Source organism: Ovis aries, chromosome 13 (assembly GCF_016772045.2).
Source record: "Ovis aries strain OAR_USU_Benz2616 breed Rambouillet chromosome 13, ARS-UI_Ramb_v3.0, whole genome shotgun sequence".
NCBI classification, from domain to species: Eukaryota; Metazoa; Chordata; class Mammalia; order Artiodactyla; family Bovidae; genus Ovis; species Ovis aries.
The window spans coordinates 31,764,007-32,052,364 of NC_056066.1; the positions used below are offsets into that span (position 1 = coordinate 31,764,007).

General features: G+C 40.7%; 3 protein-coding genes and 1 long non-coding RNA gene across 8 annotated transcripts in view; 3 read left to right on the forward strand and 1 right to left on the reverse strand.

Annotated features, from left to right (window-relative positions):
• Nucleotides 1-6,150: 6,150 nt before the first annotated feature.
• On the forward strand, nucleotides 6,151-88,411 carry SLC39A12 (solute carrier family 39 member 12). 2 transcript variants are annotated; one of them, XM_004014250.6, is made up of 13 exons: nucleotides 6,151-6,242; nucleotides 7,539-7,872; nucleotides 15,799-16,080; nucleotides 23,810-24,017; nucleotides 29,982-30,154; nucleotides 35,091-35,262; nucleotides 42,821-42,993; nucleotides 47,757-47,909; nucleotides 51,589-51,699; nucleotides 54,280-54,346; nucleotides 58,776-58,934; nucleotides 60,698-60,885; nucleotides 87,851-88,411. In XM_004014250.6, exons 2-13 carry the CDS (start codon nucleotides 7,612-7,614, stop codon nucleotides 87,977-87,979), a joined length of 2,076 nt encoding a protein of 691 aa, XP_004014299.2. In that variant the 5' UTR covers nucleotides 6,151-6,242; nucleotides 7,539-7,611; the 3' UTR covers nucleotides 87,980-88,411. The 2 variants fall into 2 exon arrangements, with proteins under 2 accessions (XP_004014299.2, XP_014955088.2); XM_015099602.4 differs by lacking the exon at nucleotides 51,589-51,699.
• Nucleotides 88,412-89,823: 1,412 nt separating this feature from the next.
• LOC105610334 (uncharacterized) lies at nucleotides 89,824-125,412 on the forward strand. Its single transcript, XR_003591134.2, has 4 exons — nucleotides 89,824-89,952; nucleotides 106,303-106,434; nucleotides 111,027-111,122; nucleotides 125,197-125,412. It is a non-coding gene; the product is annotated as an uncharacterized LOC105610334 (long non-coding RNA).
• A 69,756-nt stretch (nucleotides 125,413-195,168) lies between these two features.
• Nucleotides 195,169-288,358, forward strand: part of CACNB2 (calcium voltage-gated channel auxiliary subunit beta 2) — a 411,167-nt gene continuing 317,977 nt past the window's right edge. For 2 of the 4 annotated variants that reach the window (XM_027976664.2, XM_027976665.2), the window contains exons 1-2: nucleotides 195,169-195,541; nucleotides 208,625-208,717. In XM_027976664.2, coding sequence (XP_027832465.1) covers nucleotides 195,422-195,541; nucleotides 208,625-208,717 — 213 coding nt within the window. In that variant the 5' untranslated portion in view covers nucleotides 195,169-195,421. Of the gene's footprint in view, nucleotides 195,948-208,624; nucleotides 208,718-288,358 lie in introns of all 4 variants that reach the window. The other 2 variants (XM_027976667.2, XM_012188451.5) reach the window with 2 other exon arrangements.
• LOC101112243 (cytosolic iron-sulfur assembly component 2A-like) lies at nucleotides 244,153-244,764 on the reverse strand. The gene has a single exon (XM_042230604.2). It carries the CDS (start codon nucleotides 244,742-244,744, stop codon nucleotides 244,262-244,264), a length of 483 nt encoding a protein of 160 aa, XP_042086538.1. The 5' UTR covers nucleotides 244,745-244,764; the 3' UTR covers nucleotides 244,153-244,261.

Sequence of the window (288,358 nt, forward strand, 5' to 3'; positions counted from 1 at the left end):
CATATATCCCCTCCTTCTTGACCCTCAACCCCCCTCCTCCCACCCCACGGCTCTAGGCCATCACAGAGCACCGAGCCGAGCTCTTCCTGCTAGCTGTCTTACACACGGGAGTGTAGGTACGTCAATGCTATTCTCTCAGTTCGTCCCACCCTCGCCTTCTCGCCTCTGCGTCCATATCCTCATTCTCTATGTCTGCATCTCTACTCCTGCTCTGAAAATAGATTCATCAGTACCATTTTTCTAGGTTCCATACATATGTGTGGTTGTTTAGTCTCTAAGTCATGCCTGATTCTTTATGATGTCATGGACCATAGCCTGCTAGGCTTCTCAGACCATCGGATTTCCCAGGCAAGAATACTGGAGAGGGTCACCATTCCTTCTCCAGGGGATCTTCCCAACAGAGGGATTAAACCTGTTACTCTTGAATTGGCAGGTGGATTCTTTACTACTGAGCCACCAGGGAATCCTCATATATGTGTTAATATGTGATATTTGTTTTTCTCTTTTTAACTTCACTCTGTAAGACTTTAGTTTCAGTTACATTACTACAAATGACCCAGTTTCTTTCCTTTTCATGGTGGAATAATATTCCAAAAGGTGAATTTTTGAAATGACTAATAAAGCCATTTTTAGCAGGTCTGACACAATATAACAGTAAAAACAGTTTCAAAACTATGCATATAACATAATCCATTTGTTATCTTGGGTAGAGACACAACCTTCTTTTTTTTTAATGCTCTTGGATACCTTTTTTTATTAGTAGTTATACATAGTTTTCATAAGGAAAAGAAAATACTGTTTGAAAGTTGCACATAAAACATGTCTTTTTTTAAAAAATCATGTTTACTATTAGTTTCCAAATCAAAGATCACCTAAATGTCAACATTTAAAACAGGTGACATTTCCTAACTGTTGGAGATACAGTGATGTCACAGAATCAGGAGATGGATAAGACTCTAGTATCTACCCTGTAGATGCTGTCTCTTAATTGAACATTCAGATTTTCCTCTGAGAAAACAGTTGAAGAAGGAGTAGTGTTTGTTTCAAATGCCTAATGGGTAGAACTATCATGTATTACAGAAAAGGAGAGCTTGAAGTTCTATTTGTTTTAAAGTTTTACTTTTTTACTTGAAGAAACTTTTTTCCCTGAGGACTTTTGTGCTGAAGGAGTTTTGAGGAGAATTCAAAAATCAAAATGCAGCACATCACTGTTATTTTTTTCTTTTTTAAAAAATACCTATCTGTATCACATGAATTTTTAATTTTTTTATTAAAAAAATTTTTTTAAAAAACTCTACCCAATACTATATAATGACCTATCCAGGAAAAGATTGTTTTATTTATGATGAACTTTTGCCTGATTCCTTTGTGTAGCCCATGATTCACTGTAAAAAGAAACCTAGACTTAACGAATAAAAATGGAATCATATTGCAACAGACAGTTGCTTGCTGGTATAAGCACCAAGTTTGATGTATACAGGCCTGGATTTCTGGTGTCATCTACTAGCTGTGTGACCTGGGGATTTTAGAAATGTACAGTGAGAAGAAGTTCATTAGGTTCAGGACTTCCTGGTGGTCCAGTGGTTAAGAACCTGTCTGCCACTACAGGGAACACAGTTTTGACCCCTGATCCAGTACAATCCCACATGCCACGGGGCAACTAACCCTATGCACCCTAGAGCCCACGCTCTGCAACAAGAGAAGGGTATCACAACAAGAAGCCCGAAAACCACAACTAGAGAAGGGCCTCACAAAGCAATGATGACCCAGTGCAGCCAAAAATAAATGTTAAAAAAATGAAGTTAATTACGTTCCGTTGAAATCACATGAGAAAATACACGTGAGGTTACTTAGCCCAGTGCCTAGGCATTAAAGACAATTCAAAAATGTTAATAAACTTTATTTAGTTATGACTTAGGGAGGTTAGAGTCTTGGAAAAGAGGGAAGAAGACAGCATAATAGGAGGACAGGGGGAAAAGCAAGGCCCAGAAGTAGCTGAGTCTTAGGACCTCATCTCATTGCCAGAGATGGCCCCACACAGAGTCAAGTGGAAGCTGAGGAAGAGGGACACAAGCAGTCCTACCACGAGCTCAGAGTCTCCTTTCTTCAGGACATCTGCTGGAATATTCATATAATGAATCTATAAATCTGTGATGATTATGGAAGTGAATGGCGATCCCTAGGGTTCTACCGTACACAACCTGCAAAGCTGTGCATGGCCACCCTGAACGACACAAGATGGCTCTACACTTTATTCAGCCTCTTCTGAAGTGGCTGCCATCTTGCATTTCATGTTACCTGGTGGGCCCCTTTAAATTCTTTCCAGGTCAAGGCATTATATTGATATGCTGCTGCTGCTAAGTCGCTCCAGTGGTGTCCGACTCTGTGCGACCCCATAGACGGCAGCCCACCAGGCTTCTCCATCCCTGGGATTCTCCAGGCAAGAACACTGGAGTGGGTTGCCATTTCCTTCTCCAATGCATGAAAGTGAAAAGTGAAAGTGAAGTCGCTCAGTCGTGTCTGACTCTTAGCACCCCAAGGACTGTAGCCTACCAGGCTCCTCCATCCATGGGATTCTCCAGGCAAGAGTACTGGAGTGGATTGCCATTGCCTTCTCCAATACTGATATGAGATAGAAGTTTGAAACTCAGATCACACAGGATGGCAAAGAATTGGAGCTGAAGGTAGGACAGATTAATGTCTTCTAGCTTCCCTTCTACCTCCTATTACATCTTCCTGCGTCAGCACAAAAAAAAGTCCCTGTATATCAGGAGACTGACTTCCCTAGTGGCTCAGTGGTAAAGAATCTGCCTGCTAAGCAGGAGATGCAGGTTTGATCCTGGGTCAGGAAAATTTCCTGGAGAAGGAAATGGAAATATACTCTAGTATTCCTGACTGGGAAATCCCATGGACAGAGGAGCCTCAGTTCAGTTCAGTTCAGTCCGCTCAGTTGTGTCTGACTCTTTGCGACCCCATGGACTGCAGCACACCAGGCCTCCCTGTCCATCACCAACTCTCAGAGTTTACTCAAACTCATGCCCATTGAGTCAGTGAAGCCATCCAACCATCTGATCCTCTATCGCCCCCTTCTCTTCCCACCTTTAATCTTTCCCAGTATCAGGGTCTTTTCAAATAAGTCAGCTCTTCACATTAGATAGCCAAAGTATTGGAGTTTCAGCTTCAACATCAGTACTTATAATAAACATTCAGGACTGATTTCCTTTAGGATGGACTGGTTGAATCTCCTTGAGTCCAAGGGACTCTCAAGAGTCTTCTTCAACACCACAATTCAAAAGCATCAATTCTTCGGTGCTCAGCTTTCTTTATAGTCCAACTTTCACATCCATAAATGACTACTGGAAAAACCATAGCCTTGACTAGACTGACCTTTGTTGGCAAAGTAATAGCTTTGCTTTGTAATATGCTGCCTAGGTTGGTCATAACTTTTCTTCCAAGGAGTAAGTATCTTTTAATTTCATGGCTGCAGTCACTATCTGCAGTGATTTTGGAGCCCCCAGAAATAAAGTCTGCCACTGTTTCCACTGTTTCTCCACCTATTTGCCATGAAGTGATGGGACCAGGTGCCATGATCTTAGTTTTTCTGGATGTTGAGTTTTAAGCCAACTTTTTCACTCTCCTCTTTCACTTTCATCAGAGGCTCTTTAGTTCTTCAGTTTCTGCCATAAGGGTGGTGTCATCTGCATATCTGAGGTTATTGATATTTCTCCAAACAATCTTGATTCCAGCTTGTGCTTTATCCAGCCCAGCATTTCTCATGATGTACTCTGCATATAAGTTAAATAAGCATGGTGACAATATACAGCTTTGACATACTCCTTTTCCTTTTCCTAGGAAAAGGAATACAGAGGAGCTCCATAGGTAACAATCCATGGGACTGCGAAAGAGTTGGACAGGACTTAGTGACTAAACAACAACTTATCAGGAAATACTGCAACAGATGAAACTATTTCCAAATTAGTAAACCCTTGTAAATCCTTGTAAATGTCAACTAGGAGTCAATGAACTCCTTCTTTGTACATAAAGGGGGTTAATTTACACCTGAAACTCATTATCCCCAGAGACTGGTTTGGATTGCAAATATAACCATGCTTAAGCAAGGTTGATTTCAGGCTTGTTGGGGAAGCAGGCAGGTTGGGGATGAAGAGTTAAGAGCTATAACCCAGATCAGATGAAGAAAGCAACACCTCACTGTTCGGCCAAGTGCTTCCTCCTTCTTCCTTGGGATCTGCCTGCCTTCCACCTTCCTCCAAGGCTTCTCCTTGCCCCTCCTAATGGCTGTCTCACTCTGAGGCAGGAAAAGAAATCTGGTCGGTGGCTGACTTATGTATGATTCTGAGGGGAGAGCAAGCCTCCAGGCAAATGATACAGACTGTAACCTGAGGGAAAAGTTCACTTAGTTTACAGCCACTTAGCTCCTGGGTGGCCTGGTTGAGGTGCTGGGATCAGCTGAGACTAGTAATGGGTGTTTGAGAATTCCTGCAGGAGGTAACTTGCTGGGGCTGTAAAAGGCGCGGATCCCTAGCCACAGGGCACCTGAGACTAGGAAACATAGGACTTCAGGCTGGATATCCCTCTGGGAATCAGGAGAAAGATCTCAAAGTTCCAGCAGGGGGCGCTCCCCCAGGACCACTTCATAGCCAGTCAAGATGCAGCTCTGCTTTAACCTGGAAAATTATACGGAGGGACTTGGGCTGGGAGGGCCGATCTGGGGATCTGATGATTGGAAGTGGACCAGGAAGCAAGGGCTTAATTCCAGAAATAAGGCAAAGCTGAAGTTCTGAAAAGCAGCAGGAGACAAGAGGACTGGATAATTCGCTCAGTAGACTTTGGGCTACTTAGATACCGGCTCACCGAGTCCCTGAGACTGAGATGGGGCAGAGCCTACAAATGATGCTCAGGTGGTTCCCGTTGCTGGGTGGGCAGTAGGTCGGGAGCAGGAGCTTGCGGGGAGCTTTGCCCAAGGTGCCCTCTCTGGTCCGGAGTCCATTTCCTGTTCTGCATCCACCTCCACGGCTGGAAGGTCTTGACCACCTCCTCACTCCTCTGTTGGACGCATGGTTTTGGACTCTTACTTCAGGAATATCTTCCCACAGATGTCGAGAGATACAGGCCATGGCCCTTCCCCTGACAGTTTAGATAAATCTTGAGTGTTCCCTGATGTGTAGGTCAAGAGCAGCTGGGCGTTTTCTGGAAGCGTTGGCCGTCCCTATTTCTAACAGGCTTACCAGCATTGTCCTAGGATCATTTCCCTCTTGTTCCCAATCTTCATATCCAATGAACGTTTGAGAACAATTATCTCACCTTCTTTGTTTTTTGCCTTGGTCTCCCTCCCCAACCACCACCTCAGAACCCAACTCAAAAATCCCTCTCCTTTTCCTGCGTTTTTCAGATTCATTTTGTGTCTCTGGAGCCTCTGTGCTCTTTCCATGTCCACTTTGAAATCTTGGGTTTTTAACTTCTCTTACCGCCTATAAAATTTACCGCATTTGTTCTTTCAGTCATTTATTCCCTAATAAGTTAGTGAGAGCTCGTTTCACAGCACCGGAGGGCATGATGTAATTACTTCTAACACAGACTCTGAGATCAGAATATACACAGCTAATTAAAGTTTCCCTCTTGAGTCCCAGGTAAGAATTTCCTCTAGCAAATGCTTTTTTTTTTTTTTTTTTTTTTTGAAACATGGACTTAAGAACGCCTGAAATTGTTTAAAATCCTGTACCTTATAAAATAAAGTTCTAATGAGCCTGTCTTTTTTTTTTTTTTTAACAGATCCTTGGTTTGAGTGTGGATAAAGCAGTTATCACAAAATCATCTGAGAAATAAAAGAAATCTTGATTTAACATGAAAACCTTTCCATTCTGTAAGTGAACTCATTTGACCTAGATCTATCCTTTAAAGGGCAAGTGGCTGTAAGAAATTCTAAGGTTGTTCTCAGAATTCTAAGACAATTGGTAAATATTGATATAAAAAGTTGGGTTCATTAGCGACCCCGATTTGATTTTCCTGAAAATTGGCCAGACAGAAAGTTCTCGCTTTTATGCACCTTCATTGTTACTCTCCATAGCAACTGAAAACTTTTCTGGGCTGAAATAATCCTCTCTAGCTCCCAGCGCACAGTCAAGGAATTTTAAAAACAGAGGACTTTGTAACCACGAAATACCCTCCAAGATTTAAAAGGCCACAGAGCTCCAGATAAATAATCATTTATCTTTCTTCTGAAGGTAAGCACTGGGTTTAGAAATGTTTGTATCATCCTCTGTCATTTTTTAAATGCTAACATAAGAATCTTAAACTTGCTCTCTCTTTTTAAACCATAAAAGTAATCCTAGTATTTTTGTTACTACCCCACAGCCATTTTAGCTCATCTCTGAGCCAAGGTCTGCCATGAGATGCTGTTAACATTTTGCATTCCTTAAGCAATCGGTTGAAGAGATTAATATTTTTTTTCCAGAAAGCTGATTGGCTCTCAAGTCGTCCTTTTCACTTCTGTAGTAAGCCCCAAATATGTGGATTTATCATGCTTCACGTGGACTTGAAACTCTCTTGTTTTTCTAAGATAGTTCGTACTTTTAATCAGCTGAAAACTAACCAGTAGTTCTGCACATTACTGTTTTCGTCCTTTCCTTTTTGAAAATCTTCTAACTCAGTGTGATATCTGTAATGTATTCAATTTATTTTCTGTTTACTTTTATTGACTTACTTTACTAAAGAGGCCCATAGATCAATGGGTTAAAATGAGGCTGTTTCCTGTTGGAGGTGTGGAGAGATAAAGAGTTTGGGATTAACATATATACACTACTGTACATACCGTAGGTAAACAACAAGAATTCCTACTATATAGCATAGGAAACTATAGTCAATATCTTATAATAACCTAAAATAAGAATCTGAAAAAATGTATATGTATAACTGACTCGCTTCCCTGTACACTTGCAACTAATACAGCGTTGTAAATCACCTATACCTCAATTTAAAAATGGAGAGTGTTTCCTGCTCTTTTTAAAAAATTGAAGTATAGTTGCTATGCAATGTGTTAGTTTCTGCTTTACAACAAAGTGAATCAGCTGTAAGTATAGATATATTCCCTTCCCTCTTGAGCCTCCTTCCCTCAGCCCGCTTCCCCACCCACCCATCTAGATCATCACAGAGCACTGAGCTGAGCTCTGTGTGCTATATCACAGCTTCCCACTAGTTATCTTTTCATACATCTGGGTTTTATGACTTGTAGCACCGTTAGGACAGACAGTGAAGTGTATTCTTCCTATCTTTTGACTCTCTGTGTAGTTCCCAGAGAAGCAATATAACTCACTTCTTGGCTGTTGAACGGGTTGAAAGTCTAAACCCACCATAGTTTCCTGCCAGTGGGGGTTAGGAACAACCTACAGATCCCCTGTTGTTTAGAAACAGCTTGTCATTGCCAATCTGCTTAGCCACCCAGTTAATGAATCTTTTCAAACCTCTTGCAAGCACAATAATTAAAGCCTTCATTTTCCCCCTTTCCACTGACATTCCTCCAGCTACAAGTTGACACCGTGAACACCAACCCATCCTCCTCCATCAAAGCAGACTTGGGGTAGAGGAAGAGTGGAAATGTGCTTCTGGACAAAGCCTTCTGTATCCTGGGTGCCCTTGTTCCTTCTACTCAGCCTTGATCCCTCTACTGAGACGGAAAAACCCTCTACTCCGGACAGCAGCAGTACTTGGAGTCCAGGGCGGCTGACAGAAGTTCTACGGGTTCTCTCTGCTGATGACCCCCGTCCCCTGAACCACTCAAGAAGCCTCATCAGAACATTGCTGGAGAAAACTGGGTGCCCACGGAGGACAGACGGAAGGCAAGGAGACTGCAATCTGGTTAGTGTGATAGAATGGGATCAGGGACTGAGCGTGTTCACAAGAGCCATGCATTTCCCAGGCACTTATTTCAAGAAAGCAAAATCAGACGCAAACCTTCCAATATCTGAGTGACCAATGCATTACGGTATAATAACTCCCATATACCAGATCATACAGTATTCTGCATATGGCATTTAAAGACATGGAGAGCTTGTTTATATTAAAATGATAATAAGCCTTCTATAAGCCTTGCTACAACCCTTCTGCAGGCTTAGAAGTATAGTTCCCTCTTCTTTCTGACTTAATCCTTTTTATTGCAGTCACCTTGAATGTGATTGGTTATATAGATGCTGCTTGTTTTCTGAGGTAAATCCATCCACTATTTGCCTAACATTGCATTTTTAAGTACTTTCTCCTCAATATCAGTAGGTGTGTTTTAAGATTTTATATCATGGGGATTTAATGAATTGGATGATTGTCTTCTTAAAAATGGGAATCTGAGCTGGGGAAGGGAAGTGCTATCAGCGGGGCTGAAATGAGATCCAGGGTCACAGAGGCCCATTTTCCAGCCATTTCCTAGTCTATTAAGTGACTCTCAAACCCTGGCTATCCATCAGCATCACCTGGCCAGGCTTCACAAAATACCCAGGTTGCAATTTTCTTCTCCAAACATCAATATTTCACTTGCCCAGGAATGTTTAAAAACAATCTCTGCAAGGCACATTAATGTAAAATCAGAATTAATGTAAAAATCAACATTTAATGTAAAATCAGAATGCCTCCATTGGGAGAAAGGGAGTTTGACAAGAACATCCCCAGCAGTAAGAGCCTATGTTTTAAAAATGACCGCAGGGATTTCTCTGGTGGTCCAGTAGCTAAGAATCCGAGTTCCCAATGCAGGGGGCCTGGGTTTGACCCCTGGTCAGGGAACTAGATCCCACATGCCTCAACTCTTTGCTGCAACTAAAGATCCTGCATGCCACCACTATAGACCCAGCACAGCCAAATAAATAAAACATTTTTTTAAAAAAAGACTGCAAAAAGCAGACCAAAGCATTCGCAGCATCCTTTTCCTGACTGATTAGATTTTTTTCAGAATGACCTCACAAATAAGTAAGTAAATAAATGAAGACATGACTAAACAAGAGAAGCAAAATCATTTCCACCCAGAATAAGTTTTGGCAGATTTTCTCAATCACACTTAGTTCTGAGGGAAACATTTCCTGGCCAAGTGTTTTGTTTTTTGTTTTTCATGACAGAAGGGTCTGGCTAACAGAATTTTTCTCTGCTCTGTGCAAACAATAAATAATTCAATAATTAGTAAAACTCCCAAGGGTTCCCAGAGAAAACATGTGTTGTGAGAGGCAGCTCATCTGTGATGACATTAATTTATATATATAGCAACAGAAGACTTCCCACCGGAAATAACTAGGAGTCATATCTTATTAATGTCCTCTGAGAATTTGCTTCAGAGAAATGTTCTCCTCTAACAACATGAAGTGCCTTATTAAGGCTGGTCGAGTATTAGTTTAGCAGGGTAAGGGGAGGATGTAAACAGGCAAGACTGTTCTCCATTTTTGGAGGGGGGTGGAATAGGTTGTTTTGTACATTTTTGTTTTGTTTTGTTTTCTGTGATATTAACAGGTGTTTGGCCAATTTAGCTTCTGTTTGAATTAATTCTTATTCCTAGGAAGTGAAACACTGTAACACCTTTCCTCTCCTGCTGCTGCTATTTCTTTTTCTAAGAGACTAAAGTTGGGGGAAGAAAAGAGGCAAATCTCTGCTTCACCTCCTCAGAAGGATCTAGTTTACCCAAACACCCATGATCTAAGCAAGGAGTCCATGAAATCTGTGTTCATTCACACACATAAAAAAAACAAACTCCCTGATTTAGCAAATATCCACATTCTGTGCAAATCACAAATCTTCATCTTGTTATTGAATTTTTTTTTTTAATCTTTTTAGGGAGTTTATCCATTGAGAGGGTGCCTATCAGAAGGAGAGGGCAAGGGGATGAGATCATGTCCTTAAATGTCTAAAAAAAGAGATCAGAGTGTATCTTGAATGTGTGGGGAGGAAATCAGTTCCATTTTATTTCAGATCTTGGTAAAAACTGAATTTTTTAAAAAAAACTGAAGTTTTTGAGAGTACTGTGTTTTAAAATAAATCCATTCAAGCTGCTGTCTTTGAAAAATAGACACTCTTGCCTGATTGTGGCTTTTTTTTCTTTTAATGAGAAGAGTGAGAACAGGGTCTTAATACATTCAATGAGGGATTAAGTAACTCCAAAAGAATGGATTGCACTTAAGTAATGATGAGAACCGTGACCCTGCTTGGGTTTCAGGCATGGTAAAGGGAAAAGAATCTGGTTTAAAGTCAACATTAGGAGCATACCCCTTGTTCTGGTACCTTCTAGCTGTTAAGTCACCGAGGTGCTGATTCCCTCCCCCAGGGGCTGCTGGTGAGATCACATGTCCATCTGTGAATGTATTTAGGCACTTAGACTCTCTTCTCCCACACGTAGTCACAGAAACGTCCAGTACCAACCCCATTTCTGGCTATTGGAGCAGTGTTTGTGAAGGACCATCAGACTGGAAAAATCAAACTTTTCCTCAGCATACCCTTCCTGCCTGCCCCTCAGCCTCACTGCAGCTGTCCCAGAGGTTTGGGGTTTTTAAGCAAGATCTCCAGGTGATTCTCAGACACATTCAAAGAGAATTGATGCTTTAAGCTCCTGCATTTAATTCCCTCCCTGTCCCTGATTTCTCAGAACTACCATGGGGTAAAGTGTGGAAAGCATCACACTTTATCTTGTTTATGGAGCAAGTTTATGTGAACTCTTCTCAGTTAAGACTTTTCTTTCTGTCACTCAGAAATGCCCCTAAATCTAGTACAGACCCACAAAAACCTAGTGCCCACCACCAGCTGACATCATCCCAGATCTTTCTTTGAAAGGTAAAGGAAGAAATATAATTTCCCTCTTATGTTTTACAGTCAACTGTTAGCAACCCCCACCTCCCTTCTAAGCAGACCTTATAAAAATCTAAGAACTTAAAGAAGGCAGCAGATTTACCCATAATTCCAAATCAAATTCTCAATGTCTCTTGGTTTGAAATCCTGCAGGTTCTGACAATTGCTTCATTAGCATAAAAAAATATTTCATACAGCTCTTTGTCATTGAGGCTGGAGCCTGAAATACACAGGCAATACACAAAAAGCTGAATTAAGCAGCTGGGAGAAGGCAATTTGATTTGGCTCCAGGGTGTCACAGAAAATTTCTAACAAATATCTGAGTAGTCCATTTAACCGAGTAGAAAATCCTTCTCACATTTTGAGTAGTCTTTTTACCAAAGTTTATTTCCTTATAAAGTTGAAAAACTAATTCCTAGAATCTGTGGGGGGTTCCCCCCGCTTAAACCTTATGCCTCCACCTGACAAGATTAGAAGGAAATCAGTGGATTATTTCTGAGTGAGTCCATTCTTTTTTTAACAAAGAATCACTTCACTGGAGTCAGAGCCTGGGACAGATCCAGTGCCCATGGGGTGCCACTATTTGCAGACTTTTACTAAACATCTTCTCTCAAACCACAACCAAAGCACTTCTGAAAACTGTAACAACAAAAACAAATCTAGTGGTGATGAGCTGAAAATTCCAGTCCCCCCACCAACCTCTAGAGGCCTTCTGTCACATCCGTGCCCAGAAGAGAATCCACATTTTCTTATGTTAGCTCTTCTCATTCTCCCTGCAGTGTTCTTTCCTCAAGCCACAGCCTTCTGTATTAAGGTAATTTGTCTAAGATTCAAATATCAGGGCACAAAGTTTTCAGCCCATGGCCCTTTGATACACCATTAAGTTTCATTTCAGCTGGCCTTAAAAAAACTAAAACTAAAGCAGGGAGTAGGCAAACCTCTGGTCGTTCAAGACGACCAAATGCTCTAATCAGACAAATGAAATGCTTCCACAACTTTTTACAAGTTTTTCAAAGTGAGAAACTGATTTACCTTGCAAGTTGTAAGCATTTTATAAACTAATTCTGGCATGACCATCTGCATAAATACAGATCTTACCCTCTTTTTAAAATATTTTATGTATTCGTTTATTTTTGGCTATGCTGTGTTTTTGTTGCTGCACACAGGCTTTCTCTAGCTGCAGCGAGGTGGGGGATACTCTCTAGTGGTGCAAGAGCTTCTTGCTGCAGTGACTTCCCTTGTTTTGGAACACAGACTTTAGATGCATGGGCTTCAATAGCTGAGGCGCATGGACTCAGTAGTTACGCACGTGGGCTCAGCTACCCCATGGCATGTGGGATCTTAGTTCCCTGACCAGGGATCAAACTGGTGTCCCCTGCATTGCAAGGTGGATTCTTAACCACTTGACTACTAGGAAAGCCCAGATCTTACCCTCTTCTCCACTACCTTGTGCTACACCCCCCCTCCCCACCCGTAGAAAGGTCCACAGCAAAGGCATGGAGAAGGAACCACGAATGGACCAAGGTCTCAGGCAGCTTGGATGGGATGAAGAGTGGCCATAGACACTGCTGTGTGCGACCAGCACACAGCCACACCTGGGCCACATAAATGTGGTCTGGTGGCCTCACAGAGGTTCTGTGTGTTCTTGACACTCTTCTTCCCATCTATCCAGTGCTATCAAGCAACCTCCTAATTGACCCAATTTCCTCCTACCAGACAGGAGGGAGAGAGAATTACTGGGTAAGGGGCTGCACAGTAAATACGTAGGTGATCCACAGCTGATTTCCATGACACACAACAAAGGAATGGGAATATAGAGTCTGTCAGTGGCAGAGCAGGAATTAAGACTGGGCAGCCACTATCAACTGTGTGGCTTTAAGTACATTACTCACCCTCTCTTAAACTTGTCTTATACATATACTAAGGGTATTCGTCCTCACAGAAGGAAAAATTTAGTTCATACTTAATTCTGTGCATACTTAAATCTTTGCATACTGCATATAAATATACCTATTAACTCATTATACATTAAATAATTGGTCAATTAGTATTCTGAATGCTGTCTATTGTGCAGAAATATTTGGTTGATTATGATATAAACTGGGCACATTTTGTTTTTCCATTTAAAATGATGCAGTGTTTCCCCTCTTTGAAAAATTGATTATCCGACACCTTTTCCAGAAACCAGGAGACTTAGACGCTGAGGAATGACTCGGTTTGGAAGGTGCTTAGCTCTGTCTTGGACACATGGCTTCCAGTAAATGGTGGCCGTATGACCAATAGTTTTACCAATATTCTAGTTTCAGGAGGTTATTTGGTCCAAAGAAGGATTCATCTGACTCACCTCCCTGGGTCCTGGTGTCAGCCCCATACAACAGCTACCGACCCATGGACTTTTCTCTAGGGCTGATTAGGGAACAGAAAAGGGCTGGTGTGGTTTTGGTGGTTTGTTTAACCTTGACGTTCAGAGTTGGTCTCATTGAGAAGCCTGTGCCTGTTTGCTGAGTTCTTGGCCCCTTGCAGTTGAGTTGGGGAGAGCTTGGAATCTGCTTGGCTTGTGAAGAATGTGATTAATGCTTTGCTTTACAGATGGATGACATGTTTCTTTCTGACTCAGATAGTATTTTCCAGATGTTACCCAGTGGGATGCACAACAGACATGGAATTAGATCCCCTGAAACTTCCACCTCAGAGAACAGATTCAAAGATGTTAGAGTAGATTATCCCACAGTGGGACAGCTCCCCTGGGGCTTGAGATAGGTATTACTTAATGCCTTCACCCTGAGGCTGGTGCCATGTCATGGACTGCTTCTTGGATCCTGGGAGTGTTCCCAGAAGCTCCTCGAGTGTTCCCAGAAGCTCCTCGAGTGTCTTTGAAGAAAGACAGTTCTTGTCTTGCTTGGAAAGCTTCTCTTCCACAACCTATGTGTCTTTCGTTTTCTCACTGTCTCAACACATTTCTCCAAACACCTTCCTCTGTCAAGTAAACTTCTTGATTAGACAAGCCAGGCGTCTGTCTGTGGCTTGTGAAACAAAGCATCACAGAAACATTTTTAGTAATTCTCAAACCACCAACCTCTCTGTTAACAGCAGGGTGCAGTGATTGAGTCTCAGAAGGGTACTGACATCAGTTCTCTTAGGTGGGATAAGGGAGAAGCAGATGGTACCCACTAGGTGGCACTAGTGGTAAGGAACCCACCTGCCAATACAGAAGACGTAGGAGACTCGAGTTCGATCCCTGGGTCGGAAAGATTCCCCTGGAGGATGAAACGGCAACCCACTCCAGTATTCTTGTCTGAAAAATCCCATGGACAGAGGAGCCTGGTAGGCTACAGTCCAAAGAGTCACAGAGTCAGACACGACTGAGCCACTGAGCACACGTATTCCATCTTCATTCTTCTTAAGTGTCATCATGGTGCTGGAGACCAAGGGTAGAGCTATGCACAAAGTGGACAAAATCCAGCCTTACTGGGCCAGTTGTCATCAAGAGGAAATAGAAAATAAACAAGCAGACAAATTAATCTTAGAAGCCTAGTTCCATGAAAAAATGAAAAAAACAAAAAAACCATGAATGTTAAAGCTGCCATTGCTGCCTCAGCCTGTTAGGCCCTTAATATGTGGCTCATCCCAGCTGAGATATACTGGTCAGTGTAAACCACACAGCAGATTTCAAAGATTTAGTGTGACAAAAAGAATGTCAAATAGCACATTGATACCTTTTAGAATTTTGATTGTGTGTTGAAGTGATCATATCTTGCATATATGTGTATCTTGCAATAAAATGTATTATTCACATTAATTTCATTTATTTCTTTTATGGTTTGAAAGGTGGCTACTTGGGACATCCCTGGTGGTCCAGTAGTTAAAAATCCACCCTCCAATACAGGGAACTAAGATCCCACATGCCATGGGGCAACTAAGCTTGTGTGCCCCAAGTAGAGAAGCCATGTGCCACAACTGCTGAGCCCACATGCTGTAGAGCCTGTCCATGGTCCACAGCTGGGGAAACCCCCATGCACTGCAACGAAGACCCAGCACAGCACAAACAAAACAAAACGTGCGGTTACCAGGAATTTTAAAGTGTGCCTAGCACTTGTAGCTTGCATTGTATTTCTATTGAATGGCACTGTGCTAGAGAACACAGGGGAGGGATGGGGACTTCCAACTTTGGACAGGGTATCTGGGAAGGCATCCCTGAGGAGGTGGCCCCTGAAGCTGAGACCCAAGAAATCAAGTGGGATAGAGCCTGGTGGAACTGACAGAAAGTCACAGAAGCAGAAGTGAAGTGAGAGCAGTGGAGAGAGGATAAGATGAGGTTGGCTAGATAGGGTAGGTAGAAGCCAGACTGAGGAGAAAATTATAAGGACTTGAATTTCATTCTAAATGCAATGGGGCATCACTTTAAAAGCCAAAGTCAGCTGGTTTTAATCAAGGCAGCAAATTGACAGCTTGTGTTACCATAGTTGAAGACAGAAAGACTGCGTTTAGGAAATAAGGACTTCCTGGGAGAACTTCCTTATATAGAAGTTCAACCCTGACTGTCTTACTTGAATTGGGCTATTGAGGCTGCCCGCTTTTCCTTCCTATTCATACAATAATAAGCGTCATAGACTCTGTGGCGGAGAAGGCAATAGCACCCCACTCCAGTACTCCTGCCTAGAAAATCCCATGGACGGAGGAGCTTAGTGGGCTGTAGTCCATAGGGTCGCTAAGAGTCGGACACAACTGAGCGACTTCCCTTTCGCTTTTCCCTTTCCTGCATTGGAGAAGGAAATGGCAACCCACTCCAGTGTTCTTGCTTGGAGAATCCCAGGGACGGGGGAGCCTGGTGGGCTTCCATCTCTAGGGTCACACAGAGTCGGACACGACTGAAGCGACTTAGCAGCAGCAGCAGCAGCAGACTCTGTGGTGGTTAATGTTCCAGGACTATTTGTCAAGCTTTCTGTTTATTTTTATTTATTAATTTTTGCACAGTGCTTTGAACCGGATGCCCTGTTACTAATAGCTGGAGGAGATTTTGAGGATCAGCTCAGAGAGGAAGTGATCCAGCGAGTTTCTCTTCTCCTCCTCTATTACATCATTCATCAGGAAGAGATTTGTTCTTCTAAGCTCAACATGAGTAATAAGGAGTATACGTTTTACCTGCACAGCCTTCTCAGCCTCAGGCAGGATGAAGACTCCTATTTCCTTTCACAGAATGAGACAGAAGATATCCTGGCTTTCACCAGGCAGTACTTTGACACTTCCAGAAACCAGGTAAGAAAGTCAGAATTGCTAACTAGCTCTGCTGCTAAGATACAGTCTCAGAGCATGACTTTTTGTCACTAATATATTTGTAAGATGCTCAAAAACTTCTTAGAGAGGTAAGTAGTTGTGGTTTTTAGTGATGGGATGTTGTAACATAATTTAAAATTCTGAGTCTGAAGGGGGGAATGTAACAATTAATCAGTTGTCAGATGAGTTTTAGCCAGAAGCTGGGTAGGAGGGTGGGCAGACAGGCCAGGTAACAAGGCGGCTCTATTCTGAGTCCCCCTGAGCACTAGAGTGAATGTGATTCATGGCTTTTGATCAGTCTCCAAGGACTGAACTCGAGCAGTGATTGCAGTGTGTCTATTTGCCTTGCCTTCTGGCTAGAGAAAGAGAAGGTAGTAAGAGTTGGGGAGGGATGAATTTATTATTAGTTACTTCCCGGACGATGCAGCTTGCAAAAAGCCTTATTCATGACAGCACAGACATTATCTCTTTTGTGGCTTTTGATTGGTGCTGCCCATATTCAGCGGTCCCAAGCCTTTTCTTCTCTTCCAGCTCCCACTGTTAGGAAACAAGCATCTTGTTGCCTCATTACTATTCCAGTAAAAGCTGACCCTTCAGTTACCTTTTTGCTTTCTGCTTTGTGGCGGAAAGTTTGAGCTGATAACATTTTCTGAACATGAACTCTTGTAAGCCATATTTTCTTAAAGAATTAATTGAGAAGCCACCAGCACATTTTGAAGAGTGTGGCAGAATGTGTTATTTTTTCCTCTTGAATTATTAATTGATATGTGTCTCAGTCCATTTGGGCTGATATAATATAAGTGTCATAAACTGGGTGGCTTACAAACAACAGAAACTTACTCTCACACTTCTGGAGACTGGAAAGTCGAAGATCAAAGTGCTGGGTAGATTTGGTATCTGATGAGAGGCTACTTTTTGGTTCACAGAAAGTCGTCTCTCCTTTGTGTCCTCACATGGTGGGAGGAGCAAGGGAGACCTGTGGAGTGTTATATAAGGACACTAATTCCATTCATGAGGGTTCCACCCTCATGATCTAATCACCTTCCCAAAGCTTCACTTCCTAATTATCATCACCGTGGAGGTTAGGATTTCATTTGAATTTTTGGCAAGACACAAACTTTCACTCTGTGGCAACATATACTGATAAATTTAAATTCTTGACCTCAATTCTGATTTCTAGGAGTTCAAAGGTATTTGTACAATCATGCTGCAACTTAATACCAGAAAACATACCCTCCAATTTGCTGTAAATAGGCTTAATTTCTCTCATATTTGGCAGAACAAATGGAAAGACAGTTTACTAAGAACTTTGTAGATGTCATTTCAGTAACTTAGAATCACATGAATCTCAAAACTTTGGCCATATTCTTTTTCTACTTCCAACTGAGAAAATGTGGTTCTTTCATAAAATTCAATTTTTCTGCTTAAATAAGGAGGTGTCTCTACAGAGAATTTCCTCAGTGAAACATCTATATAATACAAGATCAGTTCAAATTAGCCACTGGGATTTTAGCCTCCTGTGTGTTATTATCTTTTGATATATATTAAATGCAAATGAAAAGCCAGCATTTAAAGGCAGATGGAGTGTATATATTTAAAGCAGACTTCTGGTTATGCAATGCATACTGCAAATACCTGAGTTTCTGAGTGTGTGTGTGTGTGAGATTAAACATTCCTGTAACAGAATAAACTACTTCAATATTATATGTAGATCTAGTTTATTCTTATATTGAGTCAAAAAGAACTGAGCTACTGATGAGTCATAACCCTGCGCTGCACCTTGGAACTATCTCATGGAGGAAAGCATTGTCTCCAGATCCTGGATCCTGTGGCTCGTGCACTTGGACTTGGGTTCCTCTAGGATGTCAGTCAGTCTGGACTTTGCAGAAGGCCTCTTGGCACCTCACTGCAGGCTACTGCTCTCTGACTAGAGGATATATAAGGGCACAGAAGGTTCTGGCAATCCAGGTCCGAAATGACTAGCAAGTCTTGGTTTGCATAGGACTCAATCTCCTTAAGTCACACCACTAACAGTAGCTCCAGCTGAGCCTTAACCAGCTCATTAAGAGAGACAACGTTACTCTATCATACCCTGATTTAGCCACCTTCCCTAATGGTCCAGAGTCTAAACATCCCTTTAGTCCTTCCTTCTGTTCCAACTCGGTTTCATCTTCCGGACGCAGTGTCTGAATGCACCCACCTCTCTCCATTCTTTCTGCTCTTGCTGTTTCCACGGTAAATGTACCTGGTCTTCCACTAACCCTGCTTCTTCATGAATATTTGTGACCACATCCTAAGGACTTCAGGGATGGAAACAACCTTTAGAATCTTCCTTTGTCCTCACTGGCACTTTGAGATGATTACTCTTTTACAGCTTCCATGAAAAACCCACCCCACCTCTATACCATGCACACTCTCTGCTGTTTTAACTTGTTATTGTCGTTCATGACTCTGGCTACTTCTCCAAATTTGTTTAAAGTTTGATAACTGCCTCTCAGCCATCCATGCTGCTCCCCACCATAGCTATGAATAGGCTCTTGCCAAACTCACCAATTACAGACTTTTAAAAAAAACCGACATGCTATTGAATACAGTTCTCTAAACCAGCAGTCCCTGACTTTTTGGCACCAGGGACTGGTTTTGTGGAAGACAATTTTTCCATGGATGGAGCAGGGAGATGTTTCCAGTTTTTTTCACTGCTCACCTCTTCACGTGTGGCCCAGTTTCTAACAGACCATGAACTGCTACCTGTTTGTGGCCTGGGCTTAGGGGACCCTCGCCCTAAACCATAATGGAAAAGAACATGAAAAAGAGTCTGTGTGTGTGTGTGTGTGTGTGTGTGTGTGTGTGTATACATATATATAATTAAGTCACTTTGCTGTACAGCAAAAATTAAACAATGAAACACAATAGTGTAAATCAACTATATACTTCAGTAAATAATCTTATCAGAACTTTTCCCCCATTGTCCTGCATCACAAGGCAACATTGACATAGTAAACCTCCCCTTAGTTCCTCATTTGATGAACATACTTCCTCCTTCTCACACTCCTGTACATGCACTCAGCTGCTCAGTCATGTCTGACTCTTTGTGACCCCATGGACCATAGCCGACCAGGCTCCTCTGTCCATGGGAATTCTCCCGGCAAGAATACTGGAGTGGGTTGCCATGCCCTCCTACAGGGGATCTTCCCAACCCAGGAATCAAACCCAGGTCTCCCACATTGCAGGTGGATTCTTTAGTGCCTGAGCCACCAGGGAAGCCCTCCTGTACATGGTATTCCTAAATCATTTATGTCCTGCTCCGTGCCCTCACTTTTGAAGTCAAGTCCCATCTCCATGAAGCTCTCCTTCTCTCCCTGATTTCTTCCCTTTTTTCACCTGTACCGCACAGCATGCAGCCAGTGCAGGAGCCATAAGACCTGTGGGTTTGGTCCCTGGGTTGGGACGATCCCCTGGAGAAGGAAATGACAACCCAGTCCAGTGTTCTTGCCTGGAGAATCCCATGGACAGAGGAGCCTGGCAGGCTATAGTCTGTGAGGTCTGTCTGTATATGAGTGGATGGCTCAAAAGAAAAATCTGGACTGGTATGCAGCAGAATTGAAGGTCATCAGTATTTGGGAGTGCTTGGCATTGTGAGTGCATCTCAAGTAACAAGAATATAGTAAGGAGAGGGAAAACCAAAGTTGGGCCATGGGGAGCACCATGGCAAAGAGTTGGACACGACAGAAAGACTAACACAATATGGCATGTAGGATTTTAGTCCCCTGACCAGAGATTGAACCTGTGTCCCCTGCATTCAAAAGTGAAGTTTTAACTACTGGACCACTGGGAAAATCCCGTCATTCATTGATTTCTGTCATCCCACATTTCATGTTTTTTTTCTCCCATTTCCATCACACCCATCTCCTGGTTTTCTTCTCACTTGTCCAGCTATTCCTTTGAAGGATGAACGTGACCTGCCATCCCTTAAGCTGGGCTTCCCTTGTAGCTCAGCTAGTAAAGAATCTGCCTGCAATGTGGGAGACCTGGGTTCGATAACTGGGTTGGGAAGATCCCCTCAAGAAGGGAAAGGCTATCCACTCAAGTATTCTGGTCTGGAGAATTCCATGGACTGTATAGTCCATGGGGTCACAAAGAGTCGGATACAACTGAGTGACTTTCACTCACTTGACTCACAACGTCAAGCACTTCCAAACACTGATGACCTTCAGTTCTGCTGCATACCAGTCCAGATTTCTCTTCTGAGCCATCAGCTCATATAAACACCTGCCTTTCAAAATTCTCCCTTGGCTATTTCCTTGGCTCTTGAAATTCAGTATTAAAATGGAAAGTCATTATTTCTATTCCTGAACCTGTCCTTTCTTTGCTGTTGCTCATGTAGCTCTGGAAATAGCCTCTACTTTGGCTTGTGTGATGCTGCGCATTCCTGTTCTTCTTGCTCTCTGACCCCCATTTACACCTATGCAGGCTCATCTCTCTTTCTCTGTGTAGACTTTTTTTATTCCTATGCTATATGTTTTACCTCCATAATTTATTTTATAACTTGAAGTTTGCACCTCTTATTTCCCTTCACCTATTTCACCCAATCTCCCACTCCATCTCCTAGGGCAGCCATCAGTTTGCTCTCTATTTCCATAAGTTTGTTTCTATTTTGTTCGGTTCGCTTGTTTTTTAGATTCCATATATAAATGAGGTTATATAGTGTTTTTCTTTGGCCTCCTAGTTTGTTTCACTTAGCATAGTGCCATTTTGTTGCAAATGGCAAGATTTCATTCTTTTTCATGGCTGCATTATGTTCCTTTGTACATGTGTACATGTATACATGCATACAAGCTCAGCTGTTGTCTGACTCTTTGTGACCCCATGGACTATAGGCCACTAGGCTCCTCTGTCCATGGGACTTTTCAAACAAGAATACTGGCGTAGGTTGCCATTTCTTCTTCCAGGGAATCTTCCTGACCCAAGGATTAAACCTGCATATCATGTGTCTGTTACATTGCAGGCAGATTCTTTACCTGCTGAGCCATCGGGTGTATACATATATACCACATTTTCTTTATCTATTAATCAGTCAATGGATGTTTAGGTTTCTTCCATATCTTGCCTATAGTGCTGCAGCCACTATGGAAAACAGAATGAAGCTTCCTCAAAAAATTAAAAATAGAACTACCAAACAATCTAGCAACTCTTGTACTGAATATTTGTACTGAGTATTATACCCAAGAGAAAGAAACCTACCAATTCAAAAACAGCTCTGTGGTCACTGTGTGTAGATTGTAAGCATTAATGCTCTTTCAGGCATGATCTTAGCCCCCGTCATTCCCCGTTCTTCCTCCAGGGTAGCACATCTGTAGTTAAAGATGACTCACAAGAGTGTATCTCCATCCCAGACACTCCTGTGAACTCCAGACTCATAAGCTCTTCAGCATCTTTTCTTTAAGGATGTGGTAAAGACACCTCATACTTAAAATACCCATAAGTCAACTCCGCGAGACCCAGGCTTCATGTGTCACTTCATAGGTCAGCAGATAAATGCCCAACTAGAAATTTTATTTTCTAAATTTCTTCCACCTTTATATCTAATATATCTCCAAGTCCTACTGCTATTTCCTCCTGAAGAGATCCATACCCTGATGACTTTTCTCCAATTATCACCATCACTGTTTTTCACCTGGACTACTGTAATAGTCTTCCAACTGTGCTTCTAGGAATCACTGACTTCCTTTCCAGTCTATTTGTTCTCCACCACGTAGCCAGAGTGAATTAATCAAAACACACTAGATCTATAGCCCTATTCCAATCCCTTGCTCAAAATCCTCCTTTGGCTTCCAGTTGATTTTAGGATATAGGGCAAACTCCATTACATGCCAATAAACCTTTGGCCTTCACCATGCTCCTCTCTTCCCATTTGCTCAGCAACAACGTATCTGCTTGTGAACGCAGGAGATGCAGGAGACAGGAACTCAGTCGCTGGGTCAGGAAGATCCCCTGGAGAGGGAAACGGCAACCCACTCCAGTATTCTTGCGTGCAAAATTCCATGGGCAGAGGAGCCTGGTGGGATACAGTCCATGGAGTCACAAAGAGTTGGACACAACTGAGTGATTGAGCATACACACACACACACACACACACACACACACACACACATCCACTTGATACTGATTCAACTAGTAGATTCACTTATTATTTATAGAAATTGTGAGATGGGTGATGACCCATATTTTTGTTTTGGATCCTTCTTCTTCCCTTCATATCTTACCGTTGTAGAGAACCTCTCTTTGGGAATGAAAAGAGAATCCATGTCATCACTAGCCTATGGCTGGAGGAAGTTTTGGTTGATAAGGAGGAAGCTAAACCAAGTAGTTGAAGGCAGATGTGAAAGGGAGCGTGCTTTGTGATCATATAAGACAGCAGAGTCAGCTTGAAGTCAACATCAGGAATATAGATTTGAATGTTATCAGCCTTCAGGCTACACTTGAAGCTGGAGAAAAACAGTTCACCACTTGAAAGGATGAAAGTTAAACTGTGCCCCTCAGATTGGGACTTAGACTTATGGTATTTTAATTGCGATCACACCTGTTCTCAGGACTAATGAAGCTCAGATTCTTGAGGTCTCAGCACAGAAAGAAGTCAGTGAGAGAGAAAGTGATAGTTAAGAAGTGGATTTGTTTAGAGAGAAACATATGCCACAGTGTGGGCCATCTGAGAATGTAGGCACCAGGGTGTGGGGTTGTCAATTTTTAGAGGGCTGGGTAATTTTATAGACTAATGCATGGAAGGAGTAGTCCGGCTATTTTGGGGAAGGGGTGGAGATTTCCAGGAATTGGGCCACTGCCCACTTTTTGACCTTTATGGTCTGCCTTAGAACTGTCATGGCAACTGTGGGTGTGTCACTCAGCTTGCTGAGTGTGACGATGAGTATATACTGAGGCTCAAGTTCTAGAGAAAGTTGACTCATCCACCATCTTGGACATATTTGATTCTAATCAGTTTATGTCATGTCCCTCCTGTTTCATAATAGTCAGGGCAAGAGTCTCATCAGAGAAAACGCATCTTTAGATGAATAATGAGAAAGATTAGATAGGAAGAACCACTGAGATGGGAGATGAAAAACTCAGCGTCATGGCAGATGAAGGAAACAAGTATTTTCCAGATAGAGCTCCATCTGAGACTAGAAAATGATGCGACGCTGCGCTGTGCTGTGCTTAGTTGCTCAGTCGTGTTTCACTCTTTGCAACCCCATGAACTGTAGCCCATCAGGTCTCTCTGACCATAGGATTCTCCAGGCAAGAGTGGGTTGTCATGCCCTCCTCCAGGGGATCTTCCCAACCCAGGGATCAAACCCAGGTCTCCCGCACTGCAGGTGGATTCTTTACCGTCTGAGCCACCAGATGTTCTTCTTTTTTTTAAATTACTTTTGGCTGTACTGGGTCTTTGTTGCAGTGCGTGTGTGGGTTTCTCATTGCAGTGACTTCTCATGTTGTGGGGCACAGACTCTAGGGCCTGAGGGCTCAGCAGCTGTGGTGTCCAAGTTTAGTTGCCCCATGGCAGGTGGAATCTTCCCAGACCAGGGATTGAACCTGTGTTTTTTTGCATTGGCAGGCAGATTTTCAACAACTGAACCACCAGGGAAGTCCCTAGAGATTTTTTAATCAGAATAGCTTCAGAAGTTAACATTTCCTTTTTACTTTGTGTCTGATTTTTCAGTGTATGGAAACCAAAGTGCTGCAGAAAAAATCTGGAATCCTAAGCAGTGATGGTGCCGATGAAAACACTCTTCCTCAGTTGGCAGCGACAATCATTGCTTTGTCCCTCCAAGGTGTTTGTCTGGGACAAAGAAACTTGCCTCCCCCAGACTATTTTACAGAATACATTTTCAGTGCCTTGAATAGTACGAATACTCTTCACCTATCAGGTAAGGATGCTTTTCATGAATTTCATTTCCAAGTCACACCTACTAAATATAAACTGTTCCAAAAACAAAGGTGGAAGCATTGTGGTGACCGAGTTTGTTCAGGTATGTTTTAAACACCCTTTTTATCTCAGCTTGTAGCGAGACAGCCCAGGGGGCCTTGTCAGGGCAAACATGCTATGACATCTGTGGCGTGATAAGGCAAAACAAAAACAAAAACAGCACCCTTGAGCAGGGATGATGAGATTGTGGGTAGTAAATCTCTCCCAACCACTGAGGGAGAGATTTTTATGATCTGTTACTAGTACTAATTGGAATGTCCTAGGTGGCTCAGTGGTAAAGAATCTGCCTGCCAGTGCAGGAGATGCAAGTTCTATTCCTGGGTCAGGAACACCCCCTGGAGGAGGAAATGGCAACCCACTCCAATATTCTTACCTGGGAAATCCCACGGGCAGAGGAGCCTGGCAGGCTACAGTCTGTGGGGTCACTAAGAGTCGGATATGACTTTGCAAATGAGGGCACCCTAGCACTACTGTCTCTTTTGGTATAAAGTGTTGGGCAATAGGTGACGAAGTATCTTGTAGAACAGAGGTCTCCAGCCTCCAGGATCTAATGCCTGATGACTTCAGGACCTGATGTAATAAAATAATAGAAATAAAATGCACAATAAATGTAATGTGTTTGAATCATTCCAAAACCATCCCCTCCCTCCCACCTCTCTTCCCCCTAACTGCCCACCACCTGGTCCCTGGAAAAATTGTCTTCCACAAAACTGCTCCTTAGTGCCAAAAAAGTTGGGGACTGCTTGTGGAGAAGGATAAAAGGGTATTCCAAATGGTGCAAGAGGCTTGGTAGCAGTTTGCTTGGAACCATAAAAGTAAGTCGTGTTGTGTTAAACAGAAGCATTGTAAAATATGCGGCCTGGCTGCATTGTGACTGCCAGCATTTTAGGGATCTGAGATAAAATAGGACATCATGGAATGAAATCAGAATGTGTGTTTCACACATTTCTTTGTACTCGACAAGACATTAAGAGTGAAATGACTTAATTTTTTCATCTGCATTAGAACGCCCAGCTTTCTGCACACACCGAGGGGACTTGGTGTGTCACTTCATAGCTGGTGCTTTTGCCAACATATTTCCTCTTGGGAAGTCACAACACAGAAGAGAAATACAAATTTTCCAAGACGCCAGCAGCACACTCATGATCTAGATAAATCTTCCAACTTTGAAAGGGATCAAGGGCTAAGAGTCATCCAAATCTGCACAGAACTTTCCCTGACTTGTTTGTATAACCAGTTGAATGACAGATGTGTTTTTCTGTAATTCATTTTATATGCTTAAAGCCAGCGGTCCCCAACCTTTCTGGCACCAGGCACTGTTCTGTGAAAGAGAGTTTTTCCATGGACCAGAGGAGGGGGATGGTGTAAGGATAATTCAAGGGCACTACATCTGTTGTGCACTTTATTTCTATTATTATTAAACCTCAGCTCCACCTCAGGCATTAGACCATGAAGGTTGAGGACTCTTGATTTGACTTGTGAACACAAAGAGGGATGGAGAGGATGGGACAAATGGAGAAAGTAGCATGGAAACGTATATATTACCATATGTAAAATAGGTAGCCAGTGGGAATTCGCTGTATGACTCAGGGAGCTCAAACCAGTGTGCTCTGGGACAGCCTGGAGAGGTGGGATGGGGTGGGAAGTTGGAGGGAGGGGACATATGTATACTTACGGTTGATTCATGATGATGTATGGCAGAAATCAATACAATATTGTAAAGCAGTTTATCCTTCAATTAAAAATTAACTAATTTTTTTTAAAAAGGAAAGAAATTTTTATTAAGATGAAAACTGAAGCACCAGTCAATTGTGTTACCTAGCTGTCATCATTCAGAGAAGGCGATGACACCCCACTCCAGTACTCTTGCCTGGAAAATCCCATGGACGGAGGAGCCTGGTGGGCTGCAGTCCATGGGGTTGCAAAGAGTCAGACACGACTGAGCCACTTCACTTCCACTTTTCACTTTCATGCATTGGAGAAGGAAATGGCAACCCACTCCAGTGTTCTTGCCTGGAGAATCCCAGGGACAGGGGAGCCTGGTGGGCTGCAGTCTATGGGGTCGCACAGAGTCGGACACGACAGAAGCGACTTAGCAGCAGCAGCAGCAGTTGTCATCACTAGGACAGAGACCAGGAGAAGGCATGCTGTGCTGAGAATGATTTTGATATGGGAAAGAGGGATTATGAAATTGAGATTTTGGATGACTGAGTTTCAGCAGGACAGTTTCCATGTCAACCAAAGGAATGCAATTACTCCACTTTTCAAATAAAAATTTGTGCCACTTGAAGGCTCAACACTGGAGTACAGAATATGGTTGGAGGCAAGCTGTACTGTAAGATCAAGGCGAGCTGTCTGCATATGAAACCATCATGGACCTGGGATAAAAAACCCACATATTTGTGACAGATGTTCAGTATCACTCATTTGGGCACAAAGCAGCCACGTTTGCATTTGAGAACTCAGAATTCCTTCCCATTTCAGTACAATTAAATGCTTATTCCAGAGGCCCTGAGGCATTTTTTCTAACGGCTGCCTCTGAGTTAGGGCCCTACTGACACTGATTGCATTTTGGAGTAGGAGGAACAAAAGTTTGCTATTTTTACGTGGGTTTTTTAAAAAAATGTTTTTATTATAGAGATTGTCAAATATAAATAAAAGTAGAAACAATAAAACAATGAACTCCCATGTACACAGTCCCTACCTCAACAGGCAACAGCAATTTGGATAATCTTATTTTATATGTCCCTCCATTCTCTCCCATTACTTGATTATTGTTGTTCAGTTGCTCAGCCTGACTCTTTGCAACCCCACAGACTCTACCATGCCAGGCTTCCCCGTTCTTCACCATCTCCTGGATCTTGCTCAAACTCATGTCCATTGAGTTGGTGATGTCCTCCAACCGTCTTGTCCTCTGTCGTCCCCTTCTCCTCCTGCCTTCAATCCTTCTTAGCATTAGATCTTTTCCAATGAATTGGCTCTCTGCATCAGGTGGCCAAAGTATTGGAGGTTCAACTTCAGCATCAGTCCTTCCAGTGAATATTCAGGATTGATTTCCTTTAGAATTCATTATTTGATCTCCTTGCAGTCTAAGGGACTCTCAAGAGTCTTCTCCAACACCACAGTTCAAACACATCAATTCTTCAGCGCTCATTACTTGTTTATTTTGAAGCAAATCATCAACCTGTTGGTATTTCTGTATGAATCTCTAGAAGAGAAGGCTTTTTTAAAAAAAGCATCTATTAGCAGTATCACAACTAAAAAAGTGAATGATTCTATAATGTTCATTTTTTCAGCTTTTAACAAATATTTTCATTTTTTATTGAACTAGGATCTAAATAAGGTCTATAAAATGTGAATTGTTGATGTCATTGAAGTTTTTTTCAAGGTGTCTTGCCCTTCCCCTCCATATATTTTTTGGCAGGTTTTTTTTGTTGGAAAAATGTGCCAGGACTGTGCTATTTTATGTGTACCAGCTTTATAGTACATTTTAATTTCTGGTAGATCTAGCCTTCTTCATTGCTCTTCTTTTCAGGGTTTTCCTGGCTTGTTCATTCTTACTGACAAATATCACCTAACTGTTAAATTCTGGGGGATAAAAACCTTGTGATAATATTATTCTAATTGTGAAAAAATTATGAAATAACTTAGAAATGATATTTACAAGATGTTACGTTTTTAAATCCCGTAGTATGTCTTCCTATTTGTTTGTGTTTACATGTCTATTTTGTGGAATGTTCTACTGTTTCCCTCACATAGGTTTCAGACATTTCCTGGTACATTTATACCTAGACATTTAACTTTCTTTTTGTATCTCTTAACTGGGGTCCTCTCTTTCATTATAGCTTCTAACTGGTTTTTGTTTGTCCATATGAAGGTTAGTGATTTTTTTTTTTAGATTAATTTTGTAACTCACTCCATGATTAAATCTTTCATTTTATTTTTGCCCTAATTATTTAGTTTTCAGATATATAATTATACCATCACCAAATAGATATAGAGTTACCTCTTCTTTTTCAATTCTTGTATCTCTATTTTCTTTGTTACCTGATTATATTAGTTAATAACCTCAATATAATGGTGGATATTTTGAGAATGAACCCTTACCATGTTTTTGACCTTGAAAGAAAAGCTTCTAGTGTTTCCTCGTTGAGTTTAGAGAACATATGTTAAAAAGTATTTATTATAGTCTTTTATATTAATCCATATATTTACATGTCTAGTAGTCTTCATTTCTTCCTGTAGACTCCATTTACCATTCTGGTCATTTCTTTTTAGTCTAAATCACTTCACTTAGTCTTTCTTGTAAGACAGGTCTGCTGTCAATAAATTCACCATTCATTGTTTATCTGGGAATAATTTTATTTCACCTTTGTTTTCAAAGAGTTGTTATGCTGGGTATTAAATTCTTAACTGACAGTTATTTCTCTCCGCATTTTGAATATCTTATTCCACTACTTTCCGGACTCCAATGTTAAGATGATAAGTTAACTGTTAATTGTACTGATGTTCCTTTTTATGTGATGAGTCAGTTTTCCATTACTACTTTCAAGGTATAGCTTTGTGTTTGACTTGTTTTTTTATATTTATCCTATTTGATGTCTGATGAACTTATTGAACACGTTTATCGAGGTTTCACATCAAATTGAGAATGTTTTTAACCATTATTTTCTTCAATTTTTTTTTCTACTTCTTTCTCTCTCTCCTCTCCAAGTGACTGCCATTGCATATAGGTCAGTGTACTTGCTGTTTCCCATAGGTCTCTGAAACTTGTTCTTTTTTCTCTTTCTGTTCTTCAGAGTAGATTATTTCTATTAATTTATCTTTAACTCAGTAATTGTTTCTTCTGCCATCCCAATACGCTGCTGTGAATTTTTCACTTCACCTATTCTATTCTTCTAGTCCAGAATTTCCATTTAGACTTTATATAATTTTGATCTCCTGATTGAAAGTTGCTGTTTGTTAGTTTATTATTCTTATACTTTCCTTTAATTTCTCAAATATTATTTTCTTTAGTTCCTTGAACATACTGATGATCGCTGCTTTGAAGTCTTTGTCTGCTAAATCCAACATCTGGGAAATCTCAGGGGCATATTTATTGACTGCTTTTTTCCCTAACTCTGGGTCCCACTTTCCCATTACTTTGCAGGTCTCAAAAATTTTTTTTGAAACTGGCCAATTAAAATAAAACATTGTAGCAACTCTAGCTTGTAATTTTCCTAATACTGATGGTAACATTTAGAAAATACCAGAAATATATTTTTACAAGTAAGAAGATGAATAAATCTGAAGAAATTCACCATTATATTTATTCAATTATTCTCTGTGTCAATCAATTTTTAAAAGCCTACATTGTAGCAAGGGAAACTAAGCTGCAATCTATAAACTGACAACCATACCACAGCTGCCTTAGAAAATGAGGTCTGTTTTGCCCCTACAATCTCAGCTCCTTTTCAATTCCTATCTCTTTTCACGTTAAACATTTAAGAGGATATGATTAGATTGACTTTACTTTAAAATCATAGTTAATGTACTAAGGATGTATGGTGGTTAAAGGGAATAGCGTTTCTAAGGATTAATTCAGTTTCATCTTTTGTTTTCATTTTTATAGGGAACACCTAGAAAAAGAATTAATTGACTTACCAGAAGGCACTCCATTGATGGAATTGCCCATTTCCATTTCATCATGGTTCAGCTCTAAAGCTTAGGCAAGATGTTGTAAGGGAATCAATATCCATGTGGAGTATAAATGTTCTTCATTCTTATTCAGAATAATTTCTTGGCTTTTCATTAGAACTTGGAAATTTACTTAGTAACATATCTATGGTGTGGCCATGTGAAATTGTGATTATTCTGAAACTCGCTTGTCTTTATTCTGACACCAAATTTTGTATGAAATTTCTAGAACTAGACAAGCTCCTCAACACTCTCTGGACTAAAAGTACCTGTATCAGAAAAGATAAAATCCATCAGCTTAGAAGGAAACAAAACAGCCTAACAATTCATGATGGAAACTACCCTAATATATCTGTATCCATGGACCCAGAATCAGAAGATGGTCCAGTTTCCTGGGATCAGGTATTGTCATTATTCCTCTTGTATTGTTGTACTGTCAAAGGAAGCAACTGTGAACATTCTCTAAGAGTTGTAGAAAACTTCAAGGGTAATGTAGACTTCCTTAAATGTAAAAATATTCTATTTCCAGAGTGTAGTCAGGGTTTTTTCCTTTTACACATAGATCTCTGCAGATTTAAAACTTGAGGCCAAAATATTTAGGAGAATGGTATATATTACTCTTTCCTCCATACTGAATTCATGAATAATTCAGTAAACATGTGACCATTTATCATTCACCGTTGTGTGCACTAGGGGTAAAGAATTGAACAAAAACAGGCACAGCTCCTATGGAGCTACCAGGATAGTGGGGGATATAGACGTATAAAAACAATCATGAATGAATGCTTCAAATTTAGATTGGATTATGATGAGATTACTTTGGATTGTGAGCAGCAGAGAAATGGTGGCACTAAGAAGGTTTTTGAGAAAGGTGATATATGGACCTATAAATATATTCTTATTCTTACTTCCTGAAGTTGTGTTCCAAAGTACACTCATTAGTCTACTCGATACTACTTGTTTTTGTTTGCCTGGTTTGTTTGTTACTTGGCTGTGCTAGGTTTTTTTTTGCTGCACGAGGGCTTTCTCTTGTTGCAGCGAGAAGGGGCTACTCTGCAGCTGTGGTGCGCAGGCTTCCTATTGCAGTGGCTTCTCTTGTGGAGCACAGGCTCTAGGGCCTGCAGATTCAGTGGTTGTGGCACACACGCTTAGTTGCACGGTGGCATGTGGGATCTTAGTTCCCAGACCAAGCCTGCATCCCATGCATCTGCAGACAGATTCTTAATCACTAGGCCACTAGGGAAATCTGGATAATACTTTGTTCTTTTTGGCCTTGCCTCATGGCATGTGGGATCTTAGTTCCCCAACCAGGGATTGAACCCTCTCCATTGGAAGGGCAGAATCTTAACTACTAGACTGCCTTTTTCTTAAAAGGGGGTGTTATTGTCAAATCTGTTTGGGAAATAGAGATATCTATTGCACTGCAGCATATTAACATGCCTCGGGAGGTCCTGTAGTAAATAAAATTCTTTAGTCTTATTGAATTCAGCATTTTTCAGACTCTGTTACACATAGAAATCTTCCATGCCCTTATCATTTAAAATCTCAGAAAACTGATATTCCATGATAATGGCTTATATTTAATGAGTAAATTAATACTATGTATTGGATACTGCAGAGTTTCCCCTGCATTTCTTCATTTAGTTATTACAACAGCTGTATGAGGTTAGGTTAAATGATTCTACCCTACCGATGAGGAAATTGAGTCATGGAACTAATAAGTAGTTGATTAAGTTCACAGAAACTGAGGATATATACATAAGTTGCCCATAGCATATTCTATGCTCTTAACAACTATGCTATTGTGGTTTTTTTTGCTATTGTTTAATAAATGTTGATTTAAAGAAAATAAGACTACTTTTTATTTGTATCTTGAATGAGTTATTATTCCTATTAAGCACAAATCTGTATATTGAAAGAGCAAAATTATGTAAATATTTCTAACAATAGTTGTTCCTGTAAGTTATTAATACATGATTGGGAAGTATTTCATATTTTTGCTATGATATATTTTAAAAAGTTAATTTCTATTAATTATGCCACATAGTAAAGGCATCAATTAAAGTTAATTATTTTAAACTCACAGTGTAGTCACTGAAGGTAACAAGTTGATGCCTGTATTAATCCTTGTTTGTGAGGTCTCCTTAAATATTCCTTCAGGGCCAGCTCTTCTTAGGAAGAGAACTCATTTGTCTGATGGAAACCCTATTTGCATAAATAATGAAGGTTATTTCTTAAAATTTAGGGATTATTTACTTAAGACATGCATTTTCTAAGAACAGTAACTGTCATCTTCTGTGATAACTATAAACAAAACCACTTCTTTCTCAATTATCTGTTTCAACATTCACTTTTTTTGTGACTCTTGAGGGGACCCTAAAGTAGGAGACTAGATCTGAAGATCAGCCTGTATTATTTGGACCAGTCAGTCTCAAAGTGTTGTCCCTGGGCCAGCAGTATCAGCAGTACGTGGGACCCTGTTGGTTGAATTCTCAGGTTCCACCCCAGAATCTACTGAATTATACACTCTGATTGTGGAGCCCAGCATCCTGTCTTTTAACTAGCCCTCTAAGTGATTCTCAAAACGAAAATGTGTTTTTAAAGTTCCCACAAAGGTCTTATCACATCAACACAAGTGTACAAGTATATTGAAGTTTTAGGTAAAGGAATAAAGCTATTTTAAATGTTATTGACTGAATCATCTAATTTTCATTCTATTTTCTTTTTTATTAAAAATAGTTTGCCAAAATTTAAAGGAAATAATGAATCACTTTTAAGGACATTTGTATTAGTGATTTCAGAAGAAATGTAATGCAACAGTAACCTAAATAGTATAGGAATAGCAAGTAAATATTAAGGCCATAGAAGCTTATAACAGAATAACCTTACTCTACAAGAAGGTGTTCTAAAACTGGAAACTATTCAATTCCTTGACAATGAACTAGGGAGAGAGGCATGGCATCCTCTTCATGTCTATTTCTCCACTCTTTTATTTCCCAGTCAGGCATTTTTCATTAAGAATATTTATTATGAAGGGTTCATCATAAGATGTTTATGGTTAGTTTCCCTTTATCGTTGCCAGTATTTTTAATGATGATATAATTCTATTCCATGATTAATAAATAGTGCAAAAGAGACTATTGTCTTTGGTGTAAATTATTTTGATAAAGGGGGAAAAAATTACAAATTTAATGTTCTGTTGTTGCCTCTTGTAGTAGAAACATTTTGGAGTTCTTGCCCAATCTTTCTGAGAAATGCCTTCCCCACCCACAGGGCTGAGTCCAGCAGCCGTATTTGAACAGTATGATGTCATTTCCTGTCTTGGGGGCAAAACTGATGGAATCAAATAACACTGGAACAAGAAAACCCATCCATGGCCTTGTTGAGACAATCAGATCTGTCAGGACTTGCGGACTCAATCCAATCTTTTTTTTTCAGTTCGCAGTGATCTTTATTATTTATAACTCCATATTAGCACATCATGTGTGCATACTTTATTGATTCTTTCTTCTATTTATGAACATATGAGTTATTTACAGTATTTTGCAGTGACAAGCATACTATTACAATGAATAATGTTGCTGTTCAGTCACTAAGTCATGTCTGACTCTTTGCGACCTCATGGACTGCAGCATGCCAGGCCTCCCTGTCCCTCACTATCTCCGAGAGTTTACCCAAGTTCATGTCCATTGAATCAGTGATGCTATCCAGCCATTTCATCCTCTGCCGCCCTCTTCTCCTTTTGCTTTCACTCTTTCCCAGCATCAGGATCTTTTCTAGTGAGTCAGCTCTTCACATCAGGTGGATGGAATGGGTTGGTGCTTATATGGCCTGTTTTTTTAAAAGATTTTTTTGGATGTGGATCTCTTTTAAAGTCTTTATTGAATTTGTTATAATATTTGTTTTGTTTTGTTTTTTCCTGTGGGGCATACAGGAGATGCCTCCTTGGGGAGATCTTATCTCCCCAAGCAGGGATCGAACCTACACCCCATCCATTAGGAGGTGAAATCTTAACCACTGGACTGCCAGGGAAGTAACTGCCCATGTGTTTATTAAAGAGAGAAGGCCAGACTATGAAGGGAAATGGATGTCTGCAGGGGGAAACAGAAAGGAGAAAAAACAGAGTCCTGAAGAAATAGAGAAAATTCTTTGGTTTTCATTTTCCAGCTTCCAGTTGAATTCCTCATAAAATGTGGCTGTCCTTCCCATGTCAGACATCCTCTGTAACCTTAATACATCCTTCTCTGGGTGTTTGGTGGTTTAAGTGGCTCTGTTCCATGCAACAAAGCGTCTCCCAATCAAGATAAAGCTTTTCAACCCTTGGGATCATCCCAGAGGATTTGTATTTGGGAAAACCCAGCAAAGTCATCATTTTCTGATTAGCCATGTTTCTTTAAAATCCCTACTTTCTATAGCATGGCAAATCAATCCTTGGACATCACTGATTTTTTTAAAGATACTTTACTGTGACCTCAGATCACACTGCTCTTGCATTGGGGTCTTATTTCATTAGAAGACATCTGTTCGTGCTAGTGAAACTACACACCTTTCTCATCCACATATGAACACTTTTCAATGTAATTTTTGATGCATAAAATGTCAGCCCTTAACACTTCTGAAGTGGACAAATGCTTTCAGGCAGTTTTTAGAAATCTGTTTCATTTATTGTTTAGCTACTTCTTTCATAAATATCCCTATACAATATGAAAAAATAGATAAAAATTAGTGAAATCTGTAAGTGATAACAATGATTTCAATTGTTTCTGTGGTGAAGGGCTGTCAAAGAACATAGGTCACCATATCGTTTAGTGCTTCCACACCAGCAAGTTGACACAGCTTTCACTTTTAAAAATATTACCTTTACGTTTATTGCTTTTGAAAATTCATGTTGCCAACACAGGTTTATTAAATCAGATAATATTAAGGACAATGATCTTATTCCTCCAGAGCTCCTGTTTATCCTATAAAGTTTTAACTTCATTAATAATACAAAACCATGCCCCCAAGAGTCTTAAGGCTTGCTTAGGCTGCTGGTTAGAACGCCATCCAGCACATCGTAAAACATTGTGCATCTCTTTTCAGGAAAGAAAAATGTGTGCAAAGCTCCTACTACACAATACTCAGAATGAAAGTGAGATGCAGCGGCTAGAATCAGAGATGAAAAGCAGTCCTCGAGAGTTATGTATGGACAGAAGGGTGCAGGGAAGCACACATAGTAACGGCTTCATGTGTTGACTCCAACCCTTCCAGTTTAGTCCTGATTCCTCCAGGATGGTAGTTGATGGTGAGTTTGGTCCAGTGCTGAGGTTGGTAAAAACATATGTTCTGCCTCCTACAGACTTGCTTCTCTGCCGGGCAGCTGGTGAACATATTTCTACAGAACAAGATTTCACCCATTTCTAAGGAGGACTTTAAGCAGATGAGTCCAGGAATCATTCAGCAATTGCTCAGCTGTTCTTGCCAGCTGCCCCAGGACCAACAAGCAAAGATGGCACCCACCACGCTGGAGAGTAAGTCCTGGCTCTTCACTCAGAAAGCCAATGCACACAATCCACGCAGTGGATTCGTGATGGTGAAGGAAGGATACGTACCATACACCAGGCACTGTTTTAAGCATTTTACTTTGATCAGCTCATTGAGTCTTTACAACAATGCTACCAGCTAGAAATTATTATTATCTTCACTTTAGAGATGATGAAACTGAGGTACCTGGAAGTTAAATAACTTTTCGAAAGACACGTAGCTAGTAATTGATAGAATTGGGATTCAATCACAGGCAGTGTGGCCCCCTAGTCCTTGTTTTTAACCACCTATGCTATACTACAGTTCATTTATATTTTGTGGCTAACTTACATAAATCGATTCTATCCCCTATCTTTGACTCATAGACCATAGTTGAATACCTTTATCATCTCAAGAATGTTATAGAAATGAAATCCTACAGTACGTATCCTTTTGGGATTTAGGGGTTTTTTCCACTCATCAAAATTTCCTTATAATCCATCTAGATTGTTTTGTGTATTAATAAATTGGTTTTTTTTTATTACTGAGTAGAAGCAGGGCAAAGGCTAACAGAGTTTTGCTAACAGAACACACTGGTCATAGTAAACACCCTCTTCCAACAACACAAGAGATGACTACACATGGACATCACCAGATGGTCAACACCAAAGTCAGACTGATTATATTTTTTGCAGCTGAAGATGGAGAAACTCTATACAGTCAGCAAAAACAAGACCTGGAGCTGACTGTTGCTCAGATCATGAACTCCTAAATTGAAGAAAGTAGGGAAAAGCACTAGACCATTCAGGTATGACCTAAATCAAACCCCTTATGATTATACAGTGGAAGTGAGAAATAGATTCAAGTGATTAGATCTGATAGAGTGCCTGAAAACCTATGGAAGGAGGTTTGTAACATTGTACAGGAGGCAGTGATCAAAACTAACCCCAATAAAAAGAAATGCAAAAAGGCAAAATGGTTGTCTGAGGAAGCCTTGCAAATAGCTGAGAAAAGAAGAGAAGTGAAAGGCAAAAGAGAAAAGGAAAGATATACCCATCTGAATGCAGAGTTCCAAAGAACAGCAAGGAGAGATGAGAAAGCCTTCCTAAGTGATCAATGCAGAGAAATAGAGGAAAACAATAGAATGGGGAAGACTAGAGATCTCTTCAAGAAAATTAGAGATACCAAGGGAATATTTCATGCAAAGATGGGCACAATAAAGGACAGAAACAGTATGGATGTAACAGAAGCAGAAGAGATTTAGAAAAGCTGGCAAGAATACACAGAAGAACTATACAAATAGGTATTAATGACCCAGATCACCACGATGGTGGGTGTGATCACTCACCTAGAGCCAGACATCCTGGGATGCAAAGTCAAGTGGCCTTAGGAAGCATCACTATGAACAAAGCTAGTGGAGGTGATGGAATTCCAGTTGAACTATTTCAAATCCTAAAGGATGATGCTGTGAAAGTGCTGCACTCAATATGTTAGCAAAGTTGGAAAACTCAGCAGTGGCCACAGGACTGGAAAAGGTCAGTTTTCATTCTAATCCCAAAGAAATGTGATGCCAAAGAATGTTAAAACTACTGCACAATTGTACTCATCTCACACACTAGCAAAGTAATGTTCAAAATTCTCCAAATCAGGCTTCAACAGTACATGAACTGAGAACTTCCAGATGTTCAAGCTGGATTTAGAAAAGAAAAGGCAGAGGAACCAGAGGTCAAATTGCCAACATCTGTTGAATCATAGAAAAAAGCATGATAATTCTAGAAAAACTTCTGCTTCATTGACTACGCCAAAGCCATTGACTGTTGGATCACAACAAACTATGGAAAATTCCTAAGATGGGAACACCAGATCACATTACCTGCCTCTTAAGAAATCTGTATGCAAGTCAAGAAGCAACAGTTAGAACCAGACATGGAACAACAGACTGATTCCAAATTGGGAAAGTTGTATGTCAAGGCTGTATACTGTCACCCTGCTTATTTAACTTCTATGGAGAGTACATCATGGCTGGATGAAGCACAAGCTGGAATCAAGATTGCCAGGAGAAATATCAATAACCTCAGATATGCAGATGACACCACCCTTATGGCAGAAAGTGAAGAGGAACTGAAAAGCCTCTTGATGAAAGTGAAAGAGGAGAGTGAAAAACTTGGCTTAAAGTTTAACATTCAAAAAACGAAGATCATGGCATCTGGTCCCATCACTTCATGGCAAATAGATGGGGAAACAATGGAAACAGTGAGAGATTTATATTTGGGAGCTCCAAAATCACTGCAGATGGTAACTGCAGCCATGAAATTAAAAGACGCTTGCTCCTTGGAAGAAAAGTTATGACCAACCTAGATAGCATATTAAAAAGCAGAGACATTACTTTGCTGACAAAGGACCATCTAGTCAAAGCTATGGTTTTTCCAGTAGTGATGTATGGATGTGAGATCTGAACCATAACGAAGGCTGAGCAGTGAAGAATTGATGCTTCTGAACTGTGGTGTTGGAGAAGACTCTTGAGAGTTCCTTGGACAGCAAGGAGATCCAACCAGTCAATCCTAAAGGAAATCAGTCCTGAATATTCATTGGAAGTACTGATGCTGAAGCTGAATCTCCAATACTTTGGCTACATGATGCAAAGAACTGACTCATTGAAAAGACTCTGACACGGGAAAGATTGAAGGCAGGAGGAGAAGCGGAAGATAGAGGATGAGATGGTTGGATGGCATCACCAACTCAATGGACATGAGTTTGAGCAAGCTCCAGGAGTTGGTGATAGACAAGGAAAGCTGGCGTGCTGCAGTCCATGGGGTCGCAAAGAATCAGACACGACTGAGAAAATGAAGTGAACTGCTTCTTTGGTATGAATATACCATATTTTGCTTAACCATTCACCTTTTAAAAAATGGATTGTTTTCAGTTTTTGGCTGTTTGAAAAAACTTACTATGAACATTTCTGCAAAAAAGAAAAAGTTAACAGTTGAGAAATACCAACGTATAAGAGAGAGAATATCAGTGTCAGGATCAGAAATGCAGAGTTGAATCATGCTGTCTGTCCCCAGCCAACTCTGTGATCTTCTGCAATCTATATTTCTCAAGCCTGTCTCTTTCCCTGCACCGTAGGAAGCAGTGATCCCACAAGGCTTGTTATCCTTTCACGCACCATGATACACATGGAATAATGAAGGCATGTTAGGGTAAATCAAAGAGGCTGCTCTGGGCTGGCAGTGACCAGGCCAGGGAGGTACGAGCCTCCTGGATGTGGCAGCTCCAGGAAGTGAAGGGACCACTATTCACACTTGGGATTTCCCTGACAGTCCTGATGTTAAGACTCCATGTTTCTAATGCAGAGGCTGTGGGTTCAGTCCCCTGTCAGGGAACTAAGAGCCCACATGTGGCGTGGTACAGCCAAAAGAAAAAAAAATTCACACTCACATGTGACCCATAACATCATCACAGTAGGTGAGCTTTATTGTAAGACTTCCAGGACACCAGTAAAATTCCAGTAGGATAATATGTACAAAAGTGTGTTCTATAAATTTAAAGCACCTGAAGTTTATTTTCTTGCAATAAGAATGCCATTTTATTTACCTGAGTTCTTCATGAAGACCTTTTGAAGACATAAAAATGAGAACCAAAATGATGATCAAAATGATCTCAGAGTGAGGAAATATTTTTCTCACCACCTACCAAAATGCCCTATTGTTTTTAATAAACTATAGTCATAAGTAGTTATAAAATGTTGTGCAGAACTGGACACATGGCATGTGGACTGTTAGATTAAAAATTGGACAGAATAGAGAATCCATAAACAACCTCATCCCAGAAGGGACTTTAATCAGTGGAGAAATCATTCAATTAATTGTGTTGAGAGAGTTTGGAAAAATAAAACCAGAAAAACAACCAAAAAATGGTGGCCTAAGAACATGTATGATGAATAGTAAAAATATGGCAGTTAACCATATGTAAAATATTACCTTTGATCTGAGGATGTTACATTTTTTTCTTCAGAACTGCTTTTCTTCTTTGAGATAGTCTGCAATGCCCATCATAGCCGAATTAGTCAGCCCTTATTTCTAACTCCTAATAGGTTCTACATCAAGTGACTCATCATGCCAGGCCTGTATATTTAAGACTTCACATTCACTGAGAGGAAGAAAACGTCATTAAAAATGAGCAGCTAAATAATTCAACACCTTGTGGCCAGTGATGGCTCAAAAATGGATGAACAGGACTGGATCATGGCACCTAGGAGCTCCCATATTTATTTCTACTCCCTGGCACCATGTCTGATCATACAGGCCGTTCAGAAACAGGGTTTTGGACTGAAGATCCAAGAACAAGTTTATTCTCACTTAAATTAACTTCTATATCCTTCTAGGAAACAGTCTTCCTGAGAAAAATTCATAAATCATACTCACTAAAGAACCTAAAAAAAATCACTATCCTCAATTTAAAATGTTGCATCATATAACTAAAGAGAAAGACTTGTGATGTAGGCCTTTTGAAAGTGCAGGAATGTAAGATGTTAAAGAGTGGAAGACACAGAAAGACGTTATTAAGAACACAGTGTTCAGTATGCTGAAACTCAACTTCTAAGAGCCGTCTTCAACTGAATTTCCAGGAAAGAATGTTATAGCTGAGTAGAAATCATTTCAGATCTATTCAAAAGCTGCTTGGAATTGACTAAAATTTTATTGTAATTGGTAGTACGTCCAGTTCTGTTGTAAGGATGAGAAACATTTATAAGGAATCTGAGTCCAATCAAGACACCATGACTCTATACAGGGAACTAGAGTAAGTCTGCAGAGTCTGGCCGCAACAAAAGTCAGAGATTTTATGATTTTCAGATTGATTCTTGCCACAGGAGAGCAGGTGGAATCTGACTCATAGAAGACCTAGAAAGTTTTACAAGCTCTTAAGGAATGGAACATCCTTTGTCTTCCAAAACCACACTGTAGCTCAGTAGTCATCTACAGATGTGAGAGATGGACCATAAAGAAGGCTGAGCACTAAAGAATTGATGCTTTTGAACTGTGGTTCTGGAGAAGACTCTTGAGGGTCCCTTGGACAACAAGGAGATCAAACCAGTCAATCCTAAAGGAAATCAACCCCAAATATTCATTGGAAGGGCTGATGCTGAAGCTGAATCTCTAGTACTTGCCCACCTGATGTGAAGAACGTCAGACTCATTAGAAAAGATCCTGATGCTGGGAAAGATTGAAGGTGGGAGGAGAAGGGGATGACAGAGGATGAGATGGTTGGATGTCATTGCCACCTCAATGGACATGAATCTGAACAAACTCCAGGACACCGTGGAGGACAGAGAAGCCTCATGTGCTGCAGTCCATGGGGTTGCAAAGAGTCAGATTCGGCTTAGTGACTGAACAGCAACAAAGCCATCCTCAGGACAAAGGGAAAAAGAACTTGAAACTTTGCCTTTTGCCTCGGAAGCATCAACCTCTAATTTGTCCTTGTGAGTTCTTAACATTTGGTGATATTTTGTACCTACCAGAAAAGTGTGGTAACTGTGAACTTGATTAGACAGCTGGGTGCTCATGTTAAACTTCAAATATCTTTAATTTACAGGTTAGTTGAGAAGAATCACGTTCCCACTTAGAGTCTATTTGTGGAAAAGTGGGATGTGAAACTATCTCTAGGAATTTCTTAAATAAAATAGATATTAAATTAGAGCAAAGTAAAACCTTTAGGCAGCTGTATGATCATTCTCAACTATTTTTGCTTTTGACTGCATGACATATGGGAGCCTAGCTCCCCTATCAGGGATTAAACCCACGTTCCATGCATTGGCAGCAAGGAGTCTCCACCACTGGACCACCAGGGAATTCTCCCTCGTTATTTTTTTAATGTGGTAAAAAAGTACATGAAAATTACCATCTCAATCCTTTTAAGAGTGTAGGTCAGTAGTGTTGAGTATTTTCACATGGCTCTGCAGCAGATCTCTAGAGCTGTTTCTTTTTGCAAACCTGAAACTGTATATTCACTGAACAACCACCGATTTGTAGAGATGGCGTAGCTGCAAAGGAGTTGTGGTGACAGTGGGAAAAAAATCAAAGTGTGCAAGGTTTTTAGCCTCCTCTGAGTATGCTACCAACTTCGTTTTAATGTGCAATCTCTGTTTAATGGCAGAGTGTATAATTTAATAAAGGTCCTCTTCACAGTACAAGCTTATTATCATCTTACGAGCTAGTGTCATTAACATGATCTACTGTAGAGAGTCAACATTCCAGAAAAGTACAAGAATGATGAAGATGCAACATCTTCAATTATAACAAACTCGAAGAGAGTAGTTTCTTAAAATCTTCAGTGGGCTTTAAGTAGTATGGTAACTGAATTGTTCAACTTAATTTGTCACTTATTTGTAGTTACAAAAGGAAATGATAATTTAATGTGGTAATGACCTGTCTTCATTGTTTACAAACAAGTTAGTAATTTCTAAATAAGTTGAAACAAAGTATTTGCCCTGAATATAACCAGTGGAAAATGGTGTTTGAATATGGTTTATACCCAAATAATGTACACTTGACTCTGAAAGCCATTTTTTTCTGTTTTAATCTCTCTTTCCTTTCTTCCTTTACTCTTTTATTTCTTCTCTCTTTCCACGTGTTTGTTCCTATTGGAATAATTGTGAAAAATTGTACTTTCTGAATGTTTTTAAAAATATAGAATCTTAGAGATATGGAATATATTTTAGGGGTCAGAAAAATTCCTGTAATAATTGAAAAGTTTGGCTGTCCAAATTTATATTATCACCCTTTATTCATTCATTGATTAGTTTTTACAAATGCAGTCACTCATTTTAGTCACAGAGAATAGTAAAAACTTCTGATATTACAAATAATTTTGAGACCTTTTGGAAGAAAGTACTCATTTTGTCCACAAATACAGATCTACAGTGGCCCAGAACGTATGCTCTTTCTGTCCCATTGCTTCTTGCCTTCGAAAGGTTTAAATGTGGTGAGATGACAAATATTACCACTGTCTGTCTGTGAAGGTTGTAGTTTGTTTTTTAGTTTAAATTTTTTTGTCTGCACTGGGTCTTCATTGTAGCGTGTAGAATCTTCTCTAGTTGCAACATGAGGGGGCTGCTCTAGTTGCAGTTCATGGGCTCTAGAGTGCACGGGGCTCAGCAGTCATAGTTTGCTGTCTTGTCTAGTTGCCCTGTGGCTTGTGCAATCAAACCCACGTCCCCTGTACTGGATGGCGGATTCTCAACCATTGGACCCCCAGGGAAGTCCCAAGGTTATAGTTTAAAGCAAGAGAAATTATTTTCTTTGAGGGTAGGAGGTAAGCTAGCTCCTTGCTACAGTGATTCTTTTTTTAACAAGGGGAAATCAGGGTAACTTCAAAACAATGGAGTAAATTAGTAAAAATCTTTTCATTCTTTTCCTTACAAATTAAAACCTTAAATCCAATATAGCACTCACAAAACAATTTTGTATCCCTAGCTATTGTAGTATAGGATGGATTCTTTTACCATGTTCACTGGCAGAAGCACTCACAGGGGCCTCTGACTGGTTTTGCAATCTCTTTTTAACTCAGAATATGGCTACAGCACTGTGGCGGTGATGCTGCTTACGCTGGGCTCCATGCTTGGGACAACACTGATCCTTTTCCACAGCTGCGAGGAGAACTACAGGCTCATTTTACAGCTGTTTGTGGGCCTGGCTGTTGGGACGCTTTCTGGGGATGCTCTGCTCCATCTCATCCCTCAGGTAAGCTGCTATTTTCCATTTCATCTGGACTGTTTCTAGTTTCAATTTATGTTTAGCCATTGTAGGTGTTTATGAAGAGTACATTATGAGAAATACTGGGCTGGAAGAAGCACAAACTGGAGTCAAGATTGCCGGGAGAAATATCAATAACCTCAGATATGCAGATGACACCACCCTTATGGCAGAAAGTGAAGAGGAACTAAAACGCCTCTTGATGAAAGTGAAAGTGGAGAGTGAAAAAGTTGGCTTAAAGCTTAACATTCAGAAAATGAAGATCATGGCATCTGGTCCCATCACTTCACGGGAAATAGATGGGGAAACAGTGGAAACAGTGTCAGACTTTATTTTTGGGGGCTCCAAAATCACTGCAGATGGTGATTACAGCCATGAAATTAAAAGACGCTTACTCCTTGGAAGAAAAGTTATGACTAACCTAGATAGCATGAGACATTACTTTGCCAACAAAGGTCCATCTAGTCAAGGCTATGGTTTTTCCAGTGGTCATGTATGAATGTGAGAGTTGGACTGTGAAGAAGGCTGAGCGCCGAAGAAGTGATGCTTTTGAACTGTGGTATTGGAGAAGACTCTTGAGAGTCCCTTGGACTGCAAGGAGATCCAACCAGTCCATTCTGAAGGAGATCAGCCCTGGGATTTCTTTGGAGGGAATGATGCTGAAGTTGAAACTCCAGTACTTTGGCCACCTCATGTGAAGAGTTGACTCATTGGAAAAGACTCTGATGCCGGGAGGGATTGGGGGCAGGAGGAGAAGGGGACGACTGAGGATGAGATAGCTGCATGGCATCACTGACTCGATGAACGTGAGTCTGAGTGAACTCTGGGAGTTGGTGATGGACAGAGAGGCCTGGCGTGCTGTGATTCATGGGGTCGCAAAGAGTCGGACACGACTGAGCGACTGAACTGAATGGAACTGATGACGAATTTCACAACGACCTGGATGCATAGATACAGTGGCAAGTGTTTCCCTTGGAAATCACTGCTATTTCCCCAAAGCCCTTGCAGGAGAAAAGAGATGATCAGTCATTCGATTCACCAGGCTGTTCTTATTTTTAAAATTAAAAAACAAGTGCTCAGATACAAATTCCTATTGAAACCATTGGGTGTCATTTCTGGAGCTCCAAAGAGCTTTGGTACCACAGTCCTCTATGTCTCAGTGCAGAAGCGAATTCAGTGAGAGGCAAAGTGATAGATAAGACGTGATTTATTAGAGTAGCACACTTGTGAGGCTTCCAAGGGGGTGCCACGCCCTGAGAACTTACTGGGCTATGGTTTTATAATCAAAGGATGAGGGGGAGGGGGAGAAGAACATTTCCTTGAGTAGACATCTTGCTTCCATCGTCAGCTCCTCCAGCTTGGGCAGGAGAGTTGTCTTGTCCCTACGTGCTCAAGCTAAGTCCATAAATTACTGATTTTTGTCCTAGGTATCGTTAATTTTTTGAGCTCATCAAGCAGGATGTGGGTCTCGTGCCACCATTGTTTTATTGTTTGGGGGGCACGTCCTGTGCTTCTGTTGCATGCTTTTGTTGCTAAACAAGTCTGCTTGGTTTTGTGGTTAAGCAAACCTGCTCTCTTGAGTAATCATTAACTTATAAGGGTCTCCCATATATTTTTCTACTTTCAATCCGCTGTAGTATAATTAACTATATAATCACCTACATTATCCCTTTATTCTGTCCCTGTCACTATTAAGGAAAATTCATGAAGGGTGAGTATCTGTAAATAAAAATGAATGGGCTATAAGATATACTAGTTTTTCTCTGCTGGCCCCCAGCCTCATCAGATCCATTCTCTGCCCTTCTCCGCTGTGTATTCTTCCCCAGAAGACTGTATCCCCTCAGCTCCCTGCAGTCTGGATTGTTGTTTGGGTTCACCCAGTGGGGACACCACAGAAAGGCCAAGGTAGGAGGAGAAAATGGCAGGGGTATTTCTTCCTTGCTCCCTCCTTCTGACACTGTCTCTAGAAGCAGCTCATTACCTGCAATATTACAGCTCCCATGGGTCCCTAGCTCCACCTCCATTAAAGTTCAGTAACATTATTTCCAACCTTTGCCCTTTGCCCTTTCAGCCTTCAGTGTGGTAATAGTTTCCTGGGGTTGCTAGTCTCTGGGGTATCTCATTATTCCTCATTCATACCCTTGACCCTGCCCACACCCCTGTCATGGCATCATCGTTAAAACCGTCTTCATCTGAACCATCAAAATGAATTTCTCTTTCTTGCCCAACTATTAGTGTCTGTTTTTGTTGTTTGTTTAGTCACTAGGTTGTGTCCAACTCTTTTGTAACCCCATGGACTGTAGCCTACCAGGTCCTCTGTCCTTGGGATTTCCCAGACAAGAATACTGAAGTGGGTTACCATGTCCTTCTCCAGGATATAATCCCAACCCAGAGATCAAGCCCATGTCTCCTGCATTGACAGGTGGATTCTTCACCCCTGAGCCATAGATTTCCTTTAAGAAACAGGCAATCTCCAGCAGCTGGCTCTTTGTTGAAGTCTCTGGAGGCTCTTTATTTGTCAGAAATGGAAGGGTTGCTGCTGCTGCTGCTGCTAAGTCGCTTCAGTCGTGTCCAACTCTATGCGACCCCATAGATGGCCGCCCACAGACTTCCCCGTCCCTGGGATTCTCCAGGCAAGAACACTGGAGTGGGTTGCCATTTCCTTCTCCAATGCATGAAAGTGAAAAGTGAAGTTGCTCAGTCATGCCCGACTCTTAGCAACCCCATGGACTTCAGCCTACCAGGATCCTCCATCCACGGGATTTTCCAGGCAAGAGTACTGGAGTGGGGTGCCATTGCCTTCTCCGAATGGAAGGGTTAGGACCTGAGATGCAAAAGTTCAGGGAAAAGGGTCTTCAGATGAGGTTATCTATTCCTTCTGAGATCTCTTATGATGGATCATGATGAGCAAATGATTCCCCTTTCTCTCACAAAACCTGAGATCTTAAAACTTTCCATAAGCCTCTGGCATTTTCCTCCAGGGTCCCTCTTGTTGGTTACAGGCTCAAAAATTAATAGATGTTCTGAAAATTGCAAAGTGAGCATTGTAGATATGAAACAAACCATTATTAGTTTTAATCTCCCTGGTAATCTAATTTTCTGGAAATATTTCAGGGTTTATTTACTTGAGGCAGTGTCCAAAGCCTGTTTCTGTGTCACTGTAGTGGGTGCAGAGCTCTTCACAGCCCAGGATCCTGGGAAGTAGCAAAAGGATCTTAAGACTTCCCTGGTCTCCCTCAGTGGGAAAGCCCAGAGCCCAAGGCAGGAGGGTTGGATGTGGGTTGGGTGGGACGGTCAACTGGCTTATGGAGATATATTACAGAGGAAAACGTAGCTGAGAAGGCAGTTGCTTTACTTGAAGAAAGAGAGGACAGAAGTTATCGAGAAGAGGAAGACAGACACAGTACCAGTGTGGCAGAAAGCTAGAAAAATCAGTGGTTCCTGAATGTGATCCAAGGCAAGTGTTTAAAGGTCTGCATAGAAATGAGAAAAATCCCATTGGCATCATTTCCTCTTTTAACTAGCTATGTTGATTCTACTTTAAGAACTACATTTTATTCCGAAATTATGAGGTTTTCCTGTTTCTTTTGTGACATTACAGTGTCCTGTTTTGTGAAATAATGGTAATCACAAATATTGGGGGAGTGTCCTTCAATGTCTTTACCAAAAGAAAATGTGGAAACTTCTCTGGCAGTCCAGTGGTTAAGACTTCACCTTCCAGGGCAGGGGGTGAGGGTTTGATCCCTAGTTGGCAAGCTAAGATCCCACATGCCTCATGGGCAAAAACCAAAACATAAAACAGAAGCAATATTGTAACAAACTCAATAAAAATTTTAAAAATGGTCCACATTAAAAAAATTTCTTTAAAAAAAAAGTGGGCTAGTATGTGTTTGTTTTTAGTGATGTCCATACACTCAATGTGTACACGGAGTTCTATACATATACTCACACATGTACACATATGTACCTACATGTATACATACATAAATATCTATATACATTGATATGAACGTATACACAGATAAATTCTTTTTAAAATTTAATGATCAGTAACATCTTAAATGTGGAGACCACTGAATTTTTTCCCAAACTGTCCTCTCCTATGAAAGGAATATGATACATTATAATTTACTTGCTCACAAGAAGTCATGAGGTCAACCAATGGGATGAGTCAACCAATGGGATGAGTTAACTCAAGGAAAATTCCTAATGTTTTTCTGGTATCCTTTTATGTCCAAAGGAGCTGACAATATTGCTGGGCATACTCAATGGAAAAAATCTTTCAGGTGGATTTCTTACTTATTTGAACATTGATTAACAGCTTTAATTGCTGTGAGGCATGGGGAGAATAAACCCTGGATGAAATGTATCTTTATATTTGTTCTGGATATTAGAAGACATTGATTTGTTATAGGGCATTGTTGTGTAAATAGGGACAGATTGAACTGAAAAACATTCAGCTAAAGGACTGAGAATGTATGAAAATTTAAGCTGCACTTGCTGAGATAAGCTTAGGTTTTAGTCTACTCTTTGGCAGAGGTTATTCAAAGCTCTGTTTTCTTTTCTCACATCTTATTTGACCCTGAGTAAATCATATAGTGGAAGGATTCATATGTTTAGAAGTAAACTGGCTGTGAATGATTTCAGGTATTGTCATGGGCTTCCCCAAAATGGAAATTGAATGTATTCAACAATGGATCTACCCATTTACGTTTAGGTCACCAAAATTTATGTCTGTTTCTTCTTTTTAGATTCTTGGTTTACATATACAGGAAACTTCAGAGTTTGGACATTTCTATGAAAATAAAGGGCATATTTGGAAACTGTTGGGATTAATTGGAGGCATCCATGGATTTTTCTTAATAGAAAAATGTTTTATTCTTCTTGTATCACCAAGTGCCAAGGTATATTTTAAATATTATTTATCTTTTGCTTTAGAGCTTCATGATATTTGTCTTTTATTTCAGAGCTACTTGTTCAAAAGTAATTGGCGTCTTCATGAGATTGCCTGTTTAAGGGGTGAGGCTCTGATTTCTAGAATGCACAGATCATTCTGACAGACAGCATCCCTGTAAGCACGATTATTAATTTTTCAAACATCTGTTTCTGGCCCATTACTATACTTGTTATAACCTGTTTTTTGGCCTTGATGGCTAATTTAGAAATAGACTATTTCATATTTGAGAATGAGGGGATTTAAAGGTCTAGCTATGAATCTGTGTTTTGGGTACCTTTACCTAACTCAAAACAAAAAGCAAACAAAAATTTTGAAAATTCATAAAACCACACATCACTTTCTATCTTGTGTGTGTGCTAAGTGACTTCAGTTGTGTCCAACTTTTTGCAACCCTATAGATTGTAGCCTGCCAGACTCCTCTGTCCATGGGATTCTCCAGCAAGAATACTGGAATGGGTTGCCATGCCCCCATCTAGGGGATAACATTTAAAATTATGAAAACAAGAAATTCAGGAATGGAAATGGTGGCAACTCTTTTTTTTTTTTCAGCTTGAGTAATTGCTTTTACAGTGCCTGTTTTTTTTAAAATCAATTTCTACATATATGATGACATGTAAGATGCAGTGTGGCTATTATATAGATTTTGTTTCCTCTTGCTCTTATATATGATCCCATAAGAGAATTGGTGAACAGTTTTGTGGGATGTTTTGAAAAGGTAAATGCTTTCAAAAAAACTCCAGGAGACTAAAATAAACTCCCTACAAAGCCCTGCAATTCTGCAGTCTTCATGGTTTTCTATTTATTTCCTAACTTTCTACCTGTTCATGTAGCTGTAAAATGGTTGTCTTGGGGCAAACATTAGTCAGCACTTTTTGTTTATCTTTCCTAGACTTATTCAAAATTTCTATTTTATGAATCAAAAATAGGTTTATGGATGGATGGATAAAGGATAGTAGATAAATAGATGGATGATAAAACAAGTGTATAAAATGTTGATGGTAGGATTTAGGTAGTGAGTGTCTGAATGTTGACGTCATAATTCTTTCAGCTTTTCTGTATATTTGAAGCTTTTCACAATACTTTTTAAATGAAATTCTGTGAAATAATTTCTGTTTTAATGAATCAAAGTGGTTCTTTGGCATGGGGTCAAGTAGAGTGCTATCTATAACAATTCAGGAATTAGGAATTGCAGATTCAATCCCAACCCTTACTCTAAAGTTTAGGGGTTTAACCTCCACAAAAGGAACTCTAATCTAACTAAGACTGAGTGCAAGCGGCTGCGACGGCAGGCGCACTGAGCGCAGCCGAGAGGAGCTACCCCACGTCTGAGGTCGGGGCAGCGGCCGAGTGCCAGGCTGCGACAGCGCAGAGTGATGGTGTGATCACTCATCTAGAGCCAGACATCCTGGAATGTGAGGTCAAGTGGGCCTTAGAAAACATCACTACGAACAAAGCTAGTGGAGGTGATGGAATTCCAGTTGAGCTATTTCAAATCCTGAAAGATGATGCTGTGAAAGTGCTGCACTCAATATGCCAGCAAATTTGGAAAACTCAGCAGTGGCCACAGGATTGGAAAAGGTCAGTTTTCATTCCAATTCCCAAAGAAAGACAATGCCAAAGAATGCTCAAACTACCACACAATTGCACTCATCTCACACGCTAGTAAAGTAATGCTCAAAATTCTCCAAGCCAGGCTTCAACAATACGTGAACCGTGAACTTCCTGATGTTCAAGCTGGTTTTAGAAAAGGCAGAGGAACCAGAGATCAAATTGCCAACATCTGCTGGATCATGGAAAAAGCAAGGGAGTTCCAGAAAAACATCTATTTCTGCTTTATTGACTATGCCAAAGCCTTTGACTGTGTGGATCACAATAAACTGTGGAAAATTCTGAGAAAGAAGAATACCAGACCACCTGACCTGCTTCTTGAGAAATCTGTATGCAGGTCAGGAAGCAACAGTTAGAACTGGACATGGAACAACAGACTGGTTCCAAATAGGAACAGGAGTACGTCAAGGCTGTATATTGTCACCCTGCTTATTTAACTTATATGCAGAGTACATCATGAGAAACGCTGGACTGGAAGAAACACAAGCTGGAATCAAGATTGCCGGGAGAAATATCAATCACCTCAGATATGCAGATGACACCACCCTTATGGCAGAAAGTGAAGAGGAACTAAAAAGCCTCTTGATGAAAGTGAAAGAGAAGAGTGAAAAAGTTGGCTTAAAGCTCAACATTCAGAAAACGAAGATCATGGCATCCAGTCCCATCACTTCATGGGAAATAGATGGGGAAACAGTGGAAACAGTGTCAGACTTTATTTTTTTGGGCTCCAAAATCACTGCAGATGGTGACTGCAGCCATGAAATTAAAAGACGCTTACTTCTTGGAAGGAAAGCTATGACCAACCTAGATAGCATATTGAAAAGCAGAGACATTACTTTGCCGACTAAGGTCCGTCTAGTCAAGGCTATGGTTTTTCCAGTAGTCATGTATGGATGTGAGAGTTGGCCTGTGAAGAAGGCTGAGCGCCGAAGAATTGATGCTTTTGAACTGTGGTATTGGAGAAGACTCTTGAGAGTCCCTTGGACTGCAAGGAGATCCAACCAGTCCATTCTGAAGGAGATCAGCCCTGGGATTTCTTTGGAAGGACTGATGCTAAAGCTGAAGCTCCAGTACTTTGGCTACCTCATGCGAAGAGTTGACTCATTGGAAAAGACTCTGATGCTGGGAGGGATTGGGGGTAGGAGGAGAAGGGGACGACAGAGAATGAGATGGCTGCATGGCATCACTGACTCGATGGATATGAGTCTGGGTGAACTCCTGGAGTTGGTGATGGACAGGGGGCCTGGTGTGCTGCGGTTCATGAGGTTGCAGATAGTCGGACACAACTGAGCAACTGAACTGAATTGAATCTAACTAAGCACTAAAGACAATACTAAAGGATCCCCATTTACACACAAGAGACTACCATTCTTGGACTGGAAAATTAATTTACAAAGCCAATATATCGACTTATGTGTAATAATCAGAAATGTAACCAGATGAAACTGAGTGAAGTAAATTCTGTATATCTAAAAATTATGCTTTTTTTTTTTCAGATTGTTCTTGGACTTGTCAGGGAACTTAAAATGAGTTTTAAGAATGTAATTTTAAGATGCATGATATTGAGTAAAAAAAAAAAAGGAACGTGAATATTTTAGAAGCTACATGTACTCGGTGAAAGTCTTTCTGGAGATATCAATTTAGTAGTTATAAGGTGTAATACAGTTTCAGTTATCATCCTTTTGGATATCATTCTCCATCTGAAGGAACTCGTAATATAATTTTGTGGGAAATAAAAGTGACAATATAAAAACTACCACTGTTCAACCTTTGTAAATCATGACTAAAATTTTTGAGGTTGCATTTTTCAAGCACTGATAGTATGCATGATATTCGGCACAGTTCTGTGCTTCTCCATTTTAGCAAGTATTTATCCTGATGAAATTCTCCCAGTAATCTTTTTGTGTCATCTACCTCCTTGGCCAGTAAACAAAATGTTAAATAGAGCCATGGAATTGACAAAGGCTGCACCTGTGTTCTCCTGGCTTCAGCACTAATTTTAAACCATCCTCATCCAGCAGGGCGTGTCGTTGGTTAACAGGCATGGGGCACATTCCCGCCATCTTGCATTCAACCCTGAATTAAATGACCAGTCAGGCAGAGGCAAATCTGCTTCAACTATCCAGTTGGTAGGTTACTGATCTGAAGTATTCTTCTGATTTGATCACCTTCTTTCTTTTATTCCTTGATAAACAGATGAAAATCAGTAGGCTAGATAAGTAGAATCCCCTCCTGATTTGCCTATTCTTGATCATGATAAATCCTATTTGGAAAACTTTGTCAAGCACCTGAAGGCTGTTTTCAAGGGGTAAATGCATTTTCCGTAGATTTAAGTCACTGCTATCTGCACCTCTTTGAAACACATGTGGATCAGATTGACATAATATACATATCCTTCATCACTGTGTTTACAAGTTTTCATAAACCAACTGACCTTGAGATTTCTCCATTCTGAGTAATCCCTTAGTCATAACTAGATGAGGCCAAATAAATGTTGAGCAAGGAATTAGAGCGTTTAGGAGTGGGGGCATTCATTTTGTGATGTAGGAGAGAGTGATTCTGCCTAAGAAGATGTCTCATAGTTAAGTGCCTTTTGTTACACTGAGTTTTTCATGACAGCGGTCTTCCATGTGAATTCTCAAAACAAAAGGGAGGAGACATGTATACCTATGGCTGATTCATGCTGATGTATGACAGAAACCAACAAAAAATTGTAAATCAATTATCCTCCAACTAAAAATAAATTAATTAATAAAACACAACCTCCAGTCAAGTTCAAAACAATATTCTCATTCAAGTTCTTAAAGTCATAAGAAAAGGACCAGGAAAAAAAAGAAAGTATATCACAGTTAGAAAACATGCCTCCCATAACCCTGATCTTGAATGAGGGCATGACAGTTCAAGGGTAGATTCCTGAGTGAAGAGAAGTAAGCTATTCCTGAGACATTAACCGGGCAAAATACAAGTCTGGGAGTAGATTGCAGAGTTACAGCCAATTCAGAGATGCGAACATAAAACATTGCTTTAAAATAATAGCTTTAAAAGCCTTGTTGTGTTTAGTGTTTAGATACGTCACATGTGGTTTGAAAGAAGATAACTTCAAGTTGAGATCACACTTTTTGTTTTGTTTTGTTTTGTTTTTGGCTGCACTGAACAGCTTGCAGGATCTCAATTCCCTGACTAGAGATTAAACCCAGGCCCCAGCAATGAAAGTGCTGAGTCCTAACCACTGGACAGCCAGGGAAATCCCTGAGATTAGTTTTTAAATCACTTTAATGGTAACCTCATTCTTTCTGTGTGAATGAAGGGTCCAGAGCCCCAAGATGCAAATAAGCAAAATTCTGATGCTAATGTAATGAGTTTAGAACAATTTGACTGTGCTATCTCACTAATAAGAGATTTCACCATTTCTATTGTTATTTAAGCTGTAAGATCAACCTAAAAAGAGATAGAATAACATGAACTTTTAGGATTGTTTGATGGGTCCAATTTCCTGTGTTTTAAGGAAGGAGAGGAACTCACAAATCCTTCCAGTCATCAAAGGATGTTTGCCTGTAAATTCCTTTACATAGTGTGACAATATAGAGCTTTTTGAGGGAAAAAAAAATCCTGGAATAAATATTTGAACTCCTGTCTTTTATTAGAATATAGACTGTTTTGATTATAATCGGGCTTTTCATATGATGTAATTTAAAATCTACATATTTTTCTTTTGTTTCTAGATCCATCAGTTTTAGGCAAGAGTCCTGTCTACCTCCTTTAATCCTTCAGATCCCCTCTTCTCAGCCATCCTTCTCCAAAATTAGCCTATCATTACATCTTTCCAATAACTGTTGTTATTCTAACATTTGAATGTTAGGTTTACCTTCTCTGTTTTACTGTTTTAAGGAAAATGCTTGTCTCACATGAAATTTGTCTCAAAGTTTCCACAGTTTTGGGTAATGTGAGTATACTTCTAAAAATGTTCCACCGGCAGATATGAAGTATTCTTTTCACATGCTAGAATAAGAATCTGAGGCCTAAGGAGAGAAAGTGACTTTCCTGAAATCAAAAATAAGTCAGTCTCTGAAATGAAATCGTATCATCTCAACTCTTAGAAGTCAATTTCAAAATCTCACTTCCCTGCCATGTGCAAGGATGAAAGACCTTTTCAAATATATTATTTTAGTAAGTTTGTGGATCTCCTTTATTAATGAGTAAGATTTTCTTTTTTACTGACTGGAAAACAACAGTAACAGCATCTTAAGCTATAATGAATGAATTGAAATATTGGGTTTACAAGGGCTTCTTCTCCACAATCCACTTAAAGATCAGAAGATGAATTCTAGATCCACGTTCTGCCATACAGGAACAGGGTCAACTTTGGTCAAGAGTCAAGAATCATTTTTTCCTACAGCTTTTGGCTTTCATAAAGGCTTTCATAATTTAAGAGTGAATTACAGATGATCTAGGTAGCCTCTAGCTCTCTATGGAAGACTCTGATCTATGTAAGAGTACTATTTTCATCTAAATGTGATAGTGGAAAAAAAACGTGCTTGCAGAGTCTCGGCTCTACCTTCTATGTTTTTCTATGAAATTTAGAAATTCTCATATACTTCAGAGGATCACAATGTCTTCTGATAATCAATATAACTTCTAAGATGTTTTGTTTTTCAATAAAATGATGACTATTGCTTATCTTTCCTATTTTATTTTTTAATTTAAAATAGAAAGGCCCAGAAGATGCACAAGCAGCTGAAATCCCTATACCTAGTCTGAACACTCCCAACAGAAAATGTGAGTACCAATTTTAAAAATCCAAACATTAAACATAGGAAGTGCCATAAGGAAAGGTTATATCTCCTTTGAAATAAATATGTCAAAACCATATCCATTTCCTATTAGGTAGGTATGTATTCCATTATTAAAACTTTTACAATGAAATTTTAAATAAAGGCTCATTTCTATTCCTACCTTTGAAAACTACTACCATTAATATCAACTTTACTCCATTCTTTAAAAATGTTTTCCCTCATTACTTATCTTTGCGACCCTGTAGACGGTAGTCCGCCAGGCTCCTCTGTCCATGGGATTCTCCAGGCAAGAATACTGGAGTGGGTTGCCATGCCCTTCTCCAGGGCATCTTCCCAACCCAGGGACTGAACCTATGTCTCCTATCTCCTGCATTGGCACATGGGTTCTTTACCACTATCACCACCTAGGAAGCCCTCTGGAAACTTAAATTAGTATAAATACTTATGTGGTTATCAAGGCTCCTTTAAAATCCTGCTTATGTGGTGATTTGAGCCTTTCACTTCCCATGAAGTTCCGCATCATGATTGGTTTCTTGTCTTCTATCACAGTCTACTGATAATTCATCACAAATGTCTTATCTCCTTTATGATACCGTTAATAGCATGGTGAAGTTCAAATCAGTGCCAGTTCATTATTCACAACTTATGCTAAAATTCACTTGTTTGTATAATTTATATACAATCTTTTTCTTTCTAGGAATGCCCCTGTTTCTGAATTTGATTTACCAATTGTGGATAGGACTTGTTTCCCATTTGCTCATGCTTCTGAATAATTCTTAAAACTCTTTTTTTTAAAGATCCATGTTGGTTTTCACCAGTTGCCCCATTTTTCTCTCTGATATTACCCTTTTGTAAACATACTTCTCAATATTTTAATGTTAAGTAGTCATGGTGAGTTACTCCCATTCTACCAGAGTAAGTTACCTAATAAGAAAGAGAGCTATGTATTGAGTCCTTATATGCCAGACACAGTGCTAAACACATGACATGGATTATCTCATTTAATCCTCTTACACTTTACTGAAGTAATAATTAATATCCATTTTATACAAATGAAAAGACCCCTCGTTAGACAGGGTAAGTCGCTGACCAGGACTACAGCATTGAGGAGCTAAGGAATGCTAATGAACCAACGATTTCCTTGTGATCATTCTCTCAGGCCTGCATTCCTATATTTTTTTCAAATTCATTCATTCGTTCATCCATCCATTCAGAAATGGATGTTTTAGGCACCATGTATGCTGCTGCTGCTGCTAAGTCACTTCAGTCATGTCCAACTCTGCAACCCCAGAGACAAGGCTCCCCTGTCCCTGGGATTCTCCAGGCAAGAACACTGGAGTGGGTTGCCATTTCCTTCTCCAATGCGTGAAAGTGAAAAGTGAAAGTGAAGTAGCTCAGTTGTGTCCAACTCCTAGTGACATCATGGACTGCAGCCTACCAGGCTCCTCCGCCCATGGGATTTTCCAGGCAAGAGTACTGGAGTGGGTTGCCATTGCCTTCTCCGTGTATGCACCAGGGAATAAAGTTAGGAATGGTCTTTATCCCTAGTTTGCAATGTGTTTGAGGAGTTAAATGCTAAGAGCAATGAACATGATGGTAACAATCACTATTTGGAATGTGTTTGATGTTTTAAATCCTATAATTTCTTTCTGTGATTCAAAATATATAACTACATAGTCATTCCAATTCTATTTTCAGGACATTTCTAGTGATATTTTTAAATCCCGAATCTTTAGTTCCAGGAGAAATTTTAGAATGCCTGGCACTTAGAAGTTATATTAGAGACATTTCTTTGTATTTGTTTTTGGAAAAAAGGAAGAGGAAAGGCCACACCTAGTCAAATTAGGAGCAGAGACTGGTTGCTAGCTCAGGGAATAATAATGGTCTTATTCAAATGTTTTATAGGTCTCATATCTTTCCACTTCCGATATGAAGCTTGGCATACAGAATGAACAGTGAACAAATCCAAATTTGATTACCCAACCGCCATTTTTGCCAGGGACAAATTGAATTAACTTCAAATATTTGATTCCTTGTTTTTTATTACCTCATTGGTAGAGCTCAGGATGTGAAGGTCTATCCACAGTCTGATTTAAATAAACAAAAAGCAACATGATACCATATCCAATCCATGTATCACCATGGAAAACCTCTGATAAGTCAGAAATGTGGAACTCAGTATGACTGCCAGGTTCCTAAGAAAAGGAAAACTATTGAATATTGTCAATAGTTCTATAGTGAGTACATTGATTTGTCAGTGCATGCTTGTCTTATTTTCCAGTGAATAATGTTGTAATTGTCTTAACCAGTATGCACATTGTGTTCCTTATAGATTATATGCAAATATGTATATTTGCCTGTGGCTTGTTACATGGTCATTTATAACCCCGTATCAGTGATAATAAAATAATAGGCTATAAAAATAGGTTGGACTGTTTCTTGGCAGAATATAAATTGGGTAAAGATTTTCCATCTGAATATATGCTATTAATATCAAAACTGCATGTAGGCATATGCACAGAAATTGGGAATCATAATTTATTTGTATGCTACAACATTGTCAAATGCACTTTCAATTGCTTTTTTTCCCCACCCCACAAAGAAGAGCTTTACTTCTGAATATTGGCAAGAACAACTCAAGTGACCTGTTTGCATTATTAAGTTCAGAGAGCTTCCAGGCAATGCCAATAAGAACTCTCTCTAATTCAATAATTTGATATTTATTCTATATTTTTCTGACCTTTGCCTAAAGTCTTCTCGTTTTTACTCAGGAATAAAATGGATTATGAAACCACAAGAATGATAGAACTGAGTCTCACAGAGATGATTCTAAATAAAGAATGATTTTGAGAAGTGAAATACTTGGGATGTCTTTACAACACAGTCAGTGCACGTACCTCCTGGCCAATAGTCTGGGCTAGTATGCTGTTTACTGAAGTTCCTTTTTTCACAGTGTGGGTTATAAAATGTTACATCATATTCCCCCAATAAAATAACAAATCATATTATAATATAGTCCCTCCACCACCTCAGATCCAATAACAGAAATGAGATGATCTCTTCCTATTTTTATGGGTGTCCAATTGTTAGAATATTGTGTGTGGTTCTAATAGTAACAATAGCAACTCCTCAAACCTGCCACACAATTTATATCAACTGACTAATTAATTTTTAGACTACAGCAATTGATTTTAATGACTTTTGTTATCAAGTGGTATACCTAGATAGTTCACTATCATGATATGTGTTTATCCCTGAAGTACTTTTGTACTTGTTAATGCTTCCACCCCAAATACTAATATACAATTTCAGGTTTTTGAAAGCAGAAATTCTGTCTGTTAAAAGCTTGAGCCCAATTAATGATCTAATTATTTCATTAATTAAATCCATTATGGTCCAGTTTATTTCTTTGGTTGTCTCCTTAATCAGATCATGTATACAATATAATAGAATCCCAAGAAGACAGCTTCTCTCTACTTTATTGGGCATCTAGTTGGTCTGCTGCTGCTACTGCTAAGTCGCTTTAGTCGTGTTCGACTCTGTGCAACCCCATAGATGGCAGCTGACCAGGCTCCCCCGTCCCCTGGATTCTCCAGGCAAGAACACTGGAGTGGGTTGCCATTTCCTTCTTCAATGCATGAAAGTGAAAAGTGAAAGTGAAGTTGCTCAGTCGTGTCCGACTCTTAGTGACCCCATGGACTGCAGCCTACCAGGTTCCTCCGTCCATGGGATTTTCCAGGCAAGAGTACTGGAGCGATCTAGTGCTGAATTATTTTTCTGAAAGACAAAACATTTAGTAATTTTTCCAAAGCTAACTTTGGAATCACAAGTGTTGGCAGCAGTTCTATCATAGTCACATTTAAGGAGTGAAGGGGCAGTAGGGGACAGTGAAGGGGCAGTTCTTAGCACCAACCAGAAAGGGGGATGATCACAGAAGGGCAGGAGGTTGACAGTTGACTCCAGCAGATTGACACGAGGAACAGTCTGATTCAGGGGCCAATTTTGGAAAATAGACTCTATTTTAACGACATTCTGCCCAGAAGGTCTTAAAAATTTTAAAATGCTTTACAAAAGATTTATGTGGAAAGGTCATTGAACATATTTTGGAAAGTTATAGCTGTATTATTTTTATTTTCTTCTTTTGGCACAGCTGAGTAGGGGGCTAGAAAAGCAAATATAGTTTATTTCCTAATTACTTGAACCCATTAGAAAAGCAGCAACCATACCTGCAAGAGTGTCATATTGCATCTCTAGTCCTGACTTATTTTGAAAGCTGAAACAAAGTAGAGTTACTTAATCTGATGCAATTTAAGAATGTCAAAGATGAAAGGGAATATTGGTTGTAATTGAAGGATTCCATGAACTGTGTTGTGCTCTGTTAATACTTCTCACATCTTTATTTTGTTCTTTAGGCAAAACCATTAGCTTGCTAGCAATAATGATTCTGGTTGGGGACAGCCTGCATAATTTTGCAGATGGCCTAGTAATAGGAGCAGCCTTCTCATCTTCATCCGAGGCGGGAATGACCACGACTATTGCTATCTTGTGTCATGAAATTCCCCATGAAATGGGTAAGTCAGAAAAGAATCACTGCCTCCTTCTCGTTGAGAAAATCCTAATATATTTCTTGCCATGATTTACTAGCCTTCTTTTTCCAACACATAATTGAAAGATGAATACTTTCCATTCATAATTTATTTAAACCATCAAAAGCAGAGAAGAAGGAAGAAAATTCCTGTACCTCGAGATAGAATTCAGTTAGGCTCCTTTATATTTCTTGGAGCCAGAAGTGACTCTTTTTGGATTCTGGAGAATTCTCTACAGCAGAGAGACTTTCAGAGAAACCTCCTTTTGAAGAATATCAGCAAAACCTTCCAAATTTGCATATGAAATGTGGGGAAAACATTAAGAGGGGAATTGGATCCATTATGTTCGCAAACAGGCCAATGAGATAAAATAACATTTAAATTAAAGCCAAACCATGGTTTCATCAACCTGATTTATACAAAATGTCTAAAGCCAAGCGTAACATTGAAATGACAGGCATGTGGTAGCAGATGCACAAAAGACTCTCTTTCTGGATAATCTTAATAACCCGTGTAATTAAAATCCTGCCTCTCAGAAACCAAGAAGAGATGGAGTAGACATTTCTGAAATGGGTCCAGAAAGAGGAGAGGCTGGTTCCAGACACGCTTGTGCCCTTGAGAGAGGGCTCTTCTCAGTAGTCACTTTCTCATCTCACTTTCACGTTTATATTGTCCACTTGGGCCACCCCTGACCTCTTGGGTTCTGTGTCTGTAGCCCAAAGTCCTATCACTGATCATCACTGACTATTCCTCTCTAAGGAGTTTATCCAAGGTCCTCCCTGAATCCATCAAGACTTTTGGTCTGGGAGCCATGTTTGATCTTGTTTTGACTACTGTGGTAAAAACCAATAGACGTGGGTGACAGTCTGTGATAGGCCAACAAGGATGTCTTAAGATCTGTTCATAAGATTAATTATGCAATAGAACTAGGAAAACTGAGTTCCTGGGCTGCCTTTTATTTTTTTAATTATTGAAGCACAGTTGATTTATAATATTGTGTTCATTTCCGCTGTACAGCACCGTGACTCAGTTATACATATATATATACATTCTTTTTAATATTCTTATTCATTATGTGTCTTTATTGAATTTCATCCTCTTCTTAATTCCCCAAAACTAAGAAATAGAGCCTCTCAGATTAAAAGATTATTCTTCTTTTGGAGGAAAAGTGTGGAGAGAATAAGGTCATTTTTCTCTAGTCACTGAGGCAGTAAAACATTTTCTAAAGGAAAAATGTGTTTTCCTAACCAATTTTTGCAATAATTTAAAAATCTCCTATTAAGTCATCATTTTCTCCTTCCCCACAGAAGCTCCTGCATAAGTTAAAAGAAAAAGAAAAACCCACATAATGTTTACTACCTTGGGATTTTGCCTGGCAAATTTCCAGCTGAAAAGATTTAGAAATCCCAGGCCAGCAAGTCCTTTATTTTGCATTTGTCTAAGCTGAAAATGTCATAGGACATTAGGAAGTAAAGAGTATGTCACACTTCTCTCTGTATATACCACCTCCTGGAACAGTAAAAGGAATAGAACTTTTGAAATGTAGCTTCCTAAAGTATAAACAGTTGGGCTATAAATTCTTGAGAAATATAGGAAAGTGTTTTTTTAACCAACCATTCAATTTTACTTATAAAATCAACCCCAATTGCTGAAATTTAAAACAGATTTCATAATAAAATAGCACAGGACTCGAACAAAGGCATTATCAGTTAAATGATAATTCTGTTTTCTTTTCTCTTAAATTTCAGGAGACTTTGCTGTGCTCCTAAGCTCTGGACTTCCTGTTAAGATTGCCATCCTGATGAATTTTATAAGTGCTTTAACTGCCTTCATAGGACTGTATATTGGCCTCTCAGTATCAACGGATCCATGTATTCAAAACTGGATCTTAACAGTTACGGCCGGGATGTTCTTATATTTATCCTTGGTGGAGATGGTAAGCTTTGAGGTTTTTCTGTTTTGCTTTTCCAAACACTAAAAATGTAAAACAGAGAAAAATACAAAATGGAAGGATCAAGGGTGAAAAGAGAAGAAGACCACAGGTAACAACATAAAAGACTAAAGAAGTATTCTGCATAATCCAAAAAAAGGAAGTAGGCAGAAGACATAGAATTTCAGATTCAGAAAATACTGACATTCTTTAAGCCAGTTTAAGTGGAATGAATGAAACCTTTCAATTCTCCAAAAGGCATCATCAGTTCATTCTGCTCCAGCTTTGCACCTGTAGAAGATGCCTAAACTTCCAACTGAAGAACAAAAAGTTTTTTTAAATAGCCAGCCATTTTGTTTATACATTAGCAAATATTGCGTTGGCTAAAAAAAGTTTGTTTGGGTTTTCCCGTACCAACATCTTGGCCAACCCAATATTTCAGCTTTGTCATTAAGTTAAAGAACTTTTTGGCTTAAGGAAACAACCCTATTTTTTTTTTAAGTGATATAAGTTTTAATTGCCAAAGCACTATCATGCTGGTGAAATGAGAAAAATGATTATGTATTGCGTCTCTAAATTTGCAATACATTTTTCCTGAAGACGTTCTTGGTGACACCAATGGTTAATTCAATAATCATTTTTCATCCTCTATAATCCTATGAAGGAACTGAACCTGGGAAATTTCACATTCTTGCCTCTAAAATTCTAATCTCTGCAAGATAAACCTGTTTTTTAAGGTCACCTTCTATCAGACTTGCTTACAGCTTACATGTCTTAAGGTCAGAGTCATAATGATTATCCTGTCTCGTGGGTGAGAATAAGGCAAGTAAAAATGGCATAAACTAACAAAAGAAATATTTAAGGCTTAAAAATCAATAGAAAGCCAACCTGATCAGATATAAAATATGTGATAAAATATATCCTGGAGCTGAAAAGTAAAATAAACAATCTTGAAGGTCATATTTGGAATAGGACCATTGGGGTTGACTAGTGAATCCAACAGCTGTCCTGGAAGTAAGAGAATATTTCATAAAGAATAAAAATCTGGAAGGCAGAAACTGGACTGCTATGACCAGAGCATTGCATTCTGTAAGCAGAATTCAAGAAGGGACTCATCAACGTAAGCTACCATCTTCAGCCCCACTGTAGGGACTTCCCTGGTGGTCCAGCGGTAGGACTTCATGCTTCCCTGCAGGGCAGGGGCGGAGGGTGGGGGTTGGGTTTGACCTCTGGTTGGGGAACTAAGATCCTGCATTCTGCATGCAGTATGGCATGGCCAAAATAAATGTGGACTTAAAAAATATTCACAACCTGAAAGCTGAGAGTTATGTTTTAATCAGTGGGAATTTTTAGGACATCAAGCCTGGGAGACAGCATCTCAAGTAAGCCTAAGAGCTGCTCCAAGGAAGTGGTGGGAGGGGTCAGCTTATAGAGAAGTTTTGCAACAAAGGGCAGGTAGTCTGAACATCCAAAGATTTTTGTAAATTGAAACCAGATTTCTCAAGTTAAGGGTATGGAAGTATTCCTCCTTTCAAAACGAATTCAGCATTTTTCTGTGCATGGGAAGATGAAAGAATCTGGGCTCAATGAAATCATTCCTTTGATAGGCACCTCAGCTGTCTGGAGCCTGTATCCTGTGTTTTCACACTCTGAGTTTCCTCCGGGCTCACTGTAGGGAGTGGCTGCAGTCTGACGGCGGCTAGATGCAGATATTCTTTCCTTCCTGAGTTCTCTCAGGGCTCAGCAGCTCACGCTGGAGGGCGGCAATCACTGATGAAGGCGTGACATCCTTTGTTTACTGATATGTTAGGAAACATACCATTTCTCACAAACCAACCAACCGCTTAAATGCTCTGACTCTTTGATATTTTTTCTTAATTTTTATGAGATTCAAAAAGTGAGGTAAACACCGAAATGTACTTCCATGTTTGGGAATGTTCCTACATATTATCTGTGATACTCAGGAAATTTCCTACTCGTACAGTGAAGATAGTCAAAAGTACTATAGCAGATTCTATCCATCTTTTCTGAACCCCAATCCCCAACCTGCAATCAATGTTACCAAATCGTATAATTTTCCCAGTTTGAGGAATCTGGATGTCTAGCCTTGTGTGACTTAGAAAACACATGGCCACTAATCACTGAATGTTGTCAGCTGCTTTCTGTTTAAAATGTCTGCAGATCCATCTTAAGTTCATTTTCAAGCCTCCTGATTTTCAGCTTTGTATTTCTAATTTCTTTCCTCTTCTTGAGTTCATCAAGGGGCAGTTTCTATATTACTTGAAGTTGATTTTGTATCTTAATATGGTCTGGATCTCTCTTCAAGTATGATGGATGTGTATGTATGAAGTCAATCTTTTCTCTTTGTCTCCCAAAATTGACTTGAGAAGATTATCAGGAACTACTTGAGCCTTAAGCTAAATACATCCTTTTCCCCTCAAAGTTTCTCCTCCCAGTCTTGTAAGCATAAAGAATTGCTTGTAAGAAAACAGTGTGGTTGACATCCTATGAAATTCCAACTAGAAGAAATCCTGACCTTATTGAAAATTACTATTGGCCAAAGAAAAACTAGCATCCTGGCAAAAAGACAGGAAAGAAAATACTCTGGGTTTCCTGGGGCTACTTCCTATAATCCAGGTCACCTGCTCTCACGGCCTTTTGAGTAACTTCTAAACAAATACAGCCCTTTCACATAGCGGCAAGTTTAACTGTTGTTGTACTCTGGGGCTGTGCCAAAGAAAATACTCTTGTCATTTCAAGGGAAGAAAACAAGGTTTCAAGACTGTACAACAGCAAAGAAAATAAATGACAGTAACTAAAGGGTAAGGAGGAATACTTTCATACCCTGGCTATTTACCAAACCTTGGAAATGTACCAGGCACCTTCTGTGCAGGGTTAATGTGAAAAGATTAGCTATATTTTTGCCTTGCTTGTTTGTTTCAAAGTAATCAGCTGTGTTATTTCAAATTCCTAAAAAGAAAAGAACTCAAAAAATCGGGCCATTTGTTGGCAGTGATGCCAACAAAGCAGAAAGTCTTCACCAGGGCAGTCAGCCAGCCTAAAATTCTCCAAAGTGGTGTTGCCTTATCCAAGCACACCAACTCCCAGTGACACTGAATGGTTTCTAAAGGAAATTAAGAATGAATGCAGCTCTGGGTGGCCAGAGAAAATTCATTCTCTGTTAGAAAGATCCATGTGGGTTTCCCCAAGCAGAGTCTAAGACAAAGGCCTCTGTGAAGTCATGCACTTGGGAGGTGATCTCAGGAAGCAGGAGGGAAGGACAGGTGGAGTGAAACAGAGAAGGATAAGACAATAGGTTTTTTATTAAGTTCAACACTGCCACACGGCATCCTCCACACAAGACCTTCTGAGGGTGCTTCCGTCCCTGTCGTTCATCTGTCCCTTAAGTAACCCCTCCACACACACACTTCAGGTCATGGATGCCCGAGTGCCAAGGGCGTTCACTGGCAGTTCCATGCCATCACATGGATGGCAACAGAAGGAAGAATGTAGCATGGACCTGAAGCAAGGCTCAGTGCAGGATAGTTAATGCCCTCTTGGAACTGGTCTCTGCAGCAGTAGCTGGGCTGAGAGATGGGCTGAAAGAATATAAAATAGCACACATGTGCTGGCCATTAGCAGTTGACCCTATTTGCCCCTCAAATATGTTTTGGTCTCCTTGACTTTAAAGTTCCATCTACACCAAAGCCCCTGCATGGTGGTAGCCAGTCAAAAACTCCACAAAGAGTTAACCCAAGATAGTCAGTGGAAGCAATCTCTAAACCCTACTGGTCTTGAGGAAGTTTTGTTTCATTTTGTTTTAACTTTTTTTCTTTTTTAAAAATTATTTCATTTATTTATTTTGTTTTTAGGCTGTGCCACATGGTATGTGGGGTCTTCCTTATTGGCTCAGCGGTGAGGTAAAGAATCTGCCTGCCAATGCAGGAGTCAAGGGTTCTATCCCAGGGTCAGGAAGATCCCCTGGAGAAGGAAATAGCAACCCACTCCAGTATTCTTGCCTAGGAAATCCCATGGACAGAGGAGCCTGTTAGGCTACAGTCCATGGGATCCCAAAGAGTCAGACACGATTTAGCAACTAAATGACAACATGCTACGTGTGAGATCCTATTTCCCTAATCAGGGGTTGAACCCACGTCCCCTGCATTGAAAGCATGGGGTCTCAACCACTGGACCAGTAGGGAAGTCCTGAGGCAATATTTGATATTCGTGGTCTCTGTTCTTCCAGCACCTGATCTTGATTCTTGCCACCTTCAGGCAGCTCTTCAGCTGATTCGGATTTCTTTCCTGGTAGGGACAGCCAGGTCTTCCCTATAGGGATCTGCTTTGTTTCCGTCAGGCCACATTTCCTGTGGTTGCCTGTTCACCATTGTCACCAGGTATGGAAACACCAAGTGAGGCTCCAAGAAATTCTCAGGTCTCTAGATACAGTCCTTGCTGCCTCCATTGTGTAGCAGTCCCCCTGACTCCACATGGTGACCATTGACAATTGCTCCCACCAGCACAGTAACTTTTTCTCTCTTAGTTGATCAGTCAGCATGAGGTGCTCAAGTGACCACATGGTAGTCATAACTTCAAGTTCAGTGGAAGTGTTCCCTGGTGTATTCTCCTCAAGAATAAGGATGTCTGTTATCTGATGGTGCTAGAGTTTTCAGGAACAGGAAGCACAAATTGTACAAACAGAAAAGCTGGCAGTGATTGTATACCATCATTCCATGATTTTCCCTATTGTTTCTGCTCTTATTTCTTCCTTCTCCTCACTTTGCATTTAATTTTCTGATCAATTTCTGGCTTTACGAGGTGGAGTGATGTATCATTGATTTTAAATCGTTTCTTCTTTTCTAGAGTAAGCATTGAAAGCTGTACATTTCCCTCTAGGCACTGCTTTGCTGAATCTCATGTACTTTACTTTATTTAATTTCTAATATTTATTTATTTGACTTCACCAGGTCTTAGTTGTGGCATGTGGGATCTTTAGTTGCAGCCTGTGGCTCTAGTTCCCTGACTAGGGATCAACTTCATTGGGAACATGGAGTCTTAGTCACTGTTCCACAGGGGAAGTCCTCTCCTGTGTATTTTCATATGTTCTGTTTCCAGTGCAGATCATTTTGAAGTGTTTTTAAACATTATAAACATCTCATAGTTTTTCTTATTTGACCCATGTGTTATATGGAAGTATGTTGTCTCATTTCTTAATATTTGTAATTAAAAGAAAGTCTTATAGTTAAATTTATTTTAATACTTGCTTAGTCAGAAAATATGCTTTGTATTATTTTAGCCCTTTGAAATGTTTTGAAACTTGCTTTATGGCCCAGAGTATGGTCTAACCTGGTAAATGGTCTCATATGCACTTGAAAAGTAAATGAGTGCAGCAGCTATCGGGTGTGGGTTTCTGTGAATGCCAGTGTCAGGCTGGTTGATATTATTCATATTCTCAAATTCTGTACTAACTTTTTCTCCACTAGTTCTGTTTTATGCAAGGAGTTAGAATACAGGCCAATATTTATGGGTTTGCTTATTTCTTAGTTCTATCAATTGTGTTTCATGCACTTGAAGCTCTGTTACTAGACACATCCATATATAGGGCTGTTATGTCTTCATGATTGAACTGATACTTTTATCATGATGAATGATTCCTCTTTGCCGCTGCTGCTGCTGCTGTTGCTAAGTCGCTTCAGTCATGTCCGACTCTGTGTGACCCCATAGATGGCAGCCCACCAGGCTCCCCGGTCCCTGGGATTCTCCAGGCAAGAATACTGGAGTGGGTTGCCATTTCCTTCTCCAATGCATGAAAGTGAAAAGTGAAAGTGAAGTCGCTCAGTCGTGTCCAACTCTTCATGACCCCATGGACTGCAGCCTACCAGGCTCCTCCATCCATGGGATTTTCCAGGCAAGAGTACTGGAATGGGTTGCCATGGCCTTCTCCGTGATTCCTCTTTATGTTTAGTAAATTCCTTGTCTTGTAGTCTCCTTTGCCTGATGTAAATATAGTCACATCTGCTTTCCTGTTTACTATTTGCATAGAATATGGAAAGTAAGGGGTGGGGCTTTGATAGAGTATTTGAAGTGACATAACAGAGAAATGTCTGATATAACCAGCAATGTCTGTGATTAATATGTTAGCATCCATATATCTTGTTTATCTAATTTCTCTAAATCTTATTTATAACCAGAACTGTTGATTTGCTGTCTTTTTCATACTCCCATCTTTGCTACAAAGGTTTCCTGGTATTTGTTCTTTATAGTTATAGTGGCTGCCCAAAGATATACATGTCCTAATCTTGGAAGCTTGTGAATATGTCATCTCACATGTCAGAAGAGACTATGCAGGTGTGATTAAGGTTTGAACCTGGAGATGGGGAGATTGCCCAGAGTTTCTCATAAAGATGGTGCATAAGTGCTCATTTCCATTTTGCACATTAATAACCGTGATGATGAAAATGATACAATAGTTATAACTACATGAAAACATGTACAAGGATTCAAAACAGACTTGATGTTATTTGGCTTATAACGTGTAGATACTACACCAAAAAATGTAATTTTCAGAAAATTTTAGCTTCTTAAAATTTAAAAATAAAATTCCTGACAATTGTAATTACTAATTCATAGCCAAATCTTTTGTTGTGTTGTTCAATCACTAAGTCATATCCAACTCTTAGTGACCCCATGGACTGCAGCATGCCAGACTCCTCTGTCCTCCACCATATCCCAGAATTTGCTCAAGTTCATGTCCATTGAGTTAGTGGTGCTATATAACCATCTCATCCCCTTCTCCTTCTGCTTTCAATCTTTCCCAACATCAGAGTCTTTTCTAATGAGTTGGCTGTTTGCAACAGGTGGCCAAAGTATTAGAGCTTAAGCATCAGTCCTTCCAACAAATATTCAGGGTTTATTTCCTTTAGGATTGACTGGTTTGATCTCCTTGTAGTCCGAGGGACTCTTAAGAGTCTTCTTCAGAACCACAACTTGAAAGCATCAATTTTTCAGCACTTAGCCTTCTTTATGGTCCAACTCTCACATCCATTCTTGACTACTAAAAATACCATAGCTTTGACTACACAGACCTTTGTTGGCTAAGTGACGTCTCTGCTTTTTAATATGCTGCCTAGGTTTGTTATAGCTTTCCTTCTAAGGAGCAAGCACTTTCTAATTTCATGGTTTTATTTACTGTTCTCAGTGAATTTGGAACCCAAGAAAATTAAATATGTCACTGTTTCCACTTTTCCCCCTCCCATTTGCCATGAAATGATGGGACCGAATGCCATGATCTTAATTTTCTGAATGTTTAAGTTTCAAGTCAGCTTTTTCACTGTCCTCTTTCACCCTCATCAAGAGGTTCTTGAGTTCCTCTTCATTTTCTGCCATTAGAGTGGTATCACCTGTGCTATCTGAGGTTGTTAGACTAATTCAAATTAGCCAGGGTTGTTGTTGTTCAGTCGCTCAGTTGTGTCCGACTCTTTGTGACCCCATAAACTGCAGCACACCAGGCTTCCCTGTCTTTCACCATCTCTGGGAGCTTGGTCAAACTCATGTCCATTGAGTCGGTGATGCCATCCAACCATTTCATCCTCTGTTGTCCTCATCTCCTCCTGCCTTCAATCTTTCCCAGCATCAAGGTCTTTTCTAATGAATCAGCTCTTCTCATCAGGTGGCCAAAATATTGGAGCTTCAACTTCATCTTCAGTCCTTTCAATAAGTATTCAGGATTGATTTCCTAAATATTCCAATGTTAGACATAGGTTACCTATCTTGCTTTTAAAAAATAAGGTTTACAGTTAAAAAAAAACATACCTAACATTTTCTCTGGATTATTACCCTGGATTATCTGGATGGGCCAAATCTAACCACCAGTTCTTTTTTTTTTTTTTCTATTTTTTTTTTTTTTTAGTTTTTTATTTTTTTAAATTTTAAAATCTTTAATTCTTACATGTGTTCCCAAACATGAACCCCCCTCCCACCTCCCTCCCCATACATCTCTGTGGGTCATCCCCATGCACCAGCCCCAAGCATGCTGTATCCTGCGTCAGACGTAGACTGGCGATTCAATTCTTACATGATAGTATACATGTTAGAATGCCATTCTCCCAAATCATCCCAGTTCTTAAAGGTGGAAATCCTTCCCCAGTTGTGGTCAAAGAGATGTGATGAAAGAAGATTCAGAGAGATTTGAGGTTGCTAAATTTGAGGCTGGAGGAAGGGGACCAGGAGCCAAGGAATCCAGGCAGCCTCTAGAAACTGGAAAAGGCAAGGAGACAGATTCTCCTCTGAAGAATCCAAAATAGTTAAGCAACAAGTTACTGAACCTCAGGTCTGGCTGCTCAAAAATCAATACCTGAGAGACAGCTGTTGGTAGAAAGGAAAATTGCTTTTAATCAGAATGCTGGTAATCTATGGAGATGGTGGACTCAGTACCCCCAAAAACTGTCTGCAAAGATTCTGCTTAGCCATGAAAGTTTTTAAAGGAAAAAGGAAGTCATCACAGTTAATCACTGAGTTGAGGGGGTCAGAGTCATCACCATCCCTCACCGCATACAGGCTTGTCGGCTTCTTGTGATCTTTCTTTAGATGCTATCGTGTTCACACGGTTTGTTCATGAGATTACTGAAGTGGGAACAAGGGAAGAGATCTGGTCATCTGTTAATTACTATTCTTCTTTTCTATTTCTTTCATCTACAGGAAGCACCAACAAGTTAGGCAAGGTATTGTGTGATCATAAGATCTGATAGGGGTGCTTGAGCTGGAAATGAGTAGAACATGGGGGCACGTGATTTAAAAGTTAGTTACAACGTAGTTTTGCTAAATTGACAGGAAAGAAGGTTTCCTGCTGTGGGAGATTTCCACAAAGAACTGCTTACAACTCTCCACTGTCAGATATCATTCCATTTAGATGGGATTAGGGATGAAGGGCCATCTCCTATAACTGCTTTATGCTGAGAAAGGGCATCAAGGACTTAATGTGAAAGATATTGGCATGGGTTTGAAGCACCTCTTTGCTGACAGTTTTAGTTGCCCATTTACATATATGAGCAGAACAAGCTACAGTTATTTTGATGCCCACAAAAATACAGATTGTTATGAGCAGTAGTGTTGATCCCATTCTCTTAAGGGCAGTTTTTGGAATGCTGCTAACCATAGACTCATTTGTGCTCAAGATGGAGCAGCTTATATCACAGCTGCAGTCTGTTCATCATGCAGGCGGCGTTTCCCTTCTGGTGGCAGTTATAATACCTGTAAAACAACTCAGAAATGTATATTAGACACTGAATCTGTGACTTCGTTGTCCTAATCCTTAATTGCTTGAACCTGCTCTTTTGGGACCCAGGAAGGGCTGGGAGACATCAGCTTTTCTACAAATAAGAGACAAGAAACATGGAGGAGGCTTTTTACTTGGGGGAGGAGGGAGTGGAGCCCACGGTATTCTGCTTGGTTCCAAACGCATTGATTTTACTGGAGTAAGTTGCTTTACAATGTCGTGTTAGTTTCTGTGTACAGCAAAGTGAATCAGCTATACCTATACTTATATCCCGTCTTTCATGGATTTTATTCCTATTTAGGTCACCAGAGAGCACTGAGTAGAGTTCCCTGAGCTATATAGTAGGTTCTTATATATTATCTATTTTATATGCTCTGTTGTGTCTGACCCAGAGATTGAACCTGAGTCTCCTGTGTCTTTGGCATTGGCAGGCAGATTCTTTACCACTGAGCCACCTGGGAAGCCCTGTTTTATAGATAGTATCAATAGTGTATAATTGTTAATCCCAATCTCTGAATTCATCTTGACCCCCTTTCCCCCTTGGTATCCATAAATTTATTCTCTGTATCTATGTCTCTATTTCTGCTGTTACAGAAATGTAAGATAAATCTGTTGTTTTAAACCAACAGGTTAGTGGTAATTTGTTGACAGTAGCAGTTGGAAGCTAATATATCTCTGTGCTGCTAACCTTGGTTTAGATGCTCTTGGGAACAAGAGGCAGCTGTGTAGGAGCTTCTCACTCTGTATGAGAACTGAAAATTCCTTCTATGAAAATTCCCAGAACTAAAAATTCAGGAAAACTTCTCACAGCCACCCTCTCTAAAATTCAAAAAATCTCTCAAACAGAAGGAAAAGACAAGCCCCCAAAGTATTTTTTTTCAAAAGTTTGAACAAGAGAGAATTTATTTTTCAACAATTTGATTTTTATTTAAAGAATCAGTTAATTCATTTTGAAGAGCATTAAGTAGGTTATGCCAGGGAGAGATTCATTTTGGATCTGAAACAAGTTGCAGACCTTTAGGCATTTCCTAAGGTTTTAAATCCTGTAAAACTGTTTCCATAGCAATAAGCTCAGAGAAATCTCAAGGGGCTATCACGATGGAGATGTCCCTAGAATGGAGATAACTGGACAGCTGCCCAGGATCCAATATGTTAATAGCATCCAAGCTGATAGTGGAGGAGATGTAACTCAGAGAAGGAGGTTCAGGAGAAGGATGTGCCTACCAAATTCATGCTAAAATGAAAGAAAACTAAACTCCTGTGCCCTCTCCCTGTATATCAAGGTGAACCTTTATTCATTTTATTTAGCTGTGTTGGATCTCAGTTGCAATACCTGGGGTCTTCACTGAGTCATGTGTGCTCTCTGGTTGTGGCATACGGGTTGCCTAGTTGTAGTGCTTGAGCTTAGTTGCTCCAAGGTTTGTGGGAGCTTAGTTCCTCAACCAAGGATCAAATCCACATCCCCTGCATTGCAAAGTGGATTCTTAACCACTGGACCACCAGACAGGTCCCCATCATGTTGAGTTAATTGAAAATAAACCTTATTTCCAGCCCTCTCCTTCCACCAGTCTTTCTTACTACATATATCTCTGAGTTGCTTCCTCTTCCGCTCCACAGCTGGTTGTTTTTTGGAGTTTTTTTTTTTTTCTTATCTTTTTTTAAAACTTCTTTTTCACTTACATAATAATGGGAGAGGAAACAACAAGATTGTAGAGGAATCACTTAGAGCAATTTGCTTATCTACCCTCTTCTGGGAATTAACATCTTCCAAGTAATATCCCAGCCATCCTTTTGCCTGGAGCATTTTCCAATTACCAAATAATTTTCTTTGTTTGCAAAGCATGGTAAAGACTATTTTGAATTTGAACTTAAGAGCCTCTGTTTTGAAAATGTACCCAAACACAGAAAAATAAGCTCTACCTATGACACCCACTCAATGAATAGGATTATTAGTAGTCCAGCAGAAGAACATTCATTGGCTTCTCTACAGTTATTTTAGTTCAGTAAATATAACAGCTTTGAGAGAGTGAATTGAGTAAAAAGAACATAAATTGGCTGACAAAACAGCTACCATACTACCTAGGTTTTGCATCTTTTTAAAAAAAATCAGGTGACCTGTGGCTCATCGGTAAAGAGGCTATCTGCATTGCACTGATCTGCATCGATCCCTGAGTCAGGAAGATCCCCTGGAGGAGGAAATGGCAACCCACTCCAGTATTCTTGCCTAGAAAATGCCAAGGACAGAGCAGCCTGATGGGCTATAGTCCATGGGGTCTAAAAAGAGTTGGACATGACTTAGAGACTGTTAGAACCAAACTGAAGCCAGGACAGGCTCTAAGGGGCAGGCTAGGCCTGAGGAAAGCTGAGGCACTGGGAACTCCCACAGGCAGTGTAGCTAGACCAATCAGAAAAATCCCCATACCCCCCCACCCCTCCCGACCCACGCCAGACCCGAGCCAATCCAGATAGGGATGCGAGGTTTAAAAGTCCCACACGCGTATGGTTTAACCAATCAGCTATGCTGTTACAGAAACAAAGAACCATCTGTATAAAAGTATATGTGATTCAGAACTCAGGGCCCTTGCCCGATTCCACTGTGCTGGATGAAACCTGGGCCCTGGCTCGAGCTAGTAATAACCCCCTTTATGCTTTTGCATTGCTGCGGGCATCTTATTCTCTCAGTTTTGGGGACTCGGACTCTGGGCATAACAAGACTAAAGAACAACTATAATATTAAGCTCCTCCTACACTTTGGGATTGTTGATACTATTCCCTGCTCCCCATTCTTTATCTTCCAATTTATTGCATTTAATTGAGTCTTTCTTTGTCAGGGGAATTTAAATAAATCCAGTGCAATTCAGTAAGTAATCCAACACAACCAAATTGTCACTGGTAAATGACTCCTTTATCCAGAAAACTAGTAAGTTATTCTCACTCTGAAGTTTGGCAATAGTGTCACTCAGTCATGTCCGACTCTTCGCGACCCCATGGACTGTAGCCCACCAGGGTCCTCCCTCCATGGGGTTTTCCAAGCAAGGGTGCTGGAGTGGGTTGCCATTTTCTTCTCCAAGGGATCTTCCCAACCTGGGTCTCCTGCATTTCAGGCAGACTCCTTAACCTCTGAGCCACCAGGGAATCATAGCTAGGGGTAATGCCCTTTAAATAATATCCATCCATAAAATAAAAAACAAACATATTTTGTTTGAAAAGACATAGAATAATCTTGATATGCACATTTGCTTTCAACAAATACTGTACTTGAAATCAATGAGGGTAACTGACATCCTTTAAATCCATGACAAGCATTGAAAAGCTGTTTTAGGCAGCACAATGAATATAATTTAACATTCACAATGATTTCTTCACAAAAGCAAGAAGTATGAATCATTCTTACCAACAGTTTTGAAAGATTTACATTCTTTTTCTGTAAAAATCAGTCAAACTCTGCCCTTATATATTTTCTACTGAGGAAATTAGTAATAGACTAAACTTTGATGAACGTTGAGCTTTATAATTTTTAAAAAGTGACCACCAGAAATGTTTGTATATTTTGCTCTGCATGTTTCTTTTCTTCTTGTTAGTTTCTCAAACCATGTGTGCACACACACACATATATATATATATCTTCCAAAGAAATCCATTTCTTAAGAAAATGCTACAGCTGGCTGATGACTGTCTTTACTGAGCTATATAATTCAGAGTTTGTCTAACTCAACCGCTTTCCCTAATGAAAAAAACAAAATATATAAGTGAATTTTTAAATGCAAGTTAAAATCAGGTAACATCTTTGTGTCTCTGAATTATGTCTGACAGTGATAGGATATTTGTCTTATAACTCAGTTTTCAAAAAAGAAATTTTCACTTATCTTCTGTTGCAAATGGCTTCTTGAATTCCCTTGGGATACCATTGAGAAGGTAGAAACCTATAATATTGTATTTGAATATTTAACAAATAAAATATCTAATGTTGAATTTTTCAAAATAACCTTTTAAGCTTCCAGTTTGGTGATCTCAGACACACTGAGAGCTGTGGCTCTTGCTTTCTCATTTGATAAGGAAAATGAAAACTACTGTATTCAGTTGTTTTACAAACATAGCTATTAATTTTAAAAAAACCTAAAGGAAAGCTGAAAGCTGATGGCTTCAGATGGTGACTGCAGCTATGAAATTAAAAGATGCTTCCTCCATGGAAGAAAAATTATGACCAAACTAGAAAGCATATTAAAAAGCAGAGACATTACTTTGCCAACAAAGGTCCATCTAGTCAAAGCTATGGTTTTTCCAGTAGTCATGTATGGATGTGAGAGTTGGACTATAAAGAAAGCTGAGCACCGAAGCTTCATGCTTTTGAACTGTGGTGTTGGAGAAGATTCTTGGGAGTCCCTTGGGCTGCAAAGAAATCAAACCAGTCCATCCTAAAGGAAATCAGTCCTGAATATTCTTTGGAAGGACTGATGCTGAAGCTGAAACTCCAATACTTTGGCCACCTGATGCAAAGAACTGACTCATTGGAAAAGACCCTGATGCTGGGAACGATTAAAGGCAGGAGGGGAAGGGGATGACGGAGGATGAGATGGCTGGATGGCATCACCAACGCAATGGACATGAGTTTGAGTCAGCTCTGTGAGTTGGCGATGGACAGGAAGGCCTGTGGTGCTGCAGTCCATGGTGTCACAGAGTCAGACATGACTGAGCGACTGAACTGAACTGAACTGAAAGGAAATCTATGACAAACCTAGACAGTGTATTAAAAAGCAGAGACATCACTTTGTTGACAAAAATCCGTATGGTCAAAGCTATCATTTTTCCAGTAGTCATGTGTAGATATGAGAGTTAGACCATAAAGAAGAGCACCGAAGAATTGATGCTTTCAAATTGTAGTGATGGAGAAGAATCTTGAGAGTCCCTTAGATTTCAAGGAGATCAAACCAGTCAGTCTTAAAGGAAATCTACCCTGAATATTCATTGGAAGGACTGTTGTTAAAGCTGAAAATCCAGTACTTTGGCCACCTTGTATGAAGCACCAACTGGTTAGAAAAGACCCTGATGCTGGGAAAGATTGAGGGTAGAAAGAGAAGGTAGTGGCAGAGAATGAGATGGTTAGTTAGCATCACCCACTCAATGGACATGAATTTGAGCAAACTCCGGGAGCTAGTGGAGGACAGAAGAGTCTGATGTACTATAGTCCATGGGGTTGCAAAGAGTCGGACATGAGTTGGCAGCTGAACAACAGCAACAAAAATTTAAAATAGTACTTGTGTCAGTGGGAACACACCCCCCAATTTCAGGATATTGTTGCGCCAACATAGTGATTTGTGTTAAACTTACTAATTCTATTCCCGTGGGCTCTGTCCTCATGGCCTCATCGAATCCTAATCACCTCCTAAAGACTCCACCTCCTTATATCATCACATTCAGGGGTATGGTTTCAACATACGAATTTTGAGGAAACAAAAACATTTATAATATAATATTTATGCTCTAGGATGAGGAGATCTAAACATAACCCACAATTTAATGTTTCTCAATAAAAAGTAAATGCAATGACTCTTTAGTATTTGATAATTATTCCTATTGTATATTTTCTTACTTGTGATAATATTACAATGAATAAAGGAGATAGTGAAGGACAGGGAACCCTGATGTGCTGCGGTTCATGGAGTCACAAAGAATCAGACATGACTTAGTGACTCAGTAACAAAGAGCTAAAGAATTAATGCAAAGCTTTTGAAACCTTGGAGTGAGTGAGTGCATGTGTGTTTCTTGTGATAAAATATTAAATTTACCATTTTTAGGTGTACAGTTCAGTAGCATTAAGTATACTCACTGTTGTGCAACAACTACCATCCATCTCCAGAACATTTTTTTATCTTTTCAAACTGAAACTCCATACTCATTAAACAATAATATACCTACCCCCAGCTCCCGGTAACCATCATTCTACTTTCTTCTCTATGAATTTAACTATTACAGGTACCTCACATTTGTAGCTGCTGCTGCTGCTGCTAAGTCGCTTCAGTCGTGTCCAACTCTGTGTGACCCCATAGATGGCAGCCCACCAGGCTCCCCCATCCCTGGGATTCTCCACACAAGAACACTGGAGTGGGTTGCCATTTCCTTCTCCAGTGCATGAAAGTGAAAAGTGAAAGTGAAGTCTGTCAGTTGTGTCTGACTCATAGCGACCCCATGGACTGCAGCCTACCAGGCTCCTCCGTCCATGGGATTTTCCAGGCAAGAGCATTGGAGTGGGGTGCCATTGCCTTCTCCCACATTTGTAGAATCACACAGTATTTGTCCTTTTGTTACTGGCTTGTTTCACTTCATATAATAACTTGAAGGCTGATTCATGTCATAGTGTTTGTCAGAGCTTCCTTCCTATTTAATGCTGAATAATATTCTATTATATGTATATCAGATTTTGTTTATCCATTTATCTATAAGTGGATACTTGGCTTGCTTTCCTAAATTCTTATTGCTGCTAAGTCGCTTCAGTCATGTCCGACTCTGTGCGACCCCATAGATGGCAGCCCACCAGGCTCCTCCGTCCCTGGGATTCTCTAGGCAAGAACACTGGAGTGGGTTGCCATTTCCTTCTCCAATGCATAAAAGTGAAAAGTGAAAGTGAAGTCGCTCAGTCGTGTCTGACTCTTAGCAACCCCATGGACTGCAGCCCATCCATGAGATTTTCCAGTCAAGAGTACTAAAGTGGGGTGCCATTGCCTTCTCCAATTCTTATTGAGGACTGAATAATATATATTTGATCCTCAGGTGATTTTTTTCATTCACTAGAGCAATTTCCCTGGTGTTTTTGTAAAGTTTGTGACAGTGAATGTCCAATGCAGTCTTGCTTACTCATCAAGGATAACATAGGTCATTTACAATTCATCTAAATTTACTGAATGCATGAGATGATTACTGTCATAAAGAGTCAGCCTATGTATGTTGTCAACAGTCTGGAAGAAAAGCAAAAAGTTTATGTGGTTGTGTCTGTGGTAGAACACTTACTAACACAAGTAAGTTGGCCAGCCAACACATGGGAGAAGAAAGACAGACAAAATTCAGTCCATATCTTTCTTGGGGTAGTGAAGGCCAAACACTTTTTCTGCTTTACCAGATTCTCAGCACATTGTGATCTCATGGATTACAGGTTCAGAAAATTTTCTTGGAGACATAAAAAATTATACAGGCTAAGTGGTTAGGTTTTGTAAACACTGGATGAACTTTTGAGTGTCGTTAACTGTAATAAATCTATCTACCTATTTAACAGGACTCCTACATGTCTCTTTGTTAATTATTTCTTAGACAACAGGTCATTGATGAATAATAATCAAATGACCCTTTAAAAGTCAAGAGAAAAACTAACTGAAAAATTAACATTGCTGTAAATATGTGGGTGAGTGAATATTCTAAAGTTAATTTTTTTCTCATGTGTTTGACAACATATGACAGAACGTAGAAACAACATCTCTGTACTCCAGTGGCTCTTCATAGCAGTGATGATCATTTGGAAAAAGAAAAAGAAAATCTAGGTGTTCCAGTGTTATAAGAATATGGAAAATACTTGGGAAAAAATCTTCCTGTCCTGAATATAAATGAAACACTTTTATATGGCACTATCTATTTTGTCCTTAGCCACCAAACAATTCAGTAACTCAAAATCAGTTCAGTTCAGTCATTCAGTCATGTCTGACTCTTTGCGACCCCAAACAGCCTGCCGGGCCTCCCTGTCCATCACCAATTCCCAGAGTTTATTCAAACTCATGTCCATTGAGTCAGTGATGCCATCCAACCATCTTATCCTCTGTCATCCCTTTCTCCTCCCACCTTCAATCTTTCCCAGCATCAGGGTCTTTTCAAATAAGTCAGCTCTTCACATCAGGTGGCCAAAGTATTGGAGTTTCAGCTTCAGCATCAGTCCTTCCGATGAATATTCAGGATCGATTTCCTTTAGGATGGACTGGTTTGATCTCCTTAAAGTCCAAGCGACTCTCAAGAGTCTTCTCTAACACCACAGTTCAAAAGCATCAATTCTTCAGTGCTCAGCTTTCTTTATAGTCCAGCTCTCATACCCATACACAACTACTGGAAAAACTATAGCTTTGACTAGATGAACCTTTGTTTGCAAAGTAATGTCTCTGCTTTTTAATATGCTTTCTAGGTTGGTCATAACTTTTCTCCCAAGGAGCAAGTGTCTTTTAATTTCATGGCTGCAGTCACCATCTGCAGTGATTTTGGAGCCAAAATAAAGTCTTTCACTGTTTGCACTCTTTCCCCGTCTATTTGCCATGAAGTGATGGGATCGGATGCCATGATCTTCGTTTTCTGAATGTTGAGCTTTAAGCCAACTTTTCCACTCTCTTCTTTCACGTTCATCAAGAGGCTCTTTAGTTCTTCTTTGCTTTCTGCCATAAGGGTGGTGTCATCTGCTTATTTGAGATTATTGATATTTCTCCTGGCAATCTTGATTCCAGCTTGTGCTTTATCCAGCCCAGCATTTCTCATGATGTACTCTGCATATAAGTTAAATAAGCAGGGTGACAATATACAGCCTTGATGTACTCCTTTCCCGATTTGGAACCAGTCTGTTTTTCCATGTCCAATTCTAACTGTTGCTTCCTGACCTGCATACAGATTTCTCAAGAGGCAGGTCAGGTGGTCTGGTATTCCCATCTCTTTAAGAATTTTCCAGTGTTTGTTGTGGTCCACACAGTCAAAGGCTTTTCAAGCAACTCAAAATATGCTTCATTTTTTCCTTATTCCCCCCCTTTTTTTTCTCCTTCCACTTGTAGAAAAATAGGAATGTTTAGGTGGAACAGAAGAAATATCATTAGATTTATAATCAATACCAAAGGATCCGTAATCATTATGATTTTTCTCCCAATAAGCCTATAGGCCAAGGTATGAGTGTTTCATTTATATCAGGCATAGATAATAAAAAAATTTTTGTCTGCATTTTCTACAATGGTGGCTATATCCATATGTCACTATATATGGCTATATCCATATGTCACATATACATCCATATGGAGCACTTAAAATATAATGTTTTTAATTAAAATGGATTTTGGATTTCAGTTTTTAGGAATCCTAGGAAATGCATTTTTTTTTAATTAAAAATCTTTGTTTTAGAGCAGTTACAAGTTCTTGGCAAAATTGAGTAGAAAATAAAGAAAATTCCCACATGACGTCTGACCTCCACACATGCATACCTTACCCACTATGAACATTGCACACCACAGTTATGTTTGATGAAACTACACTGATAAATCATCATCACCCAAAGTCCATATTTACATGAGGGTTCATGTTTGTTGTTGTACATTCTATAGATTCTGACAAATGACATATATTCCTTCACTGTAGTTTCATACAGAATCGTTTTGATGCCCTAAAAATCCTTGCTGTGCATCCTCGGTGAATCCTGACAACCACTAATCTTTTTATTGTTTTCATAGTTTTAACTTTTCCAGAATGTCATATAGTTGAAATTATTATACTATGGTGCCTTTTCAGACTAGCTTCTTTCACTTAGTAATAGGCATTTGCATTTTCCCCACATCTTGATAGCTCAAATTTTTAGCATTAAATAATATTCAGTTGTATGGATGTACCATAATTTACCTATCCATTTACCTAGTAAAGGATACCTTGGTTACTTCCAAGTTTTGGAAATTGTGAGTAAAGCTGCTGTAAACTTCCATGTGCAAGTTTTTCTGTTAACATAGTTTTCCAGTGTTTTGGGGTGAATACCAAGGAGCAATTTCTAGAGTGTGTTTAGTTTTGCAAAACATCTGCCAAATATTTTCGAAAGTGGTGGGATCATTTTGCATTCCCAGCAGCAATGAATGAGAGTTCCTGTTGCTCCAGAGCCTTGCCAATACTTGCTGTTGGCAGTGTTTTGGATTTTGGCCATTCTAATAGGTATGTAGTGATATCTCATGTATTTCACTGCCAGTGTAATCTGAGATTCCCTAAAGTCATAGGATGTTGAACATTTTTTCATGTGCTTATTTGCCATCCATATACCTTCTACCTTCTTTGGGGAAGTGTCTTTTCAGTTCTTTTACTCATTTAAAATATTGGGTTGTTTGTTTTCTTTTCATTGAATTAAGTTCTAAGGGTTCTTTGCATATTTTAAACAGTCTTTTATTAGGTGAGTCTTTTGCAAATATTTTCTCCCAGTCTCTGGCTTATCTTTTCATTCTCTTGATGTTATCTTTTGCAGACCAGAAATTTTAATTTTTTCTTTTTGGCCACACTATGTGGCTTGCAGGATATCAGTTCCTGACCAGGGATTGAACCTGGGCCAAGGCAGTGAAAGCCTGGAATCCTAACAATTTGAGCACCAGGGAACTCAGAAGTTTTTAATTTTAATGACGTTCAGCTTGTCAATCAGTTCTTTCATGTCTTTGATGTGGATCTAAAAAGGAGTCACCATGCCCAAGGTCATCTGGGTTTTACCTGTATAGTTTTATAATTTCATGTTTTTCTTTGAAATCTGTGATTCATCTTAATTTTTATGAAAATTTTATGTATAGATTCTTTTTTTTTTTTGCTTGCGCATGTCCAATAGTTCCAACACCATTTATTGGGAAGACTATCTTTGTTTTATTACTTTTGCTCACCTGTCAAAGATCAGTTGACTGTATTTATGTAGGTCTATTTCTGGGAGCTCTACTCTGTTCCACTGATCCATTTATCTTTTCTTTTGCCAATACCACACTGTCTTAATTACTTTAGCTTTATTGTAAGTCTTGAAGCTGGATAGTATCAAATTCTCCAACTCTATTCTTCTCCTTCAGTATTGTGTTGGACATTCTGTGTCGTCTGCCTCTCCATATAAGCTTTAGAATCAGATTGTCAATATCCACAAAATAAGTTGCTAGGGTTTTCATTTTGATAGGGATTGCATTCAATCTATAGATCAAGTTGCGGAGAACTGACATCTTGACAATATTGAATTTTCCTATCCATAAACATGGAATATCTCTCCATTTACTCTTTTTCCTTGACATCTTTGAGTTTTATCGTTTTTTTCAAATAGATGTTTTATATATTATGTTAGAGTTATATCTAAGTGTTTCATTTTGGGGTTCTAATATAAATGGTATTTTTAATTCAAAATCCACCTGTTCATTCCTGGTAAATAGAAAAGCAATTGACTTTTATATATTAACCTTGTATTCTGCAACCTTGACAAGCATTTATTAGTTCTGGAAGCTTTGTTGTTTTGGCTTTACAACATAGACAATCGTGTCAAGTACAAATAAACATAGTTTTTTCTCTTTTTTCCCAATCTGTGTAACTTTTATTTCCTTTTCTTCTCTTAATGCATTTGCTAGGACTTCCAATATGATGTTGAAAAACAGAGGTGGAAGGGGATATCCTTGTTTTGTGTCTGATCTTATCAGGAAAGCTTTCAGTTTCTCACCACTGAGTATGATCTTAGCTGCAGGCTTTTTAAGATACTAATTATGAATTTGAGGAAGCTCCTCTCTATTCCTAATTTGCTGGGAGTTTTTATTTTATCATGAATAGGTGTTGGATTTTGTCAATGCTTTTTATGCATCTATAGATATGATCGTGTGATTTTTCTTTAGCCTGTTGATATTGGAATGTCAGTTCAGTTCAGTTGCTCAGTTGTATCCGACTCTTTGAAATCCCATGGACTGCAGCATGACAGGCTTCCCTGACCATCACCAACTCCCAGAGCTTGCTCAAACTCATGTCCATCGAGTTGGTGATGCCATTCAACCATCTCATCCTCTGTCATCCCCTTCTCCTCCCGCCTTCAATCTTTCCCAGCATCAGGGTCTTTTCAAATGAGGCAGTTCTTCACATCAGGTGGCTGAACTATTGGGGTTTCAGCTTCAGCATCAGTCCTTTCAATGAATATTCAGGACTGATTTCCTTAGGATGGACTGGTTGGATCTCCTTGCAGTCCAAGGGACTCTCAAGAGTCTTCTCCAACACCACAGTTCAAAAGCATCAGTTCTTTGGCACTCAGCTTTCTTTATGATCCAACTCTCATATCCATACATGACTACTGGAAAAACCATAGCTTTAACTAGACAGATACTGGAATGTAGATTACATTAATTGATTTTTTTGAATGTTAAACCAGCCTTGGATGCCTAGGATAAATCCCACTTTTCTGTGGCATATAATTTTTCTTATACATTGTTAGATTTGATTTGTTCATATTTTGTTGAGGATCTTTATATCTCTGTTCATGAGAAATATTGACCTATAGTTTTCTTGTCATATATGTCTGGTTTTTGGTATTAAGACAGTACTGATCTCTTAGAATGAATTAGAAATTATTTACTCAGCTTCTTTCTTTGGGAGAGACTATACAAAACTGACATAATTTCTTCATTAACTGTTTGATAGAATTCACCAGTGAACACATCTGGGTCTGGTGCTCTGGAAAATTATTAATTATTGATTCCATTTCTTTAATAAAAGAAATAGACCTATTCAGGTGGTCTATTTTTTTCTTGTGTTAGTTTTGGCAGATTGTGTCTTTCAGGGAATTTGTACAGTTCATCTAGGTTATCAAATTTGTGGGCATAATTATTCATAATATTCCTTTATTATCCATGGATTTTTTTTAGTGATATCCCCTCTTTCAATTCTGATATTAGTAATTCTGATATTAGTAATTTGTGTCATCTGTCTTTGCTTCTTAGTTAGCCTAGAAGAGACTTGTCTAGTTTATTGTTCTTTTCATAAAACCAACTTTTGTTTTGTTGATTTTTCTCTATTGATTTCCTATTTTCAATTTTATTGATTTCTGCTCTAGTTTTTATTATTTATTTTTTCCCCTTATTTGGAATTTAATTTGCTAGTTTTCTTCTAGTTTCCTGAACTGGGAGCTTAGATTATTGCTTTTATATATTTTCCCCCAATATATGCATTCAATCCTGTCGATTACCCTTTATTTACTGTGTTCACTGAATACCACTAGTTTTGATAAGTTGTATTTTCATTTTCATAAGTTGTCTCACATTCTTTCAAATCCTTCACCCTGAGAAGGTTAGAGTCACTATATCTCTTTCACTACAGTCATTTCTACTGAAGCACAGGCTCAAGTCGACATGAATGGGACATCGAACCCAACCCTGGCACTACTGACACTTGGCGCTGGATAATTCTCTGTTGTGGGGGTTCTCCTGTGTGTTGTAGGATGTTTAGCAGCGTTCCTGGTTTCTATCCACTAGATGTCAGTTGTCCCTCTGCCCCTAGTCATGACAGCCAAGAATGTCTCCAGACCTTGTCAAATGTCCCCATGGGGGTTCTCTCCTCTGGTTGAGAACTACTAGATTCTTGTACCCAGCAAGAGAAAGGTCAAACATACAACATATGCAAGGGCTTTAGATTTATGGCAACAGAAAAGAGGCTGATGTATTTTTTCATGCCTCTATGGGAACATCCTAGACGTTCTGTTTGGATGTGCTTGAAATGGATATTTCTTTGTTTTAACTAACAAACTAGATAGAAGGAGGATTAAGATTATTGCAACCTGCTATCTCACACCCCAGCACAGAGCAGCGAAATAAAAGACAAAGTTGGATCCAAGACTGTTATCCTGGATGGATGGATTGCCTTAAATTATGTTACATATATTTATTTTTCCAGAATCTTTTCCCTTACAGGTTATTACAAAATATTAAGTAGAGTTCCATGTACTATTCAGTACGTCCTTGTTGATTATATATTTTATATGTGCAGTATGTATATGTTGATCCCAAACTCCTAATTTGTCCCCATGCTTCCTTTCCCCTTTAGTAACTATACATTTGTTTTCTATGTCTGAGTCTATTTCTGTTTTGTAAATAAGTTCATTTACACCATTTATTTTAGATTGTTTCTCTGGATTACTTTACTTCATGTGATAATTTCTAAGTCCATCCATGTTGCTACAAATGGCATTCCTTTCTTTTAAAAAATTAAAATAATTGGCTCTGTGATAACTTGCCATTCATTCAGCAGTACCTTCTAGCAGCTTGTTTTTCCTCAAGGTCTTTCAGGATGCTCTGGAGGAAGGTCTTATGTAACATCTACTTTGATTTACATCCTTTTTTAAATCACACCTTTACTTATATCTTTCCTTCTCTCCTATTTACTCCTCAAAATCCTGCAAGAGGTAAAATGATTAATGCCTTTCAGTTATGAGGAAACACTGGCTCAGGAAGGATGATGACTTATCCAAAGGCACATAGACATGATGTCAGAACCAGGACAAGAAGCCAGATCATCTCATTATTGTAGAGGATATACAAACACCTGCAAAGACCAGCTTTCTATCTGAAATTCACCTCTGTTATGGCCCAGTACATTTCTAAGTAGCTAGAAAAAAAATAAAAAATGCCAACACTAAGAAGTGCGATTAGTCAGTGCATGTGATAAAAATATGTAGTAGAATACAAAGATATCACACTGCCTTTGTCATAAAAGATAGCATGTTACTGATTCTGTTTATAAGGCAGACAGTATGCACTAGAACAAAGCTGTAACAGACTAACTTTATAAGTCTATAGAAACAGACAAACAATGAAAATTTCAAATTTTAAAACTTTAAAGAGATTCTTACCCTGACATGGAAGCTTTGATCGTAATTTGAGTGGCCTGTCTGTACTTCCCATGTCCACATGGTTTGGTACGAAAACCTAGCTAAGCTTGCTTTTGAGACAGTACTTGGCACTCTTTTGGATTATTATGGATGACATATGAACCATAATATCTCTTGGGTACATACCAAAATACTAGCCAGTTCTACAGAAAGTCTTTCCAAAAGATACAAGCATAAAATGCTGAAGCTCAAACCACATCTGATTACATCATTTCACTTGCTCTGAATCTAGCCATATTTTTAATCATTTCAGTCAACAAACTTGAAGGGAAATAAAAGTCTATAGGAATTCATTTTTGAGAATACATATTGTGCTTTTTCTTTTTAAAAAACACCCAACAAGAGTTTAAATGTTACCATTTTCCCCTGGCTTTCAAAAGAGAAAAAGTCCCCTTTTCCTCCAGGGCAGTTAAACTGTTATTGAACACTTTTACAGATCCTGATTCATACCCTAAGACTAGAGGGGTGAAATGATGAATAGAATGTGTTAACACTGAAGTAAAAAGTAGAAAAAAAGAGAAATGATAGCAAAACAGCCTTGCCTTCTAGAGATAGTACTAGGAGAAATGTTCTTCAGACTTTTGCCAGATATTTGGAAATCCTGAAGCAGAAAGTAACTTCCTTTTTAACCTCCATGCTTGGCAAGTTCCCCGAGTCTGATCAGTGAATGTCAAGACATGACAGTCAAGTAGTTGTAATTTTCTGGAAAATAGTCTTTAAGATGCAACTCTTTAACATACCACTGGGGAGTTCTTTTTAAAAATTTCAATCAGGCATAGGAAAAAAATTCCCTGATATGCACGAAGCCCACATGTTGACTGTAGTTGGTCTACAGATAATGGTTCCTACAAGTTCTATTAATTAACTGAGATGTAGTTATGATGGTCAACTGCCAATTAGGATTTCTGAACATTGTAGCAAGTGATAGTAAATAAATGTTTTAAACTTGATTCCATCCACATAATTGTATCCCTAGTCAAGTTGAAGCTTTAAAATGAATGCTCATGGAGAATGTTAAACACACCAGGAAGGCAAGTGGATAAATACTAATATCATGTACCATGCAGTAATTTTATATGAGGGAGGACTTGACACAAAGGATAGTTTATGAAATATCCTCTGAAACTAAGATGGTGTCTTTCCTTCTTCTACACCTAAGGTTCACACTCCTGGGCCATTCTAAGTTCACACTTCTTTGTCTATTTCCATCTTTATTCTGAAAAATGGCTTCTTATTGGTGTCATTAAAGATCTGTTACTGGATATTGCAACATTTGCCTTCAATATGGTTTATAAATGTACATACCCCTGAATGGATGGCCAGTTATCACAGAGCAAATTGTTTTAATTGAAAAAGCAAGGAGTGCCATTTGCAGCAACATGCATGGACCTAGAGACTATCATAATAAGTGAAATAAGTCAGACAGAGAAAGACAAATAGCTTATGTTGCTATATGTATAAGCCTATATTGCTTATAAGTGAAACCTAGAGAAAATGATACAAATGAATTTATTTACAAAACAGAAAGAGACTAGACTCACAAACAGAGAAAACAAACTTACAGTTACCAAAGGGGAAAGGGTGTAGGGGAAGGCTAAATTAGGAGGTTGAGATTAAGATATACACACAGGACCTACTGTATAGTACACAGAACTCTACTTAATATTTTGTAGTAAACTTTAAGGGAAAAGAACCTGAAAAGAAATGTGACATATATGTATATTACATAATTTAAGGCTATCCATCCATCCATCTGTCCATTCATCCATCCATCCATTCAGGATAGCAGTTTGGATCCCACTTTGTCTTTTATTCCACGGCTCTGTGCTGGGGTGTGAGATAGCAGGATGCGATAATTTTAATCCTCCTTCCATCTATTTTGCCAATTTAAACACAGAAATATCCATCTCAAAGACACTGAAACAGAACATCCAGGATGCTCCCATACAGGTATGAAAAAAGACATCAATCTGTTTTTCATTGCTATAAATTTAAAGTGAAGTGAAGTGAATTGAAGTCACTCAGTCGTGTCCAACTCTTCGTGACCCCATGGACTGCAGCCTACCAGGCTCCTCCGTCCATGGGATTTTCCAGGCAAGAGTACTGGAGTGGGGTGCCATTACCTTCTCTAATAAATTTAAAGCCCTTGTATATTTTATATGTTTGACCTTTTTTTTGCTAGGTATGAATCCAGTAGTTCTCAACCAGAGGAGAGAACCCCCATGGGGACATTTGACAAGGTCTGGAGACATTCTTGGCTGTCATGACTAGGGGCAGAGGGACAACTGACATCTAGTGGATAGAAACCAGGGACACTGCTAAACATCCTACAACACACAGGAGAACCCCCACAACAGAGAATTATCCAGCGCCAAGTGTCAGTAGTGCCAGGGTTGGGTTCAGTGTCCGATCTCTGTTGACCTGAGGCTATGCTCCAATGGAAATGATTGTCATGAAAGAGATACAGTGATTCTGACCTTCTCAGGGTGAGGAATCAAAAGAACGTGAGATGAACAGATTGAGGAATGTTGAGTGAATGTTTCCCTCTAAATGGCGTTACAGCATTTCACAAACATAAAACTGTTGCCATTTCTCTCTCTGAGAATAAAACCTAGCCTTAGGAAATGATGTCTTTATTGTTCCAAAGGTCAGGAAGATCTCAGTCATCATTTTGAAAAGAAACAAATATATGCTTTATAATAGCCAGTGCATTTAGCAATTTCATAAACCCAACAGGACCATCAAAAAGAATTCATCTACTATATATTTCACATTTAAACATTTTCCAAAAATAAAAATAGGAATTAGATTTGCTTTCAGTTGATAACTGTCATTTTAAGATTTCTGGCATTGCTAGAATCCTTGTCACTACATTCAAATGGCTCAATTTATCTGACGTTTTAGAATTTTGGTGAGAGTGGGTATTAAACATTTTGTAACCGTTTGGGGAATTGGAAAGGTTATTAAGTTCTGAATAACAGAGTCTCTCATGTTTTCCCACCAAACTTTTCCCAGCAGTGAATATATCTGGATCTTATTCTGGTTTTTTATTCTTTTTTTAGCTTCCTGAAATGACTCATGTTCAAACACAGCGACCCTGGTTGATGTTTCTCCTGCAAAACTTTGGACTGACCCTAGGTTGGCTTTCTCTCTTCCTCTTGGCTATATATGAACAAAATATAAAAATATAAGTTTATAGTCTCAAAATCCTTCAAAAATCAATTTTCTGGCCTCACTTCTTTTATTATATTCTATAATGATTTATAAATTAAATATTTTTATCTTAGGTGAAATGTGTCTTTATTAACTTATTAATTTAATAATGTAATTTTGTTTCTGTAGTGTATAAATTGAATTTTCGTTTTAAGTTTCCAACACCATGATAGAACTCATACCTTTTTAGTAATTGGTAAGCTGTAAATTAATTCTACTAAACTTTCAAAAAGAATTGTTTCCCTAGTAAAGATGTTTGTTTGTAGTATTTGAAATGGACAGATGTCTGTTGGGATACAGTGTGTTTCAACTTCTTTGATATCAATAATATATTTTTTGTGTATGTGAAATTACAAACCATAAGCAAACTAAATTCCAAACAAATGTAATAAAGTCCAGTTTTAATGTGATGGTTTGTATTACCTTTTGTTACCAGATGTCAGATTCTGTATCAACACTATATATATATATATATATATATATATATATATATAGTTCATTAAGAGCATGACCCACTGACTCAGAAATGCTCATAAAAAAGCAAACTTGGGAAGTTTATTTTTTTATTCATTTATTTATTTGACTGCACCAGTTGCAATATGTGGGATCTAGCCTGACCAGGGATTGAACCCAGGCCCCCTGCATTGGGAGTACAGTGTATTAGCTACTGGACCACCAGGGAAGTCCCAAAACCTGGGACGTTTAAAGGCTATTGTGTCAACACTCTTCTTTATAATCACCAAAGGAAATCTGGTCCAGGTAAAGAAAACTGGAAAAAACAGATGAAGTTCAAAAATTAGTAAGGCTGGAGATTACTGTGTAAACTCTCGTGGATTTAACAGAGTATATTTATGAGAATAATAGTACTGACATGCAAAACATGTTCTATTCTTTCTGAGGAAATATAGAACCCTAAACATTATTTCAGTAGGTACATCATGAAATATACAAGCAGCATTACTGATAGCCTAGTAAAACTGAGCCACCAGGGAAGCCCTCTAGCAAAATTATTAAACTTGAAAATAATTCTCGTTTTAGTCATTTTTCTTAGAAAATAGGTGCTTCACTTTTTTTTTTAAAGAGGTGTCTTGACAAGGGGGTGGGGGGGAAAGCCCATTTTACTGCCAAAATGAATCGTGTCACTCTCCTGCTGCTGCTAAGTCTCTTCACTGTGTCCGACTCTGTGCGACCCCATAGACGGCAGCCCACCAGGCTCCCCCGTCCCTGGGATTCTCCAGGCAAGAACACTGGAGCGGGTTGCCATTTCCTTCCCCAACGCATGAAGGTGAAAAGTCAAAGTGAAGTCGCTCAGTCGTGTCCGACTCTTGGAGACGTCATGGACTGCAGCCTACCCGGCTCCTCCGTCCATGGGGTTTTCCAGGCAAGAGTACTGGGGTGGGGTGCCAGTGCCTTCTCCGACACCTCTCCTATGTACACACACAATCTTCTTCAGTCGCCTTTCTTTGATTTCAAAATGGAGCGGGGCGGGCAGGCGGTTCTCCTTCAGTTGTCTTTAGAGCTTCAGTTAAGGCATCACGATATAGTGCAGTAATTCTCGGACTTCAGCAGACCTTAGGACCAATGGAGGGTTTGTTACAATGTAGAGAGCTGAACTTCATCCCTAGAATTTCTGCTGCTGTAAGTCTGAGTGGGGCTTGACTTTGAACAGTCCGCAGACGATACTAATACTGCGGGTCAAACGCCCCGCCCCCGCCCCAAGCTTCACTGGCTTTGTTGATATCAGGTGCACCTGGCATTGTCGAAAAAGAGCAGGCGCAAGACTCTGTTGCCCATTTAAGATGATTAACACCCGGCAAACCTCACGCGAGACCTGAGTTCTTAGGTTGAAAGCCCAAGCTCTTTCTCACTTGCTTGTGAGCAGACGATCCATCTCAGGAGTTACGGATGAAGGATGTGCAGATAGCGCTTTTATTCATCTTTGCCTTGAAAGGTAAGAGGACCCCACACGTAGAGCTTTGCCGTTCTTTTGTTAGAGAATGACGTGTAGCTGAACAAAACCCCTTTGTACAGGTCGACGTGATGTGGAGGTGACAGAAAGAAGCACCTGGCACCAGCCGTATTTGGGTTTCTATGAGCACGTTCTGATTTTGGCATCAAGCCTTAACCTCAGCCAACTTAATTAGAAAAGCTCTGACAGATGATTTTGTTCCAAGTTTAGGTTTAGAGTTGGTTTGGGGCTTGGCTAAATTAAGCATGTTGGTGTGAGCTACTCACCCTGTAACCTTCAAGTAAAGAGTGGGTTTAAATTCTTTTTAAATTTTATTGAAGTGTTAATATCCACTGTAAAGCAAAATGATTCAGTTATACATACATACATACATACATACATACATATATATATACACACACACATATATACACACATACATGCATACAATCTCTTTCATAAGCATTTCCACTATGGTTTATCTCAGGATATTGAATATAGTTCCCTGTGCTATAGAGTAGGACCTTGTTGTTTATCCAGCCTGTGAGTAATAGTTTGCATCTGCTAATCTAGAGTGGGTTTAATTTGGCTGTTCAGTGGGGGTGGTGCAGAGGGTCTAAAAGGAGTCAGCTGTTGGAAGGATTTGGAGCGGCATTTTTCAGTGAGTATTTTGCAACCCAACGCCAGTGTGCTATGGTTGTAAGCAGAGACCTGGCCATTAGAGGTCATCTACAAGGGTCATCCTAGGAACAGGCCATAGTGGTTCTTGGGGGTACCTTTCTAGGCTGGCCATCCCTCCTCCCATGCTACATTATAACTGGTTCTTTGCGGGGTTGGGGGGGGTTGTTTGTTTTAGTAAACTTTTGGAGTATAGCTGCATTAACAATATTGTGATAGTTTCAAGTGGACAGCAAAGGGACTCAGCCATACCTATACATGTATCCATTCTCCCCAAAACTCCCCTCCCATCCAGGCTGCAGTGTAATATTGAGCAGAGTTCCCTGTGCTATACAGTAGGACCTTGCTGGTTATCCAATTTAAATATAGGATTGTGTACGTGTCCTAGGCTCCCTAATTATCCCTTCCTTCCATCCTTCCCCGCTGGTAACCATAAGTTCGTTCTCTAAGTCTCTGTGTCTGTTTCTCTTTTGTAATTAAGTTCAGTTGTATAATTTCTTTTTTGGATTCTGCATATAAGGGATGTCCTATATTTCTCCTCTCTCTGACTTCACTCAGCATGACACCCATGAAATCCATCTCTAGGTCCATCCATGGTGCTGCAAATGACTGGCTCTTTGTTAATCCCCATCAGCAACCCAATAGCCTAAGCTGGGCCTCCAGCCTCAAACAATCTTAAAATTGCTAGAAATTCTCTTTTCCTCCAAACTGAGTGGTAACGGTAAAAATATTATGACAGCTCCTTGCCTTCTAAATATGGACAGAGTCTAAATTTGGGATGGCTGACCATGGTCATCCCTTTCAGTCATCTAAGTTATGTGTTACTCACTGAGCTTTGGGGTAAATGGTGTTTTCCTTGAAACCAGATTTCTCAATAGTGTTGGAGTATTTCTGTTTACTAGGCCTAAATTTAGGATTCCACTGTATTTCTTCTCGGTGATTGATTTGTATTTTAGTCACTGAACTAGAAATGCTCTTGGAGGGAAAAGCCAAAGAGCAAGTTATACAGAATTCTTATTTGAACATCCATCACTCACTGACAGAGCCCTCTTTAGGGAAAGGAGAATTGGTGTTACCGTGAGGCTGAATTCAGGGCCTGGGAAGGTGATTCCACTGCTGTGTGCTGACTGGGGTGTTACAGAAATATGCTCATAAGTTATAGTCACAGCCACCCCTCCCCAATCCCTTTCAGAACCTAGTCTTCCGTGGTGAGACTGCGCCTCTCTCTGTAAGATGCATATCTCGGGATACTGCACTTTGACAATTTGCTTTCCTCTTCAGAGCTGGAGCAAGGGATGATGCCAATCTGGAGGGTGGACAGGACCAATGAGGTTGGGACTCTTGTGTGATCATGAAGACTTCAGGCTCTAAACTGAAACGTTGGTTCAAATCCCAGAAATGCTACTTAATTACCTTAGAACTTCTTTGAGCAATTTCTCTTTCTGTAAAATAGGGCTGAAAATAGACACTACCTCATTAAATTTTGGGGACAATATGAGATGCTTACTGTTCATGAAGCACAGTGCCTGGAGAATACTGATGATGCAATAAATATTGAGTCATCATCACCCGTATCTTTAGTCTGTTCTTTAATCACATATTCACAGTTTACCGCTCAGGGCTGCACCTTGGCTCATGAAAATGTCTTTTCTTGGTAGAGAATGGAGATCACACCTTTTTATGTTTTTATAATCTTCTACTCAAGCCCCCAAACCAGCTCCACCAGTCACTCAAATCTGCCCTTCATGCTGTTTTCTGTTGACTCACTTCCACAGCCTGAGAGATAGGCACCCCTCTGGTTGACCCTACCCTGCTCAGTGCCCAGGGAAGCCTCCTTAAATGTGTCATAATGCTTACACCCAGTGTGAGCCCCTCTCTCTTATTCTTCATCTTATTTATGAATTCTTGATACCCAGAGGCAGTCACTTTATATTTTTTAAACTCGCTATTTTATATTGGAGTATAGTTGATTGAGTATACTTCTCTGTGCTGTCCTTGTTGTTTATGCATCAAGGTTATGCCCTACTATGTTCCACTCTGATCACATGTCTAAGGATCTGGAGGTTGAATAATGGAAGCTGAGGTAGAAGAACCTGTCTGAGGTCACGCTTGTTGTCACAACTTGATTTTGAGTCAGAGCCCCAAAGAGTTCAACCCACTGCTCTGTTCCCAATGCACCTGCTGAGGGAATGTGACCAGCTCTGAAAAGAGTCCAGGGTCCACCAGCCATCTCCCTCAGGAGTGTTGGCATGTTCACACAAGGCAGGCACCCCCTAGCTCTGGGCACACACAGCCACCCTGGGCAGTGAGGTCACCACGGACAGCAGTGCCAACTCACCAAGCAGATGCTCATACCTGCACTAGCGATCCCTTGTGTGGGGGGAATGATCCCGCTCTGCTGTAGTCAAGCTTTCTACCTTCATAGACACCTCTCAAAACCCAGTGGAAATCACAGAAAGTTGGAGAGGCCAAAGAGGCTTTCCCAAATCCAAAGTGATGTTGGCCTTTATGAAGGACCTGTGAGTGATACCTGACCTGTGAGCTATGCCTGCAAGTCAGACCTCCCACACCACAGTGTTCCAGGTCTCAGAGACAGATTTTGCCATGTGGCGGCTGCTGCTGCTAAGTCGCTTCAGTCATGTCCGACTCTGTGCGACCCCATAGACGGCAGCCCACCAGGCTGCCCTGTCCCTGGGATTCTCCAGGCAAGAACACTGGAGTGGGTTGCCACTTCCTTCTCCAATGCAAGAAAGTGAAAAGTGAAAGTGAAGTCGCTCAGTCATGTCCAACTCTTCGCGACCCCATGGACTGCAGCCTACCAGGCTCCTCCATCCATGGGATTTTCCAGGCAAGAATACTGGAGTGGGTCACCATTCCCTTCCCCCTAACACTCAGCCCACTCTCCTCCATGCTGCTTCACCCACTTTACAAAGCCTTTTGTTTCTCAGAACCTTTCTTTCTCTGTAGGATAAATCCCTTCACCTCCTTACTCACATTGAACAATACAAAAAGATAATCCTCTTCCTCTGCCCACAGAGACAGGTGCTGCCAGCTGGGACCCACCTGATCTCACACCAATTCCTATGCCTACCTTTGACTTTACACAAAATTTGGGAAAGTATCCGGAATGTCTGGTTTACACATTCGTTTTAATTCATGGTCTTAGCATTTCCCTTAAATAACAATGCAGGATGCTCCTTGACTCAGCCCACAGCATCCTGTCATGCTGGTGCTAGAACCAACCTCAAAGGTTTAATTCAACTCTTTGATTTTATAATGGTGAAGTAGTTGCAGATATTTTTAGGATGCTTACTAGGTGCCAGACACTATTAAAGATGCTCTATAAGACTTATTTAATTCTCTTAAGAACCCTAAAAGTAAAGGTGAAACACTCTTTTCTTTCCCCTTTTAAAGATGAAGACCCTGGAACCCAGAGGGTTCAGTTCACTTGCCTAATATTACAGAGCTAAGGTAGGCTGGCTCCAGAATCTTGGACCTTAACCCCTGTATCACACAGCCCCTACAGAGAAGTAACCAATGTTTATACAGTCTAAATGAGGGCCTGAGGTTTTATTTCAGTAGAGAAGCTGACCAAGGACTCAGACTGAGATCTCTGACTTCTGGTCCAGCAGTCTCAACAGTCCTCCCAGTCCTCTCTGGTCTCAGGCAGCCCTTCTCCTCTCTAAGGTCTCAGTCAGCTAAGGAGACTTTGCCTATCCTTGTTCATGTTAATTTCTCCCCTTGATGATCTATAGCCCATGCAGCAAGTTGTTTTTTTTTTTTTCATGTAAGTTACAATTTTCATACAACTTATTTAAAAAATGGTTTTTTTAAAACCATCGCTTTGTTTTTGGCTGAGCCGGGTCCTTGTTGTGATGAGTGGACTTCTTATTGTGGAGGCTTCCCTTGTGGCTCATGGGCTCTAGGCATGAGGGCCCAGTTATTAACGGTGCCTGGGCTTAGTTGCTACTCGGCATTGGGAATCTTACTGGGCCAGGCATGGAAACTGTGTCCCCTGTGTTGAGTATGCAGCTTCTTACCTACTGGACTATCAGGGAAGTTCAAACAAATGAATTTAAGTTCCAAAATTCCAAAAGGTTTCTCAGTTCAGTTCAGTTGTTTGGTCATGTCCAACTCTTTGCAACCCCATGGACTGCAGCATGACAGGCTTCCCTGCCCATCACCAACTCCTGGAGCTTGCTCAAACTCATGTCCATCAAGTTGGTGATGCCATCCAACCATCTCATCCTCTGTCGTTGCCTCTCCTCCTGCCCTCAATCTTTCCCAGCATCAGGGTCTTTTCAAATGAGTCAGCTCTTTGCATCAGGTGGCCAAAGTATTGGAGTTTCAGCTTCAGCATCAGTCCTTCCAATTAATATTCAGGACTGATTTTCTTTAGGATGGACTGGTTGGATCTCCTTGTAGTCCAAGGGACGCTCAAGAGTCTTCTCCAACACCACAGTTCAAAAGCGTCAATTCTTCGGTGCTCAGCTTTTTTTTATAGTCCAACTCTCACATCCATACATGACTACTGAAAAAACCATAGCTTTGACTATACGGAACTTTGTCAGCAAAGTAATGTCTCTGCTTTTTATTGTGCTGTCTAGGTTGGTCATAACTTTTCTTCCAAGGAACAAGTGTCTTTTAATTTCATGGCTGCAGTCACCATCTGTAGTGATTTTAGAGACCCCCAAAATAAAGTCTGTCACTGTTTCCATTGTTTCCCCATCTGTTTGCCATGAAGTGATGGAACTGGATGCCATGATCTTAGTTTTTGAATGTTGTGTTTTAAGCCAACTTTTTCACTCTCCTCTTTCACTTTCATCAAGAGGCTCTTAAGTTCTGCACTTTCTGCCATAAGGGTGGTGTCAGCTGTGTATCTGAGGTTATTGATATTTCTGCCAGCAATCTTGATTCTAGCTTGTGCTTCAAAAAGGTTTGTAGGCTTCTTTAATTAAAGGATTTTTAAAATTAAAATATAATTGACATATCACATTATTAGTTTCAGGTGCACAGCATAGTCATTCAGTATTTGTGTGTATTGCTAAACAATCCACCACGAGTCTAGTTGGCATCCTTCACCATAAGTAGTTTCTCATGATAAGAACTTTTAAGATTTACCCTCTTAGCAAGTTTCAAAAAATACAACATATTAACTATAGTCACTATGCTGAATTATATCCCATGAAACTTATTTATTTTATACCTAAAAGTTTGACACCCTTCTCCTATTTTGCCTGCCCTTTATCCCCTGCCTCTAGCAAACAATGTGTTCTCTATATCTATGAGTTTGTTTTATTTTTAGATTTCACATATAAGTGAGATCATATGGTATTTACATTTCTCTGTCTGACCTGTTTCATTTCGTATAATGCCCACAAGGTCCATCCATGTTATTGCAAATGGAAATGTTTCATTCTTTTTTATGGCTCAATATGTTTCTTTTTACAGGTATATGCATATATCTCACAATTCCTTTATCCATTCATCCATCATGGGGCATTTAGGTTGCCTCCATATCTTTTTTAAAAATTAATTTTCTTAGCTAAACTGTAATTGCTTTACAATGTTGTGTTAGTTTCTGCTGTACGACATTGTGAATCAGCTGTAAGTGTACATATATCCCCTCCTTGAGTGTCCATATCTTGCTTATTGTAAATGGTGCTGCAGTAAACATAGGTATATACGTATCTTAAGTTAGTGTTTGTGTGGCCTTCAGATAAATACCAATAGTAGAATTGCTGGATCATATGGTAGTTATATTTTTTTTGATTATTTGAAGAATCTCTATACTGTTTTCCACAGTAACTATACCAGTTTACTTTCCAATGAACAGTACATAAGGATTCCCTTTCTCTGCATTCTCACCAATGCTTGTCATTAAAAAAAAAACAAAACTAATAGACATTCTAACACATGTAAGGTGATATCTCATTATGGTTTTGATTTGCATTTCCTTGATAAATAGTGATGCTGAGCACCTTTTCATGTATCTATTAGCCATCTGTATATCTGGAGAGGATTATGCTGCTGCTGCTAAGTCGCTCCAGTCGTGTCCAACTCTGTGCGACCCCATAGACAGCAGCCCACCAGGCTCCTCCGTCCCTGGCAAGAACATTGGAGTGTGTTGCCATTTCCTTCTCCAGTGCATGAAAGTGAAAAGTGAAAGTGAAGTCGCTCAGTCATGTCCGACTCTTAGCGACCTCATGGACCGCAACCTACCAGGCTCCTCTGTCCATGGGATTCTCCAGGCAAGAACACTGGAGTGGGTTGCCATTTCCTTTTCCAGGAGAGGATTATCGTCAGGCCTTAGATGCCTTGTTTAGTTAGAAGCCTGTCTGTCAGTCTATGGCACGAGTATACACTGTTGTTTGCTCATTAAATTGTGTCCAACTCTTTGAGACCCCGTGGACTATATAGCCTGCCAGGCTCCTCTATCCATGGGATTCTTCAGACAAGAACACTGGAGTGGGTTGCCATCTCCTTGTCTGGGAGATCTTCCTGACCCAGGGATCAAACCTGTGTCTCCTGCATTGGAAGGTGGATTCTTTATCACTGATCACCAGGGAAGCCTGAATGTATACTAATAAGATTCTTACATGGAGATACTGAGGGCCTCAGATGTTACCTCTTATCGTGTCCTGGGGTGGGAGCTAGTTAGGAACTCTTCTTCCATTTGTTATAGTCAGGGAGCCTCCTTCATGGGAGACACCAGCAAGCTAGAGGCAGGCAGAGAGAGTTTAAAACTCATGCCCACCCTCCATTCCTGGAAAGCATTTTTGCAGACCCCTACAAGTGTGCCAAACCCGAGGTCTACTCCCAGGACAAAGCTCCAAGACTTGTAAAAAAGCCTCCTTCACAGAAAGACTGGGAATGTGTTTCAGCCAGCCATGTGCATTGTGTCCTGGGGCAGGGGCAGGCCAAGAAATATCTTTCCATCTGTCCCAGGCCCATGATGTCAAATCCTGCTGCTCATTAGAGCCAGGCAATCAAGGGGCCTCTCCTGGGCAGCGGCCACAAAAACAGCACCAAGCGTGTGTCCCAGCTCCCTCTGGAGCAGGGCAGAGGGACTGTGCAGAGTGAGAATCCACCCTCCAGCGTCTCAGAGAACTGATGTCTGCCCTTTGAATACTGTTGATGAGAAGCCTGCCTCTTGGGCTGCAGCTCTGAACTGAATAGACCTGTCTCACAGAGAGACTGACCACCCTGTCTCCTGCCTTTCTGCTGTGCCCCAGGAGGGTTAGGTGGTTAAGAATTCTGCCTCCGTTGATTATAATCCTGTGGGACCCACAAGTGTAGGTGTCACTGGCCATCAGAGCCAGGAGATTTAGACAGGCTCCCAAGCAGCAGTTGCACAAGTCAGGGTGCCAGACAAGAGAGAAGCTCCTTTGGGGGAGACACTGTTACCGAGTCCAGGCTTGCTCTCCTCACCGCACGACAGGCCAGTGAATCAGAGGAGATGTTGAGGCAAGGAATACAACTTTATTTGGAGAGCCAACCGACCGAGAAGATGGCAGATTAGTGTCTCCAAAAAAAATATCAGGGCCTGGTTTTCAGTTTCTTTTATAGAACTGAGAGGGAGAGGAGGTAAGGAAGTAAAGTAAAAAGGCCATTTATCTTGCAAAATAGGAGGGGATGTGTTCATTTCTTCTTAAATCCTTCGTTTATAAACTTTTCCTTTATAAATGTCTATCTTATTTCTGTTTTTCCTACAAGCATGTATTATTTGTATTATAGAAGACATACTAAGTAAATTTCTAGACTTCTATTTTATTAATTTTTGGCTGTGCTGAGTCTGTTGTTGCAAGAGCCTTTCTCTAGTTATGGCGAGCAGGGGCTACTCTTCGGGTGAAGTGTGCAGGCTTTTCGTTGCAGTGGCTTCTCTTGTTACAGCACATAGGCTCTAGGGATGCAGACGTCAGTAGTTGCAGCTCTGGGGCTCTAGAGCACAGTTGCGGTAGTCGTGTCGCAAGGGCTTAGCTGCTCCCAACATTGGGATCCTTCCAGATCAGGGATCAAACCTGTGTCTCCTGACTTGGCAGGTGGACTCTACCGCGGAGCCACCAGGGAAGCCCCAATTTCTTCTTTTCTGCAGCTATTCACAGGTGGGTAGATTGTCTCCCTGTAAGCTGAACAAAGCCGCCTTAGTTTAACATTCAAGCAAAGCGGCAGGGTTTCCGGGGGCAGGCCATTATATATGATTACAATAACAAAAGCAACAAAAAGCAAGGGGTAAAATCAAAGAAACAAATCTAACATGGAGTCAGAATTGGCTCTTCCCTTGTCACAATACCAACCACCTGAAGTGAGGAAAAGACAGAGCCCAGACATGGCAGTCACTGGCCTCTGTCTTTGAAAAGTATTGGGTTGGCCCAGAAGTTCTTTAGGGTTTTTTTGTAACCCTAACAGCTAATGGAAAATCCCAAATGAACTTTTGGGCCAACCCAATATTAAGCTGACTCTACATGTGTTGGATGCTCTCCCCATTGGGATGATGCTTTAAGATGAGCAAATAGGCCTCTTTTGCAGAAAGTCTGGGCACCTCTCAACTGGCTACCTCTGCCTGGTCCCTGAAGCTTGTGAGAGTCCTAGCACATGAGCCCTTGAAGTGTTGTTTCTCTTCCATTGAAGAACTGCTCTTGATGAAAGGAGGCCAAAGAGACAGATAATTACATACAATGTGTAATCCTTGATTGGCTTTTAGATGATTAAAAATGCAATGAAAGACACTATTGAAATAACTGGGGACATTTGAATAAAGACTCCTACTGGATAATATTAAATATAATATCAGATCATAGAATTTATATCCATTTAAAATTTCCCAAGTGTTATAACTCTATTATAGCTGGATTAGAGAATGCTCTTGCTTTTGGGTGATACATGCTAACGCCTTTAGGAATAAAATATCACAATGTCTATAACTATCAGATGGTTTGACATGGTCTTATCCATTAGTATGCTAATATATATCTCAAAAATACAAGAGCTCATTGGAAATGGAAGAGTCATTTCTCAGTTTGCAGTCATGTTACAGGTCTCATGTAATAAGCCCTGTTGACTTTCTAAGCTAGATGTTTTGGGAGCTCATCTCTCAGATCTGAAGAGCTGGATGCCTGATGTGGGGTTCAAACCCTTTCCTCCTCTTGGGGGAGGAAAGAGGAGCTCAGGGTTTTGAGTTCCCTCCTGCTTGTGGGTCATCACCACGTGGGTGGTGGGGTTTATGGTGACGTTGTGTCTCAGTTCCTCCTACCTGCTTCCATGTAGGTTTTTTCTCATTCATCCAATATGGAGGAGTCAGTCAGCTAGTTTGGGACTTTTTTTTCCCCAGAGGAATTGATTCCTTACACAGCTGTAGATTTCAGTGTATCTGTGGGAGGAACTGAGTTCAAGACCTTCCGACGACACCATCTTGAATCTATTTATTCATCGTGAGCTTTTGACCAACCCAGGAAGCAATCGTGAAATGTTAAATATGCAAGATCACCTAATGTGATTATTTGGGGTAAGAAATGGGTTTCTCATTTGGAGTTGTAAATGCACCACCCTTAAAAAAAAATACTTAAAGAGAACTACCTGGTTCTCAAGCTAACCTGTGTCAACTGAAAAAATATGTGCAGTCTAAAAGTTGAGTCTAAACTGAAAATATATGTGCACTCTAAAATGTTTCATTTGGTGGAAGTTTTTAGGATTTCAAGCCTGGAGGAAGCATCTCAAGTGACCCTGAGGGAACTGCTCTGAGGAGGCAGGTGCTCTGAGAGGGCCAGGTGGTGACAGACTGGGGGCAGGTTATATAGAAGTTTTGCACTGAGGACAGGTAGTCTGAACATCAAAAGATTGTTGTTAATTAAAGAAAACTAGATATCTCAAAAGTTAAGGATTTTCTACATATGGGAGGATGCAAGAGTCTGGGCTCACTGAAATCATTCCCTTGATAGGCACCTCAGCTGTCTGGGACCAGTATCCTATGTTTTCACATTCTGAGTTCCATCAGGACTTACCAGCTCCCACTGGAGGGATGCAATCTCTGATGACTGTGACATCCTTGTTTACTGATATGGCAGGAAATATTCCATTTCTCACCAGAGACTAAGTCACCCAGCTCACCTCTCAACACTAAAAGGATAGATGGAAGTGGATGTCTGAATTTGCCTAATATTTTTTTTTCTGTTCAAGAGAGATAGTATTCTGTGACTGTACTACCTGTGATGAACCCAGGTAATAAGTTCATTATTGGGACCAACATTTGCAGAGGGAATTCATGAAAGTTTTGCTGTTTTTTTAAAAAAGAAGTGATGGCAGAGACATATCCAGAAATGATGATTTAGTCATCATGGTCAGTAGCAATGGCTGTGAGGAGATACCACACACCCAAGGTAAGGGGCAGCGGCTGCACTTTGCTGGGGCAACCATGAAGAGAAACCCCACGTCCAAGGTAAGAGAAACCCCAGTAAGATGGTAGGCACTGAGAGAGGGCATCAGAGTGCAGACAGACGGAAACACAGTCACAGACAACTAGCCAATCTGATCACTCAGACCACAGCCTTGTCTAACTCAGTGAAACTAAGCCATGACGTGTAAGGCCCCCCAAGATGAATGGATCATGGTGGAGAGTTCTGACAAAACATGGTCCACTGGAGAAGGGAATGGCAAACCACTTCAGTATTCTTGCCTTTAGAACCCCATGAACAGTATGAAACGGCAAAAAGATAGGACATTGAAAGATGAACTCCCCAGGTCAGTAGGTGCCCAATATGCTACTGGAGGTCAGTGGAGAAATGACTCCAGAAAGAATGAAGACACAGAGGCAAAGCAAAAACAACACTCAATTGTGAATGTGACTGGTGATAGAAGCAAGGTCTAATGTGTAAAGAGCAATATTGCATAGGAACCTGGAGTGTTAGGTCCACGAATCAAGGCATATTGGAAGTGGTCAAACAGGAAATGGTAAGAATGTGCATTGACATTTTAGGAATCAGTGAACTAAAATGGATTGAAGTGGGTGAATTTAACTCAGATGACCATTATATCTACTACTGTGAGCAAGAATCCCTTAGAAGAAATGGAGTAGCCATCATAGTCAACAAAAGAGTCCAAAATGCAGTACTTGGATGCAATCTCAAAAACGACAGAGTGATCTCTGTTGACTTCCAAGGCAAACCATTCAATATCATGGTAATCCAAGTCTATGCCCCGACCTGTAATGCTGAAGAAGCTGAAGCTGAACTATGAAAATCTACAAGACCTTTTAGAACTAACACCCCCAAAAGATGTCCTTTTCATTATAGGGGACTGGAATGCAAAAATAGGAAGTCAAGAAACACCTGGAGTAACAGGCAAATTTGGCCTTGGAGTACAGAATGAAGCAGAGTGAAGGCTCACAGGGTTTTGCCAAGAGAATGCACTGGTCATAGCAAACACCCTCTTCCAACAACACAAGAGAAGAGTCTATACATGGATATCACCAGATGGTCAACACTGAAATCAGATTGATTATATTCTTTGCAGCCAAAGATGGAGAAGCTCTATACAGTCAGCAAGGACAAGACCAGGAGCTGACTGTAGCTCAGATCATGAACTCCTTATTGCCAAATTAAGACTTAAATTGAAGAAAGTAGGGAAGACCACTAAACCATTCAGGTATGACCTAAATCAATTCCCTTACAGTAGAAGTGAGAAATGGATTTAAGGGACTAGATCAGATAGACAGAGTGCCTGATGAACTATGGATGGAGGTTTGTGACATTGTACAGGAGATAGGGATCAAGACCATCCCCAAGAAAAATAAGAAAGCCTTCCTCAGTGATCTATGCAAAGAAATAGAGGAAAACAACAGAATGGGAAAGACTAGAGATCTCTTCAAGAAAATTAGAGATACCAAGGGAACATTTCATGCAAAGATGGGCTGTCAGTAAAGGACAGAAACGGTATGGACCTAACAGAAGCAGAAGATATTAAGAAGAGGTGGCAAGAATACATAGAAGAACTGTACAAAAGAGATCTTCACGACCCGGATAATCACGATGGTGCGATCACTCACCTAGAGCCAGACATCCTGGAATGTGAAGTCAAGTGGGCCTTAGGAAGCATCACTACGAACAAAGCTAGTGGAGGTGATGGAATTCCAGCTGAGCTGTTTCAAATCCTCAAAAGATAATGCCATGAAAGTGCTGCACTCAATATGCCAGCAAACTTGGAAAGCTCAGCAGTGGCCACAGGACTGGAAAAGGTCAGCTTTCATTCCAATCCCAAAGGATACTCAAACTACCACACAATTGCACTCATCTCACACGCTAGTAAAGTGATGCTCAAAATTCTCCAAGCCAGGCTTCAGTAGTATGTGAACTGTGAACTTCCAGATGTTCAAGCTGTATTTAGAAAAGACAGAGGAACCAGAGACCAAATTGCCAACATCTGCTGGATCATGGAAAAAGCAAGAGAGTTCCAGAAAAAACATCTATTTCTGCTTTATTGACTATGCCAAAGCCTTTGACTGTGTGGATCACAATAAACTGTGGAAAATTCTGACAGAGATGGGAATACCAGACCACCTGATCTGCCTCTTGAGAAACCTATATGCAGGTCAGGAAGCAACAGTTAGAACTGGACATGGAACAACAAAGTGAAGTGAAGTCGCTCAGTCGTGTCTGACTCTTTGCGACCCCATGGACTGTGGCCTACCAGGCTCCTCTGTCCATGGGATTTTCCAGGCAAGAATACTGGAGTGGGTTGCCATTTCCTTCTCCAGGAGATCTTCCCAACCCAGGGATCGAACCCAGGTCTCCTGCATTGTAGGCAGACGCTTTACCATCTGAACCATCAGGGAAGTCTCTGCTTCATGAAACAACAGACTGCTTCCAAATAGGAAAAGGAGTACATCAAGGCTGTATATTGTCACCCTGCTTATTTAACTTATATGCAGAGTACATCATGAGAAATGCTGGGCTGGATGACGCACAAGCTGAAATCAAGATTTCCAGGAGAAATATCAATGACCTCAGATATGCAGATGACACCACCCTTATGGCAGAAAGTGAAGAGGAACTAAAGTCTCTTGATGAAAGTAAAAGAGGAGAGTGAATAAGCTGGCTTAAAGCTCAACATTCAGAAAATGAAGATCATGGCATCCAGTCCCATCACTTCATGGCAAAGAGATGGGGAAACAGTGTCAGGCTTTATGTTTTGGGGCTCCAAAATCACTGCAGATGGTGACTGCAGCCATGAAAATAAAAGCCACTTACTCCTTGGAAGGAAAGTTATAACCAACCTAGACAGCATATTGAAAAGCAGAGACATTACTTTGCCAACAAGGGTCCATCTAGTCAAGGCTATGGTTTTTCCAGTGGTAATGTATGGATGTGAGAGTTGGACTATAAAGAAAGCTGAGCACCAAAGAATTGATACTTTTGAACTGTGGTGTTGGAGAAGATTTGAGAGTCCCTTGGACTACAAGGAGATCCAACCAGTCCATCTTAAAGCAGATCAGTCCTGAGGAAGCTGAAGCTCCAGTACTTTGGCCATCTGATGCCAAGAACTGACTCATTTGAAAAGACCCTGATACTGGGAAAGATTGAAGGTGGGAGGAGAAAGGGACGACAGAGGATGAGATGGTTGGATGGCATCACTGACTCAATGGACATGAGTTTGAGTAAGCTCTGGGAGTTGGTGATGGACAGGGTAGCCTGGCGTGCTGCAGTCTGTGGGGTCACAGAGTCGGACATGACTGAGAGACTGAACTGAACAGTTATTATTTATTGAACTTTGTGATACAGAGTACTTGCTTATTGCTTTACTTGTATTTCTCTTAAGTCCTATATCAAACCAATTCAGGTTTGAGAAACTTGATTCAGAAAGTTTAAGTAACTTAGCCAAGACCACAAAGCTAGTGAATGACAGAATCATTGTGATTCTCTGGTCTGGGATTTTTCTTATTGCACATACTGCCTCAGATGAGAGTTAAAGGAATAGGAAAGACGTTACTGGAAGAGGGAATTCTGAAATACAATGCAGGAATCACTGTTTTAACATATCTACTTAAAACAGTGGAATAAGCTGATTTGGGTGATTTGATAGTAGTTGAGGAAGACTACTATAAAGGGATATGGAACTCTTAGATCTCCTCTAAGTCTTCCACCAAGTCTGGGATCTGATGCCTATGCAGAGGCATTTTATTGGAAAGAATAAAGAAAAGATAGCGGACATTTGTTGCAAAGATTCAACCATACTATGTACAACTCAGGAAAGACAAGCATTTTCCCATCTAATTTTGGATCTGTTTGTGGTTTGCCAACTATATCTGGGTGTTCTTTCTGCAAATATCCAGGTCATGATGGTACTCAGGGAGACTTTTTAGTGAAGTCTTCCTTGTGTCTCTTGTCTCCTAGACTTTAGTCCTTTTAGGGTAAAATGCTAGTTATTACTTGGTTTTGCATTCCTTTAGCTTAGCCCACTCTGGAGAAGGCAATGGCACCCCACTCCAGTACTCTTGCCTGGAAAATCCCATGGATGGAGGACCTTGGTAGGCTGCAGTCCATGGGGTCGCTATGAGTCGGACACGACTGAGTAACTTCACTTTCACTTCTCACTTTCATGCATTGGAGAAGGAAATGGCAACCCACTCCAGTGTTCTTGCCTGGAGAATCTCAGGGACGGGGGAGCCTGGTGGGCGGTGGTCTATGGGGTCGCACAGATTTGGACATGACTGAAGTGACTTAGGAGCAGCAGCAGCTTAGCCCACTACCCAGAAGATGCTAAATAAAAATTGTCAAAATGAACCGTGTAAAAACCAAATCCAGTCACATCATAACTCTATTCAAAGTATTTAAAGTACATTCTGTCAAGTTCTGGATGATAAAGCGCTGGTAACAAAGGAGAGAAAACTATGGAAAGGAGTTTGGAGAAACTGCTTTGGGGAAAAGGAGTTGGGAGAGAGAGAGAACAGGCTTTCCAGACACAATATTGGAAAGGGTGCCCCAGCTTCAACCTTAATTCCTGAAGCCTTCCCTCCATTTGGCATCAAGGAATCCAGACAGCAGAGCCAGGTGGGCTGGGATTCCAGGCTCTGACCAGGAGGATGGCTGGGTCATTACATCTCAGGTGCAGACCAGGTGTGTCCAATACTACTCCTAAGTGTGACTATGATGTTGGCTTATCAGAGGACAGGGGAATCCAGGAACTGGAAGCTGGGACTGCAAGATGGTCCTGGCCATCGTGCTGCAACTGTGAGGGCAGAGCTGAGCCCAGAACCCAGCTGTCCTGACCTCTGCTCTGGCCTCCACACTTTCTGGATGCGTCAAGTCTACCTTTGGCTCTGGTTGTCTTTCCTGGACCTCACTTGTCTCTGCTTCAGTAGAAACTTTTATTGCAAAAGATGAACAATATGATTGGTGTAACTCTATATAGCTGGAGTAATGAGAGGCTGCCTCCTATCACATAATGGGAATAGGGATCCCCCGCAATGCCAGCACGTGACCCCCACCCTCACTCGCCAGGCACCGAATGTCTATCAGGCACTTCATCTGGCACTGTGAGGATTTCCATTGCTTGGTGGCACTTGCTCTGATGTGATGTTTACAGAACACACAGCCACATCCAAGATCATTCAACAATTCAAATATATCTACTTCACACAATCTGTTCACCAATAACAAAACGTGTTTACCCTGCCTTCCACAGTCTGGAGTATTGAAAGAGCCTGGTCTTTGAAGCCTGCCTCCGACACTTGCCTGCTGTGTTAACTTGAAGCAATTCCTTAACTTCTCTGAACCTCAGATCTCATCGTGGATGTAACAGTTTCTGCCTCGCACGGTCAGTGTACGCAGTTTCTGGCATGTAATGAAGAGTTCATAAATGATAGCTATTATTATATAGCTACTTCTGTTAATATCTTTTATCAGACCAGTTACAAGAAAATGAGTGAAACCCAAATTGAGTCCATTCAAAAGCAATAATAATAACAACATTAGCAGCATTTGCCAAGCACTTTCTATATTTTGGGTGCTGTTTTATCAACAATTGCCTGCATTATTTAATCCTCACAACAACCTTTGCTACCAATTTAAAGGTAATAAATCAATGTGTAGATACTGGTAAGTAAAGCGATTAAAAATTAAAAAAAAATACTTGTAAATAGTTGGACTAGTTTCTGGCGTATAGTAAGTGCTTTGTTGTTCCTGTTTAGTCACTAAGTCATGTCAGACTCTTTGTGATCCCATGGACTGTAGCCCGCCAGGCTTCTCTGTCCATAGGATCTCCCAGGCAAGAATACTGGAGTAGGTTGCCATTTCCTTCTCCAGAGGATCTTCCCTACCCAGGGATCAAACCCCTATCCCCCACATTGGCAGGTGGATTCTTTACCACTGTGCCACCTAGGAAAACAAGAAGTGCTATAAATGCTTATTAAAATTTAAAAGGATAAATACCATTCTTTCCCCCGTTTCTCAGATAGAGATGCTGACTCCCAGAAATGAAATGACTTGGCCAAAGTCACACTGCTAGAGAGGAAGAAAATCGAGATCCACACTCTGGTGGGCTTCCTGCAGGCCTCGCATGAAGAGTGTGGCAAACAGTTCTAGTATTTCTGGCAGCATGGAAAGCTGGCCCACGATGGAGGTGAAGAAAGCAATTCACCGACCAAGTTATCCTGCATGTTAGCTTTCTCCCTCATTTCCTCAGATACTGACTTCTTCCAACCCCCTCACTTCCAAGGCTCACTCTGTTCATCCACTTGGGTGGTCCTTTGTCTCTCTGGAGAGCAACCGAACTACACCACTCTCTTTCTGATCCCACAGGGGACCTTGAAAAGTCACCATTCTTTCTCAAGAGCCTTCCTGTTTCAAACAACCCCATTTTCATCCACGTTGTACATAGCAGGTCAACCCAGATCAGAAATCTACCTGCCATCCCCCCACCACCCCTACCACCGTTGTGATTTTTTCCTGGAATGTTCCTAATCCCCTCTCTGCAAAAATCTATACATCATTTTCCCAGCATCTCAAGAAATGCATTCCTGGAAATGTGCACGTGTGTTACTTAATCACGCAGCCGCAGCATGGGGATACAGGTAAACTCTATCTGCTCATGTCCAGACAACCAGGAATGTAATGGGATGCACCCCTCTTCTTGCTCCATAGTTTACCTTTTCTCCAGAGTAATCTCTGCACAGAAAGCCTCGTCCATCTCAGAAGGCTGTGGCTTGATCTCAACGATAAGAACATCCCTGTCACTGGAATCCACAGCTCACGGGGCCTGCTTTGCTTCTCAAGGATGCTAAGTTCTTAAACCCAGGCAAGATGAAAAACATATTGTGCATCCCTCGGGGACTATTTAAAACGTACAATATAAATATTTCTGCTTTGAATGGACTTAACTTAGCAAGCCTGGGTCTGGTTTGTGTCCTTCTAGTCATCGCACCGACGGGGTGTGTGCCAGCCCTTCATTTAGCTGAGCCGAGCGGAGCTGGCGAAGAGCCGTCAGCACCCTAGTGCCTCTCGAGGGGTGCCAAGTCGCCCTTGATCACATAATGCCTTTCAGATAAGGTTGGCTCCGCAGGAGGCCCTGCCTTGTGCTAGTGCTTTATGGTGACAGGCCCCCTGGCTCCAGGTCTCCTGTGGCAATGAAATCTAAAGGAAAAGTCGGGGAGACTCTCCTGGTGGTCCCATGGTTAATACTTGGCCTTCCAATACACAGTGTACAGGTTCAACCCCTGGTCAGGGAGCAAAGATCCTGCATGCCTTGCAGCCAGAAAAACCAGAGCATAAAAAAACAACAGAAGCAATATTGTAACAAAATCATTAGAGCCTTAAAAAAAGAAAGAGGCCCCATGAAACCTCACCCCAAAAATAAATAAACGTCAAAAAAAGAAAGGGAGAGTCAACCAGCCAGGGGTGACAGTGGGGTGCTGGGCCTGAGACGCCTGGCCTTTGCTTTGTCAGAGTCGACCCCAAACCACTGCCTTCCTTCCCACCCCTTTCCCTTTACCAGGGTGTCCTGAAAATTTCCTGAATATAATGGAAAAACTAAGAACAGCCACATCTTTCTCCTGGCATCCTCCCACTTTGCCAAGCTTAATGGCTGCATGTCAAATAGGAGTCAGTACAATTTGAGTCTCACACAGTGTTCAGAAATCGAGCCTGGCCCCTCTGTCCTGCCTTAATTTGGGACCCAAGCCTTGTTGAGGACCAGGGAAAAGGCGGTGTGTGGGCTCTCTGATTCCCTTCTTAGGTAGAAGGGTTCACTCCTGAGTCTCGTAGGACTGTGGTTAGTCGATTGAGTCATATCCGACTGTTTGCGATCCCATGAACTGTAGCCCGCCAGGCTCCTCTGTCCATGGGGATTCTCCAGGCAAGAATACTGGAGTAGGTTGCCATGCCCTCCTCCAGGGGATCTTCCCAACCCAGGGATTGAACCCAGGTCTCCCGCATTGCAGGCAGTTTCTTTACATCTGAGCCAGCAGGGAAGCCCCGTGTAGGGCTGAGTGGTGTCTATTTCTGTGTATGTTCTATTTGCAGGCCTTTTTTTGGTTCTGAGAAACATTAAACAATAAAATAAACCTCACTGGGTGCAGGAAATATCTGTCTTTGTGAAGCCAGGGGATACTAAGTACGCCTGGCAGTACTAGGGGGGAAAGTGGCTCAGACGCCTTCCTTCAAGCAAAACCTCCTGAGGAAGTCCCACCTTCAAAGGGATTTTTCTGGCTCAAGGAGGGTGTTGAGTGTGTCAACTTAAAAAAATATTCATAACCTCAAAGTTGAGAGCTTTTTTTTTTTTTTGGTGGGAATTTTTAGGACTTCAAACCCCGAAGACAGTATCTCAAATAACCTGAGAAAACTCCTCCAAGGACGGGGAAGGAGCCAGGTTATATAGAAGTTTTATAACAAAGGGGGCAGGAAGTCTGAACATCAAAAATCTATTGTTAGTGAGAGAAAACCAGTTATCTCAAGATAAGGAATTTAGGTTTTTCTCTGTATGTAATGATGCAGGAATCTGGGCTCACTGAAATCATTCCTTTGATACTCACCTCAGCTATCTGGGGCCAGTATCCTGTTTTCACATTCTGAGCTTCCTTTCTTCAGGGCTCACGGTAGGGATTGGGTGCAGTCTGGGGGCAGGTATTCTTCTCCTTCCTAAATTCCCTCAGAGTTCACCAGCTCACCATTGTGGTGGCTGCAATCCCTGATGACTGTGACATCCTTGTTTATTGATATGGCAGGAAATATTCCACTTCTCAAATGGAACACTATGAACAGCACCCCTGGGAAACACCTGAGGCTTTGAGGAGCAGAGCTAGGGAAGCCTCTGGATATAAAGGGAACACACAACCTGGGGGGGTCTGGCTCCAGTTATGCTGTAGCCCCCTTGAATGGTAGCAAGCCAGTTGTTTCACACTTTTTTTAAAAGTCTCTCAGTCGTGTCTGACTCTTTGCAACCCCATGGACTATAGTCCATGGAATTCTCCAGGCCAGAATACTGCAGTGGGTAGCCTTTCCCTTCTCCAGGAGATCTTCCCAACTCAGGGATCAAATCCAGGTCTTCCACACTGCAGGTGGATTCTTTACCTGCTGAGCCACAAGGGAAGCTCAAGAATACTGGAGTGGGTAGCTTATCCCTTCTCCAGTGGATCTTCCTGACCCAGGAATCGAACTGTGGTCTCCTGCATTGCAGGCAAGATTCTTTACCAAGTGAGCCATCAGGGAAGCCCATTTAACACTTAGGTGCTTATTTTTTCCTCTGTCAGTGAGTGTTCAGATAGTGTGTAGTGATCAGTTCATTCTCACAGCACCTCCTGCTTGACTCAGTTTGCAGAGGAATATCAGGGGTTGTAACCAGAATTCCATTCGTTATTTTTCTTCTTCTCCTCCCAGCTCCCACATCATTTTGGATCAGCCAGAGAAGAGATGCTACCTGGGGTCTCCTTGCATCCCCAGAGTCTTGGTGCAAAGTTCTATGGATTGGGTACTTTATAGCCAACAGAATTTTCTTCCTCATAGTTTTGGAGTCTGAATGTCCAAGTACACTTGGCTTCTAATGAGGGCCCTCTTGCTGATTCCTGACAACACACGGCCTTCTCACTGTGTGCTCACAGGGCAGAAGGGGCAATGGAGCTCTCTGAGGTCTCTTTAGCAAGGGCACTAATCTTATTCATGAGGGCTCCACCCTAATGACCCAATTACCTCCCCAAAGCCCTGTCTCCTAATACAATCTCCTTAGGGATTATGTTTTCAACATACAAATTTGGTGGGTTTGTGAATGTTCAATCTATAACACCCAACCCCTCCATATACTGCAAATCATCCAACCTCAGACACGTTCTGTCTTTTGCCCACTTGGGGGTCTTCTACAGCTTATTTTCTCCTCCTCTAAACGTCCTTTGTTTTTCTTTTTGCCTTTCCATTTAACAGAAAGAAATAAGCAGTTATGTGTACAAGGAACTGTGATGTCTCAGATGATTTGTAAGAACTGGGTGAAGAAGCTGGAGTCCAAGGCTGTGGACACAGGTAAGGTGGGGGATGTCACCACCCCCAATCTCTGCACAAGGCTGGTGTCTCTGGAATATCGGAAGCCCTGTTCCTGGCCTCAGGTCTTCATTTACTCCAGGCTACCACCTCACTGGGGATCTCTGGTTCCCAGACTTCTCATATAAAATAAGGAGACTTAGTTTGCTGATTACCAAGATGCCTGTTAATTCTAACCTCCTTGGAAAATGCCACCCCATATACCTCTTAAGATAGGCTTGGGCTGGAGCTGACAGAATACCAGCAAAGTAAAGCAGAATTTCAAGGAGTGAAGTTCAAAGGTCTTGCACCCTGATGTCCTTGGTGCTGCTTGCCTAATAAAATAAAACATCGCAAGTAAGATATTTTACTGTGATAAGGAAGAATGTCCATGGCTTCTTTTTTGCATTAGTTCAGTTCAGTTGCAGAGTTGTGTCCAACTCTTTGTGACCCCACGAATTGTAGCACGCCAGATCTCCCTGTCCATCACCAACTCCTGGAGTTTACGCAGACTCACGTCCATCGAGTCGGTGATGCCACTCAGCCATCTCATCCTCTGTCGTCCCCTTTTCCTCCTGCCCCTAATCCCTCCCAGCATCAGAGTCTTTTCCAGTGAGTCAACTCTTCGCATTAGATAGCACCACAAATGCAACACAATTTCAGATTGTTTGGAACTTTTTATTTTATGAAAGTCACCTGCAATCACAGGACCCTGACATTACAGCCATTATTCTCAGTTTTTCTGTTTGACAGTTATCTTGGCTATGAGATCATCTCAAAGTTGGAAGACACTGGTTTATGCATTTTTTCATGGACATTTCATCATGAACATCTTTGCTGCTAATGACATCAAAGGCTTTGGGATCAGATAGCCCCTTTTTAAAAAAATTATTATTTATTTATTTATTTGGCTGCATTGACTGTTAGTTGTGGCTTATGGAATCTTTAGTTGCAACATGTGGGGTCTAGTTTCATTACCAGGGATCAAACCCCAGCTCCCTGCATTGGGAGCATGGAGTCTCAGCTACGGGACCACCAGGGAAGTCCCAGTTAGTCACATTCTATCTGTATAACTCTAGATAGCGTCATCAGTTTCCCCATCTGTAAAATAGTGCAACAACTAGGATTAATGTGAACACATGTGGCACAGAGTTTGACATGTAGACAATACTTAACATCAGTTCTGCCCTGCCTCCTCTGAATATCCCAGATAGCTATTATTTGTGGTCTTTCCTATCTGACTAACCAAAATTTGGGAAGGGATTATGAATCTAGTATTATGTTTTGTTTTGCCAAAATCATTTTGGTGTGTAATGTTGAGCCAATCCAGCATTTATCTTTTGAACTTCCCTTTTGAGAGACACTGTGGGTTTCCCTATGTAGTGTATAAAAAGCATGATCCTAGTTCTCGAGGAACCTGTCACCTATAAAGGGAGATTAAAGCTAATCTTCAAATAGCTGTGATGCAGCTGTGATGCAAGGTATGCTGAGAGATACAGGAGGCACACAGATTGCGATGGCTCCAAAGTAGGAAGAGGGAACTTCCTGCCAGTGACAGTTCCAGTTCTGTCCCTTTAAATGCACCCACCTGCAGGCAGACAGCCCATTCTTTTGGCTCCTGTTCTGTGTTTATCATATCCTCTGGTTTCTCCACCTTGTTTAATGCTTTGCTCTCCTGCCTCTCCATTTAACTTCTTGGCCTTTTTTTCTTAAACCATTTTTCCCATGTCTGTCTTTGTGATATCATGGCCTCCTGACTTCATAGACTGTTTTTACAGTAGGGTTCACACTCTACTACTCTGTCCAGAGCTCCAGGAAACTCACCTAGCTAGTTTTGCCCAGGTCTTCCCTGGTGGCTCAGCAGTAAAGAATCTGCCTGCAGTGCAGTAGATGCAAGAGACATGAGTTCAAGTTCTGGGTGGGGAAGATCCCCTGGAGAAGGAAATGGCAACCCACTCCAGTATTCTTGCCTGGAAAATTCCATAGACAGAGGAGCCTGGTGGGCTATAGTCCATGGGGTCGCATAGAGTCAGATATGACTGAGTACACACACACACACACACACACACACACATACATACATACTACACACAGCCCTGCCCTATTCATTAGCCACGCCCTGATTCACTAGCTCCACCCTGATTTATTAACCACTCCATAATTCATTGGCCATGCCCTGATTCTTCCCCATCCTGTACTCAGAAAGGACGTTTTTGGTAGAGGAGAGAGTTGATCTGTTCCTTTAAGAGCAGATGATTTTTCAAAAGATAGAAGAGGTTTCTAAATGCTGAAAATGAACTACACGAAGTGCAAATACAGGAAATTGTCCCATCTCTGGGGATTGCTGAGTAATGGGGCTGGAACACAGGTCACAGAAGGGAGATGTGGAAGAATTCTGAATGGATAAATTGAGGTAAAATTGTGGAGGTCTCAGAAATCTCACTTAAGAGTTTTAAACTTCAGCTGGCAGTATGGAGCTACTAGAGATTTCTTATCTAAATATGTTTTAAGATTTCTCGACAAGGGCTTTGCAGCTTGAGAAGGGATATAATCTCATTTCTGGGTTTACCATGCTTCCTTGGGGCCCCTCCTTGACCCACAATTATTCCAGTATCACCTGGTGGGGCTTGCTCCAGCCTCAGCTATGCTTTTTCCTTTCTAACCTGGACCTTCTCTGATGCTGCGCCTGGAGTGGGAGGGAAGGGCCCTCACAAGTATTCCATCCCGCCAGCCCCAACGTGCAAACAGGTTAACCCATGCAGCAACCTTTACCCCATGCGGAAGCAGATGGGTGATAAATGCTACCCTCTGGGGCACATTATCCACAGCTCTTAGGAGAATCCCACATGGCTGAGCCCAGAATGAACCGTGGGACCGCTGCCCTTGTTTTCTGTTTCTTCCCCTGCCTTATTCCGCTCCTATTTCCTGGGATCTCTTCCCAAAATAAATACCTTTGAGAAATGCCTTATCTCAAGGTCTGGTTTTTTTCCTCAGAAAGCTGGGCTAATACCTGTGAGACTTGTGTCTCTGCCCTGGAGCGAGGATGAGAATAAGATTTCAAACTACATTTCAAATCCATTAGCCTATAGGGGATTTTGTTTTTTACCCATATTCTCTTTTTTGTTTGTTATTATAAAATATATTTCACGTAAAAGTTGCTATTTTAACCATTTCTAAGTGTCAAGTCAGTGGCATTACTTACATGCACAGTATTACTCTGCTATGATCACTTAAACTTCAAACTTCTTTCATTACCCCTACAGAAACTCTTTACCCAGCAAGCAAAAGCTTCTCATATCTCATATCCTTCCAGCCTGGGTAGCCTCTCATCTACTTTATGGCTCTGAATTCTTCTATTCTAGAGATTTCATATACTAATACAGTATTTATCCTTTTACATCTGGCTTATTTGACTGAGCACAACATTTTAAAGATTCATCCAAATTGTATCATGTATCAGAACTTCACTCCTTTTCATGGAGTATATTTTCATGGACATGGAGTATATATTTCATGTCTTTTTCATGGACAACATTCCCCTGTTTGGATATACCATATTTTGTTTTCATATTCATCTCTCGATGGACACTTGGATTACTTCCACATTTTGACTGTTGTGAATAATACTGCAGTGAATATTCTCATACAAGGATCTGTTCAAATCCTTTTGGGGGGTTATGTACTCAGGAAGGAAATTGCTAAGTCACATGGTGATACTGTATTTAACTTTTTGAGGAATTGACAAAATGCTTTCAATAGCAGTTGTGCCATTTTGCTTTCCCACCAGCAGTGTAAGAGGGTTCCAGTTTCTCCATATCCTCACCAACACATCATTTTCCATTGTAAAGATTTATTATCATTTCCATCCTGGTGGGTGTAAATGGTATCTCATTGTGGGTTTTGTTGTTTTTGCTTTGTTTCTCTGTCTGCGCTGGGTCTCCGTTGCTATGCACAGGCTTTCTCTAGTTGCAGAAAGCAGAGGCCACTCTCTGGCTGTGGAGCCTGGGCTTCTCACTGTGGTGGCTTCTGTGGTTGTGGTGCGCTGGCTCTAGGCACGCGGGCTCCGTGCTTGTGGCTCGAGAGCATGCGTGGCAGCATGCAGGTTTCAGTATTTGTGGCGCTCAGGCTCAGTGGCTATGACACAAGGCCTCAGTTGCTCTGCAGCCTGTGGAATCTCTTCACACCAGGGATTGAGCCTGTGTCCCCTGCATTGGCGGGCAGATTCCTATCCACTGTCCCACAAGGGGAGTCCTCACTGTGGTTTTGATTTCCATTTGCCTGAGGAGGACGGACTCTGAGAGCATCCTGTCATGTGTTTATGGGTCATTTGTATATTTTCTTTGTAGAAATATCTATTCAAATTTTTTGCCTTTGAAAAAAGTTAGTGGTTTGTGTTTTTCTTGGTGAAAATTAGTCTCTTTATATACTCTGGACATACGGTGAAGTATACCAGAAATTCAGTTTGCAAACATTTGCTCCCATTCTGTTCATTGTCTTTTTACTTTCTTGATAAAGTCCTTTGAACAAAACTTTTTAATGTTCCTAAAGTTCAGTTTACCTAGTTTATCTTTAGTTGCTTGTGTTTTTTTGGTGTTATATCTAAAAATCCATTGGCAACTCCAAGATTATGAGAATGTACCCTTGTTGATTGTTGAATTATTTTTTTTGAATACTTACGTATCAGGCACTTTCCATATTGAATGTTGTTTAATTCTTGCAGCAAATCTACTTGGAAATATTGTCCTCTTTTGATTGATTGGGACATTTCAGCTCAAAACAGTAATTTGACCAAGACTGTGCATCTGTCAAAATAATAGAGGAAGGGTTTGAACTAATGCTTACAATGTCCTAATAGACACATATCTGGGGGGGGCAGGGGGATGGTGTTCAGGAATGAGATATCATAATTTGTAGGCTTTCTCAAAATTTCTTCCAAATCATAATTTTTTCTCAAAATACTTCCAACATTCTTTATGCACATTACTCATTATTATGGATATCAAAAACTTTTTGTTTAATAAATAAAAAATATTAAATTTAGTAGTATTTATAGAGTATAGTGAATGTTCAAACACTGGAAATGCCAGCAAACAATATTGGCTTGTACTCAAATAGTGTAATATTTGGATCTCTTAACGAATCTTGTATAGAAACAGCCAATTTAAGGATTTATTTGCTTCTAAAACATTCTATTTCTTAAATCATTCTTAATAGGATTTAAATAAAGCATACAAAGTATATAAACTGCTTAATATTTATTTTATGTGCCAGAATGACTCACTGTTAGCAGCAGACAGGGCCAGAAGCAAACATTTATGACAGCAGCTTCAAGCAAGACTGGGCTTCCCAGGTGGCTCAGTGGTAGAGAATCCACCCGCAAAGAAGGAAATGTGAGTTCAGTCCCCGGGTCGGGAAGATCCCCTGGATAAGGAAATGCCAACCATTCTAGGGATGGAGTCCAGGGAACTCCCATGGACAGATGAGCTTGGTGGGCTACAATCCGTGGGGTTGGAAGAGAGTCAGACATAACTTGGTGAATAAACAACAACAAGCAAGACTGATTAGACTGTAAATTCTCCTCTCTGATTAAGCTTCAATTCTTTCTAGAGAGTTATAATGCTTTTTCCCTTTCCTCAATTTCTCAAATTTATTCTCAGGATTTAGAAAACATAAATTTTCTGAGAAATGCCAAGAAAGAATTCTTGCATAGAAGCACTAATTGGAACCAGATCTGGGTGTTTCCCCTTAAAATCCCCAAGAGACCTTAAGAAGGAAAGAAAAAAGGAAAAGACCATTCAGTTTTGTGATTAGAAAGTCTTCATATAACATTTTGAGAGTGATTATTGCTCTATTAGTTTCTATTACTGTTGTAAAAAAGTACAACAAACTTTTTTGTACTGAGGACATGCCACTGAGTCATGTCCTACTCTTTGTGACCCCACAGGCTGCAGCATGCCAGGCTCCTCTGTCCTCCATTATCTCCCAGAGTTTGCTCAGATTCATATCCATTGAGTCGATGATGCTATCTAACCATCTCATCCTCTTCCAGCCCCTTCTTCTTTTGTCTTCAGTCTTTCCCAGCATCAGGGTCTTTTCCAATGAGTCAGCTCATCACATCAGGTGGCCAAAGTATTGGCGCTTCAGCTTCAGCCACAGTCCACAATTTCACTGGCTTAAATTAACGCAAATTCTCTCATTGATCTAAAGAATCAGTGTCACTGGACTAACATCAGCTCACTGACAGAGCCAGTCCCTTTGAAGGCTCTGATGTTTCCCCGTGGTTTTCACCTTTGAGTAGCTGCCTGTATTCTTTGGCTTGTGGCCCCTTCCTGATTTTCCAAAAGCATCACTGCAATCTCTGCTTTCATCATCACACCAGCTTCTCCTCTGACTCTAACTTCTCCTTCATCCCTCTTTTAAGGACCACTGTGGTTATGTTGGGCCCATTGCATAATTCACGATAATATCTCTTATCTAAAGATCTCTAAATTAATCACATCTGCAGAGTCTCTTTTGCCATATAAGGTAACATTCACAGGTCCAGGGACTAGGTTGAGGACCTGACACAGGAACCATTCTTTAGCCTACTGCACTGGGCATTGTGGTCCACTCTTCAAACAGGAATCAAAGGTAGAAGATAGAGGTGACCAGGACCTGACAATAGGTGAGCCATCTAAATCAAGATAACAAAGGATGTTCTCATGTGCTGGTTAGGCTTCATCTCCATAGGCAAAATTCAAGTCTAATGAAACTCAGCAGGTTCCTATCCTGATCAAGTCAAGAGTTGACAAGCATACGTGTTATATTACAATGGACTCAACTTGAAAGAAAGTAGGATCCAGATGACTGATGCCATAAAGTTTAGGTGGGCAGCCATCATGGACAGTCTGTCAATAGGACAAGAATTCCTACTTGGGCTCTGGTTTTAAAGGATGTCTAATGTCTTAGATGGAAACCTGGGAAGAATCAAGTGTGGCTTCAGGGCTCTAACAGTATTCAGAGGAACTAGCTTATTCCTGTATTACACATTCAGAATGTAGAAAGAGAACTTCCCTCATGGTCCAGTGGTTAAGAATCCGCCTGCCAATGCCGGGGACACAGGTTCAATCCCTGGTTCAGGAAGGTTCCACATGCCTCAGGGCGACTGAGCCCATGTGTCACAACTACTGAGCCTAAGCTCTAGAGCCTGTACTCTGCAACAAGAGAAGTCACTTCAGTGAGAAGTCCACACACTACAATGAGGAGTGGCACCCACTCGTGCCAACTAGAGAAAGCCCATGCACAACAATGAAGAACCAGCACAGCCCCCCAAATTTTTTTTAAAGATTGATTTAAAAAGAGAGAGAGAATGTAGAAAGATGCAAAAGCATGGTTCTTACGACCTGTGTTTTAGGAGAGTGCATTTTTTGGAAACTGTGTTATCCGACCCTAGCATGGTAAGCAATATGTGGGGCAGGTGAGCTGTGACCTAAGAAAAGCTTGAGATTTTCTATGATTAGAATTAGGAATAGGCTTAGACAAATCAGATTTACAAAAAGAAAGATTTAGTTATTCTTAAGTCTACTGAGCACTTGTATCTGGTACGTATGTGTGTGCATGCATGTGGGTGCATGTGAATTTTAGAAAGAGTGCATCTTACTTATCCACTCTACCAGTGAGGTATAGCAAGATTGCCTATAACCTTCTGGTACCAAAAACAACATTGCAATGCCTATACGCAAATCCTTGTTCTTACGGACCTCTATGAGGATTTATTTGAATATACCCGGAATGGGATTCCTAGGTCAGGGAATAGAAGTGCCTGGTAACTTCCCAGAATGACGGCATCAGTCTACATTTTTTTTCCAGTAATGCTTAAGGGTTCAGGTATCTTCACATCCCTGTCAACATTTATCATTTTCCAACTTTCTAACTTTTGCCCATCAGTTTATTAGGCAGTGTCTCCTTATTGTTTTAATTTACACTTTTCTGATTACTGAGATTCATCGTTTTTTGTGTGTGCTTATAGTCATGTGGCTTTCCTTTGCTATAATTTGCCTCTTTGTAAACTTTTCTATTTACAGTTGTTATCTGTTTCTTGGTTCTCATGAAAGTGTCTCTGGTATTCTTAGGTATTAATCCTTTGTCACTGCTAGGCATTACCGATAACTTTCCCATTCTGTCAGTCTATGAATTCTGTCTGTGAGGTTCCTTGCTGAACAGAAATTCATAGTTTTGATGAGATCAAACACATCAAGTGTTAGCTTTCCTGAGGTTTTAAGAATTCTCTCCTATTCAAGTCACAAAAATATTCCTCTATGCTTTCTAATAACGTTAGGTCTTTAATGCACTTGATATCCAACAATCTGGTGCTAGATGCAGGTTTATTTATTTTTTTAGGTTTTTAATTCAGGTTTATTTTTCTTCCTAATACTAGCTACTGGATAATGGATTCTTTCCATGTTGATTAGTTATGCTATTTAACTATCTGTTAAGTTCCCCTCTCTTCACGCATCTGTGTCTGACCTTTTATTTATTTTTTTTATGTTCTTTTGGTCTCCTTTGATGCCATATTGGTTTTATTATTTTGACTATAAGTCTTAATAATTGATACATGTCCCCCTTATATATTTTCTTTCCAGAAGAATTGAGCTTTTGAGAACCTTCATTCTTTTTTCTTCCTTTTCGTTCTAATATTAAGATACTTTTCATACATTAAACATACCTTTTGGAAGTGTATAATTCAGTGGTTTTTAGTAATGTTTTCTGCCATCACCACTCTGCTCAGAAGCTTTTTATCACCCCAAAGAGAAGCTTTGTACCTGTCAGTAACGACTCCCCTCTCCCCCATCTCCAAACTCCTGGAAACTAGGAATCTACTTTCTGCCTCTGTGGGTTTACCTATTCTGAACATTTCACTTAAACAGAATTATACAATATGTGATTTTTAACTGGCTTCTCTCACCTCAGTCAATCAGTTCAGTTGCTCAGTCATGTCTGACTCTTTGCGACCCCATGGACTGCAGCATGCCAGGCTTCCCTGTCCACCACCAACTCCCAAAGCCTGCTCAAACTCATGTCCAATGCGTCAGTGATGCCATCCAACCATCTCATCCTGTGCTGTACCCTTCTCCTCCTGCCTTCCATCTTTCCCAGCATCAGAGTCTTTTTCAATGAGTCAGTTCTTCGCATCAGGTGGCCAAAATATTGGAGCTTCAGCTTCAGTGTCAGTCCTTCCAATGAATATTCGGGACTGATTTCCTTTAGGATTCACAGGTTGGATCTCCTTGTAGTCCAAGGGACTCCCAAGAGTCTTCTCCAACACCACAGTTCAAAAGCATCAATTCTTCACTGCTCAGCTTTCTTTATAGTCCAACTCTCACATCCATACATGACTACTGGGAAAACCATAGCCTTGACTAGACAGACCTTTGGTAGTAAAGCAATGTTTCTGCTTTTTTATGGTGTCTAGGTTGGTGATAACTTTTCTTCCAAGGAGCAAGTGTCTTTTAATTTCCTGTCTGCAGTCACCATCTGCAGTGATTTTGGAGCCCCCAAAAATAGTCTGTCACTATTTCCGTTGTTTCCCCATCTATTTGCCATGAAGTGATGGGACCAAATGCCATGACCTTAGTTTTCTGAATGTTGAGTTTTAAGCCAATTATTTCACTCTCCTCTTTCACTTTCATCAAGAGGCTCTTTAGTTCTTCTTCGCTTTCAGCCATAAGGGTGGTGTCATCTGTATATCCGAGGTGATTGATATTTCTCCCGGCAATCTTGATTCCAGCTTGTGCTTCATCCAGCCTGGCATTTTGCAGAATGTACTCTGCATATAAGTTAAATAAGCAGGGTGACAATGTACAGCCTTGATGTACTCCTTTTCCTATTTGGAACCAGTCTGTTCCATGTTCAGTTCTAACTGTTGTGTCTTGACCTGCATACAGATTTCTCAGGAGGCAGGTCAGGTAGTCTGGTGTTCTCATCTCTTGAAGAATTTTCCACAGTTTGTTGTGATTCACACAGTCAGAGGCTTTGGCATAGTCAATAAAGCAAAAGTAGATGTTTTTCTGGAACTCTCTTGCTTTTTCCATGATCCAGCAGATGTTGGCAATTTGATCTCTGGTTCCTCTTTCTCTAAATCCAGCTTGAACATCTAGAAGTTCATGTTTCAGGTACTGTTGAAGCCTGGCTTGGAGAATTTTGAGCATTACTTTGCTAGCATGTGAGATGAGTGCAATTGTGCAGTAATTTGAGCATTCTTTGGCATTGTCTTTCTTTGGGATTGGAATGAAAACTGACCTTTTCCAGTCCTGTGGCCACTGCTGAGTTTTCCAAATTTTCTGGCATATTGAGTGCAGCACTTTCACAGCATCATCTTTTAGGATTTGAAATAGCTCAACTGGAATTCCATCACCTCCACTAGCTTTGTTCATAGTGATGCTTCCTAAGGCCCTCTTGACTTTGCATTCCAGGATATCTACTCTAGATGAATGATCACACCACCTAGTGATCACTAAGCAGTGATCATGGTTATCTGGATCCCGAAGATCTTTTTTGTATAGTTCTGTGTATTGTTACCACCTTTTCTTAATATCTTCTTCTTCTGTTGGGTCCATATCATTTGTGTCCTTAATTGTGCTCACCTTTGCATGAAATGTTCCCTTGGTATCTCTAATTTTCTTCTCACTTAGCATCATGTTTTCAATGTTCATCCATGTTAGGGTATGTATCATACTATGTAGTGTTTTTATTGTCAAATAATATTCCATTTGTATATACGTTCCATATTTTGTTTAACATTCATCAATTGATGAATATTTGCTTCGTTTCTACTTTTTACTATCTTGAGTGATGCTGATGCAAATGTTTGTGTACATGTTTTTGTGTGAACACAGTTTCAGTGATCTTGGTTATATGCTGAAGAGTCCAATTTCTGGGTCCTATGGTAACTCCATGCTTAAGTTTTTGGGAAACTCTCAAGCTGTTTTCCAAAATGAGGGTACCATGTTACATTTCCACCAACAGCACCATCATCTGTTACCTGAGTTACTGCTTAGGCTTCTAACCCTTTTCCCTGCTTCCACACCCACCCTCAAACTGTCCCCTCTCAATACAATACCAGAGGGATTCATGGGTTTGATTTCCATTTGCCTAACAGCTAATGATGTTGAGCTTCTCCCCATGTGTTTGTTGGCCATTTGTATATCTTCTTCAGAGAAATGCCTGTTTGAATCCTTCGTCCATTTTTAAATTATCTTGTTACTGAGTTTCAATAGGATTATATTACACCTCTGATCGAATTCTCTCCAGACTACTCAGAATAAAAGCCAAACTCCTCACAGTGGCTTAGAAAACCTACAGGATCCGCTCCGTCTCTGAACACGTCTCTCTCGAATCCCCTCTCACTCATCTCGACTCTAGCGACTGGCAGCTTCTGGACGTGTGCCTCTGTGCCCTGGCACCTGCTGTTCCCCTCACCTTAATACATTCCCACATGTGATCACAGGACTCTACTTGTTCAGGCGTTTGCTTAAATATTATCTTTCAGTGAAGACTTGCCTGTTCGTCTTATTTAAAAATCATGTCTCACTTCTCTCACTACCACCACTACCCTCCCTGTCCTGGCTCCCTGGTCTACTTTCCTCCATAGCACTTGCTACTTTCTAAGTGCTATAGTTTTTGCTGATTTTTAATTTTTGCCAGGCACTCTTCACTCCTTCTTTAGAAAGTAAGTTCTGTGAGGGCAGGAGTTTAAAAAGCCCTGGGGATGCACAAGAACCCTCAGGACTTTTGGCACTTCTCTGTTTAGAAATCAATACAGCAGTAATTCAAACAATCTGTCTTATCCACTTCACATGGATTCCAGTGTAGTGTTTCCTCCACATTTACACGGGGCTGCTTCTATCACAGCACTGTGATTTCTATAAGGGCAAGTGGTGAGTTGGTTTGTTTTTGTTTTTATGAATTTTTATTGGAATATAGTTTACAATATAGTGTTGATTTTTGTTTGCTTGTAAAAATTGGAAAGTGACCATGTGTTTAAATAAGGGAAGAAATCACTGGATTCTTATCAATCAGGTCCTCATCTCTCCTTTTTTGGCTGCACTGAGCATCATGTGGGATCTTAAGTTCCCTGACTAGGGATTGAATCTGTACCCCCTGCAGCAGCAGTGTGGAGCCTTAACCACTGGACCTCCAGGGTTCTTTATGTAATTTTATTTATGCAATTTCTGCCTTCCTCTTCCCACCTAGAACATTCAACTCCTCCCAGCTACCCCTGAGACTCATTGGAACTCAGAGGGTGGTAAGAGGCCCAGGAGAATAAGCCTCATAACTTCAGCATAAATCAGACTGCTCCCCAGCAATCCCGCTTCCTTTACTGAGACTATTGCTTCATTCTTCCTCTGTCAGTAGATCTTTTTTTTTTTTTTTTTACTGATTAGTATATAATGCACAGAAAGCACACAGATCATAAGTGAACAGCTCGACTGAATCCTACAAGTTGAACACACCTGCCCAACCAGCTTTCACTGTTAGGAAAAGACCGACTGTTACCCAGCAAGTCGCATCTGGATTGATTGCATTTTCAGCTGATGTAGGAGGTCAAGACAAAAGAACAAGCAGATGGACCATAGCATCATACATGTTCACCTGAGTAACAGGATCGTGCCTTTTCAAAAATTACCTTCTGGGACTTTGCTGGTGGTCCAGCGGTTAAGAACCCACCTTGCAATGAAAGGGGGTGTGGGTTCGGTCCCTGGTCAGAAAACTTGAGATCCCACCTGCCACAAGTAAGACCCAATGCAGTCCAGTAAATAAATAAATAATGAGCTTCCAAATGTGCCTAATACTTTTGAATTTCCATAATGAGCTCATCTAATGTCTGTGCAGATATTTGATATGTGATTCATCCCAGCATTTTAGCTTTTCTCTCTTTTAATGTCTTTTTATTATTTTTTTTTAATGTGAGAGGTAATTTTGAATCTGTGTGGCCAGTCTGTCTTCAGATGCTGTAAGTGGATGGCTCCCAGGAGGAGGACAGCAAGGCGCCGTCTGAATTTACTCTAAGATAACGACACTCTCAAAATCTTGTCACCTCTTATTCTCAAGTAGCCTTTGCCTGGTTCTCCCTGCAAGAAGTAAAGCAGACAATCATCTATGGCCCAGAAGCTCTGAGAAAGCCCCAAGCTCAAAATATCCCTTCTGAATTTGCTAGTTTCTCTGCCAATTTCTGACCTTTAGCCCTAGGCTTCAATGTTGCCAAAGGCAAGTACCCCTAGAAAGGCATCATCTGAGGAGTGATACTTTAGAAATTCAACGAGTTTTACATCCCTTCCTGGTGTAATGCTCTTCTGGAGTAGGTTAGAGAGAATAAAGCTCTAAGGGAGAAAGAGTAATCAGGAGAAAGTGACACCTGTGAGAATCAGTGTGGTTTAGTGGTGAAGAGATTAAGTGTGAAGACAGATGTGGATCCAGTCCTAGCTCTGCCAGTGTGCAAGCTGTGTGAGCCACAGGCCACTGCCTTCAACTTCTCTAAGTCTTGGATTCATTACCTATGACACAAAAGCATCATTGTGCTCGTGTAATGAGAGTCTGTAAAATGGGGATAATCACAGGAACAGTATGGTGAGGAGCGAATGAAATAATACATTTGTAGGAGGCAGAATAATGTTCCGCCAAAGATGCCCACACCCTAATCCCAGAAATCTGTCATGTGCCACTGCATGTGTTGAAAGGGTCTCTGCAGTTGGTCCCGGTTAAGGATCGTGAGATGGGGAGATGGCAAAGGAGAATTAAGGTTGTGAGTCAGGGAAATTATTAAAATAACGAGATGATCTTCAGTTATCTTTGTGGGTCCACTATAATCAGAAAGATCCTTAAAAGTGAAAAAGGGTGCAGACTTCCCTGGTAGCCAGTGGTTAAGGCCCCATGCTCCCAATGCAGGGGACACAGGTTTGATCCCTGGTTGGGGAACTAAGATCCTGCACACCACACAGCATGGCAAAAAAAGAAAAGAATAAGAGGGAGGCAGACAAGAAGGTCGAAGTGATGCAAAGTGTTGGGAAGAGCACCTAATCCACCATCTCTTTCTTTACAGTGAAGGAAGGAGTGAGAGCCAAGCATTGGTGGCAGCCTCAGGAAGCTAGGAAAGGCAAGGCCATGGATGCCCCCCAGGTTTCCAGAAAGGGAAACAGCCCTGCTGACTCTTTGATTTCAGCCCTATGAGAACTGGGTCAGGTTTCCAGCCTTCATAATTGTAAGATAATAAATGTATGCTGTTTCAATAAATGTAAGATAGTAAATGTGTACTGTTTTAAAGCCACTGGATTGGTTGTAATTTGTTATACCAGCTGTAGAAAACTCACATGAACTGACAGAAAACTAATATAAAATGTAGGGCCAGGTACATAAAGAACTATCAGTAAAACAAATACATGTTGGCTATGCAGAGTAGACAGGGAAAAGAAAGACTGAATACTCTAAAATTTTCATATGTAGCAATTTTGTCCGGGGTTGATCCTGTGTATGTCATCAATAGCCTGTTCTGAAAATCACAATGAGAGTCACAGAGTTGGTTTTAGAACCTAAAGGGATTCTTCCTCTTCTTTGAGCGAGGGTTGTCATGTCATATCCCCAGTAGTCATTCTGTCTGAAAGCACTTAAAACACTGTTATTCAAAATATGTGTATGTACATTTACACATTATATATATATATATATTTATGTACACTAATATAAATGTCTGGAGCTGATGTGGCTCAGATGGTAAAAAATCTGCCTGCAATGTAGGAGCCCCACATTGAATCCTTGGGTTGGGAAGATACCCTGGAGAAGGGAATGGCTACCCACTCCAGCATTCTTGCTGTATATATTTATGTATACTCTATACCCATTTATATATTTATATACACATGAGTTTGAGCAAGCTCCAGGAGTTGGTGATGGACAGGGAGGCCTAGCATGCTGTAGTCCATGGGATCACAAAAAGTTGGACATGACTGAGCAACTAAACTGAATTGATATATACATTTATAATATATAAATTTATAAATATATATATTTATATATAAATATATGTATTATAATATAAATATGTTGTATAATAAATATATAAATATAAGTATGTTGTTGATTAGTTGCTCAGTCACATCTAACTCTTTGCCGCCCCATGGACTGTAGCCCACCAGGCTCCTCTGTCCATGGGATTTCCCAGACAAGAATACTGGAGTGGGTTGCTATTTCTTTCTCCAAATATAAGTATAAATACATATTATAAATATATTTATTATATGTATATATGTATATTATATATTTATTATAAATATATAAATGTAAATATACATAAATCTATTATTGATAATTAAATATACATAAATATATGCATAAATACATTTCCATATATTTTTATAGAAATATGTGTATATATGTACATATACATATATTTATACACACAGACACACATATATGATTTATATTTGTAAAACATAAACCTATTACTGGTCTGTAATAATGCAGAAGGATATCTCCCACCTCATTGGTTAGCACTCTTCTAATGCAGATCCTGTGACCTCACACGATGATGATTTTATCAGCCTCCCAGCAAGTCTTCTGCACATCAGTGGCTACTGCCTTCGAATCTATCTTCCACATTGTCTTTGTGAAGCTTTTTAATAATAAAGACCTGGTCCTCAGTGCTATATTTTAAATGGATAACCAACAAGGATCTACTGTATAGCAAAAAAAAAGTAATAATAATCTGGTCCTGTCCTACCCCCCGCCCCAGGTCTTTCATTTTCCCCAAACTTTTATAGGAGGAAGTTCTAAGATCATCAGCAATTTCAAAGGACTTTCCAGTCTATTTCCAAGCCCCCTTCCTTTGTAGAAAGTTGAGGTTTCCCAGCCTGCCTTCTTGAGCTGTGCAGAGGCCTACCAGTGTGACTCCTCAGTCCCTAAGGATCTCTTTACCTTTACCATCCTATTCCCTCTTCCTGGAATGTCTTTCTTTGATATCTTGGCAAGTCGAAGTTTCATCCACTATTGTTTAAAACCTTTACAGGACAGTCCAGATAGATGCATGTAGTCTCCCCTCTGAGATCACAGAGCATCTGCTGTCTTCTAGAATAGAGCTTTCATACCTGCCCTAACTTCTCTGTGAGCATATATACCTTAGAGGTGTTGAAGGATGGGAGGTGAGGGACATGGAACATCAGGTATTGATGAATCACAAACAGTATCAGAACTGCACCTTCCATAATGTTCCCCAGTGTCACCCATGACTATTTAGAGTTTAACTAGTCAAAATTAAATCTATTAAAAACACTTCAGTCCTATAAGCCAAATTTCAACTATTCAATAGCCACATGTGGTTAGTGGCTACCATACTGAAAAGCAGGGACATAAAACATTTCTATCATCATAGAAAATTCTATTGGTCAGTGCTTGTCTAGAACACAGTAAATGATCAATAAATATCTGAAGAGGAAAGAAAGAATGAAGGGAGAGAAATAAAGAATGAAGAAAAATAAAATTCCAAAGGATGCCAAGAGAAATGGTCCAAGACTTGGAAATAGAGAAAAACAATTACAGAGTACAGTTTCAAGGGCTGCAAATTTGTAGTCCAGTTCAGATGTGAGAGTTGAATCATAAAGAAGGCTGAGCACTAAAGAACTAACTGATGGATGCTTTCAAACTGTTGTGCTGGAGAAGACTCTTGAGAGTCCATTGGATTGCAAGGAGATCCAACTAGTCCATCCTAAAGGAAATCAACCCTGAATGTTCGTTGGAAGGACTGATACTGAAGCTGAAGCTCCGATATTTTGGCCACCTGATGGGAAGAGCTGACTCAAAGATTCAAGGCAAAAGGAGAAGGGAGTGGCAGAGGATGGAATGGTTAGATAGCATCACTGGCTCAATGGACAGGAGTTTGAGCAAACTCTGGGAGATTGTGGAGGACAGTGAAGCCTGGCATGCTACAGTCTATAGGTTGCAAAGAGTTGAATACAGCTTAGTAACTGAACAATAATAGTTTTATATCTCTGTAAGGGAAGATATTATCTTACAGAAACTGATAACAGTGCAAAGGATTCTTGCCCACAACAATGCAAATAATTTTGTTCCACTAGAGAAGCAATTCATTTCTATAATAAAAATATTAAAGATAATCTCAAACATTATATTTACTAGACCCATAAGATATTAACCCACTTTGAATCTATTAACAAATTCTAGCATTCTAAACTGACTATCTGTTTATTAATATCTATCAGTCTCTATGTATCTGTTTACCTGTCCATCTCTCTGTTCTTCCAAGTGTCTTTTGAACTAGTATTACTGGTACCTTCATTAATTACTGAGTTGGTTAAAATCTTGGACATACACTCATTTTTTATTTATGCATATGATGCACATTTTTAACATTTAAAAACCTTATACCTGAGAAATTTTGGAGGCTGCAGTGCAACACTCATATGGATTCACCTGGAAGCCTGGTACAATGCATTGCTTGAAAAGTAAACCTCACAGGCTACATAAACCCAGGCTGATCTTGTCTTGGCTCTCAGAGTGACTAACAAAAGGCGGTAGAACTTGAACTTTGCTGACTCTCGGTTTCCATAGGTTCTTTAATCCTCTCTACTCTTTGGGATTTTTTTGAGTATGTGTATGTTTGGTTTTGATGCTAGTTCATGCAAAGCCACTAAGTCATTTCCAGTTGGTTGCAGCCATGATGAGGGATTTGGTTTTATGGTCTTTCTGGTGATTCTAACCAGATGGATGATGCAGAGGCATGCAAGTTATGTTTTCAGTGTTTTGAAAATTACACTCTGGCAGGGCACAGCAAGTAGCAGAACGGAGCTCCTTTGCACGAGCTCCTTTTTCAGATCCTGGTCCCTGTACAACTTGTGAAAGAAAATCAGAGTCTGACAGTAACGTGGTAAAGAAGAGATTTTACTCACAGGCGATTGCACAAAGGGATGAGAGACCTCAGTATAGAACTGGGCTTAATTCTGAAGACAGCAAGGACAAATGGTGCTTATAGCCAAGGAGGAGGGTGTGGGTTTGTGGATGGGAGCACACAGAAATGAAGCATCCTGGATAAAGGAAATTCTGGGTAAACTGACCTGACATTCTTGCTGTGGGCAAACCGAGGTGATCAGACATCACCTAGGGGGTGGTGGGGATGAAGAATTTAATCATATATCAAAGTGATCAGATAAGGGGGGTGGGAGAATTCTCTTACCTGGCCTAGCAAATTCTGGGCAAAATTGGGCAATGCCAAGAGTTCTATTACCCTGAACAAAGATGAGAGTTTGGTGTAGCCTTTGGAGAGGAAAAAATAACTTGGCTAAATCTATAATCAAAGGTTGTTTAAGACAGTGAAAATTGACAAAATAACAGACAAAAGTAATATAAGGATGAAAATGTGCTTACAGTCCCCTTGTGTAGAAAATGGTGTCATTTAGAAAGGCAGGGGCTGACAAGTGGAAACCTCTGGAGTTTATTTTTGAGGTTGCATCATTAACAGGAAGGAAAAGCCTTTAAAAAGAGTCCCATGTGGTCAAGATAGAGGTTTGTGCTTTTATACATTACTTTGAAATGCTAACGGGAGAGAGGATAAGTGAATGTAACCAGGAGAAAGATTTCTCTGATAGTTGTAAAGAGAAGTATGAATAAATGTAATAACGTCAGGTAGGAAAATCTTTGCCTCTACCCTCTTATACTGAGTGCCTCGGGTACTGCAAATTAAACTAACAAAAGACAGATTAGCAGGAGAAAAGGCACACAATTTTTATTCAGATTTATGTACATAAGTGCCAAGTCGGTTCAGTCCTGTCCAGTCCTGTTCGACCCTATGGACTGTAGCCCACCAGGTGCCTCTGTCCATGAGATTCTCCAGGCAAGAATATTGGAGTTGGTAGCCATTCCCTTCTCCGGGAGATCTTACCCACCCAGGGATCAGAACTGCATCTCTTACGTCTCCTCTGTCAGCAGGCGGACTCTTTACCACTAGAACCACTTGGGAAGCCCATGTGCATAAGAGTTTATAGAAGAGTGAAATTCAAACCAATGGTAAGACTCGGGGTCTTATATACCCTTTTAACAAAGGTGGGGAGCTGAGTTTCAACAAGTGACAAATCATGGGGAATTAACTAAGAAATATGTATGGGAGAACTAACGGAAGATAGGGTTATTGTGTTTTTAGATAGGATGATTTTTTAAATTGTTATTAATATTTGGCTGTGCTGGGTCTTGTCGTTGCACAGGCTTTCCCCTGGTTGTGGCAAGTGGGGACTGTTCTCTGGTTTGTTACAGAGGCTTCTCACTGCAGTGGCTTCTTCTGTTGCAGTGCATGGACTCTAGAGCACATGGAGGGCTTAGTAGTCATGGCTCCCGGGCTCTACAGCACAGGCTTAATAGATGTGTTGCATGGACTTAGTTGCTCCACGGCCTGTGGGACCTTCCTGGACACATGGAAAAGAACCCATGTCTCCTGCATTGGCAGGTGGAGTCTTAACCACTAGACCACCAGGGAAGCTGAAGATAAGGGTTGCTTTAGGGGAATATTGGCTCGAGTGTCTCTAGTGACATGAATTGCTCTTCTCTTTCTGCTACTAAACAAGGTAGAAAAGGGAGAGGGGGACACCTTCTCACAGGGAAATTAATGTCCTCCATTTAGGCAGAGAAGGACAAGGCACAGAATCATCTTGCATCCATTGATTATGAATTGTCTTCCACTCAAAATAATCTTTATGCCAAAATTTGGCATATTTGAGGAGGGCATATTTGGATGGCCTTCAATGGCTTTCAAAAACTGTATTCAGTTTTGATGTGTAAAGATCTGCACAAATTGAAGGAAGCTCTTATTCATTCTTCATTCCTTCATTCAATAATTTTTTGTTGAGGGCTACTGGTATACCAGGCACTTGTCCAGATTATAAAAATAGAGGGATAAGGCACACAGTTTTGCTCTTGAAAGCTTTCAGGCAAGTGGCAGACAAATACAGAAGAAAATTCAGTGAAATACAATGCCATAGTTGCTATGCTGTAAGTTCATGATACAAAAGAAATGCAATAATATTAATTATTTTTTCTGAGCAACCCATATAACGCAGCAATGAACAACTATGATGGTAGCAATTGTGTTCCATGGCTCCTGACAAGCTGTGAGGGCAGTCTGAAATCAGAGTCACTCTGTGACTCATAGTGACTCCTGCCGCATAGCAAAGTCAACGAGAATTCATCAGAAGGATTATTCAATAAACAGTTCATTTTGAGATGTTATTTGGGCTTAAAAAATTTTTAAGAATTTTACCAGTTGCTTATTTTCTTCAAAAGGAAAATAAGGTAACAAAATGATAGGGACTGTACTCATACCCAGTAATATATCATTGTAAAAAAGGATATAAAATTTGGGATTCGGGGGATTCAATAGAATTTCCAGTGGGACCGTGGTAAAGAATCCACCTGCCGATACAGGAGACCTGGGTTTGAGGCCTAGGTTTGGAAGATCCCCTAGAGAAGAAAATGACAACCCACTCCAGTATTTTTGCCCGGAAAATCCCATGGACAGAGGAGCCTCACAGAACAGTCCTTGATAATGCAAAGAGTCAGACATGATTGAGCACGCACACCTCAATTGTCTGTTGCACTAACAGATATGTATTCTGAATACCTGTGTCTGACTTCTAACCTAGTCTGAGAAGTCTTTGGATCTCAGACTAGGTTAGATTCAGTTTTGGACTGAATTTAGTGACATGTGCTCCTTGTGTGAAAATGCATTCGCCAGATTTGTTTAGTTATTTCTATGCCTCTGGTGAATATTTTTCTTAGAAGTTATCCAATAGCTCGCCTGCAAATTCTCACAGGAGTGCAGGCTTTTTGTAATAGACTTTTCACAACTTGCTAAACAGATCTAAAATCTGCTCTTGTTTTCCTAACTGCTTGATATCTTTCTACATCCCTATTATAATCTGATCACAAATCTCTCACAAATAAACCTGACTTTTCTTAAGCTGTCAATCACACACAGGCTCTCTTTGAATTAAATCGGTGCCCTGAGCAACACTGAAGGGCTACAGATTTCGAGGAAGTCACCCTTGTTCTTTGAAGTAAACAGGGGTAATTTTCCATTCTTTTTCAGAATACTTTGTGCCAGTAGAAAAATCAAACCTCTGTGTGACGATAATATAAATGTGTTGATCTTCCATCACAGTCTGACTCAACTACTGCTAATGCCAAAAGATTCTTTTGTATGAAAATTCCTTCTGTGTCTTTGAACAGACTCAAATGTGTGTGGGCAATTGGGGTGGCTGTGCAGGTGGCCCTGTTAGGCGGTGACAGCCATAAATGGCCATGTCTTCTGAAAACCAAGCTGCTTACTCCTGTGGGCAGAGAACAGAGCAGTTACTTGAAATCACTTTCCAAAACCTAATCTCTGACTGCATCTTTTCCTCTCTGTTCAAGGCTAGGTTCATTTCAGCTCAGACCATTTACAAAGAGATTTCCAGAATGAATTTGTCTGGTATCATTTTTTTCCCCTGGGTCTTTTCTGTCAGGCTGCTCTGGGATTTTTTTTTTTTTTTAACATTTCATCCACTTTCCGACCTGTCCACAATTTTTCAGACCAGGAAACAGCTTCCTGTGTTACTATAGCTTCCAGTTTCCAGTTAGCAGAATTCAGAAGAGTGTCCAAGGCTTCTAATGGCAAATCCCACTTGACATGGGACTAAGTGTTCCTTCTAGAGAGTTTTGTTGAATCAGTTGTGTGCAGAAGCTTGTCTCCAAGAACAGAATTCTTGGAGGATCCTTGAAACCTAAACATGGATATTTTATGTGGTTTCCACTTAGAAACACTATTGACATCTCTCTGTTTTTTTCCTCTAACAACAATGAAGCTCCATTGACCCTTCCTCCCTTCTCTCAAAGTCCTCCCCCATCCACCTCCCTCCCCTCCCCATCTTTCAGCCCTTTCACCTTCTGCTCAGCTATTTCAGTTGCTACTAAAGATGTGGTTTCCTATCTCACCCACCCACCACGTTTACACTCCATAGAGCCAGGAAGGAATTGTTACCAAGTCTAAGCTTACTCTGCTCACTGCATGACAGGCCAATAAATCAGGAGACGAGGTGTTGAGGCAAGGAATAACAATTTTATTCAGAAAGCCAGCAGACAGAGAAGATGGCAGATTAATGTTTCAAAATAACCATCTTGTTGGGGTCTGGATAGATTCTTTTATAGAATTCTAGATTCTTTTATAGACTAGAGATGGGGAGGAGGTGAGAAGTTCTTAAGTCTTGCAAATATCTACTGGAATGGTCAGCTTCAGGAAGCTGATATGGTAATTTCTTTCTTGCAGCCTTTCACAGGTGGACAGGGTCACGATATCTCCCTGACCAAAGGCATTTTGGTTTAGCATTCAGGCAGAGTGGCAGGGTTCCCTGAGGCAGGCCATAATGTTTGGACAGTATCCTCTTAGTGAACAAAAGCAATAAGAAGCAAAGCTTAAATGGAAAAAAAAAAAAAAAAAAGGATTCAATATGTAGTCAGATTTTGCTCTTCCCTGTAACAAAATCATCAAATCACATTGCCTCTCAGCCTCAAACATGGCTCCCCCTACCTAAAACTGGGGTCCACAGATCTGGAAGGGTTTGGTTACACCTTCTCTGGGGCCTATTCATTTCTTGATAAACATTTTAAAAATTGTTTTCATTTTGATGAAAAAGTATAAAGTGAAAATAAGAACTGACTCATCTGAGTGCTTATAACCTAGTATTGACAGGTGACATGAGCATCCACGTCAGTTCCTGTGTTTACTCGTCCCTTGCAGAGCCATTTTAAAAGTGGTGATTTTTCTTAAACTTGTGCTTAGAGTTCCAAGAGACCTTGCTGTTGTTTCATCCAAGTCATGTCCAGTTCTTTTGCAAACCCATGGACTGTAGCCCACCAGGTTCCTCTGTCCTATAGATTTTCCAGGCAAGAATACTGGAGTGGGTTGCCATTTCCTTCTCCGGGGGATCTTCCTGACCCAGGGATCCAACCCACATCTCCTGCACTGGCAGGCAGATTCTAAGCTCCTAAGGGACTTTGCTGCTGTTGCTAAGTCGCTTCAGTCGTGTCCAACTCTGTGTGACCCCATAGATAGCAGCCCATCAGGCTCCCCGTCCCTGGGATTCTCCAGGCAAGAACACTGGAGTGGGTTGCCATTTCCTTCTCCAGTGCATGAAAGTGAAAAGCAAAAGTGAAGTCGCTCAGTCGTGTCTGACTCGTAGTGACCCCATGGACTGCAGCCTACCAGGCTCCTCCGTCCATGAGATTTTTCAGGCAAGAGTACTGGAGTGGGGACCTTAGATTGAGTGAAATAGTGGAGCCAATTTTTTATCCACTATGCCATTTAGGCACAAAATGGTGATTTTCAAAATGGAGCCACATTTTGCAGATTATTCGAGGACTGAATATAATCTTGCCTAGGGGTAGATGATGCTTTTAGAACCATCTCCACTGTTCAGAGCTTCAATGGGTGTTAGATATGCACTGTGAAATACCCAGTGGGGCTATTTGCTTTATCCTATGAGTTGGATTTTCATTTTCTGAAGGTTCCAGAAGGCTGCGAGTTTGTCAAGAGCTTGCTCTGCATGCTGCAGGATTGCAGAGCTTTATGAAACGCTTCCCCACAGTCCCTAGTCCTTCCTCCTACTCTTGTTATCTGTTCTCAGTCTGGTGACTAAGTTTTCTGAATTAGAAGGTACACTCTTCAGCAGAACAGTCACCCTCCTCCGTTTTCTGGCTCCTCGTGGCTGCGCTTCAGCTCTGGATCACTGTGTTTCTTCCCTTATTTCCTTCTGGTTTTAAGATAATCTGATGTTGTTCCTTCCCCAGGAGTACTAGCAACTTGAGCTTGAACTACAGCGTGGAGACAGAACGCAAATAGAAATGAAGTGCACAGTAAATGTATTGCATTTGAATCACCCCCAAACCACCCACCACCTCAGTCTGTGGAGAAGTTGTCTTCCACAAAACTGGTCCCTGATGTCAAAGGAGTTGGGGACCGCTACACTAAAGGATAGGTTGATTCTTTAACTGGGATATCCGTCTCAGGGGTTATGTGTCATATAATTGCTCTCTGTTTTGCCTGCCTCCCAGTTCTTCCCCTGTATCTGTCTCTGTTTCTTTCTTGCCCTCACGCACATGCTCCAGAGAAGTGTCAGAAAAATCATGTAGATTACTTCTAACTCCTAATTTCTATCCTACAAAACACCTGGAAAAAAATAAAAGCGATTATGAAAACTTCAAACTCGCAGGTACTCTCCCATGGATCTTCACACACAGTGTCTGCTGGCACTTTCAAGAAACCCACCTCTGCCATTCAGGCAAAAGAGAACATTCCCTGGCACCTCTCTGCAGAGAGCTCCATTTCACTCTGAAAACTCACTCATTTTGTATTTTTCACCTCAGGATTTCAGCCATGGGAGGAAGACAAACCACACTCACTCTGGTTTGAGTGAAAAATGTTGGTGGGTACAGTTGACTTCACCTGGGTCAGGTGCCCACCCTGAAGTTAATCAACTGGGACCAGGGAAAGGGGCATTTTGTCTCAGTGCAGTAGCTCCCATGTGGACCCAGGGCAGGACAGGCAGGGATGGGAAGGAGCCAGAGGCTACCAGGCAGGTCATCTCAGACATCTATTTCATCTATGTCCCTGTATGTGAAAATCTCAACCATCTCAGGTGTCAACATCAGTATACCTAATTTACAAATAAGGAAAGATTCTTGGAGAAGTTAAGCCACACAGATGATAAATGATTGGTCTGATCAATTTCTGAGTCAAAATGTATCCCATTCCCACTGTGACATGACACACACAATATTTAATTGTAGATGAAAATTGAGTTGCTTTAGTAAAATAAAAACATTCTTTTGTAAGATTTATTGATTTGGGCTGTGCTAGGTTTTCATTGCTGGGCGCAGGCTTCCTCTAGTTGCAGCAAGTGGGGGCTATTCTAGTTGTGGGACATGGGCCTCTCATTGCAGTGGCTCTTCTTGTTACAAAGCTCAGGCTCTAGGGAAGGCAGGCCTCAGCAGTTGTGGCTCCTGGGCTGTAGAATACCAGCTCAGAAGTTGTGGCATACGGTCTTAGTTGCCCTGCAGCATGTGGAATCTTCCCAGGCCAGGGATTGAACCTGTGTTCCCTGCATTGACAAGCGGATTCTTAACCACTGGACCACCAGGGAAGTCCAAATAAAGACATCCTTATTTGGACTTACTGTTATCCAGTACTCTTCACCGAACTTCACTAAAAGTCACCACTGACTTACTTGTTGGTTCCTTTTATTCTGCGCCGTGCTGTGCTGTGCTTAGTTGCTCAGCTGTGTCTGACTCTTTGCAACCCCATGGACTGCAGCCCACCAGGCTCCTCTGTCCATGGGGATTCTCCAGCCAAATATCCTGGAGTTGCGATGACATAAATCAAAGCAAGATCCTCTATGACCCACCTCCTGGAGTAATGGGGAAAAAAAAAAAAAAAGTAAACAAGTGGGACCTGATTAAACTTAAAGCTTTTGCACAGCAAAGGCAACTATAAGCAAGGTGAAAAGACAAACCTCAGAATGGGAGAAAATGATCGAAAATGAAACAACTGACAAAGGATTAATTTCCGAAATTTACAAGCAGCTCATACAACTCAATGCCAGAAAAACAAACAACCCAATCAAAAAGTGGGGAAAAGGCCTAAACAGACATTTCTCCAAACAAAACATACAGATGGCTAACAAACACATGAAAAGATGCTCACTATTGCTCATTATTAGAGAAATGCAAATTAAAACTACAATAAGATACCACCTCACACATTCTGATGATGGTCAGAATGGCCATCATCAAAAAGTCTACAAACAATAAGTGCTGGAGAGAATATGGAGAAAAGGAACACTCTTGCACTTTTGGTGGGAATGTAAATTGATACAGCCACTATGGAAGACAGTATGGAGATTCCTCAAAAAACTAGAAATAAAGCACCATATGACCCAGCAATCCCACTCCTAGGCATATACCCTGAGGAAACCAAAACTGAAAAAGGCACATGTATCCCATCCTTCACTGCAGCACTATTTACAATAGCTAGAACATAGAAGCAACCTAGATGTCCATCGACAGATGAACGGATAAAGAAGTTGTGGTACATGTACACGATGGAATATTACTCAGCCATAAAAAGAAACACATTTGAGTCAGTTCTAGTGAGGTGGATGAATCTAAAGCCTATTTAGAGTGAAGTAAGTCAGAAAGAGAAAGATAAATATCGTATGCTGCTGCTGCTGCTGTTGCTCCAGTCATGTCCAACTCTATGCGACCCCATAGACAGCAGCCCACCAGGCTCCTCCATCCCTGGGATCCTCCAGGCAAGAGTACTGGAGTGGGTTGCCAGTTCCTTCTCCAATGCACGCATGCATGCTGTGTTGCTTCAGTCGTGTCTGACTCTGTGCAACCCCATAGACGGAAGCCCAGCAAGCTCCTCCGTCCACAGGACTCCCCAGGCAAGAATACTGGAGTGGGTTGCCATTTCCTTCTCCATAAATATCGTATACTAATGCATATATACAGAATCTAGAAAAATGTTACTGAAGAATTTATTTGCAGGTCAGCAGTGGAGAAACAGACATAGAGAATAGACTTATGGACATGGGGAGAGGGGAGGAGAGGGTGAGATGTATGGAGAGAGTAATGTGGAAACTTACATTACCATATGTAACATAGATAGTCAACGGGAATGTGCTGTATGGCTCAGGAAACTCAAACAGGGGCTCTGTATCAACCTAGAGGGAGAGGAGGGAGATAGGAGGGAGTTTCAAAAGGGAGGGGATATCTGTATACCTATGGCTGAATCACGGTAGAAGGCAGTGGCACCCCACTCCAGTACTCCTGCCTGGAAAATCCCATGGACAGAGGAGCCTGGTAGGCTGCAATCCATGGGGTCCCTACGAGCTGGACATGACTGAGCGACTTCACTTTCACTTTTCACTTTCATGCATTAGAGAAGGAAATGGCAACCCACTCCAGTGTTCTTGCCTGGAGAATCCCAGGGACGGGGGAGCCTGGTGGGCTGCAGTCTATGGGGTCACACAGAGTCGGACACGACTGAAGTGACTTAGCAGCAGCAGCAGCATGGCTGATTCACATCGAGGTTTGACAAAAAAACAACAAAACTCTGTAAAGCAATTATCCTTCAGTTAAAAAATTAATTAATTAAAAATAAAAAAGAATCCTGGAGTTGCCATGCCTTCCTCCAGAGTATCTTCCCAACCCAGGGATTGAACCCAGGCTCCCGCAGTGCAGGTGGATTCTCTACCAACTGAATACCAGGGAAGCCCTCCTTTTATACTAAATCCACATAATATGTTGTTAGAGCTTCAAGGACCTCTCCACCCAACCCTGTGGAAGTCCCAGCTGCCTTCAGTCTGCACATCATCCTCCTTACATCCTACCTCTAAGCTCTCAGTTCTTGAACCACCTGAATTCCCACAACCTTCTCCTTCTCTCATGTTCCACCCCATCACAAGACCAGATAATGTGTCCCTCCATCTGCCTCCTTTATGAAACCTGAAATCCACACCTTGTGTTCTCTGGCTGCAGCTGGCCCCGGTCCCTCAGGTGTTCCTGCCACAGCTGCCACCATCTCCCTGAGGCACCTGCTCTGTTCATCCCCACCCCAACTGCCTTCACCTCCTCTGGTCCTCTCTTACCTCCCTGTTCACACAAGAACACATGCTTCTTCATGTCAAATACGCTTTTCCAGTTTCCCCCAGCCCTTACGGTCTTCACGTCATGCTCAACTTCAAACCCACTGGATTGTTTGCATTCCCCACTCATTCCTGCCTTTTGGAAACAATCACAAAAAGTAGAGATTGGCAAAACCAGGCATTAACTCCTGAGTCCTATTGTCCCTTTCTCCAGTGATATTTCAAGACTTTGCTGTTTTTCTAGGTTTTCTACCCCATAGCATATTCTTCTCTGTCAGCATGTGGCCTTACCTTCTTCTGACGGAAAATCAAAGTTTGTTTTAATGACCATTATCTTACCTTCCCAAGCTTCCCAGGTGGTGCTAGTGGGTGAGGACACGCCTGCCAGTACAGGAGACATAAGAGATGTGACTTGGATCCCTGAGTTGGAAAAATCCCCCGGAGGAAGGTATGGCAACCCACTCCAGTATTCTTGTCTGGAGAAACCCATGGACAGAGGAGTCTGGCGGGCTGCAGTCCATGGGGTTGCAGACATGACTGAAGCAACCTAGCACGCAAAACTTACCTTCCAACATGAAAACCTGTGATCTTTATGTATTTTTATTAAACCTGTATCACAGAGGAATGCCCCTTTCTCCCTGACCTTGGGGAGCAAATCCCCTCCTTATCAGACAGCGCAGTCTACATATTTTCTTCTTTCTTGCCCAAATCTCCCACATCTTCCTATTTTCTAGTTCTTTTTTATCAGACTTTTAAAAATCCTCAGTTCTACTCATCAAAACCAAACAAAGCATATACCTTCCTTCTTTAGACTGGTTCTGATCTCTCACTCATAGACTATGATCTTCTCGAAGAGAAATGTTATATTTTCCCAGCATAGTTCCTGCTCTTAATAGAAATATTTATTTATAAATGTGATAAAATGAAAGAATGCATATACTAGTTCATATGCTTCTACTGATGAATAAGGAAAGTGAGTCTAGATTATTATCCAGGTTTATCTAGTGACAAACCAAGTTTCATATCCCCAATACCTTATTTAGTCAATTGATAGAAGCATAGATATTCAAATAAAATATATAACATGATTTGTACTTAGTTTGGGTGCTTTTGAGATACACATTCTTGGAGTAGCTAAAGAATAACATCTTGCATGGAAACAATGAGCTGATTCAGGATTTAATAAAGTTAAAGCAATTCCTCCCAAGTTCTTATAGAAAGACGATCATCAATACATCAGCCAGAACCTCCTGAAGTCCATGTCAGAGCAGGACGCTCATGCCCCTGCTCAAAACCCTCCAATGCTTCCTGTCTCACTCAGAATAAACACCCATACCCTGATTGTCACATCCAGGGCTCTTCAAGGTCAGACCTTCCTTCTCCAACCTGATCTCTGCACTGTCCATCTGTCTGAAGATGCCAGGCTTGTTCCCTCCAGGAATGATAGACAGTTGGGCAGATGAACTTATGAATATAAGTTTACCCTATTTCCACAATGACTGACACAAAGCAGGGCTTAGTTGGAGATGAACATTGAATTGCTTTAATAAAACCTGACTTGCCTAGAAAGCTCATCCCCCAGGCAACCATGTGGCATACTCCTTCAATCTGCTTTCCTCCAAAGTAACCTTCTCGATGAAATTTACGAAGCTCTAAATCAGTCACTGGAACTTAAAGAATAATTTCTCTGCTTATAGAAAGCTATTGGGAGGCCATCTTCCTGGGGTGTTAAGAGAGAAGATAGTGGCCACCAGGGATAGGAAGATACCAAGGAAGACAGGCTTTGCCTTGAAAGAGCTCCACCTCCCTTTTCTGTCTCCTCATGCCTTGACTGTCCTTCTAGAAGCTGCTTGTGAGAAAGAATGTACTGGTTCCATTGCACCAGCCAGAGGCTCAGGGGTCAGCCCCCTCCCAGACATTATGTCAAGAGTCCTTCCCATCATCACCTCCTTTTCCTCAGGGTAACTGAATTTGCTGGGTGTGTTAGCTCTGTAGACATTAGATGTGAAAACTCTGCTGTGTTTATTCCCCTCACATGTTGTTTGCAGCTTAAAAGATTAGCTTATTGATCTAAACAAACATGGAGTCAGTAGAGGGTCCAGGGAAGCTATTTTTGACTCAGGAAAATCTCTTGGGTAGCCTGGCCTCCCTTGGGACAAAATAAAAGCAGAAAGTAGATGCTTACCTTTTTTTAAGAAAATGTATTTACTAAGGTCTAGTTGCTTTACAGCATTGTGCTAGTTTTTGCTATAGAGCAAAGCAAATCAGCCAGATGTATACACATATCCCCTCTCTCCTGATTTCCCTCCCGTTGAGGCCGCCACAGAGCAGTGAGCACAGTTCCCTGTGCTGTACAGCAGGCTCTCGCTAGCTGCCCGTCCCATGCATAGCAGTGTATACAGGTCATTCCCAGTCTCCCAATCCACCCCATCCCCACACATCCCCCTCGGTGTCTGCATGTCCACTCTCGGTCTATGTCTCTGTCTCTGCTTTGCAAATAGATTCATCTGTACCATTTCTCTAGATTCCCCATATACATACTAATATATGACATTTGCTTTTCTCTTCTGACTTTCTTCACTCTGTAGGACCCTCTCTAGGTCTATCCACATCTCTGCAAATGGCACATTTTGTTCCTTTTATGGCTGAGTGACATTCCATTGTGTGTTTGTAACACATCTTCTTTATCCATTTATCTGTCTATGGGTATTTAGGGTGCTTCCATGCCCTGGCTGTTGTAAATAGTGCTGCAGCCATACCTTATTTTTGCAAGTTGGTCAAATCCTAACATGTGAGGAATTGTTAAAAAAAAAAAAAGTGCCATGAAAGGCAAGTCGTTAATAGGTTAAGATTTTAATAGCATTATGTTTCAAATAGTATTATTCAGTTTCACATTGTATATTTTTAAAATTGTATTGACATATAGTTGACTTATGTTGTGTTTAATTTCCCCTATAGAGGAAAGTGATTGACTTGTATGTATATACATACACATTCTTTTTCATATTTTCTATTATGGTTTATCATAGTATATTGAATATAGTTCCCTGTGTTATATAGCAGGACTTGTTGTTTATTCTTTTTAGAACAATTGTTATTGATATATTTTTTTCAAGTGTCAGTTTTCATCAAGCCAGTACCAGGAGTGGGGGCCCTAGTCCCACCTTATTTTGGTGGGATAAGCTTTGTTTATTAGTTTCAGAGGGTAGCATTTGCTGATCATGGCCTGAAGGATACGTTCTGTTTTTAAAGGAAATGTTTCACCAAAGAGCAGGACAACTTATCACAGGCACTTAATTTAATGTGGAAACCCAGCTGTTACTTTCTCTGGAACTTTCAGTAACTATAAAGGAAGGTAGAGTGCCAGCCTTGGAACCTGAGCTCTGATTCGTGGGCCAAAACTTTTCTCAGAAAAAAGACCTCCAATTGGCTAGAAAGAGAGCTCAACTCACAATGGACAACCCAGGACACAGAGCCAGGATTCACAGAGCACTTCAAACAAACACAGCCCAACCTCATCCTTGAGCTGTCGCTTGTTGGCCAATGGCCGAGGAAGATATTTGGAACTCCTGGGAAGCATGCCCAAGGCAAGAGTTCAAAGCTCCCTTTTTGAGCAGATTGCAAGAACCAGGAGATAAAGAGCCATCATTACAGAAAAAACTGGGGATGCTTTGTTTAGTGGCCTGATCCCCAAATGTTTGGGAAGATGCTGGTCTCCATGTCTCTTTCCTTTAATCAACAGCTGTACCCAGCCTGTATTTTGGGAGTAGGCTTAGAAAAATATAATATAGCTTCAGAAATTATGGAGTCACCAAAACAAAGGTTTTAGGTAGAAAGGAGCAGTTGTATATAAACTTTCATAATGGAATTTTCCCCTAAATGATAGGATTGTAACTTGGCATGTGTGCAGATTTCAGAGTGGATGACTGGTTAGAAAATGTATGAAGTTGGGAGAAGAGCAAAGAACAATGTATTCATTTGAATTTAACTTGATACTTTGAGAGATTTCCCCTAACTTGTCCTTAAACCTTCCTTTAGAAGTGCATAAAATATAATCATTACCTACTATAGCTCAGCGTTTGTTTGTTTGTTTGTTTGTTTTATACTTTATTTTACTTTACAATACTGTATTGGTTTTGCCATACATTGACATGAATCCACCACGGGTGTACATGCGTTCCCAAACATGAACCCCCCTCCCACCTCCCTCCCTACAACATCCCTCTGGGTCATCCCCGTGCACCAGCCCCAAGCATGCTGTATCCTGCATCGGACATAGGTTGGCGATTCTATTCTTACATGATAGTATACATGTTTCAATGCCATTCTCCCAAATCATCCCACCCTCTCCCTCTCCCTCTGAGTCCAAAAGTCCACTATACACATCTGTGTCTTTTTTGCTGTCTTGCATACAGGGTCATCATTGCCATCTTCCTAAATTCCATATATATGTGTTAGTATACTGTATTGGTGTTTTTCTTTCTGGCTTACTTCACTCTGTATAATCGGCTCCAGTTTCATCCATCTCATCAGAACTGATTCAAATGTATTCTTTTTAACGGCTGAGCAATACTCCATTGTGTATATGTACCACCGCTTTCTTATCCATTCATCTGCTGATGGACATCTAGGTTGTTTCCATGTCCTGGCTATTATAAACAGTGCTGCGATGAACATTGGGGTACATGTGTCTCTTTCAATTCTGGTTTCCTCGGTGTGTATGCCCAGCAGTGGGATTGCTGGGTCATATGGCAGTTCTATTTGAAATTTTTTAAGGAATCTCCACACTGTTCTCCATAGTGGTTGTACTAGTTTGCATTCCCACCAACAGTGTAGGAGGGTTCCCTTTTCTCCACACCCTCTCCAGCATTTATTGCTTGCAGATTTTTGGATCGCAGACATTCTGACTGGTGTGAAGTGGTACCTCATTGAGCAATATTAGAGTAATGTGTGAGGGAATCAGAGCAATTCTTTGTGTATCAACGAGGAATCAGAAATACAGGAAGACAGTTGAGAGCTTTGTCCTCCAATAGGTATTATGGAATCTGTTTGAGGGAAATGACTTTGTCTTAATAAACAGTTTTCCCAGCGTCTAGCACAGAACCTGACATGCTGTAAGTGCTCAGTGTGTGTTTGTTGAATTAATGAACGAACAAAAAAAATTTTTATTGATATATTTTTTCAAGTGTCAGTTTTCATCAAGCCCATGGGGGGTTGCCCTAGGGATTCACAGAGGGGATTCATATTTTAGAAGGCACAATCTTTTGGGGTCTGTAAGAGGAAATCCTTAGGCTATTTTCAGACAGTATTGGAAAGACTGTATATTTGGAAAGTTCAGTATGTCATGGAGAAATTGTCTGGTTATTCTGTGAGCAGTCACAACTGGTTGTGGGTTGAGGAGAGACAGAGGATGGAGAGCAAAAAATAGTTTGAGTCAAAGCCCATTAAGGCCAGAAACAGGAAGTTGGATGGTCTGGGAGGCTCACGTGGCATCTTCTGCAAGTTGGGGCACTACTGAGAGCTTCTAAGTAAAGATAAGAGGAACTAGGTGACTATAATTTCATGGACCGCCCCCTGGCAAGTATGCAGAAGAACGCACATTACAGCTCAGGTCACCATCTCTCTGAGTTCAAGGCCCGACTCCAGGTTTGACCAGAATCCCTGCAAGATGACCTTGCCCTGCCCCCTGTCCTGTTTCCACCATGCATTCTCATCTACTCTTTTCTTACCGTGACTGTTTGAACTGGCAACACCAACTGTTGGAGCTGTTCTGAGAAGACCTCTATCCGGGCAGCCTGGTGTGGGCCTCCATTCAGCTGATGCTCAGGCTAGGTGTTCCTTAAATATCCCATCTGCCATTTTGGGTGAGTCTCCTCATGGAGCCAATGAGGAACAAGTTAAGGTCAGCTCAATTCATGTATCACCATTGTTGACCACCTTGTGACTGTCTCACCTCTACCACCAGCCAGGCTTAGTGAGTTGGTGATTCTTGAGAGTCACCTCATACTTGTTAGACCTGAGCTCCATACTTCCAAGGAGGACATGGACCTGAAAAGTCGTGCCTGGCCAAGACCAACTAATGGCAGAGGGAATGTGGGCAGGGGACTGGGAGGGTACAAAGTAACTCTGAAGAGCCTCTGACTATATGTTTTGAGTTTTGAGAAGTCTTATAAAGAGAAATTGATGAGCATGTTTTGTCCTGATATCCATAAGATGACAATCAGTGGTCCCCAAATCATTTTCATATATTGCTGCATTCACCCAACTTTAGAGACATCTTTTAAATGTCCATTTCTGTTTCTTCCCATTGATGCATAATGCGTTTTTCACTTTTCAAAAACACTTTTCAAAATATTTATTTATTTACTTGGCTGCATCTGGTCTTAGTTACAGCACATGGAATCTTTGTCGTGCCATGCAGGATCTTTTGTTGTGGTGTCTGGAATCTCTAGTTGTGGCACAGGGACTCTGGAGTGCATGGACTTCAGAAATTGTGTCATGCAGGCTTAGTCGCTTCATGGCAAGTGGGATCTTCGTTTCTCAGTGAGGGATTGAACCTGAGTCCCCTTCATCACAAGTGGATTCTTAACCACTGGACCACCAGGCAAGTTCCTCAAAAACATTTTATCCTTGGATAACATTCAAACTTCCTTCGATGACTCCATCAGCATGTACTGATCACTTTCTCTGAGCTCAGCACAGGGCTGGATACCATACAGAACAGACCACACCACATGCCAACTCATGAGACTCAGTCCCTTCAAAGAGATCATCGTCTAACTAGGGAAAAGAACCCAAGGTACTTGAAGAAATTCAGAGAAGAGGGGTGTCTGGGAGGGCTGGGCCAGTCTAGGAAGGCTTCATGTGGAGCTGAAGCCTGGGCATGGAAGGATGAGAAGGCACTGGAGTGAGGCTGAAGCTGGTGCCTTGGGAAAGCAGCCCAGTAATCTGAGTCTGGTGGTGTGTGTTGGTGGGACAAGAAGGGGTGACCTGGGTTGAGTCTCAGAGTCCAGGGAGAAGTTACTTTAGCAATTCAGGCATCTGGTGAGCAGGGCCTGGGCTAGGATGACAATGGGAGTAGGGATTTAGGTCAGGTCATTGAAATGTGTGAAAGGAAACTAAATAGAAGACCCTTTTCATTGACTGGATTTAAGAATCATGAATGATGACACCACCCTACATTGTTATGGTCTACAGACCCTATAACATAAGGTCTTTAGACCCTGTAATGTAATGTTTTCTGAATTTCTGAGCACTTTTCAGATTCTATCTTTTTAGATCTATCTACCAGAAGCAGCGTATTATAGAAAATAAAATGTAAATATATGGTTTAGAGTCATAGGAATCTGTATTCCAGAACCTGGGACCTTTGTAGAGTGTTTTTGGGCAAACCCGTTAACTTTTTAAATTTAACTTTCTATTATCTTCAAATTTAAGATAAGAATGCTCCCTGAGATAATTGTGAGGATCAAATATAAGTAAGATTCCTAGACTTTCAGGCCTCTTACCTTTTCTTCCTTCAAGAAGGTCATGAAACCCTGCAGAATCCCTGGCATGTTTAGTCCCATGTCATAGACCATGTTGACAGTTGCCAAGTAGGAGCCATTTTAAGGAGGCATTTGGCTTTCAAAATTACAATGCCTTGGGACTTCCCTGTCAGTCCAATGGTTGGCCCTTGGCACTTCCACTGCGGGGGGCACCAGTTCCATCCCTGGTCAAGGAACTAAGATCTTACATGCTGTACCATGCAGCCAAGAAAAAATTACAATACCTTCATCCCAGGACTTATACCATCTGTAAAAATACATTTCCTCCTGTCCCTCTTTACACACTTACTTTTCTGTCTGCCTTTCTCACCCCTAGATATTATAGTTTGTCACACACACAAAACTGAAAAAAGAAGAAAAAGAAGGTGCACACCTCTGTATCCTGACTCTCAGCGCCTCTTCTTATCAGACCTTCATTTGGCCACCTTATCAAGGATGTCTCTGTATTTGCTGCAGTTATCTTATAAGCAAATTCATCTTTTCCTAAGTGGGATTTTTTTTTTCTTTACAAAAATAGAAAGCCTAGCTTCTGCAATAACAAGATTGAGTGTTTCTCATGTCACATTCTGGAAAGAATCCAAAAGCAGTTTGATTGAAAAAATAAGACACGCTGTATTTGAGTTATTTCTTACTCTTCTGATTGTCTTTATTTCAAATTACCAGCCAGGTTTCCTGTCTAAACCTTACCCACCTGCAGGCTAGGAGAGGAAGGCGGACTCTTGAAAGGGTACTTGAGTTGGAGAAGAGTTTGTTTCCACATCCACTGAGAGTAAAGTTCCCCTCGGTGTGAACAGTGCATCCTCAGACTTAGAAAGGGCTGTGAACCAGATCAGATCTTGATGTGGGAAGCCAAGGGCCTAGGTTATAAGGAAGGATGGTTTCTGAGTTCAAATTGAACTTCTTTGATTTTGTTTACCGAAGTTATGAAATAACAGGATCTTACCGATGACTTACCGTGTGCTAAGTGTTGGAAATTTCAAAAATATTCTCAAAGAGCTTAAATGTTGGAGTGAGCAGAGGGAAAATCTTCTTATTGTCAAAGCTGACAGACTTCTGGACAAACTGCCTTGGAGGGACGGAATATTGCTTTTGTAGAAAAATGGTCTTTATATGGGAAAGCACCTAACAGACGTTTAGATGCTATGAGTAAGTTTCAGAGCCAGTCTGGATGAAGGAGGAAGAGGGATGAGCTTCCCAGAAGAAAAAGGAGGCATAATGTCTGGATGGAGAGAAGAGTTGAGATTGGTGAGGAGAGTCTTTCTCTGAGGAAAGAGATGGCCATTGAGAAATCTCTTTGCTACAGAAGACTTGGGATTCAAAGTCAGGTGATCCGCAGTATTCAATTCCGGGTTCTCTCCTGCTTAATTTTTCCCTGCCTTGGCAGGTGTGGGTTCTTTAGCACTCAGCCACCAGGGAAGCCCATTGTCTCAATTTTCAATATTCCTCAATTCAACTCAAATTTAATTTTGTCGCTCAGTCATGTCCAACTCTCTGCGACCCCATGAATTGCAGCACGCCAGGCCTCCCTGTCCATCACCAACTCCTAGAGTTCACTCAGACTCACGTCCGTCTAGTCCATGATGCCATCCAGCCACCTCATCCTCTGTCGTCCCCTTCTCCTCCTGCCCCCAACCCCTCCCAGCATCAGAGTCTTTTCCAATGAGTCAACTCTTCGGATGAGGTGGCCAAAGTACTGGAGTTTCAGCTTTAGCGTCATTCCTTCCAAAAAAATCCCAGGGCTGATCTCCTTCAGAATGGACTGGTTGGATCTCCTTGCAGTCCAAGGGACTCTCAGGAGTCTTCTCCAACACCACAGTTCAAAAGCATCAATTCTTCACTGCTCAGCCTTCTTCACAGTCCAACTCTCACATCCATACATGACCACAGGAAAAACCATAGCCTTGACTAGACAGACCTTAGTCGGCAAAGTAATGTCTCTGCTTTTGAATATACTATCTAGGTTGGTCATAACTTTCCTTCCAAGGAGTAAGCGTCTTTTAATTTCATGGCTGCAATCACCATCTGCAGTGATTTTGGAGCCCAGAAAAATAAAGTCTGACACTGTTTCCCCATCTATTTCCCATGAAGTGATGGGACCAGATGCCATGATCTTCGTTTTCTGAATGTTGAGCTTTAAGCCAACTTTTTCACTCTCCTCTTTCACTTTCATCAAGAGGCTTTTCAGTTCCTCTTCACTTTCTGCCATAAGGGTGGTGTCACCTGCATATCTGAGGTTATTGATATTTCTCCGGGCAATCTTGTTTCCAGCTTGTGTTTCTTCCAGTCCAGCGTTTCTCATGATGTACTCTGCATGTAAGTTAAATAAGCAGGGTGATAGTATACAGCCTTGACGTACTCCTTTTCCTATTTGGAACCAGTCTGTTGTTCCATGTCCAGTTCTAACTGTTGCATCCTGACCTGCATACAGATTTCTCAAGAGGCAGGTCAGGTGGTCTGGTATTCCCATCTCTTTCAGAATTTTCCACAGTTTATTGTGATCCACACAGTCAAAGGCTTTGGCACAGTCAATAAAGCAGAAATAGATGTTTTTTCTGGAACTATCTTGCTTTTTCCATGATCCAGCAGATGTTGGCAATTTAATCTCTGGTTCCTCTGCCTTTTCTAAAACCAGCTTGAACATCAGGAAGTTCACGGTTCATGTATTACTGAAGCCTGGCTTGGAGAATTTTGAGCATTACTTTACTAGCATGTGAGATGAGTGCAATTGTGTGGTAGTTTGAGCATTCTTTGGCATTGCCTTTCTTTGGGATTGGAATGAAAACTGACATTTTCCAGTCCTGTGGCCACTGCTGAGTTTTCCAAATTTGCTGGCATATTGAGTGCAGCACTTTCACAGCACCATCTTTCAGGATTTGAAACAGCTCAACTGGAATGCCATCACCTCCACTAGCTTTGTTCATAGTGATGCTTTCTAAGGCCCACTTGACTTCACATTCCAGGATGTCTGGCTCTAGATGAGTGATCACATCATCGTGATTATGTGGGTCGTGAAGATCTTTTTTGTACAGTTCTTCTGTGTATTCTTGCCACCTCTTCTTAATTGCTTCTGTTGGGTCCAGACCATTCCTGTCCTTTATCGAGCCCACCTTTGCATGAAATGTTCCCTTGGTATCTCTAATTTTCTAGAAGAGATCTCTAGTCTTTCCCATTCTGTTCTTTTCCTCTATTTCTTTGCATTGATCACTGAAGAAGGCTTTCTTATCTCTGCTTGCTATTCTCTGGAACTCGGCATTCAGATGCTTATATCTTTTCTTTTCTCCTTTGCTTTTCACTTATCTTCTTGTCACAGCTATTTGTAAGGCCTCCCCAGACAGCCATTTTGCTTTTTTGCATTTCTTTTCCATGGGGATGGTCTTGATCCCTATCTCCTGTACATGTCACGAACCTCATTCCATAGTTCATCAGGCACTCTGTCTATCAGATTTAGGCCCTTAAATCTATTTCTCACTTCCACTGTGTAATCATAAGGGATTTGATTGAGGTCATACCTGAATGGTCTAGCGGTTTTCCCTACTTTCTTCAATTTGAGTCTGAATTTGGTAATAAGGTGTTCATATCTGAGCCACAGTCAGCTCCTGGTCTTGTTTTTGTTGACTGTGTAGAGCTTCTCCATCTTTGGCTGCGAAGAATATAATCAGTCTGATCTTGGTGTTGACCATCTGATGATGTCCATGTGTAGAGTCTTCCCTTGTGTTGTTGGAAGAGGGTGTTTGCTATGACCAGTGCATTTTCTTAGCAAAACTCTATAGTCTTTGCCCTGCTTCATTCCTCATTCCAAGGCCAAATTTGCGACTTCAATAAAATATAGTAGAGATAACAATTTCCTTTGGAGAATGAAGAAGGAAGAGATATCCTTCAAAATGAAAGGATAACTACAAAATGAAAAATTTTGTGGTGGGAGAAAAGATGACTGTTTCCAGAGCATCATCTCCGTCATCACCAGCTTCCATTGTCTTAGAGCAATTTGACAACCCTGCCAGGTAAATGGCGGCAGCAATGCAAATGATTCTTATTCACAAACGTGCAAATTGTGGGAAGATGCAGTTGATTATTGCCATGTGGTACTGACCATTTTTGCTTTGCTCTGTTAAAAAAAAAAATTAGCATATATCCATGTACTTTCAAAAATGCTTAGTTAAAGCAGTGATACCAGCCTATGTGTTCCCTCAACAATTAATAAGTTAAGTAAAATCTTTGGCAGACGTTCATTTTATGGTTATATGACCATCACAGTTTAAGTTATTAAAATTACCCATACACAAAGGAGAAGGAAGAGGAGGAGTAGCAACATGGGAAGATGGGGCCCGTCTCCCCACTTTGTAATCTCTGTGTAGACTGTGACCTAAAAAAGGTAAATAGTGAGAATAGATCAGGAATTAGACGTGATAAGAAGAGATGGCCATGAAGACAATCACCCTTCACTTGGATTCCCCACAGAATGCTTGGGAGTATGTACTCAAGCTTTCACAAAGAAATTGTCTTAGATATTTTACTTGAGGGCTTCCCCGGTGGCTCAGTGGTAAAGAATCCGCCTACCAATGCAGGAGATGTGAGTTCCATCCCTGGGTCTGGAAGATCCCCTGGAGAAGGAAACGGCAACCCTCTCCAGTATGCTGGCCTGGGAAATGGCTGGACAGAGGATCCTGGTGAGCTACAGTCCAGGGGGTTGCAAAAGAGTCAGCCACGACTTAGTGACTAAACAACAACAATTTTACTTGAATGTTAAAAGAAAGAGTAATCCCAGAAAAGGGAGGATCTGGGTACTAACAGGTAACACAGGTTAACAGATAATTGTAACACGGTGTGATAATAGTCAGATTGTAGATCTTTACAAGTTTGATGAAGTCATAGGAAGGACCCCCTAAATCTGCTGATTATATCAGCCAAGTTTTAATTTAAATTTGCATTAGCATTTGAAAGTTAAATCAAGTTCTCAGGACTTACAGACTTACAGAATGACCTTATAGTTCCTGGAGGAAAGAATGTGGGGAAGGGATAGTTAGGTAGTCTGGGATGGACATGTACACACCACTATATTTCAAATGGATAACCAACAAGGACCTACTGTACAGCACAGGGAACTCTGCTCAATGTTATATGGCAGCCCGGGTGGGAGGGAGCTTGGGGGAGAATGGATACACACATATGCATGGCTGAGTCCCTTTGCTGTCCACCTGAAACTATCACAGCGTTGTTAATCAGGTATGCCCCACTACAAAATAAAAAAGCAAGTTCTCAGGATTAGCATATAAATATTTATATCCATCTACATCCACAGTTATTTATCTAACATATTCATCCATCTACCCACCCAACATTCTATCTGATATATTCATATATCTATCAATCATCTATTTACCTGTCATCTACCAACCCACCTGCCTGCCTGCCTGTCTATCTACCTATCTACCTGCCTTCCTATCCAGCCATCTATCCACCTATCTATTATCTGTCTACCTATCATCTATTACCTATCTGTCTATCATCTATCTATTAGAACTTTTCTCCTCAGAATAAATCCTTCCATAGATTGATGGACAAGACCATTAATTGCTTTACAGGCACAGTCCAACAGTATTAGAGTAACGGAGAATTCTTTACTTGCCCAATATAAAAATACTCTTTTTGAAATAAAATAACAGTATCATTTCTATAATGTAGAAAAGATGCCCCCCCCCCAATCTCCATGTTGACTGAAGTGACATTTGTGAAAATAGAGACAAAGATGATTTGATTCTTCAAGGGGTCTCAGTGAGGGTGATGGTCGAGGAACAGGGGTCAGTGTATTGCACAGGAAAATCTTTCTTCAAACTCTGAGAAAAGACTCTGTCCTTTCCTTTGTGCAAACTTCATTCAGTCCTCACTGAGAATTACCTCCCCAAATTGGCTTCACCCTACAGGCAGATTTATGGAACGCCTTACCAGAAAGATATCACCCATAGTTACCAAAGTCAGACATGCACTTCTGGTCAGGCGAAAATGACAAGAAGTGTCGGGTCAGACAGGTGTGTCTTTTCATCCCAGCTCAATGTTTACTGACCATTCAAAATATGGTCAATTCTTAAGTTCCCTAGTGATTTCTTATACATGAGCTAAGTATAAGGCAGATACATAGAGATGGCATGAGTTAGCACGCTAAACTTGGAGGCTGGTAAATAAGTAAGTAGGTAGGTAGGTAGAGAGAAAGATAGATGAGAGAGAGAGAAAGAAAGATAATTCACAGAATTTGGCAAATGGTGGATGCTCAGTGTGGCTTCCACTGCCCTCTCTAATGGCCAACTCAAGATCAAGAACTAGATCTCAGAGCCTACAGATGAATTTTAGAAAAAAGAAATCTACCATTTTCAAACAGTAGCTTTTTTTTAGGAGCAGAACAAAAAAAGAAAGGATATGGGGCTTGGGCTCTCCCATCTTTCTGTAATTAGGTTTGTATCTTTCCAGGGAAAGATGTGTGGTCCCCAGTAGCCATGGACTTGGTTTCCTCTTTTCAAACCTCCTTTGACACAATTCCATAAAATCATCCTGACTGATCCACAGTCTGCGCCCACTGGTCTCTGACCACCCCTCTGGAGTGGGAGTTCTAAATTTTGAGCATCTGTGTAGAAGAATCAGAAGGAAGAATGGTCAGTGCTATCCTCTGTACTCACTCTTCAAAGCCAGCACATTCTGAATTTGTTTGTGGCAGGTAGACTCAGCCTCAAGCCTCTGTCACCCCCACGAGTAGTCACGGATTTGACCCCTACCCAAAAAACTGCCTTTCGCTGAGAATACATGCCTCCCCCTGCATCAGCACAGATGACTCGGTGAGTTTTCTGTTCCGATTATTTTCCTGGGACGTTGACTTACATAGCATAATGCCACTGCCCCTCTCACAGGCCTTTTCTCTTCCTGGGACTCTCTGTAAACATTGCTATTTCAGGGAGTGGCATCAAAGCCAAGACTAGGAAAAGAATTTCCAGAATGTCCGTGAGAAGGTCACGTTTTAAAAGCATTTTCAAGCACAACCAAGAGCACTCTATTTCAGTATCATTCATCCATCACGTCAACACTTCTCGCAAGACCACTAAGCCCCCATTACTTCAGAGAGGTCAGAAGAGGCTTAGCTGACGGTGCTGTGGGGTCACCTGTTTGTATGAGGTTTTAAATATCCTAAAATAGCAGTATGATTTGACTTTGTTTTCTCTTCCTTCATCTGTTAGAAAACTGAGTGATCTGTGATCATGGGAAGATGCTGAATGGGATTGTTTGAAAAGAAGAAAAAGGAAAGGAAAGTGAGATTTCTGTGAGAATAGGTCTTTCACAAACAAGGTGAGGCCGAACCCTAGACTGGATGCTTCCTTGCACTGAAAGAAAGGCCACAAAAGTTGCCCTGACCTTGTTTAAAGAGGTGACCATACCTTGCCTGAGCTGGTGAATATTTTCAGTCACTGAGATTTGAATAGTTGCTATAGGCAACATATTTCTCAAACTGTTCAACTCAGGAGGGAGGTAAAAATTGCTCTTCTTTGCAAAATAGGAGTCTTGTCTTCATATTTGTCTTGCAGGAATCTTAAAAGCTTTTTCCCCCCTCTAAAATATTTTGAGTTCTTCAGAGAGGGAAGCTTGGGAAATACCAGGAGATTTGTTTGGTTTTTTTTTTTTAACATATTAGTAGAAAACTCTTGTCCCAGTAAAGCATATTTGTACATGTAGATTTTCTCGCGTTTCAAGAGCTTATTCTCCTGCTTCTGACTATTTCCTTTAAGTGACTTTTCAGGCTTATGATAGTTTGTGAAAATCAAGGACAGCAAAAAAGGCTGCTTTTTCACTTCTGCTAACAGATTGAAATAGGAATGGTAACTGTGTCCACTAGAAAATACCCCCCCCTGAGCTCATGGGAGTCACCTGCATTTCTTGCATGTTTATCAACTTAGAATTTCTTGAGAACCACCAGCACCTTTCTCTGTTATAAATCTAAGTGAATGTTCAGGATGCAAAACAAATATGAGCACATTCAGTTGCATAGTGTATTGTTTTGTAAGCAGGATTTCCACTTCAAAGTACCCAAGATCCTCTAGAGAAGAGGGCGAACCTGATCTCGTATTTCACTGATGCATCGGAAGTGTTACAATTAACCCTTGTCTTTCAGAGACAACTCAGCTTTTTACCTTCATCCTGGAGTACTTACATAGAGTTGATAGGAATATTTCCTTTGCCAGATATGGATCCTTTATTGTATTTTTCTCTGTGCTAATTGTTAAAACGTATTGGTTAGTGTGATAAATTGTTATAGTAATTACAATAATATCCTAGACTCCACTACACAGCCACTCAGTCGTGTCTGACTCTTGCAACCCCATAGACTATAGCCTGTCAGGCTCCTCTGTCCATGGGATTCTCCAGGCAAAAATACTGAAGTAGGTTGCCATTTCCTTCTCCAGGTGACCTTCCTGACCCAGGAATCAAACCTGGGTCTCCTACACTGCAGGCAGATTCTTTACTGACTGAGCTACGAGGCATCACAATTACAGTAATAGTCATCATTTATTGAGAACTCAACAGGGCAATGGAAAACATCTTACCATATTATCTCATTTAACCCTGATGATTACCTGGGAAGCAACTATTACCCCCATTTTATGGATGAGGAAACAAAGACTTAGAGAAAGTAGCTTGCCTTGGACACATTTCAAGAAAGTGGCAGGGACTTCTCTGGCAGTCCAAAGGTTAAGACTCTGTGCGTCTAGTGCAGGGGCGTGGGTTCCATCCCTGTAGGGAAACCAAGATCCTACACACCACTTGGCATGGCCAAAAACAAACAGTGAGAGAAATGGAGAGTATTTATACAAATTATTAGGTGTTGGTTTTTTTTTTAATTTTACATAAAAAGAACAGAGTAAAATGTCTGTACATTTTCTGCCTATGGGAATCTGTTTCTGATCAGCTATAGAACCACAAATCAAGTCAAAAACATTGACAAGTGTTTGTGTCTGAGCTATTCCTTTGCCCTGTTGATGCATTAAGATCTAGTTGACCTGGTGACAGTCTGATTAGTTCATTCATTTACAGCTGTTTCTTGTCTGAGTCTTTGATTTTATTTATCCTTAAGCCCCTGCTCAATTTCACTTCCTCCACAAGGTTTCCTCCATATATGTTTATCTGCTTTTCGTTACATCCACTTGCTATTTCTTTATTCCTAGGGTGTGATATGTGGTAACACATTAAATCTGTGACTCATACATATTATTGCTTATGCCAAGTGAAGTCGCTCAGTCGTGTCTGACTCTTTGCGACCCCGTGGACTGTAGACTACCAGGCTTCTCTGTCCATGGGATTTTCCAGGCAAGAGTACTGGAGTGGGTTGCCATTTCCTTCTCCAGGGAATTGTCCCAACTCAGGGATCGAACCTCGGTCTCCCACATTGCAGGCAGACACTTTACCACTTATGCCAAAGCTAAATTCATTTGTCAATTAAAAATACTAAATAAGAGACAGTAGAGTTGAGGATATGGTAACTAACTCAAGGAGACAGTGAAGGACAGGGAAGCCTGGCATGCTGCAGTCCACGGGGTCACCAAGAGTCAGACACGACTTAGTAACTGAACAACATGAACAGCAAAGAAGTGAAAATATGATATGTGACTTCTTAAGGAGAGGTTGGGGAATGCCATATCCAGTGACACACTTATTATGTTTTATAATGTTGTCTAATTGTTACTATGTGTAAGTTTTATTTTGTAGACATCATTGTCATCATTAACACTTACTGAATATTTAGCACATGTCCATTTGTATACTAAACACATAGATACATGGTCTCAATTCTTTCTCATAACAGCTGCGCTGCTGCTGCTGCCGCCAACTCGCTTCAGTCATGTCCGACTCTGTGCAACCCCATAGATGGCAGCCCACCAGGCTCCCCCGTCCCTGGGATTCTCCAGGCAAGAGCACTGGAGTGGGTTGCAATTTCCTTCTCCAATGTGTGAAAGTGAAAAGTGAAAGTGAAGTCGCTCAGTCGTGTCCGACTCGTAGCGATCCCATGGACTGCAGCCTACCAGGCTCCTCCGTCCATGGGATTTTCTAGGCAAGAGTACTGGAGTGGCTTGCCATTGTCTTGAGGTAGGTACTATAATACACCCACTTTTTGCAAGAGGAAACTGAAGGTTAGGTTAGGCAGCCTACTCAAGTGTACACAGTTAGACAGTAGACTCAGGATTAAAATCCAAGTCTGTCTAATACCAGACTCATCAATACTTACACCTCCTCCTTCACATACAGATTATTCCTCAAGATTAGAGATTGTTGGCAGGTAATATGATGTTCAAAATTATTGCTGGGGTATCTTGGCCTTTCAATAAAGAATGCTAGAACTTCTCAGAAACCAGGATGAATTTTGTAAAAAGAAAAATATTTTTCTCTTTTAGAACATAAAATATTATCGAGAACTAGGAGAATATTACAGTCTTTCCAGTAAGAAGCTGAGTATGTGGAAATATTCTTTGTATATTCAGTTATTATTTAGACACTACTGATTGGATAAAAAACAACCTTCCAACTCTCTCTGTCTCTCTCACTCACTTACACACACACACATACCATCAGTCTTTCGTTTAGCGGTTAAGACAAAATTCTGTTTCAGACAAGCTGATCTGGGAGCCTGTCTTTGGGTGTGTGCTGTGCTGTGCTTAGTTGCTTAGTCGTGTCCAACTCTTTGTGACCCCTATTGTCTTTGGGGGACATAGACAATCTGGGGAACATTAGCTGATTTTGTGAACTGCCAACTTTTTCATTTCATTCCTCGAACTATCAATCCTCTGTACACTAAACAAATAGATAAGAACATCAATCTATTAAAATCTGTGTGGGTTCAAAAACCAAAATGGAATAAACCTCACAAAGCCAGATTGACTTCATTTTAAATGCTTTTAGTTTTCAGTAGAGGAAAATCTCCTTAATCTTTTATTGATGAATTCTGGAGATTGATTTGGGTTTTTGGTACATGGTATTCTTAATTATTAAAGTAGATTCATTATGGTGATTATGGGAAGGAAGCACCATCCTATTTGCCCCAAGTCATTGCCTTTCTCAATTTCAATATGAAACAAGAATTCTGAATTTCTCTTAGATAGGCAGTGAAGAACCTAATTACTCCGGTTTGGGCCTTAGTATATGTATTAGTCAATGTTCACCAAAGAAATAGAACCAGTAAAATGGATGCTTACAGCTGACACTCAAACTACTCATGTTGTTAAGCTTAGAAGTGCTACCCTGTGCACAGTTGAAAACCCATATATAAGTTATTGTTGACCCTGTGAATCTGCAGTACCATATAAATTCAGCCAGCTGTGGATGGTGTAATGTTATAGTACTTAGGTATTAGAAAAATTTGCTTATTAAGTAGACCCACACAGTTCAAGTCTGCATTGCCCTAAGGTCAAATCTATATAGGTGTATGTGTGTGTATATATATACACACATACACTTTTATGCATTGGAGAAGGAAATGGCAACCCACTCCAGTGTTCTTGCCTGGAGAATCCCAGGGACGGAGGAGCCTGGAGGGCTGCCGTCTCTGGGGTCGCACAGAGTCGGACACGACTGAAGTGACTTAGCAGCAGCAACACACATACACACACATAGAGAGAAGCGAAAGAGGTGGATAGATCCGGAGACCCCAGAGAAGCAATGGTATGATGCTAGTCCAAAGGCTGACAGACTTAAGACTCAGAAAGAGCCAATATTTCCATTTGAGTCTGAAGGCAAGAAACAAAAACAACAAAAAAACCCCCAATGTCCCTGCTCAAAGGCAGGAGTTCCCTCTTCTTCATGGAATGGTCCACCCTTTTCTTCTAGTCAAGCCTTAGATAAGGCCCACCCACATTAGAGAGGGCAATCTGCTTTGCTCAGTCTACTGATTCAATCTCATCCGAAAACAACCTTACAGACACACCCAAAATGATGTTTGATAAAATAGCTGGGTACCCTGTGGCCTAGTCAAATTGACATACAAAATTAACCATCGCAGTATAATCTCCAAGTTGCAATGAGGCAAATATAGACTCCATTATCTGCTAATTCTTTGCCCCCATTTGCAGAATTTCTCTAAGGCTGAATAAGTCCTAAAGTCCTTTTATGCCCTTCCCAGTACTAAACCAATAAACATTGCAGAAATTAATTTTATTAATTTTATTTCATTACTTTTGTCATCCCTGTCTAGTTCCTGGGACAATAATGGACTCCATCAGCTAAACTTCTATTTTTTAATACACTCATTCTAGGTGTTAAGAAATAAGAGAGTACCTCAAAGACAGGAACAAATGAAACTAGCAGAATGCGTAACACATTGTAGGTAAGAAATAAATGTTTATTGTATTGATGGTACTAAGGAATGCTCTAAAAGGTACGTTGCCTTCAACATGTCAGATTTTTAAACATTTCCATAATTATTAAAATGAGGTGGTAAAAGAATTTTAAAGTATAACTGGTAGAAGTTATTAGAAATTAATAATACTGTCAGGTATATATTTGCTTTCAGAATGACCTTTGGTACTTTGTCCCAAAAAGGATGACCAAAATGCTTCACAATGTTCTAGAAAATGAATGGTCATATAGTGTTTTGAGAATGAACTCCAGCAATGATTTGCATTTTCTTCCCCATTGCCAAAATTAATGTTAATACCTTCTGGGGTTCATGGCAGGGAGAATAAATGCCCTCTATCTTTCCCCTTGTCAGAAACACACTAAATCATTCAGGAGTGTTTGAAGTAACTTCTTCTATTTTTGGTCCTGTTTTTATGACCATGGAATCTCTCTTTGGAACCTGGGGAGTGCTTTCAATTAAAGACGCATACTCCAATATGGTAATTTGTAATATTCATTCGTATCTGCCTCCCATGACCCTAAAGGGCCCAACTCACTTTGGGAAAGTGATGTCTTCCCCTTGAGTTGACATTCAGCCAGAAACAGGGGGTCCCCTCTCTTGAACATCCTACTGAATATACAGAAGCACACTGGTACCATGATTTTTAAGGAAAGAGATTGAACACTATGGATTCTGCAATAGACAAATGACAATAACCTGGAGTCTCATATACCAGCAAACTCTTGCTAGCCTTGTGTCCTTTATGAAAGTCCTCCAAGAAATGTTCTGTAATCTGTCATACTGCCCTCTGCTGGCCTGGCCCATACTTGCTGATAGAAAAAAATGAAAAATTCCTGAAGATGTTATGAAGGGAAATTTTAGATTCCTCCTCTGGATTTGACCATCGATTACAGCTGTCCCAGTGGAATCCACAAGTAAATGCACAAAACACCATTCATTCAACACTGTTGGAGCATTTACTCTGCTAGGCAATGCAATCACTAAGAATGTAGCAATGAACAAATCACTGCTCCAGAGAAGTTTCCCGTCTAGCAGGAAGGATGGGCTAGTAAACTAGTAACTAAAGAAGAGATGAAAATGTGCACTGGTTTTTTTTTTTTTTCTTTTGGCTGTGCTGGGTCTTCACTTTGGTGCACAGGCTTCTTTACTTGTGATGCTTGGGCTTAGTTGCCCTGCAGTATGTGGGATCTTAGATCCCCAACCAGGGATGGAACCTCTATTGGAAGGTGGATTCTTTACCACTAGACTGCCAAGAAGTGAAAAGTGAAAGTGTTAGTTGTTCAGTTGTGTCTGACTCTTTGCAACCCCATTGACTATAGCCCTCCAGACTCCTCTGTCCATGGCATTCTCCAGGCAAGAACACTGGAGTGGGTAGCCATTCCTTTCTCCAGGGGATATTCCTGACTCAGGGATTGGACCCAGGTCCCTTGCACTTCAGGCAGATTCTTTACTGTCTGAGCCACCAGGGAAGCCAGAAAGTCCCTAAAAATCCCACATTTGAGCAACAACAGTGCTGGTGGTCTTCCTGATTGTGACTGTGGATCCTATTCTTTTCCTTGCTATTCGTAAAAGACCCTATCCTGGCACTGATGCACTTAGTCCAAGTATTTGCCATCATAGAAGTGTGACGCTCCACATTTCCTTTGAGTGTGGGCCTGTCCCGTTGTTTGTCTAGAAGATGACCGCTTAAAGATGCCTGTTCCTCAAGCTGGGCACATAGATAAAATGCGGTGAATGGTTAGCTAGTGTTTTAACATGTGGTTACTGAGACATTCTCAATCATTAAGATGTGTCTAGAACAGCGATCCAGTTTCTAATACACTTGATATTTGTGCCTTCTCACCAAGGTTCCTTGCCTGAACAAACCATGTTGGCAATATAATTTGGTGCGTTAAAACGTAAAGAATAACAGGTTAATCATTTGTATCAAAAGTATGGCCAAAATTTAACCCAGATGTCCCAGGTAAATCTAGGAATGCATGTGGACGAAGGTCAGAGTAAAGATTGAGACCAACAAGGTAAGCTAAGGTCTGAGACGGTAGATGAGACTGGAACTCTTACTTTGGACTGTACATGGCAGACTTGCAGCTGCAACATCAGAATCCCAGGAGGGGCTGTTGTTTCCTCCTGATTTTTTTTTTTTTTTTTAATGTTAGAGCAATTGCCATTCAGGAGATCTTGGCCCAAAGGCCTTGGTTTACTGAATCAAGGAATTTCATAGTCTTCCAACTGACTGTGTTTGTTCTATCATAACAGGATTCAATTTTTTTTTTAACTTCATTTAAGAAGCCATAATATATTTATAAAATTCAGCAAGACTAAAGGGATACGGTTGCTTAGGTATCTTTTCTCACTAATAACATGTATTAATAATTGCTTAGTTCAACCTGGTTTTTTCTCTTACACTGAGTGGAATATACGTTTCTGACTCACTGATTTTTTTTTTTTGTTTTCCTTGTGTTTTTGTGTTTTGTTTCCTTTTAACGTGTCCGTGACTGCAAGTTATGTATAGCTATTCTTCGAAAAAAAAGTTCACTTTGAAATTTTCCCCTTCATTCTGGATTTTTTTCTTTTTCTCTGCTATTTAAAAAATGTATGTATGTATTTATTATTGAAGTATAATTGATTTACAATAGTATATTACATTCAGGTGTATATCATAGTGATTTGCTATTTTTATAGACTGTGCTTCATTTAAAGCTATTATAAAATAATGGCTATATTTTTCCTGTGCTGAACAATATTCTTGTTGCTTATTTGTTTTATACACAGTAGTTTGCATCTCTTAATCCTCTACCCCTACCTTGCCCCTCCCCTCTCCCTCTCTCCGCTGGTAACTACTAGTCGGTTCTCTATGTATGTGAGCCTGTTTCTTTTTTGTTATATTCACTAGTTTGTTGTACTTTTTAGATTTTATATATTAGCAATAACAGAGTATTTGTCTTTCTCTGTCTGACACATTTTACTAAGCATAATACCCTCTTGGTCCATCCATATTGTTACAAATGACAGAATTTTATTCTTTTCTTATGCCTAATACTCCATTGTGTATATACACCACATATTCTTAGTTCATTTGTCGATTGATGGACGCTTTGGTTGCTTCTGTATCTTGGCAATAGTAAATAATGCTCCTGTTAAGACGGGTGCATGTATCTTTCTGAATTAGTGTTTTTGTTTTCTTCAGATATACACCCAGGAGTGGAATTGCTGGATATGACAGTAGTCCTATTTTGAGTTGTTTGAGGAAGCTCCATGTTGTTTTCCATAGTGGCTGCACAAATTACTTTCCCACTAATGGCATGCAAGGGTTCCCCTTTATCCACATTCTTGCCAACACTTGTTATTTTTAGACATTTTGATGATAGCCATTCTGACAGGTGTGAGGTTTTACCTTGTTGCGGCTTTGATCAGAATTTTTCTGATGATTAGTGATGATGAACATCTTTTTATGTGCCTGGTGGCATCTCTCTTTCTTGTTTGAAAAAAAATGTCTATTCAGGTCTTGTGCCCGTTTTTAATCACCTTGTTTAATTTTTTTTTTGATATTTGAGTTGTATAAGTTGTTCATGTACTTTGGATATTAACCTCTTATTGGTCATATCATTTACAAATATTTACTCCTGTTCAGCAGATTGTCTTTTCATTGTGCTGATGGTTTCCCTCACTGTACAAAAGCTTTTAAGTTTGATGAGGTCCCATCTGTTTATTTTTGCTTTTGTTTATTTCACCTTTAGAGTCAATCCCAAAAAAAATATTGCTATGATTTATGTCGAAGACTGTCCTGCCTGGTTCTGGATTTATCATAAGTAAAAAACTCAATAACTTCCAATTTAACAAGAGAATTTATAACAAGTACCTGCTTAAGTCTTAATTAGTTCTCTGAGTTCTAAAATATTCTTTTTCTTATGACATCCATTTTTGTCTTCCTTACTGTAATGAGTAAATAAAAGTATGAAGAAAAGACAAACTTTGAAAAAATACGCTCACCTTAATTTTTAAATGATATTTGCAACTGAATTTTTGTGAGTTTTTTTTCACGTGGACTATTTTTAAAGTCTCAGTTGAATTTGTTACAATACTGTTTCCATTGTATGTTTTGGTTTTCTGGCCATGAGGCATGTAGGATCTCATTTCCCCAAGCAGGGATTAAACCAGGACCCACTGTATTGGAAGGTGAGGTCTTAACCTCTAGACTGGCAGGAAAGTCCCTTCATTTGATCATTTACTTTTATTATTAAACAAAGGTTTATACTGGGACATACTAATACCCCACTGGCTATGTCTCACCAATAGAGCTTGGATATCCGCCATTTAGACAGAAATAAGACAATGGAGAAGTCATGCTTGGATATAGACCTACCAACCACCAACCAAAGCTTATCACCAACTTCTAGCAGAATAGTTAGTATACAGCAGGTGATGAAATGTTTGTTGAATGAATAGTTGAAGGGATGAGTAAATCTGTTTCTGCACCTTGTATAACCAATGGCTATTACTTGACCAGAGTCACACAATTACTTATGGAACAATTCCAGAAATGAAGCCCAGTTTCTTCACTTCCAGCAAACGTGCCCCCTCTGTTCTGCCACCTCATTGGACCAGAACCAAATGTCACTTAGCCTCTTCTTATCTGCTCTTACAGTCAGATTTGAGTGACAGAATGCAAGGCCGAATGACTGGCATCTTTTGTTTCTATTTTGGGGATGGATTTTTGTTTGTTTGTTTTAATTTTAATTGGAGGCTAATTACTTTACAGTATTGTATTGGTTTTGCCATACATCAACATGAATCCGCCGAGGGTATACACGTGTTCCCCATCCTGAACCCCCCTCCCAGCTCCCTCCCCATACCATCCCTCCTTTTAAAGTGAGTTTTATCTGTTATGGTTTAGTTAGAAAGTGGGAAAGGTGGAAATTAAGAAAGTGATGTGAGATGTGAGAGTTGAGCCATAAAGAAGGCTAAGCACCAAAGAATTGATGCTTTTGAATTGTGGTGCTGGAGATTTGAGAGTCCCTTGTACAGCAAGATCAAACCAATCAATCCTGACAGAAATTAATCCTAAATATTCATTGGAAGGACTGATGCTGAAGCTGAAGCTCTAATAATTTGGCCACATGATGCAAAGAGCCAACTCATTGGAAAACACCCTGATGCTAGGAAAGATTGAAGGCAAAAGGAGAAGGGGTGGCAGAGGATGAGGTGGTTAGACAGCATCACGGACTCAGTGAACATAGATCTGAGCAAACTCCAGGCAATAGTGAAAGACGAGGTCGCCTGGCATGCTGCAGTCCATGGGGTCACAAAGAGCTGGGCTTGACTTAGCGACTGGACAACAACAACAAGAGTAAAGGATTTAAAAATTAGATAAACTCTATAAATCTATTTCTTAGATGGGTTTATATTTGACAGGCATTGCAATATAGCTTACCCTATTTTCTACACCATAAAAAGTAGTTATTTTTAGACATCTTGTGATCCAGAAAATGGAGGGTTCTATAATGACTGGTCTTCCCACCAGTTTGTTTCACCCTGTTAAAGGGATGATGTGGTGTGTGCTGTGTTAAGTCACTTCAGTCAAGTCCTATTCAGTAACAAATTTAGTATATTTAAGATTGCCTATAAACCCACAACTCAGTTTAGTCTTGAGAGGCAAAATCTTATAAATAGAGTGCAGTTTGAGTCCTGGAAAAAAAAAAATCTCTGAATCTTTAATAACAGATGAAGTTAAATTGCTCTTAATTTATTTAAACTGAAAAATGTCCTTCTAAAAACAGACTTGGATCATGAGACCAGTCGAGAACATATCTGAAGATTCCACTATCAGAAATAGCCAGCATAACACAGGAAATGTGATCCTTTTTTGGAAATGTAGCAAGGGCTTAAGTGCAGGTACTTGGACGTTCTCTGATAAAGTGAAAAACTCTAAACATTTATCTGCATTAGGAGTTTAACAAGGGAAGAGAAAAAGTGGTGGTTAGAAATGATCTGCAGGATAGGAATGAAGACCAGCTTTCTGTTTTGAGTGCTTTGCAAATGTGTATTTCTGTGTGTCTAATACAATAAATAAATACTCTCCAGCACTTCAGATTATTTATATTACTCTGGCCTTCCCATAATCTACTTGTGTTTTAAAATCTCTTTTATCACATTCAGGTTTATTGATTACCAGCATTGCCTTCTATCACTGTGAATTTTAAATTTTTTTTAGATCTTCCAACTTTCTTACCACAAAAATATATATTAAGATTCTTAATCTGCCTTATCAGGAAACAAGAAACACAGCATATTGTGGTAACATCTTGTGGTAGAAGGCAAAGCAAGGACCAACGAATGGTTTAGATTTAAATCCTAGCTTGGCCACTGCCTCAGATCTTTGACCACTGGTATCAAAGTGTTTGAGCCTAATTTTTTTGAATATTCAATAGAAATTGTAAAACTCACATAGAGTTGTTATGAGCTTGAGATGAGATAACCTGTGTAAAATCTTAGCTCAATAACTGGCCCTTACTGAAGGTCAGTTCTTATTGTTATTATTATCACCTCATCTTGATTAGACTCTGTCACTCTAAGGAACTTCCCTGGTCGTGTCCAGTGGTTAAGACTTTGCCTTCCAACACAGGGGGTGCAAGTTCCATCTCTGGTCAGGGAGTTAAGATCCACATGCCTCGAGGTCAAAAAACCAAAGCATAAAACAGAAGCAGTGTTGTAACAGACTCAATAGAGACTTTTAAAAATGGTCCACATCAAAAACAAACAAAAACAAAACTTAAAACAATCTGGCACTCTGGAGTTAGCTAAAATGTTAAGGTCTTGGCTGAATAGGCAAAGTGGGGAATGTTGTCTCACAGCCTTTAGTGCTTGAACTCTGGGCCTCATTTGATCATAAAAGGAGGAGAGAGAGAGAGAGAGAGAGTGTGTGTGAGAGAGAGAGAGAGAGAGAGAGAGAGAGAGAGAGAGAGAGAGAGAGAGACCAAGTCAGAGACACCCATCATTGGAGACTTGATGCAGCCTCTGGGTATCTTTTAGTCTTTACCCTCCTCTCTTCCTTCCCACTGGCACACCTCTTCAACTTGTCCTTCATCCCTTGTCTCCTTCTCCACGCTGTCCCTAGATCACCTCCATTCATGTCCATGATTTCAACACCCACATATCTGCTGATGGCACCAAAATCTCTAATTAATATTTACAGCTCTCCTGAGCTTCAGATTTGTATCCCAGTGGATCTTTGGGTGTCTTCCTCAAGTGTCCCTTAGTCTTTTCAAACTCAGCATTTAAAAATCTGGGCACATTATGTTTAAGCCCCTCTCTTAGCTGCTAACCTGATTCTCTTGATTTCCTCTCATTGGCTGGTAAGGTCACCATCTACCCAAAACCGTTGGTTAATAATCTCAGAGTCATTCTGAACCCGATCTAAGTTAACTCACCTGTCAACACTACTTCTAAATCAACTCTCATTTCTTTGCCACCAGCAAGTTACAAGGAAATCCCAAAGGTTGTCCCAGAAGTCAAGTGAGGTGATTGACTATGTAAAAGACGGAGGAGTGGAGCCCAGGAGCAGCTTCTGTAGCAGTGGTTCAGGGAAAGACCTGATGAAAATGGTCTCCAGAGACCAGGAGAGGAGAGGAGCTGATAACTCTGAGTATCAGCAGAGCTTTTAAGGAAGTTTGCTAAAATGTGCAGAGAAATTGGTTGGAAACTGGCATCGGAGGAAGTGGGTTGAGGGGAATTTGTTGGTTTGTCTGTTTCCTTGTTTAAGTTTTTGTGCTGGTGGTGATAGTCCAGAAGAAGGGGTGGAGATAGATAAAGTAGGAGAGAGGTGGGGACATTTGGGGTTCCATATATTTGAGAAGGTGAGAAGATGTCAGCTCTAACTCTTGAGCCCTGGCTTTATTGGTTCGTCTTGACTGTCTTTGTTTTTCCGAATGAGCGCAACACTTTGTTCATGGTCAGTGTTCAGTGAATCTGTATGTAATTGTTTGTTCTTTTGTTAATGTAGAAAAGAAAAAAGAATGCATACTCTTTTAGAAAAAAATTTAATTGCACTGGGTCTTCGTTGTGGCTCATGGACTTCTCTAGTTTTGGCGCACAGGCTGCAGGGTGCAGGGGCTTAGGAGCTGCGGCATGCTGGCTTAGTTGCCCCACAGCTTGCAGGATCTTAGATCCCTGACCGGGGGTCGAACCTGAGTCCCCTGCATTGAAAGGCGGATTCTTAACCCTGGACTACCAGAGAAGTTAAAAAATGCACACTCTTTAACTTTTCTTCTTCCCTCTCCCATATTGTACCATGTTGTTCTCTACTTCATTCCCTTAGTTCACTCAACGTTATTTTCATAAGGAGGAGAGAGAGAGGGCAGTAGTGGGGGAGAGAGAGACAAAGAGAGAGGTGGGAGGGGAATCTATGAAACTTCATGGAAGTTTATTGTTCAGTTTTGGAACAAATAAAAGCCTGGCAGTGATGGAAATGCTGTCTTTTCTGTCCCTGCCTCACGTGGAGAGCCCCCATCATCTTCAGGGTACTCTAGCTGTCAATCAACCAAAGTCCTCCGTCACTGAGGCTTTGTTGCCGATGGATAGAGGGGCTGTTCTCCCACCCACTTTCCCTCCCCCTCTTCTGATGCCACAGTGTTTTCCTCTCTGGCTCCATCCCTGCGTTCCCAACTGTCTCTCCACCCACACACACAGGGACCGATTTCCTCTGTGGGGCAAACTTTTTATTTTCCTTGTAAAACTTGGGTGTATTTTGTGTGGCTGAGTTCTCTTTCTGTTCTGTGTCTAGAGAGCCTGTTCTAAACCCTGGTGAGGACTGTATAGAGGCGTTCTAATCTTCTCTTTCTCAAATTTTCTAGCAATTAAATATCTTTGTTATAAAAAAAAAAGTTTGGTCTGAATCTTTAATAATGAAGCAAATCAGACCACCGCTTAAGTACCTTAAAGATAATTGAGTAGTCATTGATACGTCTCACCTGTTATCCATGTGTTTGGTTTTGGATGACTCTGGGCCCAGGAACGAATGGCACACCCTGCAAATTTTCTTGCTCTGGGGAAAACTATCATCTCCCTGATCCTTCCAGGTCAGGATCACAGGGAGAGCCATGGATTCCACAGAAGAGCTGATGTGGGGATATTTTAAGATTTCCCTAATTCAGGGATTTGGAGACCAGCAATTGGCTCAGGCAATACAAACTGAGGCCAAACTTCTGTGGATTTGAAGCTTTCTCTAACATACGTAAATGCTGCAGATTCTCACCATATCCTTACCTAATTCATGCAGTCAGCCTTGCACAGCCTGTATTTCAGTCTCGCAACTTTCACCCCAAAGCTAAGATTCCCTGTTGCCTCAGCTTCTGATGCCCTGTGTGTGTGCGTGTGTGTGTGCGTGTGTGTGTGTGTGTGTGTGTGTGTGTGCCCCTATGGAAGAAGAAGGCAGTAGGACCTTCCTGTGTTTAGACTAGAAGCCTGACATAGGCCAATTGTTTCTTAGGTTGATTGGTGATTTGTGATGGGGTCCAGTACAAAAGGAGAATCTGGACCAATCCCTGTCCTTCTCTTGTGTTGTAACTAGGCAATATGGAAATAATTAGGTACTTACTAATGAGAGAGAATCTAAAGTTGCAAAGAAAACAAGCGTGGCCAGGGACGCCATCATGGGCTTGAGTGCTGAGTTCCTGATGAAGTTGATCGTAAGACACCGACTGATGGAAAGAAGACCTTCACCCACATAAGAGAAGCTTCACCCACTAGGAAATGAGGTTAATTGGTATTCAAGGCCTAAAAGTTACACAATTCTAAAGGTCCTGTATAAGAAAAAGAATATAAAATGACAAATATAAAGTCACTAGAGTCTCACCCAGATTCTTGGTAAAGACCCAAGCCAGTCATAGACCTTAAAGTTTAAACTTTGTTGAGTTCACACAAAATCGTGCTAATCACTCCAGGGGCTTGATTTTTAATGGTGTTCAGAGCTTTCTTCAAGTTAGTAAGCATCCTAAAAATAAACCTCACTTAATTTGTGTGAGAATTATTGTGTAATTTTTTATAATTTTCATTGTAGCAAAAGCCTGATTAAAGTATGACGTGTACATCAAATATATTGGCAGCAGGCTAGCAAATTAGTAGATATATTTGTTTATCTGATCACATTGGCAACAGGAAAAGCATTGAGTCCACCAATAAAGAAAACTACCTAGATTGCTAGGGTTTGTTTTTCATTAGCAATGTATAAAAAGTCTCCACTATTGTAATGCCCTGCCTTCCAGGCTATTGGGGTTACATTCTGAAGTTATAAGCTGCTGCCTATACTTGCTCTTTTCTCTTCAAACCTAAGTTTCTTATAGTATTTGAAAGGGTCCTGGAGAGAAAAATATAGGAAAAAGAATTTCAGTAAGTATATAGTTTCTTTAAACCTGATGCCTATATAAGACTCAATATGATAATTTAATGTAGATTAAATTTATTTTATCTCAGATTTATCAGTTTTCCCTTTATGATTAATATATGGTAATCCTTTCCAAAGGGATCTTTTTCTAAATCTTGGCCTGTCTCAAAGTCACAAAGATATTCTATGTTTCTTCTAAAAGTTTCATTGTTTTACCTTTCATATTTATACCTATAGTTCATTTAAGATTGATTTTTATGTTATGGTGTGAGGGAGGGATCAAGATTCAGTTTTTCCCACCATATTATCAGTGAAGTACAAATGAAAACCCTAATGTACTTATACTATTATTGAGAGATTATTCTCCATGGGCCTCTTGTATGTATGTCTTTTTTGGGGGGGGGCGGGGTTGGGAAATGCCACACAGCATGCAGGATCTTAGTTTACAAACCAGGGACTGAACCCATGACCCCTGAAGCCCAGAGTCCTAACCATGGGACTGCCAGGGAAGTCCCTGTTCAAGTCCACTTTGAGAGCTTGCCTTGTCCCTAATTACCTTTTCAGAGATGTTTGTAGAGTTTACAGCCTCGGAAGATAAAGATAGTATCTCCTTCTGGAGTCAGGCAGGCCCGCTCACTGTCCACTTTAAATGAGTCAGTTCCCCTAAGCACAGGATTGCTCTCCTGTGATGCACCTCACTGCTCACACATGTGCCATCTGGCTTAACTTGCATTACTCTGTGTGAACTGTGGGGCTTCCCAGGTGGCACAGTGGTAGAGAATCTGTGTGCCAGCGCGGCAGATGCAAGAGATGTGGGTTGGACCCCTAGGTCGGGAAGATGTCCTGGAATAGGAAATGGCAACCCAACCCAATATTCTTGCCTGGAGAAATCCCATGGAAAGAGGAGACTGGTGGGCTACAATCCATGAAACCAGAAAAAGTTGGACATGACTGAGCAAGCGCACACACACGCACACAGAAACTGAGGCTTAGTGTATACGTCCAGACTAGTTAATAGTCTAGTTACTGTAATTGATGTGAAGTAATTAAATGTCCTTCTTCTCTGACCAAGGAATATTGAATCTTCTTCTAAGGCTCATGACACTGGAGTAAGTAACTAACTTGAGTATAGAATAAAATCCTAGTCCTTTATAGCTCTTGATACTTTGCATCCTCTAGAAGCACTGTAAATAAAAAGATGATTGATACAAATTATCGGAAATGACTGAAGCAGAACTCTCCCTATTGGGAATGTAAGTTGTCACATCCATTTTGGGGAACTGTTTGATAGTATCTACTAATGCTAAACAATTTATGCCATGACTCAGTAAGTTCCTTTCCTGGGTTTCTGTAGAACCCAATACATTTCTATTCCTGATAGAAATGTATCTATGTGTTTACCAAAAGCCATGTACAAGAATGATCCTAGACACACTCTTTAGAATTGCCTCTAATAGAAAACAACCCAAATGTCCATCAGCAGTAGAATGGACAGATACATTGCTCTAGACAGATTTCATTGCTTCATACCATGAAATACTACAAAGAAATGAGCATAAAAAAAACTACAGTTATAGCAATGTGGAGGAACTTTGCAACATAACATTGAGTGGAAGAAGCAACATACAAATCAGTACATATACCAGTGGTATATTCCAGAACAGGAAAGCTAATACATAGTGTTAAACATCATGATGGTAGTTTTCTTTGTTGGTGGTTAGTGAAAGGCATAGGGCACTGAGGGATTCTCCAATGGTGCTAATTATGTTCTCTTTCTTAAACTGAATATTGGCTATGCAAGTGTGTGTCTGTTATGTGAAAGTACATTAAGCTGTAAACACATGACTTGTGGACTTTCCTATATGTATACTATGTTCCACTAAAAAGACAGAAATAACAACTCTGAGGCCTTTTACTTAGCAGGCTAAGTTAGCTCAAATAATAATTCTGTCTAATGTTACCTCATTCAAGATTAAGCAGAGCATAATTTTGAGCTCCACTGGGCTTGGAGGGCAGAGTTCAGAAACTCCATAAAGAAAACAATAGTCATAGTGCTAAAATTGCTTTAAAAATGAAGTTATTTAATATTTATATGTCTTCATGCATACTCGGTAATTTTTCTTATTTTTTGAAAAGTTGAAATATGTTACAGGGTGAACATACAAATTCAGAGTGTATTTGTTAAGATAAAAATTAAGAAATTTACTTAATTCAAGATTGTCTTTGTAAATTGGTACAGCTACTGTGGAGAACAGTATGGAGGTGCCTCTAAAAACTAAAAATAGAGCTGTATGATCCAGCAATCCCATTCCTGGGCATATATCCAGAGAAAACTGTAATTTGAAAAGATACATGCATCCCAGTGTTTATTTCAACACTATTTACAATAACTAGGACATGGAAGCAAACTAAATATCCATCCACAGAGGAGTGGATAAAGAAGAGGTGGTATACATATACAGTGGAATATTACTCAGCTGGGGAAGGGCATGGCAACCCACTCCAGTGTTCTTGCCTGGAGAATCCCATGGACAGAGGAACCTGGTGGGCTGCAGTCCATGGGCTCACAAAGAGTCGGACACGACTGAGCAACGAAGCACAGCATATCACTCAACTAAAAAAATAAAGAATGAAATAATGCCTTTCAGAGCAATATGAATGGACCTAGAGATTGTCATACTAGTGAAATGAGTCAGGCAGAAAAAGACAAATATACAATATTGCTTATATGTGGAATCTTAAAAAATGATAAAAATGAACTTATTTGCAAAACAGAAACAGAGTCACAGATGTAGAAAACAATCTTATGGTGTGAACTGTGGGGCTTCCCAGGTGGCACAGTGGTAAAGAATCCGTGTGCCAGTGCAGCAGATGCAAGAGGTGTGGGTTGGACCCCTGGCTCGAGAAGATGCCCTGGAGTAGGAAATGGCAACCCCATTCAGTATTCTTGCCTGGAGAAATCCCATGGAAAGAGGAGATTAGTGGGCTACAATCCATGAAACCACAAAATGTTGGACATGACTGAGTGCGCGTGCACAGACACACACACACACACACACACACACACACACACACAGGAACTGAGGCTTAGTGTATACGTCCAGACTAGTTAATAGTCTAGTTACTGTAATTGAGGTGAAGTAATTAAATGTTCTTCTTCTCTGACCCAGGAATATTGAATCTTCTTCTAAGGCTCATGACACTGGAGTAAATAACTAACTTGAGTATAGAATAAAATCCTTGCAGGATTTTCACCAGGGGGTGACGGTATTGATAAGTTGGAAGATTGGGATTGATATAGACATGCTACTATATATAAGATGTTCAAAGCAATCTTAGTCGTTGATGAGTATGATTCCATTTACTCTTCTCACAAGCCGCTGAACTCTACACAACCCCAAACTCACCATCATATTGTACTAGTTCATGACTTTGCTTTTGGCTGCCTTGGGTCTTTGTGGCACGTGAGGATCTTTCACTGTGGCACCCGGACTCCCTAGCTATGGCGTGGGCCTCGGAGTTGCAGTGCCTAGGCCCTCTAGCTTGGCACATGGGCTTAGCTGCTCTGCACTGGCATGTGGGATCTTAGTTCTCCTGCCAGGAATTGAACCCCATCCCCTGCACTGCAGGGCAGATCCTAGCAGGAATTGAACCCCATCCCCTGCACTGCAGGGCAGATTCTTCACCGCTGGATTACCAGGGAAGCCCCAGTTCATGACTTTAAAGAGTGTTACAGTTTACGTTACCATTCCTATAGTGACATAGACCTAGCGAATATAATTTGTGAAATGACAGCACGTAACAGGAAGAATCTGAAGAATAATTTTAAAGTGAGCAGTGAATGGAAATAACCACCGTTCCCTCAAAACCTGCTCTGCAAAACTTAAGAAATGATGAATTACTCACAACTCTTGCTCATTTCTGTTCTGACTCATTCGCCTTTTAACATTATGTTAAAGGAAGTTAACAACACAGAAAGTTAACCCAAGCTTATCAGAGTGTGCAGGACAGAATTATCTGTAACAAATTTTAAAGAAGCTTATGTTAATTGGCTCTATTTAAAAATCCTTTTTTTTCTGTTGAGGCTAGAATTTATTATTACAGCAGAATACCAAAGAAACAGGAATAATTATGTTTTCTATAACACTGTTTTTGGTGTGCTAATTGAAAGCTCTCTGCTTTGGGTCTTTAGTGGGGGCAGGACAGGAGAGATTCTTCATATAAAGTTCTAATTCTTCTGAAAAAGGCTTAGGAACCACTTCTGAGAAGATATTACAATGTAAATGAAAGAATTTTGACCATTTAAATGTGCGAATGATCATGTAAAAACAGTAGTCTTGAGAGAACTTTTTTACTAAGTTACATGTTAAGTCAAGAGGCGTACAATCCACCTGCAGTGGTAAAATCTATTTTTTATAGTTTGCTTTGGAACTGGTATGAGACACCAAAAATAAACCTATCCAGGATTAACTAACCTTTAAAAATTGCCCTTGGAAAATCAGTGTTCCATATGCTATAGTAATGCAAGCATTACCTGTTAAAGGCTTCAACAATTAACCAAACATCCCATGGCAGGAACAAGACAGATTTTTTAAATTGTTTGAGATCCCATCAAACATCTGCCATAAGATTCTATTCTTTTCTTTTTTTTGAAAAAGTTTTGGTTCCCTTGTTTATTTTGGTTTCACTGTCACAAAGATTCATGAATAATAATGAATACTTCTAAAGTTCTATACAAATTATATGCATCTGTATTTATAAGCTGTCTCTTGATTTCCTTTAAAAGAGAACATGGCTTGTTAAGGCAATAAAATAGTGTACTAGCCAAAACATAAGTAAGTTGTTCTATTATTGTCTCCCAGATTCATATTTATGAAGTTAAAGCAAAGACACGTGGACCTGTGAGGTAACCACATGTGAGATCTGCTTTGAGAAAAAGTTCGAAGACTTCTCTATTTGCGTGGTCTGAGGGATGCACCAGTTCACTCATTCACAAACTAAGGTATATATATATGAGGACTGCATTGTAGACACAACACGAGAAATAAAGCAGTGGGGAGAGGGGCGGTGGGAGTAAAGATTTCAAGACTCAAGGACAGAAGAATCTGGGGGAAAAGAGTGAGGATGGGAAAGACCAGCAGAGGCTGACACAGCTGTGAAGACCCCAGCAGAAAGAACCTGATAGAACATGTTAGAACTACCATACGACCTTGCAATCCCATTCCTGGGCATATACCCATCAGTTCAGTTCAGTTCAATTGCTCATTCGTGTCCAACTCTTTGCAGCCCCATGAATTGCAGCACACCAGGCCTCCCTGTCCATCACCAACGCTCGGAGTTCACCCAAACTCATGTGCATCAAGTTGGTGATGCCATTCAGCCATCTCATCCTCTGACGTCTCCTTCTCCTCCTGCTCCCAATCCCTCCCAGCATCAAAGTCTTTTCCAATGAGTCAACTCTTCTCATGAGGTGGCCAAAGTATTAGAGTTTCAGCCTCAGCATCACTCCTTCCAGTGAATACCCAGGACTGATCTCCTTCAGAATGGACTGGTTGGATCTCCCTGCAGTCCAAGGGACTCTCAAGAGTCTTCTCCAACACCACAGTTCAAAAGCATCAATTCTTCAGTGCTCAGCTTTCTTCACAGTCCAACTCTCACATCCATACATGACTACTGGAAAACCATAGCCTTGACTAGACGGACCTTTGTTGACAAAGTAGTATCTCTGCTTTTGAATATGCTATCTAGGTTGGTCATAACTTTCCTTCCAAGGAGTAAATGTCTTTTAATTTCACGGCTGCAGTCACCATCTGCAGTGATTTTGGACCCCCCAAAAATAAAATCTGACACTGTTTCCACTGTTTCCCCATCTATTTCCCATGAAGTGATGGCACCCATAGAAAACCATAATTACAAAGTGTAAATGCACCCCAGTGTTCATTGAAGCACTATTTACAATAGCCAAGATATGGAAGCAACCTAAATGTCCATTAACAAAGGACCGGATAAAGAAGATGTGGTACCTATATACAATGGAATATTACTCAGCCACGAAAAAGAACAAAATTGTGCCATTTGCAGATATATTAGTGGACCCAGAGATTGTCATACTGATTGAAGTAAGTCAGAAAGCGAAAAATATCATATTTTAATGCAGATATGTGGAATCTAGAAAAATGGAACAGTTGAACCTATTTGCAAAATAGAAATAAAGACACAAGACCTAGAGGACAAACATATGGACACCTAAAGGGGGAAGCAGGGGAGGGATGAATTGAGACACTGGGATTTACACATATACACCACTATGTATAAATTGGGTAAATATTGAGAACCTGCTGTATAACACAGGGAACTCCATTCAGTGCTCTGTGATGACCTAAATGGGGACGAAATCCAAAAGAAGGAGAGTATATGTATATGTATAGCTGATTTACTTTGCTGTATACCTGAAACTAACACAACACTGTAAAGCAAATAAACTCCAATTTAAAATAAATCAGTTGTGTAACACTTAAGAAAAAAATAAATTAACAAGAATTACAGCTTATTAAATTTTTTTTTTAAAAAAAGAAGGACTTGGCGCCAGCAGTATTTTGTTTTCTTTGTTACGTGAGTCTGTTGGCAGTGCTCAGATGTGAATGGTGAGGGGGAGGGGCCTCTGGATCAGCCCTCTGTGGTTTCCAAATTGAAAGCGAGACATCCTGATTCAGTACTGTTGACTGATGACAGTGAGAAGAAGGAGACAGAATTACTGTGAAAGCTGTTTGTTAAGGAAGAATTAATGTCATTTCCTATCTGATCAGATGGAGAGATGGAAAAGAAGACAGGTAATGTGTAGAGTTCTGGCTGAGGCAGTTAGACTAATATCTCCACTGTGGAAAAGGAAATCTAAAGACTTGATAACAAGCTTTTATTTTAGATATAGTCAGATTTCTTGGTTTTACTTTATTTTTTTTTAAATCAAAGTATAGTTGCTGTATAATATGTAAGCTGTTGTTCAGTCTCTAAGTCGTGTTTAATTCTTTGCGACCCCATGGACTCCAGCACGCCAGGCTCCTCTGTCCTCCACTGTCTCCCAAACTTTGTTCCAGTTCATGTCCACTGAGTCTGTGATGCTATCTAACCATCTCATCCTCTGCCACCTGCTTCTCTTTTTACCTTCAGTCTTTCCCAGCATCAGGGTCTTTTTCAAAAAGTCTTCTCTTCGCATCAAGTGGACAAAATATTGGAGCTTTAGCTTAAGAAACAGTCCTTCTAATGAATATCCAGGCCATTTCCTTCTCCAGGGGATCTTCCCAGGTCAGAGATCGAACCCGCATCTCCTGCATTGGCAGGCAGATTCTTGACCACTGAGCCACCACCAAGAAAGCCCCATTATGTAAGTGACGGTGTACACTGTAGTGATTCACAGTTTTAAAGGTTATACTCCATCTGTAGTTATTATAAAATATTGACTCTATTCCCGTGTTCTCCAGTATATCCTTGTAGTTTACTTGATCCCAAACAGTTTATACCTCTTATTCCCCTACCCCTACAATGCCCCTCCCCCACTTCCCTCTCCCACTGGTAATCATTAATTTGCTCTCTATACTTGTGAGTCTGCTTCTTTTTTGTTATATTCACTAGTTTGTTGTATTTTTTAGATTCCATGTAAGTGATATAATTCAGTATTTTTCTTTCTCTGACTTACTTCACTTAGCATAATACCCTCCAAGTCCATCCATGTTGCTACAAACGGCATTATTTATTCTTTTTTATGGCTGAGTCATATTCCATTGCACATATGTGCTACGTCTTCTTTTTTACTCTTTTTTAAAAATTAATTTTTACTGGAGTATAGTTGCTTTAGAATGTTTTGTTTCTGCTGTATGGCGAAGTGAATCCCTAACATTTATCCTCATTTATCTTTTAAAACAATATTTACTTATTTATCAATCTGGGTCTTAGTTACAGTGCCCAGGATCTTTTGTCATGGCGCATGGACTCTCTTAGTGGTGCTCTGGGTCCATAGTTATGGCATGTGAACATAGTTACTGTGTAGAATGTGGGAACTTATTTCCCCAAACAAGGATTGAACCCAAGTCGCCTACCTTGCATGGTGAATTCTTAACCACTGGATCACCAGGGAAGTCCCTATCCCCTTTTTTAGACTTCCTTCCCATTTAGGTCACCACAGATCATTGAGTAGAATTCCTTGTGCTATACAGTAGATTCTCACTCATTATCTATTTTACACATAGTCATGTATCTATGTCAGTCCCTATCTCCCAACTCATCCCACCACCCCCTTCTGCCCTTGGGAACTGTAAGTTTGTTCTGTACATCTGTTACTCTATTTCTGCTTTGCAAATATGTTAACCTGATATCCCACCTCTTCTTTATCCATTCATCTGTTGCTGGACACGTGGGTTGCTTCCATATCTTGACAACTGTAAACAATGCTACTGTGAACATCGAGGTGCATTTATCTTTTTGATTGTGTTCATTTTTTTGGATATATGCCCAGCAGTGGGATTACTCGATCATATGGCAACTCTATTTTTAGGTTTTCGAGAAACCTCCACACTGTTTTTCACCATGGCTGCACCAATTTACATTCTCATTAGAGTTCAATTTGTTTATCAGCAGAGAAGATGAAGAGATGATATTTTGTGTTCTGAATCTAGAGCTCCAGCAATAATGTATTTTAATTAAAATGAATGTTATCTCTTTACAATTACTTGGTGTCTGGCTTAGTGTTATAGTTTCAGAGTGGGAGAGACGTTCGTGTATCAATTCTCTACTTTTTTAAAAACTGGGACATGGGGTTTTTTTATAATGTTGTGTTCGTTTCTGCTGTGAATCAGCTATGTGTATACATACACCCCCTCCTTCTTGGGCCTCGGTCCCATCCCCACATCCCCCATCTCTGTCAGCATGGTTAGCTCTCTACTTTTTATGAATGTCTTCGTTTCCTCTTGTTTCTTTTGGAGAGAGAGAGAGAGAGTGTGTGTGTGTGGGGGGTGGTAATAGAGATATTTGGGCAACCATATTCATCACTGGTCACAAAGAGGCAGTGATCATAACCTGCAAACAATTGGCAAATAAGACTCAGAATCACTGCATAAAGGACTCAGCATTTGAAGGAGTCACAAGCTGCCAGCTAATGCTTTCAGAAAAGACATTGAAGGAACTAATCATAACAGAATTACTAATAAGAGCTTTCAGCTATGAATTTCTTTCATACTTACTGCCCCTCTACTGTGGAGAAGGTAATGGCACCCCACTCCAGTACTCTTGCCTGGAAAATTCCATGGAATGTGGAGCCTGGTAGGCTGCAGTCCATGGGGTTGCTAAGAGTCGGACACAACTGAGCGACTTCACTTTCACTTTTCACTTTCATGCATTGGAGAAGGAAATGGCAACCCACTCCAGTGTTCTTGCCTGGAGAATCCCAGGGACGGGGGAGCCTGGTGGGCTGCCATCTATGGGGTTGCACAGAGTCAGACACGACTGAAGCAACTTAGGAGCAGCAGCAGCAGCACCTTTACTGTTGCTGTGTATAAGTGAAAGTTAATCAAGCCTTGGGGAATTCCACTCATTCTCTCTCAGCCAATAGGAAAGCATAAAAGAAGAAGGATTACTATTTATTAACTGGTTATCATGTGTTAAACTCTATGCTTATTAGTACATTGAGTCCCCACAACTTCAGGAAGCAGAGATTATTTTTCAATAATTTCTGGCAAGAAGCTTGATCTGCAGAGAGAGCAAAGGGTTTCTCCAAGGCCACTCAGAGCAGAATGGTATTTGTGGGTATTCAAACCAGGGCCAGTGTAGTGCTTCAGCCAGTGTCCTAAAGCATTAAGCATTTTGAAAATTATAGAGATTGATTCAGAGCAGAGAACTTGGACTACGCAGCCTGTTTAGAGCCAGGCTTATTTCATAGTGAAGTCTGTTAAATAACTGTCTTGCTCCAATAAGATTTCAGCAGAGCATTCTCCCTCTCCCCCTCCTTTCTTTCCTTCCTTCCTTGTGAATCATTACCTTTGTTTCACAGGTTAATATATATGTACCCTGCTGGATGGTGGCAAAATTTCACCATGAATTACTATTTGTTTATCCATTTTACAATTAGACGACTCCAAGACAAATCTCTAATACCAATAGTAGAAATGATTATATTCTGACCAGTATGCATACATACATACACATATAGGCATACTATATATATATATATACATACACACACATACATACATACACACACACACACACACACACACACACACACACACATATATTGCTTCAGACAGTAAAGAATCTGCCTGCAATGTGGAGACCTGGGTTCTATCCCTGGGTCGGGAAGATCCCCTGGAGAAGGAAATGGAAACTCACTCCAGTATTCTTGCCTGGAGAATTCCATGAACAGAGGAGCCTGTCGGGCTACAGTCCATGGGGTCCCAAAGAGTCAGACATGACTGAGTGATTAACACTTTCACTTTTCATATATACATATATATATATATATATATGCATATATGTATATATGTATATATATACGGAGAGAGAGAGGGAGGGAGGGAGGAGAGAGAGAGTCATTATTTGCCACCATTATCTTCTTAGCCTTGGGTGAGATTTTTCATCTTCCTAAAAGTCTCTCCCTCTTTATAAAATGGAACACACCTCATAGAATTGTTGCATAGACTTGTTGTAAGGACTTCATTAAATAATGTGTGAAGCTTTTGCATGGTTGCTGGTACATAGTAAGCTCGTTTTAGTCGCTAAGTAGTATCCAACTCTTTGCGACCCCATGGACTGTAGCCTGCCAGGCTCCTCTGTCCATGGGATTTCCCAGGCAAGAACACTGGAGTGGGTTGCTGTTACTTTCTCCAGGGAATCTTCTCAAAACAGGGATCTAACCTGTGTCTCCTGCATTAATAGATGGATTCTTTACCACTGAGCCACCAGGGTAGCCCAGTAAGCTTGTAGTATAATGAAAAAGTTCAAGTTGTGCATACGTTTCATTGAAATGTTGTACATCTGTTGCTTAGGATTTAACTTGCCTACTTCCCTTTGTACAAGATTATCTCCTAGTAATCTACACCTAGCCTGCCCTTCCTGTTGATGGGGTACCTATGACTGGAGTCAAGTCGACAATGCTTTCTGAATTGTTATCCAGGATTAATGTGCGTAATCAAAGGCACACTCTGTCCTCTCTACATAGGGCTGTGCTTAAGCCTATTCATTTCCATTTATGAAACCCTTTGAGATCCTTTAGAATGAAATAATGTCATTTTCTATATTGTTGCCATGTGGCATTCTGTGTCTGTTTCATGTCAATGATTTATGTGACGAAAGTATGCCATTCCTCTGCAAATCCTTTATATGCAAAATCATTCATCCCCAAATCCTTAATATGTAACTTCTTGGCCAACGTATTTTCAGCCTACCATTATTTATAAAGTTCTTTGGAGGTCTTGGATGTAGTGTACCATCTCGGTTTTAAAATGATATTATTAGTACTCTAATTTTAAAGCCTTTTAGGTGTTTCTTCAAGTATGAGTGAGATATTTTCCTTAAATATGTGATTCAGAGAGCTTCTTGTTAAATTACAAATGTGGGCCATAAAAACAAAGGCCACATACATTTGGTATCTTAGATAAGATACCCAAAGCGTAAGCAACTAAACCTAAAATAGATAATTTGGACTTGACCAAAACGAACAACATTTGTGTATTAGAGGACATTATCAAGCAAATGGAAAAACCTACTGAATGGGAGAAAATATTTAGTATCCAAAATATATAAAGGACTCTTACAGATCATCAACAAAAAAAAAGACAACTCAATTATAAGTGACCAAAGAGAACCAGCTAGACAGTTCTCCAATGAGGATAAATGGCCAGATAGATGCAAGAAAAATGTTAGACATCACTAGCCATGTGGGAAATGGACATGAAAATGACAATGAGTGTATACCACACAGAACTCTACTTAATACTTTGTAATGACCTATGTTAACAAAAGAGTCCAAATGACCTGTATGACAAGAGAGTCCAAAATACAGTACTTGGATGCAATCTCAAAAAGGACAGAATGATCTCTGTTCATTTCCAAGACAAACCATTCAATATCACGGTAACCCAAGTCTATGCCCTGACCAGTAATGCTGAAGAAGCTGAAGTTAAACGGTTCTATGAAGACCTACAAAATCTTTTAGAACTAACACCACAAAAAGATGTCCCTTTCATTATAGGGGACTGGAATGCAAAAGTAGGAAGTCAAGAAACACCTGGAGTAACAGGCAAATTTGGCCTTGGAGTACAGAATGAAGCGGGCAAAGGCTCATAGTGTTTTGCCAAGAGAATGCACTGGTCATAGCAAATACCCTCTTCCAACAACGCAAGAGAAGTCTACACATGGATATCACCAGATGGCTGACACTGAAATCAAATTGATTATATTCTTTGCAGCCAAAGATGGAAAAGCTCTATACAGTCAGCAAGGACAAGATTGGGAGCTGACTGTGGCTCAGCTTATGAACTCCTTATTGCCAAATTCAGACTTCAGTTGAAGAAAGTAGGGAAAACCACTAGATCCTTCAGGTATGACCTAAATCAGTACCCTTATGATTATACAGTGGAAGTGAGAAATAGATTTAAGGGACTAGATCTGATAGACAGAGTGCCTGATGAACTATGGACAGAGGTTCATGACATTGTACAGGAGACATGGATCAAGACCATCCCCAAGAAAAAGAAGGGCAAAAAAGCAAAATGGCTGTCTGAGGAAGCCTTACAAATTAGCTGAGAAAGAAGAGAAGTGAAAAGCAAAGGGGAAAAGGAAAGCCATACCCATTTGAATGCAGAGTTCCAAAGAATAGCAAGGAGAGATAAGAAAGCCATCCTCAGTAATCACTGCAAAGAAACAGAGGAAAACAACAGAATTAGGGGACTGGAATGCAAAAGTAGGAAGTCAAGAAACACCTGGAGTAATAGGCAAATTTGGCCTTGGAGTACAGAATGAAGCAGAGCAAAGGCTCATAGGGCAAGACTAGAGATCTCTTCAAGTAAATTAGAGATACCAAGGGAACATTTCATGCAAAGATGCGCTCAATAAAGGACAGAAATGGTATGGACCTAACAGAAGCAGAAGATATTAAGAAGAAGTGGCAAGAATACACAGAAGAACTGTACAAAAAAATCTTCACAACCCAGATAATCATGATGGTGTGATCACTCACCTAGAGCCAGACATCCTGGAATGTGAAGTCAAATGGGCCTTAGGAAGTATCACTAAGAAAAAAGCTAGTGGAGGTGATGGAATTCCAGTTGAGCTATTTCAAAGATGCTGTGAAAGTGCTGCACTCAATATGCCAGCAAATGTGGAAAACTCAGCAGTGGCCATAGGACTGGAAAAGGTCCGTTTTCATTCCAATCCCAAAGAAAGGCAGTGCCAAAGAATGCTCAAACTACCGCACAATTGCACTTATCTCACACGCTAGTAAAGTAATGCTCAAAATTCTCCAAGCCAGGCTTTAGCAATACGTGAATCGTGAACTTCCAGATGTTCAAGCTGGTGTTAGAAAAGGCAGAGGAACCAGAGATCAAATTGCCAACATCCACTGGATCATGGCAAAAGCAAGAGAGTTCCAGAAAAACATCTACTTCTGCTTTATTGACTATGCCAAAGCCTTTGACTGTGTGGATCACAATCAACTATGGAAAATTCTGAAAGAGATGGGAATACCAGACCACTTGACCTGCCTCTTGAGAAACCTGTATGCAGGTCAGGAAGCAACAGCTAGAACTGGACATGGAAAAACAGACTGATTCCAAATAGGAAAAAGAGTACATCAAAGCTGTATATTGTCACCCTGCTTACTTAACTTATATACAGAGTACATCATGAGAAACGCTGGGCTGGATGAAGCACAAGATGGAATCTGGATTGCCAGGAGAAATATCAACAATCTCAGATATGCAGATGACACCACCCTAACAGCAGAAAGCAAAGAAGAACTAAAGAACCTCTTGATAAAAGTGAAAGATGAGTAAAAAAGTTGGCTTAAAGCTCAACATTCAGAAAACGAAGATCATGGCATCTGGTCCCATCACTTCATGGCAAATAGATGGGGAAACAGTGGAAACAGTGGCTGACTTTATTTTTTTGGGCTCCAGAATCACTGCAGATGGTGACTGCAGCCAGGAAATTAAAAGACGCTTACTCCCTGGAAGGAAAGTTATAACCAACCTGGACCACATATTATAAAGCAGAAACATTACTTTGCCAACAAAGGTCTATCTCGTCAAGGCTATGGTTTTTCCAGTAGTCATGTATGGATGTGAGAATTGGGTAATAAGGAAAGCTGAGCACCGAAGAATTGATGCTTTTTAACTATGGTGTTGGAGAAGATTCTTGAGAGTCCCTTGGACTGTAAGGAGTTCCAACCAGTCCATCCTAAAGGAGGTCAGTCCTGAGTGTTCATTGCAAAGACTGATGTTGAAGCTGAAACTTCAATACGTCGGCCACCTGATGCGAAGAGCTGACACATTTGAAAAGACCTTGATGCTGGGAGGGATTGAAGGCAGGAGGAGAAGGGGATGGCAGAGGATGAGATGGTTGGATGGCATCACTGACTCAATGGACATGAGTTTAAGTAAACTCCAGGAGTTGGTGATGGGCAGGGAGGCCTGGTGTGCTGCAGTCCATGGGGTCACAAAGACCGGACATAACTGAGTGACTGAGCTGAATGACCTAGATGGGAAAAGAATCTACAAAAGCATGGACACATGTATAACTGATTCAGATTGCTGTGTACATCTGAAACTAACACAACATTATAAATCAACTAGACTCCAACAAATTAAAAGAAATCAGAAAAATGGAAAATAGCAAATGTTGGTGAGAAAGTGGAGAAATTTGAACGCTTGTATGTTGCTGTTTGAAATATAAAACAGTACAGCAACTGTGATAAAGATTTTGTGGTACCTCAAAATGTTAAACCTAGAATCACCATTTGACTCAAAAACCCACTCCAAAGTATGTACCCAAAAGAATTGAAAAGAGGTAGCTCAGATGGTAAAGAATTCGCCTGCGATGTGAGAGACCTGGGTTCAATCCCTGGCTTGGGAAGATCCCCTGGAGAAGGGAATGGCAACCGACTCCAGTATTCTTGCCTGGAGAATCCCATGAACAGAGGAGCCTGGCAGGCCTCAATCCATGGGTCGCAAAGAGTTGAACACTACTGAGCAACTAAGCACACAGCATTCAAACAAAAACTTGTACATGAGTGTTATAGCAGCACTATTCACAACAGTCAAAAAGTGGGGGAAAAAAAGAATGTTAATAATGGATAAATGGATAAACAAATGTGACTTATACATGCAGTAGACTATTATTCAACCGTAAAAAGGAATGAAGTTCTGAAGCATGTTGCAACATGGATGAACCTTGAAAATATTACGGTGAGTGAAGACACAAAGGGATGGATATTGTACGATTCTACTAAAAGAAATGTCTAAGATAGGCAGCTTCATGGAGATAGAAAGATTACAGGCTTCCAGGTTCTGGGAGGAAAGACAAAACAGAAGTTATTATTTAATGGTACAGTTTCCATTTGGAGAAATGAAAATGTTTTACAAGTAGGTAGAGGTGACAGTCACACAATATTGTGAATGTACTGAATGCCACTGAATTGGATGCTTTCAAATGGTTAATTTTATCTTATTGGAATTTTATCTTAATAAAAAAGAGATTGCTAAAGTACCAAATGATGTGCTAGCTTAAAATAAAACATGAAGGCTCACAAATATGTCACTAAATATCGTAGTAATTGCTGGAAAGTTTTTGTTTTAAATATGTGTTAGTGACTTAGAAAATAGTGTTTATTTCCATATCCTTTTATAAAGACAACAACCTGAAGCTAAGTGAAGACTCATCAACTAAAAGCATTAGAATGGCTGTAATCAAAAGTACAGACATAAGAGAAAAATTAAGACTCTGACAGCTCAAGTGGCATTTTACTGCAGATCTACTTGCCAATAGAAATGTGGGAACAGTTAAAAATAGACAGGATGAACAAATCATAACAAATGGTAGGGACTCGTCTGTAATAAGGTTGAGGTTGAATTCTTCATTGTTTTCACTCGTATTTCTTCCTGTCCTATTGAAATAGAGATACATATTTTGCTACATTTTACTGGTTATGAAATAAATATCTGAGCCCAGAATTGGAAGTGTATATTGAGCTGAGATTCTGTATCACTTTTCTGAATCTTGTTTTTCTCAACTGTGAGATGGAAATAACATAGACTTCCCTGGGAGTCCAGTGGTTAAGACTTCACCTTCCAGTCCTGGGGTTGCAGGTTTGATCCCTGGTTGAGGAGCTAGGATTCCACATGCCTCGTGACCAAAAAAACAAAACATGAAACATTAACAATATTGAAACAAATTAAAGACTCAAAAATGGTCCACAGAAAAAAATTAAAAGATGAAAATAACAATATCCTCTTCCATGCCAGTAAGAAGCATCACAATAGATCATTTACATAAGGCAGACTGCCTGGCATAGAGTCAACAACTATTAAACACTGAAAAGAAGACCCTTTCTATCCTAGAGCCATCTCCTCGAGATTTCTGCTTGATAGATATTTGCTCCGTATTTTAGATCTCTTCCAGGGAGCAATAGGAGGAGGAGTTACCTCAGTTTTGAAAATGGGAGTTTTTTAAGGAAAAGTACCATGGAGTTTGGCGCTTCCCTAGGGGCTCAGCAATGAAGAATCTGCTGGCAGTGCAGGAGCCGCAGGAGACATGGGTTCAGTCCCTGGGTTGGGAAGATCCCCTGGAAGAGGGCATGGCAACCCACTCCAGTATTCTTGCACGGGGAATCCCATGGACAGAGGAGCCTGGTGGGTTACATCCATAGTGTCACAAAAGAGTCAGACATGACAGCTTAACAACTTAGCACACATGCACATACCTTGGAGCTCTGAAACGAAACATGAGCCTTTTCTATGGTTTAAGGGCTACTCAATATAAAGTTCGTGATACACTTAGAGATTCTCATCAAGGGGCATCTCTGGATAAGCACATTCCTATTGCTGTTTCTTGGAGAAGGCAATGGCACCCCACTCCAGTACTCTTGCCTGGAAAGTCCCATGGATGGAGGAGCCTGGTAGGATATAGTCCGTGGGGTCGCGAAGAGTCTGACACACCTGAGCGACTTCGCTTTCACTTTTCACTTTCATGCATTGGAGAAGGCAATGGCAACCCACTCCAGTGTTCTTGCCTGGAGAATCCCAGGGACGGGGGAGCCTGGTGGGCTGCCGTCTATGGGGTCGCATAGAGTCGGACATGACTGAAGCAACTTAGCAGCAGCAGCAGCATTGCTGTTTCTATGAATATGACTTTCACTTAAAATTTTTTTATTAATTTACTTGACTGCACCAGGCCTTAGCTGCAGCACATGGGACCTTCCATCTTTGCTGTGGCATGCAGGATCTTTAGTTGTGGTGTGAGGAACCTAGTTCCCTGACCAGCGATCAAACCCAGAACCCCTGCATGGCGGGTGCAAGTATTAGCCACTGGACCACCAGGGAAGTCTCATGATTTTCTAAATGTTTAATCATCTGAAAATATACATTGAGAATCCAAAATCTGGGCTCTTACCTCATGCCCTATACAAAATTAACTCAGAATGAATCAAAGACCTAAAGGTATGGCCTAAAACTGTAAAACTCTTTGAGGAAGACAGAAGGGAAACATTTTATGCCATTCGATTTGGCAATAGGCAATAAAAAAAAAGATAAATTGGACTTCAGAATCACACACTTTTGTGCATCAACGGATACTGTCAACAGAGTGAAAAGGCAACCCATGGGATGGGAGGAAATAATTGCACATCATACATCTGGTAAGGGATTAAGGTCTTATAGCATGGGAGTTCCTTATATGTATGTATTCTAGATCGGACACAACTGATGTGACTTAGCAGCAGCATAGCTCACAAGAAAGAAACAAAAACCCATTGAAAAATAGGCAAAGGACTTGAATAAACATTTCTCCACAGAAGATGAGACAAATGACCAGCAAGCATATGAAAAGATGCTCAGCATTACTAATCATTAGGGAAATACAAGTGAAAACCACAATGAGATATCACTTCATACCCACTGGGATGGTACTAAAAAAGAAAGAAAAATAACAAGTGCTTGTGAGCATGTGGAAAAGCTGAAGCTTTGTGTACTGTTGATGAGTATGTAAAATGGTGCAGCCACTATGGAAACCAGTATGGAAGCTCCCCAGATAGTTAAAAATGCAAATACTGTTTGATCCAGCAATTCCACGTCTAGGTACATACACAAGAGGACTAAAAGCAGGGATTCAAAGAGATATCTATATATTGATGTTCATAGCATTATTCATAACAGTACAAGGGAAAAGCAAGTGAAGTGTCCAGTGATGGATAGATGGATACACATAGTAGATACGAACAATGGAATATTATTCAACCTTAAAAAGGAAGGAAATTCTGACACATGCAGTGACCTGGATAAGCCTTAAAAGTATTATGCTAAGTGACACAAGCCAGTCTCCAAAGGACAAATACTGTAATATTCCACTAGTCAATTCATAGAGACAGCAAGTAGAAAGGTGGCTGCCAAGGAGTGGAGGAGGGGAGGACAGGGAGTTTAATGAGGATGGTGTTTCCATCTAGGAAGATGAAAAATGCTCTGGAGATGGATAATGTTGATGGTTACATAACAGTATGAATGTACTTAATGCCACAGAATTATACACTTAAAAATGATAAATTATTTGCTGTATGTTTTATCACAGTAAAAAATAAAAAAAGAAACACTGAATGTGTATGAGAAGAGTTTCATCCCAATTAAAAAAAAGTAATAGCAGTAACTTGGACTATAACTTAGAGTTCAAGAATATTTGGTTTTCTTAGGAAATTCAAGCAGGCACTCAGTCCGCTCAGACAGCACTGTTCAACAGAAATACAGTGCAAGCTAAGGGTCTAATGACAGAAGCAATTCAAATTTTTTAGTAATTGTACTGGGCTTCCCTGGTGGTTCAGAAGAATCTGCCTGCAATGTGGGAGAAGTGGGTTCAATCCCTGGGTTGGGAAGATCCCCTGGAGAAGGAAACGGCTACCCACTCCAGTATTCCGGCCTGAAGAATTCCATTGACTGTATAGTCCATGAAGTCACAAAGAGTTGGACAGGACTGAGCAATTTTCACTTTCACTTTATTCAAAGAGAAATAGGTGAAATTGATTTTAATAATTAATGGATGTATTTTAATACCATAACATCTATTTATTTAACATAATATACTCAAAATAGATCATTTCAACATAGAGTCAGTGTAAAACTGTCTATGAGATATTTTAGTCTTTTGGGTGGGATACGTGTAGGGTGCCTCACTTTGGTTTGAAAGTGAAAGTTTCACTTTGGTTTAAAAATGTTTAAAGGTGGAACTAGTTAAATTTCAAGTACTCCCTAGACTAGGGGCTGCTAAATTGGCTAGGACAACTCGGCAGCATTTCTCTTTTCTTTGTTTAGTGTTTATTCATTTTTGGTTGCATTGGGTCTTAGTGGCAGCACGTGGGATCTTGGCTGGTACCTATGGGCTCTTCGTTGCCTTGCTCAAGCTTCTCTCCCGTCATGGAGGGAGTGAAGCTGCGGCACCCCCAGTAGTTGTGGCTCACAGGAGCATAGTTGCCTCCAGGCATGGGGGATCTTAGTTCTAAGACCAGGAATCCAACCCACATCTCCTGCATTGGAAGGCGGATTCTTAACCACTGGACCACCAGGGCAGCATATTTTCCCCGGAGAAATTAGTCTCTGAAACTGAGATGAAACACCTCACAGGGTAGTCACATCTTAAATGATGCTAATGAACAACTGTGGAGGGAACTACTCAAAAGACCTGCCTCAGCCTGACAGTATGACAAGTTAGGAGTGTTAAAACGAGCTACTTAAATGCAGAAGTCTGGACAGTACCTGTTCCTGGACCTAAAAGAGAACGAGAGGAAGGAAAGCTTGGTTTGCTCTCTGAGATGTGTTTATTTCTGACTGGGGAGGCCAAGAGTGAGCCAGGAAAGAGTGGAAGGAGGAGAGGAACACTGGAGCAGTGATGGTGGGTGGGGGTGGGGTGTGAAAGAGCAGTGAACAAAGGCGCATCTGTGTTTGGGAGAAAAATATGATTTTATCTCAGAACTTTCTTTTTTTTTTTTATCCTTACATCACTCTATCCCAAGGCCAAAGGAATTTTTTTAGAGGTTGAAGATTATATTCCCCAAGTGCAAAAGAGTCCTTCTTCCTGTTCCCTGGTTTATGGAGCGAACGCCTAAAGACTGAATCATGTGTTATATGCTGAAAGCAAGGAATCAGAATCAAATACTAACTTCACTTACAGACATATTAATAGGAGGGTTGATCAATCTGAAATAATCTGTGTTTACCTGCTTCTGAACAGTTGTGTTCACATAAATTTGCCTTTAAAAATGATTTATTAAGCTCTGATATTTATTTTTTTGGCCACACCATGCAGTATGTAGGATCTTAGTTCCCCAACCAGGGATCGAACCCACCCCCAACCCCTTGCACTGGAAGCACAGAGTCTTAACCACTGGACTGCCAAGGAAGTCCCTAAGTTTGTGCTAATCTTTAGTGAGTGTGGGACAAGGGATCTAGGAGTATAAAGATGAACACGTCATACAGGGACCTACTGTAGAGCACAGGGAATGCTGCTCAATATTCTGTAATAACCTAAATAGGAAAAAAAAATTGAAAAAGAATAGATACTTGTATATGTATAACTGAATCACTTTGCTGTACACCTGAAACACAACACTGTTAATCAACTATATTCCAGTATAAAATGAAAATTTTAAAAAATAAAGATGAACAGAAGCATCTAGTTTTGTGCAGAAGAGAGACATGGTCATTTTCTTTCAAGCTGGTAAGTTCAAAACAAAACATTTTTTCTTTTTAAAGCAAGGAAAGGAATTTCATCCCACACCAGAGCAATAAGGGTAAGCTTCCTGGAACAGAATTTTAAAAGCAACTGGTGTTGCTGCTAGTGAAATAGGATGTCCTTCCAGGCAGAGGGCAGAACGATCAAGCATGAAACAGTGAGTTGTGGGTAACTGTCCAGCAAAGAGAAATAACTTCAACGGTTCCATCTTGTACATTTAAAGCATTGCTCACTTATAACCTGTGTTGCCTAGTCTACTGTGTATTCTGGAAGTGTAGGAGTCATACTTCATTCAGTGCCAATATCTCTATTGCCCTGGATTATAGCAGATACACGCGTATACAATGGCATGGATGAATAACATTTCTGCTATTCACAGCAGGCTTATCTCTAGCAAGTACATGAATGCAATAGAAATATGAAAATTTGTTTCTCCAGCCAGAAATGAAGTCTTAACCTGGGTGGCAGAGTAATTGAAGTCCACCAGGCAATTGAAAACAGGTCATAGAGTTGGGGTTTAAAAAACTCACGTGTAAATCCTGCCACTTGTCAGCTATTCAGGCTTGGTGGCGTCAGTCTTTGCTAGTTCTTCATCAAAATTCACTCTCCTAACTGGACCATGGTTCACAGCTTGACTTATAGGTTTTTCATGGGATAGAGTTTTAGCCAATAAAACGTAAGTAGGAGAGATCCAGACCACTTCCAAGGTTGGCCAATAAAAATTTGCAAGCTCCACCTGTCCACCATGTATGTTCCATGGCCACATTTTTCAAAAATTTGGTCCTAAATGTGAGCGTGAAGCAGAGCCCCTTCTGATGGTGAACCACTTACCCCAGCATCAAAGGAATGCATTTCTTGTTCCTTAATCCACTAAATACTTAGAGCTTATTTGTTATAGAAATTTGATCTATGCTAACTTAGGGAACAGTAATACCTACTTCACAGATGAGATGACATATATAAATCCTTAGCACAGGGCCTGGCAACTTGTATGTAAGCCAAAGTACCAGTTGTTATAGTTATAATTTGGATGAGAATCACATCATAAATTATAAATCAATGTGAAACTAAAAACTAGAAAGTTATACAATATTGGATATTCCAGACCTCTGTCTCTTGGGTAGTTTTAAGAAACTCATGAAATCTTATTACTTCTAATGAAGCCTTTACTTTGGAAGTGAAATTAAGGTTTCCCCAACCACTTACACATCTCAGTTGTAACCTTTCACTATACGCACACATAACACACACACACAGACACACACACATGTGCAACTCTCTTATATGGCGTATATTTGCATCTTTATATGCTTTTAAATAACAATTAATGATTCAGGGCATTCATTTTATACTTTTCAAAAAGCAAGTGTGTAATTTAGTGGAATGTATCATAACAGTTCATATACCAGTGACTGATACAGGTATACCCTTATGAAAATGCCATTAATAATGTCTGAAATCTAGAACCATAAACGAGATGGAAAATGATTTACTAAGTAAGAGGGGAAATCACATTGGTGCATATCTGTTCTAAAGAACTCTCACTCCAAGGTCTTAAATACAACCACAAATCTACAGGCAAGAGAGAAGTAAGGTAATTATAATCACTGGTTCTTCCATTTACAAGGGGGGGAAACCCAACTCTTATAAAACTGGCTTCCTTGGCCAGTGTTTCTTTTCAGCCTCTGTTCTCATCTCAGAGCATTAATAATGCCCAGAATATGCCTGTCCATTACAACGTAATGAGCATACCGGAGTTCACATACAGCTTGAACAAATTAGTCATCTGCATTTAAATGATTCGGCTGATGACTGTACCTCCATTATTACTGGGGTGCATCTGCATACCTTTTAACATTGAAAAGAATTGGGCTTTCCATATCAAATTATAGGTTTCATCTGTGGCTTTTAAGTACTGCACAAGTCAAGTTAAAAACAAAACTGACCATAATTTAGAAAACATCCATGATAAATTTCCCAAGAATTTACCCCCCACCCCCATCTATTCTGGCATTATTCCCTTTTTTAGGTAGGCGCAATGTGGTGTTACTTTTTATTTGAAAACTATGACAAGTCAGGCTACAGCCTGAATGGGTACAAAGTTTAATGTTACTGTTCAATATAAACTAATTAAATTACACAGGTTATAAGGAAAGAATTAATATAATCCTTTCATAAAAGTTGTGATTAGGTAAATGTCTTTGTATCTTAAAATTTGCAAAGTTATATGCTATCTTTTAAAACATATGAAAACAGATCATTCATTCATCCATTTATGCAACAGGAGTTTTCAGGTTCCAACTAAGTGTGAGACACCATGCTGGATGCAGGAGAGGCTAAAATGAGTAAGACCCAATTGGCTGCCCCCAAGGAACTCTGTCTAGTGGCAGAGACAAACAGAAAACACCGTTCTGTATCATAAATTAATGGAATGAATAAAATACACTCTATCATTTAAACGTTTAATTCAAACTTGACTTGCCCTTTGGCTATAAGCATTATTTTAAATGATTTGCAAGGTGGTTTTTCTATTTTGTGGTCTCTTTAAAAATCTGATGAAAGATAAAATTCTACTTCCCGAATGTTCATAATTAAAAGCAAATGCACAGATAATTAAGTATACTATAAGAAATCCAACAGATGTCATGGGAAAACAAGTTTCATCAGACCTGACATTTTAAAAACAATATTAGAATGCATCTGTCATTCATTCCTTCAAGTATGCATTAACTGGTTTCTAAGTGCTTACTAAGTAGACTGTAAACTACAAAATTCCTGATCTTCATTGTCCATGCTTCTAATCAAGATTCCGAGTGTGCTCAAGTGAATAAGCGTGGCTCCCACCCACACAGAATTTACACTCTAATCTAAAACCAGATTTAATGTTATCTGTTCTTTAATGTTCTTAAGAGGGATTAAAACATCCTCTTAAGGAAATATCAGCAGATCATGAAGCTCAAAGAGATTATAACTCCAAAATCTTTAAATACCTAGTCTTTTCCACTTTCTTATTTACATACATGCTTACATATACACACGCACACATGCAAAACTGCTGCTGATTGTTATCAATGAAACTTAAAAAAATCTTAGCCAAGGTTTTCAGAAGGCTGTTAGCCATGGCTGCAAAGCAGAGAGTGCCACCTCCCTCACTAGCTGGATACCCACCCATATCCTAACCAAGAGCTTCCTAACTCCCACTCTGTTGCTTTACAAAATGTGATTTTATTATTATTGTGAAATGTTGTTAACCAGTTTTTCACTGCTTCTGTTTAACCTTGTCATGTCTCTTCCCTATTTTGGAAATATTTATTTTTCTTCCAGCTTTATAGAGATTTAATTGAATTACAACACTGCATAAGTTTAAGGTGCACAGCATAATGATGTGACTTATGTACATTATGAAATGATTGTCATAATAAGTTTAGTGAAAACCATCATCATATAAATACAAAAATTTTTTTAATAGAAAAAAATAATTTTCCTTGTGATGAGAACTCTTAGGATTTACTCTGTTAACAGCTCTCACATGTAATATACAGCAGTGCTCATTATATTTCTCATCTTGTACATTACATCCCTAGTGCTTACATACCTGATAACTGGGAGTTTGCACCTTTGATTGCCTTCAGCTAATACCCCTCCCACCTCTGGGAACCACATATCTAACCTCTTATTCTACAAATTTGTTTTTGAACACCCAGTAACATTTAAATTACAATGACAGTATTAACACCAAAGATTAGAAAAATCAGCAATAACATTTTGGATATGCCCAAATCTTTAACCATATCAACACTAGTTCTTTAAGCCTGATTCAAACAATGTATGATGGAGATGGATACGTTTATCTTTGAGAACAAGGACTGTATCCCAGAATAATTAAATGTGTGCTCAGTGGCTCAGTCGTGGGGACTCTTTGCGACCCTGTGGGCTGTAGCCCGCCAGGCTCCTCTGTCCATGGGATTTCCCAGGCAAGAATACTGCAATGGGTTGCCATTTCCTCCCCCAGGGGACCTTCCCAACTCAGGGTGGGAACTAGTGCCTCCTGCATTGCAGGCAGATTCCTTTATCTCATGGTTTAAGAAAAAAAAAAAAAAAAGGCAGCTGAATGAAGCCTATTGTAGTAAATTTCCATATGTATATTTCAGTATCCAATGTATACTTTCTATTGTTACAAAACAACACTGATGCTGGAAAAACTTGTACTATAGAGTTCCGCCGTAGTAAAAGTTGTTGAAATAAGAGCTACCCTATTTGTGTGTGTGTGTCTGTGTTTGTGTGTGTGTGTGTGTGTGTGTATATATATATATATATATATATATATATATACACATACATACATACATACATACTCTTACTGGGAAGAGCTGAAAGTTCTGTTGTGAAGGAAACATTCTTACTATGGCTGCTACTCTCTGATCAAGATTCAGAACCCTAAGGAAATGCTTGTTATCCCCAAAATGTGACAGGAAGACTTCTCAACTCTACCGAAAAGTCAAGAAGCGGTTTGCAAAGGTGAAGACAAACCGGAGTCGTAAAGGAAAAACCTTCGGACGTGGAAGTGGTCTATTTGGACCCAGCAGCCCAGGCCAGCTGCAGATTCGGGTGGGGGACCGCAGCCCTCAGTTCGCACCCATCAGCCCCACGTCTGGTCCGGCTCCTCACTCCTGCCGTCGTCCAGTGATTTCCACGGCCGGTGGGATGGGAGGTCCTTGGGAGGCACTTGCTCTGCGGGGCTGCTCGAGGCCTCGAGAGATTTCAGGAGCGCAGGGTTGGCGCGGAGCCTCGCGGGTACCCCGCCGCAGCGACCTGTTCCCGCCCGCGGGGAGCGGAGGGAGTAGAACTGGGCAGCCGGGGGAAGGAAGCCCCCGGGCGCGAGGCCTCGCTTTCGCGGCTTTGAAAACTTTCCAGCGCGCGTGCCACGGCGACGCGCGGCGGCTGCGCCCGGGGCCCCGGCGGCCCGCGCCTCCCGCGGGGAACTTTTGGGTGTTTCGGTGGCCTGTCACTCTCGCCGGCCGACGCGCCTCCCCCTGGGCTCGCGCGGCCGGAGCGCCCTCCCTCTCGGCGAGGACCTGCCCAGGCGCCGGCGGCTCCCGTGCCCGCTCGGCGCTCGCCCTGCCAGCGCCCCCGCCGCCCGGCTCCCCCGCGCCTTGCGTTTCAACCTGGCCCGGCCGCGCCCCACACCCTGAGCGCCTCGAGCCCCCGGGCGGCCCCCGGAGCGGGCAGGAGGGGGAAGGAGGAGGGGACCCACCGCCGGGGGGTGTGGGGCGGGGGGGCCTGGCTGCTGGCTCCCGGCCGACTTTTCGCCAATGGTCCAGAGCGACATGTCCAAGTCGCCTCCCACAGCGGCGGCGGTGGTGGCGCAGGAGATCCAGATGGAACTGCTGGAGAACGCGGCTCCCGCGGGGGCGCTCGGAGCGGCCGCACAGGTAGCGAGAGCGCCGCGCCCTCCCCTTCCTTTGTGAGCCGCCCGGGCGCCGGGGCTCCATCCCGCCCGCCGCCTGCTCTGCTAGGATCCCTCGCCCGGCCGTCCGCTCCGGCCTGGGTCTTCCCCGCCGCCTCCGCCTCCTTCCCTCGCGCTTTGCCACCCACTTCTCCCTCTCCGGGCGCCGGCGCCCCCAGCTCCTCTCCGCCTTCCCGCTCTCCCCCCACCCCAACCCCGGCTCTTCTCCGGCTTCCATTTTCCTCTGCTTCCCCAAAGCCAGTGGGAAGGGGGCGGGGGAGACCTCCAGGTCCTCAGACGCTGCCCCCCGAGGCCAGCCCTCCTCGCCCCTTCCCGGGAGAGGCGCATGGACAGCCATGAATCAGGCGGGCGGACTGGACCTGCTCAAGATCGTGAGTCGGGGGTGGGGGGTGCGGGGGGGTTCTACAACTCTGCTCCGACGCCGACCCTTTTAGACCAGCTCCGAGCCGGGGTGGGAGTAGGGGGCGTGTGATGGGGTGGGAGCGGGCAGGGGGGCGTGGGAGGGGGCGCTCTGCCCCTGCCTCCCCACAAGCAGCTGCGACCCCTCTGGGCACCCGGGCGTTACACCGCTGGGACAGCTCGGCTCCCCTCCTGGCACTGGCCAGGTTTGCCTGGACCCCTCGCTCGCTGCAGAAGAGAGAGAGTTGGGGACGCGAAAGTTTTTATTTTTCTCTTGGTCTTGAAATGTTAGCCATCTCAGAGAGCTCCGAGGCCACCTTCTCATGAGTATTAGCGGTTTCTGGGGAAATTCCGGGTTGCTGCTTGTTGTGAAATAGGAGATGTCAGTTGTAGGCACTGGCCAGTGATAAGGTGGCTTTTACGTAAGGCTTTGGCAGGTACAGTTTGGATTACAGACACCTCCAGTTCTCAGCGGTAAGGAGTCTCTCAACTTTTCTCTTAGCAGGGAAATATTTTAAGACTCCTAACTGGGCTGCTTGGCGAAGAGGTTAGGGTTTCATTTCAAGCATCACTTTGGAGAATGCCTCCGCTTAGTGATGCTGGCTTGTTGATTTCAAACCTCTGCTTGCTAGATTGTAAATTGTGGGAAGATTCTATAGTTTTATACTTATGTCAAATTTCCAAGTACATAATTTGTGTACTTTATATTTGTATATGCTGGAGAGAATGCCTTAGTCTTATTTACTGTAGTAAAGTCGGCAGGAGTGGGCCACAGTAATAAAATGTTTGGCTGCTTAATTGTTTTCATAGGTGATAGAAACTGACTGCTTTAGCTATTTTAATACTGTTAATAATGGTAGTTCCAGTGGCATGGTCATGGAGCTTTGTTGAACTTTATCACTGGGAATTAAAAGTGCAGATTAAAACACACCTTTCATTTTGATTTGAAATGCAGGAAAAAAATGTAGAAACCAATCATTTGTTTAATCAGAAATCCACGTCTTTTGTAGAGGAATTCATTCTCTCCTAGAGGTAAAACAGCTAGATTCTAGTCAGCCTTGGGCTGTTAGGCTGCCAGAACCCAGTGGGGACATGTAACTAACAACCTACATTTCCATCTGGCCCCTGCCAATGGGCCTGAATTCTTACCAACACCTGTCTTTGTTCTAGGCTCCTGATTTTATCTAGATACTCACTAGGTTAGATGAGAGCAAGAAATGTACTCAGGGGCTTCCTTTTTTTTTTTTTTTTTTAGGATGAAGGTCTTAAATATTGATGGAGAAAAGGACTTTTAGATCCTCTTTTCTCTTTGATCTTCCTTCAGGGTTTTTTTTTTTTTGTTTTTTTTTTTCCTCTCCAGTTTTTATTCTTATGATAAAAATAGAGTTCCTGAATTCCTGGAGATCAAAGTTAGGGCAAAATAGAAAGCATGACTGCATGCAGATAAGAGACACTAATTTACTTAGTGATTTATGTAGTTAAACGTAAGGCAACAAGTATTTGTGATGTTGCTGCAAACATGGAAATGATTCAGAAAGGAGATGATGTACTTTCTACCTTCATAGAATGTACATTCCAGTAGCTGCAAGGGTGGTGAATGGATGACTATTGTATGGCATGGGGCTCTAAGAGAAATACTGAATCTTAGATGGTTGCTAAGGGAAAGATCAGAGATACTCTATTTGGAGTAATCTGTAAGGACTTCATGGAAGAGGTAGCATTCGAGAAGGGATTTGAAGTCTGGGTCAGATTTCCGCAGACTATCAGAGAGATGCTCCAGAGCTCTTCAGGGAGCTATTCTGACTGCCAAGTAACAGCAGTTACAAGTCTGATACATTTGTAATCCCTAGTTTGAAAAGCGTGGACAGGTACAGATTAGAGCTTAGTCAAGCAGAAGTCTGACAAGGCAATTGAGGCCGCATCTTGAAGGCTTTGGAACCTGAAATGTAATGAACAACAAAAAGCCTTGGAAGAGGTTGAGGGAAGGAGCAGAGTAACAGCTCATGGAGAAGATTCGCCTGGGAGCATGCTGTATGGGAGCTGAGAGTCTCCGGAGTCCAGAGGCAGAGCTGCTGGAGGGGAGACTGATGTAACGGTTTGGACAAGCAGTAATGAGGTCTAAACTGAAAATAGAGAAAAGATAATAGATAGGACAGGACTACGGATGGACACAGTCCAGAGACCCAGTCCATAGGAATTACAAGTGATTGAATGAGAGAGGCAGGGAGGAATGGATAACAGAGGCAGGTAAGAGGCATAAACATTCAGCTGCATCAGCATCCTTCTCCTTGTTCTCCCTTCCAAAAATGAAAGCATTTTCCCCTAAATTGTGTTCATATCACAGCCATTATCTGAGGGAAACATTGCCTTGTTTACTTGATATCTAATAAATCATGTCATCACAGGGCTGTGAAAACTTGGGAAGGCATCTCTTCCATGTCTCCGGGCAGGCTAGGCCAGCAATAAACCACCTGGGGAAAAAAGACTGTCTCTGGAGCATCCCTCTGTTTTGCAACACTGAGTCACTGTAATTCCCCCAAGAAATGGAGTTTTCGTTTGTGAAATCTCTCTCTCTCAGCAGTCATTGGTCTGAAGAATCCTTTCTCTTTCACCTCTGGGTTATACTGCATGTTCTATATGAACAAAGCAAAAGATCTTTTTTCCTGTCAGAAATCCTGCCAAGGGAGAGGGCACCCTCCTCCTCTCTATTCCTAGGAGGTGGTCGTAAACAAAATAGATCTATTTCTTACATGAGAAGCAAGTGACAATCTAACTGCAAATGCTTGAGAGTGTAGATTTAAGCATATCACATCCCTTTTAAGGTAACCTGTTGAACAGTCTCAGTGCAAACTTGGACACAGTCTGCCTCCAAAGTCAAGTTGCTGACTGAACGCTGTCCTTCCAAAACTCCAAATCTGTGCCATCCACCGCAGTAGCCACTAGTCACATGTGACTTCTGAGCACTTGAGATGTGACTGGTTTGAACTGAGATGTGCTGTACGTGTAAAATACACATTTTAAAAGACATCAAAATATAGATCAAATAAGTAGGCAGGTACAAATCAACTGAAAATGCAGATAACTTAAAAATACAAAATACACGTGACATATATATATGTATACATATATTTGGGTATACTTAGAGGAGGAGGGCAGGAGAAGGCAATGGCACCCCACTCCAGTACTCTTGCCTGGAAAATCCCCTGGACGGAGGAGCCTGGTAGGCTGCAGTCCATGGGGTCACTAAGAGTCGGACACGACTGAGTGACTTCACTTTCACTTTTCGCTTTCATGCATTGGAGAAGGAAATGGCAACCCACTGCAGTGTTCTTGCCTGGAGAATCCCAGGGATGGGGGAGCCCTGTGGGCTGCCGTCTGTGGGGTCGCACAGAGTTGGACACGACTGAAGCGACTTAGCAGCAGCAGAGGAGGAGGGCATGGCAACTCACTCCAGTATTCTTGCCTGGGAAATCCCATGGACAGAGGGGCCTGGCCTGCTACACTGCATAGTGTCGCAAAGAATAAGACACAACTGAAGCAACTTGGCATGCACACACATATATACTTATGGCTGATTCACACTGTATGGCAAAACCAGCACAACGCTGTAAAGCAATTATCCTCCAACTGTGTGTGTACTCAGTCAATTAGTTATGTCAGACTCTTTTGTGACTCCATGGACTGCAGCCTGCCAAGCTCCTCTGTCCGTGGAATTTTCCAGGTGGGAATACTGGAGCAAGTTGCCCTTTCTTTCTCCAGGGGATCTTCCAGACCCAGGGATGGAACCCATGTCTTCTGCATTGCAGGTGGATTCTTTACCTCTGTGCCATTGGGGAAGCCATCTTCCAATTAAAAATGAATAAAAAATAAAAGTATATATAGAGATGAAGAAATATCAAGGATATTATCTCAATGAAAGTCAATTTCTTTCAGAGGTTCAGAGGAGACCTGTATTTTGCAGGAGACCCCTGTTTGATTCTGGGTCTGGAGGATATTCTGGAATATCCTCTGGAGAAGGAATAGGCTACCCATTCCAGTGTTCTTGGGCTTCCCTGATGGGTCAGCTGGTAAAGAATCCACCCGCAGTGCGGGAGACCTGAGTTTGATAGTGGGGTTGGGAAGATTCCCCTGGGGAAGGGAACAGCTACCCACTCCAGTATTCTGGCCTGGAGAATTCCATGGACTTTACAGTCCACGGGGTCACAAAGAGTTGGACACGATTGAGTGACTAAGCACAGCACAGCACAATATATCAAAAGTGCAATCACAGGGACACGAAAGTGAAAGTCGCTCAGTCGTGTCTGACTCCTCGCAACCCCATGGACTGCAGCGCACCAGGCTCCTCTGTCCATGGGGATTCTCTAGACAAGAGTACTGGAGTGGGTTGCAGTTCCTTTTCCAGGGGATCTTTTGAACCCAAGTCTCCCAGCAGGTGAATTCTTTACCATCTTGACTACTGGATGCCCTTTGATACATTTAGCCAGATACATTATTACAATTCACTTGCTCTGTTGCCTTTTACCATTTTAATAGAACTGCTAGAAAATTCCTATTACGTAGGTGACTTTTATTTCTATTGGACAGCATCAGTCTAAAAGCACAGCACTGGGAATTCTCCAGGGAGTTAAACAGATCTGGATGGAGGCTGGGTGGATGCACACTCAGGGTGAAAGGAACTGAGACCAGGATGCAGCAGAGGAGGAAACAGGTGAAGCAAGAGCAGGATCTCAGCACTTAGGCCTCAAAGAGCTGGTAACCAGGACCTCCAATTGCACCTGGAGATGAACGCACAGTAAGCAGAGGGCCTGTTTGTTTTGCTCCTGGCAACGAAACCCTGCTGGCTCCACCCCATCCGAGTTTGCCAGATGCTTCTCAAGCACATTGTCTAATACAGCCTGGTCAGGGCAACATCCTGAATCCTGCAGCAAGGTTCTTTATGTAAAAAGAGCAGCAGCTCTTCCCCCAGGTCAGTACCACTTTCCAGAGACTTTTTGGGGTCTGAGGTTCAGTTCAGCCTTTGCAGCCTCTTTGCATAATAGACTTGGGTCCTGGGCTTCCATGTCTTGCCCCTCTAACCTTGCTTGTCTAACCTTTGCCCCCAGCCTCTGTCACTTGCCTCTCTGATGGGATTTTGTTCTGGCATTGCCTGGGCGAAATTTACAAACCTGCTCATCAGGATTTCTGAGTGCGTTTTAAACCTCAAAACATAATATCTGTCTATCTGAGTGACCGGAGATTTAGTTGGTTTTGTGGTTTTATGTTCCTATTCTATTTTATTTTCCTTTTATGTAAAGAATTAGTTTACCTGTTGCTCTATTTGGTTGCATTGAATTATATAGTCTGTTGCCTTAGTCCTTTTAAGAAAAGCTGAGTATGGGGTGAATTCGGAGACTGGAATTGACATCTACACACTATTGATACTATGCATAAAATAGATAATTAATGAGAACCTACTGTATAGCACAGTAGGTTCAGTGCTCTGTGGTGACCTAAATGGGAAGGAAATCCAAAAATGAGTGAATGTAAGTATACATATAGCTGATTTATTTTGCTGTACAGTAGAAACTAACACAACACTGTAAAGCAATTATACTCAAATAAAAAGAGAGAGAAGCTGAGCAAAATATGTTAATCCTGTGTGTGTAAAGAATTCGCCCTCCTAGATTTTGTGACTGCGGGGACTTGTCTTGGTCCTGCCAAGAGTTTATGGCACAACATGGACTTTCACAATGACAGGGAATTCAGATTAATTATGACACCACTTAAGTGACTGGGACTATCTTAATAGTTCTTTCCAAACATGGCTGGAGGTAAACCGTGAAGAAGGTAAGCTTGGCCCTTGACCATCTCCCTCCCTGGCCTTGTCTCCTCTCCCTTCTCTACCTGAAGAGCTCTATTTATTCTGTTTCTTGATTCCTTTCTGCTTTTGTGTAAACCAATGCATATGGAGAACTTGCTCTCTTCCCTTTTCTAGGGAGGAGATATCTCACTGCCTTCTCTCCTAGTAAAGGACCTGATAGCCTCGTTCACCCCAAACTGATGGTAAATGAGGATATTAACTGTCTGATTCCTCTCCATGGAGTTTTGGTTGCCTTTGCTTCAGACCCTAAGATGAGGAAAGTCCGCATTTGGAAGGGACCACATTTGGAAGGGATAAATAGCAGTGAATGCTGATCAAGAGGGCTGGAAACTAATTTCAGGTTATCAGCATTATGCTCACAGGGAGCAGTTCATAGGGAGGAGAACTGTTACCTTATTCATCAACCAGAGAAGCTGACATCTTCAAAACTATTTCCAGGGGCCACCAACCCAACTTTGTGTGCAAAACTGGGCTAAAGTCTCTAGTTAACTGGTGTCTGCTGTAATTAACTACTGTCTGCTTCCAATCATACAGAGATTAGGTTTCAATGATCTGTGGACATGTGACCATTTGCTGAGTTTAAGACTGCAATCCAACTTTAAAAGTTATTTAGTATCAAAGAAAACATTCTTTCAGATGAAGATGATCTTAACATAATCTTGGTGAATGGTGGATATCTTTTTAATGTCATTCATATATTTGTGGTAATTTCTTAAATTTTTTCTGGTTTCTGAAATGTTACTTGTCTACTGTTTTAGGAGAGGTAATTTATTTTTTATTTTTGTGTTGGGGGTATAGTTGCTTTACAATATTGTGTTAGTTTCTACTGAAGAGCAAAGTGAATCAGCTATATATATACATAGATCACTTCCCACCTCCCCCTATTCCACCCCTCTAGGTTGTCACAGAGCACCGAGCTGAGCTTCCTGTGTTATACAGCAACTTCCCACTAGCAATCTATTTTACACAGAGTATATATGGGGGTTTCCCAGGTGGCTCAGTGGTCAAGAATCACCGGCCAAGCAGGAGATGCGGGTTCCAGCTCTGGGTTGGGAGGATCCCTTGGAGAAGGAAATGGCAACCCACTCCAGTGTTCTTGCCTGGGAAATCCCATGGACAGATGAGCCTGGCAGGCTACAGTACAGAGGGTTGCAAAAGAGTCGGACACAGTTTAGTGACTAAAACAACAACAGTGTACATATATCAATCCCAATCTCCCAGTTCATCCCTCCTTTGCCCCCCACTGCCATGTCTCTGTTCCTGCCTGCAAATAGATTCGTGTGTACCATTTTCTAGAGTCTCTCTATATGTTTAATATATGGTATTTGGTTTTGTCTTTCTAACTTATATCACTGTGTATGACGGACTCTTGACCCACCCACATGCCTACAGTTGACCCAGTCTCATTCCTTTTTATGTCTGAATAGTCGTCCCTGGTAGATATGTGCCGTATCTTCTTCTTTACCCATTGACCTGCCCATGGACATTTAGGTTGCTTCCATGTTCTGGCTGTTGTAAATTGTGCTGCAATGAACATTGAGGTGCATGTGTCTTTTTTAATAATGGGTCTTTTTCAGGGTATGTTCCTAGTAATGGCACTGCTGGGTCACATGGTAGTTCTATTTTTAATTTTTTAAAGAACCTTCATACTGTTCTCCATAGTGGCTGCATCAACATACATTCCCACCAACAGTGTTGGAGGGTCCCCTTTGCGCCACACCCTCTCTGTTTTTTGTTTGTGGACTTTTCGTTGATGGCCATTCTGACCAGTGTGAGGGGATACATTATTGTAGTTTTGATCTGCATTTCTGTAATAATGAGTGATGTTGTACACAGTTTTCTTTTTTTCCTATTTGCTGTGGTTGGTTTTATTAACCTATGTGCGTGCTCTGTGGTGTCCGACTCTTTGTGACTCCATGGACTGTAGCCTGCCAGGCTCCTCTGTCCATGGGATTTCCCAGGCAAGAATACTGAAGGGGGTTGCCACTTCCTTCTCCTTATTAAGCTAATATAACTATTAATAAGAGGCAATGAGTGGACATTAGTGACTTTTAGACTGTAGGGATGTATCCTACAGAGTATTATGGGTTGCACTTGGCACTCTTGACAGCCTGGCTGTGTTCTCTTCCTTTACATCCTGAAACTCTATTAATCATTTCATATATTTAATAGCAGATGTTTAGATACTTAGTGTTGCTAAAAAAAATTTAGAAACCCCATTGCTCATAAAAAGTAGCTGCATTTGAAGTAGCCAGTTAAGAAAACTATACTTCTTTTCCAAGTTTAGGCAGCTACATATTTGAATACTTATTCTTTCCTGTCTTTTACCATTTGGGTGAGGGTTGGCCTTCAGTTTTTTTTTTTTTTTTTTTAATTCCTTCATCTGAAACAGTCTGATCCTCACTTTCCAGAATTTTGAATAACTTATATAGATGACATTTTAGTAAGTTAGACTCAATTTTAAATATGTATGGTACATTTGGGAATGGTAGTATTAATTTTCACTAACCTTTTTAAAAGCATGTAAAGATGGACTATTAGCTTTGCAAAAGTTGCTTTAATTATTTTCTTCTTCATCCTGGATATTGTTATAGGAAATAACTCATTATTGAAGCATCACTCAACAGTTACATTTTTTTAAAAAGGAGATTATAAGAGAGAAAGTACTGCTGAAATTAGTAAATAGAAGTGTAATTAAGCATATCTATTTTGACTTTTAGTAAACATATATAATGAATAAGAACTTGCTTTAACACTGTTAAGCAGAAACACTTTGAATAAATCATCCCTCATACATTTAAGTGATTGAAGGAAAAGATTTTTTCTCAATACTATCACCAGGGGACTTTCCTGGTGGTCCGGTGGTTAAGACTCCACACTTCTAGTGCAGAGGACATGGGTTCGATCCCTAGCCAGGGAACTAAGGTCTCACATGTTGTATGGCCGAAAAAATAAAAATAAATTATCACCAGTTTGTGTGCAATTCAGTATGCCATCTTTTTTTAAGTGTATCAGCTGTATCTTAGTACAGTTGAAACCTATAATAATCCAACTTGGACACATGGCATTTGTAGCCAAGTACACCTGAAATAATGTTTATGAACAGTGTCCTCAGGGGCCAGAAAAATTAAAATGACTTTTTAAACGTGTTTCACTTTTTGCAGAGAACAGCAGCCTCCCCTGGGACTGGCTGTCTTAAATATTGTGTGGTTCTCACAGTGCCTGCTGGGCAGTGTCAGCAGCCATGAAAAAAGCTTATACTCCAAAGCAGCTGAATAGTAAAAACATATTTATCTGTCACTGTGTGTACGCCTGGATTCTAAGTCATATATAACCAGCTAAAAGAATTGTATATTTCCTGTTTTCTGTCTATTGCCCTTAGTACATTACAGGCTTAATAAAGGACTCATTTTGTTGAAAAAAATAAAAATAAAAAAAATAAAAATAAATAAAAATAAAAATCCAAAATAAATGATAACGGTATGACTTCAAAGCAGCTTTTCCCACCCATGTCCAAACGATGCTGTTGGGACATGAACAGCATTTGGGATGATAGAATATTTTGTTTTTATTCTCAAAGATAATGTATACTCCAAATGAAGCTACATAGTAAATTTAACATAGACCTGCCCTCACCTTCCCTCAAGGAAATATGTTAGGCTTTAAAACTGCTTTCAAGGTAATAAGTATTTTACCACATGGAATAATATAAAAAATTTATTTTTTAATTTTAAGGAGACTTTCAAACTTTCACATTGCTAGGCCTTGGAAGACACTTCTGTGCGAACCTTTCCATAATAGTTGGAAAAGGAAGAACATTGTTGAAAGAATGTTATTTTTCAACAGTTTACTGCATAATGTTTACAAAAGTAAGAAGAATATGCTGTTACGTGAAGAGAACCTTGTATTATGAAAGCCCAGCCTAGATTGTCTTTCCTTTTATGAAGTCGAGAGTTAATTAAATGCCATGGAAACACATTTGTATTATATAAATCCCTTCAGTACTTGGAAGAGAACAAACATATTTAAGGCAAATTTTTGCTTTAAAATTATACCACCCCTCTCACTGATTGCAGATTCATCTAAATTACTCATAACACAAATGTTTGTAAGAGATTTCAGCTTGCCTAAGTGCTATGTATATTATGGTTTATATTTCTATTTTAATGAAAACCATATGAATGTGTAAAATATAACAAAAGTAGCATTTTCAAAACCCGAACGTGGTGATTTTAAAAAAGCAAATTTTGTTAATTCCGATCATCCAATGAAGTCTCTGTGGGCCTTCTAAACACATAATACATTTTAGCCCAATTTTTCTCCACCCTTGTCACCCTAATGTGGGTGTCCCATTTTATAATATTATTTTGAGCCCTTATCATGTGCTAGGTCTTACAGTAAATGTTATAAATACATTGCTTCATTTAATACCTAAAACCACCTAGAAGGTAAGTCTTACTATTTTAAGGATGAGAAGACTGAGGTTTAGAGAGGTTAAGAAACTTGCTCAAGGTCTTCAGGATCCCTGCCTGTGTATATTTACCTGTAAAGCTCAGTGCTGAGCTATTTTTTATTTATATTTTAATCTGTGATTTTCTCAGTACCTTTATTCCTGTCTAGAATTAACCATAAATGAATGTATAGTTTATTTTTAGTGCTCTGAAAGTAAGCTGTAGATATAGTTTAAAAAAAAAAGTAAGTTCATTTGTAGATTTGTGCTTGGCTTTATCCTACTACTGAGACAAACTGTCTTACCTTTAACATCCTGTTCTTAAATGCTTACTACTGCTACTTATTATTACAATTCCATAAAATTTATTTTTCTTGCCTTCCCAGCAGAATAATTGAGTGATTAAAAAGCAGGCTTTTGAGATGAACAAGTCCTGCTATATAGCACAGGGAACCATCTTCAATATACTGTGATAAACCATCATAGGAAAGAATATAAAAAATAATATATATATATGTGTGTGTATATATATATATACACATATATAACTGAGTCACTTTGCTGTATAGCAGAAAGTAACACAGCATTGTAAATCAACTATATTTCAATAAAATTAAAAAAAAAAATAAACTGGTGAAAACCATCCTTTTCCAGAACAGTTCCTCAGAGCTGTCTGAGAAGCTGTCTTTCAGGCTGTAGTTCTCAGTGGCTCAAATAAAACCCTTTTCTATTCCTATTAACAAAAGAACAAGCTTTTCACATCATATTCAAACATTACAACAATGGGCCAGAAAAATTGTACAAAATGTTTTAATTTCATGTAATTCACTACCATTTCCATAGCTCTTTCGACATCTCCCAAAACCAATCTCTAAATCCATACAATATGAAGAATTGACACTACTTCATTCATATTTCATCTAGATTGATCAACCTATACTAATCTATCTATATGTAAAGGTAGTCAGAATTTATATTGTAAAGGTTCCTGAGCCATCATGTGCAAGGACCACACCAATATAGGAATACCTGTGGAATTATAAATTAAAACATGAAAAGAACCAAAAAGGGGCTGTTCAGCACTGCTGGGAAACAGTATTTCATTATGCTTTCAAACCATGGTGCTGGAGAAGACTCTTGAGAGTCCCTTGGACAGCAAGGAGATCAAACCAGTCAATCCTAATGGAAATCAACCCTGAATATTCATTGGAAGGACTGATCCTGAAGCTGAAGCTCTAATAATTTGGCCACCTGATGTGAAGAGCTGACTCACTGGAAAAGACCCCGATGCTGGGAAAGATTGAGGATAGGAGAAGGGGGCGACAAAGGACGAGCTGGTTGGATGGCATAACTGAGTGACTGACTAGCAACAGCTGCACTCATCTCTCGGAAGGGTTTTGACAAGTTGCTTTCCTCTCACAGTAATTTTGCCCCAGTCCCTCCTACACGTAAATGTTTATTTTTTTTAATGTATTATCTTTAGTGGCCTCTGCCTCTTGACCAGAGATATGCTAACAGAGCTTAAATTATTTTAATTCGACAGTTGTTGTAGTTGTTTAGTCACTAAGTCATGACCAACTCTTTTGTGACGCCATGGACTTGCAGCGGGCCAGGCTCCTCTGTCCGTGGGCTTTCTCGGGGAAGAATACTGGAGTGGGCTGCCATTTCTTTCTCTAGACTATCTTGCCAACCCAGGGACTGAACTTGCATCTCCTGCATTGGCAGGCAGATTCTTCACCACTGAGCCATCAGGGAAGCCCAATTCACCACTATGAAATGCTTTCTCTAGAACCCTCTCCTCCCTATAAAGTCACTGATTTGAAATAAATATTTGTGATTCCACCAATCACTTTAAAAAAAACGTTATTTTATTGAAGTATAGTTGACTTACAATGTTGTGTTAATTTCTGCCATACAGCAAAGTGATTTAGTTATGTACATATATACATTCTTTTTCATCTTTTCTATTATGTTGAATACAGGATGTTGAATATAGTTCCCTGTGCTGTGCAGTAGGACCTTGTCATTTATCCATCCTGTATATGAGTTTGCATCTGCCAACTCCAGATTCTCACTCCATTTTCTCCCCAACCTGCCTCCCTGGGCAACCGCAAGTCTGTTCTCTCTGTGAGTCTCTTTCATAGACATGTTCATTTGTGTCATATTTTAGATTCCACATATAAGTGGAATATGTTTGGTCTCCAATAACTTTTTAATCATGCTCATGTGATGGCAATTTATCCCTTGTCTTGATCTAGAACATTTTCTGGACGTAGGTCTAGATTCCTGTGTGAGGGTCTAATAATAATCTCATTTGTCTTTGGTTTTCTTTTTTGTAGTCATATGGAAAAGGAGCCAGAAGGAAAAACAGATTTAAAGGATCCGATGGGAGCACTTCTTCTGACACTACCTCAAATAGCTTCGTTCGTCAGGTAAAGGAGCTTTTTAATTCACAGTTTGAAGAAGTCTATGAAAATGAATTCAGTTTTGTTTTTTTAAGAGGTGGTTTTAACAGTGTCATCCCTGTGATTTATATAGTCTTATTGTACTTACTTTTAATTGAAGTGATATTGTTCCATTGAATGTCACAGTCATTCGTTGTTCAGTCACTAAGTCATGTCTGACTCTTTGTGACCCCACGAACTGCACCACACCAGGCTTCCTTGTCCTTCATAATCTCTCAGAGTTGGCTCAAACTCATATCCATTGAGTCTGTGATGCTATCTAACCATCTCATCCTTTGTCACCCCCTTCTCCTCTTGCCTTCAGTCTTTCCCAGCTTCAGGGTCTTTTCCAGTGAGTCAGTGCTTCACATCAGGTGGCCAAAATATTGGAGCTTCTTAATTAATATATTTAAATTTTAAGTGAGACTATATGTCGTAATTACATTCTTTCCCAGCACGTTGGGGAAAGAGAAATGCAAACTTCATTACAAAGGATTTCTTCATAACAGAGTGAACTCCTGTAGAAATGATTCCAGGTTTGGGGGTTCATTGGGGAAGTGAAAGTGGTGGTAGGGGTTGGGGGTGGCAGGCATCCATACCGCCTGCCCTGAGTTGAGATAAGGGTGTTCCTCCAGCTGGAGTTTTTTTCTTCCCATCTGGGGCTTGGCTTGGAAAAGAGATTAGCCCTGCTCTTGAAAAGGCCGAGGGTACTGAGGTCAAATAGAGCACAGGGTATCTTGGAGTCGTAATTGAAACTGCCTTTGGAGACAAAGCCTTTGTCTCAGTTCACGTGGATTCTTGCTCAGGAGTTTGGGACTGCCCCCTAAGCAGTGTCAGGATCCCTAACATCAAAACACTCTTGTCCTCAGTTACAGAAAGAACTTTCATTCCCAGAGAAAGAGCAGAGGCAACCAGATCTCTGAGGACAATAGGTTACAGGTGAGGCTAAAGTCTCATCAGATATAGGTGCACGAGCATCTTAAGCTGATGCTTGTCAGTGGCAGGGGAAATGTGGGAGGAGCTTGCTAGGGTGACTCTGCTCTCCCGGCGCAAGGACCGCCCTTTTAGTTAGGCTCATAAATCATCTCTTGTCTGTGAGATCTCACTCCTGGAGATGACTGGCCGCCATGAGTGCTGCGCCATCTCTGTTGGAAAGGAAACCATCTCCTCACCACTTTTCGGGTCCTTTCCCCTTGTCTTTCCCCCAAGTTAGTTAGCACCTGTTCAGCCCAAACATGTTGACCTGTTGTGTTCATGGGGACTTTGTTTTTGGCTGGTCGCTGCCTCCTTCCACTTTTCCGACACAGACAAAGGATGACCCGAGTTCAGCAATCCGCTCCGTGCATCAAAGGCACCAACGGTAAGTCTGAGTAACCTCAGTAACTTTCCAGGCAACTGGAAAAACTTTGGTTCTGGTCTCTGCAACCTGGGATATATTTTGGTTGTAGGAAGTTAGAAAAAGAGAGCTGGTTAAGAAGGAGTGGAACTTTTGTGACTCAGAGACATTGAGAAAGAGAAAGGAAGATGAAGCTACGTGAGGGGCCACGTTCTGATGGTGGCAGAGTTGCTGGGCAGGGTGTGATGGGCACTAAGGGGGTGTGTGTTGGCTTGATGTTGTCGTGGGCAGAATTCAGGTGTTCTGGGTCTGAGTGGAGAGCCTCAATCTTGGCTTAGGTGAGCCCCTTAAAGGAAAATCACCCAAGGCCTTTGCCATATCAAGCCTCCATATTTATTCTGCCTTTGGGACTGGGAGATTGACCCTGGAGGGCTAGAATCCACACTCTGAGTAATCATCTCAAGACTGAAGACTGAAGGATCTGAAGCAGAAAGAAATAAGCTTCTTAGGGAACAGAGGCTGCAGCAAAGCCCTGCGGAGTGACAGGTAGCTGGTCAAAATTGCATGGAAAGAAAAACTGCAGTGTTTCTAGTGAGCAAAGATACTGTGGTAGAAATAAATTGGGACTCATTGAACTCTAAAAATATCTTTTTAAGACAGTTGTTGGGCACCATTTTCCATTTGTCCCTTTGACTCTGAATTCTCCTTTCATGAAGTTTTGGTAACTTAATCCATAGGGATTGCTACACTGCATATAGTAACTGGACTTTGTTTTTCCTTCCGATAACTTCCTTTTGCATTGTGTTCTTGGTGATATATGAGATTATGTGCATGAAACAGTTATAAATGATAAAGAGAGCTACCAAGTGACTTAGTATTAATTTAAATATATATTGCCAAAGCGCATGTGAGCATGTAAGCAGATTGGAAAAAAGACTATCCTAACAGTTTGTCTCCTTGAAATAAAGGTTTAGCTCTTTGAATCTCAGTGTAATGAGGTGCTTGCTGTGACCTAGATTTGGGGTATAATTATATAGGCATCACGAACCCCAAGGTGCCCCGTTGATCCTGTCACAGAAGGATAACCAGGATCTTTGGCAAGAATGCTGAGTCAGGCACTATATTTTTACTTGGATAATTTATTCTCTGTTCCATTAGAATCACGTTCATATTTTGCGACCATTTGAAAATAAGCATAAGTCACCCTGGCATTACTAAATATTTAATAGATTAAAAGTTTCACTGGAGGATTTGCAGAAATGCGGGGTAGGTGGTAACAATAAGTATGTGTTATGTTAAATCATTTGAAAGTACTCCTTTTCAGTGTTTCCTTCTTATCATGTGTAGTGGTTTTGTTAAACAGATGACCCGTATCTATATTCATTACTTGTCTGTGGCAAGAGTTCGTGTATAATCGGTATTGGAATGGTGTATTGTCAATAAAACCAGGTTCTATTTAAAAATATAATTAGGTTTTTTCCCTGTCCTTGAATTAAAAATAATTTCCATGTAATTTTGAAAACCTTAGATTTAAACATTTTCACAAACTGTATATGATGAAGACTTTAAAGTACTTGGGAAACACCTGGTACTTTGAGGTGGTCTTAAAGATAATGAGATTTAAATATTTTAGAGGTTGAAAGTGTGAACATTTTACATAAAGAAAAGGATTCTTTTTTTTTTTAATTGAGAGTGTCAGAGAGTTTACTATAGATTGAATTGGGAACCCTCCCAGAGTTCATAGGTTGAAGCCCTAATTGCCGATGTGACTGTACTTGGCAGTTAAGGTAGTAAAGAGGTAATTAAGGAAGGCAGTGGCACCCCACTCCAGTACTCTTGCCTGGAAAATCCCATGGACGGAGGAGCCTGGTAGGTTGCAGTCCATGGGATCGCTACGAGTCGGACACGACTGAGCGACTTCACTTTCATGTATTGGAGAAGGAAATGGCAACCCACTCCAGTGCTCTTGCCTGGAGAATCCCAGGGACAGGGGAGCCTGGTGGGCTGCCATCTCTGGGGTCGCACAGAGTCGGACATGACTGAAGCAACTTAGCAGCAGCAGCAGCAGAGGTCATAAGAGTGGGGACCTAATCTGATGCCCCTGTAAAGAAGATGCCCCAAGAATGTGCGTGCACAAGAAATAGGCCATTGAGAGGACAGTGGGGAGAAGGTAGGTGTCCCTGAGCCAAGAAGAGAGATCTCAGCAGCCAACAACCCTGCCAGAACCATGACCTTGAACTTCCAGTCTCCAGACTGTGAGAAAATACATTTCTGTTGTTCTGTTATGGCAGCCCTAGTAAACTAATACAGTTATCTACATATGTAGACAGTTGGGCTTGAAAACAGGTCTATTTTTTTCTTTAAAAAATATTATTTTTAATTTTAATATAATTTTAAAAGGTTTTTAAAAATAACTGTAAAAGGCTTATTTTTAACTTTAAAAATTTTAATGTTTAAACATTCTTGGGAATTCCCTGGCAGTCCATGGTTAGTACTCAGCATTTTCATTGCTGAGGAACTAGGTTCAATCCCTGGTTCAAGAACAAAGATCCCACAAGCTGAATGGTGCAGCCAAAACAAAAATTTTAATTAAAAAGATAATAAACATTCTTATTGATATGTAACATATATACTGAAAAATACACAAATTGTAAGTGTTCAGTCTGAGATCTCACAAAGTGAACCAACTGCCAGGTCAAGAAATAGGTATCAGTATTACTAGCATCCAAGATGCCCCCTTTGACCTCTATCAGTAATTCTTCCTTCATGCTAAAGGTAAGCAAACATTGACCCTCCTTCTGAGACCATAATTCACTTGGCCTCTTTTGTGGATTTTGTATAAACAGAGTTATTTTCTGACTAAATTCTTTCATTCGACCTTACCATTGTTATATTCATCTATGTTGTATGTTTCAATAACTGGTTCATTTTCCTTGCTCTGTAGTATTTCATTGGGTGAACATGCCACAATTGGTTTATCTCCCCTGCTGTTGCTGGACTTTGAGTCATTTCCAGTTGGGGTTATTGAGAGCCATGCTGTGACATGCATTCCTGTATCTTCCTGTGATCTTATATGTGAATACATTGTTGTTCATTGAATAGACTGCTGGGTTATATGTGCAGCTCGAGTAAATACTGCAGGACATTTATCCAAAGGGATGAACCAATTTGCACTCGCTCAAGCAGTGGAGGACAGTATTTGTTGTTTCATAGTTTCACCCACACTTGGTATTGTCAATGATTTTTCATTTCAGTCACTCTTACAACAGACAGAGCAGTCATAGCTCATTGTGGTATTAATATCCATGTCCTTGGTAACAAAGCCACAGTTTACCTGTGGCTGGATCTAGGGTGCATTGTGTGATATAAATATGTGTCATTGTGTGGCATATGCTTATAAATGTATGAAGAAGTGAAGTCGCTCAGTCCTGTCTGACTCTTTGCAACCCCATGGACTATAGTCTACCAGGCTCCTCCATCCATGGAATTTTCCAGGCAAGAATACTGGAGTGGGTTGCCATTTCCTTCTCCAGGGGCTCTTCCCAACCCACGAATCGAACCCAGGTCTCCTGCATTGTAGGCAGACACTTTTACCATCTGAGCCACTAGGGAAGTCTGTAATTTACAATATATATTACATATATAAATGTATATAAAATATATAAAAAATATATATAAATTTAGAATCTGAACAATCATATGAGAGTATTTTGTTACTCTCTATGGTAAATGGCCCATTAGTCATTGTAATCAGGCCTATTTGTTGGAAAATTAAAAATAGCTATTTGTTGGAAAATTAGAACTATTGGTTGGAATATGTTGGAACATATTGAAATATGTTAGAAGATGAGAAGGAAAGAAGGCTACAAGTAGAAGGGTAAAAGCATGGTTTCTTTTCCCAAACTTTTAGTTGTATATTTCTGACCATCATGTGTTTGTGTTGCTCTAAGTAATTCTTTCAGCTTCCCTCATAGCTCAGTTGGTAAAGAATCTGCCTGCAATGCAGGAGGCCCGAGTTCGATTCCTGGGTTGGAAAGATGCCCTGGAGAAGGAACTGGCAACCTACTCAAGTATCCTTGCCTAGAGAATCCCTACGGACAGAAGAGGCTGGCAGGCTACAGTCCGCAAGAGTCGGACACGACTTAGCGACTAAACCACCACCAAATAATTCTTTGAGAAGGTTCATTAGTCTTAAGGAGCAATTGCTTATAGGTATGTTTCTACTTTAGGTCCACAAACAGGATAGCAGCTACTGTAAAAGAACTTTTCTTTTCTAGATCAGAACACCATTGTGTTGGTTGACCAGTTCACCCTAAGCTAACCAAATAACGCAGCTTCTGGTTCTTCAAAATCATCGACCTATTTAAAGTCCATGATATTCCAAAGATGGGAGTGAGAGGCTCTTTCCCTCATGAGCTTAGTTCATTTCTCCCAGGACATGGTTTCCATGCTGAAGCTCAGGGAAGGGTCTGAGTTCTGATCAGTGAGTATCACTGTTCACTGAGGTTCACATCACAGACGTGGTCCACACAGATTGTTGGCTGTGTGTGAGACTGATATCAGTGGGGCTTCCCATGGGCTGTGTAAGGTTCTACTCTGTGTAAGGTTGTTGCGAAGTAGCAGCCTAGATGACCTTGGATATCGTATATTTCAAAGATTGAACTCCTTTCTGGAAACTGCAAGGAAGAACATCAATTAGAAGGAAAGTTAACTGTGGTTGATCTGTTTGCTTTTTCAGTCTCATTCCTGTGTGTTGTACTTAAAATGTTACCGAGATGCCAGATAGTTTCACTACGTACTGAACTTAGAATTTCCATAGTTCTATGTTATATAAATTATGATGGTAGCAAATTTATATCAAAGGTTTTTCTTCAAGAAGAAGATTCCTTTTTATTGTCAGTTTGACTTTCTTTGTAAATAGGTATGGGCATGGGAGACCGGCTAAACATTTATAGAAAATGCCAGCGAAGGTACTTTTGACTAGTTAGAATTCACCCCTAGATATGATTAGCTTACTTCTTGGGAACTTTAACACGTGTAAAAAAGTATGATGGTAACTAGGTGAAATGAGGCAGGAAGAGAAGGTTTTTAAAATGGAGGAGCTTAGATGCTCAGATGTGGGTCTGCCATTTCAGAGGTCATTTGTGTTAGTATGTGGTGCATAATTAACACTCTGTGTTAAAGTATCTGCTGTTTATAGCCTACGTTTGGAAAAAGTACTTTCTGTAATTTACAGGGAAGGTATTTTGTATCTTCCTTCTACAACGGATGGTGCATCTGCAGTCTAGTTTCATCTTCCCACTGACTAGAACCCATGTTTGCGTGGCAGATTTTCCAAGTTTGGATGGAAAGATGTTTAGTGTTATAGGATAAAGATGTTCTTGCTTCACAAGTGCCATACCAGCCTTTTAAAAAGTGAGTTTATACCAACCTGGACATTTGTTTCAATAAATTTTTGATATTCATTTAAAAAAAGAGAGAAGCAGGATGGTGATAAGAGCCTGGGCTCTGAAGCCAGTCTGAGTCTGGATTCTGCCTCTGTTATTTACTAGCTGGCCCTTGGACTAGTGGCTTCATCTCTGTGTACTCAGCATCCTCATCTGGGAAATAGTGGCCGCATCAAAAGTTGGTTGTAAGGATCACATGAGTGAAAACTGGTAAATTGCTTAGAACGGGACCTGCTGTCTAGTTAATACTGTTTTTCAGTATTGTTGTTCAGTCACTAAATCAGGACTCTGTGACTCCATGGACTGCAGCACACCAGGCTCCTCTGTCCTCCACTGTTGCCCAGGATTTGTTCAAATTCACGTCCATAGAGTCAGTGATGCTATTTAACCATCTTGTCCTCTGCCACCCTTTTCTCCTTTGCCTTCAATCTTTCTCAGCATCAGAGTCTTTTCCAGTGAGTTGGCTCTTTGCTCAGTGATGTGGCCAAAGGATTGGAGTTTCAGCTTCAGCATCAGTCCTTCCAGTGAATGTTCAGGGTTGATTTCCATTAGGATTGATTGGTTTGATCTCCTTGCTGTCCAAGGGACTCTCAAGAGTCTTCTCCAGCACCATACTTCGAAAGCATCAATTCTTTGGTGCTCGGCCTTCTTTATGAAATACTATTTAAGAGTTTATTGTTCTTACTTATAAACACTATTCCATATTTAGAACATTAGTTAAAACCTGAGTAAGAAATAGACCGTGGCAGAGGAAATGATAATGGTTGTTGACTGTTATGGTTATTTACCATATATTCTATCTATAGCTCCATTTTACAAATGAGACAAGTAAGACCCAGAGAGGTAACTCATCCACAGTCACATGACAAGTAAGATTGGAATCCAGGGGGCTGATTCTGCATCTGTGCTGTCACTGATGATGCTACACTCCTTTGTAACAAAGGTCAAAATGAAAATCAGTTGCAAGTGCTTCCTTCTTTCAACCAAAGAAGACGTGGAGAAAGATTCCTACCAGTGTTTTTAGGATGAATCCAAAGGTATTCTCTTAACTTCCTTCCTTATAGGAAGGTGAGGATGTCACTAGCATTGTCAGTTTTCCCTAGCATCATGATTTTAAAAAGAAGACAGTAAGTGTTATTTACCTCTTCTTTCCTCAAAAGTTGCTCAGATTCCCAGTTGATGTCACCATTTTTGCTGACTGTCACTCTTACTGATCCCTGAGAAGTATGATTGGAAGAGTGGCTATTTTTTCCTTCCTACTACGAAAGTCACAGAAACAGGCACTTTTTGGAATTGTGAAAGTCCATTTTTTTCCCTCAGTTTTTGAAAAGATAAATTTGAAAATGAACTCAACTCTGAATCACCTGCAGAATCATGCCATTGGTTTTGAGGTTTAACTGAGGCTGATGTTAGCCCATAAATCATTCTTACTGTGAATCTGGGTAAAGTTAGACACGTATACAGCACCTGGGTTTAACATCAGACTCTTAAAAAAAAATTTTTTTTTGGTTCATTAGGGCCTGTGCTTTGTGAATAGGCACTTTAATTTTCATTTACTAAGGGGTGAAAAGTGTTAAACATGACTTAAAGGCACCATAATTAGAATTAATGAAGATTCTTGCTCAGAGTGTTCATGTCCTAAAAGTTATTTAATATATCAAGCTGTGGTTATCTTGGATTTATTATTAAGATAATTAAGTTATCCAGGCTGTCTTTGATTATAGTATAAACTCTTTGTACTCTTTGGCTGTGTGCTGTGAACAGATCCATCAATAAGAGAACTTCATTTCTCATAATAATAAACCTGGAAAAGCTACAGTTGTTAAAATCCTTTGCATTTCATGCCCAGCATAAATTTCTAGTTGATGATGATAATTAAGTTTTCATAAAAATTGGCTGTTTCCTCCCAACTTAATCTAAAGAAAGGAAAAAAAAAATCTGAGTTCTGTTGTCAGAGATGGAGAGGGAGAGAGAAGAGTAGAGCTGGTCATTTATTTTTACATCAGTACCTAAGCAAGTAAATTAATTTACTGGAAGAAAAATAGGAGGGTAGAAGCAGCAAGGCCTGCTGGCATTGAAGGATAGAACATTTGTGCTGTTCTTTTTAGGAGATTGTGCAAGAATGGCTAACTGTATAAATTATTGGATTCTGCCAAGGTCAGGAGGAACTATGTACATCTGCAAGGAAGTGCTAGTCATCAAAGTGAAAAGCAGCTTGTGAGGGGTGGAACTGCTTCTTCAGTCCCATTACTTCTCTCTTCTACCCTCTTCTCTTCTTCCTCTCTTGATAATTCTTCATTTTCTTAAAGACATGTTCTCCCTGGCCATGTTTATGTACCTGGCAGTATTCCTAGGATGAACACCAAATGATAAGGGGATAACTGCCAGCTAGCTTTATTTTAATGATCCCTCAGCCTGGCAGCTTTCATTCGGGGTTCAGGGTACCCCATCCTCCGAACTATCGGCTGTACTCTGCCAAATGTATCCAGGACTCACCAGCTCTTCCCATCTAATTTTGGTAGGCCACCCTAGAGTACCAACTGGGCTTCCCTGGTGGCTCAGATGGTAAAGAATCTGCCTGCAACGCAGGAGACCTGGGTTCAATCCCTGGGTTGGGAAGATCCCTTGGAGAAGGGAATGGCTACCCACTCCAGTATTCTTGCCTGAAGAATTCCATGGGTAGAAGAAACCGGGTGGGCTATAGTCCATAGGGTCACAAAGAGTTGAACACAACTGAGTGACTAATGCACACAAGAGTACCAACTAGAGTCTTTTGTGCAGAAAGTTGAACCTTAGAAATCAGCAAGTATCCTTGCACTTTGTAAGAAGCATCATTATTTGGAGGGAGTGGGTAGGAGGAGGTTCAAGGGGAAGAACTTTGCAACTAATCTTGGATTTTGCTCATCAACCTGTGTATGCTGCAACTGTCAGGAAGTAATCCTGTCTCGTATAAGGGCTTCCAGGATACAAATCAGGATGACAAAATGGAATGAACCACACATTTAACAGAAGGTTGCATGACGCTTTTCGGAACACGGTATTCTAAACACATTCCATTGCTTTCCAGTACCATGTTCTTGGAGCTGCTATTTTAGACCTTTTCTTCGTTCCGATTGGCTTTAAATATGAATGATTAATCACAGAGACACACAGTCTATTTTTTAGTTTTGTTTTGCAGAAGACAGATTAAACTGTGATAATGATTACAGACTCCAGGCCTGTGTGGACTGATATGTTTAAGGTTGGGTAAATCTCTCAGCCCTGAAATACTGGCTTGTTGCCGTGTTAGGCTGTATTCATCACAAACACAACTATAAATAATAATGCAGTAGATTTATTGCCACTGTGATTTCCTGTAAATGTCTTTATATCTTATTAAGCATTCATTTAGATTTTGTGAATGGCAGAATTGGTTCTAAGTTCTCTTAAGAACTCTTCTTAAATATGGCAGTATAAAAATATTGAGCCTTAAAAAAAGTTCGCTGTCCTTTCCATGGTATATGCCTTTATGTTACTGAGAATGTTGTACATTTTTCTTTGAGTTGACATAAGTAATTTAGAAAGTATTTTTTAAAGTTTGATTTTGCACTTCAACAAATCACTAGCCTTAACGTGTCTTTTTAAAAATTTTATTTTGAATTAGAGGATGATTGATGTACAATATGGTATTGGTTTCTGCCATACATCAGCATGAATCAGCCACAGGTATACATATGTTCCCTCCCTCTTGAACCTCCCTCCCATCTGCACCCATCCCACTCCTCTAGGTAGTCACAAAGCACCAGATTGAGCTCCCTGCGTCATACAGCAAATTCCCACTGGCTGTTTTACATATGGTAATGTATATGTTTCCATGCTACTCTCTCATTCATCCCACCATCTCCTTCCCCCACTGTGTCCACAGTTCTGTTCTCTGTCTGCATCTCCACTGCTTCCTTGCGAACTGGCTCATCAATCTTTTTGAAGATACTTTTTGTAGGGGAACAAGGGCCTGGTTCTATACCAGTCTTCCTCATTTTCAGTTTGTTTTCATGTATTTGGAACACTTACCCTGTAAACTAGGTATGATTAAGGTTCCTCATTATTAAAATAATTTTGTGGATTGACACAGTTTTTTATCTTTGCCTATCTCTTCCCCACAGAGTTAAAAATATCAGTTTACAACCCAGAATCATTTCTGCAGGTGTTCTGAGACTTTAGACTCTGAGATACATTTCAAATTATAATATACTTTCCTTTTATGCCCCATTTTCTTCCATTATTCATCTTCTGCTTGACCAGTCCATGCAAAGTCCTAGCTAAAGTAGCCCCCTAAATTAGTTGAGAACATACAAGTGATCTAATATGGAGTAATTAGAATGACTAAGAAAATAGGTTTTCATTAAACAGTGAATTTCCAAGAAGTGTGTGTTTCTACTGAACCCTGAACTTAAGGAATCATGCTGAAATGGTTAGTTACTACCCTCCAAGTTAATGATTCACATGTCTCAGGTCTTCACAGGCATCATATCCAAGTCCGGTCCAACCAAGAAATAGTTCTCTTTTCCCTGTTGTGTCTTTCATAGATGTACATATCATCAGCATCTTTGTTCTCTATTGACATGTTTTGAAATCTTCATACCTGATGATTATCAGATGCTAAGGAAATCCTCTTTGAGAGTTTGACTGTCTTGAAAATATTTGCAATAGTTTAACAATTATATATTCCCATCTTATCATTTTTCCACATTCGTGACCAAGTGTGTGTCTTTATTGCAAAGACCTGAGATGGAGAAAAGGAACTGATTGCCCCAGCCCTGCCCCGGAGCTTATCACAATGCTTCCTTTCACCCTCTGCTTATTTTAAAGTTTGAGAATAAAGGAGGGGGGATAAAAACAGGAAAATGATTCACTGGGGGAGGGGAGAACTTTTATAGAGTCTTCTATTGACTCGTAATTGGGAGAAAATAGAAAGTTCTTCAGGAGGTCCCTTGCTACTATTTCATCATCTGTGTCATCCCTGTAAGCTAGTCCTGAATTTTAGAGGGTTATTTGGCTTAGGGCTTTACATCTCCCTTCATATTTCCTTATGTCTTTGATACACATAGAAAAGAACTAACTTCCGTTCCTTCTTATACTTGACATCTGGTGACAGAAGAGCTCAGGAGACAGCCTGACTCTTTGGACTTCTGACAAGGACACTTGAGCTAGACTGTTTTTCCTCTCCATCCTGAGTGTCTGGGCATTGTGACCTCACCAGTTCCTCTTTCCTGGAAAGTGCTACTTTCTCTGACTCAGGGGTCTTTTTCATGTAGATGTAACCTTGAGGTTTACTCCCATGGGAAGATTTGTTAATTTCTTTGGCCCAGGTGCTGTTATCTCAAAATCGAAAAATGGCCAACCACTTTTTTTTTTTTTTTTAAGCAACCCTCTCCACCCAAAACAAGCAAGCAAACTTTTCATTTTAAAGAAAAATAACATGGATAATGTATTCCTTTGCTAGAGCTCTCGTAACAAAGTATTGCACACTGGGTGGCTTAAACAACAGAAATTTGTTGTCTCACAGTTCTGGAGGCTAAGAATCTGAGATCAAGGTGTTGGCAAGGAAGGAAGAAGTTGTTCCAGGCCTCTTTCCTTGGCTTGTAGGTGGCTATCTTCATGTTCACATGGTGTTCTCTGTTGTGTGTCTGTCTACAATTCCCGTTTTTATAAGGACATCAATCATACTGGATCAGGGCCCATCCTAACGACCTCATTTTAATTTAATTACCTCTCTAAAGACCCTGTCTCTTAATAAAGTCATATTCTGAGGTGTTGAGGGGCAGGACTTCAACATATGAATTTGGTAGGGACATAATCCAACTTGTAACAGATAGAAACACTTATATAATTAGCTTCATATATAATTTGTTTCCTTATAGCTCGAGTTTTTCACATAATAATAGACTTACACTAAAAAGCACTGACGCCAAAACTGACAGAAAAACATTTTTTTGCTGGAATATTAAAGGAATAAAGAGATGCATTTCCCTCTTTACGTCAAGGATTGATGTAGAAATGGAACAACCATGTAGTTTTGCAATCAACCTAATAAACTAACATCTTAATTATGAACCCACTTTAATTTTCTGTATCATTTCATGAACTTATATTTAGATGATTCAGTTTCTTCAGAGTATAAGATCTCTTCCTAAGACTTTGATCCCTTATCGCCAAGGACATGGCCAGTATCTATAAAATGATAAAAGGCCTGAGGCTTTTAAAGAGTCAACTTCTCGGTATAACCCAGAATCCAGTTCTCATTTTAGCATACGGGTAAAATGTGTACAAACTGTGGCACATCCACAGTAGATGTTTTCTTTGCACTTAGCTTCATGACAGCCACGAGTACACAGACATAGACATTTATAGATATATGTGTGAGTGTGTGTTCTGTGACCTAAGTTTTCCTTTTACCCTTTCCCTCTCATTTAAAAGCAGCTATATTTTAAAATATAATCTTACACCTAAATCATATGTGTCAAGATTGGAGCTACTATTTTAAAATAATTTCTGTACTTGCATTTCTCACAGTGAATTATTGTTCACTGCATTCTTGCAGTTATGACTTCAAGCTTATAGATGTTTAATACCAAGAAAAATGAGGAATTAACGTCCTCATGTAATCTTTCTCTCTGGCAATTCTAGGGAGAGCTGCAGCAGGGAGAAAAGCCACATGGTGGGCTAGAATGCCCTGTTACGTGTTAGTGACTCGTGGGGAAAAAAAATCAAAGCTCATAGGTCTTCTCTTGCTGATTTATTTGAGGATGCTTACTGGCTTGCCAAGGTGAGGCTTATACAGAAGAACATTATTTACTTTCTTCTAAGTCTGATTTCAAGTGGTGTTCCTTGACTAAGCAGGATGTGTTTAAGGAGTCCAGATGAAATCCCTATGAACGATTTCACAGTCAAGTGTGTTGTTAGGATCGAAGCTGGACGTGTGCATTTTTATTTTTAAATTTATTTGTCTGTGCTGGGTCTTTGTGGCACTCGGGATCTTGCTGCTTCACGTGGGACCTGTCGTCATGGTGCACAGACTCTCTAGTGTGGCACGTGGGATCCAGAGTGCATGGTCTCAGTTGGGGCCCTCAGGCTTGACTTGTTCCTCGGTATGTGGGATCCTAGTTCCCCAGCCGGGGACTGAACCCACATTCCCTGCATTGCAAGGCAAATTTTTAACCACTGGACTGCCAGGGAAGTCCTAGGACATGTGCCTTTTGGAAATGGTTCACAAGGGGTTCTCATGTTCTCTCATGATCAAGTACTATTACCTGAAAGGAATCAAGGGGTCAGAATGGATCATGAAGGAAAAAACTAGGTTGACAGTGGCTACTAGGAAAGTGGTAAACCAAGGCATGACTTACTGACATAGAAATGACCATTCCTGAACTTGTGGTATGTACTATGGTAGAAGAACAGAAGAAAATCCTGTGTGAGCCCTGAATAAGTGATCTTTTATTCTGAATAGCAAGGAGAGAGTGCATCTGAGCATGTATCACCCAAATAGTTTTCAATTTAAAATTTCAATTTAAATTTAACAACAATTTCAAATTGAAATTTTAAGTTAATTTGAAATTTCAAAGGTAAGTGTGCAGTGTGTTTCTGAGATGGTAATTACCTTATGTGTGTGGAACCTGGGTGTATGGAGAGATGGATGAGAGGTGAAGTTGGAAGTGAAGGCATGATCTCGGGGGGTCATAGGGTGCAACGGCTTGAAGCAGGCCCTTGTCTTCTTTGAAGAAAGAATTCAGCAAAGAGAGATTGTGAAGCAGGTAGAGCATTTATTAGAACCAAAGTATGTGTGGAAGAACACCGAGGTAGACTCAGTGAGTTATGCACTATAGGAGTGGCTTAAATCACTTATATGGCGGCAGTTTTCTGGGTTCCTTCTGGCCAATTAACTTGCTCCTGCCCATGTTTGATCTGACTCAGGGCCCTCTCCTGTGTCCACGCGCATCTTTCAGCCAAGATGGATTCCAGTGCAAGGGTTTCTGGAAGCTTGGCAGGACACATTATGGGCTGTCACCCCCTTCTCTTCTCTGACCTGTGAGGATCTGTTCTGTGGGCTGTGTGGTCTGGGCGGTCTCCTTGACCTCAAGAGTGAGAAAAATGTGGTTGCCTTATCTTTTTACTCAAGCGGGGCTCTGCTCCTGTTGTATCTTTATCAAGAAGTGCCTGGGACCCAGCTAACTCCTGCCTCAGGAGGGCACCAGACCCCCGTGGCCTCTCTGTCGTGATGGATTACAGTGTGTTGTCCTGAGGTGTGGAAAGGTTTGCAAGAATGCACTGATGAGTTGGCTAATTGGAAAAGCAATCAGTGTCAAAGAAATTATTTTAATAAAGATGATAGTGATCATTAATGTTTATTGAATGTGACAGTGTGCCAGCCACTCTGATAGGCGCTTTATTTCATCATTAACACAGCTCACTGAGGTGGGCACCATTAGTACCCCCATTTAAGAGAGGATGAGTTGAGGTTTAGATAGAATAGTAATTTGCTCAAGTTCATACACTTAAAAGTACATGGTATTTATTAAGTCAAATTGGTGTCCTCTTGGAAATGTTTAGGTGTTTGTTGGGCAATGAGAAACTTTAGACAATAGTGATGATGCTCAAAGTCTGGAAGAAAGTGGCATGGCTGTCCTGGGTCATTGGGCTGAAAGCAGCGACTATGACTATTGACTAAGGGTGTAAGGCAAGGGGTCCAGTCTCCCAAGCCAGGACTCTGCCAACACTGGACATAGCCTTGGGTCCCAAGGGCTGAGGTGGCCTCGGGGTCCAGCACAATCAAAGACTCAGGAGGGTCATTTGTTTTGTATTGAATGTATATGGAGAGAGAGAAAGGTGTTCACAGTTAGGAAATCTGAGTGGAGGTTATATAGGTATTACTTTAAAAATTTTATTGAAATATAGTTGATTTGTGGTGTTGTGTTTAACTTCTGTACAGTAAAGTGTCTCAGGTATATGTACATACATTCTTTTTCTTTTTTCCATTATGTTTTATCACAGGATGTTAAATATTGTTCTCTGTGCTATACGTTAGGACCTTGTTGTTTGTCTATTCTCTGTATAACTGTTTGCATCTGCTAATCCCAAACTCCCGCTCCATCTCTCCTCCAGCCCCTCCCTCTTGGCAGCCACATGTGTGTTGTCTATGTCTGTGAGTCTGTTTCTGTCTCATAAATCAGTTAATTTGTGTCACATTTTAGGTTCTACACGTAAGTGATATCACATGGTATTTGTCTTTCTCTGTTTGACATAACTTCACTTAGTGTAAGAATCTTCAGGTCCATCCATGTTGTTGCAGTTGGCATTATTTCATTCTTTTTTGTGGCTGAGTAATACTCGTGTGTGTGTGTGTGTGTGTGTGTGTGTGTGTGTGTACCACATATTTATTCATTTGTTGATGGACATTTAGGTTGTTTCCATGTCTTGGCTGTTGTAAATGATGCTGCTATGAACATTGGGGTGCATGTATCTTCTTGAATTTCACTTTTGTATGGATATATGGCCAGGATTGGGATTGCTGGATCATACGGTAATTTTATTTCTAGGTGTTTTTTTTTTGAGGAACCTCTATACTGTACTCCACAGTGGTTGTATCAGTTTACATTCCCACCAGTACTGTTGGAGGGTTCCCTTTTTGCCACACCCTCTCCAGCATTTGTTGTTTGTAGGCTTTTTAATGATGGCCATTCTCACCAGTATGAAGTGGGACCTCCTTATGGTTTTGATTTATGCAGGTATTATTAATTGTGTCTTTTACTTTTTTTAGTTAGGGGCAAGAGGAAGACTTAAGGTGGGAGGATCTAGGCAGGGTGTGAGGTGGAATAAAGGGCCAAAGCTCTTGTGAGAGAGAACAGGACCCCAGGACTGCGGTCAGAGTGGCTGCTGGTGAAGGCCTGCCCCACTAGGAGCGCAGAGAACAAGCAGTGTCACCCCTCAGGGAGTGCATAGCCATGACCTGCCTGCCACCTCCTCAGAGATGTTTCTCGACTGAAGGACCCGACAAAGCAGAGCTGGCAGACAGAGGTTGATTCTTTCTACTGGCAACTTGATTAAAAGTTTCACATTTTTAAAATCCTTTAAAAAAATGATTTACAGTGTTGTATTAATTTCTGCTGTACAACAAGGTGAATCAGCTATCAGGTCAGTTCAGTTCAGTCGCTCAGACGTATCCGACTATTTGGGACCCCATGAATCGCATCACACCAGGCCTCCCTGTCTATCACCAACTCCCAGAGTTTACTCAAACTCATGTCCATCGAGTCGGTGATGCCATCCAGCCATCTCATCCTCTGTCGTCCCCTTCTCCTCCTGCCCCCAATCCCTCCCAGCATCAGAGTCTTTTCCAATGAGTCAACTCTTCGCATGAGGTGGCTAAAGTACTGGAGTTTCAGCTTTAGCATCATTCCTTCCAAAGAAATCCCAGGGCTGATCTCCTTCAGAATGGACTGGTTGGATCTCCTTGCAGTCCATGAAACTCTCAAGAGTCTTCTCCAATACCACAGTTCAAAAGCATCAATTCTTCGGTGCCCAGCTTTCTTCACAGTCCAACTCTCACATCCATACATGACCACTGGAAAACCATAGCCTTGACTAGATAGACCTTTGTTGGCAAAGTAATGTCTCTGCTTTTGAATATGCTATCTAGGTTGGTCATAACTTTCCTTCCAAGGAGTAAGTGTCTTTTAATTTCATGGCTGCAGTCACCATCTGCAGTGATTTTGGAGCCCCAAAACATAAAGTCTTTCACTGTTTCTACTGTTTCCCATCTATTTCCCATGAAGTGATGGGACCAGATGCCATGATCTTCGTTGTCTGAATGTTGAGCTTTAAGCCAACTTTTTCACTCTCCTCTTACATATCCCATCCATCTTGGACCTCTCTTCCACCCCACCCCTCAATCCCACCCCTCTGGGTCATCGCAGAGCACCAAGCTTAGTTTTCCAACAGATAAAATAAAACCACATGCCAACACAATACAAGTAGATTTTCCTCATTGTCATCAAGTTGAAGGATAGAGGGTTTATAGCCCCTAAACAGCTGCTTCTCTGAATGTCATGTTGTGGCTTTTTCAGTGAATTTGTGCAAACCCTTTAAACAGGTTCTCTAACAGCGGTTTCCCCTGGAGTAGGAGGAGTCCTTAGCAGTCTTAAATGTTGAGAACCAGCCGTTCTGTTGCTGCCTCAGGCCATATCTTTGTGGGAGAGCAGTTGTTTGAGAAAATGAGGTTATTTGGTTACCAAGAGACACTGCCCTTGACCCTATCTAATTACCCTCTTTTGGAAGAATTGCTTAGTATCTGTTAGACAACTCTGCATGCTAATCGTCTTTGGGGAGCTGTTCACAATATTCCCATAAAACAGTTCAAAACAACTTCACTAGCATTTTCCACAGTTGCTCTCAATTGCAGTTAGTGTCAGCTGCAGGAAGCATCAGCATCCTGAAGATGTGGCATGTCCTATGAATATAATAAGCTATTTTAATGATTAAGAAATGATTGTACATAGCCAGATTTTTAAAGTTCTTATTTATTTACTGGCTGCACTGGGTCTTTGTTGCTGCATGCAGACTTCTTCTAGTTGCAGTATGTAGGGATTACTCTCTAGTTGTGGTGTACACGCTTTTCATTGTGATGCCCCTATTGTTGCGGAGCTCGGGCTCTAGGCACGTGGGCTTCATTGTTCCGTGAAATCTTCACAGACCATGAATTGAACCCATGTCCCTGCATCAGCAGGTCAGTTCTTAAACGCTGTACCACCAGGGAAGTCCAGCATGTAACCTGAATTTCAAACACGATCATTTCAGTACCGCACACCAGTGTTTAGTCTTTTTCATCAAAAAAAAAAAAAAAAAAGAGAGAGAGAAGGCAACTTTGGGTTCAGGGTTGTAGATATTGATACTTTCTTATGAAATGATGTCTCTGGTCATTTTTGGGTTGTTTATGAAAATGACATGAGAAACAGACCAAGTATATCTGTACTTCTTGACTCAGACTTTCTTTGTACTAAGTTTACTGGGCCTCAGTTGCTCAAAGCTGCTTGTTCATTCATTGATTCATTTATTCACCAACAGGCACCATGTCTTTGCCAGGAATAGGGCCAGACAGAGAATAAAATAGCAGGGTTCTTTCCAGTTATAAAATAAACAAGTCCTAGGTAAGTGCTGCATGTAATGGACAGCATAGTGACTTGAGTTAACAATACCATTATCTGTGTTTGAAAGTTGCTAAGAGAGTTAAGTCAACAGTCTCATCACAAGAAAACAAAAATTGTAACTTTACATGGTGGTAGATATTAACTGTGTTCTTGCCTGGAGAATCCCAGGGACGGGGGAGCCTGGTGGGCTGCCGTCTATGGGGTCGCACAGAGTTGGACACGACTGAAGCGACTTAGCAGCAGCAGCAGCAGCAGATATTAACTAGATCTATTGTGGTAATCATGGTGATCATATCATAGTATACACATACATCAGATCATTATGTTGTACCCCTAAAACAAATCCAATGAGATGTGTCAGTTATATCTCAGTGAAATATTAATAACGAGGCGCCTAGATTAAAGTATTAACTACATTAAATATATTAGTGCTTTACAGCCCATCGTTAGGAGTTCTGTAATAGAGGTGTGTGCGCAGTGCGTGGGGTACACAGGGAAGGGACTGAATTCTGTCATGGGAAAAGGAGACAGTGTCACCAAGAAGGTCTGGATTGAGGTGGGTATTGAAAGATGGGGAGAAACGTTCTAGGGCTGGGGACCCCAACCTCTGAGATCTAATGCCCGATGATCTGAGTTGCAGCTGATGTAATAAAAGAAGACAGTAAATGTAATGTGCTTGAGTCTTCCCCAAACTATCCCCACCACACCCATGGAAAAACTGTCTTCCATGAAACCGGTCCCTGATGCCAGAAAGGTTGGGGAGTGGCTGTTTAAGGTGGAGAAATAGGGAAGGATGGACCAGGCTAAAAAGCTTGCCCTGTGTCAAAGCAAAGGTAGAAAAATGGCACATTCCATCTCCTGTGGCTGGTGGGTGGGTGGGTAGAAGATGAGGCCAACCAGGTTATGGAGGAACAGCACCCCTGCCCCTGTGCGCCCCCTAGAGTACACTGGTGGTGTCACGTGCCTTTTCTTGCCAGAACCACCTCTGTACCGGAGGAAATATTTCCATATCTTTCCAATACTTATTCACATCCATCAGTTCAGAATAAACTGTTCAGAACCTACTTCACCTCAACAAACACCAAATAAGGGTTTTCTCTCATAGCTCTCTCTGTAAGCGTGGGGCATTTTAAAGGGCAGGATGGATATTAACAGATGCCATATGCCTTCTTAAACTTCCCTTCAAGCTGATGGTAGGTTGACCGTGGCTGTTTACATTTCTGTGTTTGAAGAGTTGTAGGTTTCTGGGTCACAAATGTGTTTCATTTTAGATTTCATGTCAAAAGCATCTATTGAGAAAGCTAGGCTCTACATAGAACTTGATCTTACATCTATAATATGTATGTGACTAGATATGTACATATATATGTATAAATGTGTACATATTTCCAGCGATGTATGACTTTAGAGATAATAGATGTAATCTAACATTGTTATTAAGGTCATAAGTATTTCTGTTATACGTTAGCAGTGATTAATCTTAAAAAATCAAGGCAGTTCAAATCTGAATTAATGGATGAGCACTTCTATTTGAGTTCCTTTATTTTAATCTCCAGACATAACTCTTCCTGTATATGTCTTTAAGAGATTATGTATACTTTCCTCCTTTGAGGGTAGTTACTGGGCACCAACTCTTTTGCCTTATGAGGTATAGTCCCTGGTAGGAAAGAGGAGGGGAAAAGTGTTGAGGGTCCCCAGGCCCCTCCAGAGTGAGGGAGAGAAGGAAAGGAATGAACAGAGCCGGGCAGTCCTTTGAGGTCTCTTCTAGATCCCACTGGTTTCCCATTTCCCTTCCCAATTATCGAAACTAGAACTGGAAAGTTTCTAGAGTCCTGAGGCTAGCCTTACCCCATCCCCTGTTATCCACCCCCACCCTGTTCTTAAAGGGAAAGTTGCTCGGTGGCTTAGTGGCTAAAGAATCTGCCTGCAGTACAAGAGACAAAGGAAACCTGGGTTTGATCCCTGGGTTGGGAAGATTCGTTGGAGAAGGGAATGGCAACCCACTCCAATATTCCTGCCTGAAAAATCCCGTGGACAGAGGAGTCTGGCGGCTACAGTCCATGCAGTCACAAAGGGTCAATAGGACTGAGCCCTGCTATAGTACTGCAGTATAACACATACCTAGAATCATTCTTTTGTTGTTGTTTCTCATTCGCTAGTTGTGTCTGACTCTTTGCAACCCGTGGACTGCAGCACGCCAGGCTTCCCTGTCCTTCACCATCATCGTGAGCTTGTTCAAACTCATGTGCATTGAGTCGGTGATGCCACTCAGCCATTTCATCCTCTCTCATCCCCTTCTCCTCCTGCCTTCAGTCTTTCCCAGCATCAGGGTCCTTTCTAAGAAGTCAGCTCTTCTCATCAGGTGGCCAAAAGTATTGCAGCTTCAGCATCCATCCTTCCAATGAATACTTAGAATTGATTTCCTTTAGTATTGACTGGTTTGATCTCCTTGCTATCCAAGGGACTCTTCAGAGTCTTCTCCAACACGACAGTTCAAAAGCATCAGTTCTTCAGCACTCAGCCTTCTTTTATTGTCCAACTCTCAAACCACATATGACTACTGGAAAAACCATAGCTTTGACTAGATGGACCTTTGTTGGCAAAGTAATGTCTCTGCTTTTTAATATGCTATCTAGGTTTGTCATAACTTTTCTTCCAAGGAGCAAGCGTCTTTTAATTTCATGGCTGCAGTCACCATCTGCAGTGATTTTGGAACTCAAGAAAATAAAGCCTGTCACTGTTTCCATTGTTTCCCCATCTATTTGCCATGAAGTGATGGGACTGGATGCCATGATCTTCATTTTTTTGAATGTTGAGTTTTAAGCCAGTGTTTTCACTCTCCTCTTTCACGTTCATGGGTGTACCTATGGCTGATTCATGTTGATGTTTGGCAGAAAACAACAAAATTCTATAAAGCAATTATCCTTCAATTAAAAATAAGTAAATTTAAAAAAAAGAGGCTCTTTAGTTCTTTACTTTCTGCCATAAGGGTGATGTCATCTGCATATCTGAGGTTATTAGTATTTCTTTTGTCAATCTTGATTCCAGCTTATGCTTTATCCAGCCCAGTAGTTCACATGATGTACTCTGCATAGAAGTTAAATAATCAAGGTAACAATATACAGCCTTGACATACTCCTTTCCTGATTTGGAACCAGTCAGTTGTTTCATGTCTGGTTCTAACTGTTACTTCTTGTCCTGCATGCAGGTTTCTCAGAAGGCAGGTCAGGTTGTCTGGTGTTCTCATCTCTTGAAGAATTTTCCACAGTTTGTTGTGATCCACACTGTCAAAGGCTTTAACGTAGTCAACGAAGCAAAAGTAGATGTTTTTCTGGAACTCTGTTGCTTTTTCTGTGATCCAGCAGATGTTGGCAATTTGATCTCTGGTTCCTCCACCTTTTCTAAATCCAGGTTGAACATCTGAAAGTTCTCGGTTCACATACCGTTGAAGCCTAGCTTGGAAAAAGTTGAGGGTTACTTTGCTAGCGTGTGAGATAAATGCAGTTGTGCAGTAGTTTGAGCATTCTTTGGCATTGCCTTTCTTTGGGATTGGAATGAAAACTGACCTTTTCCAGTCCTGTGGCCACTGCTGAGTTTTCCAAATTTGCTGGCCTATTGAGTGTAGCACTTTCACAGCATCATCTTTGAGGATTTGAAATAGCTCCACTGGAATTCGGTCACCTCCATTACCTTTGCTCATAGTGATTCTTCCTAAGGAAGAACGCTTGACTTAGCATTCCAGGATGTCTGGCTCTAGGTGAATGATCACACCATCATGGTTATCTGAGTCATTAAGAATCATTCTTAGGTTCTATTTTTTTGTTGTTGTTCAGTCCCTAAGTTGCATCCAACTCATTATGACACCATGGACTGCAACATACCAGGCTTCACTGTCCTTCAGCATCTTCCAGAGTTATACTTGCTTTACAGTGTTGGGTTGGTTTCTGCTATACAACAGTGTAAATCAGCTATATGTATACATATATCCCCTCCCTCCCTGCCCATTCCCAGGTCATTACAGGGCACTGAGCTGAGCTCCCTGTGTTATACAGCAGGTTTTCACTAGCTGTCTATTTTACACATGGTAGTGTGGGCTTTCCAGTTGGCACTAGTAGTAAAGAACCTGCCTGCCAATGCAGGAGACACAAGAGACATGGGTTTGATTCCTGCATCAGGAAGACCCTCTGGAGAAGGGCATGGCAACCCACTCCAGTATTCTTGCCTGGAGAATCCTGGCAATTCTTGCCTGGACAGAGAAGCCTCGTGGGCCACAGTCCATCGGACTGTAAAGAGTTGGACACGACTGAAGCACATTAGCGTTCACAGTGTATATGTCAGTGCTATTGTTTCAATTCATCTCACCCTCTCCATCCCCCTTTGTGTCCACAAGTCCATTATTGCATTTTTATTCCTACCCTGTAAACAGGAAAACAACGGTCTAGATTGGGGATTGGGGGAGGGGGGAGTGCAAGGGAGTGGGAGGCCACCCAGCGTTTTCTCTCTCATTGGGCTACTCAACCCTGTAGCTTGTCTCAGAAATCCTTAGGTTGACTGTGGGAAATTGTATTTATCCTCTTTGAGGCTCTGCTCTTCAGTACCTGTGTGACCTGGTAAAGTTACTAGAACTCTCAGGTGCTCTGGGAAGAAGGATCGTAATTCAAAAAGGAGCCAGGTGGCTGGTAGGAAAGTCATTCAGCTTGCTTCTAATATCCATCAGCACGAACACAGCTATAAGGGAAAATGGAACATTCACTAGGTGATTGCAGCTTTAAGCCAAGTGTCATATCCAAGCACCTGAGTGCAGACTACCTGCTTACCAAACCATTGAGGCTTCTCAACAAATTCCCCCAGCCCCACACCCCGACCTGTTCCAAGTAGTGTTTACCTCTAAGCCCCTTTGGTGTGGAAATTCTGGGAGAACCATTTGTGATGGTGCATGCAAACATTCCACATTCCCATGCACTTGAAATTTTTTTTTTTTAGTTGTTGATGGTCTGATTTTGACTTCCTTTGCCAAAGAAAGCTCAGGAGGCTGGTCATCAGGTAGAAGGCACTGCTGCTGAATAAACCAGCTACTAGGAGAATTTTTAATCAACATATCATGTGATTTCTCCTCCCCCAGAAATGAGTTCTGAGCAAAGGGTTTCACATCAAAGGACCTTCATTAAGCAAAAATGGGATTTCAGGATGGTCTCCTAGTGTAGATTTGAAATCCACCCCCAGTCTTTTTTCTTCTGAAGTTATATTTCGAATACACCAATTACTTCTCAGTGCCATTTTGTTCATTCTCTGACTTTAGCAGCTAAAAAAATCCATTTTTTAAAATTAGAGGATTGTTTTACAATGTTGTGTTAGTTTGTGCTGTACAACATCATGAATCAGCTATATGTATTCATGTATCTCCTCCCTCCTACTGCCCGCCCCCGTCCCACCCCTGTAGGTCATCATAGAGCACCCAGCTGAGCTCACTGTGCTATACAGCAGGTTACCACTAATGAGTAAGGAAGTGAAAGTTGCTCAGCCGTGTCCGATTCTTTGCAACCCCATGGACTGTAGCCCGCCATGCTCCTCTGTCCATGGAATTCTCCAGACAAGAGTACTGGAGCAGGTTGCCGTTTCCTTCTCCAGAGGATATTCCCCACTCAGGAATTGAACCCAGGTCTCTTGTTTTACACGTGGTGGTGTGTACGAGTTAGCGCTACTCTCTCAATTCATCCTACCTTCTCCTTCATAAAATACCCATTTTGTCCATTCAGTTTTTCACATTCTACTCAAACATTGAATATAAGCTCCCAGTTCTTTTTATTGACATGCTTTCTTCTTTGTGTCTTTTTTTAGTGCCATGAGAGACTGACTTGGGTGATTTAATTGAAGATTAGTTGGATAGACATCCATTTTGAAAAGCAAGTGTATTATTTTCCCCCACATGTAAGACCTGGGGAGTGATTTTTACTTGTGGCTCCTTTATATAGGCCAGTGGTGATAATTTGACCAGTGCTCGTGTTTCCTTGCAAAGACCTTATAAAACCTGCTTAATCTGGAGACTTTATTTTTTTCTACAGTCTATTCATAGGCAAGAGATTTTTAAAAAGCAACTGTTTCCTTCTGTTCAGTTCATTCAGAATCCCCATCTTAAGTGTACATGATAAATGTATTATACCAGTAATAACTGCAGTAGCATAGAGCTTCAAAGAAATTCAGGAGTGATAATATTGGGTTATTGGTAGTAATTTTTTAAAAAACAAATTGTTTGATAAATGTGACATGGGTTAGAAAAAATATGTCCTGTTGTATATGAGAACATCTGTGTGTTTACAAGGCGATTCCACCTGAAGCACTGGCTACCATCATTATTTTATGTTTCAAATAAATAATAAAGTACCAATATAATACTTATAATAAGCTATAATTTTCTTTTTTACATTATACAATTTTATATAAATCCTAAAGTATTTTACACATGAAATGAAATCCTTTTACTCTCTCTGAAGATGAAAACTATTTTTCATGTAAATTATTAAAATTACATCAAAATCTTTATTACCCCAGACTGCATATTTAGTCAGTTGAGATGTTTCAGCCAGAAGCATGTCATCATCTAGAGAATTTATTTGATTTAAATATACTATACTTTATAAGTATACTTTATAAATAATATTCATGTACTATATTGTATTAAAAATACAATTGACCAATACAATCTACATATAAGTTGTAATAGTGTACTATATATTAAATAAAATATAAATATAAAGTAATAAATATTTTTGAAAACTTGCTGAAAATATATACTAGTATCATTCTGATTTTATGATTAAAAATAGGTGTTTTTTCTGAATATAAAATTAATATATGCTCACTTAAAAATAATTCAGAAAATAAAGATTGCACATGATTCCATGACCCAGACCTGTTTATATTTTAAAATAACATGTGAAAGGTTCATAAGAGGAATGGTTTTAACAATATTGCCCTTTGAATAAAGTTCTCTGATTGAACTCATTGGAGGACTTTGTTCAATCGATTTTAGACTTTTGTCCAAATGATTATATTTTACAAGGTGGATATTTTATACAAGGTGGTGAAGACTGACTCCTTTATTAAAAAAATTTACTTCTCAGGTCACAGTGTTTGTTTCCGGGCTGTTCGGGGTTTCCCTGTTGGTTCAGATGGTAAAGGATCTGCCTGCAATGCCTAAGACGTGATTTTGATCCCTGGGTTGGGAAGAGCACCTGGAGAAGGCAGTGGCCACCCGCTCTAGTATTTTTGCCTGGAGAATTCCAAAATGCCTGGTGGGCTACAGTACATGGGGACGCGAGGAGTCAGACAGGACTGAGCAACGAACACTTTCACTTTCTTCATTAATGTTTATGGACCCATTCTTCCCCCTGTTCCCATCTTCCCTCTAATTTCCCTGTGCTGATCTTCAGAAAGATCCTTCTTTCTGGAAGAGACATGGGTTAGAATCCTCTGTGGCAGGAGGCTCCACCTACAACCAGGCTGGCTTAAGCTGAAAGTAGATTAGTTGGGGCGGGGGGCTCATTGAACTTTCATGCCCAGGTGTCAGGGACAGGAGGGGCGCCTCTGTCCTTGGGGGCTTGGTCTCTCTGCGACTCTCAGCTCTGCTCTCTCCATGGGTGCGTCATCCTCAGTTGAGGTGCTTGCAGGATGGTTCCCAGCAGCATCAGATCTCTGTCCTTCCACGTTCACGTTTCCTTGCGCATCCTAGACTCCGACTGAATGATTGTACAGCCGTGGATGAAGCGCTCAGGCTGTGGTTTCTGATTCACCGATGGCCCAGACCCAAGCCCTGTGCTCACTCGGCAGGGAAGGAAGGAGGAGCAAATTCAGTTCCATCTAAGGCACGACATGGACCAAGTGGGAGAGAAGTGGTGACTTCCCAGGGGAAATACGCAAGGTCTGTTATTGGGGGAAGGGTGAACAGGGGTAGAATGGTGGCAGAAAGAACTGAGGTCCACTTTAGAGGGTGAATGAAGCCTTTTTTTTTTTTTTTGTAGTTAAAAAATATTTATTAGAGTTTTGCTTATAAATGAAGCCTTTTGCCCTGTGAGCTCCTAAGAGTCCTATTCTTAGATTCCTAGGGGTGGATCAGGAATGAGTGAATCTCAGAAAATATAGCTCCCTGGGAACATACATGTACATTTATCTATCTAGGAATATGTGTTCATGACCGTGTGTAGCGCCCCTGTAGTTTTGGAAATATCAAATCTTAGTCTTTGTTGTAAAACCACTCCAGTTACCAGTATAAAATTTGAATCTTTTAGTGTTGTGTGTGTGTGTGTGTTTTATATGTGTGTTGAAAAAGCCCTTATGGAGTCCAGAGGACTGGCTAAATCTAATTATTATGGTCTTAGTAACATTTGAATGACAGTGATGGACTCAAGGTAGAAGGGAGAGTTTGGCTGGTTGTAGAAACCAGCAAGTTGTGTTCTTGATGATTTTTTTTTTTTTTTTTAGCTTTGAATATAGTGTTTTCAGGTTTTATCACAAGACTAGACATCTTGAGATATTTAATGAAATGTTTGAGAATCTTAGTAATTGGGGGAAATGAACATATTGAGATTGTGCTTTTTAAAGAGCAATGATACCTTTTGCTGAATCTTAATTTAGTGGAAAGGAAGATTTCATTTGCTAGTTTGTGAGGTGTTAAGCACTATGTATGTTACCACTGGCTTTGTCATGAAAGTACCTTTGGCACCCATCCAGAGAAAAATACTGTGTGTGTTTTCAAATATTTGGAGTAAGGATTTGAGGGGTTGTGAATGTCATTATCCCGTCTCCAACTCACATAAACAAAAGGGAATGTGTTGCCACTCATAACTGTCAAAGGCGTGGATATTATCAGAAGTAAGATGCTGGTAGGACTGTGTCTCCCTCTTTAAGCACTGGAGTCTCTCCTCCCACAGACAAGATATCATCATGTAGGCAGGGACATAACAATTGGAAGCTCTAGGCTCCCTTCCTGCCATCTTTCATAACAGAATAAAAGGCTGTTTCTCCCTGTTTCCCCTTTGTAATTCCAATTCGGAGAATCACCAAGAGGGACTCTTCACTGACCTGCTGTAGTTCATGCACCACCTTTGGGACCTGTCTCTGCAGACAAGGGTGAAGTACTATGGTGGACCAGTTTGGTTCAGATGTGTGTGTCAGGGGTGGGCAGGTAGTATGGTTAGAGTGGGGGAAGAGCAGACTAAGGAAGGAGGGTGGGAGGATCTTTATCAGAAGTCAAAAAGGAAGGCAAGGCAAGTCAATTATGAGTGGAAAGAGTTGACTTCGCTTACCCACAATACTTATATGAGCATTGCTTTGTCCCCAACCCAATGTAGAGAGGAAAGCAACCATCTCAGAAACATGGGTCCTTATCACTCCCTCTCTCTTCCTCATGAAGGGACAGACCTTGCTTGAGGCACAGACCAGGTGAAGGTTCAAGCAAGGGGAAAGGTTGAAAGATCTACTCTCTCCAGGAATTACATAACCAACATTCTTCAAGGTGTGAAACACCAGCCCTTCTGTCTGACTAGCTGATTGAAAATGCTTTTCTCTTAGTTTGGATTTCACTTTTTCCTTCATTCTAATGTCTTAGATTCCATTCATGTTGTACTTTCTTGTCTCCCATGTATGTTTTCATACATCATTTCTTTTCTTTTTCATACATCATTTCTTTCCAACTATACATTCTCTTCTGAAGGTATGGCAATAAAAGTTCAAAGAAATTCGGCCCAAAGTCCCAGAGCTAGGAAAGGGCAGAGGCAAGATTAAAAAAAAAGAGGAAAAAAAATTTTTTTTTTTAAATTTATTTGGCTGCCTCAGGTCTTAGCTGCAGCATGTGAGATCTTAGTTCCCTGACCAGGGATTGAACTCATGTCCCCTGCATTGCAAGAACTCTTAACCACTGGACCACCAAGAAAGTCCCCAGAGGCAGGATTTAACCCTAGTGTCCTATGCCCATCACACCACCCCAGGCTGTCTTGGTTGTCAAGTTTCTATTCTTATCTTAGGATCACAAGCATTCACTGCTAAAAGCTGATACCTATTTTATTTTACCTTCAACAGTATCTGTCTTAATTGACAAGTGCTAAGACTAGTGTGTTTATATTAGTCACTTAGCAGCAAGATCACCTAGCCATTTTGAGCACAGACTCTGGAATCAGACTGCCTGAAGTCAATTTCAAACTTTCAAGTTCTCTGACTTCAGGCAAGTTACTTATCCTTTGTGAGTTTCAGCTTCTCTTCAAATGGGAAAAGTTATAAGGCCTCTCTTAGTAAGCTTTTTCAAGAAATGAAAATGTTGATGTAGACGAAGGAAAGATAGTTCATCAAATATTCTGCTTTATAACAGCACCCGGCCTGGTACCAGGTAAATATATAAATATTGGCTTGAAAGGTGCTAATAACAGATTCAGGTCAATGGCTTGTTTTAGGTCAGTGTATATATCTTTAGAAGGGGAAAAAGTGGAAGCAGGGGCAGATTTTCTTTTCTTGGGCTCCAAAATCACTGCGGATGGTGACTGCAGCCACGAAATTAAAAGATGCTTGCTCCTTGGAAGGAAAGCTATGACAAACCTAGACAGCATATTAAAAAGCAGAGGCATCACTTTGCTGACAAAGGTCCGTACAGTCAAAGCTATGGTTTTTCCAGTAGTCATGTACGGATGTGAGAGTTGGACCATAAAAAAGGCTGAGCACTGAAGAATTGATGCTTTCGAATTTCGGTGTTAAAGAAGACTCTTGAGAGTCACTTGGCCAGCAAGGAGATCAAACCAGTCAATCCTAAAGGAAATCAACCCTGAATATTCATTGGAAGGACTGATACTGAAACTCCAGTCCTTTGGCCACCTGATGTGAAGAGCTGACTCATTGGAAAAGACCCTGATGCCAGGAAAGATTAAGGGCAGGAGGAGAAAGGAGTGGCAGATGGTTGGATGGCATCACTGTTCAATGGACATGAGTTTGAGTAAACTTAGGGAGATAGTGAAGGACAAGGAAGCCTGGTGTGCTGTAATCCAAGGGGTTTCACAGAGTCCGACACGACTCAGTGAACAACAACAACAAATATATCTTTACAGGATGCCCACAGGTGAGAGATGTATTTGTAATGGAAAGATTCTAGAATATGTTAAGAAAGGTTCCTGAGAGCTGTAGGCCATAGGAAATTTAGGTTTAATTTTGACTTTGGGAGGTGGGTTAGGAGTCCTTAAAAAAATCAAGTTTGTGGTTTAACATTTTCTGCCTTTGAATTTAGAGGTAGATGATGAGTCACTGAAGTTTTTGAATATGGAGAGAGATGTTTCCTATTATCGAATATAACATGTTTTCTTAACACAAAAAGTAAGAACATGGTGTGTTTTGTTGATATTCAGATGTTTGTATCCCGTGGTTGGGCTGTGTCTTGTTAAATTTTTGTAGGATTTTAAAATGCTTGGCAATTCACTAAGACTTTCAAATGTTTGGATTTAACATTTCCATGAAGTACCACAAGCATCCTTGCAGATAGTAAGCTCAGGGTAGTTTTTCAGCAGCAAGTTGAAGCTGCTAGTCTGAAATGCCCTGTATTAAATGAGTAAATACATACTGAGTTTGATTAGAAGTTTAGTGTTAGACACTTAAAGAAAGTGAAAGAGATTGTTCTATAATAGCCACTGAATAAAGTTTCTGTTCTATAAGTTACCTTTTAACTGCTTTGAAAATATACCTTGCTGCTGCTGCTACTGCTAAGTCGCTTCAGTCGTGTCCAACTCTGTGTGACCCCATAGACAGCAGCCCACCAGGCTCCCCCGTCCCTGGGATTCTCCAGGCAAGAACACTGCAGTGGGTTGCCATTTTCTTCTCCAATGCGTGAAAGTGAAAAGTGAAAATGAAGTCGCTCAGTTGTGTCTGACTAGTAGCGACCCCATGGACTGCAGCCTACCAAGCTCCTCAGTCCATGAGATTTTCTAGGCAAGAGTACTGGAGTGGCCATACCTTACCTTTGTTTAATTTGACCATTATTTTAGAGAATAAAAATTTAGCACCTTTGAAAATGGGGAGGTTGAAAGACTTATTTCTGATTTCAGATTTGCTTTATTGTTTTCCTCAAGTATATGAAACAGATAGCTGTTCTTTCTAACATTACTCCAAATTTAAATATAATTTAGACTCATAGAGCGTGGCCTTTAGATTTTTTCATTGGGCTAATGAAAATGTTTAAAAAAAACAAATTCATCTTAAAAAATCAAAACTTTTAACTTTTGTTTCAAGACTTAAATTTAGGAACAGAAGTCAAAATGAAGAGTGTTATAACATTGATGTCATACAATTATTTGGTACATTTGTAGCAACATGGATGGACCTAGAGATTGTCATACTCAGTGAAATAAGTCAAAGAAAGACAAATATATGATATCACTTACATGTGGGATCTAAAACAATGATACAAATCAACTTAATTACAACATAGAATTACAAACGTAGAAAACAAACTTATGGTTACCAAAGGGGAAGGAAGGAAGAAGGATAAATTAGGAGTTTGGGATTGACATATACACACTATGATATATAAAACAGATAACAAGGGAACTCCACTCAGTATCTTGTACTGATAATGACCTAAAATGGAAGAGAATGTAAAAAAGAATGTATATATAGCTTACCTTCTATCAATCAGTTGACTTAGTTGCATATTAGATGAGCAAGTTGGATGCAAGTCAAAGGACTGGGTCAGAATAAAGCTATTATTAATTCAAAGATTCTATAGATTTACATAAAAGGATTTAAGAACAAGACCCTATTGGGAGGGAAATGCTGACTAGCCAAATTTCTAAAATTTTTAAATGAAATACAGTTGGTATACAATGTTGTGTCAGCTTCAAGTATGCAGCAAAGTGATTCAGTTTTGTATATATATTCTTTTTTATGGTCTCTTCCATTATAGGTTATTATCAACACAAGATATTGAGTAGAGTTCCCTGTTGTATACAGTAAGTCCTTGTTTGTTATCTATTTTGTATGTAGTAGTGTGTATATGTTAATCCCAAATTCCTAATTTATCCCTCTTCCTCCTTCCCTTTTGAAGAAATAATGAGAATGATTGAAATGTCAAATCAGCATTTAGGACCAGATGTTTTAGGAGGAGTGGTCATTTTGTTAAAGTTAGGGTTCCTGTTTGCTAAGCCTTTGGGAATCTCTCCACACACACAGACACACACATCAGTACATGTACAGAGGCATTGCCAGGAGACTAGGAGCTACAGTCTTCTTGATTTTAAATTCAGAGCCATCTGCCCTTGCTCTGCCCTCAACTGTGTGTTGTCCAGTAGAAAACAAACACATTTTGTGCTTTTGCAGGAGAAACCTAGAGTGAGGAGCAAGTTCTTGCTGTTCTACTTGCAGCAGACACTTTAGCACTGAGACTGGATTGAGTTCTGAATTCAGCACATTAGAGATGAGGACGCCTTTTATGTCTTCATCAGTCATTCCTTGTATGCCAAGGAAAACTGCACATTGATTCATGACCACATAGTGTTCACTCAGCTTATTATTTAAGAGTAATTATTGTGAGTGTCCTCGTATTTGGTTTCATAGCATAGGGTGAGGAAAGAGAAAGCCTCAGTGATTGTGAGGGGAAGTGACAATGACCTGCCACCCAATACCCACCAGAGGACACTGCTCGATTTGGTCTCTGATCCCTGGAAGCTTACAGATTTCCAGAGGAGCTAAAATATGCACACTGTGTTCAGTAGAAGAGAGTGGGCGTGTCTTAAAGAGGGAAATAATGTGCTTCAGGAGCTGAGTATTGGAAGACTGTGTTCTTTTGGGGGAGGAAGATTATGTTCTTACTAGGGAATCACAAAAGGATTGCAGAAGAAATTCCATGTGATCCACTGACGGTGGGAAAGGAAGGGCATTCTAGGAGCAGCGACCAGGAGATGCACACATGGCAGAGGGAGAAGCTTGGTTTCTGTAGAATCGGGAGGAATCTTTTACCTGGCCTTCAGGGGGCACTAAAAATCCATGACAGGCAAGTGTGGAAAGGTGGGTTGAAGGAAAGGGTAAACAGATAAATCACCAGATAAAGGAGTTCGCATTTAGAGGTTGGAGACAGATGGTCAAGAACTGCCTTCTCCATTTGAGGGGGCTGTGGTAGAGAGGGTCCCCTAGGAGTAGCTGTAACTCAGAGAAGCCTGGGTCCATTTCAGCTTAACAGGAGAGGGATATGGGCAGTCTGTCTACTTCAGCCTAGAGTTTCAGGGGACAGAGGGGGAGAGCAAGGGGGAAATAAGAGAAAACAGGGAGCGGATGAGTGGGGCTTAGCAGAGACATCACTTTGCTGACAAAGGTCCGTCTAGTCAAAGCTGTGGTTTTTCTAGTACTCATGTATGGATGTGAGAGTTGGACCGTAAAGAAGGCTGAGCACCAAAGAATCGATGCTTTCGAACTGTGGTGCTGGAGAAGACTCTTGAGAGTCCCTTGGACTGCAAGGAGATCAAACCAGTCAGTCCTAAAGGAAATCAACCTTGAATATTCATTGGAAGGACTGATGCTGAATCTCCAATCCTTTGGCCACCTGATGCAAAGAGCCAACTTATTGGAAAAGACCCTGATGCTGGGAAAAATTGAGGGGAAGAGGAGAAGGGGTGACAGAGGATGAGACGGTTGGATGACATCACTGACTCAACAAACATGAGTTTGAGCAAACTTAGATAGCGAAGACAGAGAAGTCTGGTGTGCTGCAGTTCACGGGGTTGCAAAGAGTCAGACACGACTTAGCGACTGAACAACAACGAAGAATCCCAGAGTTTGATGCCAATGACAGTGAGAAGGGTGTAGAGGTGGGTGAGGGAGATACCCTCCACTTTAGACAGTGATGGGGGAAAGGCATTTCACTCACATTGTGGTCTCCTTGTACCTGGGATTTAGGCTGTAAAGACATTCAGTGAAGAAAAAAATACAGAAGCAGAAGTACCCTTTCAGTTCAGTCAGTCAGTTCAGTCGCTCAGTCATATCTGACTCTTTCCGACCCCATGAATCGCAGCCTCCCTGTCCATTGCCAACTCCCGGAGTTCACTCAAACTCATGTCCATCGAGTCAGTGATGCCATCCAGCCATCTCATCCTCTGTCGTCCCCTTCTCCTCCTGCCCCCAATCCCTCCCAGCATCAGTGTCTTTTCCAGTGAGTCAACTCTTCACATGAGGTGGCCAAAGTACTGGAGTTTCAGCTTTAGCATCATTCCTTCCAAAGAACACCCAGGACTGATCTCCTTTAGGATGGATTGGTTGGATCTCCTTGCAGTCCAAGGGACTCTCAAGAGTCTTCTCCAACACCACAGATCAAAAGCATCAATTCTTCGGCGCTCAGCTTTCTTCACAGTCCAACTCTCACATTCATACGTGACCACTGGAAAAACCATAGCCTTGACTAGACGGACCTTTGTTGGCAAAGCAGTGTCTCTACTTTTCAATATGCTATCTAGGTTGGTCATAACTTTTCTTCCAAGGAGTAAGCGTCTTTTAATTTCATGGCTGCAATTACCATCTGCCGTGATTTTGGAGCCCCCCAAAATAAAGTCTGACACTGTTTCCACTGGTTTCCCATCTATTTCCCGTGAAACCCTTTAGAGTTCTACAAATCCCCTCTAAAATACAGAATGTATTGTGTTGGCCCAAAAAGTTCATTCGGGTTTTTCCATATGGACAAACCCAAATGAACTTTTTGGTTAACTCAAGATATACAATTCAATGTAGCGTTGAATTCGTCTGGTATTCAGAAAGTAGCCGGCTTGTACTTTGGAGGCATACTGTGTGTGTGTTTGAAGCTAAACGCCCATCTAACAGAGCAGGGTAACCATCCTGGGAGGACAAGATACCTGAGTGACGGTAAGATGTAGTACCCCATCCCTCATCTCAGATTCCCAGGGGACGCATGCTCGTCCTCGTCCCTCTCCATTGTTCAGTGATTCTTATTGAGGTTGCAGAGTTGAACTGGGATACTGTGGGGATGCTGTGTGTGTTTTCTAGGGATTGAGGTCTTGATCTTTGTCACAAAGTCAGGGCACATTTATTGAGGGCCTACTCTGCATTGGGCACTATTTCAAACACTGATGAAGGAATCAGTCCCTCCACAAGCAATTCCTAGTGATTTTTAAATCATTTCACATGGTTCTTTAAGCATTAAGCATACCTTATTAGTCTTGTGTGTGTGTGTGTGTGTACAAGAATCATCTCTGTTTTATTTATTTTACAGAGTAATGGTTTAAAATGAATACACTTGGGCACAGTAAATATTTTGACATGAAAAGCATCAGAATGGGCATCAGAAAAATAGCAACTCATCTTACACACAATAACTAGAAAATATTTTTGTCTGATCATTTAAGGGTTACAAATCCTGAGAATGTTAGACATTGAACAAACTAAGTACTACCTGATAATTAAATCTTGCTTGGAAATCATCATTTAAAAAAATGCTCTGAGGTACAAATCACCTATATATTAAACATGAATCTTTTACATTTTACAAAGACTTTAAACAAATATATCAAACGATTATACTTCAGTGGCTCTAAAACAGCTATCAGTCAGGTTCCAGGACACACTGTTCCACGATTTCCCGTAAGTTGGGGTTCTCCATGGCAGCTGCCACTCGCTCTTTGTCATTTATCTGCTTGTTGATATCTTCCTCTGTTGAGTGGGTTCCTTCAGAAATGTAGATTTCCAACTTATGTTTAAACGGTAAACACCAATGAAGTTTTACTCTTAAGCACAGCCCAATAAGAGTCGCCAAAGAGCAATGAGGTACCGTTGGCGTGAACCTTATAATAACCAAATAGTCGTCTTCATTAATCTCCTGAACCTCCACACAACTTTCCGTTACCACTTCCAGTCCTTCTAAAGTATTGGGCTTCTCTGGATCCCGGATGGTTCGAATCAAATCATAAACTTCTAGCGCTTTCTCTTCCATGATCCGGGGCTGCCGGGCAGCTCCCCGCTCAGAGAGGCCCGAGAGCCACAGGAATCTGCTCAGCGTCCAAGAGAGTAGTCCGGACACCCGCTCCATCCTTACGTTCCGCCATCCCTGGCAACTGTCCCATCCCCTTATTAGTCTTTTTTAAAAGCTTAAGTGATAATGAAACTTCTGAGATTTATTCTCATTCAGGAAACTTTTATTAAATATCTTTTTAGTGCCTGCTTATCATCATTTAAATACATGCCAGACACTGAAAATCAGAGGAATTAATCAGAGGTTACGTTCTCAAGGATCTGATTGACCAACAGAATCTCTTCTTTTTCAATGCATTTTATTTTTATTTCATCAGGGTAAGATAAGGTCCCCAAAAATATATTGATGGGGGTGGAGGGATCTTTCTCCTTTTATTGTTTCATTTAGCATGACTGATAGAAACAACTTGGGCTAAAGGTGAGAATATTGGGGGTGAGAGTGCATAGATCCTTTAGATGGAAGGCTAGCAGAAATTCAGATGAGAAATCTGAATCAGCCTTTCTGCTTGTATTGCCTCCTGCTTCTGAAGTTGAAAAGGACTGGCCTCGGTGTTGCCATGGGGATGGGGACTTAGAAGGAGCCACCATTAGCAAGTCTATTTGAAACTCTGAGAACCTTTGAGCCACAGGGAAGTGGTGCCGAGTAGGGCTGGTAGTGGATCCCTGGGGGACTGCTTGGGTGTTTCAAGGACCATGGGGAAGGAGGCGAGGGACTGACCAAATTACAGAGTAGCATCAGACTCTTCACTCTATAGAGAGAGAGACAGTGACCTTCTGGCATCTCTGTGTTCTAGAGAGACATGCACAGGAACAAATCGTTGATTTCTAGGCTTTACTTTCAAATGGGTTCCTACTGATGGAATAACTGCCAGCATTTCCATTGCAATGTAATTACCAGGAAATAAACTACCAGGGACTTCAATTTTTCACTTCACCTCCTTTTAGCAGAATGTCAGAAAACATGATAGCATTGTGAGGTCTGGAGTGAGAAAGCTTGTAAAGAGCTTGGACGGTAGCCTTTGCTATCTTGTAAATTGTTGTGGAAAATTGATATTTATCCGACAACCTTTAAGGAGTGTCCTCTGTGCCTCTGGATCACAGTGGGGTGATCTGATCAGCGCATCCACAGTGAACTGGCATCACCCGTCTTTCTTTTCACAGTCCTTTCCCTACACTGCCACCTCCTTTCCACTTGGTCTCTAACATGAGTGCTCACTCCTGCTGAATGAAACCTTGATGTTTGGGCTCAGATATACCTTTTTTGATATCAGAACATCCCATAGTGAGCCATGCATATTTACCTCCTTTCTTTCAAATGGTTTGACATCTTTGAACAAAGTGAAACTCATATCAGTGAATTTTTAAAGACAGAACTCAGTTTCTCCCAAGGACTTGAGCTGAACCATTTATGTTTGAGTTTGGGCCTTACATGTTTTCCTGATGGCTTCTTGGCTATTGGTTATTTTCTTTTGCTTATTAATAAACATGTGTGTGCTTATGTTTAAGAGGTACTTTACCAGGAAAGAAGGACTTTAAAACTCTTTGCATTCAGATGAGTCATCCAAGCTGCATTTCCCCTCCAGGGGTCTTAAAACAAAACACACACACATCCACCTTTGGCTCATCATTGGCAAATGATGCTCTCCATGGTATACTCCTTGGGTAGAGATGAGGCTCTAAGAAAAGACGCATCCTGAAGATTCCATCCCTATGCTTGTATGTACAAGTTGGCATGACTACGGGGTCGGCTTCCTCTACTGGCTGGAACCAGGGCTATTTATAGTGTCTTTTCTTGGCTTCTGAGTTAGCGTATCAGTGTGTATTTATGCAAGGGAGAGCTCCGAAGCCATATAAGACTGTAGTTGGGAAACCTAGTAGCCTCATTTGCCTTCTTCATTCTGCAGGGAGAAGAGTGATAGTACATTTTGCCAACACAGAAATGTAACGGGGATGGAGTGACAAGACACATTACTCCAGCTTCACTGAAACCACAGGTGGTGTAGACAAGGCATGAGGCAGAGTCCACACAGGGATAAGAGTCGTCCATGAGTGGCAGAGGCCTCATCCCAGATAACAGTACTGCTGTCAGTGGCCCTAGATGGTCATTTGTTCCTTTTGGAGGTGGACAGTACCACAAATTCCCTCTCATTACCAGAGGCCTGGATGTTTTCACTGAGGCCAGTGATTGCCCAGAATGATGCCAGGGCAGGCAGGGTGATGTCATGGAAAGATCACAGGCCAGATAAGACTAGCCTTTCATCTTGGGTCCTGTAGTCACGAAGCTGGTGATGTTGTAAAGGTCACCCTCCCCAATCTCCACTTTAGCCTTCTGCAAAATGGGAAAATTATATCGATCCCTCACAGGGCATTTATGAGGGGCAGGGGTAATATAAACTATAAGTCTGGCACAGAGCAGGTGCTAATCAAATCCTAAAAACTGAGAGAAATAAAAGAAAATGGAGCCAAGGCACTCTTTTCCTTAAGAAGTCATATTAAGGGTTTTAGCCAAGCTGAAAAAAGAGACCAAATGTATCTTTGGGGTCCATTTCCCTTTTCTTCTGCCTCTGTGCCTGGCATCCCAGGGTCATCTTGTCCTTTAAATTCTCCATCTTACTAAGCACCAGGTTTGACCTCATCTCAGTCTCTTCTTGTCTCCCACAAAGCTTCCCTCCTATTAGAGACTATAAGGGATTCTCACAGTCAGTAAACATAATCCTAATAGTGAGTATATATAAGCCCAGAACTTTGGTTTTAAACCTTTTTTCCTTTGTGGCACTGGGTAATTTTGCTGACAGTACTTACACTCGGCTAAGTTTTAGGCTTTAGAGAAAATAACCGATTTTCAACGCTCTTTTGTCATAAGGCCACAAGTCAAAGTTTTGAAATGTGAGGTTAACTTTAAGAGCAGCGAAGTGAACCCTAAGAAAACCTAGTGACCTCTGTGGGCATTCTTACAGCACACTGCTTGCCTTTTTTCATACAGGCTGATTTTATTTTTTCCCTTTTTTAAAATTTAAGTATAGTTAATTTACAATGGTGTTAGTTTCAGGTGTACAGCAAACAGATTCAGATATGTTCTTTTTCAGATTTTTTCCTTATACTTTATTATAAGATACCAAATGTACTTCCCTGTGCTATATAGTAGGTCCTCGTTTATTTATAGTAGTGTATATCTGTTAATCTCAAATTTCCAATTTTTCCCTCCCCACTTTTCCCTTTGATAAACATAAGTTTGAGTCTATTTGGTAAGTAAATTCATTTGTGTCATTTTCTTTTAGATTCCCCATATAAATGATACCATATATTTGTCTTTCTGTGACTTACTTCATTTAGTATGATCATCTCTAGGTCCATCCATGTTGCTGCAGATGGCATTGTTTTTTATGGCTGAGTAATACTCCATTGTATATATCACCACATCTTCCTTATCTCTTTATCTGTTGATGGACATTCAGGTTGTTTCCATGTCTTGGCTGTTGTGAATAGTGCTGCTGTGAACATTAGGGTGCAGTTATCTTTTTGAATTAGAGTTTGCATCTTTTCTAGATATATGCCTTGTTGGATCATATGGTAGCTCTATTTTTAGTTTTTTAAGGAACCTCCATACTGTTATCATAGTGATTACACCACTTTATAGGCTGATTTTAGTATCACAGAATAGATCTATGGGTGAGTGGCAGATAGTAGGAAGCTAGTAGGGGTCCACTGGGTGACTGGGGGAGCAGCCTACTCTGAGTAGACCATGGGCTGCCTTCTCTTTGACCCACTTGGTCTGGAGTGCTTGTTTACTGGTTTTGAAACTCAGGTAGAATAGGTAGACATATTAAGAAGTCAAGAGTCAGATTTCCCCACCTGTCCAGTGGTTCAGACTCTGCACTTCAACTGCAGGGGCGCAGATTCAGTCCCTGGTCAGGGCTTCCCTGGTAGCTCAGTTGGTAAAGAGTTCACCTGCAATGCAGGAGACCCTGGTTCAATTCCTGGGTCAGGAAGATCTGCTGGAGAAAGAATGGGCTACCCATTTTAGTATTCTTGGGCTTCTCTGGTGGCTCAGCTGGTAAAGAATCTGCCTGCAATGCGGGAGACCTGGATTCGACCCCTGGGTTGGGAAGACCCCCTGGAGAAGGGAAAGGCTACCCACTCCAGTATTCTGGCCTGGAGAATTATATGGACTGTATAGTCCATGGGGTCACACAGGGTCAGACATGACTGAGTGACTTTCACAGGGAACAAAGATCCCGCTTGCCACATAGCCAAAAAGTAAAATAAAAAAGAATAAAATGGGCCAAGATATAAAAAATGCTATTACAGAGAGAATCAGATAATATTTTGTAGCAAACTTTCCAAACTTTGGAAACAAACTTTCCAAACACGTCATAATTTGCTATATTGCTTTTTTTCCTAAGCATCCATGTAACACACCCTCATAATAGAAAATGTGAGAAAAGTCTAATAACGTTTCAGGAAGAAAATAAAAAATTATTCATCATTTCCTCCACTTAGAGTTGTAACCATTACTGATATCTTGGAGTCTTTCTGTCCAAATCCCTTTGTCTTATCTCTTACTCACATACGTTCAAAGACATATGATTGTAACACGTGTGTATAGGAGTTGAGAAAACAGTGCACAAACAGAATTGCAGTATCGTTTCCTTTTTTTCACTAATAAGAGACAGAGAGCAAGGTAGTTGAGAGTTTGTGTGTCTGGACAGACCTATGTTTGAATCCAGCAAAATGTTATCTGATGGTGGAGAGAATTTTTGAGTGTCTCTTCTCTCCTCTGTAAACTGTAGATACCAGCACCTCCGCACACACCACGGAGTTGTAAGGGCTTGGCGAGAGGTTCTCTGTAAAGTGTTCCGGGCCCTGCCTGCATCAAGTCCTGGTTCCCTGGCTGGCAGCCGAACAAGCAGCCACTAGCAGGCTTTCCTGTCCCCTCTCTGTATCCTGTCCTTTTAAGCATTTAAGGAAATCCTACTGGACATTTAAAGTCCACTTGACTCCTATGTTCATAGCAGTACTATTTACAACTGCTAAGACACGGAAACAATCCAAGGGTCCACTGACAGATGAATGGATAAAGAAGATGTAGTGCATATATACCATGGAAAGCTGCTCAGTCATAAAAAGAACAAAATAATGCCATTTGTGGCAGCATGGATGCAATTAGAGATTATCATGCTAATAATAGATATATGGTATTTGTCTTTCAGACAGATATGATATAACTTATGCAGATGATATAACTTATATGCAGAATCTATTACCAAATAAGCCTGTCTACGAAACAGAAACAGGCTCACAGACATAGTGAATGGATGTGTGATTGCCAAGGGTTGGGGTGGAGGGTTGGCCTGGGAGTTTTGGTTAGCATATGCAAACTATTACATTTAGGATGGATAAACAAGGTCCTACTGTATAGCACAGGGAACTATATTCAGTATCCTGGAATGAATCATAGTGGAAAAGAATAAGAAAAAGAACATATATATATGTAAAAAGAATATATATATATGAGTCACTTTGCTTTACAGCAGAAATCAATACAACATTGTACGTCAACTACACTTCAAAAAAAATTTCACTTGAAATGCTATCCCATCAGTGGAAACTTTCCACATGTGGGGGATTTTCCTAGACATGGCCCTCCAGTTGCCTCTAGAAGGCTGTGTGGTACAGGGATTAGGAGTTCAAACACCTTCCCAAACTCCCCACATTAAAGACTTGCTCTGTCATTCACTAGGTCTGGACCCTGGGGAGACTTACTTAACTCCTCTAGGGCACTCAGTGCCCGTCTGTGGGGGTGATACAGTTACAGTACCTGCTTCATAGGGCTGTCAAGACACTAAAGAGAGCTCATCCATGAAAAATGCTTGAAATAGTGCTCAGCTAATGTTAGCTATTATTTCGTACGACATGCTTCCTTAGGGGTTGGTTATTTGGGTGTTGCACTCATTTTTGAGGAAAGCATGGATTTTATCTTAACCATCTTAATTGTCACTGTCAACCTATCCCCGTGCCAGGCCTGGAGCAGGTGTTCAGTTTATAGGTGTTGAGGTTAATTGCATTCTGTTGAAAGCTGCAGGAGAAAGGCAAGTTTCCTGAAATGATGGCAAACCTAGATTTTACTGCTGAGGCTTCAGGGTTTGGGGAAGAATTAAGCACGTAGGTTCACAACACTGAAGGAAACTAAAAGCTTTTGTTCACTTTTTGTTTTAAGATAGTTTTAGATTTACAGAATTGCTGTGAATGCGGTATGCAGAGTTCTCACGTGACCACCACCACGTCACCTGGGTACTCAGATCTTGTGAGCTAAGTCACTTCAGTTGTGTCCAGCTCTGTGTGACTCCATGGACTGTAGCCTGCCAGGCTCCTCTGTCCATGGAATTTTCTAGGCAAGAAGAGTGGAGTGGATTGCCATGCCCTCCTGCAGGGGATCTTGCCAACTCAGGGATCGAAACCGAATCTCTCACATCTAACCTGCATTAGCAGGTGGGTTCTTTACCACTGGTGCTACCTGGGAAACCCCACTGAGATTTTCAGTCAGGATGATATGCTCACTACCATATTAGTGAACCAGTACGGATACATCATCACCAGCTCGAGTCCATCTTTTATTTAGATTGCCTCAGTGTTCTCTTTCTCTTCCAGGATCCCATCCAGAACACTACATTCTGTTCAGTCGTTATCTTGCCTTAGGCGCATCATCGCTGTGACAGTCTTTCAGACTTGACCTTGTTTCTGATGACTTTGACAGTTCTGAGGAGTACCGTTTATGTAGTTTGTGGAATGGTCCTCAAGTGGAATTTTTTTTTTTTTTAATGGAGATTTCATTGACATGCTCTTAAGAAGTCACCCTTTTCAAGGTTACAGCCAACTAACTTTAAGAGAGTCCCTGGGTAGCTTGATTTTGTTCAACTTAAACTTTATTCACCAAACCAGTTCCCTTAAATTGTATTCAAAGGTCTTGCAGATGGGAAACATGTTATTTAAATTACATGTATATGGTGAGCTCAGCTGCTTGTGGTGAGCGTTGATTTGAGCTGGGCTATAGTGCATTTTGGCAAAAGGTACCCAGAAGGTCATCTTGGGTTTGCTGTTGCCCTGGAAATGTTGAAAGGAATGAATTTGTTCTGGCATCTCGGGCTGTTTTGGACACAGTTTCTAGCAGGGTACTTGTTTTTATATACTAACTGAAATAGTACTGATGTCAGAGTAGCTTGCATTTGGAAAACAGAAAGGAAAGTGGAAATACATCTTTTACCTTGACGGAAGGCTGGCAACAGATGGGCAGAGATGATCAGAAAGCAGAATGAGGATGTGTGAGTGGTACCCTGATGGATACATCTTTCCTTGCATACTCAGCTCATTCATTCATTCAGCAGATCTGTATTCAGTGCCTTCCGCACTCTAGACACTCTTCTTGGTGCTCAGGACACAGCAGACAGCAATGAGAAAAAAACAGATTCCCGTGGTGCTGACATACTGGTGGTGGTATTTGGTCGCTAAGTCATGTCTAACTCTGTGATCCCATGGACAGCAGTACAGGAGACTCCTCTGTCCTCCAGTGTCTCCCAGAGTGTGCTCAAATTCACGTCCATTGAGTCAGTGATGCTGTCTAACCCTCTCATCCTCTGCTGCCCTCTTCTCTTTTTGCCTCAGTCTTTCCCAGCATCTGGGTCTTTTTCAGTGAGTCCACTCCTTGCACCAGGTGGCCAAAGTATTAGAGCTTTAGCAATAGTCTTTCCAATGAATAGTCAGGGTTTATTTCTTTTAGGGTTGACTGGTTTGATCTCTTTGCATTTCAAGGGACTCCCAAGAGTCTTCTCCAGCACAGACAGTAAACAGATCAATGTGTGTCAGGGGTGATAAGTGGTTTTAAAAAGCATAAATTGGAGTCAGGTGATCCATTGTGGTACATCAGAGGTGTTCTAGAAAGACCTCTTTGAGTGGGCCTCTCAACAGAGACACAGATAAGTATCTGATTGAAGGTACGTCTACACCATGGGATTTCCCTTGGGAATGAAGTTCATTCAATCAAAATCATTCCAAAAATGAATGGAGTAGTATCTATATAGCTGTCCCTGTGCTCTGCACTGGGGACTTAATGGTCAGTCGGGTACACTGTCCTGACTTCCGAGGAACTTCCTGCCTTGAGTGGGGACAAGGTGGCAATTAATCAACAAACTGTGAGAGGTCCTGGAAAGGAAGGGCACAGGTTGCTGTGAGCCATAAGAGGAGAGAAGAAGAAGTCAGTCAAGCTGGGTAGTCACAGAAGGCTTCTTTGAAGAAGGGACACAAACTGAGAGGCAACAGCAGGGGTGGAATGGGCAGAAGTGAATAGGGCTTTGGAGGAAGACCAGGGATCATGGATACCAGGAGCCAGGGAGAATTGTGAGGAAAAGCCTGCAGTGGCAGAAGCAGCTAGAGCATCAGTTACACATTAGTAACAGGAAGTTCTCCATCACTTGCCACCATTGCATTCTGGAAAACGGCTGTTCTGATCTTTATGAGGCTTCCCTGGTGGCTCAGTGACAAAGAATCCACCTGCCAATGCTGGAGACATAGGCTCTATCCGTGGGTCAGAAATATCCCCTGGAGGAGGAAATGACAACCCACTCCAATATTCTTGCCATGGACCGAGGAGCCTACAGTCCATGGGGTCCCAAAGAATCAGATGGGTCTTAGTGACTAAAACAGCAACAACAGTAATCACATTGTAAAGTAAAATAAAGTAAAAATAAAAATTTAAATTAAAAATAAAAATACCCAGTAAATGATAGCACATGAAAGTAAGTTCATCTGAAAAAGACCATCCAGTTGATTCGCTTGGACATTTTTGTAATTTAGGGTGTACCTTCAGTTTTGTAAAGATAACTGAAATATCCTGTTACGTATCAACTTTCTGATCCTTGGTTTGAATAGCAAAAAATGGTTACTTTAATAAGGAAAAGAAGGGATTCTTTTTAGGAAGATTGTCCATAACTTAGCACATAAAGGGTTCTTTTTTTTTTTTTTTTTTCCTTTTTTAAAAAAAGAGTGTTAAGGGAAATTTTAAAGGAGCTGTTGAGTTATACAATATGGGCAAAGTAGCCCTCGGGGGATGTTTTTTCATCTAATAAAATGAATTATCTTTGTTTAAAGCTTTTCCTCTAGTACATTCAGTAACTTAATGATGTGCATCAACTTTTAAGACTGTTTTGATTCAGCACGCTCGAAGTCCAATGACTTTATAAAGACTGAACAATGCTTTTGCTAAGGATGCAAAAATGCCTAATCTCTGGCTTTTAAAATGTTTCTGCCTTTTTAGGAAAATCAAGATGTGATTGCGGAGTCATTAAATGAAGGGCTCATCCCAGTGGTGGTGGTGAACGATGCCAGGGGCTGGGGGTAGTGTGAGTTTCCTGGACTGCCCTTATCGTGTTTGGATAATGACCCTTCCTTGCAGGTAGACAGACCTTGTCTAGTGACATTTGCATACTGTACTCAGTTTCAGGTTTTCATTAGCTAAAACAACAACAAACACACCCCTCAATGTTCCAATTGCTGTTTAAAGTTTTCTTTCCAAAGCTTCACATTTTCAATCAGCTTAGGGCCATTTTCTTTGTATATTTCGAATCAAATTTTTTATTATAAAAGTAACATACACTTAATTTGGAAAATTTGGGAAGTATAGGAAAATAAAAAGATACCTAATTTCAGCTTTTACTAAAAAGTAAAACATCTGCCTATAACATATGACAAGGATATTTTATTAATCTTAAAAAAATTTTTTTGGCCATACCATGTGGTATATGGGACCTTAGTTTCCTGACCAGGGACTAAACCTGTACCCCCCAACAGTGGAAGCATGGAGTCCCAACCACTGGACCACTGTGGAAGTCCCTGAAAAGAATATTTTAAATGAAAATAGTTTTTTTTTTAATTATAAAAATAATTTATAGAGGTTGGGGTTAACATATACACACAACTATATATAAAATGGATAGTCAACAAGGACATACTGTATATAGCACAGGGAACTCTACTCGTATTTTGTGACAACCTATAAAGGAAAAGAATCTGAAAAGGAGTAGATATATGGATAAATGAATCATTTTGCTGGACACCTGAAACTTACACAACATTGTAAAGCAACTATAAAATTAAAAATTTTTAAATAATGTATAGTTAGTATAGAAAAGAAAGCTAATATGTAATGCTGCTAAGTCACTTCAGTCATGTCCAACTCTGTGTGACCCCATAGACAGCAGCCCACCAGGCTCCACCATCCCTGGGATTCTGCAGGCAAGAACACTGCAGTGGGTTGCCATTTCCTTCTCCAATGCATGAAAGTGAAAAGTGAAAGTGAAGTCGCTCAGTCGTGTCTGACTCTTGGCGACCCCATGGACTGCAGCCCACCAGGCTCCTCCATCCATGGGATTTTCCAGGCAAGAGTACTGGAGTGGGGTGCCATTGCCTTCTCCAAATATGTAATGAGATACCCACTATTAAGATATGGTTTTTTTCTGGTGTGTGTGTGAGTTTTGTATTATAAAACTTGAACTCAGATCAGTAGTTCTGAGTTCTGGGAAGAGTTAAGAAATAAACTTTAGAGGATTGTCTAGCAGAAAAACAAACAAACAAAACAAAACAGTTCTTTCAAAGTATCTGCATCTTGAAAATCTTGGACTTTCCTGTTTTGATAACATTCTGATATTTTCAGAATGCCTAGTTTCATAGTTTGATTTGTGACATTGAGGGCTTTATTTTGAAAGAGAACTTAATGCTTACAAATAGTCCATTAAAAGTGAAATTATTTAACCAATAATTCTTATTAATGAAGAGGAATTTAAAAAAGAACAATAAGGAGGTAAACATAATTGCATATCTCCTACAATACTGCATTTTTATGTCCTTTTTGGATGCACATATTTGAGAGTATGTGTGTATTTTTAAGGGCTTTTCTGGTGGCCTGGAAAATCCTATGGACAGAGGAGCCTGGTAGGCTGCAGTCCATGGGACACGACTGAGCGACTTCACTTTCACTTTTCACTTTCATGCATTGGAAAGGGGAATGGCAACCCACTCCAGTATTCTTGCCTGGAAAATCCCAGGGACGAGGGAGCCTGGTGGGCTGCTGTCTCTGGGGTCGCACAGAGTCGGACACTACTGAAGCAACTTAGCAGCAGCTGATGGCACAGAGGTTAAAGCGTCTGCCTGCAATGCAGGAGACCTGGGTTTGATCCCTGGGTATTTTTAAACAAAATTATTTCATATTATTTGCATAATCCTATCACTTAGTTTCCTCCATTAAGTTGACTATTGGGTCCTTTTTCCATTTTGCTTAGCAAGATGTTCTATTAGGGTTTTCAGTGGCTCTGTAGTATTTGACTTTCTAATAGTAGTAGTTGAAGCAATTTTTATTATAAAACATTTTGGGTTGTCTTCATTTTTTCCCCATTATTTTAAGAAGAATAATGGTGAACATCGGTATCAGATTATTGCCTGGAGATAGATTTCTGGTAGTTGAATTGCTTAGCGTATGAGCACAAATATTTTTAAAGCTCATATTTTATTGCCAATTTATTCTCCCAGAACAGTAGATGCACTGCCCCCACATTTTCTATCACGTCTTCATCAACATTGGATGTTACCATTCTTTTCAATTCTAGCCTACCTGTTAGGCAAAGAAAACATCTGTTGGTTTTGGTTTTCCTTTATCTGGGTCATTTTGATACCATATTTTTTACACAATCCATTTGACAAGTGTTTATGGAAGACCTGTGGGCACATTCTGTTGAACCTCAGCGCTTGGCTGATGGCCTCAAACACATGCTGCAAGCAAGATGGTGGTGACTTCAGACTCTGATAGAGACTGAGAAAGGCAGCCCTGGGAACTCGGAACCTGGTCATATTTCCTTCGGCATCATGATGGGTGTACATGCCGCTCAACTGGAAACTTACTCTTTCTGGGGGTGTAATCTTTAACGAGATATCTTTAACAATCAAGTAGTAATTATTGTAATTTGGGGAGATTATGTGATTTGCTGTAAAATGATTTAAGTTAAATTTTATGAAAAATGTTTTCAATCTCAAATTTTCCATTTTTTGCTAATATTTAAGGGCTATAGAATCCTGTAACTAGGGGAGCTTTGGGACAACTTGAATATTGGTATTCAAGTGTTTGGAACCTATGACAGGGAAAGGCAAATGTGCTTGCATCAAGTCAGAGGTGATCGCAGCTCTCCAAGAAAAGTATGTGTGTTGGTCTAGCGGAGCTTGTCAACCTGCAAGGGAGGAAATCAGCTTCTCCCCTTCCACCATACAAATACACCCAAGATATGGACATTCTTTAGGTCAAAACAGTTGAACAAGCTGAAAATCCCCTTTGGTGAAGGTGATATTGTGGATTGGGGTATGGGATATGAAGGATGACTGTCCACTCCAGTATTCTTGCCTGGAGAATTCCATGGACAGAATTGGCCCTGAGGATGGAGATAATGATTTTTATCTTATTGATTTAACTCCAAGGATTGGCATTTGTCCAACAGGGGCAGAATACATCCCTAATGCAAACAAAACAAATAAAAAGAGATAGAATCAGTTGCAGCTTTTGTGTGGAGTCCAAGTCTCCATTTTTAACAGTTCTATAATGGGAGGTGGTTTCCTATAGGAGTCAATGATACTTTATCCCCTGTTGGTGGGAAGACTAACTCTCCAGGTCCTTCTTTCCTTCTGACTGTAAGTTGGAAACCTTGAGCACCACACATATTCCTCTTCATGTAGGATTGTGGGTCAGTGGTCACAGATGAAAAAGGGATGTGTGGAGGGACGGATACATTGAGAAACTGAGATTGACATATATACACTGCTACTGTATATAAAATAGATAACTAATAAAGACCTACTGTATAGTCAGGGAACCCTACTCAGTACTCTGTGTGAATTGTGAAAGTCACTCAGTTGTGTCCAGCTCTTTGCAACCCCATGGACTATACAGTCCATGAAATTATCCAGGCCAGAATACTGGAGTGAGTAGCCTTTCCCTTCTCCAGGGGATCTTCCCAACCCAGGGATTCAACCCAGTTCTCCTGCATTGCAGGCAGATTCGTTACCAGCTGAGCCACAAGGAAAGCCCAATACTCTGTAATAACCTATAAAGGAAAAGAATTTGTAAAGAGTGGATATATCTATACATATAGCTGATTCACTTTGCTGTACACCTGAAACTAACATAACATGGTAAATCAACTATATACTCCAATAAATTTTTTCTTTAATTTTTAAAAAGATAGAAAAAGGGATGTGGGTCAGAGACAGGTCTCAGCTCCATGTGGTTGTGCTGGTCATGCTTGTTGGTTCCTCTGCAAGAGGGGGACCTGCTAAGCTCCCCCAAGTGGGGCTTGAAATTGACCTGTCTCTCTGGCTGGTCTAAAGGAAGGGTTGCTTCTTTCTAATGAGTCTCTCTGGAGGAGATCAACTTTGCTGATTGAAACAAAGCCACTGTACATGCTGGTAATAGTTCTGCTCAGAGACCCTGGTTGAAGACCATTTTAACTGTGTGTCTGTGTTAAGGCTCCAGTAAAGCTCAGATGAGCAATAGAGTTGTGATAACATCACAGAGAAGCCTTTGGATGATCTTGCCCCCTGAGCCCCTTCATTATTAGGGCTCCATGAGGCCCCAGGATGTTTAACTCACATTAGTATCCTCTGCACTTTTTAGAATAGCAGACTCTCAACAAATGCTAATCAGAAAGGGACTCTCACACTAGCTTTGTTCCCATGACCCAGAGGCACGACGATCTGTGTAATGAAAAAGACACAGTCCAGATACGTAGGGTTCAAGAATATGATGGTGTAGGAGTAGCTTCAAACCCCTCAAGGATACTTCAGCTACTCTTTCAATAGGAGAAGACCCAACCAGCCAGCCAGCCACCTGCCATTTTTCTCTATCTGCTCCTGAGATCGCACCCATCTGAGTGACCCCCCCGTACCCAGGATTAAGTGTGGGAGACTTGGTGGGGGAGGGGCGGATGTCATGGAACATTTTCTGAAAGAGGCAATGTCTTATTGAAATCTTATGATAGATTTTGATGGAATGTATCCAGGCCAAGGATTGGGGAAGGTGGCAGTGGTGGGAGCCAGGGGGGTGTGGGTTTGAGGGAAGTGGAGAGATGGGGAAACTCAGGCAGCATAGTGTGGTCCAGAAACTGAACGTTACCCGTGAATGAGAGATGAGCAGGAGAGAAAAGATGGGGATGTATCATAAAAGGTCTTAAAGCCAGTTAAGGTCTTAGAGCTTAACGCCAGTTTAGGTCTTAAAGCCATTGTGCCGAGGGCAATGGAAAACTTTTGTAGGGTGGTAAGCAGAGTGTGGCATCCTTAGATCCGGTTTTGAAAGAGCATCTGGTGGCAGAGCAGAGAATGCACAGGAACAGTGCACCGTGACAACAGCAGGGGCCCTCCCTAGGTATTTAAGGTCAACCTGCTGTGGGACGATGAGTGTAGCCAACTGTGCTGTGATGATGGTTTCAGGCGCACAGCAGAGGACTCAGCCATACATGCACATGAATGCACTCTCCCCCCAAACTCCCTTCCCATCCAGGCTGCCACACAGCATTGAGCAGGGTTCCCTGTGCTATACGGCAGGCCCTGTTGGTTCTCCATTGTAAGTGTAGCCGTGTACCACATCTTCTTTATCCACTCATCTGTTCGTGAACTCTCAACCATCTTTTCACGCTCGTCTCTCTGCCACCTTGCTCAGCACACATGCGAGTCTTTCTAGTTATGACGGCTGATTAGTGATGAGGAAGTCTAGCTACCTGAGGGCCTTGAGCAGCTCTGGGTCCCTGAGATGCGGGAAGCCAGGTGAACAAAAGCTTCTCAGTTTAACTGAGATAGAAATGCCAAGTTGTAAAGAACTGTAGGCCATCCCTAGATTGTTAGGGATTTTTTTTTCCTTCTCTCTGTCCTCTGGAAGGAACTCCTTGATGATTTTGGACATATTTACAGTTGAGAGCTCAATCCTGTGTAATTCTCACCCTCTGTGCTTCTGGATTGTGCCCCAAGGGCCCCCAACAAAGGCTTGAAGGTGGTGGGTTTCTCTCTGCAGTTTCCTCCTTAGATGAAACTGTTCGTTTGGAGACAGGAGCCCATAGTGAGGCTCGGGGAGAACAGCCCATAGCAAGGCATGGGGAATATGGCCGAGATAGGTTGTAATCTCCTTGTCATCAGGAGATTTGCCCTTGAAAGAGGACTCTGAGGCCATATCCAGATTTGACTTCATCTTCACAGACCTTTCCCCATTCTATACTGAAGTTTATGTTTTAGGAAACAAACATTCCTTTAATTATGCTTTTAGCAGCCCCTATCATGGTAGGCAGGGGAACACAGCATAGATTTCATGATATGGCTTGACTTTACAGTGATGGCTGATCTCAAGTTGGTCAGAAGATGGTTCATTTCAGAAATGAAGTGTGCTTCCCGTTTAAACTTGTAGCTTGACATTCAGCATTTAGAGAACTGCATGTCATCTGATGATCTGTAAGTTTATAGTCTCTAAATTTGAATTTTTTTAATTTAAAAATACATGGCTCAGAATAATGAAGATAAGATGTTGCTTTAAATATCATTTCTTTAAATATCCTGCGATTGCGAAGGAAGAGTTCAAGATCTTCTCCAGAATACTTTTCCAGAATGTAATGGGGTTTGCTCTTTTTCACTTTGGTTATTTTAGGCAGTCATTAAACAATTGTTAGCCAGTTTAGTCAGTTTACATAAAACTACATATTTGGAGGCTTTAAATGCCACAGGAGAAGTTCCAGTGTAAACAGAGGAGAACAAAATCAGCGCTTAAAACGGAAGCAGCCTGCACGGGCCCTCATTCCAGGGCAGGAGACGCTCACACGGACAAGGCTGTGAACACAAGCCGACTCACCCCAGCAGTTAAAGAGGGCCTGGGGTGGTGCATGTCTTCCGGTTAGCAGGAGGGGTCCAGAGGACAGGGCTGGCTTCTAGGTCCCCGGGAGTCAGCTCGATCCACTCTGTTCTGCGGTCACTGATGATGTCTCAGACCCTGGTCAATGTCTCATAAAAGCATTCCACTCATCAAGAGAGTGTGGATTATGAGCTGCTGGCTCGTGGCCAGCGGGACACTCCACAGCCCTTGGGCAGGCGTGCCAAGAATGTCCTCTGTTGAGACGGTCGTTGCCTAACGCAGTGGAGACGGCTCTTGATCAGAGTGACACCTGACTTTGGTGGCGAGCTTGGCAGCCCACTGCACCTTACAACTGGCTCTGGCCATGGTCGGTTTCTCTGAGGGCTGCTGCTGCTAAAGGAAGACAGAGTAAAAGCTGCTGTTGCACCCTGTGTAATATCCATGAACTTGACCTGACTGTGAGAGTCTCTCCTTTGTGACAGAGCAGCCTGTTACTTGTTCATTAGCTGCAGTGCATTGGTACTCTTTTTCTATTAATTTTAATGGAAGTATAGTTGCTTTACAATGTTGCGTAAGTTCTTTCTGTACAGCAAGTTCAGTTCAGTTGCTCAGTCATGTCCAGCTCTTTGTGATCCCATGGACTGCAGCACGCCAGGCTTCCCTGTCCACCACCAACTCCCGGAGCTTACTCAAACTCATGCCCTTTGAGTCGGTGATACCATCCAACCATCTCATCCTCTGTCATCCCCTTCTCCTCCTGCCTTCAATCTTTCCCAGCATCAGGGTCTTTTCTAAGTAGTTAGCTCTTCACATCAGGTGGCCAAAGTATTGGAGCTTCAGCATCAGTCCTTCCAATGAATATTCAGGGTTGATTTCCTTTAGAATTGACTGGTGTGATCTCCTTGTAGTCCACGAGTCTCTCAAGAGTCCTCTCCAGCACCACAGTTCAAAAGCATCAACTCTTCAGGGCTCAGCTTTCTTTATGGTCCAACTCTCACATCCATACATGACTACTGGAAAACCATAGCTTTGACTATATGGATCTTTGTCAGCAAAGTGATGTCTCTGCTTTTTAATATGCTGTCTGGGTTGGTCATAGCTTCTCTTCTAAGGATCAAGCATCTTTTAATTTCATGGCTGCAGACACCATCTGCAGTGATTTTGGAGCCCCCAAAATAAAGTCTGACACTGTTTCCATTGTTTGCCCATCTATTTGCCATGAAGTGATGGGACCAGATGCCATGATCTTCGTTTTCTGAATGTTGAGTTTTAAGCCAACTTTTTCACTCTCCCCTTTCACTTTCATCAAGAGGCTTTTAGTTCCTCTTCACTTTCTGCCATAGGGTGGTGTCATCTGTGTATGAGGTTATTGGTATTTCTCCCGGCAATCTTGATTCCAGCTTGTGCTTCATCCAGCCTGGCATTTTGCATGATGTACTCTGCATATAAGTTAAATAAGCAGGGTGACAATATGCCATCTTCTTGTACTCCTTTCCCAATTTGGAACCAGTCCATTGTTCCGTGTCTGGCTGTAATTGTTGCTTCTTGTCCTGCATACAGATTTCTCAGGAGACAAGTAAGGTGGTCTGGTATTCCTATCTCTTTAAGAATTTTTCAGTTTGTTGTGATCCACACAAAGGCTTTAGTGCAGTCGGTGAAGCAGAAGTAGATGTTTTTCTGCAATTCTTACTTTTTTCTATGATCCAATGGATGTTGGCAATTTGATCTCTGGTTCCTTTGCCTTTTCTAAATCTAGCTTGAACATCTGGAAGTTCTCGGTTCACATACTGTTGAAGCCTAGGGTGACGAATTTTGAGATTTACTTTGCTAGCATGTGAAATGAGTACAATTGTGCAGTAGTTTGAACATTCTTTCACATTGTACAGCAAAGTGAACCAATTTTACATATATATATATAAATATATATCCCTTCTTTTTTAGATTTCTTTCCCATTTAGGTCACCACAGAGCATGGAGTAGAGTTCCCTGTCCTATGCAGTAGGTTCTAGTTAGTTATCTCTTTTATACATAGCAGTTTATATATATGTGTTGATCCCAATCTCCCAACTCATCCCACCCTGTGTTCCCTCCTTGGTGTCCATAAATTTGTTCCCTACATCTGTGTCTCTGTTTCTGCTTTGCAAATAGATTCATCTGTGCCATTTTTCTAGATTCCACATATAAGGGTTAATGTACAATATTTGTTTTTCTCTTTCTGACTTACTTCACTCTGTATAACAGTCTCTAGGTCCATCCACATCTCTGCAAATGACACTGTTTCATGCCTTTTTATGGCTGAGTAATATTCCATTGTATATATGTACGAGGTTGCTTCCATGTCCTAGGTATTACAAGTAGCACTGCAGTGAACGTTGAGGCGCATGTCTCATTTTGAATTACGGTTTCTCCAGATGTAAAGTACATTGGTGCTCTTGAAAACCAGATTTCATCTGTGATCTCTGCTGTGCCTTTTTCAAATTCTGAATTTCTAGTTCCTCCTGCCCACAGCATGACGTGTATTAAGACTAACACTAGTAACAGGTGACACTTACTAAGCACTTCCTATGTTCCAGACTTGGTTTTGCAGGTTTTATATATATTAGCTCACTTGATCCTCAAAGTAAACCTGTCCAAAGGAAGCTATGGTTAGTATGACCATCGATATTTTACAGGGTTTTCCGCAATAGCTCAGCAGGTAAAGAATCCACCTGCAATGCAGGAGTGCAAGTTTGCTTCCTGAGTTGGGAAGATTGCTGGAGGAGGAAATGGCAACCCATTCCTGTGTTTTTGCCTGGAAAATCCCAGGACAGAGAAGCCTGGTGGGCTGCAGTCCATGGGGTTGCAAAGAGTCAGATGCAACTGAGCGACTGAGCACAGTTGACCACACGTAAGAATTCAGGCCTTATTTACAGATGTGTATACAGAGATTCCATTGCTTTCAACTCCCACAGTTTGATATAAAATTGCACCCACCATGTGAAGCTGTTCAAGCACACAGTGCAGACACGGTGACAAGAACGCATTTTTGAGTGTGGCCTTGATGCTGATCCATTGGTAAAGCAAGACTTGACTTTTTTGCTGTCCTCTCATCTCGTGGGTTTCTAAACTCATCTTCCTAACAAATGGGCTACTCTATCTTAAAAAATTTTTTCTTTTAACTATGTGCTTTTATTTTTGGTTGCACTGGGTCTTCATTGCGGTGTGGGCTTTTTCTGCTCGTGGCGGGCAGGTGTTCCTCTGTGTTGCACAGGTTTCTCATTGCAGTGGCTTCTCCTGTTGTGGAGCACAGGCTGTAAGTTACATGGGCTTTAATAGTTGAGGCATGTGGGCTCAGTAGTTGTGGTTCATGGGCACTAGAGCATAGGTTCAGTAGCTGTGGTGTATGGGCCTGTGGGATCGTCCCTGACCAGGGATTGAACCCATGTCCCCTGCATTGGCAGGCAGATTTTTATCCACTGGACCACCAGGGAAGTCCCTATCTCTTCTTTTATGCCCCCGCTACGAATGAAATGCCTCTGTCCATGTGGCCCACTTTGTTTAAAATTGAGGAAGGCGTTAGAACAGTTGTCTTCCAGGCAACAAATCTTCAAGGACCAGGTAGGTTCTCTATGTTCCTGGTTTTTCCAGTAAAGAGGCTTAATAAAAATTTTTTTAATTGAAGGATAATTGCTTTGCAATATTTTGTTGGTTTCTGCCATGCATGAACATAAATCAGCCATAGGAATACATGTGTCCCCGCCCCAGTACAGAGGCTTTTGATTCCATCCTATTGAGTCCTCCTTGCTCATCCTGAATTCAGGATGTTCCATTTGGATTCCCTCCCTCCCCTTTCCTCTCTTTTCATTCTTTATGTGGCACCCACTTTTTTACCTATGCATTGCTTTCCAATAATGATCATTACATTGGTCAACAATTTTCAAAGTTCTCTGATGGCCGGGGCTGTGTGTTATTCATCATCTTTGTTCACTGAGCACCTAGCATGTGGGCCTGGCACATAGGGACACTCTGTAGATGTTTACTGAATGAGCAGATCCCTTCCTCTTCCTTCTCTCCTTCTGCCAATAACCTACTCCAGACACTCATTATAGTTTCATGCCAAAGGTATATACGTTTCGCTGTTGTTGCCTGTAAGTAACAGCAAAGACAGCTCAACCTGGCTCAGGCAGGCAGGAATTTTATTGGCTGACAGAACTCGAAGTCCAGAGACAAAGCAGGCCCCATGATGGACTTCGTCCAAGCCTTGCAGTGTTTCTTTCTGAATCTCTCGGTCCTGCCCTCACTTCAGCCATCAGCAGGATGGTTATGAGAGTTCATATCCCCTTCCTCCAATTAAAAATAAATTAAAAAATAAGTTCAAATCTGTAAACCCTACCATAGCAACGTCCAAACTTCACTTTTCCTGGAAATGTCTAGGAAATAGCACTTGGCATTTCATCACTTGGAATCAGGTCACAGCTCTGCCCATGAACCAGCTCCAGAGGCCAGAGGATTGCTGAATTCTGATTCATTTGTGAACCAGGCAATGACCTGGAGGATGGGATTCCTTTGAGATAAAAATGTGGTTGTATCAGCTTCTCCTGAAGTTGGCCTCTTATGGAGGGTAGAGGGGCTTCCCTGATGTCTCAGTGGATAAAGAATCCATTTCCAATATAGGAGACACAGGAGACGTGGGTTCAATCCCAGGGTGGGGAAGATCCCCTGGAGAAGGAAATGGCAACCCATTCCAGTATTCTTAAGCTGAGTAAACTTGGTGGGGAGTGTTGAAGGGGGATGAATTGGGGGGTGGCGGCATGTCATAGTCAGTAATATTCAGTGCACAGGGGCCTTGGCAAAGCTTCCTAATTGGTGTCCCTCCCTCTGGATCCTCCCTCCTTTTCATCCTTTCCATGTCAAGCCATTCAATTAATCTCTCCAAAGCATGACATTCATGATAAATACCTATGAAGATATTAAATAATCCCCCAAGGCTGCCTAGAAAATATTCTGACGTTCAAGCCTCTGACTAAGACAATCCCATTTTATTCTTACAGATCAATCACCCAGTTCTCTTGCATCTAAGGCTGGTGCTATAAACTGAATGTGTGTGTCCCCTTCAGATTCATACATTAAAATCCTAACCCCCAATATGATGGCAGTCAGAGATGGGACCTTTAGTCGTTAATTAGATCAGGAAGGTGGAACCCTCATGAATGGGGTTAGTGCCCTTACAGCAGAGGCCCCAGGGAGAGTTCTAGTCTCCTTTCTGCAGTGTGAGGAGGCAATGAGGAGAACGCTCTCTGCAATGGAAGGAGAGTCCTCACCAGAACTCAACCTTGCTGGCACCCAGTCTCAGACTTTTAGCCACCAGAACTGTGAGGAACACATTTCTGTTGTTTATAGGTCACCTCATCTGTGACATTTTGTTACAGTAGCCTGAACTGATAAAACAACTGGAATCTAGCCAAATGGATTTACTAATTACTCTCTGATAATGTTGTTCATACCGTTGCTCTTGTACTTTCATTTTCTCCACAGGGAAGAATTGCTTTCCTTCTCTGTGCCTATCAGAGCCCTAACCTTGCTTTCAAGATCCATCATTAATTATTCTCTCTGAAGTATTTTACGACCACTTGGCTTTGAATCAGTCTGCCTCACTTCTCAAATCTATAGCATTTATGAAGATAGCTTGGCACTCAACATGTGTTGCTTTGTAGCATTGGATAATTTTTTTTTAATTTTTTCTAGTCCATCTAAAGATAAAGAGATAGATGCACTGGGACTTCCCCAGTAGCTAAGTGGAAAAGAACATGCCTGCAATGCAGGAGATGCAGGAGATATGGCTTGATCCCTGGGTCAGGAAGATCCCATGGAGAAAGAAATGGCACCCCACTCCAGTATTCTTGCCTAGAAAATCCCACGGGCAGAGAAGCCTATTTGGCTACAGTCCATAGGGTCACAAAGAGCTGGACATGACTGAAGTGACTGAGCACAGATTCTAGAGCTAAGTTACTGTCTTGCAACTAGTTAGTGCTCACTGAATACTTTATATGTGCCCACTGAGAAAAGTGGTCACAAAGAACCATGGTAAAGGCATTGAAAACAGGAAGGTTCGATCCAGCGATTTGAAAATCAAATATTAACTGATATTAACTAATAACCTATTATGTGTCAATCACTGTTCACTGTTCTGAAACTTACAGCAATGAATCACCCAATGTCCATTCCTTCAGTGAGCTTGCATTTTTAGTAGAGAAACAAGTCAGTTAATATACAGAAAGTCCCCTGCATCCAAACAGATTCTATTCCAAGAGGACGTTTGTAAGTCCAATTTATTTGTAAGTTCAACAAAGTTAGGCTAGGTACCCAACTAACACAATCGACTGTAGAGTGCTGTATTAGGTTTATGATACTTTTCACACAAATGATAAAAGACGTAAACAAACACAAAGAAGGAAACATTTTTAATCTTACAGTACAGTACCTTGAAAATTACACTAGGAAAACACTCCAGCTGGCACACAGGGACACTGTCCCATCTTTGAAAGTTTGCAACCTAAAGTTCACATGGAGGGGATTTAATGTTTAGTAAAATGTCAGATATGCCAACCTCAGGGAAGAAAAGCAAAGGAGGATCAGAGGACAACAGTGGGCTGATATTTTGCAGGTGGAGTTAGCAGGGAAGCCTTCTGATCACAGTCTTGAATGGTACCCCAGGGGACAATATGAGACAGAAGGAAGGCCCAGGGCAGAAGCGCTGGGGAGAAACCTTGCTTGGTGTGCTTGAGAGCAAGCAAGAAGGCTAGCGTGGCTGGAGCGCACTGATGGAGGGGTGATGGGAGGTGAAAATACCCGGGGAGCCAGACTCTGGATAACATAGGACCTTGTGAGCCAGACCTGAAGTTCAATTTTCACTGACACAGGAGGGCCTTTGCAAGACTTTGATCGGGGCAGTGGCCTGACTTGATTTACATTTTGAGAGAATCACTTTAAGAGTCTTCTGGAAAGCCAGATTGAGGGGAAGAAGACCAGAGAGGAGGCTATCGTCGCAGAACTGGGAAGAATGAGGGTAGCTGGGGTAGAATGTTGTTGGTGAGGATGGGGTGAAGTGGTTGGATTCTTTATGTTCTTGAAGGTAGAGATGGCAGGATTGCTAATGGATTAAATGTGAGGGTGGCTCAGATGGGAAGGCATCTGCCCGCAATGCGGGAGACCCGGGTTCAATCCTTGGGTCGGGAAGATCTCCTGGAGAAGGAAATGGCAGCCCATTCCAGTCTTCTTGCCTGGGAAATCCCATAGGCGGAGGAGCCTGGTAGGCTGCAGTCTATGGGGTTGCAAGGAGTCAGGGGTGTGTGTGTGTGCGTGTGTGATTACCAACAAAGATAAAAAAGACTCGAAGATAAGTGAGATAATAGTGGCTTTTCAAATAGAATAGTTGTAAAAATTTTTACTGAAGTATGGTTGATTTACAGTGTTGTGTTAATTTCTGCAGATAGCAAAGTGACTCAGTTATACACATGTAGATTCCTTTTCATATTCTTTTCCATTATGGTTTATCACAGGATATTGAGTATAGTTTCCTGTGTCATACAGTAGGACCTTATTGTTTACCCATCCTGTATGTACTAGTTTACATCTGCTTATCCTAAACTCCCCGTCCTCCCCTCTCCCATTCTCCTCCCCCTTGCAACCACAAGACTGTTCTCTTCAAATAGAACACTTAATTTAGTTTATGTTTTTTAAAAAATCAAATAAACATTTCTAAACAGTGGACATTTTAAACGACGGTTATGAAAATGTGTCCAAACGTTCCAAGATTATTTAAAAATGCTGAATAAATTCAAAATAAAATCAGAGCAGACTTAGAATGACCATTTGCATTGGTGACACTTTGCCATTCTGAAATCTCTATATTTCAATCATCTTTTTTGTTACATTGCCTTCATTATACTTTAAAATTTTTGCTGTGTCAAAAATCTTCATTGTAAGAGTCATGAGTAAATTGAAAATATTTTTATTTATAGACTCCATATATTGTACTGACTTTTAAAATTAATCCTGCTTGGTATATAATCTTTGGTATGTCATTGGGCTCGCCTGAAATTTGAATATGCCTCATTTCCGTTAATAAGAGAAAGGGGAAATTTGATTGAATGAGTACACAAGAATGAACATAAATACTTCAAACTATTAAAATCTAAAACTCCTATAAAAATGATCCTTTGTTTTTATAACTCATAGGCATGTTTTCATGTAGGATTTGATTATTCATCATTATCCCTATTTAAATGAATTGGTCCATTTTTTGCCCCTGATAAACCTCCTTACAAATTGAGACAGTTAGTATTTTTATACCAGATTTTTCTAAGAAATTCAGAACTTAATTAATTTCCTTTTTTAACAACAGTCTTATAATTATCAAGCAGCAGTTGTTTGTTATTCCCATTTCTTAAGTGGGGACAGTTTAAGAGATGGCAAGATGAGTAATTGCCATTGAGAAATTGCTTTCTCATGCCTCCGTGCCCAAGGTTAACCTCCAGCTAGAACACCTTACTTTTAGAAACAGCAGATTTTGGCACTTCACTTAGGCTTTGCACTGAAATTCACCTCCATGACATTCATGCTTACTCTACACAATGAGGTAAGAATTTGATTTCGATAGAATTGTAAGGCTAGTTGGTTGTTGGCTTCAGTTTATGGCCAAATTCAATCTGTTGGATGAGAATCTTTTGATGTCCCTTCAGGGGAGTTATTTTTTGTTTGCTTATCTTTTATTCACTTGTTAGAGCCATTCATTGCTGTATCACTCCTTTTTCATTCACTGTTGCTAGCAACTATGTTTGCTTGTTCATTAGAACTTTCAAAATAGTTGGCCCATTAGATTTCTCACCTACTGCCTCTGACAGACTCCAGTATCATTTTTAAACCTCTCATACCATCTGAGGACCAGGTGGAACAGGTGGAATTTCAAACCTCTCTGCTCTGTGTCTGTTCATCTGCTTTGATTCTCAGATTTTCTTTGACAAGTGACCACATATTTCATTACATCACTAAATAGAAAACGATTAAAGTACTGATCTGTGTTGAAGGGCTCCTTCACGGAAATTTCACTAACTCTGCGTTCAGAGATGCTTCCCCAGTTTGGTGGTGATACTTGCTGCTTGGGTTTCCTGAAACAGAAGGTAGAACTAACTTTATTGGGTGAAGGAAGTTGATTAAAACGTTATGTGTTAAGACAAAAAAAAAAAAAAATAAAAGATGATAGATGACTTCCCAGCATTGCCAGGATAACTCTACTGATTCCCTTGGTTGGGATGGACAGAACTGTGAAGGCCATCTTGCATGGTTTGGAAGACAAGTGTCCTCAGGGTGAGCAGATCTAATTTCCAGTTCCTTTTCTGGTAATGACTGAGAAGACTATCTTCCCTATGCCCCAGTTTCCCCAGTTCTCAAATGAGGCATCTGCTGGAGTCTGAATGTGTCCCCTCAAATTTCATATGTTGAAATCCTAACACCCAAAGGTGATTGTATTAAGTATTGGGCTGGCTGAGGAGGTCATTTGAGTTGTCTGGTAACATCTTATGCAAAAACCCCAATGACGTTTTTAACCAACCCAGTGCATGGGGTCTTTGGGAAGTTATTAGGTCATGAGGGTGCAGGCCTTGTGAATGGGATTAGTGCCCTTATAAAGGGGATCCCACAGGACTACCTGGCTCCTTCTACCGTGTTGGGACGCAGCAAAAAGGCAGTCTCTAACCAGGACTGGACCATGCTGGCACCTTGATATGGACTTCCCAACCTGCCGAACTGGGGAAAAGATAAGCTACCCTGTCGCTGGTATTTTATTATAGAGGCCCCCAAACAGACAAAAGCAGCACCAAATGTTAGAAATGTTGACAGTCTCTTTAGAGTCAGAGAGACCTGTATCCAAAAATCAGCCCTTCTGTTTACTGCAGGTTATTTCTGAACTCCTCAAAACCTTCCTTTCCTCATCTGTAAAGTGAAGATAACAATACACAATTGCTAAGGATTTACAAATATAGAGATGATATGGTTATGAATTTAGCATAGTGCCTGGAACAGAGACTGGCTAAATAAATGGCAGCCAGACAGCATGAACTGAGAAGTTTGGACCCGAGTCCACAGATCCAGACTCTCATTCAGGTGCTCTCTGGGGATGTTGATCCATCCTATGTGATGCCTTTGTGGTGTAACCTCCTCCTGAAATATATCTTCTAGAAACATCATGTTCTTTGCCCCTGTTGACTTTGTTTCAAGAGACATTCACTTTGTAACCTTTGATATTTTTACACTGAAACATTGTCTCGACATATACACTAACATTGTATGATCAGATCAGGGTCTGATTGTCTCTGTTATTAAATAAGAGGAGGCTTCTGTTGATTAGAAATCTCAGTTAACAGAGTTCTCATTAACAGAGCCATCGCTGAACACTGTCTTCATTATGTATTTAAGCTTCCATCACTCACTCTTTGAAAATATCAGACCATGTAGCTCAGGGGCAGGCTTTGGCAATATTCTGCAGTGTCTCCTGAGTACACAGGAAGCACCAGGAAATAAGCATGTGCTCTCTGGCCACAGCATCCAGATCTGATTGGCTCCTTCTATATTTCGCTCAACTGCAGGGACATAGACATAATCAGGCTGACTTGAGGGAGAGGGATTGTGACGGAGTGGGATCACAGTGGGCAGGCTGTGAGCAGCGGCACACCCTCTTCACAAGCCAGCCAACTGGTATGGATAGTGTGAAGCATGAGCTCCTGACTGAAACACAGTTTTGCACCTGGGCTGGTAACTAGCCATTTTTCCTTTTTTAAATTGAGATGTGATTGACATGGAATTTATATTTGACCCATGTATATTGCAATATGATTGCCATTGTAACCTTGTCTGACATACCTCTTGAGTCAAATAATTATGTTTCTTCTACTGGTGGAAACAATTAAGATCTAGTCCTTCAGCAAGTTTGATGTTTATAATACAATTTTGTTGTCTCTAATCCCTGCACTGTGTTAGATCTCCAGGATTATTTTTCTACTGGTTACACATTTGTGCCCTTAAAAAATATCTCTCCTGTTCTCTGCAGTCCACCTCCAGCCCCTGGTAGCTACCATTCCTCTCTTCTGTTTTTTCAAGTTTGGTTTCTCATGTAATTTTATTTATTTAAAGTGAAAGCAAGTTTATTTAGAGAGATACAGTTCCACGGGCAGAAAGCGGTCTGTCTTGGAAGGCAACAGCTCCAAGTTTGGTTTTTTAGGTTCCATATATAAGAGATATTGTACAGTATGTGTGTCTTTCTCTGTCTGACTTATCTCACTTAGCATAATGTCCTCAGGGTCCACCCATGTGATTGATATAGCCGTTTTCCCTTGTTTGATGGCTTTCTCCTTTCCTGTGTACATTCTTTGGGTGACACACCATGAATGAGGGCAGAAAAGCTTTCATTACAAAGGTAGTGGGTACCAAGGTAGTGGGTTGTTTTTTGTTTTTTGTTTTTTTCCCAGATTGAAATATTTTGTTATTTTCCATAAGACCTCAACTAGTTTCTTCCTAAAAGAAAGGTGACTTAATAAGGGAGATAGTATAACTAAGTAAATAAAGACCCATACATACCTACATATGTGTGTGGACCTATAGAGAGAGAAACTTAAAAGTAACATATGAGTGAGCATTGATTATTTCAGCAGAGGCTGAAGAGTGAGCAGTACAATTACATATAAGGTAATGAAGAAGGCACAGTAATTATGTTGTAATTTCCCTACTCTTTTTTTTTTTATTTTGTGTATGACAAGCTATTGCAAAAAGCCAGTTGTTGGAATACAAAACACTAAATAAACAAAGATATGTCTTTTATTATAGCATTTTATAGACTGTCTTTGGAAACATAAAACATTTTCACACTGTGTGTTTCTCTGCTTCTGCCAATTATCCATTGTATTTGTGCTTATTCTTTTATGCATGGAAGTTTAGCAGGAAAATGCAGTCATTTTTGAAAGGCTCAATAAAAACAGGCTCATTCAAACAAAAAACAATCAGATTGCAAAACAGCAAATACAGGAGGAGCTTATCCTTATAGGAGAAAAAATATTAAAATTTAACCTTATGTTGAAATAGACAAAGGGACCTACTGTGGATGTCACAAGTGCTCATTTTGCTTTCACTGCTCTGGGTCGGCTTACAGATGGTCCATGCGATAGTTGCTATAGAAACCAAACCTTTTTCATCAATCTCTCTTTGTTGCTGTGGTGTGTTTGCGGTTGCTGCATGTAAACTTTTGTACTGAGTGTCATTTGTTTTTCGTGACTGGCCTTATAATGAAGCCTATCGATTTCACGTTAACCAACAATGTAACATGAAATGATGCATGACCAGTAACATCAGTTACGAAGTAGAGGAGGTGGACCTAAAATCATTTGTAGATATCACTGTGCATTTGTTAACCAAGCTAGAAACTTTAATATGATTAGGAAAACTGGCTTGAATTCAGAGGTGGAATTTTTTTCTTAAGTGATATTTTTTTTTGTCTCGTTAGGGCATGAGATCTCCTGAAAGTTAAATCTGTAACAGGATTTGGCATTCCTGCATGGTAATTTTTGCTCTGACATTTGATGTGTGACCTTAGGCGGATCGTAGCCTCTGGATTTAATAAAATAAGAAAACTGTGACATAATAGATGTATATATGGTGAGTTCCAGGAGGGCAAGTATCAACCTGTTTTGATTATCCTTGCACATTCAGAGCCCAATTACAATACCTAGAAAAAAGAGGTTGGAATGTAGTAAACTCTCAAAAGTACTTGTTGTGTGAATGAATAGATATGTTGTGGTTTCTAATCACCTGGGCATCTCCTACTATAGTTTCTATGTTAATAGCAATGTCAAGAATAGACATTTATTTCATCTTAATTCAACATATACTTATTGAATTCCTACTAGTGGTAAATGCTTCACTTCTGGCTGGGCTCCATACACTGTACATAGATTTGACTTGTAGACTCTTGGGATTCTATGATTCTGTATTCTGAATTCTCTGATCTTACTAATCTGTAGATCTCAAGTGATTTTTGCGTTGGTTTCCATATTGTGTATATTTGAATATAAATTTCCTAATCTTTCCTTTCAAGTTACATTATTAACAAGACAGTTGTCTATCCAGGGCTTAGAAGCATGAATCTTTGAATCAGACAGACTCTCATGTAAACATACTATCTCTGCACCATTGATAAGGTTGATTCTCATTGCTCACCCTCAGGTTTCTCATCTGTATAGTGGGGATAACCATACCTGCCTCATATAGTCATGGTAAGAATTAAACGAGATAAAGATACAGTGCTTCATAAAGTACTAAGCACAGCATTAAGTGGAAGAAATCTCCATAAATAGTACTTGTTATTCTCTATGTATGCAGAAAGGATGTGCTTGCATCTCATTTGTGGAAAAATCTGTGGGTTTTATCATTTTATCTTTCTCTTTAATGCTTCTAACTGTGCTATGCCAGCTGTTACTTCTCCGTGGGGAAAAATGTCTTGATAACCTTTGGCAGATAACTTATCAGTCATTTCAGACCATTTTAAAAAAAGTCTGATGCAATTTAAAATCCCACATAGGCTTCAGTCTAGTCTCCATGACCTCCAGTCCAGATTTCTGAGTCTTGTGATTGGCTGGGGCTTGGCCTGTTTGTCAGCTCTTCCTTCTATGCCAGTTCCCTCGAGTTGGAAGGAGAGGGTGGTATTTAACTCTCCCCTATTCCTCATCAAGCCAGACTCCTGTAGTTTAGATGAGAACTCAGGGCAGTGAAGATTTTATACCATCTTGAGACATGGGAGAATGTCCTTGGTCTTGCTCTGGTCTGTTTTGATTCTATCCATGGAGGCTGAGGGCAGTGGGCAGCTCCTAAAGAGAGAGTAGGTGTAGTTTTCAGTTTCCATTGATGGTGAAAGTGAAAGTCACTCAGTCCTGTCCAACTCTTTGTGACCCCATAGACTGTACAGTCCATGGAATTCTTGAGTCCAGAATACTGGAGTGGGTAGCCTTTCCCTTCTCCAGGGGATCTTCCCAACCCAGGGATTGAACCCAGGTCTCCCACATTACAGGCAGATTCTTTACCAGCTGAGCCACAAGGGAAAGCCAAGAATACTGGAGTGGGTAGCCTATCCCTTCTCCAAGGGATCTTCCTGACCCAGGAATCAAACTAGGGTCTCCTGCATTGCAGGTGGATTCTTTACCAATGGAGCTATCAGGGCAGCCCTTTTGCATTTATTTCTGCCCTAATTTTTAAGATCTCTTTCCTTCTACTAACCCTGGGATTCTCCATTTCTTCCTTTAAAGGAGTTTTAAAAAGACAGCTCTCTCCTTTTGACTCTGGCAAGCAATCCTCTTCTCCAGCTTTCTCTTCGAGTGGAAATCCTCTTCCCTGGGCTGCTGCTAAGACGTCCCTCCAGCTGCTGCCAACATGGAACCAAGAAGCTGCCCTGCCCTGTAGTCCTGCTCCCCCTCTCCTCTGGTCCCCCTTCTCTGCCATGTTCCCTTTTTCCCCTGATGGCTACAGCTGCTCAGCATGCCTTCCTCTTCCTTTAAGACACATCCAAGGAAATATATAAGATGTCGATTTAGTGTGTCCATGCATTTGCCCCAAACCCCACACTCTCCCATGAACCCCCCAACATGCTCTGCCCCCTCTCTCAAGGGACTGCTTGGACAGGGGGCGAGGGTGCTTCCTGCTGGCACTGTGACTGAGTGGGCAAGACCTCAGGATGGAGTTGCCAGTCTCCTGTCAAGTAAGACATGCTCCCATATACGTATCAGTAAAATTTTAAAATCCATTCTGCACTGGGACTGGTGTGTCTTAGTTATTAATAATAAACATTTTATCCCAGAACGTTGCAGCACGTACGGTGGTGGTGGTTGTTCAGTCGCTCAGTCATGTCCTACTCTTTGTGATCCCATGGACTGCAGCACATCAGGCTTCCCTGTCCTTCGCCATCTCCCGGAACCTGCTCACACTCATGTCCATTGAGTCGGTGATGCCATCCAACCATCTCATCCTCTGTCGTCCCCTTCTCCTGCCTTCAATCTTTTCCAGCATCAGGGTCTTTTCCAGTGAGTTGGTTCTTCACACATATGGTTATCCCTTACCAGAAATTAAGGTTTAGAACATATGGAAGGCATATGGTGCACCAAGCTCTAATGTGAACACCTGCAGTCCTGGAAGGCTTAAAAAATCATTTGTACACATTCATTTACCTTTTGATTCTTCATTCGTTGTTCTATCTTTTGAAATCTTTTGAACATGTACCTTCTAATCTACATGATGTATTATGTTGCATAGCATATAGAAGAAGCTTAAGCTTCGTTTGTTACTTAAGATTGATTACTATGAAACAAAGTTATCATTGTACCAACAGGGAGGAAAAAGCAAATTACTAATTGCTTTGATGTCAAATTCTGCACAGCAAGTTGATGTGTACATATTTTGTATTGCTGCTTTTTTTTTTAAAAAAAGGTTCTTTTTAAAGTCCTGCATTTTTAAAAGATGCAAATATTAGATGCATTTTAAAGTCAGAAGGACACTAAAAGAACAGTTGAATGCAAATACTAAGACCCAGACTTATAAATGTGTAAATAAGCTTTTTTTCTTAGGCATTTATGGGCACTTCAAAAAGACTATTTTATTGGCAGTTCTTTTCAATGAATCTGGCCTGGAGAATTCCATGGACTGTATAGTCCATGGGGTTGCAGAGTCGGACATGACTGAGTGACTTTTCTACATACATATTGCTAATCTTCATTCTTTATTTTTTGATCACCTTGTTAAGTTTTAGTCAGCAAATAGACGAGTCCAGCATGAGGGAAGTCTGAAGGCCTTTTATATAGTCATCTTAGCTCTTAAAAGGCAGCTATCAAATTTACTATTTTAGAAGTCTAAGCTGCAGAAGGTACCATGTTTAGGGAGAGAAAGGCACTTAACACAGACAAGTTCTCAATAATTCTGAGGAATTGGTAAATGGACCTTTGCATATTAACCCAAGGTGCTTCTTCTCTGTGAGATTCCATGGTGTATACTCATTGTCTTGTTTGTTGACAATGAAATTGCTTGATGTCGACTGGAGAATGAATGCCCATATTTAAACAGAAGCTGAAATATACCACACAAAACCAATAGACTCTCTTCCAGATTAGCTGTCTTTTATGATCTACACGATACTTTCTTTGCCTGTGTGGGTCATGGGCTTGACTTCATGTGGAAAATAATGTAAATGTTATGACCTATTCATGTGTCCAGGGAGATCTACCTTAACAATCACTTTTCATTACATTCACAAAAATCTGGCTTAACTTTTTTTTAATCACGTACCTTCAGTAAGAAACAGTTGAACTGCAAGATCAACTTTACAGAGTCCTAAAAATTTTCTTTGGTGGATGGATATGTTTCTCAAGAGACTTTCTGCTTTACCTGACAAATTATTATATTTTCAAGGAAGACCTTATTTTAATGGTCAGATTTACCTGTTTTTGACTTTTATAGCAGGAAATTGAAGTAATGATGTGGTTTTCCAGATGTTTCCATCTTTTCATGAACTGAGTAATTTTATAATCTCATACCTAATTTTTAACTGAATTACACTGACATTGAGAGGATCTATCTATAGATTTATAAAAATATGGCAATCTTTTCACCTATTTATGCTTTATTGAGTTGGGAGGAAGTTATACATATTAGTTATTGATTATATTTATACATAGCATATTCAAACTTGATATTTTGAACATTATAGTGTTTTAATTAGTGCCAATAAATTCATCTTAAGGGCAACATGATAGAGGTTTTTTCCTTTAAACTTAGAAACTAGTATTTCCAAAACCATTAATTTTCTTGAGCAGTTTATATGCTGAATATCACTTTGGACACATTTACAGGAAAAATCAAACATAATCTGGAGAAAAAATCAAGACTTTTTCGTGAAGATAAAAATATTAAAATAGTTTGGATCTGCAAAGTAGAAAATAGTGTTTTGTCATTGACAACTAGCAAAAGCTATTTATAAATGTTTGAGTTTTGAAATGGATAGAGGGGGACAAAGGAGTCTTTTTTTTTTTTTTAATACCATGAGGCACTTAAGCTTTGCTAAAGTTGATGGAAAAAAAATCCCATGTGAGTTTACAGAAGGAGAGAAAGTTATATCCCTCCGTTTGAAAGTGAACTGTTCTCAGACACATTTCTGGGGGCTTCATTTGGGAGCATGGCAGGGTTGGGGCACTCGGATTTTTAGACTGTGTTGAAATATACTCAAGTTGGCGACTATAATTAATTTTATGCCAGTGTAAGGATGTGAAGGAGATCATGTAGCTCTATTTCTGTAGAAAGAAGTATAAGCAGCCACATGTTTACATGCATATGCACACATATAAACTCCAGGAGATGGTGAAGGACCGGGAGACCTGGCGTGCTGCAGTCCATGCGGTCATAAAGAGTCAGACACGACTTAGTGACTGAACAACAGCAACAACAGTTTTATAATGGTTGTCAATACTGTGCTAATTAAGCTTAGTTACTGTACACCACTCTTAATTTGGTCCTCTTTGGACAAAGGTGAAGAGTTTTTTGCCAATAGACTTTGAGAGTTGGTGGCAACTGGGGTGGAATGTCAATCTGTAGAGGCAATAAATGGAGTGTAGTGGTGGCTAAGAACCTGGGCTTTTGGATTGTACAGAAGAGCTGGATTTAAGCACTGGCTCTGCTGTTCATCAGCTGTAACTCTAAGTTATAATTACTTTTTCTAAACCTTGGTTTCCTTGTCAGAAATCAATTATAGTAAAGGACTGTACTTCCTCCATCTGTTGCTCACATCCCATATACTATGACTATATTATTGTTAGAAAGCCACAATTTAAAAGTCAATTAAGTTTTCCTCTCAAACTATGTCATCTTAATTGAGCTCAAGGAACTTAAATGTTTTTTTTTTAATCAATATGAAATATTTAGAAGATGTCGCATGTGGAAATTCGCTGGTGGTCAGTGGTTAAGACTTTGGCTTTCACTGCCATGGACCCGGGTTTGATCCCTGGTTGGGGAACTAAGATCCCACATGCTATGTGGTGTGGCGAAAAATGAAAAAAAAATGTTTTAATAGAATATGTTGCATGCATATGAGGGAAAGTGGAATAACAGAGATGATAAGAATATGGCTTTAAGACTCAGTTTATGGGTCTGGATCATGGGTCCTCCCTTTTCCTGTGCCTTTGGACAAGTTTCTCAACCTTCATAACTTCCTCTTCCTTCAACTGTCAGCGGACATCACTGTAACCACCTTGCGGAATTTGTGTGAAAATAAATAAGGTGAGATCCAAACCACCGAGAATGAGGCTTGGCTCACGGTAAGAGCTCCCTCAGTGTCAGCTGTTGTAACTGTTGTTGGTGTATAAAGAGACTGGGGGAAGATACACTAAATTGGCTTTCAGGTGAGCAAGGGTAAGAGACACAGAAGAGGGGAGGAGGAGGAGAATGGGAAACGATGGCAGCCAGAAAGGAAAACAGAAGGCAGGCGCCTCGGCTGGTGTTGAAGTGTGACAGTAGATACACGTGTGACTTTCTGCTTAGGCATTGGCATCATCTCTGGAGCATTAGTCTTTGAAATGCATAATTCTCCATTCCTTAGATAAGCAGTTATTAGGAAATGACTGGTTTCTTTTTTTAAAAAAATCTTATCATGCAGTTTAACAGACATACAAAAAGACATAAATGATAATAAAATGAAGTATAGTATACCCATCACCCCCAGCTTCATAAAGTGGATTCATTTTTTTATTGCTAACATGCTTGATTCTCTTTGTGTAGCGCACCCCCCACCCCGCCCCCAGCCACTGGCAGAAATCACAGCCCTCAATTTCTTAAATCAGTTTCATGAATTTTTCATATTTTTAGCATGTATGTATCTATTTTTAAGCAGCAGACACCACTGAGTAGTCTTATACAACTTCCTGTAAGGTGTTTGTACATGTTTCAGTTTTATATAAAGAGTGGAATACTACAGTATGCGTCTAACACATTTTTTTCCTGCTAAACAGTATGGCTCTGATTCACCCATAATGTTACACATAAGAATGGTTCACCCATTTTCATGCAGTGGAGTATCATATTGTGTGAATTTAGCACGATTCATTTACTCCTTCTTCTGTAGATGGGCGTTTCGTTTCCCTCTTTTTTCCTTTTGGCTATGACCAGTGATGATTCTATTAATACCAAGGGGCGTGAATATGGGTAAAAATGTGCAGGAGTTTCTCTAGGGAAGTCTTTCCCGACCTTCTCTGAGTTATGGCTTATGTAGGAAGTGACTGGGGGGCTGTGCTGGGTCTTTGTCGCTGCACAGGCTTTCCTCTAGCTGCAGCAAGCAGTGGCTACTCTGTAGCTGTGGCGCGAGGGCTTCTCACCGTGGTGGCTTCTCTTGTTTCGGAGCACCAGCCCTAGGGTGCATGGGCTTCAGCAGTTGTGGCGTGTGGCCTTAGTCGTTGCCACTCCCAGCTCTAGAGCCCAGGCTCAATAGTTGTGGCTCACTGGCTTAGCTGCTCCATGGCACCTAGATGCTTCCCGGACCAGGGATCAAGCCCGTGTCTCCTGCATTGGCAGGCAGATTCTTTACCAGTGAGCCACCAGGGAAACCCAGAAACTAATATTTTTGCAGGCTGTTCACAGCTTCAGGAACTAGCCCAAGCTTCCAGACCTCAGCTGCCCCTAAAGCAGAGTGGATTGATATCTTAGTTACTGCTGGAACTCATTTAGCTGCAGTAGATTAGTTGAGAAGCTCTGCTCAAGGTGTGCCTTGGAGTGGAATGGCCCAGCTCTAAGGTATGCATATTTTAACTTTACTAGATGTTCTCAAATTGTTCTCAAAATAGCTGTGCCATTTCCGCATACCAGACAGCAGCGTATAACGGTTTTTACTCCTGCATGTCCTTATCAACACTTGGAAATGTTGGACTGTTCATATTTTAGTCCATTTAATCCACTTTTGCCTTTATATTTCAAATGTATATCTTTTGCCATATATCTATCATTTTATATTGACAGATGCAATCTGTTTGCATTTTATATTGAGTCATGCTGAGTTTTATTTTTAACTGGAGTACAGTTGATTTGCAATATTGTGTTTCAGGTGGACAACAGAGTGATTCAGTTTTTTTCATATTATATTCCATTATAAGTTACAACAAGGTATTGAAGGTAATTCCATGTGCTATACGGTAAATCCTTGTTGCTTATCTCTGTTTTGAAAATTTTTATTAGAGTAGAGTTGCTTTACAATGTGTTATTTCCTGCTGTACAGCAAAGTGAATCAGCTATACGTGTACATATATCCCCTCTTTTTAAAAAATTCCTGTCCATTTAGGTCACCACAGAGCATTAAATAGAGTTCCCTGTGCTCTTCAGTAGGCTCTCATTAGTTATCCATTTTATACAGAGTGTATATATGTCAATCCCAGTCTCCTTTTATGTATAATATTGTGTATCTGTTAATCCCATACTCCTAATTTATCTCTCCATTTCCCCCTTTCCCCTTTGGCAACATAAGTTTGTTTTCTGTATCTTAGTCTGTTTTTTATATAGATTCATACTGAGTTATATATTCCCTGTAGTAACCTTTTCTCAGTTCTAAGTGTTGCAAATATCTACTCTCAGTCTATAAGTTGTTTTCCACTCTTTTGAATACATACAAATTTTAAATCGTGAAATTCTCAATTTTAACAATTTTTTCCCTTTATGTTTTCCATTTCTCATCTTGTAAGAAATGCTTCCCTAATAGTAGAAGGGCACAAAAATATTCTTACAAGTAAACATAGAATTTTTTAAAATTTTCTTCTTTGTGTTTATGATATGAGGTAGGAATCTAATTTTATGCTTTCTGTTTGGATAATGAATTGTCCCAGGGCTACTTTCCAAGTGGTCGTTTTCCCCCCAAAGATCAGCAAAGGACAGCTCTGTAACAAGCACTGACTCTGAATTTATCTTTAAGTTTGCTAAATTTTGATTTTTGAAATAGAACTAAAGAAAAAAAAAAAAGCCTGTAATTCTTCTTGAAATGAAAATCACTGGGTTGAAAGTAGGAAGACTTTGAGTTCTGAACCAGATTGAGAGCAAGCACTCCAGTCCTGACCAAAAGTAAACACAGTATATGTGATCTGGGTCAAAAGTGTTAGACGTTTTGGGTTTGAGTCCAAGTTCAGATTCCTCCACTTTGGGAGTTTGTGGAAAAGCCCATGCGCTAGAAAGGGCAGAGAAAACACTGCCTGTATAAATGGTCACCTCATACAACTAGAGGGTCACTTGTGGGAGCAATGTGGTCAGAACTCATTTCCGACTTGTTCATCGGTGGTTCTTGGTAGCTGCTCACATGATTCAAAGCCTGGATACCGAGGAGTCCCCTGGGGCAGATCAAGGGGACTGAGTCGTGGTAGATCCTTCGGGTGACAGGGACTCAGCTAAGTAGAGTGAGTCCTTAACCCCTTTGACCTTGGTTTCCCCATCTATTAAGCAGCACTTTCTCATGCCTTTGGTCTCTGAGAAGAGTGTGGTGTGCAGTTGTGTATAATATCAGTCACCGTAAAACCAGAAAGCTGATCCTATGTCTTCCAGAATCTGTTGTCTTTGCTCTTTCAAAAATTGGTGCTGTTTCATTTTATAATGCTTGAGAGCCATGTTTGAAATAAATGTGAATTTAAAAAAATATTTATTTAGCTTTACCAGGTCTTAGCTGTGGCACGTGGTATCTTTAGTAGTGGAATGAAATACTTAGTTGTGGCAAGAGATACTTAGTTATAGCATACAGAGTCTAGTTCCCCGACCAGGGATCAAACCAAGGCCCACTGCACTGGGAGTGTGGAGTTTTACCTGCTAGACGACCAAGGAAGTCCCATAAATGTTAATTTTACAAGACTCATAAATTCTACTTTTTGAATAATTTATCCACTTCGTTTCACAATGGAGATTATCTTACAAACAGAAGTTCAGTTCAGTTCAGTCACTCAGTCATGTCCAGCTCTTTGAGACCCCATGGACTGTAGCACACCAGGCTTCCCTGCCCATCACCAACTCCTGGAGCTTACTCAAACTCATGTCCATCAAGTCAGTGATGCCATCCAACCTTTTTATCCTCTGGCATCCCCTTCTCCTCCTGCCTTCAATCTTTCCCAGCATCAGGGTCTTTTCCAGTGAGTCAGTCCCTCACATCAGGTGGCCAGAATATTGGAGTTTCAGCTTCAACATCAGTCCTCCCAGTGAATATTCAGGACTGATTTCCTTTACGATTGACTAGTTGGATCTCCTTGCAGTCCAAGGGACTCCCAAGAGTCTTCTCCAACACCATAGTTCAAAAGCATCAATTCTTCAGTGCTCAGCTTTCTTTATAGTCCAACTCTCACAGCCATACATGACCACTGGAAAAATCATAACTTTGACTAGACAGACCTTTGTTGGCAAAGTAACATCTCTGCTTTTTAATATGCTGTCTAGGTTGGTCATAGCTTTTCTTCCAAGGAGTAAGCATCTTTTAATTTCATGGCTGCAGTCACCATCTGCAGTGATTTTGGAGCCCAAGAAAATAAAGTCTCTCACTATTTCTGTTGTTTCCCCATCTATTTGCCATGAAGTGATGGGACAGGATGCCATGATCTTAGTTTTCTGAATGTTGAGCTTTAAGCCAACTTTTTCGCTCTCCTCTTTCACTTTCATCAAGAGGCTCTTTAGTTCTTCGCTTTCTACCATAAGGCAGATATATCTGAGGTTATTGATATTTCTCCTGGCAGTCTTGATTCCAGCTTCTGCTTCATCCAGCCTGGCATTTCACATGATGTACTCTGCATATAGGTTAAATAAGCAGGGTGACAATATACAGCCTTTACATACTCCTTTCCCAATTTGGAACCCATCTATTGTTCCTTGTCTGGTTCTGTTGCTTCTTGACCTGCATACAAATTTCTCAGGAGGCAGGTAAGGTCATCTGTTATTTCCATCTCTTGAAGAATTTTCCAGTTTGTTGTGATCCACACTGTCAAAGGCTTTGGTGTAGACATTAAAGCAGAAGTAGATTTTTTTTTTTTTTTTGGAACTCTCTTGCTTTTCCTGTGGTCCAACAGATGTTGGCAATTTGATCTCTGGTTCCTCTGCCTTTTCTAAAACCAGCTTGAACATCTGGAAGTTCACGGTTCATGTACTTTGAAGCCTGACTCGGAGAATTTTAAACATTACTTTTCTAGCTTGTGAGATGAGTGCAATTGTGCAGTACTTTGAACATTCTTTGGCATTGCCTTTCTTTGGGATTGGAATGAAAACGGACCTTTTCTAGTCCTGTGGCTACTGCTGAGTTTTCCAAATTTGCTGGCATATTGAGAGCAGCCTTTTCACAGCATCATCTTTCAGGATTTGAAATAGCTCAACTGGAATTCCATCACCTCCACTAGCTTTGTTCATAGTGATGCTTCCTAAGGCCCACTTGACTTCGCATTCCAGGATGTCTGACTCTAGGTGAATGATCACACCATCGTGGTTATCTGGGTCATGAAGATCTTTTTTGTACAGTTCTTCTGTGTATTCTTGCTACCTCTCCTACAAACAGATCATGGGTGAAATCCTCTACTGGTAGAAATGTGTTCAGCTTTATGGATATATTTTCAGTGACACACATCATATTTTGTGACTTTCTGTGTGACACTGCTGTAGAAGTTGGAGTGGGAAATTATTTCTTGATCTGTAACACTGTGGTCTTAACATACCCCACAATATCTCTTTTAGACTACTTCTAAAGAAATATAGCCTAATGGCCAAGAGAACCATCTGGACTCAGATCAGAGTTTCACTGGTCATAAACTTGGAGGATGACCTTGTGGAATTAAATGACTTTCTTCTTTCAGTGTTCTTTTTCCTATGAAATGGAGATAATAAGAGTAATTCATCCGCCTGGTTCTGAATTTTTAATAAGATAACGTATGTTAAATACTAAGTTGTTTGATCACATGCTTTAGCTCCTTGTGTTATTTGATGTATTTCCATGATTCTTGACTTATTCTTATTGAATTAAATCAGCTAACTCACTCTGAACTCTTTACCCATGACTGTGGGTATTTCCCATTTTACTTCCCAATACTCTTTAAATTTTTTTACACAGAGTTAATATTATTGGCTTCTACACTTACTTGGATCAAATTTTATCTTTAAAAAGAGATTCCTCTTTTTATTATTTATAGGTGGTGAAAAACTGTGAAGACAGAAAAGTTTATAAAAAATACTCTTAGAGTATTTACCTACTTTTGTGCATAATATAATCTCCAAATTCTTTGGAACGTCAGATTTCCAAAAGACACATATTAATGTGTGTGTGTGATAATGCAGGTTCCATCTCTTGTAGGTTAAATTATTTCAGAATTATTTATTATATTGCTTTTCCCAGCTCTGTCTCCTTCCCCAGTTAACAGGATAGACAGGGAAGAATCCTCAGAGGCACGTGCAGGGTGAGGCTGCTGTGCCAAGTGGAGGGTTGTTCTAGTGACTGTAGAAGAAAAGAAAGTAATTGTCACTCAGTTTATGCAGCCTCAAATAAAACAAAAAGCCAATAGTTCAGACCAAGAAAGAAATATGTCACGTGAGACTTCCTGGTTTTCTTCGTACAGAGTAGAATTACTCCTAAGAGGTCAACTCTGCCTCATTTGCACGTGACATTTTGACTGTTAAAATTGCATATTTTATTCAACACAGTACATCTTGTTTTTCTTTTAATTTAAAGACAAACTTTTATGAGATTTATCTAGCAAGTGAATATAGATTCCTTGCCCTGAAACTTGCATGATATTTTCCATGTGATCATTCTTGTCCTAAGTTCTTTTTTTAATATTCCATTTTATATGAATTTTTCCTAGTAGTACTGACTAAAATACTTAAGAGACTTAAGCGTATGAAATAAATATAAGTAAAAGATTGAGTCTTGATAACTTCCTCAGGTTATCCTAAATGTTGTTCTCTGAACAAGAAGTATTCCTTTAAAGTTCTATTAGTAAAAATCTAATTCCTACAAACCCAATATAAACCCATGCTCATCCATTACTCATGTCCTGTTGTTCTCTGATTAGAGATTAGCAACCAGGGAACACAGAAGAATTAGTTAATGATATGGTAGGTTGTTCAAACTCCACATCAGACTTCAAAATATGTCTTTCATGAAACAGCCCTAGTACTTTTATCTATAAATGTCCTTAAAAATACTTGACTGCCTAGATTTTTTAATTCAAAGAACTTTAAAATGAGTGAGCCAGAGAAATGAATTATTATAGGACTACAACCAAGATCAAGAAGTTATTATCTCTCTGCCATTTTTTCTTCTACACACAAACCCACAGAAAGTCACATAAATGGATTTCTAGAATTTTTGCTTCCATTGCCTATTCCTGGTAAGGGTACCGTTGATCTTATTTATACTGCTATTTGTCTACTTAAACTTTTATTTCACACCTGTATCTTTTGATTGAATATTTCTGAGGAAGCAGTCACCTTTCTCCAGAAATGCACATACATCTCACTTCCCATTACTTTATTGCATTTTTTTTTTCTTTTTTAACTACCGAGGATCCTACGACTAACTTGGAAACAAGTGATTCTGCCTGGATTGGATTAAAAACAGAGAAACTGAACTTTTGCAGCCATCTTTACCTTACACAGAGCTGCACTGAAAAATATTTATCAGCTGCTCAGGGAAGTCGCCCACCATGCCCTTGCTGTGACAGCTTGTAGCTCAGCTGTTGGATAGGAGGAATGTGGGGACAGCTGAAGTGATAGGAGACTGAGGGAGGCTTGGGATGATAACTGTGAACCAGTAAGGATTTTTTTTTTTTTTTGAATGTAGTTGCTTTTCAATGTTGTGTTAGTTTCTGCTGTACAAAGAAATGAATCAGCTATGTGAATACATATATCCCCTCCCTCTTGAGGCCTCCCATCCTCCCACCCCCGCCCGCAGGTCATCACAGAGCACGGAGCTGGGCTCCCTTGCTGTACCGCAGGTTCCCACTGGCTGTTTTACACATGGTAATGAGTATATGGCAGTGCTACTCTCCCAGGCCCACGCATCCGTTCCCTACGTCTGCATCTCTGTCCTGCCCTGCAGATAAGTTCGTCTTTTCCAGTTTTCTAGATTCCTCATATATACAGTGATATACGATATTTTTCTCTTTCTGACTCCCTTCACTCTGTATGACAGACTCTAAGTCTTGAGTTTTTCAGAAAAAAAAAAAATTGTGGCAGATCCTTGGACCTTCTTGGCTGTGCAGTGCTAACTCTGCAGAGCCCAAATCATGGTAATGGGACTCAAAGGGCTGTTGAACCTCTCACATTACTAGCAGGTTCCCGACGTTTCATGGGAGCAGTGACATCTAGTGTCTCCTCTCAAGACAGCAGTGACTCTGAACTAAGTGTGTTTATTTCAGAAATAGCCTAGGTGCACCTAGAGGTGATCATACCAAGTAAGTCAGAAAGAAACCAATCGCTGTATGATATCACTTATATGTGGAATCTGTAATACAATGTACAAGAACCTATCTATGGAACAGAAAGAAACTCACAGACACGGAGACCAGTCTGGTGGTTGCCAGTGGGGAGGGGGTTGGGGCAAGGGTGGAATGGAAGGTTGGAGTTAGCAGATGCAAGCTGTTAGAAACAGGATGGATAAACAACAAAATCCTCCTGCATAGCACAGGAAACTATATTCAATATCCTATGACAAACCATAATGTTAAAAAATATATAAAATACAATGTATATATATGTATAAATGAGTTACTTTTCTGTGCAGCAAAAATTAACAAAATATTGTATATCAACTATACATCAATAAAAAAAATAAAAACAGCAGATACTTTATAATGCAGCTACATGAATAAAAAGTTTATAACTCCGGAGAAAAAAAAAAATCAGGTGGACCTGGATTGAATCATGTTTCCAGCACTAAGATGAGAACTCTCATATTCAATTTCCTTACTATAAAATAGAGATATCACTACCTAACTCACCAGGTAGTTATAAAGATTAAGTCAGACAATGTATGGCAGCTCCTTAAAGTGGCTTGTGTATATGCTATATTTAAAATGGATAAGCAATCTACTATATTGCACAGGGAGCTCTACTCAGTGGTATGTGGTAGCCTGGATAGCAGTGGAGTTTGGGGGAGAATGGATATGTGTATTTATTTGCATGACTGAGTCCCTTTGCTGTGCACCTGAGACTATCCTTTCATTGTTAATCGGCTATACTCCAACATAAAATAAAAAGTTAAAAATGTTTTTAAAAGTGGTTTGTGTCTAATAGAGTCTCTCTCTCTCTCTCTCTCTCTCTCTCTCTCTTTCTGTATATATATATCTACTACATTGCACAGGGAATATATATATATATCTAAAAGTTGCCCCGAAAAAGAAAGTAGCCTGCACATAAGATGATTCACCCAGAGCCTGACTTTCATCATGATCCCATGAATCTAAGTCAGGGGCCTGGTCTGTTCCAGATTTTCGAGACCACTGGGGCAAGTTGGCCTGGGAGGCCAGACATTTTCTTGTATTTTGGCCACATGCCACACAGCACTCAGCCCAGAGGTTCCCTGGGAATAATGCACTGCTGGGACCAATCTGAGGATTTGCAGAGCCTAACAAGTGAGCCCAAAATTTATTTTAATAAAAAGGCGGGGGAGTAGGGTAGAGGCTTAAGCCAGGCCCTTTCTGCTAATGCATTTTGACA

Coding starts and splice junctions, on each gene's coding strand:
- SLC39A12 (XM_004014250.6), top strand. CDS start 7,612: ATGTGCTTCTGGACAAAGCCTTCTGTATCCTGGGTGCCCTTGTTCCTT. Junction 7,873..15,798: donor GGCAAGGAGACTGCAATCTG/GTTAGTGTGATA, acceptor ATTTTTGCACAG/TGCTTTGAACCGGATGCCCT. Junction 51,700..54,279: donor CTGCTTCAACTATCCAGTTG/GTAGGTTACTGA, acceptor AATTTAAAATAG/AAAGGCCCAGAAGATGCACA.
- LOC101112243 (XM_042230604.2), bottom strand. CDS start 244,744: ATGGAGCGGGTGTCCGGACTACTCTCTTGGACGCTGAGCAGATTCCTG.